Source organism: Delphinus delphis, chromosome X (genome assembly GCF_949987515.2).
Source record: "Delphinus delphis chromosome X, mDelDel1.2, whole genome shotgun sequence".
In the NCBI taxonomy this organism is placed as follows: domain Eukaryota; kingdom Metazoa; phylum Chordata; class Mammalia; order Artiodactyla; family Delphinidae; genus Delphinus; species Delphinus delphis.
In genome coordinates, this window is record NC_082704.1 from 60,619,879 (window position 1) to 60,908,236 (window position 288,358).

General features: G+C 36.6%; 2 protein-coding genes, 1 non-coding gene and 1 pseudogene across 4 annotated transcripts; 1 reads left to right on the top strand and 3 right to left on the bottom strand.

Moving 5' to 3' along the window:
- Positions 1-48,911: 48,911 nt before the first annotated feature.
- Positions 48,912-170,345, top strand: BRWD3 (bromodomain and WD repeat domain containing 3). 2 transcript variants are annotated; one of them, XM_060002334.1, is made up of 41 exons: positions 48,912-49,116; positions 49,244-49,302; positions 49,505-49,534; positions 49,936-49,995; positions 61,577-61,727; positions 63,082-63,180; positions 93,790-93,950; positions 95,239-95,460; positions 97,668-97,768; positions 98,270-98,340; positions 99,306-99,406; positions 101,664-101,704; positions 105,071-105,175; positions 106,208-106,361; positions 110,149-110,283; positions 111,317-111,445; positions 112,701-112,926; positions 114,963-115,130; positions 120,829-121,012; positions 124,406-124,499; positions 126,508-126,657; positions 129,360-129,436; positions 130,027-130,195; positions 131,064-131,177; positions 135,684-135,791; positions 138,415-138,539; positions 147,905-147,987; positions 149,079-149,190; positions 150,137-150,198; positions 150,302-150,457; positions 151,339-151,459; positions 152,471-152,596; positions 152,683-152,761; positions 157,581-157,637; positions 158,728-158,868; positions 159,745-159,819; positions 161,164-161,313; positions 162,633-162,796; positions 163,159-163,256; positions 163,801-163,959; positions 168,593-170,345. In XM_060002334.1, exons 1-41 carry the CDS (start codon positions 49,086-49,088, stop codon positions 169,345-169,347), a joined length of 5,403 nt encoding a protein of 1,800 aa, XP_059858317.1. In that variant the 5' UTR covers positions 48,912-49,085; the 3' UTR covers positions 169,348-170,345. The 2 variants fall into 2 exon arrangements, with proteins under 2 accessions (XP_059858317.1, XP_059858318.1); XM_060002335.1 differs by lacking the exon at positions 126,508-126,657.
- On the bottom strand, positions 72,615-72,721 carry LOC132419112 (U6 spliceosomal RNA). Its single transcript, XR_009518121.1, has one exon. It is a non-coding gene; the product is annotated as a U6 spliceosomal RNA (small nuclear RNA).
- On the bottom strand, positions 118,018-118,618 carry LOC132418465 (protein lin-28 homolog A pseudogene; annotated as a pseudogene).
- On the bottom strand, positions 137,183-137,859 carry LOC132418552 (tubulin alpha-3 chain-like). The gene is made up of 2 exons (XM_060002468.1): positions 137,509-137,859; positions 137,183-137,371 (listed from the first exon to the last, which is right to left on the bottom strand). Exons 1-2 carry the CDS (start codon positions 137,857-137,859, stop codon positions 137,183-137,185), a joined length of 540 nt encoding a protein of 179 aa, XP_059858451.1.
- Positions 170,346-288,358: the final 118,013 nt, after the last annotated feature.

A 288,358-nucleotide genomic window follows, 5' to 3' on the forward strand; every position in this document is an offset into this window, starting at 1 on the left:
CACAACATTGTAAATCAATTAAAATAAATGTTTAAAAAAAGTTACCTTTTTCCACTTGTGTTTAAAAACACATGTATCTGAAGGAAAATGTTTATGAAGATAGCATCTCAGTGTGTCGGATAATGGAGATTCAAAATTCATAGTATGAAATTTCAGATCTCAGATTCTGATACTCGGGCTTTTCAATGTCATGAATTAAATGCTTACTATATAGGAAAAAGAACAAAGGGGAAATTGCATTGCAGTGATAGAATATATTCTTGTTTACTCTAATCAAGTAACTGGTAGGCTCAATTAAATAGAGGGTGCCTACTTTACTATTTACATAAAAATAAAGATAACCAGTAAACAATATCATACCAGAACTATACGTTTCAGAATAATTCATTTTCCAAGTGATGCCATTTGGTTCCATAGAGAGAAAACTTCCAAATTTCTGTACTCTGTAATGATGTTGGGTGTTCACATATTCATTCTAAAGCACTAGAATAACCTCAGTCATGTTTATTAAGGTGTTTTAGTGTTGTGTTTTATTCTATTTAATTCTTGAAAATTTACATCAAATTCCACTCCAAAATTCTTGGCAACCAAAACAAGGAAAAAGGACAAAGAGAACGCTAATTTAATACTTTATATTAATTTTACTTAACTTTATTGTTTTCTCTGAACATAGTTCTTTAAAAGCATTCCATTTAATTATATAACCCCTATAATAACTGCAATATAGTACTCTTTTGCCATTGCTACTTTATTGATAAGAATGCTAAGATGTTGAGATGTTTAGAGTTTCAGCAGCATGCCCAATGTCATACACGTAGTGTGTGGCAAAAATATCCACTATGTTATATGTTCACAAAGAATAAAAAATGAAGAAAAAGAATTTAAGAACCAGGTTTCTAATAATGTCATAAATTATTAGTTGTTCAGGCTCACACATTTTGTTGTCATAAACAGCCTTGTGTGAGTTTCCTTCTCAAAAAATCCTTCTAGTAAGTCAGAAAGAGAAAAACAAATACTATATGCTAACACATATGTACGTGATCTAAAATAAAAATGGTTCTGAAGAGCTTAGGGGCAGGACAGGAATAAAGACACAGATGTAGAGAATGGACTTGAGGACATGGGGAGGGGGAAGGGTAAATTGGGAGGAAGTGAGAGAGTGGCATTGACATATATACACTACCAAATGTAAAAGAGATAGTGGGAAGCAGCCGCATAGCACAGGGAGATCAGCTCAGTGTTTTGTGACCACCTAGAGGGGTAGGATAGGGAGGGTGGAAGGGAGACGCAAGAGGGAGGGGATATAGGGATATATGTATACGTATAGCTGATTCACTTTCTTATACAGCAGAAACTAACACAATATTGTAAGGTAATTATACTCCAATAAAAGTGTTAAAAAGTACCAAAATAAATAAATTAATTAAAAAAACATTTATTATGTATTGATTTAATAGTGAATTATTGAGTGGAGACAACGTATTTCATGCTTTCCCTGCTCATAGACTAATGCATTTTTAAATTTGAAATATGGCTCTTGAGGAAACTCAGATAATCTTTTAACATATTGCCAAGAAAGCACAAGACACATGTAAATAATAGAAGCTCTAAACGTGGGACAAATAAAAATTAGGCGTAATATTGAAGGTCTATTACTCAATGTGGAGTTGATGAGAATTCTCTAGAGTCTTACATTACAAAATAAGCCCAACTCATTTACATCTGAAGTACATAGAATCACTTTAAGTCAGTTTGTCCTTATACAAGTTTTCTAGCTGTGTGCAAAAGGGGAGGAGGGAAGGTGTTTAATTTTTTTATTGTGTGGTTGCCAAATAAAATGAGATCAATGTGTCACAAGTGAAAAAAAGCCCTTCTATTTAATTTTGAAGTTTATCTTTTTACTGTTCTAATCAGAAGTTGGTCCCAGTATATGAAGTGGTTGTTCTTAACTTTTAAATTTTTAAATAATTATAGATTCACAAGGAGTTACAAAATTAATACAGAGACATCCAATGCACCCTTCAACCAGTTTCCCCCAGGATAACTACAGTACAGTCAAAACCAGGAAATTGACATTGGTGCAATTCACAAATCTTAATTAGATTCCACCAATTTTATATGTACTTATTTGTGTATGTGTGTGTGTGTACAATTTTATCATGTGTAGATGTATAAAGCCATCACCAGAATCAAGATACAGAACTATTCTTTCACTGCAAAGATATTTCATGCTATCCATTTATAGTCATACTAACCCCACTTTCTTCCTCCCCTCATCCCTAATCTTTGACAACCACTAATCTGTTCTTCACTTCTATAATTCTTCCAGTAGTTTTCTACTGCATACTCTTTTCCTTTCTTTCTGGGACCCCAATGCTACTAACAGTATATCTTTTGTGTTTGTCCCACAGGTCTCTAAGGCTCTTGTCATTTATTTTTTGTCATTTTCTCTCTGTTGTTCAGAATGGGTAAATTCTATTGTTCTACCTTCAAGTTGACTGATTACTTCCTCTGTCATATTCATTCTGTTATTGAAACCATTCAGTTTTTTTAGTTCAGTTATTGTATTTTCAGTTCTAAAATTTTCATTTGGTTCTTCTTTTTATATTCTATTTCTTTGGTGAGACTTTCAATTTTTTATGTGTTTCAAGTGTGTTTGTAATTGATCACTGAAATATTTTTCAATAGCTTTAAAATCCTTGTCAGATAATTCCATGTGTGATCTTAGTGTCAGTGTCTGTTGATTGTCTTTTCTTACTCACGTATAGTTGTCCTGATTCTTCATTTTGAGATTATGTTGTGAGACTCTGGATTCTATTTATCTTATGGTTACCAGGGCATCGGGGTGTAGGGATAAATTAGAAGATTGGGATTGACATATACACACTACTGTAAATAAAATAGTTAACTAATAAGAACCTGCTGTATAGCACAGAGCACTCTACTCAATACTTTGTAATGACCTATATAGGAAAAGAATCTACAAAAAAAATAAGACATATGCATATGTATAAGTGATTCACTTTGCTATAAACCTGAAACTAACACAACATTGTACATCAACTATATTCCATTAAAAATTTAAAAAAAGAAATTAATTACACTATATTGAAAATTCTCTAACAATCAATGAACACAAAATTAAAACATTCAACTTTGGAGTTCTCTCTGGGAAGGCGGAAGATGGCGGAAGAGTAAGACGCGGAGATCACCTTCCTCCCCACAGATACACCAGAAATACATCTACACGTGGAACAACTCCTACAGAACACCTACTGAAGGCTGGCAGAAGACCTCAGACCTCCCAAAAGGCAAGAAACTCCCCACGTACCTGGGTAGGGCAAAAGAAAAAAAAGAAAAAACAGAGACAAAAGAATAGGGATGGCACCTGCACCAGTGGGAGGGAGCTGTGAAGGAGGAAAAGTTTCCACACACTAGGAAGCCCCTTCGCGGGCGGAGACTGCGGGAGGCGGAGGGGGGAGCTTCGAAGCCGCGGAGGAGTGCACAGCAACGGGTGCGGAGGGCAAAGCTGGGAGATTCCCGCACAGAGGATCGGTGCCGACCAGCACTCACCAGCCCGAGAGGCTTGTCTGCTCACCCGCTGGGGCGGGCGGGGCTGCGAGTTGAGACTCTGAGGCTCGGGTTTCGGTTTCGGATGGAGCGCAGGGAGAGGACTGGGGTTGGCGGCTTGAACATAGCCTGAAGGGGTTAGTGCACCACAGCTAGCCAGGAGGGAGTCCGGGGAAAAGTCTGCACCTGCCGAAGAGGCAAGATACTTTTTCTTCCCTCTTTGTTTCCTGGGGCGTGAGGAGAGGGATTTAAGAACGCTGCTTAAAGGAACTCCAGAGACGGGCGCGAGCCGCGGCTAAAAGCGCGGACCCCAGAGACGGGCGCGAGCCACGGCTGAAAGCGCGGAATCCAGAGACGGGCGCGAGCCGCGGCTAAAAGCCCAGACCGCAGAGGCGGGCGGGAGACGTTAAGGCTGCTGCTGCCGCCACCAAGGGGCCTGTGTGCGAGCACAGGTCACTCTCCACACCCCTCTTCCGCAGAGCTTGTGCAGCCCGCCACTGCCAGGTTCCCGGGATCCAGGGACAACTTCCCCGGGAGAATGCACAGCGCGCCTCAGGCTGGTGCAAAGTCACGCCGGCCTTTGCCACCGCAGGCCCGCCCCGCACTCCGTGCCCCTCCCTCCCTGCCGGCCTGAGTGCGCCAGAGCCCCCGAATCAGCGGCTCTTTTAACCCCGTCCTGTCTGAGCAGAAAACAGACGCCCTCCAGCGACCTACACGCAGTGGCCGGGCCAAATCCAAAGCTGAGCCCCTGGGAGCTGTGAGAACAAAGAAGAGAAAGGGAAATCTCCCCCAGCAGCCTCAGAAGCAGCGGATTAAAGCTCCACAATCAACTTGATATACCCTGCATCTGTGGAATACCTGAATAGACAACCAATCATCCCAAATTAAGAAAGTGGACTTTAGGAGCAAGATCTATGATTTTTTCCCTTTTCCTCTTTTTGTGAATGTGTATGTGTATGCTTCTGTGTGAGATCTTGTCTGTATAGTCTTGCTTCCACCATTTGTCCTAGGGTTCTATCCGTCCATGGTTTTTAAAAAAAAATTTTTTCTTAATAATTAATTTTAATAACGTTATTATACTTTACCTTCGTTCTTTCTTTCTTTCTTTCCTTCCTTTCTTCCCTCCTTTAGACAATGAATCATCCCAAATTGAGGAGGTGGTCTCTGACAGCAAGATTTATGATTTTTCCCCCTTTACCTCTTTTAGTGAGGATGTATGTGTATGCTTCTGTGTAAGATTTTGTCTGTATAGCTTTGCTTCCAACATTTGTCCTAAGGTTCTATCCGACCCTTTTTTTTTTCTAAATAAGAATTTTTTAATTCAATAACTTTATTATACGTTATTTTATTTTTACTGTATCTTCTTTCTTTCTGTCTTTTTTCCTTCTTTCCCTCCTTCCTTCGTTGCTCCCTCCCTCCCTCCCTCCTTTCTTTCCTTCTTGCCTTCTTTCCTTCTTTGCTTCTTTCTTTCTTTCTTCCTTCCTTCCTACCCTCCTTTCCTTCTTTCTTTCCTCATACTTCTACTAATTCCCTCTACTTTTTCTCCCTTTTATCCTGAGCCGTGTGGATGAAAAGCTCTTGGTGCTCCAGCCAGGAGTCAGGGCTCTGCCTCTGAGGTAGGAGAGCCAACTTCAGGACACTGGTCAACAAGAGACCTCCCAGCTCCACATAATATCAAACGGCGAAAATCTCCCAGAGACCTCCATCTTAACACCAGCACCCAGCTTCACTCAACGACCAGCAAGCCACAGTGCTGGAAAACCTATGCCAAACAACTAGCAAAACAGGAACACAACCCCACCCATTAGCATAGAGGCTGCCTAAAATCATAATAAGGCCACTGACAACCCAAAACACACCACCAGACGTGAACCTGCCCACTAGAGAGACAAGATCCAGCCTCATCCACCACAACACAGGCACTAGTCTCCTCCACCAGGAAGCCTACACAACCCACTGAACCAACCTTAGCCACTGGAGATAGACATCAAAAACAGGAGGAACTACGAACCTGCAGCCTGCAAAAAGGAGACCCCAAACACAGTAAGATAAGCAAAATGAGCAGACAGAAAAACACACAGCAGATAAAGGAGCAAGATAAAAATGCACCAGACCTAACAAATGAAGAGGAAATAGGCAGTCCACCTGAAAAAGAATTCAGAATAATGATAGTAAGGTTGATCCAAAATCTTGGAGATAGAATGGACAATAGAATGGACAAAATGCAAGAATCAGTTAACAAGGACCTAGAAGAACTAAAGATGAAACAAGCAACGATGAACAACACAATAAATGAAATTAAAAGTACTCTAGATGGGATCAATAGTAGAATAACTGAGGCAGAAGAACGGATAAGTGACCTGGAAGATAAAATAGTGGAAATAACTACTGCAGAGCAGAATAAAGAAAAAAGAATGAAAAGAACTGAGGACAGTCTCAGAGACCTCTGGGACAACATTAAACGCACCAACATTCGAATTATAGGGGTTCCAGAGGAAGAAGAGAAAAAGAAAGGGACTGAGAAAATATTTGAAGAGATTATAGTTGAAAACTTCCCTAATATGGGAAAGGAAATAGTTAATCAAGTCCAGGAAGCACAGAGAGTCCCATACAGGATAAATCCAAGGAGAAATACGCCAAGACACATATTAATCAAACTGTCAAAAATTAAATACAAAGAAAGCATATTAAAAGCAGCAAGGGAAAAACAACAAATAACACACAAGGGAATCCCCATAAGGTTAACAGCTGATCTCTCAGCAGAAACCCTACAAGCCAGAAGGGAGTGGCAGGACATACTGAAAGTGATGAAGGAGAAAAACCTGCAGCCAAGACTACTCTACCCAGCAAGGATCTCATTCAGATTTGATGGAGAAATTAAAACCTTTACAGACAAGCAAAAGCTGAGACAGTTCAGCACCACCAAACCAGCTTTACAACAAATGCTAAAGGATCTTCTCTAGGCAAGAAACACAAGAGAAGGAAAAGACCTATAATAACGAACCCAAAACAATTTAGAAAATGGGAATAGGAACATACATATCGATAATTACCTTAAATGTAAATGGACTAAATGCTCCCACCGAAAGACACAGATTAGCTGAATGGATACAAAAACAAGACCCTTATATATGCTGTCTACAAGAGACCCACTTCAGACCTAGAGACACATACAGGCTGAAAGTAAGGGGATGGAAAAATATATTCCATGCAAATGGAAACCAAAACAAAGCTGGAGTAGCAATTCTCATATCAGACAAAATAGACTTTAAAATAAGGACTATTAAAAGAGACAAAGAAGGACACTACATAATGATCAAGGGATCGATCCAAGAAGAAGATATAACAATTGTAAATATTTATGCACCTAACATAGGAGCACCTCAATACATAAGGCAAATACTAACAGCCATAAAAGGGGAAATCAACAGTAACACATTCATAGTAGGAGACTTAAACACCCCACTTTCACCCATGGACAGATCATCCAAAATGAAAATAAATAAGGAAACACAAGCTTTAAATGATACATTAAACAAGATGGACTTAATTGATATTTATAGGACACTCCATCCAAAAACAACAGAATACACATTTTTCTCAAGTGCTCATGGAACATTCTCCAGGATAGATCATATCTTAGGTCACAAATCAAGCCTTGGTAAATTTAAGAAAATTGAAATTGTATCAAGTATCTTTTCTGACCACAATGCCATGAGACTAGATATCAATTACAGGAAAAGATCTGTAAAAAATACAAACACATGGAGGCTAAACAATACACTACTTAATAATGAAGTGATCACTGAAGAAATCAAAGAGGAAATCAAAAAATACCTAGAAACAAATGACAATGGGGACACAACGAACCAAAACCTGTGGGATGCAGCAAAAGCAGTTCTAAGGGGGAAGTTTATAGCAATACAAGCCCACCTTAAGAAGCAGGAAACATCTCGAATAAACAACCTAACCTTGCACCTCAAGCAATTAGAGAAAGAAGAACAAAAAAACCCCAAAGCTAGCAGAAGGAAAGAAATCATAAAAATAAGATCAGAAATAAATGAAAAAGAAATGAAGGAAACAATAGCAAAGATCAATAAAACTAAAATCTGGTTTTTTGAGAAGATAAACAAAATAGATAAACCACTAGCCAGACTCATCAAGAATAAAAGGGAGAAGACTCAAATCAATAGAATTAGAAATGAAAAAGGAGAGGTAACAACTGACACTGCAGAAATAAAAGAGATCATGAGAGATTACTACAAGCATCTCTATGCCAATAAAATGGAGAATCTGGAAGAAATGGACAAATTCTTAGAAATGCACAACCTGCCAAGACTGAATCAGGAAGAAATAGAAAATATGAACAGACCAATCACAAGCACTGAAATTGAAACTGTGATTAAAATCTTCCAACAAACAAAAGCCCAGAACCAGATGGCTTCACAGGCGAATTCTATCAAACATTTAGAGAAGAGCTAACACCTATCCTCTCAAACTCTTCCAAAATATAGCAGAGGGAGGAACACTCCCAAACTCCTTCTATGAGGCCACCATCACCTTGATACCAAAACCAGACAAGGATGTCACAAAGAAAGAAAACTACAGGCCAATATCACTGATGAACATAGATGCAAAAATCCTCAACAAAACACTAGCAAACAGAATCCAACAGCACATTAAAAGGATCATACACCATGATCAAGTGGGGTTTATTCCAGGAATGCAAGGATTCTTCAATATACGCAAATCTATCAATGTGATAAACCATATTAACAAATTGAAGGAGAAAAACCATATGATCATCTCAATAGATGCAGAGAAAGCTTTTGACAAAATTCAACACCCATTTATGATAAAAACCCTGCAGAAAGTAGGCATAGAGGGAACTTTCCTCAACATAATAAAGGCCATATATGACAAGCCCACAGCAAACATCATCCTCAATGGTGAAAAACTGAAAGCATTTCCACTAAGATCAGGAACAAGACTAGGTTGCCCACTCTCACCACTCTTATTCAACATAGTTTTGGAAGTTTTAACCACAGCAATCAGAGAAGAAAAGGAAATAAAAGGAATCCAAATCGGAAAAGAAGAAGTATAGCTGTCACTGTTTGCAGATGACATGATCCTATACATAGAGAATCCTAAAGATGCTAACAGAAAACTACTAGAGCTAATCAATGAATTTGGTAAAGTGGCAGGATACAAAATTAATGCACAGAAATCTCTGGCATTCCTATATACTAATGATGAACAATCTGAAAGTGAAATCAAAAAAACACTCCTATTTACCATTGCAACAGAAAGAATAAAATATCTAGGAATAAACCTACCTAAGGAGACAAAAGACCTGTATGCAGAAAATTATAAGACACTGATGAAAGAAATTAAAGATGATACAAATAGATGGAGAGATATACCATGTTCTTGGATTGGAAGAATCAACATTGTGAAAATGACTCTACTACCCAAAGCAATCTATAGATTCAATGCAATCCCTATCAAACTACCACTGACATTTTTCACAGAACTAGAACAAAAAATTTTGCAATTTGTATGGAAACACAAAAGACCCCGAATAGCCAAAGCAATCTTGAGAATGAAAAAAGGAACTGGAGGAATCAGGCTCCCTGACTTCAGACTATACTACAAAGCTACAGTTATCAAGATGGTATGGTACTGGCACAAAAACAGAAAGATAGATCAATGGAACAGGATAGAAAGCCCAGAGATAAACCCATGCACATATGGACACCTTATCTTTGATAAAGGTGGCAGGAATGTACAGTGGAGAAAGGACAGCCTCTTCAATAAGTGGTGCTGGGAAAACTGGACAGGTACATGTAAAAGTATGAGACTAGATCACTCCCTAACACCATACACAAAAATAATCTCAAAGTGGATTAAAGACCTAAATGTAAGGCCAGAAACTATCAAACTCTTAGAGGAAAACATAGGCAGAACACTCTATGACATAAATCACAGCAAGATCCTTTCTGACCCACCTCCTACAGTAATGGAAATAAAAACAAAAATAAACAAATGGGACCTAATGAAACTTCAAAGGTTTTGCACAGCAAAGGAAACCATAAACAAGACCAAAAGACAACCCTCAGAATGGGAGAAAATATTTGCAAATGAAGCAACCGACAAAGGATTAATCTCCAAAATTTACAAGCAGCTCATGCAGCTCAATAACAAAAAAACAAACAACCCAATCCAAAAATGGGCAGAAGACCTAAATAGACATTTCTCCAAAGAAGATATACAGACTGCCAACAAACACACGAAAGAATGCTCAACATCATTAATCATTAGAGAAATGCAAATCAAAACTACAATGAGATATCATCTCACACCAGTCAGAATGGCCATCATCAAAAAATCTAGAAACAATAAATGCTGGAGAGGGTGTGGAGAAAAGGGAACACTCTTGCACTGCTGGTGGGAATGTGAATTGGTTCAGCCACTATGGAGAACAGTATGGAGGTTCCTTAAAAAACTACAAATAGAACTACCATATGACCCAGCAATCCCACTACTGGGCATATACCCTGAGAAAACCAAAATTCAAAAAGAGTCATGTACCAAAATGTTCATTGCAGCTCTATTTACAATAGGCTGGAGATGGAAACAACCTAAGTGCCCATCATTGGATGAATGGATAAAGAAGATGTGGCACATATATACAATGGAATATTACTCAGCCATAAAAAGAAACGAAATTGAGCTATTTGTAATGAGGTGGATAGACCTAGAGTCTGTCATACACAGTGAAGTAAGTCAGAAAGAAAAAGACAAATACCGTATGCTAACACATATATATGGAATTTAAGAAAAAAAATGTCATGAAGAACCTAGGGGTAAGGCAGGAATAAAGATGCAGACCTCCTAGAGAACGGACTTGAGGTTATGGGGAGGGGGAAGGGTGAGCTGTGACAGGGCGACAGAGAGTCATGGACATATACACACTAACAAATGTAGTAAGGTAGATAGCTAGTGGGAAGCAGCCGCATGGCACAGGGATTGGCTCGGTGCTTTGTGACAGCCTGGAGGGGTGGGATAGGGAGGGTGGGAGGGAGGGAGACGCAAGAGGGAAGAGATATGGAAACATATGTATATGTATAACTGATTCACTTTGTTATAAAGCAGAAACTAACACACCATTGTAAAGCAATTATACCCCAATAAAGATGTTTAAAACAAAACAAAACAAAACAAAACATTCAACTTTGGTTACATTTAACATTTGCTGAATGAGTAATTCTTTTAAAATGGCAGCTAAATACAAAATTGTATCTGATAAAACCCACACATAAAATCTTCAGAGACAACTCATCTTATCTTTCAAGTTGGTACTTTCAATATGTTGAGATACCATGGAATTTATATCATTGACATTCAGAGTTAAAGTGAGAAGCACAGTGATGGTAAGGGATTAGATTTACAGAAATAATTAGTTCCTTAAAGAGAGTAGAGAACTAAACAATGTTAAAATAGTTAAGAATAAAGACATTAAATGTAACAGTAATTTTTCAAATTAAAAGACATTTATGACCCTTTTTTAATTACAAGTCAAAAATTATCTGGTCTAAGATCTTTCCTATGTATGAAGTTTTAATACTTTTGTGAAATAATAAATATTATAATAAGAAATACAGAACATATAAGTAAAACTTTGCCTTTAAAATATTCATTATGTATCTGTTGAATATGTGTAAAGAAAATTTAACTCAAGGTGTCCTATGTTTTTGTTTTTCTTTTTGTTTTTAAAGGATAGCTTTATTGCTTTGCCAGGCAAAGGGAGACACCCTGAGCTTCTGCCTCGAAAAACTATGTGTCTCCTGTCCTATGTTTCTAAAAGCTTCATTTTATTTATTTATTTATTTGGTCATGATAAGCAGCTTGTGAGATCCTAGTTCCCCTACCAGGGATTGAACCCATGCCCCCTGAGTGGAAAGGTGGAGTCCTAACCACTGGACCACCAGGGAATTCCCCAAAGTTTCATTTTATAAATGATGTACACACTATCTAGCAGATCAACAGAATACTAAACATCTAACACCAATTAATGCCTGGCTTCCATAGCACAGATATGATATCAGTACGCAGCATAACAGATGGAACTATTCCATATAGATGGTGCTTTGTGCTATATTAAATACATTTGTGAAACTTAGAAAAATATGTTTATACTTTATAGCGCTGGTATCCTCTAAATTGTGACACTGATAAAATATAATACAGAATTTGGAGACACAAGGGAGCGTGCTCCTGACTAAGAATATTTCTTAATAGCTTCTAGCCTAAAAGGAGTGATTTTTGGTTATGGAGCACCATCTAGAGGAAATGTGAGGAGAAAAACAAAAGTCTTTAGGCAAGAATGGAGTTAAATAACAATCATATCTAAAACAATCAAATAAAAAAACCCTAAGGAACGAACAACTTTAGGACTGTATATGATTTTGAATTTCTACAATCATCCAAATTCCAATTATTTTTTACTTAAACAGTGAAATCTTAATAGTATTATATATGATATTTATGATTTCTATTTCTTTCAGAGGAGTTTTCTACAACACAGATCTTTTTAGAATGTCAGAGCTATAAAGGACCTTAGAAATCATATGGGCTACTACCCTTCCTTTTACAAGTGAGGAACCTGAGGTCCAGAATAGAGAAATAACTTACTCAGGGCCTTAATTACATCAAGAACCAGAACTAAAATCTCTGGAATCTCCTGATTTCCAGAATAGTACTTTCTCATTCTAGCACACTATCCTTTAAACTCTATCATAAGTAAACATACATTATTTTTAACTAGAAAAAAGATCAACAAAACCACTGAAACCTCTGTAATCCTACTGAAGTGTTTACCACAGAGTGACTAGATCTTTATCCTTCTAACACCCTTGATTTATTTGCATGTAGTGGAGATCAATCTCTTTTCCCTTCTCATTTAGAAAACTGTTATGAGAAACTGATGAGTTTCTGGTAGTTTATATCATTAAACAACATGAAAACTGAGATGGTGAGGTGTAAATTGAGAAAGTTAATAACAGTTTCCTCTAAAGTAAGAATGGAAACTTTTTGATCCACCACCTTCTGCTGGTATTAAAATTTACTCTATAACTCATTCCTACTGGTGAATTACTCAGATGAAGGAAAGGTCAGTAAGTGTGAAAGTAAACTGGTTTTGTTGTCAGAGTTCTGGATTTGAAACTCATTTAAACCATAAACCGTATAAATTTAGACAAGTTATTTGAGTTTCCTAGAGAACAAAGCAGGAGGCCTAACCCTCCCAGACTTCAGATAATACTACAAAGCTATGGTAATCAATACACTGTAGTACTGGCACAAAACAGTCATACAGATCAGTGGAACAGAATAGAGAGCCCAGAAATAAACCCACACACCTATAGTCAATTAATCTTTGATAAAGGAGGCAAGAATATAAAATGGGAAAAAGTCTCTCCAACAAGTGGTGCTGGGAAAGTTGGACAGCTGCATGTAAACCAATGAAGTTAGAACACACCCTCACACCACGCACAAAAATAAACTCAAAATGGCTGAAAGACTTAGACATAAGACATGACACCATAAAACTCCTAGAAGAGAACATAGGCAAAACATTCTCTGACATAAATTGTACCAATGTTTTCTTATATCAGTCTCCCGAGGCAATAGAAATAAAATAAATAAATAAACAAGTGGGACCTAATCAAGCTTACAAGCTTTTGCACAGCAAAGGAAACCATAAACAAAATAAAAAGACAACCTACAGAATTGGAGAACATATTTGCAAATAATGCAACTGACAAGGGCTTAATTTCCAAAATATACAAACAGCTCATACAACTCAAAAACCAAAAAACAAACAACCCAATTGAAAAATGGCAAAATACCTAAATAGATATTTCTCCAAAGAAGACATACAGATGGCCAAAAGGCACATGAAAAGATGCTCAACATTGCTAATTATTAGAGAAATGCAAATCAAAACTACAGTGAAGAATCAGCTCACACTGATCAGAATGGCCATCATTAAAGTTTACAAATAAAAAATTCTGGAGAGGGCATGGAGAAAAGGGAACTCTCCTACACTGTTGGTGGGAATGTAAGTTGGTGCAGCCACTATGGAAAACAGTATGGAGGTTCCTCAGAAAACTAAGAATAGAATTAACATATGATCCAGCAATCCCACTCCTGGGCATTGTCAGGACAAAACTATAATTTAACGGGGGACCTTGAAGATGGCGGAAGAGTAAGACGTGGAGATCACCTTCCTCCCCACAGATACACCAGAAATACATCTACACGTGGAACAACTCCTACAGAACACCTACTGAAGGCTGGCAGAAGACCTCAGACCTCCCAAAAGGCAAGAAACTCCCCACGTACCTGGGTAGGGCAAAAGAAAGAAAAGAAAAAACAGAGACAAAAGAATAGGGACGGCACCTGCACCAGTGGGAGGGAGCTGTGAAGGAGGAAAAGTTTCCACACACTAGGAAGCCCCTTCGCGGGCGGAGACTGCGGGAGGCAGAGGGGGGAGCTTCGAAGCCGCGGAGGAGTGCACAGCAACGGGTGCGGAGGGCAAAGCTGGGAGATTCCCGCACAGAGGATCGGTGCCGACCAGCACTCACCAGCCCGAGAGGCTTGTCTGCTCACCCGCTGGGGCGGGCGGGGATGCGAGTTGAGATTCTGAGGCTCGGGTTTCGGTTTCGGATGGAGCGCAGGGAGAGGACTGGGGTTGGCGGCTTGAACATAGCCTGAAGGGGTTAGTGCACCACAGCTAGCCGGGAGGGAGTCCGGGGAAAAGTCTGCACCTGCCGAAGAGGCAAGATACTTTTTCTTCCCTCTTTGTTTCCTGGTGTGTGAGGAGAGGGATTTAAGAACGCTGCTTGAGGGAACTCCGGAGACGGGCGCGAGCCGCGGCTAAAAGCGCGGACCCCAGAGACGGGCGCGAGCCGTGGCTAAAAACGCGGACCCCAGAGACGGGCGGGAGATGCTAAGGCTGCTGCTGCTGCCACCGAGGGGCCTGTGTGCGAGCACAGGTCACTCTCCACACCCCTCTTCCGCGGAGCCTGTGCAGCCCGCCACTGCCAGGTTCCCGGGATCCAGGAACAACTTCCCCGGGAGAACGCACAGCGCGCCTCAGGCTGGTGCAAAGTCACGCCGGCCTTTGCCACCGCAGGCCCGCCCCGCACTCCGTGCCCCTCCCTCCCCGCCGGCCTGAGTGCGCCAGAGCCCCCGAATCAGCGGCTCTTTTAACCCCGTCCTGTCTGAGCAAAAAACAGACGCCCTCCAGCGACCTACACGCAGTGGCCAGGCCAAATCCAAAGCTGAGCCCCTGGGAGCTGTGAGAACAAAGAAGAGAAAGGGAAATCTCCCCCAGCAGCCTCAGAAGCAGCGGATTAAAGCTCCACAATCAACTTGATATACCCTGCATCTGTGGAATACCTGAATAGACAACCAATCATCCCAAATTAAGGAAGTGGACTTTAGGAGCAAGATCTATGATTTTTTTCCCTTTTCCTCTTTTTGTGAATGTGTATGTGTATGCTTCTGTGTGAGATCTTGTCTGTATAGTCTTGCTTCCACCATTTGTCCTAGGGTTCTATCCGTCCATGGTTTTTTTTTTAAATTTTTTTTTCTTAATAATCAATTTTAATTTTAATAACGTTATTATACTTTACCTTCTTTCTTTCTTTCTTTCTTTCTTTCTTTCTTTCTTTCTTTCTTTCTTTCTTTCTTTCTTTCTTTCTTTCCTTCCTTCCTTCCTTCCTTCCCTCCTTTAGACAACGAATCATCCCAAATTGAGGAGGTGGTCTCTGACAGCAAGATTTATGATTTTTCCCCCTTTACCTCTTTTAGTGAGGGTGAATGTGTATGCTTCTGTGTAAGATTTTGTCTGTATAGCTTTGCTTCCAACATTTGTCCTAAGGTTCTATCCGTCCCTTTTTTTTTTTTTTCTAAATAAGAATTTTTTAATTCAATAACTTTATTATACTTTATTTTATTTTTACTGTATCTTCTTTCTTTCTGTCTTTTTTCTTTCTTTCCCTTCTTCCTTCCTTGCTCCCTCCCTCCCTCCCTCCTTTCTTTCCTTCTTGCCTTCTTTCCTTCTTTGCTTCTTTCTTTCTTTCTTCCTTCCTTCCTTCCCTCCTTTCCTTCTTTCTTTCCTCATACTTCTACTAATTCCCTCCACTTTTTCTCCCTTTTATCCTGAGCCGTGTGGATGAAAAGCTCTTGATGCTCCAGCCAGGAGTCAGGGCTCTGCCTCTGAGATAGGAGAGCCAACTTCAGGACACTGGTCAACAAGAGACCTCCCAGCTCCACATAATATCAAACGGCGAAAATCTCCCAGAGACCTCCATCTTAACACCAGCACCCAGCTTCACTCAACAACCAGCAAGCCACAGTGCTAGAAAACCTATGCCAAACAACTAGCAAAACAGGAACACAACCCCACCCATTAGCAGAGAGGCTGCCTAAAATCATAATAAGGCCACAGACACCCTAAAACACACCACCAGACGTGAACCTGCCCACTAGAGAGACAAGATCCAGCCTCATTCACCACAACACAGGCACTAGTCCCCTCCACCAGGAAGCCTACACAACCCACTGAACCAACCTTAGCCACTGGAGACAGACATCAAAAACAGGAGGAACTACGAACCTGCAGCCTGCAAAAAGGAGACCCCAAACACAGTAAGATAAGCAAAATGAGAAGACAGAAAAACACAACAGATAAAGGAGCAAGATAAAAATGCACCAGTCCTAACAAATGAAGAGGAAATAGGCAGTCTACCTGAAAAAGAATTCAGAATAATGATAGTAAGGATGATCCGAAATCTTGGAGATAGAATGGACAATAGAATGGACAAAAGGCAAGAATCAGTTAACAAGGACCTAGAAGAACTAAAGATGAAACAAGCAACAATGAACAATACAATAAATGAAATTAAAAGTACTCTAGATGGGATCAATAACAGAATAACTGAGGCAGAAGAACGGATAAGTGACCTGGAAGATAAAATAGTGGAAATAACTACTGCAGAGCAGAATAAAGAAAAAAGAATGAAAAGAACTGAGGACAGTCTCAGAGACCTCTGGGACAACATTAAACGCACCAACATTCGAATTATAGGGGTTCCAGAAGAAGAAGAGAAAAAGAAAGGGACTGAGAAAATATTTGAAGAGATTATAGTTGAAAACTTCCCTAATATGGGAAAGGAAATAGTTAATCAAGTCCAGGAAGCACAGAGAGTCCCATACAGGATAAATCCAAGGAGAAATACGCCAAGACACATATTAATCAAACTGTCAAAAATTAAATACAAAGAAAGCATATTAAAAGCAGCAAGGGAAAAACAACAAATAACACACAAGAGAATCCCCATAAGGTTAACAGCTGATCTCTCAGCAGAAACCCTACAAGCCAGAAGGGAGTGGCAAGACATACTGAAAGTGATGAAGGAGAAAAACCTGCAGCCAAGACTATACTACACATCAAGGATCTCATTCAGATTTGATGGAGAAATTAAAACCTTTACAGACAAGCAAAAGCTGAGACAGTTCAGCACCACCAAACCAGCTTTACAACAAATGCTAAAGGATCTTCTCTAGGCAAGAAACACAAGAGAAGGAAAAGACCTATAATAACGAACCCAAAACAATTTAGAAAATGGGAATAGGAACATACATATCGATAATTACATTAAATGTAAATGGAATAAATGCTCCCACCAAAAGACACAGATTAGCTGAATGGATACAAAAACAAGACCCTTATATATGCTGTCTACAAGAGACCCACTTCAGACCTAGAGACACATACAGACTGAAAGTAAGGGGATGGAAAAAGATATTCCATGCAAATGGAAACCAAAAGAAAGCTGGAGTAGCAATTCTCATATCAGACAAAATAGACTTTAAAATAAGGACTATTAAAAGAGACAAAGAAGGACACTACATAATGATCAAGGGATCGATCCAAGAAGAAGATATAACAATTGTAAATATTTATGCACCCAACATAGGAACACCTCAATACATAAGGCAAATACTAACAGCCATAAAAGGGGAAATTGACAGTAACACATTCATAGTAGGGGACTTAAACACCCCACTTTCACCCATGGACAGATCATCCAAAATGAAAATAAATAAGGAAACACAAGCTTTAAATGATACATTAAACAAGATGGACTTAATTGATATTTATAGGACACTCCATCCAAAAACAACAGAATACACATTTTTCTCAAGTGCTCATGGAACATTCTCCAGGATAGATCATATCTTAGGTCACAAATCAAGCCTTGGTAAATTTAAGAAAATTGAAATTGTATCAAGTATCTTTTCTGACCACAATGCCATGAGACTAGATATCAATTACAGGAAAAGATCTGTAAAAAATACAAACACATGGAGGCTAAACAATACACTACTTAATAATGAAGTGATCACTGAAGAAATCAAAGAGGAAATCAAAAAATACCTAGAAACAAATGACAATGGGGACACAACGAACCAAAACCTGTGGGATGCAGCAAAAGCAGTTCTAAGGGGGAAGTTTATAGCAATACAAGCCCACCTTAAGAAGCAGGAAACATCTCGAATAAACAACCTAACCTTGCACCTCAAGCAATTAGAGAAAGAAGAACAAAAAAACCCCAAAGCTAGCAGAAGGAAAGAAATCATAAAAATAAGATCAGAAATAAATGAAAAAGAAATGAAGGAAACAATAGCAAAGATCAATAAAACTAAAATCTGGTTTTTTGAGAAGATAAACAAAATAGATAAACCACTAGCCAGACTCATCAAGAATAAAAGGGAGAAGACTCAAATCAATAGAATTAGAAATGAAAAAGGAGAGGTAACAACTGACACTGCAGAAATAAAAGAGATCATGAGAGATTACTACAAGCATCTCTATGCCAATAAAATGGAGAATCTGGAAGAAATGGACAAATTCTTAGAAATGCACAACCTGCCAAGACTGAATCAGGAAGAAATAGAAAATATGAACAGACCAATCACAAGCACTGAAATTGAAACTGTGATTAAAATCTTCCAACAAACAAAAGCCCAGAACCAGATGGCTTCACAGGCGAATTCTATCAAACATTTAGAGAAGAGCTAACACCTATCCTCTCAAACTCTTCCAAAATATAGCAGAGGGAGGAACACTCCCAAACTCCTTCTATGAGGCCACCATCACCTTGATACCAAAACCAGACAAGGATGTCACAAAGAAAGAAAACTACAGGCCAATATCACTGATGAACATAGATGCAAAAATCCTCAACAAAACACTAGCAAACAGAATCCAACAGCACATTAAAAGGATCATACACCATGATCAAGTGGGGTTTATTCCAGGAATGCAAGGATTCTTCAATATACGCAAATCTATCAATGTGATAAACCATATTAACAAATTGAAGGAGAAAAACCATATGATCATCTCAATAGATGCAGAGAAAGCTTTTGACAAAATTCAACACCCATTTATGATAAAAACCCTGCAGAAAGTAGGCATAGAGGGAACTTTCCTCAACATAATAAAGGCCATATATGACAAGCCCACAGCAAACATCATCCTCAATGGTGAAAAACTGAAAGCATTTCCACTAAGATCAGGAACAAGACTAGGTTGCCCACTCTCACCACTCTTATTCAACATAGTTTTGGAAGTTTTAACCACAGCAATCAGAGAAGAAAAGGAAATAAAAGGAATCCAAATCGGAAAAGAAGAAGTATAGCTGTCACTGTTTGCAGATGACATGATCCTATACATAGAGAATCCTAAAGATGCTAACAGAAAACTACTAGAGCTAATCAATGAATTTGGTAAAGTGGCAGGATACAAAATTAATGCACAGAAATCTCTGGCATTCCTATATACTAATGATGAACAATCTGAAAGTGAAATCAAAAAAACACTCCTATTTACCATTGCAACAGAAAGAATAAAATATCTAGGAATAAACCTACCTAAGGAGACAAAAGACCTGTATGCAGAAAATTATAAGACACTGATGAAAGAAATTAAAGATGATACAAATAGATGGAGAGATATACCATGTTCTTGGATTGGAAGAATCAACATTGTGAAAATGACTCTACTACCCAAAGCAATCTATAGATTCAATGCAATCCCTATCAAACTACCACTGACATTTTTCACAGAACTAGAACAAAAAATTTTGCAATTTGTATGGAAACACAAAAGACCCCGAATAGCCAAAGCAATCTTGAGAATGAAAAAAGGAACTGGAGGAATCAGGCTCCCTGACTTCAGACTATACTACAAAGCTACAGTTATCAAGACGGTATGGTACTGGCACAAAAACAGAAAGATAGATCAATGGAACAGGATAGAAAGCCCAGAGATAAACCCATGCACATATGGACACCTTATCTTTGATAAAGGTGGCAGGAATGTACAGTGGAGAAAGGACAGCCTCTTCAATAAGTGGTGCTGGGAAAACTGGACAGGTACATGTAAAAGTATGAGACTAGATCACTCCCTAACACCATACACAAAAATAATCTCAAAGTGGATTAAAGACCTAAATGTAAGGCCAGAAACTATCAAACTCTTAGAGGAAAACATAGGCAGAACACTCTATGACATAAATCACAGCAAGATCCTTTCTGACCCACCTCCTACAGTAATGGAAATAAAAACAAAAATAAACAAATGGGACCTAATGAAACTTCAAAGGTTTTGCACAGCAAAGGAAACCATAAACAAGACCAAAAGACAACCCTCAGAATGGGAGAAAATATTTGCAAATGAAGCAACCGACAAAGGATTAATCTCCAAAATTTACAAGCAGCTCATGCAGCTCAATAACAAAAAAACAAACAACCCAATCCAAAAATGGGCAGAAGACCTAAATAGACATTTCTCCAAAGAAGATATACAGACTGCCAACAAACACACGAAAGAATGCTCAACATCATTAATCATTAGAGAAATGCAAATCAAAACTACAATGAGATATCATCTCACACCAGTCAGAATGGCCATCATCAAAAAATCTAGAAACAATAAATGCTGGAGAGGGTGTGGAGAAAAGGGAACACTCTTGCACTGCTGGTGGGAATGTGAATTGGTTCAGCCACTATGGAGAACAGTATGGAGGTTCCTTAAAAAACTACAAATAGAACTACCATATGACCCAGCAATCCCACTACTGGGCATATACCCTGAGAAAACCAAAATTCAAAAAGAGTCATGTACCAAAATGTTCATTGCAGCTCTATTTACAATAGGCTGGAGATGGAAACAACCTAAGTGCCCATCATTGGATGAATGGATAAAGAAGATGTGGCACATATATACAATGGAATATTACTCAGCCATAAAAAGAAACGAAATTGAGCTATTTGTAATGAGGTGGATAGACCTAGAGTCTGTCATACACAGTGAAGTAAGTCAGAAAGAAAAAGACAAATACCGTATGCTAACACATATATATGGAATTTAAGAAAAAAAAATGTCATGAAGAACCTAGGGGTAAGGCAGGAATAAAGATGCAGACCTCCTAGAGAACGGACTTGAGGTTATGGGGAGGGGGAAGGGTGAGCTGTGACAGGGCGACAGAGAGTCATGGACATATACACACTAACAAATGTAGTAAGGTAGATAGCTAGTGGGAAGCAGCCGCATGGCACAGGGATATTGGCTCGGTGCTTTGTGACAGCCTGGAGGGGTGGGATAGGGAGGGTGGGAGGGAGGGAGATGCAAGAGGGAAGACATATGGGAACATAAGTTTATGTATGACTGATTCACTTTGTTATAAAGCAGAAACTAACACATCATTGTAAAACAATTATACCCCAATAAAGATGTTAAAAAAAAACACTATAATTCAAAAAGACACATGCACCCCTATGCTTATAGCAGCACTATTCACACTAGCAAGACATGGAAACAACCTAGGTATCCACGGACATATGAATGGATATAGAAAATGTGGTACGTATGTACAATGGAATACTACTCAGACATAAAAAGAACAAAATAATATCATCTGCAGCAACATGGATGCAACTATAGATTATCATACTAAGTGAAGTAAGTCAGAAAAAGACAGACAAATATCATATGTTATCACTTGTATGTGGAATCTAAAATATAGCACAAATGAACCTATTTACAAAGCAGAAACAGACTCACAGACATAGAGAACAGACTTGTGGTTGCCAAGGGGGAGGGGGGTGGGGGAGGAATGCACTGGGAGTTTGGGTTTAGTAGATGCAAACTATTACATATAGAATGGATGAACAACAAGATCCTACTGTATAGCACAGGGAAATATATTCAATACCCTGGGATAAACCATAATGGAAAAGAATATTAAAAAATAAATAAATATATGTGTGTGTGTGTGTGTGTGTGTGTGTGTGTGTGTGTGTGTAACTCAGCCACTTTTCTGTACAGCAAAAATTAACACAACATTGTAAATTAACTTCAATAAAATTTTTTTAAATTACTTTATTTTCCTGAACCTCAGTTTTCTCACCTGCTGATATAATACCAACTTCTCAGAGTTGTTATAGGAATTAAATGAGATAATACATGTAGAACATTTATCACAATGTATAGCTAATAAACGTTAGTTTTTACCTGAAAGATAAGGAATGCCAAAGAATGAGTAAATTCCACATTCATTTCTAAAAATATGAACATTTCTTGAGTATAATATACCCTGTATAAAAAGCAACTGTGATTTGTGTGTGGGGAATCCTTAGACCGCTGCTAAAATGCAAATACAGAGATCTTATTTTGAATATTGGACTGAAGGTCACCATGCAACTGTTTACCACGAATCTCAGAAAAAGGTTGCAGTGTCTCTGAATCAGGGTGATTTTGCTCCCCAGGGGACATTTGGCAATATCTGGAGACATTGTTGGTTGTCACAACTAGGGTAGGAGGGGTGCTACACACATCTAGTGAGAAGAGGCCAGAGATGCTGTTAAACATTCTACAATGCACAGGCATTGTACAAACACACAACAAACAATTATCTGGCCCAAAATGTCAATAGTGATGAGGTTGGATTAACGTAATGAAGTTAGAATTTATCAGAAATAAATAGGTGAATATATGTTTAATTGATAAATGTTCAAGATATTTGCTGTGATATGCACTTGAAAAAATGAGTGAAATACTGTAAAGTATTTAAAAATTAGAATACGTTATGCCCTAGATAAATGTCCCATTTTCTAGAAAATGTGTCCACACTACCTAGGGATATTTTTAAGAATGTTACTACGCTTAAGCCTTTCACCTGTTCATTTTTTTTTTCATTTCTATTATTCTGAGCTCAGACACATATATTACAAACTTTAGATCATAGCCCTTGACTTCAAGGAGCTTACAGTATAGCTGAAAAGGTAGGACATGCATTCAGAAAACTCTAGTATATTATAAGCTCCATGAGGGCAAGAGTCCTGTATATCTTTTTTTTTAACTTTTTATTTTATATTGGAGTATAGCTGATTAACAATGTTGTAATAGTTTCTGGTTCATTCAGCAAAGTGACTCAGCCATACGTATACATATATCCATTCTCCCCCAAGCTCCCTTCCCATCAGCCATTAAAAATAATGAAATAATGCCATTTGCAGCAACATGGATGGATCTAGAGATTGTCATACTAAGTGAAGTAAGTCAGACATAGAAAGAGAAATATAGTATGATATATCTTACATGTGGAATCTAAAAAGAAATTATACAAATGAACTTATTTACAAAACAGAAACAGACTCACAGACTTAGATAATGACCTTATGATTACCACGGGGAAAGGTGAGAGGAGGGGATAGTTAGGGAGTTAGGGAGTCCTGTCTATCTTGTTCACTCTTGGGTCTCTTGTGTTCAGAACAGCACCCAGAAATATGTGAATAAAACAATCAGTGAACAAGGTACAACAATATATGGTTACATGAAATAAACAATTAATGATATAGGAGGGAAAAATACTACATAAGTATGATTTTGTACTGAAAATAGGTCAGGAACGTTTCCTTTAAAGAGGGAGACAATAAATAAATAATAAAATTGTGTGACTAGAGAGGATGAAAGTGGAAGTTTCAGAGTGGAGGCAATATAGTCAAAGGCAAAGGAATAACAATGATCTTGGTAGTAGAAAAATTGGCATAAAAGGGTATGATTTCTGTAGAGAAACAGAAAAATCAGAGGTTAGAAGTTGAAAGGATGAACTTTTAAGGAAAACAAAAGATGTTGAAATGTGTTTTTTATTACCTGTACGTAGTGAGTTTGATGTTTGCAGAACATCACAAAAAAAATGTCTAAGAAGTAGACAGTTTGAATTTCTGACCTCTGCTTCATTTTAGTCACTCTCCCCTTAAATTTTGTCTGGCTAATTGATCTACAATTCTATGATCTAAACTAACTGAAGTCTCCCAAAAACTCTATGCTCTCTATGACACTTAGGCTTTTGCACATACTGTTCTCTTTCCTGAAATTGTCTTTCTAACTTCTTCCTCCCTTTCAAGGCCCCTCACTTGGTTAACTCCTGCTCATCCTTCAGGTCTCTGATTACATCTTTCCTCTGGGAAGTCCTCCCTGACCTCCTCCAAGATTAGATTGAGTGTTCTTTTCTGCTCCCATAGTACTCTTTACTTCAATTGAGGCACTTATCACACTGGACAATAATATTCTGTTTAATGTTATTGCTCACCACCAGTCAATAAACCTGCTGTGTGCAGGAAATGTGCCTTGTTCACTTTTGTATGTCCAGTATCTACCAATGTCGGTCACATAGTTGGAACTCAGTAAATATCTGTTGAATAAAAGAACGAATAATATAGAATTAAAGTTAGGAGAAATGAGAGGACTACAAACATAGATTGGAATTAATTATATCAGAGATGTGAGCTGAAACCATGAGAATATGAGTTATTGAAAGAAGAGAAATAAACAGAAAGTAGCCAAAGGCTAGTCAGACTTTGGTACTGACAGTTAAGAAGTATGAGCAGAAATTGAGGAAATAAAGAAAATACAGAAGGAAAAAATGAAATTTCGGAAGACAATTGGACTAATATAATATCATGGAAGCCTAGGTAAGAGTTTCAAGAAGTTTCTGCCATAAGCAACAAAAAAACAGGATGGAGAAAGGTGGTTGGATTTCATGAATTTTCAGTAGCAGTTGGGATAGAAGCCTGATTGCAAACAATTAAGGACTGAATTAAGCTACAAAGAAATAGAATCATATGTATCAGTCCGGGCCCACACAGTAATTTGAATAGGGAAAGTTTAAGGTAAAGAATTATTAACTATAGGGGAGAAGGGAAGATGGCTGAAGAGTAAGACGTGGAGATCACCTTCCTCCCCACAGATACACCAGAAATACATCTACACGTGGAATAACTCCTGCAGAACACCTACTGAATGCTGGCAGAAGACCTCAGACCTCCCAAAAGGCAAGAAACTCCCCACGTACCTGGGTAGGGCAAAAGAAAAAAGAATAAATAGAGACAAAAGGATAGGGATGGGACCTGCACCAGTGGGAGGGAGCTGTGAAGGAGGAAAGGTTTCCACACACTAAGAAGCCCCTTCGCAGGTGGAGACTGCGGGTGGCGGAAGGGGAAAGCTTCGGAGCCGCGGAGGAGTGCGCAGCAACAAGGGTGCAGGAGCAAAGTGGAGAGATTCTAGCACAGAGGATTGGTGCGGAACAGCACTCACCAGCCCGAGAGGTTTGCCTGCTCACCCGCCGGGTTGGGCACGGTCTGGGAGCTGAGGCTCGGGCTTCAGTCGGAGCACAGAGAGAGGACTGGGGTTGGCGGCGTGAACACAGCCTGCAAGGGGTTAGTGTACCACGGCTAGCTGGGAGGGAGTCCAGGGAAAAGTCTGCACCTGACGAAGTGCCAAGAGACTTTTTCTTCTCCCTTTGTTTCCTGGTGCGCGAGGAGAAGGGATTAAGAGCACTGCTTAAAGGAACTCCAGAGACGGGTGCGAGCTGCGGCTAAAAGCACAGACGCCAGAGACGGGCATGAGACGCTAAGGCTGCTGCTACCGCCACCAAAAAGCCTGTGTACGAGCACAGGTCACTATCCACACACCCCTTCCAGGGAGCCTCTGCAGCCCGCCATTGCCAGGGTCCCGGAATACAGAGACAACTCCCCGGGGAGAACGCACGGTGTGCCTCAGGCTGTGCAAAGTAACGCTGGCCTCTGCCGCCACAGGCTCGCCCTGCATTCCGTACCCCTCCCTCCCCCCCGGCCAGAGTGAGCCAGAGTCCCCGAAGCAGCTGCTCCTTTAACCCCGTCCTGTCTGAGCAAAGAACAGACGCCCTCCTGCGACCTACTTGCAGAGGCAGGGCCAAATCCAAATCTGAGCCCCTGGAGCTGTGAGAACAAAGAAGAGAAAGGGAAATCCCTCCCAGCAGCATCAGATGCAGTGGACTAAATCTCCACAATCAGCTTGATATACCCTGCATCTGTGGAATACATGAATACACAACGAATCATCCCAAATTGAGGAGGTGGACTTTGAGAGCAAGATTTATGATTTTTTCCCCTTTTCCTCTTTTTGTGAGTGTGTATGTGTATGTGAGATTTTGTCTGTATAGCTTTGCTTTCACCATTTGTCCTAGGGTTCTATCTGTCCGTTTTTTGTTTTTGTTTTAAAAAAGAATTTTTTCTTAATAATTATTTTTTATTTTAATAACTTTATTTTATCTTATTTTATTTTATCTTCTTTCTTTCTTTCCTTCTTTCCTTCCTTCTTTCCTTCTTTCCTCCCTCCCTCCCTCCCTCTTTTCTTTCTTTCTTTCCTGCTTTCTTTCTTTCTACTTTTTCTCCCTTTTATTCTGAGCCATGTGGATGAAAGGCTCTTAGTGCTGCAGCCAGGAGTCAGTGCTGTGCCTCTGAGGTGGGAGAGCCAACTTCAGGACACTGGTCCACAAGAGAACTCCCAGCTCCACATAATATCAAATGGCAAAAATCTCCCAGAGATCTCCATCTCAACAAAAGCACCCAGCTTCACTCAACGAACAGCAAGCTACAGTGCTAGACACCCTATGCCAAACAACTAGCAAGATGGGAACACAAACCCACCCAATAGTAGAGAGGCTGCCTTAAATCATATTAAGTCCACAGACAACCCAAAACACACCACCAGACGTGGACCTGCCCACCAGAAAGACAAGATCCAGCCTCATCCACCAGAACACAGGCACTAGTCCCCTCCACCACACAACCCACCGAACCAAGTTTAGCCACTGGGGATAGACACCAAAAATAACGGGAACTAAGAACCTGCAGCCTGCAAAATAGGAGACACCAAACACAGTAAGATAAGCAAAATAAGAAGACAGAAATACACACAGCAGATGAAGGAGCAAGATAAAAACCCACCACACCTAACAAATGAAGAGGAAATAGGCAGTCTACCTGAAAAAGAATTCAGAACAATGATAGTAAAGATGATGGAAAATCTTGGAAATAGAATAGAGAAATGCAAGCAACATTTAACAAGGACCTAGAAGAACTGAAGATGAAACAAGCAACGATGAGCAACACAAGAAATGAAATTAAAAGTACTCTAGATGGGATCAATAACAGAATAACTGAGGCAGAAGAACGGATAAGTGACCTGGAAGATAAAAGAGTGGAAAAAAACTACTGCAGAGCAAAATAAAGAAAAAAGAATGTAAAGAACTGAGGACAGTCTCAGAGACCTCTGGGACAACATTAAATGCACCAACACTCGAATTATAGGGGTTCCAGAAGAAGAAGAGAAAAAGAAAGGGACTGAGAAAATATTTGAAGAGATTATAGTTGAAAACTTCCCTAATATGGGAAAGGAAATAGTTAATCAAGACCAGGAAGCACAGGGAGTCCCATACAGGATAAATCCAAGGAGAAAAAAACAGATATTAATTGAACTGTCAAAAATTAAATACAAAGAAAACATATTAAAAGCAGCAAGGGAAAAACAACAAATAACACTCAAGGGAATCCCCATAAGGTTAACAGCTGATTTTTCAGGAGAAACTCTGCAAGCCAGAAGGGACTGGTAGGACATATTTAAAGTAATGAAGGAGGAAAACCTGCAACCAAGATTACTCTACCCAGCAAGGAACTCATTCAGATTTGATGGAGAAATAAAAACAGTTACAGACAAGCAAAAGCTGAGAGAGTCAGCACCACCAAACCAGCTTTACAACTGCTAAAGGAACTTCTCTAGGCAAGAAACACAAGAGAAGGAAAAGACCTACAATAACGACCCAAAACAATTAAGAAAATGGGAATAAGAACATAGATATTGGTAATTACCTTAAATGTAAATGGACTAAATGCTGCCACCAAAGACACAGATTGGCTGAATGGATACAAAAACAAGACCCATATATATGCTGTCTACAAGAGACCCACTTCAGACCAAGAGACACATACAGACTGAAAGTAACGGGATGGAAATAGATATTACATGCAAATGGAAATCAAAAGAAAGCTGGAGTAGCAATTCTCATATCAGACAAAATACACTTTAAAATAAAGTCTATTACAAGAGACAAAGAAGGACACTACATAGCGATAAAGAGATCGATCCAAGAAGAGGATATAACAATTGTAAATATTTGTGCACCCAACATAGGAGCCCCTCAATACATAAGGCAAATACTAACAGCCATAACAGGGGATATCGACAGTAACACATTCATAGTAGGGGACTTTAACACCCCACTTTCACCCATGGACAGATCATCCAAAATGAAACTAAATGAGGAAACACAAGCTTTGAATGATACATTAAACAAGATGGACTTAATTGATATTTATAGGACATTTCATCCAAAAAAAACAGAATACATATTCTTCTAAAGTGCTCATGGGACATTCTCCAGGATAGATCATACCTTGGGTCACAAATCAAGCCTTGGTAAATTTAAGAAAATGGAAATTGTATCAAGTATCTTTTCTGACCACAACGCTATGAGACTAGATATCAATTACAGGAAAATATATGTAAAAAATACAAACACATGGAGGCTAAACAATACACTACTTAATAACGAAGTGATCACTGAAGAAATCAAAGAGGAAATCAAAAAATACCTAGAAACAAATGACAATGGAGACACAACGATCCAAAAGCTATGGAATGCAGCAAAAGCAGTTCTAAGAGGGAAGCTTATAGCAATAAAATCCTACGTTAAGAAACAGGAAACATTTCGAATAAACAACCTAACCTTGCACCTAAATCAATTAGAGAAAGAAGAACAAAAAACTAAAGTTAGCAGAAGGAAAGAAATCATAAAAATCAGATCAGAAATAAATGAAAAAGAAATGAAGGAAACGATAGCAAAGATCAATAAAAGTAAAAGCTGGTCCTTTCAGAGGATAAACAAAATTGATCAAACACTAGCTATACTCATCAAGAAAAAAAGGGAGAAGATTCAAATCAATAGAATTAGAAATGAAAAAGGAGAAGTAACAAGTGACACTGCAGAAATACAAAAGATCATGAGAGATTACTACAAGCAACTCTAGGCCAAAAAAATGGACAACCTAGAAGAAATAGACAAACACTTCAAAATGCACAACCTGCCAAGACTGAATCAGAAAGAAATAGAAAATATGAACAGACAAATCACAAGCACTGAAATTGAAACTGTGATTAAAAATCTTCCAACAAACAAAAGCTCAGAACCAGATGCTTCACAGGCGAATTCTATCAAACATTTAGAGAAGAACTAACACCTATCCTGCTCAAACTCTTCCAAAATATAGCAGAGGGAGGAACACTCCCAAGCTCATTCTACGAAGCCACCATCACCTTTATACCAAAACCAGAAAAGGATGTAGCAAAGAAAGAAAACTACAGGCCAATATCACTGATGAACATAGGTGCAAAAATCCTCAACAAACTACTAGCAAACAGAATCCAACAGCACATTGAAAGGATCATACACCATGATCAAGTGGGGTTTATTCCAGGAATGCAAGGATTCTTCAATATACGCAAATCTATCAATGTGATAAACCATATTAACAAATTGAAGGAGAAAAACCATATGATCAACTCAATAGATGCAGAGAAAGCTTTTGACAAAATTCAACACCCATTTATGATAAAAACCCTGCAGAAAGTAGGCATAGAGGGAACTTTCCTCAACAAAATAAAGGCCATATATGACAAACCCACAGCCAACATCGTCCTCAATGGTGAAAAACTGAAAGCATTTCCACTAAGATAAGGAACAAGACAAGATTGCCCACTCTCACCACTCTTATTCAACATAGTTTTGGAAGTTTTAGCCATAGCAATCAGGGAAGAGAAGGAAATAAAAGGATTCCAAATTGGAAAAGAAGAAGTAAAGGTGTCACTGTTTGCAGATGACATGATACTATACATAGAGAATCCTAAAGATGCTACCAGAACACTACTAGAGCTAATCAATGAATTTGGTAAAGTAACAGGATACAAAATTAATGCACAGAAATCTATGGCATTCCTATACACTAATGATGAAAAATCTGAAAGTGAAATCAAGAAAACACCCCCACTTACCATTGCAAGAAAAACAATAAAATATCTAGGAATAAACCTACCTAAGGAGACAAAAGACCTGTATGCAGAAAATTATAAGACACTGATGAAAGAAATTAAAGATGATACAAATAGCTGGAGAGGTATACCATGTTCTTGGATTGGAAGAATCAACATTGTGAAAATGACTCTACTACCCAGAGCCATCTACAGATTCAATGCAATTCCTATCAAACTACCACTGGCATTTTTCACAGAACTGGAACAAAAAATGTCACAATTTGTATGGAAACACAAAAGACCTCGAATAGCCAAAGCAATCTTGAGAACAAAAATTGGAGCTGGAGGAATCAGGCTCCCTGACTTCAGACTATACTACAAAGCTACAGTAATGAAGACAGTATGGTACTGGCACAAAAACAGAAAGATAGATCAATGGAACAGGATAGAAAGCCCAGAGATAAACCCACGCACATATGGTCACCTTATCTTTGATAAAGGAGGCAGGAATGTACAGTGGAGAAAGGACAACCTCTTCAATAAGTGGTGCTAGGTAAACTGGACAGGTACATATAAAAGTATGAGATTAGATCACTCCTTAACACCATACACAAAAATAACCTCAAAATGGATTAAAGCCCTAAATGTAAGGCCAGAAACTGTGAAACCCATAGAGGAAAACATAGACAGAACACTCTATGGAATAAATCACAGCAAAATCCTTTTTGGCCCACGTCCTAGTGAAATGGAAATAAAAACTAAAATAAACAAATGGGACCTAATGAAACTTCAAAGCTTTTGCCCAGCAAAGGAAACCATAAACCAGACCAAAAGACAACCCTCAGTATGGGAGAAGATATTTGCTAATGAAGCAACTGACAAAGGATTAACCTCCAAAATTTATAAGCAGCTTTTGAAGCTTAATAACCTAAAAGCAAACAACCCAATCCAAAAATGGGCAGAAGACCTAAATAGACATTTCTCCAAAGAAGATATACAGACTGCCAACAAACACATGAAAGAATGCTCAACATCATTAATCATTAGAGAAATGCAAATCAAAACTACAATGAGATATCATCTCACACCAGTCAGAATGGCCATCATCAAAAAATCTAGAAACAATAAATGCTGGAGAGGGTGTGGAGAAAAGGGAACACTCTTGCACTGCTGGTGGGAATATAAGTTCATACAGCCACTATGGAGAACAGTATGGAGGTTCCTTAAAAAACTACAAATAGAACTACCATATGACCCAGCAATCCCACTACTGGGCATATACCCTGAGAAAACCATATTTCAATAAGAGTCATGTACCAAAATGTTCATTGCTGCTCTATTTACAATAGGCTGGAGATGGAAACAACCTAAGTGTCCATCATCGGATGAATGGATAAAGATGTGGCACATATGTACAATGGAATATTACTCAGCCATTAAAGAAATGGAATTGAGCTATTTGGAATGAGGTGGATGGACCTAGAGTCTGTCATATGGAGTGAAGTAAGTCAGAAAGAGAAAGACAAATACCATATGCTAACACATATATATGGAATTTAAGAAAAAAAATGTCATGAAGAAACTAGGGATAAGACAGCAATAAAGACATAGGCCTACTACAGAATGGACTTGTGGAAACGGCGAGGGGGAAGGGTAAGCTGTGACAAAGCGAGAGAGTGGCATGGACATATACACACTACCATACGTAAAACTGATTGCTAGTGGGAAGAAGCCGCGTAGCACAGGGAGATCAGCTCCGTGGTTTTTTGGTTTTTTTTTTTTTTGCGGTACGCGGGCCTCTCACTGTTGTGGCCTCTCCCGTTGCGGAGCACAGGCTCCGGACGCGCAGGCTCAGCGGCCATGGCTCACGGGCCCAGCCGCCCCGCGGCATGTGGGATCTTCCCGGACCGGGGCACGAATCCGTGTCCCCTGCATGGGCAGGCGGACTCTCAACCACTGCGCCACCAGGGAAGCCCAGCTCCGTGGTTTTTGACCACCTAGAGGGGTGGGATAGGGAGTGTTGTAGGGAGGGAGACGCAAGAGGGAAGAGATATGGGAACATATGTATATGTATAATTCACTTTGTTATAAAGCAGAGACTAACACACAATTGTAAAGCAATTATACTCCAATAAAAACGTAAAAAAAAAGAATTATTAACTGTAACAGTGAATGAAAATAAGAGACTATTAGCTAGTAAGAAGTAAAACCTTAAAAGAATGTAAGAATAGCAGAAACAAGGAATAGCTACCACTCCTAGGGCCGTGACAGAGCACCCAAAGTAAATCATCCCCACCCCACCCCCTGCCCAGGGCTGAGATCCAGACCTTATTGGAGTGGGCACTACCATGACAGAGAAGTCACTGTGGTGTTATGATTGTAAAACTTGCTGGAAATTTGCCTTCCAAGATTTACCAGAATCCACCCTCTGGAGTTCCTACGACTGCTGATCATGTGGAGGTATCAGCTAGAAAAATGCCCAAGGGGGAAGTGCTCAAGGGAAGCTATGGGAACTGAGCAATAGAGAAGCCATCTCTGCTGAAGGAGCTAAGTACTTGGGAGGCTACACATGCTACAGGAGCCAAACACTGGAGAAACTGCCCTTATGCTGCAGAAGCTGGGCACTGGCGAAGCCACATGCATTGGAGTTTGCAGGTGAAATCTCCAGTGAGGAAAACTGGAGAAGTTGATGTCCTCTTGTAAGAATGAGATTTTGTTAGGCTGACATAGAGGTTTTAGAAAAAAGTGGAATTTTCCTACAAGCGTCAGTGTCTCCACAAAGCACCCTAGAAGAGAGAAAAGGAAAAATGCAGGAGAATTGAGAGCACTATTGAGTAGGGTAGGGATATGTTGGATGAGTATTTGTTATCTTAAAGGATGTAACAGAAATAAGAGACTTGCATTTTCACTGGATGGATATTGAAAACTGAAATGGCTAAATTAATGGAGTAGAAGTAAACATTATAGTCACAGGATTTTAGAGCTAGGAGGAATATGTTCATTATATAGTTTTTTTTAAAGTCTAAATAAGTTATATGATTTGCCTAAGTTCACAGAGTTAATGATGGAGCCAGAATTAGAATAACGTTTTTCTGACACTCACTCCATTCATTATTTGTGCTGCATCATGCTGGAAAGAGCTATTTTCAGAAAAATAAAACTACTAGCAAATTCATAAGAATTTCAAAGGACAAAGTGTACTTTGATGTTGTTAGCTCAGGTAGAAAGCAAGTTTACTCAGAATAAGAAATTGACATCAGCCACTTTTGTAGGGAGTTTTTGTTTGTGATGCACTTTTAAGAAAGAGGTGATATTTGGGGACTAGGTAATTTGACTTCAGCTATACTATTTAAAAATGTGAAACAATAAACTGAATGAGCAATATGGACTTTAATGTATATAAAATTAATCACAGTGAATTTTCATTTTAATCAGAGAGCTGGGGGAATTAGGAATTATGGCTTATAATGCCTGATTAATCAGAATTCCCCAAAACTTAAGGTGAAATTTTGTCTTACATTAGTAAATAAGAATGCTGAAATCAACAATATTTCTCTGAAGACTAAAAATTCTGTAGTAGGCTCTTAGATTATCACTATGTTTTGTGGGATGCCATTCTACAGATTCATTGCATATACAGAGATTGAACTATATATGTCCTACCCCTCAGATATTCCCTAAAATGTAAAACAAAATTACTTCTTTAAATTTTTTGCTGAAAGTAGAAAATTATATACTTTTTTTTTATAATGAAGGTTCTCAGTCAGATATGAATGCAACTTTAGTATGACTTGTTCTGTTCATATTTGTTGTTAACGTCTGATAGTTAAATAAGTGGACAATTTTTAAGGGAGAAATCCTTAAATTGTGACTATTAACCTTTTTTTTTTTTTTTTTTTTTTGCGGTATGTGGGCCTCTCACTGCCATGGCCTCTCCCGGAGCACAGGCTCCGGACGCGCAGGCTCAGCGGCCATGGCTCACGGGCCCAGCCGCTCCGCGGCATGTGGGATCTTCCCGGACTGGGGCACAAACCCGCGTCCCCTGCATTGGCAGGTGGACTTTCAACCACTGCGCCACCAGGGAAGCCCGACTACTAACTTTTTGAGTGATGCTTTATAATTTGTCCCCAACTAAAGAAAAGAACTAGTCAAAATTCAAAAAAATAAATCCTCTACAGTAAGTTCCCTACATATGAATGAGTTTCATTCCAACAGCGCATTTGTAAGTCCAGTTTGTTTGTAAGTTCAACAAAGTTAGCCTAGGTATCTAACTAACACAATTGGCTATATAGTACTTATAGGTTTATAATACTTTTCACACAAATAATATATAAAAAATAAACACAAAATACAAAGAAAACATTTCTAATCTTACACTACAGTACCTTGAAAAGTACAGTAGTACAATACAACAGCTGGAATACAGGGGCTGGTATCAAGTGAATAAGCAAGAAGAGTTACTGACTGGAGGAGGGAGAGGAGGTGCGAGATGGAAGAGCAGAAGGATCATCAGCAATAGGAGACAGAAGGCAAGCTACAATTTCACTCACGCCTGAAGTTGATGGCACAGGTTCTGGTTCCTTGTTGGATTCAATTCCATCTACCCTCTTGAAAAAATGATCCAGTGATGTCTGGGTAGTAGCTCTTTCCTGGGCTTGAAATAAAGATACAGTACTACTGTACTCTATGCAGTAATGTATAATAAAGTATACAAAAGCACAACCACTTGTAGAGGATGCACACACGTGACAATGTACGCCAGACACATGAACTAACTTACATGATTGGACATGCTAACGCACATTTGTATCTTTGAAAGTTCGCAACTTGAAGTTTCATATGCAGGGACTTACTGTAGTTTAAGAGGAATGGATTAAAAAAAAAAAAAGAGGAATGGAGACCATGGGCATTTGGATCACTTCTCCATGTCACTTACTTGTGCCTCCAAAGCCCGCTTCAGCCCAATCCTGTATATACCACTTCCACTTGATAATGGTGTATTGCTGTGCATGCCCAACTTTATGGCTTGGTGTGTCAGACAACACTCAGTTCATAATTGAAAGCTTAGGGCACATGGTAACTTGGTGGCCCACGGTGAAGCATTTAGTCTCTGTTAAGGCCCAGTAGCAGGCCAAAAACTCTCAAAAGGAAAGTAGCTATCTACAGATGATGGCAGGATCTTGTTCCAAAATCCTAAAGGTTTGTATTATAATTCACCCAGACAGGCCTCCCAAAGACTTTAAAGAGTATCCCTACCTGCTTTAAGCACCATTGAATATGCAGAATCATATGGTCCAAATGGCAGAGCAGTTTGCACAGCAGCCAGGACCTGTTGCAGAGACTTCTCTTGTTCTGGGCCCCACGAAAAGGTAACAGCTTCTTGGGTCACTCGGTAGATAGGCCAGAGAAATACACCCAAATAGGAATATGTTATCTCTATAATACAAAGAAGCCCACTAGGTGTTGTGACTCTTTCTTGGTTGTAGGAGGGACCAGATGCAACAACTTATCCTTCATCTTAGAAAGGAATTCTCAACATGCCCCACATCACAAGACCCCTAGAAATTTCACTGAGGTAGAAGTCACCTGAATTGTAATCAGATTTATTGTCCATTCTCTGACATGCAACTCTCTTACCAACAAGCCAGAGTAGTTGCTACCTCTTGCTTGCTAGGTCCAATCAACATAATGTCATCAGTGTAATGGAATAGTGTAATATCTTGTGGAAGGGAAAGTTGATCAAGGTCACTGAGAACTAAATTATGACACATGGCTAGAGAGTCCACATACCTCTGAGGTAAGACAGTGAAAGTGTATTGTTGGCCTTCTCAGATGAAAGCAAAATGCTTCTGGTGGATTTTTATGTACAAGGATATAGAAAAAGGCATTTGATAGATCAATAGCTTCATATCAGGTACCAGGGGATATTTTAATTTGCTCAAGCAATGAAACTATGTTTGGCATAGCAGCTACAATTGGAGTCACCACCTGATTAAGTTTATCATAATCCATTGTCATTCTCCAAAATCCATCTGTTTTCTGCACAAGCCAAATAGGAGAGTTGAACAGGGATGGGGTGGAATTACCACCGCTATGTCTTTCAATTCCTTGATGGTGGCACGAATCTCTGCAATCCTTCCAGGAATGTGGTATTGCTTTAGATATACTGCTTTCCTAGGTAGAAGCAGTTTTAAGGGCTTCCATGTGGTCTTTCACATCATAATAACCCTCACTCCACAGATTAGATAACCAAAGTGGGGATTCTACCACTTGCTAAGTATGTCTATTCCAATTATACATTCTGGAACTGGGGAAATAACCACAAGATGTGTTTGGGGACCCATTGTGAGATAGATCTGAGCTAAAACCCTGTTGACCACCTGACCTCCATAAGTTCCTGATCTGACTAGAGGGCCACAGTGACATTTTGGTTCTCCTGGAATCAATGTCAGTTCGGAGCCAGAATCCAGTAGTCCCCAAAAGGTCTGATTATTTCCTTTTCCCCAGTATACAGTTACTTTGGTAAAAGGCCATAGGTCCTTTTGGGTAAAGCTGAGAGAAAGATTAACAGTATAATTTTCAGGAGTGTACCAGGTCCTTCCTTGAAGGAAGGTGCCCTCCCCTTTATTCAAGGGTTTCTGGATCTGTAAACTCTCTCATCTGGGAATTCAGTGATTGTGACTCTCTGTTTCTATGACTTAGCTTCGACTTTGATTTACTTGACTAAGAACTTTTCTGCTCATATAGATCACCTAAGGTTTTAGTAGGCTTCCTATCTCTTACACTTCTAAGAACACTATGATCAATTAACCAATGCTCTAGGTCTGGTCAAGTCATACTTTTGTAATTGCAGCTTTAACTTTGCTGTCCATTACAACAATCATGCCCACATTGACTTTAATGGTTGAGTGCAACCAATTGGCCTCTGTCACCTGGGGATCCAATTATTCCCACTGCACTTAGGTTTCCCAATTCAGTAACTGTAGTTCCCACTGTGAGGTCTGGCTTATAAAGAAGAGCGATCACAGAGCTCCTCAAGGATGCTGTGGCTCTCCTCACAAATATATGCCTCCCAGCATTGGTGAAATGTATGTCTTTTGGACCCTCCCAATTTGGGTGGGTTGGTCTTAAGTGCCAAATCCACTCCACCATTCCAGTCTCCCTAAGCCCTAAGCCTTTGTAGCCCCTCCTCTGTTAAACCAAGGCATTTCCAGCATTTTTAATTCACTCATGCTCGTTACATTTTAGCCCTACCAAAAAACAAAACAGAGTCTTTTTTAACTCCCCTGGCTGCAACATTAAACCCATAATTTCTGTTTAATGAGCTCATATCAATAAATTTGACCTGATTCATTATGTTCCTTCCACCATTAACCACACCCTTCATATCCATTCCCACACATGTTCCCAGGACTTCTGTTTGTATAAATTAGAAAACTCAAGTAGCTCTTTTGGAATACATACTTCCTCATGGGTCACACATTATACCTCATCTTTAGGAGCCTGCAGGGACTTGAGCCTAGTTATAGGTCTAGAAGCAGAGTGGTGGTGGTGGTGGGCCCTGAGGAGAATCACCATTGTCTTACATGGCAACTGCCTTAGGGAGGTCTTTAGAGTTTCCTTGGGCAATGCATGGTTAATCCACTTAGGTGGAGGAAGAAAGCCTGATACTGTTATTGGTGGAAAAGCTGATACCAATCAAGGTAGAGATGCCCCGGGCACCTCGCTGCTTCTGCTGGAGGTGAAAGGCTGCTTCTGATGGGGCTTGGGAGGCCAATTCTGCTGGGATCGAGGAAGACACTTTCCATTGGTGGTGGGGAGCTCTCTTCGACTGGTAAATAAGATTAATCAGAATTTAGGGGCCCAATCTCCTCAGCCTCATCAGGATCTTCCCACAATTTATGGGATCTCATTCTTTCTCAATCCATGTCCTCACTTTAACAGTAGACACCCTGCAAGTCTGGGAGTTCAACTTGCATTGTAACTCAACCAGTCACAGGATGAGGTTCTACATTTGAATTTTAGCAATTTCATCTCTGCAGCTACAAGCGATAAGTTCTCCTTCATGACACACATAGAAGTTCTTAGGTCATTTTTGTGCCTCTTGAATTTGTGAATTTGAATCCCTGATTTCCTTTTCTTTCACCATTAGTGACATTAGGAGCAATCAACCAACATCATTATACTTACTAGTTTTTCAAAAATAGTGGAAATTATCATATACAGAGTTACCTAGCTCCTTGCTCATTAGTATCTTTGAATCTAATCGGATTAGGGAGTAAATTCCCTGAACCACTTTAGAAAACACACCCATAAAATTCTGTTCCTCTAGGAATTGGCTCACATGATTATGAAGTCTTGAGAAGTCCCAGTTGTCTCCAGCTTGGAGACAGTGATGTAATTCACTCTAAGTCTGAAGCCCTGAGAATAAGGGGAGCCAATGGTGCCAATCCTAGTTAGAGGGCAGGAGAAGATGAGATGAGATGAGATGTTCCATCTCAAAGAGAGAAATGGGAAAAAAAGGGGCAATTTTCTCCTTCCCCTGACTTTTGTTCTTTTAAAGTCCTGAATGGATTGGATGATGCCTACCCACATTGGGAAGGGCAATCTACTTTACAGAGTCCACCAATTCGAATGTTAATCTCATCCAGAAACACCTTCAAAGACACACCCAGTAGTGTTTAATATGGACACCCATGACTAGTCAAGTTGACACATTAAATTAACTATGGCAATATTCATAGGAGATATTGTCTATAGTTTTCTTGTGATGTGTTTGTTTGCTTTTGACAGGGTAATACTTCATAGAATGATTTACAAAGTATTATTTTCTCTTCTATATTTTGGAGGAATTTGTGAAGAATTGCCATTAATTTTTTAAATTTTTGCTAGAATTCAGGAGTAAAGTTGACTGAGTCTGGGCTTTATTTGTTGGAAGTTGGAAGTTGATTACTTGTTGTTTCTGTGAGCTTGGCAATAATGTCTCATCTTTCATTCTTGATTTTAGTAATATGAGCCTATTTTGGTCATTTTTTCCTTGGTTAGCCTATCTAGTTTTCTTAGTTTTGTTGGTTTTTCACATTAACAACTTTTGCTTTCATTGATTTTTCTCTACCATTTTTCCATTCTCTATTTCATTAATTTTTTCTTTAATTTTCATTATTTCCTTCTGTGCAGTTTGCATTTCATTTGCTTTTCTTTTTCCAGTGTATTGATATTATGGTGGAAGTTTAGCTTATTGACGTTGGATCCTTCTTCTTTTGTAATATAAGCATTTACAACTTTAAATTTCCCTCTAAGCACTGCTTTAGCTGATTTCATAAGTTTTTGCTTCATTGCATTAATCTAAAATAATTTTTAATGCAATTGAAGAAGCCACAGGACTATGGCTATGCACTTACTCTGGTGAAACTGCCACTAGGACACATTCTAAATGTTTTTATAATGCTTTCCAAGCTTATGTTAAATAGTTTTGGACAGTCTCAGTGATAAGTGATACATTATCTTTTGAGGGTGAAACCACATTTGGAGATATTTCAAAAGTAATTCAGAACTAAGTCTAGTGAACAATGCGGGGGGTAACACTATTTTTGTTTGAAAATTATTTCATATAGAGTACACTGTGAAACAGAGTAATATAATTCTAAAGTCAATCAGTGGTTTAAGGTATATTTCTGTACTTCACAGATACCCTTAGAGGTCTACAAAATGAATTTGAATGAAAAGTTTTAAGAAATTCTGTACAAATATTACTACTGAAGTCAATGAAAAGAATCAATACTTTCTCTTCTTGTTCATCTAGTTAGCAATCATTTACTGAGACTATAACCACATGCAAGAAAATCTGAAGGTTCTACTGAAGGTTTTGCTGTTTTTGAAGTCGTACTATAAACATCTTATTTTATCATTAGGTACTGATTTCCTCAAAGACTAATTTCCTTAAAAGATCAGAATATCAGGCATTTCATGTATATACCTCTTGAAACATGGACCAGGACTGTCCTTAAAATTTGATTCATAATAAAAGAGAAATGTAGCTCATATTCCAATTTCTTTTTAAAAGAAATCCAATTTATTTAAATGTAACAATCATCAGATAAATACTCCTTTGGACAAATAAAATTTCAATGCTTTCATCAAAAATGTGAATAAATAAATTTAAAATTTCCTTTTGGGTTTCTTTTTTGGTAATTTAGGAGTATGCTGTTTAATTTCCACATATTTGTAACTTTTCCAATTTTCTTTGTTATTGACTTCTAATTTCATTCTATTTGGTCAGAGAACACAATTTGTATTACAGATCTTCCTTGACTTATGGTGGAGTTATGTCCTGATAAACCCATCATAAGTTGAAAATACTGTAAGTCAAAAATGCATTTAATATATCTAACATACTGAACATCATAGCTTAACCTAGCCTCTCTTAAACATGCTCAGAACACTTGCCTACTCTTGGACAAAATTATTTAACATGAAGCCTATTTTATAATAAAGTGTTGAGTATCTCATGTAATTTCTTGAATACTGTACTGGAGGTGAACAACAGAATGGTTGTGTGGGTACAGAACCATATGATGTTTACCCTTGTGATTGCATTGCTGACTGGGAGCTGTGGCTGATTGGGAGACGCAGCTCACTGTTGTTGCCCAGCATCACAAGACAGTATTATATTATATATATTCCTAGCCCAGGAAAAGATAAAAATTCAGAATTCAAAGTATGGTTTCTACTGAATGCATACTGCTTTTGCACCATCAGAAATTTGAAAAATCATAAGTAGTGCCATCTAAGTTGAGGACTGCCTGCATTTCTATCTTTTAAAAATTATTAAGGTCAGTCTTATGGCCTAGAATACATCTCTTCCTGATATATTGAAACTTCTATCATTAGAAAATGTTCCTCTTTATCTCTAGTAACATTTTTTGTTTTTAATTTTATTTCTTCTGATATTAGTATACCACTCCAGCTTTCTTGTGGTTGCTGTTTGCATGATATATATTTTTTCATCCATTTCATTTTAATCTATTAGTATCTTTGAATTAAAGTGTTTCACCTATAGACTACATACAGTTGGATAATTTTTTTAACATCTTTATTGTAGTATAATTGCTTTACAGTGGTGTGTTAGTTTCTGCTTTATAACAAACTGAATCAGTTATACATATACATATATCCCCATATCTCCTCCCTCTTGTGTCTCCCTCCCACCCTCCCTATCCCACCCCTCTAGGTGGACACAAAGCACTGAGCTGATCTCCCTTTGCTATGCAGCTGCTTCTCAGTAGCTATCTATTTTATTTTATTATTTTTAAAATTTTATTTATTAATTATTTTTGCTTTGTTGCTGCACGTGGTCTTTCTCTAGTTGCAGCGAGTAGGGGCTACTCTTCACTGCAGTGCGTGGGCTTCTCATTGTGGTGGCTTCTCTTTTTGAGGAGCATGGGCTCTGGCACGTGGGCTTCAGTAGTTGTGGCTTGCGGGCTCTAGAGCACAGGCTCAGTAGTTGTGGCATTCGGGCTTAGTTGCTCTGCGGCATGTGGGATCTTCCCAGATGAGGGCTCGATCCGGTGTCCCCTGCATTGGCAGGTGGATTCTTAACCACTGCACCACAAGGGAAGTCCCTAGCTATCTATCTTACATATGGTAGTGTATATATGTCCATGCCACTCTCTCACTTCATCCCAGATTACCTTTCCCCCTCCCCATGTCCTCAAGTCCATTCTCTACGTCTGCGTCTTTATTCCTGTCCTGCCCCTAAGTTCTTCAGAACCATTTTTTTTAGATTCATATATATGTGTTAGCATATGGTATTTGTTTTTCTCTTTCCAACTTACTTCACTCTGTATGTCAGTCTCTAGGATAATGTTTTTAATCCAGTATGACAAAGTGCCTCTTTATTGGATTTTTTTAACACCTTTATTGGAGTATAATTGCTTTACAATGTTGTGTTAGTTTCTGCTTTATAACAAAGTGAATCAGTTATACATATACATATGTTCCCATATCTCTTCCCTCTTGCATCTCCCTCCCTCCCACCCTCCCTATCCCACCCCTCTAGGTGGTCACAAAGCACCAAGCTGATCTCCCTGTGCTATGTGGCTGCTTCCCACTAGCTATCTATTTTACGTCTGGTAGTGTATAATCCATTCATATTTAATGGCATTATTGATATATTTGGATTTATGTATCATTTTACTTTTTCCCAACTTTATTGAGATATAATTGACATATAACATTGGGTAACTTTAAGATGTACAAGGTGATGATTTGATATAAATTGTGAAATGATTATCATATAAGGTTAGTTAACACAGCCTTCACTATTTTTGTTGTTGTTATGATAAGAACATTTCAGATTGACTCTGTTAGCAACTTTCAAGTATACAAAACAGTATTGTTAACTATAATCACCATGTTGTACATTAATGTTGAGAGTTTAGCTAAACTACTCCACAACATTGCTTCCTTGGTATCCATTTTGCATGACCAAGTGGCCTGAAGGACCCTTGAATTGACACTAGCTCCTCCTGGGAACACCTGACTTAGAAACAACCTGCAGAGTCACAAGCAAATATAAGTTCCTGATACGACTGTCCCAAAGGCCCTTGTGATAAACAGTCCCCACCATCTTCCAGAGCCTTCCCCTCGTGCACCCCTTAGATAAAACCCTTGCAAAACTTACCAAACACCTGCTCTTTTGGGTTTGAATTGATCAATCTGGCTTTAGCCTGGGAATGCCAAAGTGCTCCACCCTCAGACTCTGTTAAAGGCATGGATCTTATGTCCTGCTGCTCTCTCTCAGACTGCACTCTGCTTTGACCTCCCACATTGCCCCTTGAGGCATGCTGTGTACCTCTTCTAGGACCTGGAGTAATAAACTTCACTATTTTTGTTTTTATTTATTTACTTACTTATTTTTGGCCAAGCCTCATGGCTTGCGGGGATCTTAGTTCCTGACTTGGGATCGAACCCGTGCCCCCTGCAGTGGAAGGGTGCAGTCTTAACAACTCTACTGCCAGAGAACTTCCAAAAACTTCTCTGTTTTAATTCCTTTCGGTCTTTTGTTGAACTGAGGCTCACCATCCGACATCCTGGGGCTCTACTTAAAAGTAAATTAACACAAAAATTAGATTCCCAGAACTTCTTTATCTTATAACTAAAAGTTTGTACCATTTGACCAATATCTCCTTATTTCCCCTGCTCCTGGCAAACACCATTCCACTCTATGTTTTTATATTTGGCTTTTTTAGATTCACATATAAATGAGATCATACAGTATTTGTCTTTCTCTGCCTGACTTCTTTCACTTAGCCAAATGCCCTCAAGTTTCATCCATGTTGTTGCAAATGGCAGGATTTATTTTCTTATGGATGAATAATGTTATATTGCATATATATACCAGATTTTCTTCATTCCTGTTTTTTTGTTGTTGTTGTTGTTTGTTTGTTTTTAGTTCCCTGACCAGGGATCAAACCTGGGCCACCTGCAGTGGAAGCACAGAGTCCTAACCACTGGACCACCAGAGAATTCCCTATCCATTCATCTGTTGATTGCCACTTAGGATGTTTCCATGTCTTGGCTATTGAGGATAATGCTACGAACATGAGAGTGCAGGTATTTGTACAAGACGTGATTTCATTTCCTTCAGATATATACCTAGAAGTGGGATTGCTGTATCATATGGTAGTTTTATTTTTAATTTTTTGAGGAAACATACTGTTTTCAATGCTGACTGCACTGATTTACTTTCCCACCAACAGTCGTATCATTTTACTTTTTGTTCCTTTTTGTTCCTCTATTCCTTCTTTACTGCTTTCTTTTCCATTAAAGTGAATATTTTCTGATGCTGCATTTAAATTTCTTTAATAACATTTTCACTATATTTCTGGGAGTTATTTCCATTGTGTTTGTTCTGGAGCTTACTATGTACATCATAACTCATCAGAATCATCTTAAAATTAATACTAACTTAATTCTGCTTAGATATAGAAATGTTACTTCTATATGACTCTACTCCATTTTCCCCCATTTTGTGGTGTTAAACATATTACATTTATAAATTTTCAATCCAAACAATATATTGTTATAATCATTACTTTATATAATTTAATATATTTTAAAGAAGCTGAGAGAAGAAAGAAGAGCTAGTATATATTTATAGCTTTTGTTATATTAGCCTGATTATTTGTCATTTCTTACACTCTGCATTTATTCCTACAGATTTGACGTACCACATGGTATCATGTTCTTAACCCAATACAGCTTTCTTCTCACTCACCTTCTTTTTGCTGTTATTGGCAAATATATTACATTTCTATATGTGATATGCCAAACTAGATTATCTACACATTATTTTATTTTATATAATTAAAAATAATTTAAGAATGTAGGAGAAATATGTATTTTTACTGTCTTTTATAATTATATAGTAATCTTTACAATTGAACTTTGTTTTCCATGTGGATTTGAATAATTTGAGTTTTTGTCTGGATTCAGTTGCTTTCAGCCTGAATAACTTCCCTTTACAGTTCTTGTAATAAGGGTCTGCTAGCAACAAATTCTCACACTTTTTTTTTTTTTTTTGCGGTATGCGGGCCTCTCACTGTTGTGGCCTCTCCCGTTGCGGAGCACAGACGCGCAGGCTCAGCGTTCATGGCTCACGGGCCTAGCCGCTCCACGGCATGTGGGATCTTCCTGGACCGGGACATGAACCCGTGTCCCCTGCATTGGCAGGCGGACTCTCAACCACTGTGCCACCAGGGAAGCCTGTAATGTTGTTATTGATATAGTTGGATTTATGTCCACCATTTTAATTTTTGTTCTATATATCTCATGTCTTTTTGTCCTATTCTTCCTTTTTTACCCTTTCTTTTGAGTTAAGTAAATATTCCTTAGTGGAACTTTAACATTTTTTTGTTTCATTTTTTTAACTTTTTAAATTACTTTTTCACTCTTTTTAAAGTTATTTTCTTAGTGGCTCATCTAGGGTTGATTGTATACCTCTTAACAGAATGTAGTTTGCTTTTATACTAAATCAGTTCTTTTGAGATATATAGATGTTACTCCTATATAGTTCTATTCCCTCTTCCTTCTTTTTTCTCCTATTTTTGTTATGCATATCACACCTATATAATGTATTAAAATATGTTAACATATTATAATGTATGTGATATGTTTTTAATTCAAGAATACATTATTTTAATAACTACATTATATAATTTTGTTATTTTAAGAAACTGAGACAGGAAAAGAGAGCAACTATTTATTTACAGAGTTTGGTATATTAATCTTTTTTTTTAAACTGTTTTTTTGGCTTTTGGCCACTCTGAGTGGCTTGCAGGATCTTAGTTCCCTTGTGGGACTGAACCCGGGCCCATGGCAGTGAAAGCATGGAGTCCTAGCCAGGGAAGTCCCTTAATCTTCTTATTTACTACTTCTGTCCCCCCATCTCAGAATTTCCTATTTTCTTTCTTTTCTGGCCATCCTGGGGAGAACTGTTAAATTTTCAACTTTGATCTTCCCTTAAAATGTGATTTTTAAAGAGTCAGAATGAAATAAATGATTTAGTGGGTTTAGTTATATATCTTCCAAAAGATATGTCCATGCCTTAACCCCTAGTACCTGTACCTGTGAACATGATCTTATTTGAAAATAGAGTCATTGTAGATGTAACTAAGTTAAGGTTCTCAAGACGAGATCATTCTGGATTTGGGATGGGGCCAAAATCCAATGACTGTTGTCCTTGTAAGAAAAAGGAGAGGGAGATTTAACACAGGGACACACACGGAAGAAGGCCATGTTAAGCTGGAGGTAGAGATTTGAGTTAGGCTACCATAATTTCCAGGAATGCCAGGAGCCATCAAAAGTTGGGAGAAGAGTTCTCCACCAGAGATTTTGAAGGAATTCTGGCCTGGCGACAGTTTGATTTCAGACTTCTGGCCTCCAGAACTGTGACAAAAAAATTTCCCTTATTTTAAGCCACCCAGTTTGTGGTAATTTGTTATGGCAGTCCTAGGAAACTAATGCCTATCAGGTAAACATTCCTGATTTTTTCTATGTAAATCAATATTTGCTTTAGCTTATAAAAATTTCCTTCCCCTCCCAATTAAGCCTTTGGCCACAGGGTTAAGACTGGTGATTTTAATTGCAACAAAATAATTCAAAGCATTCGGCTTATCCTAAAGAACAAATGAACACTTTTATGTTAACACACACATTTTAATAACTTTCCTTTAATCAACCTAGTCCTTATAGTAAAGAAAACAGTAGGGAATTTGTGCCAGTTTATTGATTTGTTGCTCATCATCTCCAAACTCTCCATTATTGACTGCTCTATGAAAATGGATCTGGGCTATCTAAATATTTTTCCTTTGGTCAGCAAGACCTGAAGCTTTGTCAGTAGAGCAAACTGGAAATACAGTATAAGAAGAAAAGGTTTTGTGTCCCGCTTCTGGAGTGCTTATGGAGTAGGATGCTCCTGCAGCTTGTGCAGCTTTCTCTAGTGCCTAGCTCCTGTGGTGCATGCTTTTGGTAGCACCCAGCAGCCTCCCCTGGCACCTTGCCTCTAGTGGTTTTGTAGTAACGTGCCTCTGGTGAGACATTTCCCTGTGAACATTATTTCCCAGGTACCCTAGAGGGTTGATTCCAGAAGGTAGGCTTCTAGAAAGTTCCAGAAGTTGGAGTTTCAGCAAGGTACCACAGCATCTTTCCTGCCATTGAATGAGCCTTGGTTGGCTGTGTCCTCTCCAACAAGGTCTGGATCTTAGCCCTGGGTGGGCAATAGGGATTGAGAGTACTCTCAGCTCTAGGGTTAGTGGCTATTACTATCTGCTATTATATTATATACTATGTCTTCTATTCCTATATTCTTTAGAGTTCTCTTTACACCTTACTAGGTAATTCTTCATTACTCCAATCTCCTGTTATTGTTAATAATTCTGTACCTTAAACTTTCTCTATTCAAATTACTGTGTGCCTTTTCTCTCCTGATTGCACCCGACTGAAATTGAAGCGATCACTGAAATAACAATGCCCTATACAGTTTGAAATATGACACAAACATATTCACATGACTTTTACAGCAATTACTGTGAAGTGGGCATGGCAAGTACTATTACATTTTATAGATGAGGAATAAGGTTCACAGAATTTCAGTGAGTTGTCCAAAGTCATATAGACATTTTTAGAACTTGTAAAATGTGGATAACAATAGAAACTACCTCCTAGGGTCATTATAAAGATTAAATGAGGTAAAATATGTAAAGTGCTTAGTACATTGTAATAGCTTAATGGTAACTGTTGTATATATTATACTTGATCTGTAAAATATATTTAGTCTGGTGTTTTGCTAAGCTACTTGCAATGAGTTATCTAGGGCTTATAGGTCTTTTCAATATCTAATATTTTTCAGTTAATGGCATTTGTCTTATCAAGTACTACAGCATAATGACCAAAGATAGACCTATTATATCACATTTTGTGTGGTTCTTTCTTTCTGAGGGGAAAATAATGACCAGAGTGAGAACTAACCAACCTAGGCTAAGTTTATGCCAGCATAATGCAATTCTAGGCACACTGTGGTCAATGGCTGAACTCTGAGTGAGGAAATCAAATTCCTAAGAATCCAGCCCTAACCTTAAAAGGTGAACCTTCAAATCTGAATATTTCAATGTAAACAGTACATGCAGTTTAAACAGCATTTCTGGTTTCATCAGGTTCAGCTTCTATTAATTACTTTTTGGTCAGGGCTTGAGGTGGGAATATATTATGCGAGGGAAAGTAGGGAAGTAGACTGTTCACTATATGTGTGTCAATTACTACTCTACAAATCCTTTGATCACTTAAGATTTCAGTAACCAACTACTGAAAGTCGGTACTGTACTAAGAGTTAGGGGTTATATATTAAATAACGAAAGTTGCCCCAAACCTGTAGAAAACTACCTTGCATACAGATATGCAATAATACATAAAAATCCATGGTTAACATAAAATATTTTGACAGTATTTGAAGACACAATTGAAAATTATCCTATAGGAATGGGACAGATATGGCATGTGTTACACATTCAGAAGGGGAAAAAATAAAATGCTTCATGTCTGACAGCAAATTCTTCCTGAAAATTTATCAGAATCAGGGGACGTTTAGAGAGCTGCTCTTTCTCTATAACAATATGAGCCCTGCCCTCCGGACTTCTAAGTTAACAGCAGTTTCATCTGGTACAAAAATCATTTTAAAGAGAAACAAGTGACAACGAAGTAGGGACTCCTTTTCTTTCTCAGTCACGAGATCCTTTAGCGGCTAGCCTCCTTTCGGTGGAAGAGAGACAAAAAAATCAAAGCCTCCTCGGTGCCGGGAGGGAATCGAAGAAAGCAGCTGAATCAAGTCGGCTCCTCACATGTTCCTCACGACCACGCCAGAGGGAAAGGTCCTCGATAGGAAAGGGCCCGACTGCCCTCACAGGAAGGGTAACCACTCTGGAACTCGCTGAAGGGAACGTCACCACTGAGTTCTACGGTAGCTGCCAGAGAGTCTGCCATCAGTTAGCACCTCCCCTTCCTTCCGGGAGCGGTAGCTAGGTAACTGTCGGCTGTATTGGAGAGCTGAGGACTGGAGGATGCGTTAGTGCCTCTGGCGGTGAACAACGAGCGCTGCAGGTCCCTCTCACAGTTTTTACCCTCCCCTCTCCCCACCCCCTTTGCCCCCGCCCACCCCTCCGCCACTTCGGCTCCTCCCTCCTCTTCTCTCTCTCCCTCTCCTTCCTCCTCCGCCTCCTCAGCTCTTGGGCTAGAATATCTATGGGTCGAAACGTGATGCGATGAATCCGAGAGAGACCGAAACTGGGACGAGGAGTGCGGCGGAAGCGGCGGGACTCCTGGGCATGGGGGCTTCACCACAATAGAGGCAGCATCCCCACCCGCCCCCGCCAGCCCCTCTGGAGCAAATCCCCCAAACCCCCTCGGGAAAAGGATGGCGGCGGCACCTACCCAGATCGAAGCCGGTGGGTAGCTGTGTCCTGGGGCTAAGAGGATGGGAGCTTAGCGCGACGGCTGTCAGTTTCTTTTGAAAAAGCTTCTGTTTTTTCTTCTTTGCCTCCCTCTCAACCTCTTTCCCCCCCTCTTCCTCAGAGCTGTATTACCTGATCGCTAGATTCTTGCAGTCCGGACCCTGCAACAAATCCGCTCAGGTGAGAAGGGGAAGGAGATCTGGGAGTCTTGGGGAATGGTCCCAGTGGGGAAACCGAGGCAGCTGGGTGTGCGGTTCCGCTGTGGGTGAGGAAAAGGCCGGCCTTGAGTAGCGCTGCCGTCAGCGGCTGGGTTCAGTTTGGGGAGGGAGGAATGGGTTGGTGGCCCGAGCTGCCCTCATATCCGTGTTTCCCTTTTGCTCAGGTGCTAGTGCAGGAGCTCGAGGAGCATCAGGTACGCAGCCCCTTCGGGAAGAGGTGGGGACGGTTGGGGTGAGACTGGAGGAAGGGCAAGTAAGGGGCGGAGGGCTAGGACCGGGAGGAAGGCTTGGAACTGGGCACTCATAGCTGTTGTCACAGTGGTGAACCGGCTTCTTCCCTCAAAAGGGGCGGATATCGCTGGGGTCTTAACTCGCCCCCTCTTTATGCCTGTGGGAGGTGTTTTTTCAGGATTTCCTCCTCCTCGGCCTCCTTTCCCCCACACTCGTCTAGCTCTGAGACAACAGCTATCAGGCCAACAGCAATAAAGACGCCAAAGGGTCGAGGACCCGGACCCAAACTGGGTTGGGTTGATGCGGAGCAGAGGCTTGGCCTTTATCGTTGCCCCCTCCCCCCTTTCTTTTCGCCGGCCCCCAGCTTATTCCGCGCCGCTTAGACTGGGAGGGGAGAGAGCACCGAAGAAGCTTCGAGGATCTGGTGAGTAAAGTTTTCATTTCAACTTAACCCAACTCTTTCTCCACTCCCTCCCCACCTTGTTCCCCCAACCCGCCCCCGACCCTTCAACCTACGCGGCTCTGGAGCTCAGCACTGAGCCGAAGAACTGTCCCTTCCCCCCTCCCGGCGAGTCGGAGAAAGGGTACCTTGCCCTCCCCTTGGCCTCGTTTGTTTCCACCTGAAAACTTTGAAGAATGTGAACTGGTTATCAGAGATGCCGTACTGTAGATTATGAATATGTTACAAACATCGGGAAAGGCCCATTGTAGGGGTAAAAGGGAGAGAAACCAGGGGGTTATCTTGGGGCACGTACCAAGGACTGACGCTGGCCAATGACAGCGTTGGTAACAGCCTGGAGTTCCGGATTAGTGGAAGAAAACTGCTTTCTGGTTGGTCCTGGCTTGAAATACGGGAACTGAGGCCAGGCTGTTTTTTTTTTTTTTTTTTGGTCTGGGGGCGGCGGGCCGCACGGCAGAGGGGGTTCAGGAGGGGAGTTGACGGACCAGGGACTAGGGAAAAACGACACAATTAAAAATAATAGCATCAAGCTAATTTCAAAATTTGTCGGGTGTTAGATAATCGACTACGGAATAAAAGCATAATCGTTGTATATCTCAGATTGTAGAAAATAGCTCATCAAATCATTATTAAATCGCATTTATGCAGTTAACAATTTCACTAAATAAGAACTGTGGATTATGAGCTTTTTGAGAATTGACGAAACACGATTTTGGATTTACAAGGAAACAACAATGGTCATATTTTAAAATAGAATATACTTTAGTAAAGGACCAAAAGCATTCGATTCACTGTTGTTTGTTCAGCAAATATAATTCATAGTGTAAATGCACCTTCTGTTCGGCATTGACACACACAAAAAGGTGATCCTTTTTATTTTTGGGAGGATGTTCCCTTGTGTTAGCCACTGGCACAGTCAATTGGAAGGAAATGAAAGGAGAAAGGGGTGATGTTACTAAAATCTAAGTTCAGCTATCTTTCCTTCCAGTAAGATCCAAACAGAGGAAAATTAGACAAAGTTAAAGAAAGTTGGAGGGGTATGGTAGACTCTAAATATAAATAGAATGATTTAAAATTTGCTTTCAACAGGACAATATTTAAATTACTTTGGTGTTCATTTGATAATTTTCTTTGTATTAAATTACAAGAATGAGGCCATGCTAATTATCACCAAATCTACTGACTAATTTTTTTTAGTTTTGCAAAGCACAGAAAATGATATAATAATTGTGATAAGGATAAACTCCACCATCTGTAATATTAATGGTAAAAAATTCTCCGATGGATAAAAAATATTTTTGAAAAACTGCATGTATTACCAATTTAATTTGTAGTCAGACTTTTTGTTGGACTGAAGTTCTTTCAAAAAAAGGGCAAAAACAACAGTGCTTACCAATATGTTTTAATACTTTATGACTAATGTGGTTTTGTATACTGAGGTGTATTGACAATATTTTTGTTTATTTGTTTCTAAGTGGACCATTTTAAGCAAGTAACATTTTTTAAAAGGAAAAAGCTTTTTAAAAATTAACTTGACAGTTCCAAAAAGTAAATGAGCACCAAAATGATAAAAAATAGTCTCCTAACCACACACACACACACACACACACACACACAGAAAAACAAAAAAAACAAAGTCCAGTTTACTAGACTTCCTTTCCTTATATTGTAAAGGCATATTTTCATGTAATTGTAATCAATGTCCACTTTATGCTTTATATTTTCTTATGTAACACTTTTACGTATACTTATCTATATTTGAGTAGTCATTGTTATTTTAATGGCAAGGAAAGATTCGGTTGTTTTTAAGTTGCTGTGATTAGAACTCAATTGCCAGTTGAACATTTGGGTTACTTCCAGTTTTTCACTAATATCTGCATAGTTAAGTAGTCTTTCTGCTTTTTTCCTTTTTTTTCTTTTCTTTTCTTTTTCAGTTGTTTTTCTGGGCTATATTTCTGAAGTGGAGTTATCAGGTCAAGGGACTCATCCATTTTATAGCTTTTGTTATATATTATAAAATTGCTCTCCAGAAGATTGTCCTAATTTATAATGTAACCATCTAGATACTTAGAATGAATTTTTAAAATATTTAAAAATCTTTTGGTGGTTTTAATAGGTGAAAATAGTCCTCAATTGACTTAATTGGTTCTTTTCTCCATTATTAGTGAGGCTTAAACTTTAACAAATTATTTTTTAATTGTCATTAATCCATTTGTATATCCCTACATATACTTGATTTTCACCTTTATCTTTTTAATTTATTGTTTTTATAATTACTTATACATTTTTAATTTTTATATACACAGAATTTCTTCTATTGTTTGACTGTTATCTATGGTTTAGTGTTACTTTTTTTGTTTTTAATTTACTTTTTGTATTGTACACATAGGTTTTTATTTTTCCACACCAGGGTCCAATTTTTGTAGGGATATTACATTTTGATAATATGGTCTTATTTTTAGTCATATGTCTGTTCTCTACCTATAGATTTCTTTGTAAGGGAAGATGAGGCAGGGCTGAGAATTGAACAGAAGGAAAAGAAGTGGCTGAGAACTGAGTGTGCAGTGTTTGATTGCTAGATTCATCAGTCGTACTGTTGATAAAAATTATTTCAAATCTGGCTTGAGATTTTGAGTGGCTTCATTGTAGGAGAGATGTAGGTTCATTTTGTTTTGTTTTGTTGTGTTGGCCACACCAAGGGACATGCAGGGTCTTAGTTCCCCACCAGGGATTGAACCTGTGCCCCTGCAGTGGAAGCACAGAGTCCTAACCACTGGACCACCAGGGAAGTCCCGGGGTAGTATTTTTTAAAGTGCTGTTAGAACAATGGATTTATACAGTGTGATCTTTGATTTAGCTACATGTTTTGGATTTAAATTTAGGGCAAAGTATTAATTAGTATAATTTTATAGCAGCACTTCAAACTGAAGATGTACTGGGATATAAAAAGGAAAGAAGACAAATGCATAATGAAGAGGTGAAGGACTATAAACAAGGATATCAAAATACTGAATTGAAGTTGCATAGTCATGTATACTACATACTTGAAACAAAAATCCTGCCTTTCTGTCCATATGTATATTTTCATTTGAATTGTCTATACTGCTTAACTTGATTTATCCAGAAGAATATTAAGATAATAAGTTAGATTTCTTCAACACTTCATTACTACTGTTACTATTGCATAGCCTAGGAATCCCTATTTTTTCTTTCTTAAATCTGATTTAGTGTTTTACTTATAATTTGGAACACATGGGAAGGTGCTTTTTTGTTAAAGCTGCTTGCAGTCAAGTATTGACATGTCAAGATCTGAAATGCCTTTAAAAAATGAGTCTGAACATGAAATGTTTGTCAGTTTATGTTGAACTGTAACGTTTTTGATTATGACATTCAAAAAAATTCTAAATTAATTTTCAGAATTTTGTAATGATACAGGGAGAGAATTGAAGTCAGGGTGATTGTTTTTGAAGTTTGATCTGAGTATATTTCTTTATTTCTGCTTGACTGTTATTTACAGCATAATAGAATTAGATTTGCTTCTTACATCTTAAGGTAGATAATATAAATAAATACAGATGTCCTTTCATTTGTGGTGACCCTGTTGAATTGTTGACTATTTTATTGCTTCCTCCTTGGAGCTTTATTGGGGATGACAAACAGAGCAGTGAGGGGCGTGTGTGTGTGTGTGTGTGTGTGTGTGTGTGTGTGTGTGTGTGTAAACAAATGAACAGTTTTTGTAAATATACAAATTTTATATATTGGAATGGTGAGTTGGAAACATTTTTTAAAGGCATGCTTTAAGATTTTTGAATCACTGTATGGGTACTCCTATCATAAGACTGAACCAAAGACATAATTATCTTTAGGTGTGGTATATATTTTTACATTTATTCAGCATTTTTCATCTGTAGAATTGAAAGTACCAATTAGTGCTTACATTTGGAGTGACATAGATTTTATTACCTTCATTTTATATTCAAAAGACTTGAAGTAGTTTTCTGCTATTTAAAAAACTTTTATCAAGATCGTATGTTCACTGCTGTCTTTAGAAATAGTACATCTATGGTGATATATGTCATTATAAGAATTTACATCTGCATTTAACATATTTGAGTTTAAAAATGTTTTCACATTATCTCATTTGATCCTCACCAACTGCTTTAAAACACTGTATTTGAATTCCAGACATACCTGCATTTTTTTCTTACCTTACCCAGCTCTTGTTCTCTAGTTACTAGTAATAGCTTAAATTGTCTATTAGAACTGTAGAATGATTTTGAGTGCTGGTAGCATGGTATTGCATCTCTAAGTGTGGAAGCAATTTAAGCATGTGTGATTTATTAACTGTTATGTGGACACACAGCCATAGTTAGGAGGAACGGAATGCATCATGGGAAACCAAAAAGCATGTGCTGCTTGACTCCCGTGTGGATATAATGCTAACTGATAGGTATTATGGCAGGCAGCAGTCAATGTCTGTAAACTGGTATTCCTCACTACTGATTGGCTTGAGCCACATGTACGCTCTTGCTTTCTATAACATGTTTGTTTTACCTATTCATCTGGATTGATCACTGGCTTTTTTTTTCCACACTTGGGCTCTAGAAACATACTTTCAATGATTAAAATCCTTTTGGAGATATAGCATCAGTCCTAGGAAAACTGGTATCTCAGTACAAATAAGATGGTATTAAGGAAACGAAGAGAGCTGCTGTTAAAGAGTAAGAATTTGGATTGGGTGAATGTTTCTTATAAAATTTTGTCCAGAAAGCACCTTTATGACATTTGAATATTAGCTTAGTTTGTGTGTTTCTGTTGAAGTTCTACTGATGTTGGTTATTGACTGATTAATAATTTTTTTATAGGGAGCAAAATAGTAATTTAAAGTCAACTTAGTGTTTGTGTCATATTTTAGAGATGCCTTTGTTTGACATTTCTCAAATAGGATTTTGTGGGTAGTAGAAAAGGCCATAAGATTTAGTCCAGGAGATAGTCATTACTCGTTGAACTACCCTGGGCAAGTTACTTAACCTCTCAGAGATTCAGTTTCCTCATTTATAAAATAAAAACCCCTACCTGTTTTGCAAGGTTGTTGTGTGGACCAAATGAGTTAAATATGAAAGAATGCAAATGAGTGCAAATGAGTTGGTTACTACATTTTAAATATAGGACAGAGAGTTTGAATGGTTAGCATTAAAATCTGAAGAACTATGACCCCAGAATTTATGTTTTCTTGGGTAATTGGCTAATTATCACCACCCAATTTTCCTAATATTTTTTATAAGGTAAGGGACATATAAAATAGTACCATTAAAGCATTTAAGGCTTCCCTGGTGGCACAGTGGTTGAGAGTCCGCCTGCCGATGCAGGGGATCCAGGTTCGTGCCCCGGTCCAGGAAGATCCCACATGCCGCGGAGCAGCTAGGCCCGTGAGCCATGGCCGCTGAGCCTGCATGTCTGGAGCCTGTGCTCCGCAGCGGGAGAGGCCACAACAGTGAGAGGCCCGCGTACCACAAAAAAAAAAAAAAAAAAGAAAGAAAGAAAAAAAAGCACTTAAAAAATGTCAGAATTGAGCCCAAAATGAGTGTCTTTGAAGTGCATCTGTGTTAAGCAAGGAATGATCACTAGGTGAAAAGATATTTAGTGTTATTTGCATTTTTATGTATTACAGAAAAGTAATTCAATATGATACTGGTATAGTATTAACTCATTTTTAAGAAGTGGGAGGTATGTTTTTCCCATGTCTTGTTGCAGGGATCCTCAACCCTTCTGACTGATCTCTTCTTATCCTAATCTTATTTTCTATACATTATTGACAATTTATTTCTTGTATTTTAAATTACCTTGTTGAAGATGTTTTCTTATGCCTTTTAGTATCTACCATGGTGCTTTATAATTAGCTGGTTCTTAGTTATTACTTGTTCAATTTTCTTAACTTTTTTAGAAGTGTTTTCTTTTTTTCTTTTTTTTTATAAGTCATGGATGTTTGTAGCTTTTTAAAATTAATTAATTAATTAATTTTTTGGCTGTGTTGGGTCTTTGTTTCTGTGCGAGGGCTTTCTATAGTTGCGGCAAGCGGGGGCCACTCTTCATCACCGTACGTGGGTCTCTTACTATCGTGGCCTCTCTTGTTGCGGAGCCCATGCTCCAGACGTGCAGGCTCAGTAGTTGTGGCTCCCGGGCCTACTTGCCCCGCGGCATGTGGGATCTTCCCAGACCAGGTCTGGAACCCGTGTCCCCTGCATTGGCAGGCAGATTCTCAACCACTGTGCTACCAGGGAAGCCCTTAGAAGTGTTTTCATGATATATATTTTTTAGGCTTACTAATCTGCTAGCTAGTATGGAGTTCTTTTTATTGGGCCTTTCTCTACTGAGAAACTTCTAGACTGTGGGTGGGTCCCTTGTTCTTGTCTTGATATCATCTGACCTCAGGGTTATAGTACTTTTAGTGCTTTCTTGAGGCAGTATTAACCAGAGAATACTTGAGCCCTAGGTGGATTGCTCTGCCTGTCTCATTCCTGAGGAAGTCTTAAAACTAATAAAAATAAAAATAAATGCTATGAACAATGATTAATTTTTTCAAAAGAAAATGATAGGAAGTCTTAACACTTTGTGGCCCACCCTGTTAACCAGTGGTATTACTACAATGGAAAGGCCTGTTTTCTTTCCTTTGCTTCCCAGTTTTTCATTTCTCCTCCTTCAAATTCAGCAAACATTAAAACTCAAATTTTAAATTATAAAGATAATATTGGATTATTGCAGGCATTTATATTTTACTGAACAATAAACTATTAGATTTTTATGTTTTCTTTCATCTTTTTTGTACAAGTATGGGCATTTTTTTCTTTCAAAATCAGATACTCTGGATAGAGTTTTTTATTTTTATTTTTTTTAACTTAATGTTGTGTAGGAGCATCTTAAACATTGAGGAGATATATGTACTAGTCACTGTGCAAAGTGTGTTTACTGGATGGGGGTTCCTTTCTCTTTGCCTGGAATGCCTTCCCTTCCTTTTGTCTGCCTTGTTAACTTTCACTTAGAATTCAGGTGTGAAATTGGACAAGAACCCCTACCCCCAGGCTAAATTAGGTACTGTACTTTGCTTCATTAGCTCTCTGTACTAAACCTCTGGGCGCTTGTAGATTTGATTTGTTTCTAGCTACTAGTTTGTTTCCCCCACTGGGATTATGGATTTTTTTAGGGCAGCAGTTTAATCTTTCCATTATATCCCTATACTTCAAATGTCTGAATGAATGAATGCATGAGTGAATGATTTTGTTTTTGTTTTACAAATAGTATGAGGTGGTTATCATTACTCCCTGTTTTGCAGTTGAGGAAGCTCAGGCTCAGAGAGACTGAATAACTTTGCAGGTCATATAAGTAGGATCCTGGGGATGCTGGAAAAATTCAAATCTAAGTCTTTTCTACAGTATCATACTGCCAGAAGGAGTAACAGCTAGTAAATTTTAGAGCCTGAGTAATCCAGGCTCTTAGACTTCAAAGTACTGTGCTTATCTCTACTATACTTATATTGATATATTTAAAGCCTTGCTGTATTTTTCAAAATCTGTTTTGTTTCCTGTCCCTAAATATCAAAAAGTCATGTGACTAACTTTATGGATGTTCATTTTCTATCCCCCCCAAAAAAACCCATTTCAAATCTCAGAGAAAATGTTGCATTTTACTTCTTCAGCATATGGTCTCAGTTTCATTCTTCATTTTACCTGTGTAGTGATTTTAGTTATAAAACAAAACACACAATTCTATTTTCTTTGTTTTTTAGTTACTTGTCTGATCTTATTATTTCGAAAAGCCAAAGTAAGAATGCTATCATGGCTATCTGAAAATAGTATTTCAAATGTAGCTCTTGGTGCAGGTCTGGCCCCCTGAGATTAGGTACCTTTTGTATGTTATTCAGTGCCCAGCTGGATTCCTTCTGGTCTTCTCAGTTGTCATAATGATTCTCAAGTGTGGTGATTTCAGTTGTTAGATTTGCTCTTTAGGTCAGCCAGTGTTCCTATCAAGAAGGTTTATAATCTAGGCTTCATTTAATTTCTTTCAGTTTATCAAATTTATAGTTTTAATTTTTTCCAGTCTTTGTGTTACTTTCATGATTTTTCAGCTGCCTTAATGGGACAGTAATAGAAATAACAGTGGGCACAGAGACCCAGATTCTGGTCCATTCATTGTGACCATTGAACTTCACTCCTCTGGATCTGTTTTTCCTACTGTAAGATGTGGAATTAAGTTGATTGTATATAAGGATCCTTCCAGTTCAAAGGTTCTATAATTTAACTCCTTGGAGATATTTTACAGAATAATACAAAAGTTTGTATTATGCTCTTGAACTTTGTTTTTAGAGAGTGCCTTTCTTCTTCAGATCTCAAAGTGCTTGTTGTGTTACTTCTTGGCCATTATATTCCAGAAAGAAATTTGGCTAAATAACTGCAATTAGAATATTTTGAGTTTTAATCAAAAAGAGTGGCTTTTAATAAGCCACAAATTTCATAGAATATTTTAATACATATCTTCAATATTACATTTTATGATATATTACATTATATTCACATGTAATTCTAATACAGAATTTTTTTAAAACTTAGAAATGTAATTACTGAGGGTGGATAAGAGTTCTTATGCCTAAAAAGATCACCTTTAAGAAATTCCAGCTTTGGGGACTTCCCTGGTGGTCCAGTGGCTAAGACTCTGCACTCCCAATGCAAGGGGCCCGGTTTGATCCCCAGTCAGGGAAGTAGATCCCACATGCCCCAACTAAGAGTTCGAATGCCACAACTAAAGATCCCACATGCCACAACTAAGACCAGGCACAGCCAAATAAATAAATAAATAAATACCTATTTTTAAAAAAAATTTTAAAAAAAGGAATTCCAGCTTTAGGCAAAGCAAATGGATTGAAGTAAATGTTTAATACCACTTATAAGTCCTGAAGTTTGATTTAGAAGAAACTATCATTGCAAGAACTGTGCTGATATAGTCTGGAAGCCTGTAAATATTGTTTAAAGGAAAAGAGCACGTTCAAACTCAAAAGTATTGTTATTGCCATTGTGTTGATAGAATCTCTGTTTCTCTTGTGCTGTTTTACAATCAAATTTTTATTGATTTTAGAGGAATGGATTTTTGAATGGGACTGCCTAGAAATTGAGCAATTTTCTGTTGCATAGGGTGAAAAGCAAACTTGTAAACTTTAATAGTTTATAATACAAATTTTCAAGGGGGAGAATGTGAGAGTAGATGAGCCTTGTTTTAGTTGCTTAATTAATGATTCTGTGTTTTTAAATGATTACTGAGGAATAGATAAAACATTTATATAACTAGCTGAAAATGAAGCATCATTGTTTTTATAAAATGAAGTAGCCAGGAGGCCTAAGGTTTCAGTTTAAGGTATAATTCTGACAGGTTTCTTTAAGAGGGTAATACTAAAAATTCATATCAGAGAACTCCCGTTTTCTGGATTATATGTTACTGTATATATATTGCAAGTTGGTGGGTAGATTTGTGTAACAAGTGAATAACTCTTGAGATGGTAATGAAATGAGGAAAAGAAAATTGATAAAAAAGAAAATGCCACTAAAGACAACAACTACCATTGTGTGTAAAGCCTTATAACATTTACTTGGTGAAAAGGTAATGACTGATATCAGAAGCCCAGTTTATACAAGACAGTGTTGTGGGAAAAAAGGCATAAAATATTATAGATGTTAATATGCAGTACGTTAAGGCTTTTTTCTTTGAGATATATGTTTTTAGGAGTACTAACTATATTTGCACGTAGGCCTATTTAGGAATGCCCTATTGTGGAGAGAATGAATTACAAACTAGGATTTTAGGACATCAGTGTCTCTAAGTAACAAAAAAAAAGTTTTTAGATCGAATCATCACGTACTTTGACTTTAATATTACCTGTATATTTTAGTTCTATGTAGTTACTTGCTTGGAAAACAAAACTAGACATGTGTGAAATAACTGAAAGAATTTGCTTGATCCTTTGTCCCAATCCAGAAGCTAAACCTTGTAGATGCAAATAATCAGGTTAAGTTGCCATTCTTCTTCTTCTTTTTTTATCTTAGTTCCCTGACCAGAGGTCGAACCCGTGCACCCTGCAGTGGAAGCATGGAGTCTTAATCACTGTGCCAGGGAAGTCCCATAAGTTGCCATTCTTCCTGACCATCATGACAGTTGCCAGGCCCCAGTGATTTTGGTAGATTAAAATTTGTTTCTTCAGGGACTTACAAAAGATAATTGGCAGGAAATAATTTTAAAAAATCACAATAGAATCATTTATTCCCAGATTCCTAAATACATGTTGGATTGTAGTTCTTTGACCTGTGTTTCCTAAGAAAACAAAAAAGGCACCCTGATAGGAGAAAGATTTTTCCTCTGTGAGTTCATATGATATTACTTATAGGTAGACTTTGGTTTTTATTCATTCATTGATTCAGTGAACCAGTATTTATCAAGAACACACATAATCTCTTCTGGTGATCATTAGGGATGATTTACAAAATTATTCCTTTGAGTTATATTGTTTTTGACTTGGAAGTAATATATTGATATGCGTCCTATGTGATGGTAGGTATATATATGTATATATATATATATATATTTATCTCTGTAGCACTTATAAAAATTGGCATTGTAACTGTAAGTAGATTTTAGGGCCTTTTGTCAAGATGAGAATGTAGATGTTCTTTTTATCTAAGGATTTTTAATGTTCTAGTTTACTCTTTACTGTTTTAATAATTAGGTATTTATGAAACACATCAGTAACTTTAACATTAGCTTAGATAAAAAATGAAAACCAGTTTTGTTGTTTTATTGTCTCATTCCTATCTACATTAGTTAATCATCTTCAGAAATTTACTTGTGTTTTAAAGATGAGTTAATGTTAAAATAAATAAATAAAGCACTTGGAGGAAAAAAATGAGTTAATGTTGCAATGAATTTTGAGTACATAGCTTGTTTAGAACATGGTATTTAAAATAATCATTAATTTGATACTCTTTTGAAAACCAATTAACTTTTTTAGGAGAAAGAGTTCTGCTTTAATTAAGCAAATGTGTCCTGTTAATCCTAAAGGGACTTAAGTGAGAGTTTGGTGCAAGTATTACCTTTTGTTTGCATTCTTATCATTTATATAGAATCTAGGTTCTCTGATTCTTGATCACTGCTGATCAAGTACTAGTAGAGTTTACCCATCATCTTTGTACTTTGATTTTTAGGCATGATCCTTTTTGCTGTTTTGTAATGCTTATTGCATTAGATTAACAGCTAAGCAAATGATTTAATCAAGGCACGAAAAAGTAAGTTAAACTGCCATGTCATTTATGTGTTATCACTTGTTTAAATGATGCTTAATTTTTGTAGCTGTTTCTTAAATTTGGTTGAAGTATTAAATATTTAAAATGTTATTTTCCTTGTGTGTTTTAAAATTGTACTTTTTTCCATGATGGAACAGTTTGGTAATGGACTAGATTAATGTTTTTAAACCAAATTTGTTTTCCTGTATTTTACTTATGCTTTTTAGGTGGCAGCCAATGCACACATTCCTCCAGACTACCTCCTTAAAATTTGTGAGCGGATTGGTCCCTTACTAGATAAGGAGATCCCTCAGAGTGTTCCTGGGGTACAGACATTACTAGGTGTTGGTCGGCAGTCTCTGTTACGGGATGCCAAAGGTAAGATTTTTACAGTTTTTAGAGGAAGGAGTCGAGAGTAGTGTGTTTTTATGTTAATTAAATGTTCCCATGCTTTTCTAAATACTAATTTTCTTTTAGTTTTTCTTATCTTGCCAATCTTGTTTTTATTTTCCTAGTGTACAAGTAAATTTTTAGAGGCCTAAATGGAGCCCTTTTCTGTAAAACAGTGAATACTATAGAGGTAAAGACTATAAAATCTCTTTGTAATCCTGTGGAATAGAAATCTCAAAAGATTGCTGCTCTGATTAGTACAGTATAAATACATAAAATATTCTTTCATTACATTTTGATGTTCTTAATCTTTGAGTCTTGATATCATCCTAATCACATTGGGTATTTCATAACAGGTAAATGAAAATTATGATATATAACTATGTTTATAATTAAAAATATTAAAAAAAAATCAATCCATCAGCGTTCAGTAACAGTTTCTCTACTCCACTATTTTTCAGTCTTTTACAGATTTCTCCCAAAGTTTTACACGGAACCCCCATATGTAAATTATATAGATAGAATTTTCTGAATGTAAAAATGTGAAATTAGGCATTTAGGATGCCTTAGTGAATTAAATACTTCAGATCTAGCAACCAATTTATTTCTATGTTTTGTTTTTTTAGCATAATGTTTTAAAAATCCTAATTTACAAATATAAATAGTTACATAAATGATGTCAGTTTTTAAATATCTTAATTTAAGGAAATTCTTTAATTCAGTTAATTTGAAACCTTTCAAGAGAGTAGTAGAATATTTTTGTTTCAAAGTTGAATTATTAGGAATATTTTGTATTTGCTTGAATTTTTTGACATAAACATTAAAGATAAAAAACAACTATTTTTACTCAATTATCATCTGATATGCAGTGTTACCTGTTATGGCACAGCTGGCAGGCGCTCCATAACATTAGCATACACGAAGTATAAATGTTTCTGAATTTTACCTGGCATACTTGTGCTGTATTCATTTCCTTGCTTATACAGTTTTATATGAGCAGATGTGTATAAGCCTAAAGATCAAGAAGGGGACCAATGTAAACTTAAAACCTTATTAATCCATGACATATTTACATAAGATTCAAATATATGTATAATAAAAGCTTTGGTTCTATATCAGCATGGAAATAAAATATCCTGATGATAATATTAAGGCATTGGTGTTCACCTATCATAATATAGATTATAACACTTTTAAACATATGCATGTTATTTCTTATTGTGGTTTTAATAGTTAAAAATGTATTTCAATAAATAAAATTGAAAACAGATATTTGCCTCTAGGGTACAGTTAAAAAAAAACTGTTCTATGCCTTGACTAACTTTTGAATCTTTCTGTATAGACTGTAAGAGTACGCTATGGAATGGCTCTGCTTTTGCAGCTCTACATAGAGGCAGACCTCCAGAACTACCTGTAAATTATGTGAAACCTCCAAATGTGGGTGAGTAATGTCCATGTGAGTTATAAACATATTCTTAATTTGTTCCTTCCTGAACTCATTATACAGCCAAAAATACGTACCAGAATTAAATTTGAAGTATAAACAAACTGCTTACATTCTTGAAGAGTTTCATGGTTGGTCCAGATTTTTTAAAGCTTTTTTTTTTTTTTTTTGCGGTACGGGGGCCTCTCACTGTTGTGGCCTCTTCCGTTGCAGAGCCTGTGCTCCGGACGCACAGGCTCAGCGGCCATGGCTCATGGGCCCAGCAGCTCCACGGCATGTGGGATCTTCCCGGACTGGGGCACGAACCCGTGTCCCCTGCATCGGCAGGCGGACTCTCAACCACTGTGCCACCAGGGAAGCCCTAAAGCATTTTTATGTAAAGCAAATATAATCATGGTTTTGTAAAAGGTAACCTTTTTTTAAAATTCATTTTCTTTCTTTCTCTTCCCCTGGCCTCTCCTCCTCCCCTTCCCCTCCTCCCCTTCCCCCTCCCTTCCTCCTCCCCTCCTCCTCCTCTCCCTTCCCCTTCCCCTCCCTCTCCTCCACTCTTCTCCTCTCCTGTCTTGCCTCCCTTTCTTTTTTTTCCTTCCTTCCTTCCTTTCTTTCTTTCTATTTTTCTCTCTTTCTTCCTTCCTTCCTTTCTTTATTCCTTTCTTCCTTTCTCTCCTTCTCTCCTTCTCTCTCTCTTTCTCTCCTTCTCTCTTTCTCTCTCTTTCTTTCTTTCTCCCTTTCTCCCTCTCTTTCTCCTTCCTTCCTTCCTTCCTTCCTTCCTTCCTTCCTTTCTTTCTTTCTTTCTTTCTTTCTTTCTTTCTTTCTTTCTTTCTTTCTTTCTTTCTTTCTTTCTTTCTTTCTTTCTTTCTTTCTTTCCTCTTAGCAGGAGCATTTCCTTTTTTATATATTTCAGGTGTTTTTTACCATATGGATGTCTATTTACATATTTCTGTGCTGAGCTCAAAGATTTTACAGGAACTATGTAAAGATAGATTTCAGAAGGAAGCAAAAGTACATTCTGCTTATAGCTGCTTGCCAAACTTATAATGATGTAATAAATTTTATGTCTTTATTAAAAGGAAAAAATCACCCTTCCCACTTGTAGTTTACTGAAATTCACATGTCCCATTCATATTATTCCTGGGTCATCTCTGGCCAGACCATTATGAAGAAATAATAGTAGTGGTTCCTGAGGAGATCTAGCTAACAAATCCATTTATACTAAAGTTAATTCTTGCAAAGAATGTACAGAACCAAGCAACAAGATGAGTAACTGCCACTCTTTTCCTATTTTCTCACTCTTCTGAAAAATTACATTATTTTATATAGTGCCTAGTGCCTAGAGAATATGCCTTAAATTCAAATTGAAAAATAAGATTACTTTTTTTAAGGAATACTATTTTATGTAATTAGCTTATAGAACTTATTTACCCAAAGAGGTTAAATAAATTTAGACTAGAAATAATTTTTAAAAATATTTAGATGAAGTCATTGGTAAAGATTCATAAGTGTTATTAAGATAAATTGGATTCTTTGATATATATTGCTAACACTACTCTTCCATAGCCTGGATATTACTGGAAAAAGTAGACTACTGGGTTGGGTCTAGTTGGACATGGTGTTTTTAACTTTTTTATTTTTTTTTCATTTTCAGGGGCAGTTTGTTTATCATCCAGAATTTTCTGGTGTTCACTTTTCCCTTAAGCTTTATTCATAATTAATTTATTGAATTGAATTGAGATAGCTTTTATTTTTCATGCATTTATTTATGTTCAAAAGGTATAATAGTCTTAGTCGTACTATCAACATTGTTTATATGCTTTATACTTCCTTCAGTGGTCACATGTGAAGCACTGAAGAGCAACCTGTAGAGTATTAGGTTTTCAATATTTCTTTATTCTTTCTTTCCTTCTCTTTCTCTTTTTTTCTTTCTTTCTTTTTTTCTTTTTTGCGGTACGCAGGCCTCTCACTGTTGTGGCCTCTCCCGTTGTGGAGCATAGGCTCCGGACATGCAGGCTCAGCAGCCATGGCTAACAGGCCTAGCTGCTCTGTGGCATGTGGGATCTTCCCGGACCGGGGCACGAACCCATGTCCCCTGCATCGGCAGGCGGACTCTCTATCACTGCGCCACCAGGGAAGCCCTCTTTCTCTTTTTTAAAAATATTTATTTATTTGGCTGCACCCGGTCTTAGTTGTGGCACATGAGATCTTCATTGCCGCTTGTGGGATCTTTAGTTGTGGCATGTGGGATCTAGTTCCCTGACTAGGGATCGAACCCAGGCCCCCTGCATTGGGAGCATGGAGTCTTGACCACTGGACCACCAGGGAAGTCCCTCTTTCCTTCTCTTTTAAAAAATTCTTTCTACTGTGCATATACATTCAAACTTCTGTTGGTTTTGTACAGTAAATGCTTTACATTCTGACAATCATTTTGTTATTCATAATGGTAATTGCTTAGGAATTTTAGTGTCCCTGTCACTGATGCTTTCACATTCTTAAATCTGCCATGTTATTTGGGGATGAGCTATTGAAATAGAGATAACTGAATCATGATGTATTTTCATGTAGTATATACTAGTCAAGATACTTAAGTTCAACATATTTAAAATTCAGAACCTGATAAAAACTCAGAGGAGTTGACTACGAAAGTAAACAAGATAAGTAGAAAATCTTTTAAAATTTGTTATTTGAGGCAGTTTTCTCCTTGTGGGGTACAGCTTTCCATAGCTACTTTAAAATCAGTTTTATAGTTTCCCTGTATAAATAAAACTTAATCATGAAGGTAAGTCTTGAAGGTTTTATCACAGAATCTTAGCACTAGAAAGAACTTTTAGCAAAACTATTTCTTGATAAAAGGGTTCCTTGGTCAATTAAATGTGGGAAACACTGAGTTTAAAAAAATACAGAAAGAAATGAATGCACGTAGGACTGCTCAGATCCTTTCATATGCTGAAATGCATTGTGAATCATCTTAAGGGGAGCATTATCTAAGTAATTTGGCAGTGGAAATCCTTTTCCCAGAACACCTGTAACATTCTGAAAGTTTCCTGGGAGCAGATTTAGGAAACTGGGTTGCAAACCCCCGTTTAGAGCAGAAAAATCCAAAGCCCAGAGAAGTATGTGACTGGCATACGTTACACTGCTTGCCTTCCAGTCTATTTCTAAACCATTTAATGGGGAATTCCCTGGCGGTCCAGTGGTTAGGAGTCCACATTCTCACTGCTGAGAGCCCAGGTTCAGTCCCTGGTTGGGGAACTAAAATCCCACAAGCTGTGTGGGGCGGCCAAAGGAAAAAAAAAACATTTCATGGTCAGATGTTACCAATACTTCTTTTTGTAACAGATCTACACTTAGAACTCAAAAGATAAAGGATTAGCCACATCATTTTTTATTTTTTAAGTCATATATTATGGTGTATGTATGATTTACATAAAAAGGTTCTCCCCCCATTTCTTTTGGCCACGCCGCATGACTTGTGGGATCTTAGTTCCCCCAACAGGGATCGAACCTGTCCTGGCAGTGAAAGCCCTGAGTCGTAACCACTGGACCGCCAGGAAATTCCCAAGTTCTGCCTTTTTAAGTGTGCAGTTCAATGAGTTTTGACAAATGAATACATTTGTATAACCACCACCAACACAATAAAATATGGAACATTTTTATCACCCCTTAAATTTCTTTCATGCCTCATTGCAGTCAATGCCCTATTCCTCAATCCCTGGAAACCACTAATCTATCACTGTACTTTTGCCTTATTTAGAATGTCATCTAAATGAAATTATATAGTATGTAGCCTTTTGTGTCTGTTTGATTTCACTTAGACCTAATTCTTTTTTGATTCATGCATATCATTTCACCAAGTTGTATTCTGTTGTATAGGTACACTGGATTCTGTATGTTCATTCATCTATTGATGGACATTTGGGTTGTTTCAGAGTTTGGCTATTATAAATAAAGGCCTATAAATATTCTTGTACAGGTTGTTGCATGAACATCTGTTTTCCTTTCTCTGGGTAAATAGCTAGGTAGTGGATTGTTGGATCATATGGTAAGTGCAGGTTTAACTTTAAGACACTATCAAATTATATCAAAAGTAGCTATCCCATTTTGTATTCCTACTAGCAATGTATAATTTTAGAATTAGTGTCTCAATTTCTATAAAAAGAAGCAACTGAGATTTTGTTTGGGATTACATTGAATCTGTAGATCAATTTGGGGAAAATTAATATCTTAACATTGAGCCTTTCATTCCAGGAACATAGTATAATTCTCCATTTATTTAGGTCTTTTTACATTTCTCACAGCAATGTTTTGTGAGATATTTCCCTAAGGGTTTCTGATGCTATTTTAAATTGTATATTTTAAAATTTCAGTTTCCAGTTGTTGTTAGTAAACACAGTTGTTGTTTTTTTTTTGTATATTGCTAATCCAAAATGCACTAACTAGATCTAATAGCCTTTTTTTCTTTTTTGAGATTCTTTGGGATTCTCTACATGGATGATCATGTTGTCCACAAATAAAGACAGGTTCACTTTATCCTTTGTAATCTTTTATGCCTTATAGTGCTTTTTTTTTTTTTTTGCCTTGAACTGCTTGTACCTCAAGTACAATGGTGAATTGAAGTGGTAAGACTGGATGTTCTTGCCTTATTCCTGATCTTAGAGGGAAAGCAGGCAATCTTTCACCATTAAGTATGATTGTAGATGCTCTTTATCAGGTTGAGGATGTTCCCTTCTATTTCTACTTCCTTTTTTTAAAAAAAACTTATTTTATTTTTGGTTGCGTCGGGTCTTATTTGTGGCACACGGGATCTTTCATTGCATTGCATGGGCTCTCTCTAGTTGTGGTGCGTGGGCGCACGGGCTCCAAAGCATGTGGGCTCTGTAATTGTGGTGCGTGGGCTCAGTAGTTGCGGCACATGGGCTTAGTTGCCCTGCAGCATGTGGGATCTTAGTTCCCCGACCAGGGATCGAACCTGCATCCCCTGCATTGGAAGGTGGATTCTTAACCACTGGACCACCAGGGAAGTCCCTATTCCTACTTTCTGTAGAATTTTTATCGTAAAGAGATATGTCCCACGTTTAAAATTTTATTCAGTGTAGTTGGAATTGTACCAGTTATTTCTTGGCACTCACTTTAACTGGTATTTTATATAGTATAGTGCTACCCAATAGAACTTTCAGTGATAATGGAAATGTTCTATCCTGTGATACCCAAAACAGTAGCCACTAGTCACATGTGGCTATTGTATCTGAGGTCTAAGTTTTTAATTTTATGGAACTTTAAGTAATTTGACATTCAGTAACCGCATATAGCCAATGGACAGTGCAGATCTAGACCAGTGTGGGAATCCGTAAGCAGCCCTCTGGATAGGTGCATAATTTGGTAATAATGTATTGCCTAATGATTCACTTTATATACTTAACCTGGAATATTTCCAATTTTTGTACTTAGAAACTGCCTTTAGCATTTCCTATTATGATTTTAGTAACTCACTTTAAAGATCATATTGTGCCACTTCTTTCCAATTAAAGTTTTACAATTGTCTTTGGCCAAAACCAATAAAATTCTGACCTTCTGTACTCTCTACTATATTGGATTATTTATTCAAATGTTCCCATCTTTTGTGCAGTTAATCAGCAATGTTATTTAGTAATTTAATGAAGTGGAGGAGAGGGAGCATGGGAATGGAACTTGGGAGTTAATTCCCAGATTACATTCTCCAGATTAACAGCTGTAATACTTTAAATATATGTGTACTTAAATTTACCAGGAAAAATAAATAAATAAATTTACCAGGAATGAATTTCCAAATTCCTATAGGGCAAGACCAACAATGCCTATATTTACATTATTACAGGTCTAAGCTCCAGTCATGCCACCTCATTAGCTGTATGCTTGACTAATCAAGTTGGTTTTGCATTGTGTCAAATTAAATCAGAGGAAAAAAATTGAACTAAATTCAAAACAGTACTTTTCATATTAAGTCCTTGTCTTATTCTTTTTTTAACTTTTTAAAATTGAAGTATAGTTAATTTTCAATGTTGTGTTAGTTTCAGGTGTACAGCACAGTGATTCAGTAACATATATGTATATCTATCAATTCTTTTTCAGATTCTTTTCCATTATAGTTTATTACAAGATACTGAATATAGTTCCCTGTGCTATACAGTAGGTCTTTGTTGTTTTTCTGTTTTATAAATAGTAGTGTGTATGTGTTAATCCCAAACTCCTGATTTTTCTTCCCTCCCCCACCACCATTCCCTTTGGTAACCATAAGTTTTCTATGCCTGTGAGTCTTTTTCTTTCAAAACAGTATTAATACCTAATGCCACTGAAAGAAATCCTGGGGCAAATGTAATTAATATTTGTAGTATTGTTTGAGATCTTGCACTATAATCACTATGTATTGTTATTTCTTCATCCCTTTAAAAATTAGTAGTTGTTTTGGAAACTTTGTAGTGGTCATATTAAAACTTGAAAATATAATTTCATACAAGTACAGCTCTGCTTTGAGAGTTTGTCAGTACAGAAATAATTTTGAAAATCTGTTTCATGTCTGTTTGAAATGAATATTTGGAAGAACTAGTATTATAGTTATTACCCATCATGGTAAGAGTTTCAGAAATTGTCCTAATTATCACATTCTAAACAATTTTCATAAAATTATCCATAGAAATGGCAGCAAGATGCCTTGTTCATTTTAGTTTGAGACTTAACATTATACCCAAGGAACAAATGTACATGCTTGTATTTCTAAACTGAGTCAAGGGCATGATGCTGTAAGACTCTAAACCTTTTTTTACCTCTTTTATCTTTAGTACAATTGACATATAGCAATGTCCTGTAATTTATGTAGTAGGCCTGTAATTTACAACTTATACAACTCAGGAGGCTTGTATTAACTCTGTAGCCAAATTCATATTTATCTGTTGCCATAAGCTTCCATTTAACATTGATTGGCTCTTGACTTATTGGCCATTGTATGGTTATATGTCAATTTAAAGCCAGAATTCACTTGGAGGTGGGAAATCTACCTCTTGTTAATATGTAAATGTAAATTGAAAGAAAGTACTCTAAGGTAAACTTTATTTGGTTGAGGTTGGCTGGGTTTCTGCCAGGAATATTTGTCATTCTCCCTCTGATTTTATGTAGTTCTCGTCTCTTGCCCGTGCATCACACTTTGGCCAAGCCTTGCTTTTTGTTGCCTGCTTCCCTCCACTTCACCTTCCTCCTTTTTGTACTTGATAATTATGCATGAAGCAAGTTGCTTCTAAAGTTATTACTTTCTTGTATCTGGAGAGGAGCAAGGGATTCTTGTCACACCTGCAAGTAATTAGAACTGGAATATAAACTCAGAGTCTTTTGTAAGTGCTACATTGTGAGTGCTCACTAAATATTAAATGAATGGAAGTGCTATGATTGCTGCCACATGGAAACGGAAGCATCCCTTTTAAAGGCATTTTTATGGTTTTATATAGCTTATATGAGTTTTTAGCCCCTTGTATCCATTTCTGGAATCAATATTATATTAATATTAGGATAATAATTTTAATTCCTTTATTTGAAAGAAAGTAGATTTTGTTGTGTCTTAGTATGATCATGTAAAATATAATGAAAAAATAATTTCTGTTTAATCCTATTAAGAACACTTTTTTCCTTTCCTCATTATTCTTTGTCATTTCTTTAGCTTTTTCTTTCAACATACACCAGAGTATTCTAAAAGGATCTTTTAGTATTTGTTCTATACATTTTACCCAGTACCTTATAGAAATAGAACTTTATAGTTCACAAAGGGAAGCTGTAAAACAGTTTAGATTTGTTTATTTGGAGGAAAAGGCAGTCTAAAATTAAAATGTCTGTGTATGATAACCAAATCAAATTAAATGGTTTAGAAGAAGATAGTAAAATAAAGATTTAGGATATTTATTCCCAAATTATATTAAGTGAACTTTGCAGAAAGCCTGAATGGAATTAGAAATACTGTTTCTTTGCCATATCTTATATGATATTATCCTAGCAATAAGACATTCAATGACCATGAATACCAATAGCCTGTAGGACTTACTAGGTTTACTTAAATTGTACTGTGGATGGGTGTTAAGGGGTGGGAATGGCATCAGCCTTAAAGACTGTGAAGCTGTTACTCTGTGTGGTTAAGGTTTCAGAGATATAATTTGATTCATAGTAGCATCAAATCCATGAAAGAAATAATTCTGTTGTGCTTCTACTACAGTTTTCAGGTTTTATTAAAATTCATTTTTGCCCTTTTTTCTGGCTTCTTTTAAGACTTTATATTAATTTGTTGTTAGAGCTATTTTGGGAAATCCCAAACCAAGTTTCACACAGAAAACACTAGTCATTTTAAATCTGGAATTAACACTGAATTTCATGAGTCAATTTCCAATATTCTTGGCAGAGTATTTTCTTGGTCTGTTATTGTCCTCTCTACCTATAGGAGTTGATTGATATGTTCAACTGCATTTTAACCAATCATAAGGTCGTATATATGCTATTATTTTATTTTTTAATAAAAATTAAAAACTAAAACTACAAATGTTAATCAATTGACTTTTTTGTAAAAGAGAAAAGACTAATCCAAGAATATTTTAGCCCTCTTTAAATACAGCTTGTTTCCTGAAAAACTGTTTTTGAAGATGATGTTGATAGTGATGGGTGTGGTGTAAGAAGTCTGATCTGTGAACAATAATCCTTTCTGCCTTGTGTGTATAAAGCCTTAAGTCTTTTATTTGGTTAGCAATTATCGGTTGAGCCTGGTACTGTTTTGATTGTCTTAAGCTTTTGCTGAAAGCACCCCTCTCCCTCCTTCATCCTCTACCCTACCCCCACATTCTTAAGGTTTGTCTTTGAGGTAGGTATATAACTACTATTTCTTAGAAGGTCACAACTTTGCTTTATTGTTATGAAGTTGTTTTAGTGGATTTTAAAACATTTCTTGATGCTATAGGCATCATATTAGAACATGCTTTTGGTAATAATGTCCTTTGTCCTTCATTCCTCTCATAGGGCTGGCCTAGCAAAGGGGTTGAGATTATTCTTTAAAATAGCTAGACCTGCTATTTCCAAAGCATTACTGGTAAAGAGGCACCTTTAAACTCTCTGGGTTGTTTATGGCTTCTATGGAAGTTAGCTTGACCTATTTTTTAAACAATTAATTCAGTTTATCTTTCAATGCCAGTTGCAGAAGAATTGGAAATATTCTACTTTTTATATAATCTGTATTAAAGTTTAAAAATTAGCAAATTACACAAGGATTTCATGAACACTTTGTATAGCATGTTATTAGATTGTAGGTGACAGATAAAATTGCTCAAGAGTTATGTGACTCATTTGTGTTAAAAATCTAGTAATATCACCCATTTGCACACATCTGGTTTTTATCTGGAACTTGATGCCAAGTTGATGATATACTCTTTTTTTTTTTAAATATGGAACGCTTCACGAATTTGTGTGTCATCCTTGTGCAGGGGCCATGCTAATCTTCTCTGTATCCTTCCAATTTTAGTATATGTGCTGCTGAAGCAAGCACGATGATATACTCTTTTTCCCAGCAGATATGGTAGTTTCCTGGCTTTGGCAGGCAAAGATATGGTAGATGTCATTATCTCTTAGCATCATTGATCAGATATTTCCTGTGATATAAGCCGTAGAATTCAGTGAGTTATTCATCCTTATCGGCAGTGAAATTTTCTTGTGGTTAGTGATTTTCTGGTTTAGGTTCAAGTGTTTTTAATTAATTTATTTATTTATTTATTTTTGGCTGTGTTGGCTGTTCATTGCCGAGCACGGGCTTTCTCTAGTTGTGGCAAAGCAGGGGCTACTCTTTGTTGCGGTACACGGGCTTCTCATTTCAGTGGCTTCTCTTGTAGTGGAGCACGGGGTCTAGGCGCGTGGGCTTCAGTAGTTGTGGTTCACGGGCTTAGTTGCTCCAGAGCATGTGGGATTTTCCTGGACCAGGGCTCAAACCCGTGTCCCCTGCATTGGCAGGCTGACTCTTAACCACTGCACCACCAGGGAAGTCCAGTTCAAGTGTGTTTTGTTTTTGTTTTTGTTTGTTTTGTAGCGAGGAGGGCTTTTATCAGTACTAAACTGCTGAATGTGTAGGGTAATTCAAAATAACTTACCTTGTCTCATCAAACAAAGACCACCAGGAACAAGCCTGTAGTTTGAAAAAATCAAATTTATTTACTCTTAGTGAGGGAGTGTACTGCTGAGGCACCGTGGAAGGCCTCTGGGCAAGAGGGAGGAGGGAAGTGTCTTTAGTAAATTTTGGCTTACCACTGAAGAATTTTGAGGAGTGTCTGAAGGAAGCCAGGATTAGTTCTGGATTGGTGGCTGATTCTGAGGTAAATTGAGAGAAGTGGGTATTAACTACGGGTTGGGTGTGGTCATGAAGCTGGGCGGTTTAGGACTTGGGTATCTCGCTCCAGTAATAAATGAAAATACCAAAGTGAGGATGGGGGCATCATTGGTAAGAAAGCTGTAATCACCCAAAGAAGGGGTCGCTATGATATTTTACAATTGCTGCATGACCTTGGGAAAAACAGTGTTTCCTGTTAACTTTTCAGCTGGCTTTATCTGTGTCTGTCCTCCCAGCCTGATTAATTGCAGGGCTGCTTTTTTCTTTTTCAGTCCTAACTGACATTTACTCTTTCAGTCCCAGATAGGTTTTGATTCTTTCAACATGTGTTCTTATAAATCTTTTAAAAACACATGGTCAAGCTACAACAATTTGTTATTGTCTTTAAGGGCTTTTCTGGATATTCTTAGTCTGTTGAATTGAAAATCTTTTGTTTTGGTCTACAAACATTTTCTAACACCAGTTCAAAATTCCATGCCAGTGTACAATAATTTTAAAACAAACAGATTTTTCTCCACTGTAAATAATGAGTGGAGTAGAAGAGTGGTCTAACAACTCTGATGTGGCCATCTCAAACCAACACTTCGGTTCTTGGTGAACTTTCCAGTAAAACCCAATTTAGTAGATACCAGAGTCCCTGCCGATTTTGTTCACTGTCTTTTGCAGGTAGAGGGAAGATTGAGGAATATAATGTAGAATTTTTGATGTTATAGTTATTTCCTATTTCAGGCTCATTATATATTTTCTACAATGTCATTAAATAGACAGCACTTCAAAGTAAGAAGACTGTTGAACTAGAATCAAGAGACCTGGATTGAACCAAGGGTCTGCTATGTATTGATGTTAGGCAAGACAGTTTCTTTGGGCTTTAATTTCCTCATTTACAAATTGAAGAAAATACTTGCCTTCAGATCTCACAGGATTACTGTGAACTCAAATGAGATGTCTTTGGAATTACTTGATAAGCTTTAAAATGTTATGCAAATGTAACTTGTAATTATGATATTGGATCACACGCTGATAATAATGTTGATAGTGATAATAATGACTCATAGGTTAAACATCTGGTATTTGAGTTATCATCACAAAAAGATTATCTAGCTCACATGCAACTGTAGTGGGGTGCTTTTTTAGTATCTAAACTTAAGTTTCAGGACCTGTTCTTTGTCTCCAAATCCAGTGCCCTTTCCACAAAAGTCTCAGCAAAGTAAGTAATATATATTTCCTAGTTGCCATAATAGAACCCCTTGTAAGAGCCTAGAGTTTGTGGTGGGAGATGAAACTGGAAAGGGAGGTTGGGGCCCAATTATTCGGAACTGTCCGTGCCAGGAGTCAGCAAAATTTTTGGATAAAGGGCCAGATAGTCAATTTTTTTTTGGCCTTCTGGATCATTTGGTCTCTGTTGCAATTACTCAACTCTGTGGTAGTGTAAAAACAGCTCTAGATAATATGTAAATGAATGAGCATGGTTGTTTTCTAATAAAATTGTATTTGTAAAAATAGGTGGTAAGCTGAATTTGGCCTATGGACCCAAGTTTGCCAACCTCTGTTCTACACTAATGAATTTAGATTTTATACTACAGGTACTGAAGAACCATTGGGTACTTTTGAATGGGAAAAGTATATGATTGGATTTTTATTTTGAAAAGACAGCTCAGGTGGCAGAATATAGGATAAATTGGAGAGGAGAGAGAATGGAGGAGGCAGGCAGGGAAATCAGAGGGAAGGCTCTTACTGTAGGTATAGACAGGAGATGATGAGTGTGGGGGTAGTAGCAACAGAAATGGACATAACTGGATTGATTCAAGCAAAATTTTGGAGGTGAGATGAATAATACAGTTTGGTTAGATGTGGGGTATAAAAGAGGAAGAGTAAAACTATTAGTAACAAAATTGAGGAGAGGGAGAATATAGAAAACTTGTGATGGAAGGATAATGAATGTGATCTGGGAACTCTCCATCTGTGGTACATCTAGGTAGAGGGGAAGGATGTCCATTAGGTAGTTGAAAATGTGGTCCAGGAGCTCAGGTGAAAGATGTAAGTTAGAGATAAAGATTTGGCAGTAATTAGTATATGGGTAGGTAAGATTGCAGGGACAGCATGAAAACAGAGAAGAAATCCCAGGATAGAATTTGAGTGAACTGTTAGCATTTCATCAAGGGTGAGTCAGGGTAGAAAAACAATATAAGAAACTAAGAAGGCAAGGTTTAGAGAGGCAGTAATGATATCTTGAAATGAGAATCAGAAATGATATCTTGTAAGTCATAAGAAGAAAATTGCAGATTTGATCAATATTCCCTATCAAACTTACTATGGAATTTATATTCTCAATGGTTTTGGAAGGTTGAATACTAGAAATAATTTTTATTCAATTCAGCAAATACTTGAACAGCAAATATATGCAAAACCTTTTCTAATGTTCAGGGCAGTCCTTGCTGTCAAGAATTTTACTCTTTGGGGAGGTTTAGACAGATGCTGGACTATGATTATAGTACAAGGCATTGTCTCAGTCCTTTTGGACTGATATAACAAAATAGTATAGACGAGGTGGCTTATGAACAAGATTTATTTCTCACTGTTCTGGAGTTTGAGAAGTCGAAGATTAGGTACCAGCAGATTTGGTGTCAGGTTAGAATTGGCTTTCTGGTTCATAGATACCTCACATGGAGGAAGGGGCAAGGGAACTTTCTCAGGCCTCTTATATAAGGTCACTAATTTACTTCCCCAAAGGTACCACATCCTAATACCATCACATTGGATATTAGGTTTTCAATATATGAATTTGGGGGAGGAAGCACAAATGTTCTGTCTAAAGCAGACATAGACTAAGTGATTTAAGGGAAATACAGTAATGGGCATTAAGGAAGGAAGGAGAGGTGAAACTGATTAAGAGAAACACGGAAAGATTTTAAGGAATAAGTGACCTTTGAGATGAACTTTGAAGGATTAATTATAACTTGAAGGGTGGAACATTACAGATGAGAGGATATCTGCATAGGACAGAAAAGAAGGCTTCTATGATTTTAAGTGGAAAATTTATGCCCTGGAGGAGTATGAATTATGGTTGGATATTTTGGGAAAGGTGGGACCAGATTAATTAAGCAAATACTTGAGGGTCTTTTGCTTCCAAGGTACTAGAAGTACATTAATCAGTACATGATTAATCTATCATGTACTGACTGAACTAGGTCAGTACATGATACATTAATCTCTATCCTTAAAGTGCTTGTAATCTTAGATCAGAGATATGCACAGATAACTAATACAAGGACCACGATAAGAAGTGAAACAGGAGGGTTTAGTTTTGGCTGAAGTGATTGAGAAAGATTTCATGAAAAAGAATGGTTTTAGGCTATGCCTCCAAGGATAAGAAGGATATTGACAAGATGAAATGGCAGAGGTTAGGCATAAGGCTAAAGGAATAGCATAAGCAAAGGTGCTGGGTTGGTAAACTGGGAGAAGTTTAGGTTTGAAGTTTAGGTGGGAGTTCATTATTTTTTATCAATGGATATCTAGTTGCTCCAACACCATTCGTTTAAAATGATATCCTTCCTCCATTGAATTTGATTTGTACTTTTTTCAAACATCAGTTACTATTTGTGTGGATCTGCTTGGTCCTCTATTCTGTTCTATTGATATATGTGTTTATCTCTTTACCAGGACCGCATTGTTTTGATTATTGTAGTTACATAGTAAGGCTTAACGTTGGAAAGAGTAGTCCCTCTCACTTTATTATTTGTCGAGATTGTTTTCAACATTCTAGGGCCAGTGCCATTCCATATAAATTTTAGGACAGGGTTATTAATGTCTGTAAAAGCCTTTTGAAAGGAATTGCATTAAGCCTATAAATCAATTTGGGAGAATTGACGTGTTTACTATGTCGAGACTTCAATCCATGGACATGGTATGTCTCTATTTATGGTGGTCTCCTTTGATTTCTTTCATCAGCATTTTATAATTACAGCATACAGACATTGTACATGTTTTGTTAAGTATATATCCAAGTATTTAATTTTTGGAGTGATTGTAAATGTGTGTGGTTTTTTTACACTTTATTTTTTATCGAGGTATAGTCGATTTACAATATTACGTAAGTTTCAGGTGTAGAACATAGTGATTCACAACGTTTAAAGATTATGCTCCATCTGTGGTTATTATAAAATAGAGGCTATATTCCCTGTGCTGCACTATATATATATATATATATATTTTTTTTTTTTTTTTTTTTTTTTTTTTTTTTTTTTTTTTTTTTTTTGCTGTACGCGGGCCTCTCACTGTTATGGCCTCTCCTGTTGCGGAGCACAGGCTCTGGACACGCAGGCTCAGCAGCCATGGCTCACGGGCCCAGCCGCTCCACATCATGTGGGATCTTACCGGACCGGGGCACGAACCCGTGTCCCCTGCATCGGCAGGCGGACTCTCAACCACTGCGCCACCAGGGAAACCCTGCAAAATATATTCTTGTAGCTTATTTATTTTATACCAAGTAGTTTGTACCTCTTAACCCCCTACCCCTATTGATGACATTGTGTTTTTAATTTTGGTTTCTGCATATTCAGTATTAGTGTATAGAAATGCATTTGATTTATGTGTGTTGATCTTATTTCCTGTGACCTTGCTCAGCCCACCTATTATTTCTAGGAGTTTTCAATCTCTTTTAAAACATATTCTATCTTGCTTTTTTATACTATAGTTTTGGGATTATATGATTTGGCAGATGTAATTATGATATGGGTTGGTTTGGGCTAGAAGGTTTGGGACACAGTTTACCTATTGGTGCAAATGATAATTTTTAAAATTTTTTCTCTCATTTTCAGAAAAACTGTTATACAATATTGGTTAAGAGATCAGCCTCTGAAGTCATATTGCCTAGATTTGAATCCTGGCTCTGTCACTTACTAGCTTGGGATCTTGGAGAAATTATTTAACCCCTTTATGCCTCAGTTTCCATGTCTTTAAAAAGGGGATGTTAATAGTACTCACTTTGTAGGGTTAACTAAGTTAAACATATAAAGTGCTTAGCGTAGTGCCTGGCACATAAAAAGTATTAAATAAATATTAAGTTTTATTATATAACAAGGGATTTTTTTAGTCTACTCTGGTTGGCAATGTATGGATAATATAATATTTTTGTATGTATTTTATTATTTTCTTTAGCATAGAGATTACTATCATTAGAGTAACCGATCTAATACCAAATGTTTCCCTCTTCCCTCCACCCTACCCATTTTGGAATGTGAGAACATTGAAATTCTAGAGAGGAAAGGAAAGGGAAGAAGAATAGGAACTAAGCTTCACAGAAAGTAAACCTTACTGTGCTAGATGTTCTACAAAATTCATGTCACTTAGGTGGTATTATGCCTGTTTTATAGATTTTATAGATAAGGAAGAAGCTAGGCCTCTTGTTCTTTTCTCAATACTATGTTGTCTTTTTACTCCATTATTCTGCCAAAATAGGGGGAATTGGTAGAACCCACTCTGCCAACACCTGTTGAGCTACTTGCCTGGCTCTTTGATTTTCCCACAGGATTACTATTGTATATATCCTTTGCCCTGCTCTCCTTGTCTGTCAAACACATGTCCTCATTTATATTGAATAGTGACTTGGTACCCAGAAAAACAAGGGGTGAGTTCACTGCTTTGACCCATCAGTATCCTTTATTTGGTGGGGGGTAAACATTGCTGATATGTTTAAACATAAAGCACTAACTGACAGGTAGCTGTGGTATAAGAAAAAAGAACATTGGACATAAGTTCAAGCACCCTCCTTCTCTGTTAATTATCACCTGTATGACTTTGGAAAATTTGCTTCACCAACATGGATCATAGTTTATTTATATGTAAAATGAGTTATTAGAGTAAAAATTAATCTTTAAAGTCCCTTCAAGCTCTAGCACAATTCTATAACATACACTAGTTCAAAGAGAGAAAGGTAAATCATGGTTGTGTGTAGATTACTTTCTAGGGCCTCAGAAATGCTGATTAGCCTCTCAGAATCTTCACTAGTGTTGGCTTGCATTTTTCCTTTCTATTTATTTATTTTTGACAAAAACATATTGTATACATTTAAGTTGTACAACTTGGTGTTTTGATATATGTCTACCATGTGAAATGATTACCACAATAAAAAATAAACCTGTTAGTTACCTATCATGTTACCATTTTTGTGTGTGTTATGAGAACACTTAAGATTTACTTTCTTACCAAATTTCAAGTATACAGTAGATTATTATTGACTGTAGTCACTAAGCTGTATATTAGATCTCCAGAATTTTTTTATCTTAAAACCGAATGTTTGTACTCCTTAAACAGCATCTCCTCCTCTGTCTCCCCCCTGCCTCTGGCAACTACCATTCTACTTATTGTTACTATGAATTCAACTTTTTAAAAAAGATTCTACATATGAGTGAAATCATGTAATATTTGTCCTTCTCCGTCTGGTTTATTTCACTTAGCATAATGTCCACCAGGTTCATCCATGTTGTCATAGACAGCAGGTTTGCATTTTCTGATTGCCAAAGGCAGCTGTTTTTCCTGTCTCCTGCATTTCCTGTGTCTAGAATTAAAGAGCACAAAGCTCAGTTACGTTTTAAATGTAAATCTCAATGAAAAATTTCATAAGACAGAAAATGATTACAAATATTAAATTTCTAATTGTACCTGTGGGCAAATGTCTCTTCCTGTGGTTGAATCAAATGCTTATTTGAGCCTATGCTTTTTACAAAAATGGGCATTTTTAATGCACATTTTTAAATTGAAATATATTTGTTACACATATAACATTGTGTAAATTTAAGGGTGTACAACATGTTGGTACATTTACATATTTTAGTATGATTGCCATTGTAATGATAGTTAGCACCTCTATCACGTCACATAATCATCATTTCATTTTAATGATTGGAATAATTAAGTTCTAATGTCAGCAAGTTTGATAATTATACAACAGTATTGTTGTCTATATTCACTATACTGTGCATTAGATCCAAAGGACTTATTTACTGTTTACTAAGTTTATACCCTCAACCATCTGTCCTATTCCCCTACTCCCCAGCCCCTGATAACCACCATCTTACTGTCTTTATATAGTACTTGTCTTTCTCTGTCTGACTTATCGCACTTAACATAAAGTCTTCAAGGTCCATACATGTCAGAAATGGCAAGATGCCCTTCTTTATCATGGCTGAATAATATTCCATTGTATACCACAACTGCTTTATCCATTCGTCTGTTATGGGTACGTAGGTTGTTTCCATCTCATGGCTATTGTGAATAATACCAGAATAAAAGTGAGAGTGAATCTCTTCAATATTTTGTTTTCATTTCCTCTGGGAATATAGTGAAAAGTGGAATTGCTGGGTAATATGGTAGTTTTTTTTTTCTTTTCTTTTTTTTTTGGCTGTGCCATGTAGCATGTGGGATCTTAGTTCCCCAACCAGGGATTGAACCCATGACCCCTGCAGTGGAAGTGTGGCATCCTAACCACTGGACTGCCAGGGAATTCCCTGGTAGTTCTATTTTTAATTTATTGAGGAACCTCCGTATTGTTTTCCATAGGGGCTGAACCAACTTACATTCCCACCAACAGTTCCCTTTTCTCCTCATCCTTGCCAGTGTGTGTTATCTCTTGTCTTCTTGATGATAGCCATTCTAAAAGATGTGAGGTGATATCTCGTTGTGGCTTTGCTTTGCATTTCCCTGACAATTAGTGATGTTGAGTATCTTTTCATTTATCTGGTGGGCATTTGGATGTCTTCTTTGGAGAAATGTCTGTTTAGTTCCTCTGCCCACTTTTTAATCAGATTTTTTGTTATTGAGTTTTATGAGTTCTTTATATATGTTGGATATTAACCCCTTATCAGATACATGGTTTGCAAAAATTTTCTCACATTCTGTAGGTTGTCTTTTCATCATTTTAATTCTTTTGCTGAGCAGGAGCTTTTAAGTTTGATGTCCCACTTGTTGATTTTTGCTTTTGTTGTTTATGTTTCTGGTGTCATATGTGAATAATCATTGCCATGACCAGTGTCAAGGAGCTTCTTCCCTACATTTTCTTTTAGAAGTTTTATGGTATCAGATCTCTGGTACATTTTGAGTTAATTTTTGTGAGTGGTGTAAGACAAGGGTCCAATTTCATTTTTTTGCCTGTGTTTATCTAGTTTTCTCAGCACCATTTGTTGAAGAGACTATCCTTTCCCCATTGAGTGTTCTTGGTTCCCTTGACTCTGTTTTTGAATATTAGTTGACCATACATGTAAGGTTATTTCTGGACTCTCAATATGTTCCATTGGTCTGTGGGTCTGTGTTTATACCAATACCATACTGCTTTAATTACTATAGCTTTGTAGTATAGTTTGAAATCAGAAAGTGTGGTATATCTGGCTTTGTTCTTTCTCAGGATTGCTTTGGCTATTCTGGGTTTTTTTTGTGCTTCCATACAAATTTTAGGATTGCTTTTTCTATTTCTTTGAATTATGCCATTGGAATTGTTTTTTCTGAATTTTGAATTTTATTTTGAATTATGCCATTGGAATTTTCATAGGGATTGTGTTGAATCTACAGATAGATATGGGTGGCATGGACATTTTAACAATCTTTGCATCCATGAACATGGGATTTCTTTCCATTTGTTTATATCTTCAATTTCTTTCAACAAAGTCTTGTAGTTATTTATTTATTTATTTTTGTACAAATCTTTTACTTCCTTGGTTAAATTTACTCCTAGGTATTTTATTGTTTTTGATGCTATTGTGAATAGATAGTTTTGTTTTCAGATGTTTTATTATTAGTGTATAGAAATGCAACTCATATCTTTATGTTGATTTTATATCCTGCAACTTTACTCAATGTGTTGATTCCTTATAACATATTTTACTTGAGTCTTTGGGATTTTCTCTATATAAAATCATATCATCTGCTAATAACAACAATTATACTTCTTCCTTCTCGATTTGGATGTCTTGTAGTTTTTTGTCTTACCTAATTGCTCTATCTAGGACTTTTAGTACTAAACTGAATGAGAGTGGTGAGAGTGGGCATCCTTGTCTTGTTCCTGGTCTTAGAGGAAAAGCTTTCAATTTTTCACCATTGAATATAATGTTAGCTATGGGTTTGTTGCATATGGCCTTTATTATGTTGGTATGCTCTTTCTGTACCCAATATGTTGAAAGTTTTTATCATGAAAGGATGTTGTATTTTGTCAAATGTTTTTTCTTCATCTATTGAAATGATTATGTGATTTCTATGGTTCATTCTTTTAATGTTATATATTATATTTATTGATTTGCGTATGTTGAACCATCCTTGCATCCTAGGGATAAATTCCACTTAGTCACTTTCTTTTTTTAATTAATTTGTTTTATTTTTGGCTGTGTTGGGTCTTTGTTGCTGCATGTGGGCTTTCCTTTCTTTAGTTGTGGGGAGTGGGGGCTGCTCTTTGTTGCCATGCATGGGCTTCTCATTGCGGTGGCTTCTCTTGTTTTGGAGCACAGACCCTAGGCACTCAGGCTTCAGTAGTTGCGGCATGCAGGCTCAGTAGCTGTGGCTTGCAGGCTCTAGAGTGTAGGCTCAGTAGTTGTGGCACACAGGCTTAGCTGCTCCGCAGCATGTGGGATCTTCCCGGACCAGGGCTCAAACCTGTGTCCCCTTTCTTGGCAGGTGGATTCTTAACCACTGTGCCACCAGGGAAGCCCTGGTCATTTTCTATGATTCTTTGAGTGTGTTCTTGAATTCCGCTTGCTAATATTTTGTTGAGAATTTTTTACATCTATGTTCATCAGGGATATTGATCTGTAGTTTTCTTTTCCTGTAGTGCTCTTATCTGCCTTTGGTATCAGAGTAATCCTGGCCTCATAGAATGAGTTTGGAAGTGTTCCCTCCTCTATAGTTTGAAAGAATTTGTTAAGGACTGGCATTAATTCTTGAAATTTTTGGTGGAATTTCCCTGTGAAACCACCTGTCCTGGGGTTTTCTGTGTTGGGAGGTGTTTGATTACTGATTTAGTCTCTTTACTTGTTATTGATCTGTTCAGATTTTCTATTTATTCCCGCATCAGTGTTCGTAGTTTATGTGTTTCTGGGAATTTATCCATTTCTTCTAGGTTATCTATTTGTTGGCATATAATAGTTCATAGTAGTTTCCTATGAACCTATGTATTTCTGCAGTATCAGTTATAATGTCTCTCATTTCTAATATTATTTTCTTCACTTGTTTTTTCTTAGCCTAGCTAAAGTTGTCAGTTTTGTTTATCTTTTTGAAGAACCAGCTCCTAGTTTTGTTGAACCTTTCTATTGTTTTTCTGGTCTCTATTTCATTTATTTTCACTATGATCTCTATTATTTCCTTCCTTCTGCTAACTTGGGGCTTACTTTGTTCTTCTCTCTAGTTTCTTGAAGTGATGTTGTTTATTTCCAGTCTTTCTAATACATGAATTTATCACTATAAACTTTCCTTAGAACTGCTTTTGCAGCATCTCGTAGGATTGGATATGTTGTGTTTCCATTTTCATTTGTTTACAGATAGTTTTTTTTGTGTCCTTTTTGATTTTATCTTTTACCATTGGCTGTTCAGAAGCGTGTTGGTTAGTTTCCACATATTTGTAGACTTTCCAGGTTTCCTCTTGTTGTTGATTTGTAGTTTCATACAATTATGGTCAGAAAAGATAGTTGGAATGATTTCAGTCTTAAATTTGCTAAGACTTGTTTTGTGTCCTATCATATGATCTATTTAGGAAAATGTTTCATGTTCACTTGAGAAGAACGTTTCTTCTGCTGCTATTGGATGGAATGTTCTATATATCTGTTAAGTCTATTTGATCTAAAGTATGTTCAATTCCAACCTTTCCTTATTGATTTTCTGTCTGGGTGATCTATCCATTGCTGACAGGGGGCTATTAAAGTCCTCTAGTATTGTTGTTTTGTTGTCTGTTTCTCCCTTCAGACCTGTTAGTATTTGCTTAATATATTTAGGTGCTCCTATGTTGGCTGCACATATATTTACAATTGTTATACCTTCTTGATGTAATGACTCCTTTTATCATTATATAATGACAGTCTTTGTCTTTGTTATCATTTTTGGCTTGAAGGTCTTACTTTGCCTGATAAATATGTCTATCCCCACTTTCTTTTGGTTTCCACTTGCCAGTAGCATCTTCTTCCATCCCTTTAATTTGAGCCTATATGTCTTTAGAGCTGAACCAAGTTTCCTGTAAATGGCATGTAGCTGGGTCTTGTTTTTTTACCCATCCAACCACTCTATGCCATTTGATTGGTGAATTCAACCATTTACATTTAGAGTGATTATTGATATGTAAGGCCTTACAACTGCCATTTTATTGTTTGCCTTGTGGTTGTTTTATGTCTCCATTGTTTCTTTTTCCCATTGTTTCTGCCTGCCTTGTAAATTGTTGGTTTTCCATGGTGGAATGCTCTGTCTCTCCTATTTTTAGTTTCATGAATCCATTCCAGATTTTTGCTTTGTGGTTACCATGAGGTTTACATAAAACATCTTATAGATAAAAAAAAAACAGTCCATTTTATGCTGATAGCAACTTATCTTCATTCACCTTTAAAGATTTCCACCCCTTTTCTCCTCCACTTTTCTTTCTTTCTTTTTCTTTTTTTTTTTTTTTTTTTTTTTTTTGGTCGTGCCATGCAGCATGTGGAATCTTAGTTCCCCAACCAGAGATTGAACCCATGGCCCCTCCTCCAATGGAAGCACAGAGTCTTAACCACTGGACCACCAGGGAAGTCCTTCTCCTCCACTCTTCTATTTTCAATTTCACTATTTGCCTCTTTTTATGCTGTGTATTCATTATCAAATTATAGTGGTTATAGTTATTTTTAATAGTCTTTCCCTTTAACCTGTATCTAAAGTTAAGTGATTAACATACCATTCTAATATGGAATTACAGTTTTCTAATTCTGTCCATTTTTCTCCTTTACCAGAGTATTTCATATGTCATCATCTCGCTTTTTGGTTCTTTCATTTCAGTTGGAGAACTCCTTTTAGTGTTTCTTTACAAAGCAAGTCTAGTGGCGCTGAACTCCCGCAGCTTTCGTTTGGCTGAGAAAACCTTTATTTCTCCTTCACTTTTGAAGGATAACTTTGCCGGATAAAGTATTCTTGGCTGGCAACTTTTATCTTTCAATAATTGGAATATGTCAGTCCACACTCTCCTGGCCTGTAGAATTTCTGCTAAGAAATCTGCTGATAGGCTAATGGGGTTTCCTTTGTAGGTTACTTTCTCTTTTCCTGTTGCTGGCTTTAATATTCTTTATCATTGATTTCTGAAATTTTCATTATAATGTGTCTTACAGAACATCTTTTTGCATTGTGGTAATAAGGTTTTCTATTAGCTTCATGTACTTGTATGTCCAAGTCCTTTCCCATCATTCGGATGTTCTCAGCTATTATTGTCCAATTAGTTGTTCATCAGAGGGGAGAGAAGAAAAGAAAAACTCAACTATTATGATGCTGACATCATTCCCCTAATGCACTTTAAATTTGGATTCCGCTACTGATAGCTGTGTCTTAGCAAGAAATCATGTGGAGTATGAAATTCTATAATACTCATTTTAATTCAACATTTTCTTTATTAAGTATATAAAATATAAAACCTTAGATTTTAGTATAAAATAACAAATATTTTATACTTTATTACAACTTTCCCCAATTTTAAACTTATTTACTACTTTACAGTTTTTGTCCTCTGCCTGTTATATAATTGTTTCAGTATGTTTTAGCTTAGACTTTCTAATCATTTTTTGGTCTAATAATGTTCTATCTTTCATGTATGAAGATAATAGAAGGAAATGTGCTTTGAGGTATTTTTTCACAGAATTTATGCACTTACAATGATGCTTCTATTTATTTTTGCTTACTAACCTAGGTGTGTTGATGTGATTGACTGAATTTAGGAGAACAAACTGTGTGGTCTTGAACTATTGTAGGAATAAGCTGATGTACTAATACAGTTTTTTTGGTACAACAACCCTGTAATAAGTCCTCAGTTTGGATTTACTGTTGTTAAGTGTCCTTGTTATTCTTCTATTTTTTTTAAGTTTTTTATATCACCATTTAATATTTGAGGGTCTAGTACTAACCTTTGAAGTCAAGAGAATAAATAGTATATCTTATGCCACACTCAACAAATGTTCTAAAATAGACACACTTTTTTCTAACACTAGAATTTTATAGGTTATTGGTAGATTTTACTTTTTTCCTATAAAATGGTGGGATGGATAACTAATGGAGAGGACAGTGAAAAAACGAGTAACGTAGGAAAAGAAGCACATCCTTATAATTCAGGATGCCAAAAAGTGAGGAAGGCAAAGCTATTATTGAAGACTAGATGAAAAAGTCAGTCTGGTTCTAACCTTATTAATTTGGGACACAGTGTTCCATATTGTAATTTTGAAACAAATAGAATTTGATTACATAAAATGGTGCATTAATATCCAACATACACTAGAATATTATACACTTCAAATTATGCTATTTTTCTGTTCCTTTTTTCAAAGACCATTCAGTATTATTAATTTCTAAAGGTAATTAAATAGCATTTAAAATATTAATAGAAAAAATAGATTTCAGGAGAATATGTGCATTTTATTCAGTTTTAATTAATCCTTTAATATGTTCTTCATAAAATTTGAGTCTTCTTGTGGGATAACTGTGACCTTGTATTCTCTCCCTTTTACTGTTCATTACCACTTCTAATTTATGTGGAGAAAGCACAGGAAATTAAGCCAAAATAAGTTAATTTTACTGTTTGTTACTCGCACTAGTAAAATTACCCGTAAGAAAAAAAAAATATGATGAAGTATAGCAGGTATAACATAGGGAAAAGATCCATAAAGGAGGAAGTGACCAGTAATTCATGATAGAAAACATACAGGTTAGGCAGAATATTTACAAATATTAGATATAATTTAACAAAGTGAACTAGAAAATTTAACATAAAGACATTCAAAACTTGTAATGGTATTAGTACTTAAAGTGTGATGAGTGGTGATATTTGGTTCTAAACAAACATATCTAATAGGAAGGTAAGGAGTAGCAGTGCATGTTAAATGTATTTACAAATCCATAGGCCAAAATGTGGCTGTGCTATGAAAAACAGTGTGTAGAGATTGAGTGAGAAATTTATATTGGATTATATTACAGACTGGACAGTATGGATGATGCTTTCCTAATGGAGAGGTAAAACAGGATATCTATATCAAACTAATAATGAATGTCCTTTTATTCCTCCCCACTCCAATTTAGTTATTATGTTGAGCCATTTAAAATTACTACTTCTATTTGTAGAAAATGGTTGAATATCAACAATTTCATATGGTTCAATCCATATAAGAATACCCCCAAAACACCTTTAATGTTCCAATTAGCATATGGGGAAGGAACCTATAGATTTATTAAAAAGGAATAGATGGAATAAATTTATAACTAAAATGTAAGTGCTGGGGATAATTATATTTTGCTTTAGTCTTCTCTATCAAAGAGGAAGATCTCTAAACTGTATAAAGGATAGAGCTAGCATGGTTAAAAGAAAAGAAAACCCAAGATGCATGAGTACCTAGCTGCTTTAAGAGTCCCAAATGAATTAAGTCACAGTATACTAAACCAGTTTTCACTGGCAGGTATTCTTTGTGAAATCAGAGGAGACAAGAGAAATGGAAATGACCAATGGACAAGTGTACAATAAGGGAACAAAGAACAGATCTTTAAATTATTGATCGGTGAACTTAGCTTTAACCCCAGGAAAATTTTAGACAGGCTTATTTAATAAGTGGTTTGTGTACTTTTAGAAAAGAAGGAGGTGATCACTAGAACCTTAAATACATTTACTAGAAAAGAATGTTAAACTAACTTTAATCTGACTATTAGATAGCATAAGGCAGCTGTTTTAGAAAACTAATGTAGTCTTTGCAATCTTAAATTGCATTTATAGAGGCATAGCTGGAAATAATCCCCTGTACTCTGTGCTGATCAGACCACTGGGGATATTTTGCTCAGTTGTTTTTTTTTTTTTTGGCCGTACCACGCGGCATGTGGGATCTTAGTTCCCTGACCAGGGATTGAACCTGCACCCCCTGCATTGTATGTGTGGAATCTTAACCACTGGACCATCAGGGAAGTCCTTGTATTGTTTTAAGAGGCTCAGACATTGATGAACTAGAGACTTACCTTACCAGAAAAAAGCAACCACAGTAGTGTTTATGGTGAAAGAATGCTTTTTTCTATAGGGAATGATAGGAAAGAAAGGTGTTTGTAAATTATGGCTGTGAGTAATATAGAGGAGACCTCACATGTTGAGAGAAGACTTAAGGCACAAATGATAGCTATCTTTAAATATTTCATGGGTTACCATATAACAAAGGGATTTGACTTTTTTTTTAAGTGTAGCTCTCAAGGGCTAAACCTGTGATTCTCTGGAACTTGGAGGGAAAGAAATTGAGCTCAGTGAAAGGTAGAGTCTCTGCAAAATTAGAGCAGCTCAACATATAAATCATTCATTTTTGAGAAATAATCTTCTCTTTACTAGAAGTGTATAGGCAGAGGCTGAATGGCTATCTACCAGATACATTATAGAAAGGATAATTTTGTGGGGAGGGAAGTTGGACTAGAATTGGTAGTTCCCAAATTTGGCACAGCATCAGCATCACTTGCAGAACTTATTAGAAAAACACATTTTGAGAGATATGTATTTCTGCAGATCACTTCATTAAAGTATCTTATTCATTCCTGCAATTGAGTAAACGATGAAAGCTTTTGCCCAGTGGAATAATGTAAATTCCACAAGGATGGGAATCTTATTTGACTCGTTTATAAGTTGTATTCTAGTATCTGTCACAGTGCTTTAGCTCATAGTAGGTTGTCAACAAATACCTTTTAAAGAGAGAAAGCAATTATTCCATTTGTAGCTGTTTATTAATCTCTGTGACTTAAAAAGTTTATAAAATACACTGAATAAGTCTTATCTTGTTATTACTTGAATCTTTAAGCATTTTGGTCTCTTGTTGGGTTAGTTCATATATCATGTTTTAGAGAACAGTTTGGAAACTTATCCTACAAAGATTTAAAGAGAAACACTTAGGAGACATAGTGGATTCTGAATGTAATATTTCATATTTAAATACATTTTATATGTATGTATATTTGACTAGTTTATCTACTAATTGAATTTGTCAGCATTGCTAAATACAAAGAAATTATTGTGACATCAAAGATGTTTTTCTCAAAAGTTCTTAATGTATTTCAAGACAAGGTTGGCATGTTCACATCAGTACTCAAGAGAAAATGCTCTGTAGCTGATTGTTCGAAACTGACTATTACCGTATCAGCTCCCCAGATAGAAAGGTGTCATAATTAAGGTGTACTATTTTTCAAGGTTGCCAGGTCCTTAACAACAGTGGATGGAGAAGCAGGCATTTTGTTCTGACTAAAATTATGTTGATTGATTGCCCCGTTCTAACCAGTGTTTTGAGGGTTGTATTGTCATTTCACTTTTGTAACTTTGAGAGCTACATTCCTTAGTAAATTGAAGCTGAGATAACGTTTACTCTTTATAGTGTTTTTGAAATACTTAAATAAGTAATCAAGGTAATTAATTATATATACTAAAACTTATTACATACCTTTGAAATACAGTAGATTTTAGAAAGCTTAATATTGAGATTGCAATAATGAATAGTGGATATATTGGCATAGGATTGTGGGATTTTTTTAAAAATTTATTTGTAGTTGTTTCTCATTAATACTTCCTTCTACTTTGTTAGGGTGAAAGTTTAAATTGCTCATCTCTAATCTTGCATTCTGCTTATAATAGAAGAAGAAACAATGCATTCAAATAGTACATTTGATAGATATTTATTTTTTATTTTTTTTAAAAAAGGGTATATATTTTATTTTATTTATTTATTTATTTGCTGTGTTGGGTCTTTGTTGCTGCATGCAGGCTTTCTCTAGTTGTGGCGAGCAGGGGCTACTCTTCGTTGTGGTGCACGGGCTCAGTAGTTGTGGCTCGCAGGCTCTAGAGCACAGGTTCAGTAGTTGTGGTGCATGGGCTTAGTTGCTCCGTGGCATGTGGGATCTTCCCCGACCAGGGATCAAACCCATGTTCCCTGCATTGGCAGGTGGATTCTTAACCACTGCACCACCAGGGAAGTCCCTTATTTTATTTTTGACTGTTTTATTTTTATTTATTTATTTTTTAATTGATTTACAATATTAGTTTCAGGTGTATAACTGATTCAAAAATTTTTTATAGATTATACTCCATTTATAGTTATTATAAAATATTGGCTATGTTTCCCTTTGCTGTACAATATATCCTCATAGCTTATTTATTTTATACATTTTAGTTTGTACCTCTTAATCCCCTATCCCTAACTTGCCCCTTCCCCCTTTCCTTTCCCCATTGGTAACCACTAGATTGGTTACCAATGGTCTATTCATATTTTCTATTTCTTCCTGGTTTAGTTTGAGGAGATTGTACATTTCTAGGAATTTGTCAATTTCTTCTACATTGTCCACTTTATTGGCATATAGCTTTTCATAGTAATCTTGATAGAGACATTTAAATACAACACAGTCATAATTGTGTGTGTGTGTCCCTTTATTTTATTACTACTTTTGAGGAAAGGAATTACTACTTTTGAGAAAAGGACTCTAAGCATCCCTCTCCCCTGAAGGAGCTATATAATATTTATTCTAGAAGAATGAGATCTACTTTCTAGTAAAATACTCAAGGATTGGTCAAAAGTGAACTCTTTTTAATTGTATTTTTAAAGTCAGTTATCAGCCATTACAAATTTCAGAAAATGTTCTTGATAAAGGATTCTTTAGAGATGTAAGAAAAGCAAAAAGCATCAGTACTGAAAAAGAGTGGCTAAATGGAGAATACATGCAAAAGAGTGTTGACAGAACTCCTTATTGTATATAGAGCCTAAGACCTGTTGACATTACCAAATGACTGAGAAAAATGTATAAATATTATCATCTCAGGTGCTATATGAATAAACAAAAATCGCTGAGATAGGAAAGAAGGAATATTTGATGATCCTGCTGTCGAATATGCGATATACCATATATAGGAAGTTTTTGAATAGCTGTTAGTGGACTAGAGAACCTAATAGAAAACTTGTGTTTAAGATAAAAATGTATTATTAGAAGAGTGTTAAGTGAAACTTAAAAAAATCTATACTTTTATCACAAAGCAGTTGGTTTCATTTTTCTTTCTAGTCTTTATACATATATGTATGTGTTTTTTGTATAATTTAAATCATAATCTACTTATAAGTTCATATTTTATATTTTTTGCTTTGTAGCTCCTAAATTGTCCCACATTGATGGAGTTTTCATATTTTAATTATTAATTTTTACAGAATAGTCCATCATATATTCTGTAATTCTGATTCTTTCTCTATCTCTGCTTTTCTGATATTTTTCTTCATATTGATGGTGTTTTTTGTTTTTAAACTTCAAACTGGTTTTCAACCAGGGGCAGTTTTTCCCCAGGAGATGTTTGGCAATGTCTGGGGATATTTTTGCTTGTCACAAGTTGTTGTTGGTGGGGTGTTAATAGCATCTGGTGGGTAGAGGCCAGGTATGCTGCTAAACATTCTACAATAGACAGACAGACCCCCACAACAAAGAATCCTCAGTCCCAAATTTCCAAAGGCCAATAGTTCCAAGGTTGAGAAATCCTTCCTTAAAAGTAACACACCTTTTTCTCTATATATTTACAGAATATGAATGTAAAAAAAGCAAAGCAGAAGTAATGGTTGATTGTTTCAAGGAACTCAGAGCAGTAAGAAATGTTTGACTGGAGAGGGAAGATTGCTAAAGTCCAAAAGTTACGGTGCCTGCTCTTCCCATCTTAGAGTTGTGGCCATTTCTAGAGGTTGACATGGGAAGCGACTGCCAAAAAGGAAACCTCTTACCTAGTACTGATACTTATGGATTTTCCACCATTATTTATTCAGCATCTCGACATAAATATTAAGATTTCTAATGTGTTCTTATGATTTGCATTCAAAGTTGGATTTTTCTATTCATCATTCAATTTTTGTCATTTTGTCAGTTTGAGATGGCCAGTGGATTGACCGTTGCCTGAAAAAGACTTCATTGCTCTTAAGATTGAGATGTTGAAAGGTTTCTTATTTTTGATTGTGGCATGCTTCTAATCGTACTAATCTAGCTACAACTCAATTCTTGCCTTAATTTTGCCTTGTTTCAACATAAAGCTATTATTATTTATACTATATTATTATGAAGTATGGTAAAATTTTGCCTTGCCTCAAGGTCACTCTAACTTTTAAGGCTTCTATGTTTTGATTAAAATATAATATGTTGGATGCTGAATACTTTCAGTGTATAAGGGAAGACTGGTGGAATGTCACAGAGCAAGTAGGTGCTTGTATATCCTTATAGGGAACAAGATCTTCGTTTTAGGGAAATGAGTAGAATCCAGGTGGTATTTGGAGGAGAATTTTGCAGATTTATGCTTTATTCTGGCTGCTTTTTAAGAAAATTAGAACACAAAACAAACAAAAAAGGAGACAGGATCTAAGATGACCTTATAAGAGATGAATTCTCAAAAGTTCATTGATTAGAGGGAGAGTCTATAGTTTCTGAAACCAAAAAGGGGGAGAACCTATAGACAAGTCTAGAAAGGATTGTTTGTTACTGAAAATCTATGTGGTGTTATAGTTTCCTTCCTCTTTTTACTGTATAAATCTCTTGTATTACTCTTGAATTTTTAGGCGCAGCTGTTTACAGGGTGGATGGGTGTGAGAAGGTAGGACAGGAGTTCATAAAATTTCCTATATACATTTTAAGATGTATTATACTTAACCAAATACCGTTTTTATTCTAAAATTCTTTCATGTTATGGTAAGATTTACCTATATATATTTAAAGTTACAGTGTCTTTGACTGAAGTATACCAAGAAAGGCAAAATGGGATTGTACTTGGGAAACCATAGTAAGGTAAACAGAAAATCAGACTTCTGGGATTTGAAAGAAGAGTACTCTTAGTGCTTTGTGGTAGTGAACTTGAGTTCATAAAATCATGAAATGTGTGATGGAATTTAGACTTCTCACAGCGTAGAATTGCCATGGTGTGTGTACCCTGTTTTGTTTCATCATAATACTGATGATTTAACTTCATGTTAAATGTAGTTTTCACTTTTAGGTTTTAAGAAGTGAATCCCCTGTTTTCTGTTTTTCAGTGAATATCACCTCTGCCAGGCAATTAACCGGATGTAGTCGCTTCAGCCATATTTTCCCTTCATCTGCTTACCAGCACATTAAGATGCATAAGAGAATTCTGGGGCACTTGTCATCTGTCTACTGTGTAGCATTTGACCGAAGCGGGAGAAGAATTTTTACAGTGAGTTTAAAATTAATGATACTATAGCATATTAGAGATTTACAACAATGGAAGCTAGGCTTCATGGCATTGAATTATGCTTTGTAAGCAGTTCTTCCTTTTTAGACACATGCATGCAAGAAAAGATGAGTGGAAATTGAAAATCTTTTCTCTTTCTATATAAGTAAATGGATGAACTATAATGACCTATATTTGGGAAATCTAATTTTAAAAAAATAAATCTTCAGGAGGCCTTATATTCTAGAGGTGGTTAATTTATGTGAAACAAGTTTATCTACTCAATTGGTTTCATTCCCTTTTAGCAAATATTTATTAAAATGCATTTTCTATTGGTGCCAGTTCTGCTTAATTAATGATTACATCATCCTTATAGTTGAATAGTTGAACTACATGTTTAGTAATGAAGATTACAGTTATTGTATATATCTCTCTTTGAATTCAATAGTAATTATTTTTAAAATTGGATTGTTAATAACCAGATCATATTGTGTGCTTTAGAGTACAAAATTGTAGCACACTAATATTTCCAAGTAAAGGCTTAGTCTCATTGTTTCAGTACTAAGTTAATGTAGAAGTGTAGGTACTGGCATAATTTTCTTTTTAAATTCCTAGGCTACAACAAAGGAAGTGGTTTGTATTTTGAGAAGTTCGGCTTCTTGGAGTTCATTACAGACTCTTCCATTGATGTTTTCATGACTCCAAAATGCATCACCTAAGTATATGGGTGTTGATGATGATGATGATTTTCATCTTTTTATAAACAGATAATTATTAAATAGCTTATCTACCACAGTAGAATTGCTTTTTACTATTTAAAGCTCTTTTGAAATTCTCAGTAGGAAGTTCCACATAATATTCCCCAGAGATTATTAACAAAGTCTCATGTTTGCATGTAGATTTTAGGTTAAAGTTTTAAGTATTTATAGAGAAAAAAATATTCAAGCAATTAAGAAAAAAGGCTGTCAGGTGTAAGGAAAGAAATAATGACAGAGATAGTTAATGCCAAATCACTTAAAAGTAAAAAATATTTTGAGTTGTCAGGATTGGTAGTAGTTTTGAGGAGTTATTCACATATGCCATTATCAGTTTGGACAGTGCTTTGTCAGTGCTGTCATTTGGACATATTTTATATTTTCTACTCGCTCCATGTTACATGAAGAAAAGAGACTAAAAAGTAAAGGCTTAGAAGTAACTTAATAAAATTCTCCTTTGTTTTTGCTTTTTCTGTGGGGGGAGGGGGCGAATTTCTGCTTTATTGTAAATCTTCTGTCCTTTTGTGTTGCTGTAGGGTTCAGATGACTGTTTGGTGAAAATTTGGGCAACAGATGATGGGCGCCTTCTTGCTACACTTCGAGGGCACTCTGCTGAAATTTCTGACATGGCTGTTAACTATGAAAACACTCTCATTGCCGCAGGCAGCTGTGATAAAGTTGTAAGAGTGTGGTGTCTTCGAACTTGTGCACCAGTTGCAGTCCTTCAGGGACATTCAGCTTCTATTACTTCCATACAGGTAAGAAAAATAAAAAGATACCTCTAGTAGATGTAATAAGAATGAGAATTCTCTTGTTTTTTGTTACATCGTGTGGATTATACAAAGAATGGCAACAGAAAAATATTGATCCTTACCTTGCAGACAGGTATTTTTTAAAGTTCCCTTTTCATATAAATCTGTTCCCTTTAGAAATAAGTAAAAAGGTCATTGAAAAGTTTTTTCAAATGTAGTGTAAGACATCTTCTTTATCTCATTTGTATTTGTGAAGAAGGGAAAAGACGGAATTGCCTTAAGGAACAACACCAGTACCTTTTAGGCAGGATATAAGTAGCTTCTAATTTGAATATTGGCATACTTTGTGTTAATATTTAATGCAAAATGTTTATCAGGTCAGATTTTGTGTGTGTGTGTGTGTGTGTGTGTGTGTGTGTGTGTGTGTGTATGCGTAGTTTAATATTAGGGAAATTTTTATTCTTAGTTTCAGTCATTTCTTATTTCAACTAGATGTTTGACATACAGTACATTGAGTTTTTAAATATTTGTCCATATAGTGTTTTTACCAGATGTTGGTAGTGAAAGTCCTGGATACTCCCCAAAGAACTTTGTTCTCTTCTTTGTGTTGACAGCAAAACAGAGGAATCCTTCTGACACTGTCTTTTATTTTGGTCAAGCAGGTTACTTTTGTGGATGAGATAATTACTCCCATTCACTTTTCTTTGTTCTTTAATCACTAATAAATATGCCAATCAGTTTTTTGTGTGTTATTTAAATAATATATAACCTGTTTATGAGGCCCTAGCAAGAATTAGATTCAACATATATTGGATTTGAACATTTTTATGTCAAATTTTTGATTAGTTGAAATTATTTTTTGGATTTTGTTTTGGAATATTACTAGTTACTTGTGTTCCCACCATCCTGTCTGACAGACTGTTTCTGGAATTTGGAGATAGTCTCATACAACATAAAAAATATGAATGTTTGTTTATACTGGAAATGTTTATGGAACTGTTTGGCTCCTTCATAGTTTCATTTGCTAGTTTCTGTCTCATTTGATTTATGTGTGTAAGTGCCCTAGAGATCCATGGACCTCTTTGTTGTTGTTTTTTTGTTCTACAAATGAATTTTTTTTTTTTTTTGCGGTACGTGGGCCTCTCACTGTTGTGGCCTCTCCCGTTGCAGAGCACAGGCTCTGGACACACAGGCTCAGCGGCCATGGCTCACGGGCCCAGCCGCTCCGTGACATGTGGGATCTTCCCAGACCGGGCATGAACCCATGTCCCCTGCATCAGCAGGCGGACTCTCAACCACTGTGCCACCAGGGAAACCCTATTTTTAAAATTTTTAATTTAATTTTTATTTATTTATTTGGCCATGCTGAGCGGCTTGCAGGATCTTAGTTCCCCGACCAAGAATTGAACCTGGGCCATGGCAGTGAAAGCTCCGATTCCTAACCATTGGACTGCCAGGGAATTCCCTATTTGGGATTTTTAAAGCTCATGAGCATGCTAGAGACCCTGGTTTGATTTTCAACCTTTTCCTGTGTCCCAGGTATCAGGAGCCTAGTGGCTTTTCCCTTCTCTGATTCTCTTCTGAGGACCTGTAAAATACTGAGAGTTAGAGCCTGAGAATCCTACATGATAAAGACCATCAGATAGTAGTCATACTTTAAATTGGCAACTCAAGTATATTTTTTAATCTCTTTTTTCCACAATGATACATACAGACATTTGACCTATTTTATGTTATCCATTAAAACACATGAAGATGATTTAAATTTAAGAATGGCGAAATTTCTATCATACTTCATTGAAATTAAAGTAAAATGTTAAAACCCAATACTTAGACATTAACTTCCTTATCACTGTTTTAGACTTACTTCTGATGCATGCCTTTTTCATGTGAACTATAAAAAATTTATATGGTTGCTATATAAGCGTGTATTCAGCAGATTTGTAATGGTTTAACTAGTAATGACTTTGTTTTTCTCCATTAAAAGTAGTAAAATAATAATATTAAAGTGTGATGTTGAATAATTTTAAAACAATTATCTTTAGGGCTAAAATATTTTATCCTAAATTCAATGAATGACTTTTCTAGTTTTTTGATATTTTCAAATTTTATAAGGTATTCATTAATCTAGGAAATTTAAATAACTAATTTCTTGAAACTGAAATTAAGCTTGAACATGAAAGGTTTCTATTTTAATTAATTTTTTTTTCCAGTTTTGTCCATCAACTAAAGGCACAACCAGATACCTCACTTCTACTGGTGCTGACGGAACTATCTGTTTCTGGCAATGGCATGTAAAAACAATGAAGTTTAAGTAAGTTTAAAATTGGGTTAGAAATTTTTCTTTATCACTTTGAGAGATTCTTGATAGTCCATGTATGTAAGTATATAAATTTATATATGTATGAGTGTGTATGTACATATCCATACCTACTTCAATTAGATGTTAGAGATTTTAGAATAATTTTTTTATGAAACCAATGTTGAAGAGACTATTTAATTTATACACAAAATTTTGATAAGGAGTATTTGTTTCATTTCTTACTCTGGTAAGAACACTTTGAACCTTTCTTCATGATGGTAGTAAGTAACATGGTAATTTCTTTGTAAAGCTAACATAATTATACTGATAGCATAAAGTATATTTGTAAGTTTAAATGTATTTTTAACTTCAATAATGGGAATAGTACTTACTACTTCAGTTTGTGGTTTCTATAATATTGATGATAAATCTGTCAATATCTAGCAGTGTGCTAAAATTCTTGCACATTAAATGAACATGATGAAAAATAAAAACATTTTACTTTTCTCTTAGAGATCGCCCAGTGAAATTTACTGAGAGATCTAGACCTGGAGTTCAGATATCTTGTTCATCTTTCAGCTCTGGTATGTGTAAAAATTGAATGTTTTGAGTATCTAAAATATTGAATAATCCAGTTATAAAAGATTTTTCAACTGTAAAATATTTTTTAATTTTGTGGAGAAAAAATGCATATGTTTGAGAATTAATGGAAACATGCTAAAAATGCGAACCATATGTTATAATAGACAGACCTTTGTAGACTCTAATTAACATGTAATAGATTTTGAGTTGTTTTCTTATTTACAATTAATATGTTTTTATATAATACAGAATTTAGTTGGTAAAAAGTACAGCCTTCCCCCAATACTCATACACAATTCAACACTAAAATCCTGCCCTGACTTTTCAGAAAACATGTACAGTGGCTCCATGTAGAAGACATGTTCACAGTATGTAAACAGTGCTTTTCTACTGCTAAGGATTATGTGCTGGTTAACCTTTTCTTTTTTGTTGTGGTAAAATATAACACGAAATTTACCATTTTAAGAACTTTTTTTAAGTGTACAGTTCTGTGGCATTAAGTATATTCACATTGTTCTACATACATTACCACCATCCATCTCTAGAATTTTTTTCATCATCCCAAAAGCTGCTGAGTTTTCACACTCAACTACTGTAGCCACTATACAGAGAATTGTAGATATAGGTTATTTTATAAATAATTTTGGAACATTATGTTTTTACATAAAATATGAAGAAACGAATTCCTCAACGCTTTTAATGTTTATGATCCAAAGGCCTGTATTTAGTGTATAGTTGGTGGATTTTTGTTGGGTGAATGGTATAGTTGTTCTTTAAATATTCCTCTTGTTTTTCTTGAATTTTACTTATTTTTCCTCAGAAATGTTAATATGTCTTTAATGGTTAGAAAATAACCTTATGTTTCTTGAAGGCTTTTTAATTAGCAAGGTAATGTATAACTAAGGAAGCCATCAGAGGGTTTTTAAAATTCTTTGGTACAATGTTTGTTTGTTTTTTAATCCTCTAGGTGGTATGTTCATTACAACAGGTAGCACCGACCATGTGATTAGAATATATTATTTGGGTTCTGAGATCCCTGAGAAAATTGCTGAATTAGAGTCACATACGGTAAGAACAAAATGAGAAACATAAATATGTTGCTTTCTTTTTAAACACCCCTGGAAAATTGGTTTTATTTCTTTTTTTCCAATCTCTACCCTAATTTAATATAGATTGGTACTGAAACCTATATGGTAAGATGTCTCTTTAGTAATGAAGATCAGTGTGAAATTCTGGATTTAGTATGGTTGTAGTATTTAAGACAATTTCTATCTGACTGTATGGGAAGGGAAAAATATATATTACAGTAATAATTTACAAAAATCCTCTTCTAGCTTGCTTTATTTTATTAATTATATAAGTGTTACTTCGAAGCCTATACACTTATTAAAAGACACATTACAGTATGTCTTAGGAAAAAATTCTTTTTACTGAATTTAGGTCATTGATCTTAGTTTGATTATTTTGAGAATGCCATCAGACTCCTGAAATCTAATCCCATTTAGTTATCAAAAACATCCTTCCATACAGGGGACAATTTTATGCTGGGGTGACAGCCATTGGTGCCTGGCATTTTTCCTCCCAAGCTCTTTCCACTCTCCTGTGACATTTTCAGGAATCTTGGAGCCACTACTGTTTATTCATATCCCTGTGTACCTTTCACTTCTTCCTTCTGTTTATTTCCTTACCTTCTCCAGGTAATTATTTACTGTTGAATATGGGAGTATTTCTGTTTCAGCTCACTGTATATCTCATGTTCCTCATTGTCAAAGCTGCATAGTCAGCATTTGAAAGTACTCAGCTTTACAAGTCTTACTGTTACTGTTCCTACTACTATTGACCCTTTATTTGGAATAGTATTAGTACATATCAATAAAACACACATAATTTCCCTGAAAGATGACTTTTAAAAAAAGATATTTTGTGAGTTCCAGAATCAATCATGTTCCTGAAATTTGTAGTAAAAGAGACCCCTGTTAGAAACCTTTTCCTTGAGCTTTTGGAAACAGCCTCCTGCTTTTGTCTTACCATATAAACATAATTGGATATTCTCCTTATGAAAAGTTACTGAACCTAGCTGAGCTCTCACCTTGCTGTTACTTATTCCTAGATACTAAAATCCTGGAATATTATGTAAATTGTGAAAGAGAAAAACTTAGGAAATATATAAAGATCTCAATCTGAGACTATCCAGTGGGAAAAATCCACTTGTGCTAGAGCACACAAAGGAGGCATCTTTACAGTTACCACCCAAGCAAGGTGTGTATACAGTGCAGTCAAATTTATTGAGAGCTGAGAGAGGAGGAGGTAATAAATGAATGGGAAATAATTGAGGGGGGGAAAGATGAAGAAAAACTGATTGGTAGGGTTTTTTTGGCAAGGGCCCAGCTAAGAAAAAATCAGAAAACTTAAACATTCCCTGTTGAAATCAGTGGCGGCTGTTAGTCATTGAAAGTAAGATGTCCTTCCAGAACATCTAAAATCAGTTATTGCAACTGGCAGTGAGAATCCCGAATCTGTCAGATAAATACTCAGTGAAATCATGGAACAGTGTGAATCACAGATACGTCTGAACGTATGAAGACGGTTTAATACGTTTTTAAAATGAAAAAATAAATACGAAGACATTTAATATCTGAGCTTTTTATTAAAAATTAAGTTCAAATAAAAAAAAATTAAAAAATTAAGTTCAAATGTAGTTCAATAATTGTGGTTTGTCAAAATGTTTACAACATTTGAAGGTATATTACTATAATATAATCACTACAATGCACATCATATTTGTAAAAGTATAGTTTAGTCATTGTAAAGGAAGGTTCAAACAACAGTATCTAAATTATAGAACCTAAAGACGGTCAAATGAATTCATTGTAAAATAATTAAATAAACCATGTAAGAAACAGGACATTATTGATTTGTTTTCTAAAATTAAAAAAAAACGTTAAGTGAGGAATTTAATTCAACTACTATTAAATGAATTTTTTTTAAGTTGGCGTTTTAGATTAGTGTGCTGTCTTATTATGGGGAATATAATAAACTATCATCTATTCAGAACTATCTGTCTCTTGAGATTATGGTTTAGAAACAGGTTTGCTTATGTCTGGTTTGTCTCAAATTACTGCTGATAAGTATTCCTCCTTAGTTAACGTATTGTTTCAGCCTTCATTAATTTTTTAAAGAAAATTAGAGGGTTTTTTTAAAGAAAATTATAGCATTAAAAAATCTACTCCATGATACATTCATATGTGAATATGACGGAAAGAGTACTTTATTCATTTTAAAAATAAATTATTTCTAACCAAAAATCTGTTGTTTTATGTTTTAGGACAAGGTTGTTGCTGTTCAGTTCTGTAACAATGGAGACAGGTAACTATGTAGTACATATCTATATAAACAGATGTTTCACATATTTTACCTGTATTTCTTCAGAAAACACTACTTCTACTACATTTTTTTTTCTGTCCAGTCACTTAGGCTGAAAGCCCTTGTCTGTCTTTGATGACATGCTTACCCCAGCTCTTCTAAGCTCCCATCTAAGTAGTAGCCATAGTCTATCAGTTCTTCCTTTATTAGTGATTTTCCTTTTTCCATTTCTGTTATCACCCATCTTAGTCAAGAATTCCATTATTTGACCCATTACCTTCAGTTTTCTTTTCCCTTCTAAATGTATCTTGTCCATCTCTGTCAGATGAACATTGCCCTGTTCAGAAATCTTTAGTGTTTTCTCTTTGTTTATAGAACTCAAATGTTTTAGCCTGGCATTCAGAATTCTCTTCAACTTGACTTAGACCTACATTCTTTTCTTATCTACTATTACCCATTTAAATACTTAGATCCAGCCCAATTGATTTAGTCATCATTATTATTACATCCCATATACATTCTGTTATCCATTCTTTCACTTATACTTTACCTCACACCAGAAATAATCATACCCTACTTCCTTTCACTCCTTTTCTATCCCACCTATGTCCTCCCTCTCCCTTCTGCTCTCCTTCCTTTTTATTTTCCTTCTCCCTCCTGTCTCTTTTTCTTCTCTAAGTTCTATCTTCCTTTTAAGGTTCATACCCTACCTGAAGCCTTTCATGACTGCTTGAGATTTTAGCTGTCTTTTCTTCCTTTGAGCATCTGTATCGCTTACTGTCTTTACTACTCATATGATACACAATTTCCTATGTCTGTAAACTCAGAAGTTATATACAGGTATTCATGTACCCTCTCAAATGTCTGGTCCCCAGAAGGTGATAATCTTCTGCCCTGGCCTAGAAATTGACCTAGAATAGATTTAAAAATTCAACCACTTAGCATAAATTTGTATCCTTATCTGTCTATAAAGACTTTATATGGGTGACCATGTTTTATTATTAAATATTTTTCAAACACTGGGTGATTACTATGATGAATGTGTTCATCTTTGTTAAATGCGAGAGTAAATAATGATGGTCCACAAAGAGTGATGTTTTTATTAGGAATGAAAAATCCTTAAAATAATTTTTAAGTTGGTTTATTACACCCTACTGAGCTATACGCTGGAAGGTTTGTACAGCTACTATTCTTTCATTCTAGGAGTATATGAATTTTTTAATTCTTTGCCTTTTTCCTTAAATGAGAAGCATTATTTTATCTTAATTAGTTATGTGGCCAGTAAATACATCAAAAGATGTCCAATTTTACTAATAATCAGAGAAATACAATTTAGAATAACAGTAACAATTTTTTTCTTTCAGAATGACAAGATATTGAAGAATGATAACACCCGATATTGACAAGGGTTTAGGGAAAATAGACACTCCCCCACAGCCTTGATGATACTGTAAATTGTTTTTAAAAAAACTTTTCAGGGAAATAATTTGGCAGTATGTCAAAAGCTTTCAAAATGTGCCTACCCTGAAGGGGGAATATAAGGGAGAAAAGATTCAGGAAGAGAGTATAAATTCTTCATGAAAGAGTCCTTTATACTGTTATACTAGGAAAATGTCATTGATTTGACAGCTCCCAGTGTGTGCCTCTGTGGCCAAACCTGAAGTTGAGACAGAATAAAGCTTTTCTTTCTTTAAAAAAAAAATGTGCCTACCCTTTGACTCAGCAAAGATATATATATAAGGTTTTACAAAGATGTGTATAGAGATATTCATCACAACATTATTTATAATGGCAAAGACTAGAAACAGTAAAAATATTCATCATTAGGAGGTTGATTAAATAAATTTTGATACATCCGTATTGTTGAACATTTATTGAAAGTGATGGTAGTTTTTATATTTGTAAACATAGAAATATATCTACAAAATACAGTTGACCCTTGAAAAGCATAGGTTTGAACTGTGCAGGTCCACTTATGCAGATTGTTTTTCAATAAATACATTAGAGAAAGTATTGGAGATTTGTGACAATTTGAAAAAACTCAGACAAACCATGTAGCCTAGAAATATCAAAAAAATTAAGAGAAAGGTATGTCATGATTGTATAAAATATATGTAGATACACATATAACACACAAAATAAGTGTTAGTCAAGTGTTTATGTTATTGGTAATTCCGGTCAACAGTAGGCTAATAGTATTTAACTTTGGGGGAGTCAAAATATACACGCAAAGTTTTGATTGTGTGGCAGTGTGGGGGTCGGTGCCTCTAATCCCTACATTGTTCAGGGGTCAAACTGTACACTTAAAGAAAAACATTATAAAACATTATATGTAGTGTAATTCTATTTTCCATAGGGGGAATATCTAAGTATATATATATGTCTTTAATAAAGTCTGAAAGAATGGAAACTAAATTATGAACAGTGATAGATTTATAGGTTAATGAATGTATTTTTATAACAGTTTTATTGAGATATATTCCACATAAAATTCAATGTTTTTAGTATATTCACAGGGTTGTGCAACCTTCACTACGATCAATTTTATTTTATTATTTTTTAATTGAAGTATATTTAATTTATAATACTGTATTAGTTTCAGGTGTACAACATAGTGATTCAATATTTTTATAGATTGTACTCCATTTAAGGTTATTACAAAATAATGGCTATATTTCTTCATGCTGTACACTATATCCTTGTTGCTTATCTGTTTTATACATAGTAGTTTGTATCTCTTAATCCATATCCCTAGAACATTGTCATCACCCTAAAAAGAATTCCCATATTATACCCTTTAGCTTTCAATCCCCAATCTTTTTACACCTCCACCCTCAGCTCTGAACAACCATTAATCCACTTTTTTGTTTTTATAGATTTGCCTATTCTGGATGTTTCATATTAATGGACTCATACAATATTTGGTCTTTTGTGACTTTTTCCACTTAGCATAATGTTTTCAAGATTCATCCATGTTGGAGCATGTATAAGAATTGGAGTCCTTTTTGTGGCTGTCCAGTATTCAATTGTATGGATATACGACAATTTGTTTATCCATTTATCAGTTGATCGACATTTGGGTTGTCACCACTTTTTGGCATATAATGAATAATGTCATGAATATTCGTGTACAAGTTTTTGTGTGGACTTATGTTTTCATTGCTCTTGTATATTTATGGGGGAGTAGAATTACTGAGTCATATGGTACTGTTTATCATTTTGAGGAACTGCCAAACTGTTTTACAAAGTGTACCATTTTTATTCTCCGCAGAAGTATATGAGGATGAATGTATTACTTTTATAATTAGAAAAATAGTGATTTCCATTTTAGAGGGAGGTAATAAGGATATTTTAACTGTTTCTTTGCAGTTTAAGATTTGTTAGTGGAAGTAGAGATGGAACGGCAAGAATTTGGCAATATCAGCAACAAGAGTGGAAGAGTATAGTGCTAGATATGGCTACTAAAATGACTGGGTAAGATTGGACGTTAGATATTTTAGTGGTTCTCATATGGTATAGTATGTTTTACATTATTGAATTCTATTTACTTATGAAAATAAATATCTTTTTAATTTGGAGTTAATTGGTAGATGTGAAGTTTGCATCTGTATATAGTCTCTAAGCACTATTGCCTTTTGCTGTTGGTGGACAGATTGGATGATAGGAACATAGCTGACTCATTGAAAATTCTGGTCTCTTGTGATCCAAAGGTCTCTGTGCTTTACTAATGCCCATATAATCATTCTCTGCCCTGATTTTGTATGAGTCATTTTTTATATCTATTTATACTATTTTCTACTTTGAGGATTGCCCCTATTAAATGTCATCGTATGTTTAGATATTTCTCTGACTTACTGAGGATACCTTTATGTTTCATATTGCTAACATTCCTACTTGACATTATAAATACAATTAATCAGAATTCTGTTTCATCATCTTCACTGTTCATTGGAAGATATATAATTCCTCTTTAGGATACTGCAATTCCTTTAGGGTATGACCGGGAAATTAATTATCTTCCCATTAATAACAATATAGAACCAACTTTGTGGTCATAGTCAGTTACTGATAATGTCATTCAATTAAAGCAAAAGTTACTGAATTTCTTACTGCTTTTTTATAAGACCTTTTAGTTTCAAAAATGAATATTTAAGAATAAAATGTCCATTATATGGTTTCTTCATATTTTCTGGTAGCCAATCTAACCTTGTACTTTATTTTTCAAGGTATCTGCAGATTCCTTTCTAATTTCACTTTTTTGTTCTCGTTCTCATGTAACTAACTACAAAATTTTTGTCATTTTGTGGGTTTTTTTCTCCCTAAAATAAGCTTATGGGTATTACCCTATGTGTTACTCTTATTATTTTATTTCATTAATAGTTAAAAGTATAGTTTAGGAGTTTTTAATTTAAAAAGTTGCATGCTCCTGGAGAGATTTTTGCCATAATTTGCTCTGTTAGATGCACCTTTGTTCAAAATTTATGAACCTGATATCATTTTGTTTAGGAATAATTTGCCATCTGGAGAAGACAAGGTCACTAAACTTAAGGTGACTATGGTGGCCTGGGATCGCTATGATACCACAGTTATTACTGCAGTGAACAATTTCCTTTTGAAAGTATGGAATTCTATCACAGGCCAACTTCTTCATACTTTATCCGTAAGTACTCTATTTTTGGAATAATTAAAATGGTCAAAAAGGGCATTATTCTAGAAGACAGGAAATTTAAGTGTTCTAGTTTACTTTCTATGGCTTACTGTCCTTTGGAGAATTAATTATTCAAGGTACCTCTGTTGACATATCAACAAAATAGGGATGGCACATGGTGTAGCTGCTAAAAGCAAGTATGAAAACTTCTTAAGATCCTTTCCAAGTCTGATATTTATTTACGCATTATGTTATCATATGTGGTCAAGGGTATGTAAGTTATTTTGTTTTTAGCGTGAGTTGGGATTTTTTGTTGTTAATGTTTTAAGGGTAGAGCTGACTTTATTTTAACAAGGGTAACCTGTATTCTACCTTTGGGGATTAGTTTATGCAAGAAGTAGAGGTAAGAGGAAGAAGTAGGAGAAAATGGTGTCTTTCCTTCTTTCTTTTAAAAAAAGGAATTTGTCATAGTTGAACTCTACTTAAAAGCCTATTTCCTATCTGCTTCAATTATCGATTCATAAGTACTTTCAGAAGGGCCAAGTGATTGCCATATGGTTTACACAGTAGTAAATGATAGGGACTAGATACCAATTCTCATGACTCATTTCTTTGTTGTATGCCATAGTATCATCCTTATTTGATGCCTATGTGAGATAATCTTTTCTAAGACCTCTGAGGTTTCTAAAGATTAGTTTAATTTTGGGAGGATTTGCAGTTGATCTTTCATATACCTCCCAAGTCCTCCTTCCTAAGTAAAACCCTAACACTGTGTTAGGGGAGTTTTAGATTCTTCCTTTTATCTGTTAAATCAATACTTATCTCATTCTGGCTCTCCCTGTTCCCTGATACAAGTTTCTATTAATATGTGTGGAAAAACCTATACTGTTTGCTTTATTACTTACTAGGAAATGTTTGTCTATGTCAGCACAGTCCAATAAAAATATAATATGAGCCATGTATATAATATTAATTTTCCTAGTAGCCACAATAAAAAAGTAAAATGTAACAGGTAAAATTAATTTTAATATATTTTATTTAACCTAGTATATCTAAAATAGTAACATTTGAACATGTAATTAATATGACATATTAATGAAATTGTTCACATTTTTTCATACTAAATCTTTGAAATCTAGTGTATACTTTACAATTATAGAACATCTCAATTTGCACTAGCCACATTTCAGATGCTTAGTAGCCACATGTGGCCAGTGGCTGCAGGTCTTTATCTCTAAAAATCACAGCTTCAAAGGCCATGATGTAGCCATTGGTTTTATAAAATTCTGTCTTAATAAATATCTTAATTTAGAGTTCTCTTTAGTGGTACACTTCCCATGGGCTGACTCATGGGTCATCTGTTTCCAGTGAATTTTAATGAAGAAATTTTAGAACAGACTATTTTTAGTCCTTGTAACAGTCAAATCTGCTTAGTTTTGGTATAGAATTTATGTTTTATGTGTTAACAATTTGTATGTCAGGGTCTTAACTAGGACGTAAAGTTCTTCCATTCAGCAAATACTTACTGAGTATCCACTGTGCCAACTGTTGAGTTAGGAGTAAATGTTAAATTAAAGGGTCCCCATCCTCCTGGAGTTTACAGCTTATAAATAAATTTTTAAAAAAGAAACAAGCATTTAATAAATAAATGCTAAGAAAGAAAAGTGCAAAGCAAGTTTCTAATAGGATGACCAAACCTGGTCTGGCAGGTTCAGAAAAAGCTTCCTGAGGAAGTGAAGTTTGGGTTAAGATTTGTAGCTCTCAACCTAGATGTCACCTCCTTGACAAGGCCTTCCCTGATCAAACAATCTAGAGTAGCCTCCCAGTCATTGTCTTGCTTTATTTTCATCATAGTGTTTATCACTACCTGATATTTTCTTATTGTGTTTGTTTGTTTATTTTCTGTCTCAGTGTGGTCAATAAATATTTGGTAAATTACACATGTGAGAAGGTTGAAAGGTCCCTCTAAGAAGAGGAAAACGCATGTACAAAGGTCTTGAGGTAGAAAGGAGGAGAAAGAAAGCCAATTTTTGGCTACAGCACAGAGAGCAGAAAGAGTGTCACCCCATAGGACTGGAGAAATGGACAGGGGCCAGGCCATACAAGGTCTTGCAGGATCTATCCTGAGACCAACAGGATACCATGAAAAGGTTTAAAAGCAAAGGAATAGCATGCCTTTGCTATTGCTTTTGAAAAATACCCTGTAATTCTAGCAATAGAGTAGACAGAATAGATTGGAATGAGATAAGAATGACTCTGGGTACACTGTAGGATTCTGTGATAGGATGGGCCATGATGATAATTTGGATTGTGTGGTAGTGGTGGAAATAGAGGTGTGCTTGATAAATAAAAATAGGGCAGGTGATAAATCTTAAGACATTACTGAAGCTGACTAGGTTTTGTTTCCCATGACCCAGTGACTATGTCATTTTGGCCAAAAATGCAACCCCCTATTTAAAAGCCTCTCTTTCCTAATGTACACTAATGTAGTTGTATTACTATCATTTGAGTTTAACAGTGTAATTTTATTATTTACTGGTTAGGAAACTGAGAAAGTATTTACTATATCAAATTGGATATTCAGCAAGAGATTTTGTTATGATAAATAAATAAGATCTTTGGTAGTCATTGGGAAAAAGTTTTGTGATGATATTTATTGTAATGGATTTTACCTCCTCATCTTCCACTTTTCATTTTGAGCCATTCTGAAGTTACTTTTATATTTTTGTCCATAATGGTAATATGGTAGGATATTCTATTTTTGTATACAATGATTTGGGATAAAATGCACTTTTTAGGTTCACAATATATGATCATTTCTAGAAGCCCCTGATGTGTAATATGCTGACGTGTTCCTAAGTAAAATCCAATTTCAGGATGTCCTGCATGTTTTTCTAAGACTTTGAGCCTATTGTTAAAGATGTACTCTCCAGTCAGGAGTTTAGGAAAATCAACAATGATCTAAATCAGGTTTTGGCAAACTTTTTCTTTAAGAGGCCATATAGTAAATATTTTAGGCTTTGCAGGCCACATATGGTCTCTGTTGCATATTCTTTCATTTTTTACAACCTGTTAAAAAATGTAAAAACCATTTTTAGCTCTCAGACTGTATGTCCAGAAACATCCCGGGGCTAGATTTGGCTTGAAGTTTATAGTTTGCAGACTCCTGTTCTTAGGTCTATAGAGATACTGATATTACTTGATTTATTGTCAGGGGAACATATGAGCATTGGTTTTCAAACTTATTTTTTTTTTAGCAGCAAACCCATTTTTCAGATAGCATATTAGATGAAACCTTCAACTATAAAATAGATAAAGGTAAAAAGGACAAACTATAGCTTGTTTGAATATATCATGGGGCCCCCCATGATACAATATGAATACCAGTGATAGAGAGTGCTGGATGAAGAATAATGAAGGTTTGTCTGTTATCACTATGTTAGAATTGGGTGTTAATAAAAGGTTCTGTTTGTCACATATTTTGTAACCTTTTAATAGCAGAGTCCTAGAAATAAGAATTCCACTTCAGGGACCTGGTTAATGAACTGTAACTGATTTTGACTGTCTTTATTTTAAACACCTTTTCAGGTCTTCTCTCTATTGAATATTTTATGAAATCAGCATTTAAATATATAAGGAACTCTAAAATGTTTCTTATAGAATGCATGTAGTAAATGCTGTTAAATTTGCATACATGAATTCATCTGAATCAGATTGCTAGCATACTCCCGAGATCTTTTAACCAAATAAGCCAGATACTCAGTGTTGCTTTTCATTTTTAACATTGATTTTGTCACAGGGACATGATGATGAAGTATTTGTTTTGGAAGCACATCCATTTGATCAAAAGATCATACTTTCGGCAGGTCATGATGGGAACATTTTTATTTGGGACCTTGACCGGGGGACCAAAATTCGGAATTATTTTAACATGGTAAGGTAAATCTATGCTTAGTTGATATTAAAACAGACTTCTCTTATGTGACAACTTGGTAATTAAAGTATACTTAGTGCCAAGGAACCTCTTGTCATCTGTTTAAATCCATGTAATAACTTAGAGAATGACTCAAGACCCAAGAGTAAGGCCAGTTGAGAATTATGCCTTTCAGGGTGTCTCTGTTATTGTGGTGTTAGCACCTTCCAAATTCTTGTTCCAAGCTCTTAATTCTAGAAACTCAAATTTAATAAGCATTTGGAGCTAACACTAACCAAAATCACAAAAAATGTTAATGTTTAAACTATAATCCTAATTAATGAATCACAACAGTAACTGTATTGTATCTGTCTCTGGTAAGCCCCATATAGCTTAGTTAGTAATCAGAAAGCTGTTTGGCACACATGGAATTGGAGATATGGATACTTCTAAGATATATTTCATACAAACTATGGAAAAATATGGTGAGCCATTCTCTTCTTCCAGTAGAACACCCTCCTGTGGTGATGGGAATACTCATATTCACCATATTTAGTGTTCCTTTCTGAAGAATAGTTCTGACTAAACGTTTCTAAATTGTTGACCTTTGAGCTCCCTTTTATAGGCTTTATACAGATTCAGAGTGTTAATAATAACCCTCTGCCTTGTGTCAGTGAGATTGATTTGTGTACTTTAATTTTAGGATGGTTCTTTTAAAACTTGCATTACAATTTAAATATGAAGATAATATCTTGACTTTGCTGAGATAGTGCCTTTGTCAATTTGGTTGTGTTTAGGTCTTTTTTATTCTCCTCACTCATTCATGCAGTTCTTCTTCAGAAATGACATTGCTAGTAATGTTTGTTGCGAAATTCTCCCTAATTTCTTTTAGAGCTTTACTATTACAGTAGGGTTCTGGCTACAGAAGTCAGAGAGTACATTGGCATGTTGATGCATCACAGAATCCAAGATATTAGCAAGCAGAAGCTATTGACCACTTATTATTTTAAAATTACCTCTTAAGATGACTTAAAGTGACTTTTTTAAATTTCAGATTGAAGGTCAAGGCCATGGTGCAGTGTTTGACTGTAAATTTTCACCAGATGGAAACCATTTTGCCTGCACTGATTCTCATGGGCATTTGCTGCTTTTTGGATTTGGATGCAGTAAATACTATGAAAAGGTTAATATATTTAATTTTTGTTGTAGATTGCAATTTTTTATTGTATCATTCATAAATTTTATTTGAAGTATTCCAGTTAATAAGGTCACTCTGTGTCAATAGATATAAAATAACAAAGTCACCTTTTTTGGTAAAATTTTTCATCACTGACAGAACATAAAGCTTGGCAGTTCAAATTACTATTAAGATATAGGATGATGTAGATATAAAAATTCATTAGGAGGGACTTCCCTGGTGGTGCAGTGGTTAAGAATCCGCCTGCCAATGCAGGGGACATGGGTTCGAACCCTGGTCTGAGAAGATCCCACATGCCACGGAGCAACTATGCCCATGCGCCACAACTACTGAAGCCTGTGCTCTAGAGCCCATGAGCCACAACTACTGAGCCTGCGTGCCACAACTACTGAAGTCCGCGCACCTAGAGCCCATGCTCTGCAACGAGAGAAGCCACCGCAATGAGAAGCCCGCACACAGCAATGAAGACCCAACGCAGCCAAAAATAAATAAATAAAATTTAAAAATAAATTAAAAAAAATTCATTAGGAAATCCTTTTGCTTAGAACATATTCTCTGTACTGCCTTTTAGGTGTAATAAGAGAACAATTTTACCAGATTACATCCTCTACTTATCCTAAGTTGGGAATAAACAGCTGGTGACTGAATGCTTATTTTCTTGCTTGGCTAGTTTACCTATTATTGATCTTGTTAAAATACTTTGGAAGCTAACTTAATTGGTTTCTTATATTTTAATAGCTGTGACTTTAGGATAGATTATAGAATCTTGGAGTTGGAAAAGAGCTTAGAATCTTTGAGTTCAGCTCAATACTTGTATCACCTTTGAGTGTCTTTCATGCAATTGATATTTACCTGCCTCACCATTTATATTATACTCCATCTATTCTTATTTGAATACAAATAAGCAAGAAAAATAGTTATAAAAGTTTGTATTTTTTTGCAACTTAAAAAGTAACTAACTTTATCTACTGTGTTGTTGCTTTGCTTCTTCTTATCCTAATTGGAAAAATACAATATTGGAGGGCCAGAAAGTAATATAGATTGTAGATTTTTGTGGAGAAAAGATAGGATTATGATCTAGGTGATTCACTTCTACTTAGAGGGAACATATGACTATAGAGGACTATAAAGATAATGCAGAAATTATCTGAGTTGAAAAACACATGTGCTCTAGGAATGAAAATAAATGCTTATTTATAAATTTCCTGTGCATATTAAATACTAAAAATCTGTCATAAAGATTCCAGATCAGATGTTCTTCCATACGGATTATCGACCTCTTATCCGTGATGCCAACAACTATGTATTGGATGAACAAACCCAACAAGCTCCTCATCTCATGCCTCCCCCATTCTTGGTGGATGTTGATGGAAATCCTCATCCCACAAAATTCCAAAGGCTAGTACCAGGACGGGAAAATTGTAAAGATGAACAGCTTATACCACAGCTGGGATATGTGGCTAATGGTATGTTCTCTACAAAATTAAATTTAAAACATTTTGTAAAATGTTATACTTGCTCCTGTTCTCTCTATAATATATGCCCATGCTAAACTCTAATATATATAATATATCCCCATGTAGTAGGTTATACTATATTTTACCTAATACTTTATTAATTTTCAGTTGCATAGAACTTTTTATCTTACCAGAGTACTTTTGCACTGTTTATCTCACCTGGACACAGATAAATGGACTAGGACAAACAAGAGTACACTCAAACAGAGAATGTGTTGACCTGCTTTCTTAGAACCCTGAACATATGTATGATCCTGTTGTTTGTAGTATTGGCTTCTAGTGATGATTAAATGTACTAACTTTAATGTGTCAAGCTTTTATAATTGGTGAAATTCCACTGCTCATAATATTAGTATTCTAATTTGACAGTACATAGTTAATGGACTGAAGAAGAGGAAATTTCAAGAACTACAAACTGGGTAGTGGCTGTTTACCCATCCTCATGTTTGAAATGTAAAGAATTATTGAGTTTTGGGGTGGGGGATGCTGAGTGTTTAAATAACACTCAACCTTGGAGGATACTGAAGCAGTGATGAGTGTGATGCATGATGGCAACGTAGCAGAAAAAGACATTGAAATAAGATATTCTCTATTAAAGCAACTCTTCTGGTTGGCATATTCCCCTTAGGTATGTTGCCTCCACACCACCCCCCACACCAGAATGCCTTCATACCTTAGTTTGTTACTTGTAGGTTTTCTTCCAAGTATGAGGTAATGAGTTATTTATTTGCAAATGGAATTTTTTTTCCTTTTTTTTTTTTTAATATATTTTGGCTGTGCCATGCGGCATGCGAGACGTTTCCCCGACCAGGAATTGAACCCAGGCCTCCACAGTGAAAGCACTGAATCCTAACCACTAGGCCACCAGGGAACTCCTGCAAATGGAATTTTATATCCTTACTAGGGAATTAAGACTTGACCTTTCTAGAATGAAATGTTGCATATCCTTTTTTATTGTCTCTCTCATAAAGATTTGTAGAGCAATGAAATGGTGTTACACATGTGCCAATAGTTACTTCTTTGATGTCATATTTATTAAATGAGGGGGAAAAGCATGAATATTAATAGGAGGTAAAACTGAAAGCATTTGAATAAAAAAATCTGTAATTCATATTTTACTTCCAATAAGACCTGATCACTTGGCTACTCTACTAGATGCCATTTAATCTGACTAGAGGACAAGATGAAAAATAGGTCTAAGATGTATTTAAGAAAGAAAAAGATCATAGAAGTAAATAAGTTTTTATTCAGATGTAATCATTGAATTTCATTATAAGAAATAATTTCTATACTCATCCATATACTGAGGTATTATCAAAAGAGACAATATTTGGGGCTTCCCTGGTGGCGCAGTGGTTGAGAGTCCGCCTGCCAGTTCAGGGGACACGGGTTCGTGCCCCGGTCCGGGAAGATCCCACATGCCGCGGAGTGGCTGGGCCCGTGAGCCATGGCCGCCGGGCCTGTTCATCCGGAGCCTGTGCTCCGCAACGGGAGAGGCCACAACAGTGAGAGGCCCGCGTACCGCAAAAGAAAATTAAAAAAAAATTAAAAAAAAAAAGAGACAATATTTGGAAGACCATAATTGATTTCTCTCAGAAAGGAAATTCTCACGAAAGATGCAAAGCATTTTTGGTATTTTCAGTTAAACTTATTAAAACCTTACTCAAATCTCTACTCCCAACTTTTAGCTTGGAATATTCTATAGAGAAAATTAATTTTTAAGTTAATAATTTAATAATTTTTCTTTAAGGTGAGAAGGCTCTCATAATAATGTCTAGTTTGGGGACATTGGTTAAGTTAAACACACAAGCTGACATATTTAAAAGTTCTTTAAAAAATACTTTGTTTGCTATACATTTTATTTTCATTTTAATCCCTTTAAAAATATTTGTCTAGAAACTTATAGATTAAGCTTGATTTTATTATATTTATGGTACACTGAAATGTAAATAATTTTGTGGCTTTATATCTTTGGTCCAATTAAGGTGATGGTGAAGTAGTAGAACAGGTAATTGGGCAACAAACCAATGACCAAGATGAGAGCATTCTTGATGGAATAATCAGGGAGTTACAAAGAGAACAAGATCTGAGGCTAATTAATGAAGGAGATGTTCCACATTTTCCACTTAATAGATCATATTCTTCTAATGGTGGTAAGTATGTGTATATTTGTAAAAGGTATGATGAATGTACTTTAATTATTTTACTTGTACCAAGTAATTACATGTGAGGAACATTTTAGGTTTTTAAATAAAAGCAACATTTTTGTTAATTTACAGTTGTGATATGATACACTAAAGTGCCATACTCTATCATTTGGGGCTAAAGTGATTTAGCATCTCCTAAGGAATACAGATGGTGTATTTTATTTTATTTTGTTTTTTTGTTTTTTTTTTCGGTACCAGTAAGTCTTTATTCATTGTATTTTCCCAAGGAAAAGAAGGGGAAGGGGAAAGGGTCAGCATGTGTGTTACAAAATGATAGCAAATGGGAAAGGAAGTACCTGGCACAGCAAAATCAACCAACAAATAAACACTGCCCAGATGGGGTCGCCAAAGCCCAAGGGGGCTCAGTCTCCTGCAGTTCAGTAATGAGGGGAAGGGATGAAGAACAGGTACATGCTTTTCTACCCTCACTCCCTCCCCATAAATTCAAGATTTCACACAAAGTTTTGGTTTCTAGCAGTAAACATGGAGTTACATTCGTCCGTTTCCTATTAAACAATTTTGTGGCCACTTTGACATAAGTTTCTTGCACCTGCATAAAAGTTCCTGAGTGACTTGGCTATACATTCATCTTTCCTTTTGTGGTCTCCCAACACCACTTTCTACATGGAAGGCCCCCTCGTTGCTCCTCTCTACCCCAGGATTAGAGATTAAAGTAGGTTTTAATCCATCCAAGGACAGCAGTCTGTTTGGCATGAATCAAATCAAGGAATGGTCATGACTCAGGAGATTGAGAACAAGGGATGGATGGTGAGTTCTTAGCTTCTTCAGGATTTTTGCAGAAATCATTTAATCACAGACACCCCACAAATTAAACGTATAGGTGTATGGACTATTTTTGGGGAGGGCACGAAGGGGGAAAGAAGAGGGGGTAGGAATACAGTTTTTAGGACAGAAGATCTTGTTCGAAATAGGAAACAGGGAAGGGAAACACAAAAGAAAGTGTAGTTCAAGATCTCCCACTTCAAGAAGAGGGGCCGCCAAGTTTATGTTTCAGATCTTTTTGGCTGGTGCAGACCTTTTGTCAAAGATGCTTTGGCTATTTTTCTCAATATAAAAAGTTTGTAAACAATAAAACCCCAAAAGAACATGGAGAAGACCAACACATTATATTTACACAAACTAGGCCACCTAGCAATCACCAAATCAGCTACTTGTGAAGTCCTACAAAGTCCAGACAAATACAATAACTAGAGGGGATCAGACACACATCACCCAATGCATTCTATTGCATTTGCCCCGTTACAACACAGTGAGGTAGGTTTGCAGTGATCTCACAGCATGTAAACGAAACCCCCTTTTCTCCTTTAGCTACCATGACACTAATTACTGCTGCAGCAGGGCAGGACACTGGCTCTGGGAACCACAAAGAAGCCATCACTGATGGTCTCTCTGGAAACCAAGGAGGAAAAGTCCAGAATTGTTAAAGATTAAGGATCTTGTCCTTGCTTCATATATCCATCCCTGGGCAGCTCAAGATGGGTACAGAGGCATCATTCTTAAAACCTGTCCTTACCAACTCACAGTTTTCACAAAAACACATACAATATACCCTGTTGTGTATGTTAGGCCTAGCCCAATCCACTGAAGGATGGACCTGGTATGTAAAACGAGTCCTATGCCCTGGGATTAGAGGTCTGGAACAGGAATCCTTTATCACACATACAGATGACATCTGCCTAATCTTGGCTTCCTCTCTCTGCACCTTTTACCTGGCCCAGCCTTTCCTAACCTCTCTGTACCACCTTTTTTCTGTTCAGACCAATTTCTAATCTTTCAGTAGAAGGAGACCAAGCCATGGGGCAACCCAGTTAAAACCTAGTCTCCCATGAAACATTGAAGATGGAGGGGTTTCAAGAGGACACTGTGGCAGAAAAGCCAGCTTTAATTGGCAAAAATGAGGTAGTTCAATAGGCTATACGCTCCAAATAGTTGTTCTCTCTGGTGATAGAGCAACAAAAAGTATTCCTGCTGTGCAGACCCGGAGCTGCTGCTGACTTATCTCTGAGATTGCTCACGTACCTGAGAACACAGTGCAGGAATGAGGGCCTTAGATTAAAATACACAAAAATACAAAACCAGAATATTTATATTATGAAAAAAAAGTTAAAATGCACAAGATACGTCATTCGCACACAGCTAGTGCAGTTGGCATCCTGAAGAAAGTGGGACCCAAGGTACAGTAATCCAAGGGAGCAAATAAATAAAATTGTATTGGCCCAGAATGGGGTGGGAGTGAGCTTAGAAGCAGCAGGTCTGCAGCTGTTCCCTCAACTCCCCTTTTGCCCATCATCACAACCCACTGCTTGGGACAGTTCTCTCAGCACTCTCTCCCAGGAGGAGGTTGTGAGCAGACAAGATGTGGAAAACCCTGCCTTACCCCTGAGATATTTCCTCCCACAGAATGTAGTGGCTTGTGGGTTGGGTCCATCAATCTGGTCTCATGCTTAATCTTTTCACTCTGGCACGGGAAATATTATTCCATATCCTTTTTGAAGAGTAAAACAACTTCCCTATCCAGGCCACTTTCAAAAGCTGGAGATTCTGGGGGTGGAGACTCAGATAAAGCATGCAGGAAGGGTTACCCCCCAAAGCCCTCACGTGCATTTGGATAGACCATGATTGGAGTTTCTTTGCCTCACCCCTTCCCCCCACCAAGAGGGAAGAGGGGGTGACACTTTGGCCCCCGGCCTGAGATATATGGCAGTGCCAGCTGCCCCCTACCCACCCTGTCCCCACTTTCTCCACTCTGCCGATTGATGCCTGTTCCTCAAAACTTTCTGATCACAAACGGATAGCCCCCACCCACTGTGGCTCAATTCTGGGCCTCTGGGAGCATGGCAGGGCTATGGATCTCTTCTTCCTCCTCCCGAAAGTAGGCTGGCTTTCCCTGGGAGCTTGCTGGGCCTTCAGTGGACACAAGGCTACCATATGGTTGATGCTCTGGCAGAAGTGCCACTTCTTGGGCGGGGGTGGCAGTTTGCATTCCTTGGCATGATGGTCTAGACCTCCACAGTTGTAGCACCTGTCTCCCTTTGATCTGCGTTTCTGCATGTTCTTCCCTTTGGGCCGCCTCTCACTCCCAATACAGAACACCCCACTAGGGCCGGTGACTCGGATAGATTCCAGGCCCTTGGCAGACTTCTTAAAGGTGAACTCTACGGCCTCACCCTCCTTCAGGCTCCGGAAGCCCTCCATGTGCAGCTTACTCTGGTGCACAAAGACATCCACTGGGGGGTCGAGTGCGACCCCGGCACGGGCAGTCATAGACAGGAAGCCAAATCCCATGCGCACGTTGAACCACTTACAGATGCCGACTCCGTGCAGCAGCTGCGGCTCCTCGGCCGCCCAGGCCGCGTCCTCCTGCGCCTCCTCCGGCCGCCACCTGCAAACTGCTGGTTTGACACAGAGCCCATGGTAGTCGGCTGAGCCCGCGGCCCCGGGCCCCAGGTCGGCCGGCTGCTGGCCCCAGAGAAGTCCGGAGGCAAAGGGGTGGCTCGGAGAAGAGGCTGCTACATCTTCCCCAGCACAATAGCGGTGGGAGGGCCCCTATTTTGTTTTTATAAATTTATTTCATTTATTTATTTTTGGCTGTGATGGGTCTTCATTGCCACGTGCAGGTTTTCTCTAGTTGCAGTGAGCTGGGGCTACTCTTCATTGCAGTGCGCGGGCTTCTCATTACGGTGGCTTCTTGTGTTCCGGAGCACGGGGCCTAGGCGTGCGGGCCTCAGTAGTTGTGGCATGTGGCCTCAGCAGCTGTGGTTCACAGGCTCTAGAGCGCAGGCTCAGCAGTTGTAGGCTTAGTTGCTCCGTGGCATGTGGGATCCTCCTGGACCAGGGCTCGAACACGCATCCCCTGCATTGGCAGGTGGATTCCTAACCACTGTGCCACCAGGGAAGCCCACAGGTGGTGTATTTTAATATACTGTTTTCTGTTAACTCAGTTAAGTATTTGCAGTCTTTACTTTTGTTCTAATAAGCAAGGTGCTACAATAAGTCCAGCCCCTTCTAGGGGAACCAACCTAAAAGTTTTCAAAATTAAAGCCACTTTAAATTTAAAAATTAATACCAAAATAATTTGCCCTCCTTTGTTGAAAAGGAAGCAACATATCATCTGTCTCTCGAGTTTACAAAAATACACTGGAAGACAAGAAGCCCTCTTCTTAGGGAATACAGATACAACTTCTTCTTTTTTTTTTTTCTTTTTTGTGGTACGTGGGCCTCTCACTATTGTGGCCTCTCCCGTTGCGGAGCACAGGCTCCGGACACGCAGGCTCAGCGGCCATGGCTCACGGGCCCAGCCGCCCTGCGGCATGTGGGATCTTCCCGGACCAGGGCACGAACCCTCGTCCCCTGCATCGGCAGACGGACTCTCAACCACTGCACCACTAGGGAAGCCCCAGATACAACTTTTTAATTGACTTTGACAAGTTTGATTCTAATTACCAGTATTATTCCAATCTATTGTATGTCTTCCTTCACTTTACATGAAGTGTGTCTATGCATCTGAGTTTTATATAATCTTAGCCTATGTCAGTTTTACTTTTATCAAGAACTATTAGTTCTGTTTAAAATGCAGTCCTCATATGGGATTTTGGCAAATGTGTTTCTTTTTATATTTACATAAGTGAGGTCATTTATTTGGGTATTGTGACATTTTGGAGTCCACAGAAATGAATAAGGTGATTTAAATTTGAGGTGATTCACAGGATCTTTTACTCATTTCCTCATTTCTTTAGTATCCCATAAAATTAAAATAAAAACATTCTTTGTTCATGTCATTTGGAGCACCTAGCTCAGATAAGCTTTCCTTAACCTGGAACAAGATAAGAAGTGGGCTGATAATCTTATATATCCAGGCCTTTTGTTCCTAAGACATAAAAATTGCTTAGAACCCTGATTTAGAGGTCAGTAATTTCAATGCTAGGTTTCTGTGGTTAGATTTGAAATGCTGTTAGTCAAAGGGACCCCAATGACTTCTCTTTGCAATGTTCATTTGTTTTTGTTTTTTTTCCCTGGTGCTTATTTTAACAGTTCAATGTTTCAGTTTCCACTTTTGTTTTATTTGCAATTACAACAAAAATAAACAGGGACCTTACTGGAGGATTAAAAACAAAAGTAAAATTTCTATTGCTTATTTCCCCTTTCTTTCACTCCTTATCAATTTTGAAAATGAAATTTTGATAGTTTAAATTTTTTTTAATATTTTTTTCATACTATTTTTGAAAGCTTTATTGGAGTTCTATTCAAAAACCTTTTAATGGGCTAAATAAAGGTAGAATTTAGATTAAAAAGCTGCTTTCTGAACTAGTACTAATAACATTTATGAACCTACCAAATATGTTAAATACACCTTTTGTATTTACTGAGCATTTAGTAGATGACAGATGTGAAAGTCCTCTGGAAAAAATTAAAAGAGCTATAGAGACAGTAAACATTTATTGAGTGCCTCTTTATCTATAAGACTGTAAAAACCATAAAGGGGGTACAGAAAATGTATAAAAAAGGGATAGCAATATTGTCCAGCAGTACTGTCTTTGAATCTCCTATTTTATTTAGAGCTCTAATCTGGAAAAGTTTGGTGCCTTTGCTGAGAGAGTGGTGCCTTCCTTTGTTTTTGTTTTAGCTCTGAGAAATCCAAATATGGACATATCTTCTTCCCCAAACATTGGACTCCGACGTAGTGGTCAAATTGAAGGTGTCCGACAAATGCATAACAATGCTCCTAGAAGCCAGATGGCCACTGAAAGAGATCTCATGGCATGGAGCAGAAGAGTGGTGGTCAATGAACTAAATAATGGAGTTAGTAGGTGAGTCAGTATGGTAACATTCTTTTTGAGTAAGTAAATTAAAATGTACTCTTTTTGACCCACCTCCTAGAGAAATGGAAATAAAAACAAAAATAAACAAATGGGACCTAATGAAACTTAAAAGCTTTTGCACAGCAAAGGAAACCATAAACAAGTTGAAAAGACAACCCTCAGAATGGGAGAAAATATTTGCAAATGATGGAACTGACAAAGGATTAATCTCCAAAATTTACAAGCAGCTCATGCAGCTAAATATCAAAAAAACAAACAACCCAACCCAAAAATGGTCAGAAGACCTAAATAGACATTTGCCCAAAGAAGATATACAGATTGCCAAGAAACACATGAAAGAATGCTCAACATCACTAATCATTAGAGAAATGCAAATCAAAACTTCAGTGAGGTAGAGAAATGCAAATCAAAACTTCAGTGAGGTATCATCTCCCACCAGTTAGAATGGCCATCATCAAAAAATCTACAAACAATAAATGCTGGAGAGAGTGTGGAGAAAAGGGAACCCTCTTGCACTGTTGGTGGGAATGTAAATTGATACAGCCACTATTGAGAACAGTATGGAGTTTCCTTAAAAAACTAAAAATAAAGCTACCATACGACCCAGCAATCCCACTACTGGGCATATACCCTGAGAAAACCATAATTCAAAAAGAGTCATGTACCACAATGTTCATTGCAGCACTATTTACAGTAGCCAGGACATGGAAGCAACCTAAGTGTCCATCGACAGATGAATGGATGAAGATGTGGCACATATATACAATGGAATATTACTCAGCCATAAAAAGAAACAAAATTGAGTTATTTGTAGTGAGGTGGATGGACCTAGAGTCTGTCATACAGAGTGAAGTAAGTCAGAAAGAGAAAAACAAATACCATATGTTAACACATATATATGGAATCTAAAAAAAAAACAAAAATGGTTCTGAAGAACCTAGGGCCAAGACAGGAGTAAAGACACAGATGTGGAGAATGGACTTGACATGGGGAGGGAGAAGGGTAAGTTGGGACGAAGTGAGAGAGTGGCATCAACTTATATACAGTACCAAATGTAAAATAGATAGCTAGTGGGAAGCAGCCGCATAGCACAGGGAGATCAGCTTGTGCTTTGTGACCACCTAGAGGGGTGGGATAGGGAGGGTGGGAGGGAGACACCAGAGGGAGGAGATATGGTGATATATGTATACATATAGCTGATTCACTTTGTTATAAAGCAGAAACCAACACACCGTTGTAAAGCAATTATACTCCAATAAAGATGTTAAAAAATAAAATGTACTAAAAAAAATAAATAAATAAAATAAAATAAAATAAAATAAAATAAAATGTACTATGTTAGGCTAATAACTAAGGTGTTTTTCTTTAATTTAGCTGAGCCATGCATTAGTTTTTCCACATTATTTCATTAGTTCGTTCCATAACTATTTAAAGATTATCTTAAATTTGCTTAGCTTTGTGGTAAATGTTTTGGGGAATACTGAAAAATGAAAAAACATAATCTCTGTCTTCTTTGAATTTATAGTCTAGGTTAGAAGATATGAAAAAATACTATTAAGTAAGAACATGAGGCCATATGTGATTAAATATGTCAGTGATACATGGACCCAATATTCAACAGTTGTTCTGAGGAAACTCAGAATTGGAGCAGTTTGGGAGTGCAGTATAGGTATGTAGTAGACCCAGTGCTTAGCATATATTTAGAAATATCATTTAAGTAGACTTCTTTGGATGAAAGGATTTCATTAGGATGAATTTCAAACTTAGAATCCCTATCCTTATTTGTAAACCTTAACATTTACTGTAATATTGACTCCAGATAATGCACAGCAACTAGAAATAGATTTGGAAAACAGAAAGGACATTGACAGAGAACATAGAAAATCCATTCAAATCATGATATCTTCCTAGCAAAACCTTTTTACCAGCTGAGCCAACAAGTAGCAAAATTAATTTGGTTTCACCTTTTCTTTCTTTAGCAGTAATAAGAAAAGGGAGACATAGCTAATATATGAACTGAATGCTACCCCCTGGCAGTAGAACAATATGAAATAATTCTCTGTTCAAAACGTTAGAAGTAGAATTGAAAACAGGGACTCAGATACTTGTATGCCAATGTTTATTGTAGCATTATTTCATAATAGCTGAATTGTAGAAACAATCCAAGTGTCTGTCAACAGATGAATGGATAAGTAAAGTGTGATATATACATACACTGGAATATAATTCAGCCATAAAAACTTCTGATACTTGCTATAACATGGATAAACATGGAAAACATAATGCTTAGTGAAATCAGCCAGACACAAAAGGGCAAATAGTGTATAATTCCACTTACATGAAATATCTAGAGTAGGCAAATTCATAGAGACATAAAGTAGATTAGAGGTTAGCAAGGGCTGGTGAAAGGAGAAATAAAGAGTTATTGCTTAATGGTTACAAAGTTTATGTTTGGAGTGATGAAAAAGTTTTAGAAATAGTGATGATGGTTACACAACATTGTAAATGTTATTAATACCACTGAGTTACATACCTAAAATGGTTTAAATGTCCAATTTTATATTTAGAAGTGTTTTTGTTATCTATTTATTTTGAATTTTATTTTATTTTTTTTATACAGGAAGTTCTTATTAGTCATCAATTTTATACACATCACTGTATACATGTCAATCCCAATCTCCCAATTCATCACACCCCCACCCCCACCACCCCCGCCGCTTTCCCCCTTTGGTGTCCATACGTTTGTTCTCTACATCTGTGTCTCAATTTCTGCCCTGCAAACCAGTTCATTTTTCTAGGTTCCACATATATGCGTTAATATACGATATTTGTTTTTCTCTTTCTGACTTATTTCACTCTGTATGACAGTCTCTAGATCCATCCATGTCTCAACAAATGACCCAATTTCATTCCTTTTTATAGCTGAATAATATTCCATTATATAATGTACCACATCTTCTTTATCCATTTGTCTGTCGATGGGCATTTAGGTTGCTTCCATGACCTGGATATTGTAAATAGTGCTGCAATGAACATTGGAGTGCATGTGTCTTTTTGAATTATGGTTTTCTCTGGGTATATGCCCAGTAGTGGGATTGCTGGATCATATGGTAATTCTATTTTTATTTTATTAAGGAACCTCCATAGTGTTCTCCATAGTGACTGTATCAATTTACATTCCCACCAACAGTGCAAGAGGGTTCCCTTTTCTCCACACCCTCTCCAGCATTTGTTGTTTGTAGATTTTCTGACGATGCCCATTCTAACTGGTGTGAGGTGATACCTCATTGTAGTTTTGATTTGCATTTCTCTAATAATAAATAAACCATTGGTTTGCTCTTTGATGATTTTCTGTTACTTTGACCTTTGATATGTTATTAGGGTTCAGGAAGAATGTCGAACTGCTAAAGGTGACATAGAAATCAGTCTTTATACAGTCGAAAAGAAGAAAAAGCCATCTTATGCTACCCAAAGGGTAAGTTTAGCTTTACAGTACTTTGCAATACACTATTTGTAAATATTTGCAGGTACCAGGTTTTTGAAAGGTGGAAGTTATGTATTAAGGGATTATTTTGATAGGTGTCTGTATATAGGGAAACTATTTTTTTAAAACCCCAAATGGAGATATATGGTTATTATTAATAAGGATAAAATTACACAAAGTTAGAACTATCCCCCCAAATCTAGGATATGTGGTCATTGTAGGTATAAGACATTTGTATTAAAATACCATTTTCATATGGTTAAAGTAGAACTTTAAAATTAATGCTGTATCACTAATCACAATGTAAAACAAATGTTCAGATACCCTAGGCCAGAGGTTGGCAAACTGCCCATGGACTAAATCTGGTCTACTGCCTATTCCTATTAATAAAGTTTTATTGGAGCACAGCCATACCTATTCATTTATGTATTGTCTATGATTGCTTTCATGCTATATGGAGTTGAGTAGTTGCCACAGAGATCATATGACCTGCAAAGCCAAAATATTTGTACTCTGCCCCTTTACAGAAAAAGTTTGCTGACCCCTGCCCTAGGCTTACTCCTGGCCTACCTAATTAGACAGGAGCAAAATCTGTTCTATATACATTAGGAAGATTCATATTCCCAGTAGAAACTGCTAATCAGGAAATAAGATCCCTGTACTCCATTAGGTGCATGTTAAGCCCCTTACTAGTACTCTGAGGTTGAACAAACTAGTGACATAAGAATATAGTTTTGTTCTCGGAGCTAACAACTATAACTCCTGAAGAGTATGGTAAATTGGAAAGTCTAGGTTGATTTTAATCTTATTAAGGAAATATAAGCAATGGGTACTGAATTTTAAGTGTCTTTTCAGTATTGATAAATACAATTTCAGGTAATTATTATATGAATATCTCTAAATATTCTTACATCATTTTGATACCCACTTTCTTAATTTCTATTCAGATTTTATTAGCTTATATGATGTTCTCTGATAAGATTATTTTCTTAGAGATTTTGAATGACTCACATCCATGATTTATATTCTTTTTTCCTGCTAAGCTGATTTGTCAAACATCAGACTTGTCTGAGACTAATAAACAGGGTAGTTGGATCTGTAAACATTTTTATTTATATTGAAAATGAGAAACATTTACATGTAAGATAAGAAACTGGCCCTTGATACTGATTTAGAAGACCTTTAAGCTTGTTTACTCCTGATGACATATTAGGGTTGTAGTTTTGACATATGGTATATCAGTAATAATATTTTATACTTGTAAAGGGTAGAATAAAACAGTTTTTACTTTACATTTTTGTTATTAAAAATTAAATTTTTATTTTGACTCGTTTACTAAATGTAGTTTTTTATAGAACTAAAGAAATACATGTTATATTAAGAATTATATATACACATACATATGATATAGATATCTTGCTTCATCCTGTAATAAATTGTAGATAATATGGTATATGTAAATTCTGAGTGGGCAGATTCTTGCAGCTTAGAATTTCAGCACTGTCTTTAATTTGATCACAAAGTTTTCAAAATACAGAAAGTAATCAGTATTAATGGAAGTGGGTTAAATATATAAAAATGAAGTATATTTTGGGGCTTCCCTGGTGGCGCAGTGGTTGAGAGTCCACCTGCCGATGCAGGGGACACAGGTTCGTGCCCCGGTCTGGGAAGACCCCACATGCCGCGGAGCGGCTGGGCCTGTGAGCCATGGCCACCGAGCCTGCACGTCCGGAGCCTGTGCTCCACAATGGGAGAGACCACAACAGTGAGAGGCCCATGTACCACCAAAAAAAAAAAAAAAAAAAGAAGAAGTATATTTTTTTATGTAAAAACATAGTATAAAAATATATCTTGGGTTTTCTTTTAGGAAATTTATTCCTATCTCTTACCTCCACCCTCACTCCAAATCAAGCCCAATTGATTCTCTTTATATGTGTTCTTTTGTGTATATTCACTGAGGCTTTCATTTTTTAAAATTTATTTTCCTTCTGTTTTATAGAATGATTATCCGCCTAGCTGTGGGCGGTCTTTACGAAGGACACAACGCAAACGTCAGCATACTTACCAAACACGATCCAACATAGAGCATAATTCACAAGCATCATGTCAAAATTCAGGTGTACAGGAAGACTCAGATAGCTCCTCAGAGGTTAGATATCTGCTATTATTTACTCAATGTAATTTTTTGTTTCCCAGTTAGTGTCATCACTTTGGGTTTACTTTTTTTAAAATTTTTCAACTAGGTTTAATAACATAAGACTATCAATGAGGTCAATATTCGAGACCTTGTAAAATCACAAAGAAGTTAAGGCATATCTGATACCTAGATTCCTTTTCAAAGTTCTTTTTTTCTATGAAAGGCTGAAAATCGACATATCACGAAAGAAGTAACAATTTGATAAACTTTGGGTTTACTTTTAAGGGTCAATTTAATAGAAAATTATTTTAATGATGATCTTATGAGTATTATTTATTAATAAGGCATTTAATAGGCAAATTCGAGCATTATATTGAACTCCTTTAGATATCTTCTCTTATTTGTACCCAAGATATTATCTTGGTTGAGGGTATCAAACATGCCAGGAAAAGTTTGGCTTTGGGACAGTAAGAAAAGAGAGTGAGAGCAAATCTGCCTAGAAATGGAAAGAAGTGGAATATTAACTGTGATAACTAGTTATACAGTTCCAGAACTTGTTGACTGTGTAATCATAATATACATGTTTTCTGTTATTGTTGACTTTACCAGTCATGGAGATTACTGAGTGATGATTTTTTTCAGACCTACCTTTTTCATGGTAATGAAATAAAAACTATAGCAGTTCTTTTCCTCATGTTCCTCTCTTCTCCAGTCCTTTCCTTTTGTTCTCTTAATAACTATAGTATTTAAGTGAATAATGAGGGTTTAATTATGCATTGATAATGTATGGTACCCTCATTCTTCTCCCACCATTCACAATTCTTTAACTCTTATCAATGATATCCCTCCTTCTCTCCCCCCACCCATGAAAATCTTGATCTGAAAAGAATGATCACATATTCAAGACTATCATACAGAGTGAAGTAAGTCAGAAAGAGAAAAACAAATATTGTATATTAACACATATATGTGGAATCCGAAAAAATTGGTATAGACAGTCTTATTTACAAAGCAGAAATAGAGACAGACGTAGTGAACAAATGTATGGATAACAAGGGGGAAGGGGGGGTGGGATGAATTGGGAGATTGGGATTGACATATAAACACTATTGATATGTATGGAATAGATGGCTAATGAGGACCTACTGTATAGCATGGGGAACTCTACTCAGTGCTCTGTGGTGACCTGGATGGGAAGGAAATCCAGAGGAGAGGGGATGTGTGTGTGTGTATGGCTGGTTCACTTTGCTGTACAGTAGAGGCTAGCACAACATTGTAAAGCAACTATACTCCAATAAAATTTTTTTTAAAAAACTATTGCCTCTGAGCCATGGGACTTAAAAGAATTAAAACAAAAATACATTGAATGTAGATGGATTATAGAGTCCTGTTGCATGAGTGTCACTAAGACAGATAGGCAAGGAGAAATTCAGGGCAACGTAGCAATTTAAGATGGTTAAGAAAATTAAAAATACATGAAAAAGAAGACGAGAGAAGAAAAACGAAGATTACTTGGTACAGATTTTGTTGTTCAAAGGATGTGGTACTTTGACAAGAGTACCAAGACCAAAAGTAGATTGGTGGCTGCCAGGGGCTTGAGGTAGTGGGGAGTGAGGGGTCCTTGCTAATGGGTTTAGGGATTCTTTTGGGGTGATGAAAGTGTTCTAATATTAGTGGTGATGGTTGAACAGCTCTGAATATACTAAAAACCATTGAACTGTATACTCTGAAGTGGTGAAGTTTATGGTATGTGAGTTCTATCTCAATAGGCTGTTATTAAAAAAGAAAAAGAAAAGAATTGTTATCTTTTTAATGTACTGATTGTGTTGTGGTTATGTTTTTAAAAAGAATCCTTATCTTAATAAATATTTATAGTGGAAATGCTTTTTTTTCACAATAATTCCTGAGGTATGAGGCAGTTGGTAAGGGTATATATACAAGATAGGCAGTGAGTTATTGTCTAAACTGGAGATTGTGTACACAAGGATGTTATCTATTTCCTCTACTTTGATACGTTTGAGATCTTACGTAATAAAAAGATGATTAACTTTTTTATGGAGAGTAATTATATTAACTTGGTAGAGGCATATAGGTATTTTTATCTTTTTTTGTGTAGGTATTTTTTAAAACAATGGCTTTCTATAAGGGAAAAGAATCTGAAAAAGAATATATATATTCATATAAATTCATATATATTTTTTTCATGTATATATATACATATAAAACTGAATCAAGAGGGAGGGGTTATATGTATACATATAGTTGATTCACTTTGTTGTACAGCAGAAACTAACACAACATTGTAAAGCAACTGTACCCCAATGAAAAACAAACAAAAACCAAATCACTGTGCTGTATATATGAAACTAACACAGCATTGTAAATCAACTATACTTCAATTAAAAAAAGAAAACAGTGGTTTTAACAAAATTTAAGAGGGTTATATTTGCATTTCTTAAGGAGTCTATTGCGTCTTTGAAATAAGAAAAGGTGTGTCATATCAGTAAGATAGTAGATGCTAGAAATTTTTAAATACTTGGTAGGCTTAGTTATGAGTTACAAGTATATATAGAAAAATGATTACATACATTTTAACTAGAACTTTTCTTTGGGGGGGGACTACAAAAAGTGTTATAAAACAGGTAATATATGCTAATTAATAATATGCTAGTTAATAATAACAATATATCTCAATTGCTGGCTCTTTGTTGCAGGAAGATGAAACAGTTGGCACAAGTGATGCTTCTATAGAGGATCCTGTTATTGAATGGCAAAGTGAAAGTTCCTCCAGGTAGTTTTAATGGTTTTGATTTGGTCAAAATCATTTGATAGTTTTAATGTGAAATTATGTTCTTGTAGGAATTTGGTAAAGCCAGAGTTAAAATAGTATTTTATAGTAGAAAGAGTACTGGGTTGGAAGCCCAGAGACCTGTTGTTTTATCCTAGCTCTACCAATATCTTTTTGCGCATGTCATCATGGACTTTAGTTCCCTAAAATAGTTCCATCTGTAAAATAAGATTCTTTGTAAATCCAAGATTCTACACCTTGGCAGGCTATGTGTATTTATTTCAGGTTTAAAACAACTATATTTAACCATTTCCAGGGATAAGGAACATCTTTATTTAAAGAAGCTTTTGTGATTTGGACAGGAATTTTGAATTTTAAATCCTGTTATGGGAAACTAAGCATTATACTTTATCCAAGAAGCATTTCACTAAAATCACTTAGGTAATGATCAAAATTCTATATTTGATATTTTTTTATCTTTGGTTAGAGCAAAATCAAACCATGTCATTTATAATGCTGTTTGATTACAAAATGATCATCTTTCAATCATGAGGCAAAACTATTCCTTTTCTGAACTTATGTATTATTTACAGTGATTCATCAAGTGAATATTCTGATTGGACAGCAGATGCTGGAATAAATTTGCAACCTCCAAAAAGGCAAACGAGGCAGGCAACACGGAAAATATGCAGCAGCTCTGAGGAGGAGAATTTGAAGTCACTTGAAGAACGGCAAAAGAAACCTAAACAGACTAGAAAGAAGGTTTGTAAGTTTACAGGTTGTTTTTCTTTTTTGGGGGAGGTTTTGTTTTTTTCCTTTGATACTTGAATATTTAACAGTAACACTTCACTTTTATCTAAAAATAATATTCCATCTGAGAAACTAAGTAAAATTGTATAAAAGATGTAAAGATATTTTGAAATTTTTCTGTTGTCAAAAGTAGAGGCTAGAATATTTTCATTATTATGTTAACATTAAATAAAACATTTTGACAGTTGTTTGTTAAAATGTAGTAGAGTTTTTAAATAAGCCACTGTAGTATAAAAGGATTATTCTTGTCATATCACCAGTCATAAATTTCTATATATTTTTGACTTGTAAAATGGAAGGATATGATAAATCATGTAGGGCTTCCTCTGTTTCTTTATGTTTTTATTTCATCCCAATGATGGGGTTTTATTTCCCACTCTAATTTCATTTGAATGATGTAAAAACCTAATCCACGGAGTTCCTTGAATATTAATTTAAAAATGGGTTCTGTATTCATTCTGTAACCTCTTGCTTTAGTAGACAGAATTATCTTCTTGATGGTCATCATTTAATTGGCAAAAAGTTATTGTGTTACTTGTATTTGAATTCCTTTGATATACTAGGGACATGAAGAGTAAAATTTGTGAGTTTTAGATAGTATATAGTGTCATATTATCTGTCAGCCAAAATTGAACATGTTACTCACTTGATTGTTTTATTGGTACAAAAGTTATGCATAATTAATTGGTAAAAGAAAATGTGTAAAGTTTGTATATTTTGTGTTTTATTATAACCTGATGTTTTTAACATTTTCTACCTGCTATTTTTTCTACAATTGTTCATATATTTACAGTTTATATGTTTGTGAACTATATTTTAGAAAGGAGGACTGGTTTCTATGGCAGGTGAGCCCAGTGAAGAATGGTTTGCCCCTCAGTGGATCTTGGATACCATACCACGACGTTCCCCGTTTGTCCCACAGATGGGAGACGAGGTAATTGTTTTCTGTTAAATAACGTTTTTCTCTTGGAACCTCAAGAGTACTCACTTTAATATCAGTCTTAGGCCATTCATATTCTCAATTCTGTTATAGTTATATGTCCACCATCTTAACTGTGCTGCTCAATTATATATTTATTGTGGACAGTGACTGAATCTTACTAATTTTTGTGTCCTTTGTAGGGCTTGACACAGAGTCTTTAGTATAGTAGATGCTCAATGAACATTGAGATAAATTGATTGGCTTGTGAAGCCATGAAAATATTGTCTTTATTTTTATCTTAATTGCCACATAGTAGAATTGAGTGGTATTTTGAATCCTAATCAAGTCCTAATACTGTTTTTTGTTTTTTTGTTTTTTTAAAAGAAGCCCATGCTCAACCTGATAGAAAATATTCTAGAGGATGATCACCCCTTTCAATGCTTACGGGAAAGTCATTTCACAAACAAGGCCTTCCTACTGAACCTATGATTGAATAACAGCCATATTTATGATTGGTCAGTCAAAAATTGATTTAAATTCTATACAGTGAAAGATTTTTATTTGATTTTCTTATGAAAATTATGGTAGCATTGTTATATTTTGAGCCCTAGTTGGCTTGTATAGTCTCTGACATGTTGACTAATCATTCATTTTTGAATGATTAAATGCTTACCCACAGTTTTCAACTTAAGACCCATAGTAGGAATGTAATATTATCATCATAATAAAGAAGGAGCAGAACCTTGGAAATGGTTCTAAAAGTCTTGGAACCAATAAAAATTTTACCAAACTTTTCTATAATTGTCTTCTATAGATATTTTGTACCAGAGATAGCTACCAAGTAGCCTTACAATTAAGCTATTACTTATTATTATAATATCTTTTGATATTATTAAAATGTTTCCTTTCCTAAGTGTGTCTTCTTGTAAGTGTCGGACTTTTGAGCAATGCTCGTTTGTTTGGTTATTTTAGTAAAACGTGCTCTGGATGAATGCTGTATGAAAAAACTTAGAAGAGCTTTCTTAGGGGTATATCCAAAAATCACTATTTCTTGTATTTATTGCCTTTTTTATGGAGGCTTAAGAGAAATAATTTTGAATTAATCTTAGAACAGGGGGACTTCCTGGTGGTCCAGTGGTTAAGAATCCGCCTTCCAGTGCAGGGAGCGCAGGTTCAATCCCTGGTCAGGGAACTAAGATCCTGCATGCTAAGGGGCAACCAAGCCTGCTTGCCACAACTACGGAGCCTGCATGCCAAAACTAGAGAGCCCGTGTGCCGCAACTACAGAGCTCATGTGCTCTGGAGCCTGTGCACCACAACTGGAGAGCCCATGCGCTGCAACTAGAGAGAAGCCCACATGCCACAGCAAAAGATCCCATGTGCTGCAACTAAGACCCAATGCAGCCAAAAATAAATAAATAAATAAGCAAATAAATATTAAAAAAAAAATCTTAGAACAGAATAAGGATCTGTATACTCTATGATCTGAGACTCCTCTCTATTTTATAGGACCACATTTACCTTTCCCTTTATTTTGTTAAACTTAGTGCATGATTATATGCTTCAAGACTAATGTGTATTAGGTAATGACAGTTGTTCAGGTAATGGAAAAGGTGTATAAGTGAATCAGACAGTGAAATACGTGAATTAAAGAATGTTGTTAAAGAACCCATAAAGGCAGAAACATACTTTTATATAATCAATCTGTTAATGACAGCATTACTTTTTACTTTTAAGTGTTAAGGCTTCATTATTTTGCCTGGAATACCCCTACCCACAGGTCATTGCCTCTCAAAATGCTCATTTTTCAAGGTTTAACTTAAATGCCAACTTCTTTTGCATGTTATCCCTACTTACCATTTGCTTGCCACTCCTTCTTCATATGCTTTCCCATCTAAATTATTTCTCTCTTATGATACATTCTACATTCTGCCTTGTATCATACTCATACATCTACATGTCTGTCCATATCCTTGAGGGAAAGGATTTTATTTTGATGTCTTACCATAGAACCCAGTGCCTTGTACATATATATTTGATCAATATTTGTTGAGTACAGGAATAAATATATAATAAAGGATATCTGAATAACATGCTTATCATGTTATTGGTAAGCATGGTAATGACATTTTTTTACCACTACAGTTGTGTTTATATACTAATATTTAAACGTTTAAAAAATTTTTACTTGTATTTTTAACTATTAGAAATTCTGACTTAGTGTTGATTGGTAGAATATGTCAGTGTATTTTTAAAATCTCCATAGTATGGTATTTTTTACATTACTTTCTTCTATTTATCTCTACCACCCCTTTAAAAATATTATAGGAAACATAAGTTTTTTTTTTCTTTTTTTAAAAATTTTTATTGGAGTATAGTTGATTTACAATGTTGTGTTAGTTTCAGGTGTACAGCAAAGTGAGTCAGTTATACATATACATATATCCACTCTTTTTTTTTTTCTTTTTTTTTGTGGTACGTGGGCCTCTCACTGCTGTGGCCTCTCCCGTCGCGGAGCACAGGCTCTGGACGCGCAGGCCCAGTGGCCATGGCTCACGGGCCCAGCCGCTCCGCGGCATGTGGGATCCTCCCGGACCGGGGCACGAACCCGTGTCCCCTGCATCAGCAGGCGGACTCTCAACCACTGCGCCACCAGGGAAGCCCTTTTTTTCTTTTTTGATTCTTTTCCCATATATGCCATTACAGAGTACTGAGTAGAGTTACCTGTGCTATACAGAAGGTTCTTATTAGTTATCTATTTTATGTATAGTAGTGGGTATATGTCAATCCCAATCTCCTAATTTATTCCTTTCCCCCTTATTCCCTGATAACCATAAGTTTGTTTTCTACATCCGTGACTCTACTTCTATTTTGTAAATAAGTTCATTTGTACCCTTTTTTATTCGATTCCACATATAAGTGGTATCATAATGATATTTGTTTTTCCCTTTCTGACTTCATTCAGTATGACAAATCTAGGTCCATCCATGTTGCTGCAAATGGCATTACTTTGTTCTTTTTTATTGACTCTAGGTCCATCCACTTCACTACAAATAACTCAATTTCATTTTTTTTATGGCTGAGTAATATTCCATTATATATATGTACCACACCTTCTTCATCCATTCCTCTGTTGAACATTTAGGTTGCTTCAGTGTTGCTTCTGGCTATTGTAAATAGTGCTGCAATGGACATTGGAGTGCATGAAACCTAATAAGATTTTGACAAATTACTTCTCTGTGCCCTAGTTTCATCAACTGTACAGTGGGGATAAAGGTATCTACCTTATAGGGCTCTGGGAAGGATTAAATTAAAGGATATTTGTAGGGCACTTAGGATAGTACCTGAGGCATGCTAGTCTGTCTGTCTTTTGTTATTGTTATTAATCTTTCAAACACCTCTGCCAGCAGAGTGTCCTCTTCATTTGACAGGTGAGCATGTCGAAGGCCAGAGTCACATGGCCTGTAAGGGTAGCACCAACAGCAGTCAGGTCTCCTGACTTCTTCCCTGTCCCTATGGTTGCCTTTGTGTAATGATTGTGGGGTGTTTGGATTAATAATAAATAAAGGAAGCAGAGTGGGAAAAACGCCTACAAAGTAGGCCTGCTGTTTGGAAGAAGCTACGTGTACAAGAAGGGTGGCATTACTTACATATTCTACTTGCAACCTGATCTTAAGCTTCTCAGGTACAGAGTGCACCCAGGGATATTTAGGGAACATTACTGCAAGGCCATTTGCACTGGCATTGTTCTACCCTGGTGGGCACAGACTTGGGACAATAAGCTGTATCCAGGGTTGGCATTCACTTTGGAAATGTTTGCTGATTGTTTAATCAGATTCAGTATTCTGAGCCTTAAAGGAGGCTAAGATTTTTGTGGTTGCGAGGTGATTTGAACCTGTCAGTATGGTATGAGGACAAAAAAAAAAATTATTGTGGGAAAGAAACTTTTTTTAATGAATCAGAATATGGTAGTGAATGCTGTCTTAAAGAGGTGAACAGTTTTATCAAGCACTTGGATTCATTTTCCTTCCATACCATGCTAGTTCTGATATTATTTCTTACAAAAGAAAAATTTTAATCTGTCTAGAAATTACTGTATTTAGTAGCCTGTGGTTAGAAATATATATATATATATATATATATATATATATATAATGTGTAGGCTATTAAAATGTTGATGCTTTAGAATGTCAATTACAGATTGAAATATATTACTTTAAAATGTGACCACTTTTGTGTACATTTGTCATTAGTCTGTTTCTTCAGAAATTTATGAAGGTGCTAGGGAGAAGAAGGACTGTGTGTGTTTTTATTTTGCAATATTTAGTACAGGGCTACATAGGCATGAGTACTGAATGAACATTATTTGATTATAAGTACCTTTATTGTATAAATTTTTTCAAAATTATGATTATTTATATTCTTTGTAAACAGAAGAGGACATTTGTAGGAATATATTGGGAAGTATAGTGGTGTTAAATGGGATGCTGCTGTTTAATACCTCATGTTTTTTTTTAGCTTATATATTTTAGGCAAGGACATGAAGCTTATATACGGGCTGTAAGAAAATCAAAAATATACAGCGTTAACCTACAAAAACAGCCATGGAATAAAATGGATCTCAGGGTAAGTTCACCAAATTAATAATCTATGCAATTGAAGTATCTTGGGAATTAAGTTATTAGCCTGTAGGCTTATTCTCAGTTTCTGGATATTTCACTGTTGATTGTGCATCCAGGATAAAGTGATGTACCATACTCTTGTACAGCTGAGTGTTATGGGTCACATTTTATGGTTCCCGAAATTTGTATGCCACCTGTTGTCTTGATTATTTGACCTAATTTCCTGCAAGCTTCAGGTCCTGTAGTGTATACCATTCTATTGATATAATTGGAGCAAAGCAGTAGTTCCATGGTGTGGATATTTTCCTCAGCATCTTTGAACGTTCTAGAAGCTCTATAAACTGTGACTGCATGTGTGGACCACAAACACCCTTGAGATTCTGGCAAATTTAGGATATAGTAAATATCATAAATCCTAAGAAACTCATGACTTTGTGGTGCTTTATTTATTATTTCTTTTGATATAGTACCTATGTAGCTACATGTCACTGAATAAAACAGATATGTTTATTTTTTAGAGAAGGATTTTCTCACTGTAAATACATATTCATTCATTCATTCATACTTATATAAATACAGACAAAGAAACACAGAGATACATACACCATCATTTCTACTTAGGTTTACATTTGTTTTTGTCATTTTGTTTTTTCAACTCTGAGAGCAAGAGAGTAAAGGGCAATTTTACGATAGTTTTCCAGGTAAATGAAGAGTTGTTGTGTAATGATGCTTAAAAGGAAGGATGCAAGAGAGAATGTATATATTTATTTAAATAAAGAATTGAAACATAAAAATTGTATTAAGGTTGTAAGGTGCTAAAATTTCTTATCAAGTGAGCTTTACATAATCATCTCCTGGGAAACAGGAATGCTACCATCTGTTCTGAATCAGGTGAAAATTGAGGTTTTTGTTCTTGTTTTTTTTTTTTAGGATCAAAGGAATAAATAAACCATATGATTTCCTACTTTAAATTCTAACCCTGTGGTTATAGGAAATTTTAGGAGGCAGCATATATGTGGTATAAGAGCCTGGACTTTGGAATAAGACCTGAATTTCAATCCCAGCTCTGCTATATACTAGTGTATAACTTGAAACAAGTCACTGTACCCATGAGGCTCAGTTTTGTCATCTGTTAAGTGTGACTAATAACAATGTATAAGGATGGTATTATAAAATAATATTGTAGGCACTCATAAATGTAAGTCCTTTTCCCAAACATATACATAACATGTCCACCTGCCTACTTACAAACTGTATTTCTGCTAGAGGAGTGATTATTTTCTTTTTTTAAATCGAAATATCACTTTTATTGACAAGATAGGGCCACAATGGGCAGCTCCACAGAACACAAATAAGACAGTCTCAAGACAAGGGTGTAAAATTGCAGCAGACAGGTTAATACTCTTTACCCTCATCCTCTCCCTCAGCACTATCCGCTCCAGCCTCCTCATACTCCTTCTCAAGGGCAGCCATGTCCTCACAGGCCTCAGAAAACTCTCTTTCCTCCATGCCCTCACCCACGTACCAGTGAACAAAGGCACTCTTGACATACATCAGGTCAAACTTGTGGTCCAGGTGAGCCTTCTTGCCATAGTCGACAGAGAGACGTTCCATCAGCAGGGAGGTGAACCCAGAACCAGTTCCCCAACAAAGCTGTGGAAAACCAGGAAGCCCTGAAGGCCTGTGCACTGGTCAGCCAGTTTCCGAATTTGGTCCAAGACAAGGTCAATGATCTCCTTGCCAATGGTGTAATGACCATGGAAATAGTTATTGGCAGCATCTTCCTTGCCTGTGACGATCTTCTCAGGGTGGAAGAGCTGGTGGTAGGTGCCAGTGTGAACTTCATCAGTGATTGTGGGTTCCAGGTCTACAAACGCTGTCCTGGGCACATGCTTGCCAGCACCTGTCTCACTGAAGAAGGTGTTGAAGGAGTCATCTCCTCCCCCAATGGGCTTGTCACTTGGCATCTGGTAATCAGGCTGGATGCCATGTTCCAGGCAGTAGAGCTCCCAGCAGAAATTGCTGATCTGGACACCAGCCTGGCCAACATGGATGGAGATGCACTCACGCATGACTGAGACTTGTAGGGTTCTGTGGGGTTGGAGGAGGCGAGAAGACGGCCACAAAGATCTCCCACTGACAGACTATCAAGGAGTTCAGGAGAGAAGTAGTGACAAGAGGAGTGATTCTTAACCAGCAGAGCAATTCTTAACTCCCCAGAGAAAAACCTGGGGAGTTTTTTCAAAATATATATGACTGAGCTCTACCCCAGACATAGTGAACTCAATTCCATAGTAGTAGGGTTTAGGAACATGAATTTTAAAAATGTTCCCAAGGGGATTCTGCTGTTTATCATTGGTTTATAGCCCTGCACTAAACTACAAATTGCTATTAAGGGGTCAAGAGCCATGTCTTCTTACCTTTAACACTTAGTGGAGTGCCTAGTATCTGGTGGGTATTAGGATAATTTTTATTTTTTTTATTTTTAAAGTTTTATTGGAGTATAGTTGATTTACAAAGTTGTTTCAGATAATTTTTAAATTGTTCAAATAATAATGAAATAATATGCAAATGTTAGGCAATTATTTATATTGAAAGTAATAATTTATTGTTATTCTCATGAATAGGAACAAGAATTTGTTAAGATTGTAGGAATCAAATATGAGGTTGGACCACCTACACTGTGCTGCTTGAAGCTTGCATTTCTGGACCCCATTTCAGGCAAAATGACTGGAGAATCTTTTTCCATTAAGTGAGTATCTATCTTGGATCATGTGTGTGTGTGTGTGTGTGTGTGTGTGTGTGTATTTTAATCCCTATGATGTATTCTGCAGAGTACAAGTCTTAATGGGAAAGAAAACATGACAGCACTACAGGCTTTAGAGTTTAAGGACCAAGGTTTAATGTTTTTTAATAATATATGTTGCATGTTTTATTAAAAGTATACACAAAAATGATCAATATTAAAGATTTTCATATTCAGAAATATGAAACCATATTTAACAAATCATTAAGTATCTAAATGCAGACTTAGTTATAAAACCATAACTAGTAAAATATTAGTATTTAAACAATATTAGAATCTTAACTATATAAAATAAAACCCATATTAATACTTTGAAAGGATTACTTACTATTGAACAATAGATATTGCAGAAGAGACTTTTCTGACATAGCTTTCTAATAGTTCTTTTTTTTTTAACCTCTTTATTGGGGTATAATTGCTTTACAATGGTGTGTTAGTTTCTGCTTTATAACAAAGTGAATCACTTATACATATACATATGTTCCCATATGTCTTCCCTCTTGCGTCTCCCTCCCTCCCACCCTCCCCATCCCACCCCTCCAGGCTGTCACAAAGCACCGAGCCAATATCCCTGTGCCATGCGGCTGCTTCCCACTAGCTATCTACCTTACTACGTTTGTTAGTGTGTGTATGTCCATGACTCTCTGTCGCCCTGTCACAGCTCACCCTTCCCCCTCCCCATAACCTCAAGTCCGTTCTCTAGTAGGTCTGTGTCTTAATTCCTGCCTTACCCCTAGGTTCTTCATGACATTTTTTTTCTTAAATTCCATATATATGTGTTAGCATACGGTATTTGTCTCTCTCTTTCTGACTTACTTTACTCTGTATGACAGACTCTAGATCTATCCACCTCATTACAAATAGCTCAATTTCGTTTCCTTTTATTGCTGAGTAATATTCCATTGTATATATGTGCCACATCTTCTTTATCCATTCATCCGATGATGGGCACTTAGGTTGTTTCCATCTCCAGCCTATTGTAAATAGAGCTGCAATGAACATTTTGGTACATGACTCTTTTTGAATTTTGGTTTTCTCAGGGTATATGCCCAGTAGTGGGATTGCTGGGTCATATGGTAGTTCTATTTGTAGATTTTTAAGGAACCTCCATACTGTTCTCCATAGTGGCTGCACCAATTCACATTCCCACCAGCAGTGCAAGAGTGTTCCCTTTTCTCCGCACCCTCTCCAGCATTTATTGTTTCTAGATTTTTTGATGATGGCCATTCTGACTGGTGTGAGATGATATCTCATTGTAGTTTTGATTTGCATTTCTCTAATGATTAATGATGTTGAGCATTCTTTCATGTGTTTGTTGGCAGTCTGTATATCTTCTTTGGAGAAATGTCTATTTAGGTCTTCTGCCCATTTTTGGATTGGGTTGTTTGTTTTTTTGTTATTGAGCTGCATGAGCTGCTTGTAAATTTTGGAGATTAATCCTTTGTCGGTTGCTTCATTTGCAAATATTTTCTCCCATTCTGAGGGTTGTCTTTTGGTCTTGTTTATGGTTTCCTTTGCTGTGCAAAAGCTTTGAAGTTTCATTAGGTCCCATTTGTTTATTTTTGTTTTTATTTCCATTACTGTAGGAGGTGGGTCAGAAAGGATCTTGCTGTGATTGATGTCATAGAGTGTTCTGCCTATGTTTTCCTCTAAGAGTTTGATAGTTTCTGGCCTTACATTTAGGTCTTTAATCCATTTTGAGCTTATTTTTGTGTATGGTGTTAGGGAGTGATCTAATCTCATACTTTTACATGTATCTGTCCAGTTTTCCCAGCACTACTTATTGAAGAGGCTGTCCTTTCTCCACTGTACATTCCTGCCACCTTTATCAAAGATAAGGTGTCCATATGTGCATGGTTTTATCTCTGGGCTTTCTATCCTGTTCCATTGATCTATCTTTCTGTTTTTGTGCCAGTACCAAGGTTTAATATTTAATTCTTGCTTTGTATAATTCTTGCTTTGTTTCTCCACTTAATAGCTCTCTCTCTCTCTCTCTCTCTCTCTCTTCCTCTCTCTCTGTCTCTCTCTCTGTCTCTCTCTCTCTCTCTCTCTCTCTCTCTCTCTCTCTCTCTCTATATATATATATATATATATATATATCAACTGAAAAATGTACAGTGTTAGAGTTGTGGGTTTCAGTTTTATTTGGGGACTCACTGAGGACTATAGTCTAGGAGACAGCCTCTAAGATAGCTCTGACAAACTGCTCTCAAGAGTTAGGAAGGAATGAGCCAGCGTATATATGATTTTTGGGGGGCTGGGAAATACCTGTTGTCAAGCATACATCCTGCTAGTTATTGCTAGTCACAAGGATCCGATATCTCAGTTAATGGTTTTAGTGCTTTTCTATATATGGGAAGATGCAAGAATCTGGGGTCGCTGAAGTTCTTCATTACATATGCATCTTAACTATCTAGGGGCCCATATATCCAAAACACAGAATGTTTCATCTTGAATTCCTTTCAGGGTGTGCTGTAGGTCAGCAACTACAGTGGCTAATGACTTGATCCTTGTAGAACTGGAATCACAGGCAACATATTTCTGTTTACAGTAACCCCCGTTGGTCATAAATTCATCTAAGGTTTGGGAAGAATGTCATGACCCATTTGTCCCATGGCATTATGAAGGCTTATTCTTAGGTCAAGCAAGGACTTTGTTGGTAGGCCACTCAATGTGCTATTTCTGGATTAGGCTCAGCATCATTTGTTTTACTAGACTCTTATAATCCAGGAAATATCCTCCCGTGTTGCTTCTTCCCATATCTAGAGTTGCGCTATTACAATTAATTTATATGGAACTATGTATGTGATCAATTGCCTCAAGACATTGAAGCATCATTAGTTTTGTTGAAGACCTGGTTACATAACTGGGTAATGTAAGAAACAACAATCTTATAAAATAGACAGGATAAAAATAATATAGCTAGTGATATAGGGCTTCCCTGATGGCACAGTGGTTAAGAATCCACCTGCCAATGCAGGGGACATGGGTTCCAGCCCTGGCCCAGGAAGATCCCACATGCCGTGGAGCAACTAAGCCCGTGCGCCACAACTACTGACCCTGCACTGTAGAGCCCGTGAGCCACAACTACTGAACCTGCATGCCACAACTACTGAAGCCCACGGGCCTAGAGCCTGTGCTCCCCAACAAGAAAGGCCACAACAATGAGAAACCCGCACACCACATTGAGGAGTAGCCCCTGCTCACCGCAACTAGAGAAAGCCCACACGCAGCAACAAAGACCCAAGGCAGCCAAAAATAAATACATAATAAATAAATAAATAAATAAATAAATAAATAATATAGTTAGTGATATAAATAATGTCATAAGGGAAAGTTGAGGAAGATGGCGGAAGAGTAAGATGCGGAGATCACCTTGCTCCACACAGGTACATCAGAAATACATCTACACGTGGAACTGCTCCTATAGAACACCCACTGAACGATGGCATAAGACTTCAGACCTCCCAAAAGGCAAGAAACTCCCCACGTACATGGGTAGGGCAAAAGAAAAAAGAATAAACAGAGACAAAAGAATACGGACGGGACCTGCACCAGTGGGAGGGAGCTGTGAAGGAGGAAAGGTTACCACACACTAGGAAGCCCCCTCGTGGGCGGAGACTGCAGGTGGCAGAGGGGGGGAGCTTTGGAGCCGCAGAGGAGAGTGCAGCCACAGGGGTGCGGAGGGCAAAGCGGAGAGATTCCCGCACAGAGGATTGGTGCCGACCAGCACTCACCAGCCCAAGAGGCTTGTCTGCTCACCCGCCGGGGCGGGCAGGGCTGGGAGCTGAGGCTCGGGCTTCGGTGGGAGCGCAGGGAGAGGACTGGGGTTGGCGGCGTGTACACAGCCTGAAGGGATTAGTGCACCACAGGTAGCCGGGAGGGGGTCTGGCAAAATGTCTGGACCTGCCGAAGAGGCAAGAGACTTTTTCCTCCCTCTTTGTTTCCTGGTGCACGAGGAGAGGGGATTAAGAGTGCTGCTTAAAGGAGCTCCAGAGATGGGCGCAAGCTGCGGCTGTCAGTGCGGACCCCAGCGACGGGCATGAGACGCTAAGGCTGCTGCTGCCGCCACCAAGAAACCTGTGTGCAAGCACAGGTCACTATCCACACCTCCCTTCCCAGGAGGATGTGCAGCCCGCTACTGCCAGGGTCCCGTGATCCAGGGACAACTTCCCTGGGAGAACACAGGGCGCACCTCAGGATGCTGCAACGTCATGCCACCCTCTCCTTCTGCAGGTTCGCCCCACATCCATACCCCTCCCTCCCCCCGGCCTGAGTGAGCCAGAGCCCCCGAATCAGCTGCTCCTTTAACCCCGTCCTGTCTGAGCGAAGAACAGATGCGACCGACATGCAGAGGCAAGTCCACATCCAGAGCTGAACCCCAGGAGCTGTGTGAACAAAGAAGAGAAAGGGAAATCCCTCCCAGCAGCCTCAGGAACAGTGGATTAAATCTCCACAATCAACTTGATGTACCCTGCATCTGTGGAATACCTGAATAGACAACGAGTCATCCCAAATTAAGGAGGTGGACTCTGGGAGCAAGATATATAATTTTTCCCTCTTTTCCTCTTTTTGTGAGTGTGTATGTGTATGCTTCTCTGTGATACTTTGTCTGTATAGCTTTGCTTTCACCATTTGCCCTAGGGTTCTGTCCATCCGTTTTTCTGTTTTTTTTTTTTTTTTACTTAAAATTTTTTTTCTTAATAATTTTTATTTTAATAACTTTTAAAATTTTTATCTTACTTTATTTTATTTTATTTTATCCTCTTTCTATTTTTTATCCCTTTTATTCTGAGCCATGTGGATGAAGGCTCTTAGTGCTCCAGCCAGGATTCAGTGCTGTGCCTCTGAGGTGGGAGAGCCAACTTCAGAACACTGGTCCACAAGAGACCTCTCAACTCCATGTAACATCAAATGGCGAAAATTTCCCAGAGACCTAAATCTCAACACCAAGACCCAGCTTCACTCAACGACCAGCAAGCTACAGTCTGGACACCCTATGCCAAACAACTAGCAAGACAGGAACACAACCCCACCCATTAGCAGAGGGGCTGCCTAAAATCATAATAAGGCCACAGACACCCCAAAACACACCACCAGACGTGGACCAGCCCACCAGAAAGACTAGATACAGCCACATCCATGAGAGCATAGGCACTAGTCCCCTCCACTAGGAAGCCTACACAACCCACCGAACCAAACTTAGCCACTGGGGACAGACACCAAAAACAACGGGAACTACGAACCTACAGCCTGCAAAAAGGAGACCCCAAACACAGTAAGATAAGCAAAATGAGAAGACAGAAAAACACAGCAGATGAAGGAGCAAGGTAAAAAAAAACCCAGACCTAACAAATGAAGAGGAAATAGGCAGTCTACCTGAAAAAGAATTCAGAATAATGATAGTAAAGATATCCAAAATCTTGGAAGTAGAATAGAGAAAATGCAAGAAACATTTAACAAGGACCTAGAAGAACTAAAGATGAAACAAGCAATGATGAACAACAAAATAAATGAAATTAAAAATACTCTAGAAGGAATCAATAGCAGAATAACTGAGACAGAAGAACGGATAAGTGACCTGGAAGACAAAATAGTGGAAATAACTACTGCAGAGCAGAATAAAGAAAAAAACAATGAAAAGAACTGAGGACAGTTTCAGAGAGCTGTGGGACAACATTAAATACACCAATATTCGAATTATAGGGGTCCCAGAAGAAGAAAAGAAAACGAAAGAGACTGAGAAAATATTTGAAGAGATTACAGTTGAAAACTTCCCTAATATGGGAAAGGAAATAGTCAATCAAGTCCAAGAAGCACAGAGAGTCCCATACAGGATAAATCCAAGGAGAAACATGCCAAGACACATATTAATCAAAGTATCAAAAATTAAATACAAAGAAAACATATTAAAAGCAGCAAAGGAAAAACAACAAATAACACACAAGGGAATCCCCATAAGGATAACAGCTGATCTTTCAGCAGAAACTCTGCAAGCCAGAAGGGAGTGGCAGGACATAGAATTAGCAATGAAAAAGGAGAAGTAACAATTGACACTGCACAAATACAAAGGATCATGTGAGATTACTACAAACAACTCTATGCCAATATAATGGACAACCTGGAAGAAATGGACAAATTCTTAGAAATGCACAACCTGCCAAGACGGAACCAGGAAGAAATAGAAAATATGAACAGACCAATCACAAGCACTAAAATTGAAACTGTGATTAAAAATCTTCCAACAAACCCAAGCCCAGGACCAGATGGCTTCACAGGCAAATTCTATCAAACATTTAGAGAAGAGCTAACACCTATCCTTCTCAAACTCTTCCAAAATATAGCAGAGGGAGGAACACTCCCAAACTCATTCTATGAGGCCACCATCACCCTGATACCAAAACCAGACAAAGATGTCACAAAGAAAGAAAAGAACAGGCCAATATCACTGTTGAACATAGATGCAAACATCCTCAACAAAATACTAGCAAACAGAATCCAACAGCACATTAAAAGGATCATACACCATGATCAAGTTGGATTTATTCCAGGAGTGCAAGAATTCTCAATATACACAAATCAATCAATGTGATACACCATATTAACAAATTGAAGGAGAAAATCCATATGATCTTCTCAATAGATGCAGAGAAAGCTTTCGACAAAATTCACCACCAAATTTATGATAAAAACCCTGGAGAAAGTAGGCATAGAGGAAACTTTCCTCACCATAATGAAGGCCATATATGAAAAACCCACAGCCAACATTGTCCACAATGGTAAAAAACTGAAACCTTTTCCACTAAGATCAGGAACAAGACAAGGTTGCCCACTCTCACCACTATTATTCAACATAGTTTTGGAAGTTTTAGCCACAGCAATCAGAGAAGAAAAAGAAATAAAAGAATCCAAATTGGAAAAGAAGAAGTAAAGCTGTCACTGTTTGCAGATGACATAATACCCTACATAGAGAATCCTAAACAGGCTACCGGAAAACTACTAGAACTAATCAATGAATTTGGTAAAGTAGCAGTATACAAAATTAATGCACAGAAATCTATGGCATTCCTATACCCTAATGATGAAAAATATGAAAATGAAATTAAGAAAACACTCCCATTTACCATAGCAACAAAAAGAATAAAATATCTAGGAATAAACCTACCTAAGGAGACAATAGCCCTGTATGTAGAAAATTATAAGACACTGATGAAAGAAATGAAAGATGATACAAATAGATGGAGAGATATACCATGTTCTTTAATTGGAAAAATCAACATTGTGAAAATGACTCTACTACCCAAAGCAATCTACGGATTCAATGCAATCCCTATTAAAGTACCACTGGCATTTTTCACAGAACTAGAACAAAAAGTTTCACAATTTGTATGGAAGCACAGACGACCCCGAATAGCTAAAGCAATCTTGAGAACGAAAAACGGAGCTGGAGGAATCAGGCTACCTGACTTCAGACTATACTTCAAAGCTACTGTAATCAAGACCGTATGGTACTGGCACAAAAACAGAAATATAGATCAATGGAACAGGATAGAAAGCCCAGAGATAAACCCATGCACATATGGTCACCTTATCTTTGATAAAGGAGGCAAGAATATACTAGTGGAGAAAAGACAGCCTCTTCAATAAGTGATACGGAGAAAACTGTAGAGTTACATGTAAAAGTATGAAAGTAGAACACTCCCTAACACCATACACAAAAATAAACTCAAAATGGATTAAAGACTCAAATGTAAGGCCAGACACTCTCTAACTCTTAGAGGAAAACATAAGCAGAACACTCTATGACATAACTCACAGCAAGATCCTTTTTGACCCACCTCCTAGAGAAATGGAAATAAAAACCAAAGTAAACAAATGGGACCTAATGAAACTTCAAAGCTTTTACACAGCAAAGGAAACCATAAATAAGACCAAAAGACAACCCTCAGAATGGGAGAAAATATTTGCAGATGATGCAACTGACAAAGGATTAATCTTCAAGATTTATAAGCAGCTCATGCAGCTCAATAACAGAAAAACAATGCAATCCAAAAATGGGCAGAAAGCTTCAACAGACATTTCTCCACAGAAGATATACAGATTGCCGACAAACCCATGAAAGAATGCTCAACATCATTAATCATTAGGGAAATACAAAACTACAATGAGATATCATCTCTCACCAGTCAGAATGGCCATCATCAAAAAATCTAGAAACAATAAATGCTGGAGAGGGTGTGGAGAAAAGGAACACGCTTGCACTGCGGTGAGAATGTAAATTGATACAGACACTATGGATAACAGTATGGAGGTTCCTTAAAATACTAAAAATTGTACTACCATATGACCCCGTAATCCCACTACTGGGCATATACCCTGAGAAAACCATAATTCAAAAAGAGTCATGTACCAAAATGTTCATTGTGCCTCTATTTACAATAGCCAGGACATGGAAGCAACCTAAGTGTCCATCATTGGATGAATGGATAAAGAAGATGTGGCACATATATGCAATGGAATATTACTCAGCCATAAACATAAACGAAATTGAGTTATTCGTAGTGAGGTGGATGGACCTAGAGTCTGTCATACAGAGTGAAGTAAGTCAGAAAGAGAAAAACAAATACCATATGCTAACACATATATATGGAATCTAAGAAAAAAAAAGATCATGAAGAACCTAGGGGTAAGCCGGGAATAAAGACACAGACCTACTAGAGAATGGACTTGAGGATATGCGGACGGGGAAGGGTAAGCTGAGATTGAGTGAGAGAGTGGCATGGACATATATACACTACCAAACGTAAAATAGATTGCTATTCGGAAGCAGCTGCATAGCACAGGGAGATCAGCTTTGTGGTTTGTGACCACCTAGAGGGGTGGCATAGGGAGGGTGAGAGTTAGGGAGACGCAAGAGGGAAGAGATATGGGAACATATGTGTATGTATAACTGATTTACTTTGTTATAAAGCAGAAACTAACATACCATTGTAAAGCAATTTTACTCCAATAATGATGTTAAAAAAAGGAGAATAAAAACAAGCGAAATAAACCCCAATAAACATACACTGTAATAAAGAAAATAAATTACTTTATGCAAATATTAAAAAAATAATGTCATAATTAAATATTTAAGCCAAACAGATCAAACAGATGGGGTTTAATTTAAGTAAATGCATTCACAGGGACGTTGAGTTTTGCAACATTTTGCTCAATACTTCCACATTAAGCATATATTCCTGGATGTTTAGAAAGTAACATATACTGTTATATCTGTATACTGAATCATATGAACTTTACTTTCTCCTCAGGTATCATGACATGCCAGATGTCATTGACTTCCTTGTGCTACATCAGTTTTATAATGAAGCCAAAGAAAGGAACTGGCAGATTGGTAAGTATAGAATTCTCACTGAATAATTATTGTTTGAAGTAGAGTAAGTAACTTTTAAACCAATTTAACAGAAAGAAATTAGTAGACTGAAAAAGCTGTTAGCCAAATTAGAAAAATTAAAATTTTCTTTTCAGTTACGTTTCGGTGATTTTATGAACATTGTAAGTGGCATAAAACCTTTTCTGTGAATACCTACTCTATTAGGATACAAATCTGTATTAAAAAGAAAATCTTGAAATGTCAATGGCCATGAAATGGAGTACTTAACACTTGGGCTCTTAAAAGACCTTTACTGATTGTGGGTTTCTCTCTCCTTTCTCTCTCTCTCTCTCTTTCTCTCTGCCCCCCCACCCCCTCTTCCTCTCCCTCTTCCTCCTCTTCTACCTCTTTCCATCTACCCCTCTGCCCTCCTCCTCTCTCCGTCTCCCCCTCTCCCTTTTTCTCCCTTTCTCTCTTTCCCCTTCTTATTCTCTCCCCCTCTATTCCTCCCCCTTCACTATCTGTTTAATCTTGGGCAAGATTTTAACCTCTGTTTGCCTCAATTCCATTATCTGTAAAATGGGAATCACATCAGAACATACCTATAAGGTCGATATGAATAAAATGGTACCTGACACAGAGCAACCACTATGTTATTATCTGCTATTAGTACTTTTAAATTCTCCTTTCTTATGTAGGAGAAACATTTTTGTCCACATGGTTGGTTTTGTATTCCTTAGCCATTTAAAGGTACAAAACTAGTATGAAGAGATTTTTAAAAACAAAATGGTGGAACAAAAAATAGAAGAAACAACTGTAGTATCATATGTGCAATACAAAAAGCAGTATGTCTAATGAGCCCAAGTAATTGATAAAAGTTAAATTATATGCGGTAATATGTGATTTATTTCAGAATAATTATTAGCATTTGGAAATCAAAATCCTTGAAGAGGGTAAAATGTAAAATTCACATATATGGAAAACTCAGATTGAAACTTCTAATAATGCTGGATACAATGCTGCTTCTGTATTCAACAAAAACTAGCAATTTAGAGTGGGAACAGAGTGATTATTCTCAAGAGCACTCTTAAGAATTTCTAAAAACATTGTAGGTGATAGATTCCGCAGTATAATAGATGACGCCTGGTGGTTTGGGACCGTGGAGAGTCAGCAGCCTTTTCAACCAGAGTATCCTGATAGTTCTTTCCAGTGTTACAGTGTTCAGTAAGTATATTTATGGTCGTTTACACCTGATATAATACTGTAGTACTATATGGACTTTCTATAAACCCTACCTTACCTAGTCTTATAAGACTTGTACCTGTAAGGAAGTAATCATAGTACCTTTAAGGAAGAAATTTGTTGATAAACCTTTTGGTCCAATATGCATGCTAACACAAAGCAGGAACTGAAGACTTATTTCTGCCTCCCTTATTCCTGTATTTTCTTGTAAGTATTTCTATTTTAGACAAGAATTACAATTATTATTTCATGAAGAGTACTGAAATTAATTCAGTGTTTAAATTAATTGTTACACCTGGAATATAATACTGAATATTTACATAGTCTTTTATTTAATGGTATGAATTCTAGACAGGAGTGACTGCACTATGTTTGGATGTACTGTTTGTCTACAATTTACTTTTGCTGTTCATGAAATACCAGGGTTGTAAGATTCCTAATAAATAAAGCTTTCTTCTCAAGAATGATAGAACAAATGTTTATTCTGTGAAGATTGACTTTTAGTCTCCATATTGTAGATCAAAAGGGAATAATAAACTTTTGGAGAAGCTATAATACTCAACCTGTTAGAATAAATTAGGTTATCTCATAGAAAGAAGTGATCTATTAAATCGACTTTTTTAACCTGAAAGGAATTTTCCAAAGAGATCTTTTTATTCTGTACCCTGGCTTAACATTGAATGTATGCTTGGTTGGAATTAAAAAAAAAAAGCCCAGCAGAACTAAGAGTAAGCTTACAACTCTCTTTCATATTGATGGGCCATGTTTTCTCTATTAGAGGCTTATTATTATCTTTGTGTAAGCAAAGTTGTACTTCAAGGAAACTGTATTGTCCCTTTACAAATTTCACCCCCAAGAAGTAATGCAAATTATGCTAGTATATAAAATGTCATCGGAATCTCATTTGTATCTTGTTATTTTTTAATAGCTGGGACAATAACGAGAGAGAAAAGATGAGTCCCTGGGATATGGAGCCAATTCCAGAAGGAAGTAAATATGCTTTTAAAAAATGAATTATAATTTTTCTAAAAGAAAAATGGCAATAGCATGATTCTAGAAACTAATTATTTCTTATTTTTCACTTTATGCATAGCTGCCTTTCCAGATGAAGTTGGTGCTGGTGTTCCTGTGTCCCAGGAGGAATTGACTGCTTTGCTATACAAACCTCAGGAAGGAGAGTGGGGGGCTCATTCCAGAGATGAGGAATGTGAACGAGTTATTCAGGGCATCAACCACCTTCTTTCCCTGGGTATGGTGAATGTGAAAGAATGTTAGGAAGATGAGAAGGAAAACCAGCAGACTTATAAGTTCTGTAAAAGGAAATGCATTTTCTCACTGTATACTTTTTTTTTTTTTTTTTGCGGTATGCGGGCCTCTCACTGTTGTGGCCTCTCCCGTTGCGGAGCACAGGCTCCGGACGCGCAGGCTCAGCAGCCATGGCTCACGGGCCCAGCCGCTCCGCGGCATGTGGGATCCTCCCGGACCGGGGCACGAACCCGTGTCCCCTGCATCGGCAGGCGGACTCTCAACCACTGCGCCACCAGGGAAGCCCTCTCACTGTATACTTTTAACCCAAGAGGCATGGTGATTCTAGTTTTAATAATAACATTTTTATTTGCTTGGCCAAAGTAATGACTGGCAAACTTTTTCAGTTCTTGGGCTATAATAGTGAAGGCAGCCATATAGGTGTCTTTTACTTTCTTGAGTCATTTTGGCTCTCTAGCTATTCCCTGAGCCTAACTTTGGATCAATATTTTGGTAAAGACAGTGGGTGCAATAATATATTTTACTCCATGACTATTTATATTTTCTGAAGTATATCACGAGACATTTGACATTTATCCAGAAAAGACATAAATTTGAAGCTAAACACAGTTCTCCTTTAATTTTGTCTTGTTTTTACCGATTTGAACCAGTGTATCATGCATTATTGATTCGTAGATAGAATGTCCAAATAAAAAGAATAACATTATAATAGTATTGGTCTAGTTTTTGCATAATTGAATCATCAGCATTTTAGAAATGTAGTATTATATCACCCACCCTTCTTGTTTATATGTGTTTTTGTTTGTTAACATGAAATGTTAGTGTTCTTTATAATTGTCTTTTTTTATTTTGTAAATGTTGTAGATTTTGCCAGCCCTTTTGCTGTTCCAGTGGATCTCAGTGCCTATCCCTTGTATTGTACTGTAGTTGCTTATCCAACTGACCTCAACACCATCAGGCGGAGACTTGAAAATCGCTTTTACAGGTCTGTTTAATATTTATCATTTCCTAAAAGCTTGTATAGTTTTATATCTTTTGCTTTCCTTTTTGCATAATGATACACTGAGATCTTTGTTTTCATAGTGTAAAATAACCGTTCAGAAGACCCACTCCAAAATTTCTCCTGAAAATTTGGAACACTGATTTCCCTTTATTCAGTAGATTTTCACTCTTCCAGGCTAAGAAGGGGTATGGACAGCGAGGAAATTATGACTAGCAGAAGTCACATATGAAACAAAAACTACAGTTAATTTTAACTTATTAAAAGCAGATTAAGTAGTTTGTGGATTCATCTTGATTATGGTGCTCCAGGGACTTGGAGCATGTTTTAAATCCCCTGTTGGGGAATTAGGCAGCAGTTAATTAGATTTAATTACCAATCCCAAAATGTGTATAGAAAAAGCCAAGTTATTTTTTCCTTGGTTTTGGTTGGGAGTGGGGTGATTATGGGAAGGCAGTGGAGGGCAGCTTTTGGTACCTCTCTCACCCTAGAGTCTACTGTGTCCTAACCACAATTATTCCATGAAATGGTTATAAATATAACCAGTTGGGTGTATTTTATATCTTTACCTATAATTTCATTCAATAATATATATCATAAAAGCAATGAGGTAAAAATCTGTCCTTTTTGTTTTTTGCTTTTCTCTGAAAACGAAACATTCTTCTGTTGATTTATCAAAGCAGTATTTGTTTGTTTTTGTTACTTTGACCTTGGTCAAATCGCTATTTACCCACAATGTCGTGGGTCAGTTCTTTTCCAAGTTTTCATATCCAAGTTTATAGTCCAGTGGTTCTGAACTCTTGCCTGTGCTTCAAATACTCTAACTATATACCTTTATTAGTGCACATTAGTCACACACATATATTGAGTCACATACATATATCTGAACACCTTTGACATATCATGATTAAATGCCTAGTTGTTCTATGTTGTCTAATCCTAGAATAGACTTTAAATGTATCAACCAAGAGTAACAGGGTATTTTTTCTTTCATAGGAGAATATCAGCATTAATGTGGGAAGTACGCTACATTGAGCATAATGCTAGGACTTTCAATGAGCCAGACAGTCCTATAGTTAAAGCAGCCAAAATTGTAACTGATGTCTTACTTCGCTTTATTGGGTAAGAAGAAGTTTTATCTCCCATAGAGGCTGACTTCTGACTTCTAAAATTTATTGAAATGTATTTTAACTTATCTGTCTTATCAGGGATCAGAGCTGTACTGATATACTGGATACTTATAATAAAATTAAAGCAGAAGAACTAAACAGTACTGATGCAGAGGAGGTAAGAATCACAGCATGATTAGTAGGCATAAATTCCTTTTCTGTCATTTAAAGTACAGTAAGTATTATATGTAAGTGTTAAAACTAACTATAGGGGCTTCCCTGGTGGCGCAGTGGTTGAGAGTCCGCCTGCCGATGCAGGGGACACGGGTTTGTGCCCCGGTCTGGGAGGATCCCACATGCCGTGGAGCGGCTGGGCCCATGAGCCATGGCCGCTGAGCCTGCGTGTCCGGAGCCTGTGCTCTGCAATGGGAGAGGCCACAACAGTGAGAGGCCCGTGTACAGAAAAAAAAAAAAAAAAAACTAACTATAAGCAGTGAAGCTGATTTCTGAAAGCTGGCTGAACACCTGCATCTTTTTGTATTAAACTCTTTAACCTATATGTAGATAATATATACCAAAAATGTAGTGTGCTACAGCCAGAGAGAGGTGGTCAGTCATCCTTTTTGACACAGTGGGTTTCTGTGATGAGAAATCAATACTTTATTTTCCAGCCCTTGAAAACAGGACAAAGCACTAATCAGTGTTTTAAAAGAATGGTTAGTTGATGGTAGTTTCAGTAGGGATTAATTTTCTACACAGTATATATAAAATTTTAAAGTATTTTATAATTTTAAACTTGAAAGTCTACATTTTTAGTACTTTAGTACTTTCATGGAATTGCTATTTGATTTCCTTTACGAAAATTTGCAAACATAAACCAGTTTTTCTTAATGAAATGGAATTAGTATTGTCAGTAGACCCTCACATATCTTATTTCCCCACCCAGTCATATCCCTAATTTACATTAAGCTATTTGTGACTAGAGGCTATGATAGAAGCAAAAACCAAGATAAAAGGCTTAAACAGTAATGAAAAGTGATAATTCAAAAATATTTAATGGAAAACAATTCATCCCAGGGATGAGTGACTCAGATATGCTGGATTTTATTGCAGTGGCTATTATTGTACAGAGGTATTTTACATGTTTATATTTTCTGTACTGTTAATTCCCAGAATGGTAAATCTCCAGTGTTTTTATTTTTTTTTATTTATTTTTTCCCCCGTGTTTTTAAATTTTACAAAAATGTATTTGACTATAAAATGTTGTATTATTGAAGTTAAATGTTATTTACATATTAAGGAAAACTCAGATATGCCAATTAGATATTATCCTCCTGAAACTAATGAAAAATTTATCATTCTTATTCCTAATATTTTCTCTGACCTTTCATATAAATGCATTTTGATTCAGAATTTGATGTAGCAAGAATACCTCCTCAAAGTAGCATTACTTGAATTAGAATAGGAAATTAAAGTAAAATGTAATTCAGCAACCTTACTTTTCCTTTCTTCCTCCCTCCCTCCCTCTCTCCCTTCCTCCCTCCCTCCCTCCTTCCCTTCCTTCCTTTCTTTCAACATTTAGGTTCTACTCTTTAAGTAAATTGCAGTTGTACAATACAGTGTTATCAATTATAGTCACCATGGTTTACATTAGATCCTTATATCCTCAGACCTTATTCATCTTTTAGCTGGAAGTTTGTATCCTTTTACCACCCTCTCCATATTCCCCCCTACCATCTGGTCCACCACCCAACCGCTTTTCTGTACTCTGTTTCTATGAGTTTGACTTTCCCTTTTTTTAAAGATTCTACATATGAGTGATACCATGCAGTATTTGTCTTTCTTTGTCTGACTTATTTCACTTAGCATAATGCCCTCAAGGTCCATCTGCATTGTCACAAATGGCAGAATTACCTTCTTTCTTAAGGCTGAATAATATTCCATTGTGTATATATATATATACCATATCTTCTCTGTCCATTCATCTGTTGACAGACAGATTGTTTCCATATCTTAGCTATTGTGAATAATACTGCAATGAACATGGGAGTACAACTTTATATCTTTGATATCTTGTTTTTATTTCCTTTAGATATATACCCATAAGTGACATTGCTGGATCATATGGTAGTTCTGTTTTTAATTTTTTGAGGAACCTCCGTACTGTTTTCCATAGTGGCTGTACCGATTTACATTACTACCAACAGTGCACAAGGACTCTCTTTTCTCCACATCCTCGCCAGCACTTGTTATTTCTTTGTCTATTTGATAATAACCATTCTAACAGGTGTGAGGTGATATTTCACTGTGGTTTTCCTTTGCTTTTCCCTGATGATTAGTGATGTTGAGTGCCTTTTCATGTACCCGTTTGTCGTTTGGATGTCTCCTTTGAAAAATGTCTATTCAGTTTCTCTGCCCATTTTTTAATTGGATTATTTGTTCTTTTGCTATCAAGTTGTTTATATCTTTTGGATATTAACCCCTATCAAATATATGATTTGCAAATATTTTCTCCCATTTGGTATATTGCCTTTCATTTTGTTGATGGTTTTCTTTACTGTGCAGAAGCTTTCTAGTCTGATGTAGTTCCACTTGTTTATTTTTGCTTTTGTTGCCTTTTATTACCTTTGCATTTTGTCACATCCAAAAACATCATTGTCAAGACCAATGTCAAGCAGCTTACACCCCTGTGTTTTCTCTTAGGAGTTGTTTTTTTTTTTGTTTTTTTTGCGGTACGCGGGCTTCTCACTGTTGCGGCCTCTCCTGTTGTGGAGCACAGGCTCCAGACGCACAGGCTCAGCGGCCATGGCTCACGGGCCCAGCCACTCCGCGGCATGTGGGATCTTCCTGGACCGGGACACGAACCCATGTCCCCTGCCTCGGCAGGCGGACTCTCATCCACTGCACCACCAGGGAAGCCCTCTCTTAGGAGCTTTATGGTTTCATGTCTTACATCCAAGTCCTTAATCCATTTTGAGTTGTGTTTAATGTATGGTGTAAGATAGGTGTCCAGTTCCATTCTTTTGCAGGTGGATATCCACTTTTCCCAGCACAATTTATTGAAGAAACTATCCTTTCCCTATTTTATATTCTTGGCTCCTCTGTTGTAAATTATTTGACCAATATGCATGGGTTTATTTCTGTGCTCTATTCTGTTCCATTGATCTGTGTGTTTTATGTCAATACCATACTCTTGTGATTACTATATCTTTGTAATATAGTTTGGTATCAGGAGGTATGATGCCTCCAGCTCTGTTCTTCTTTCTCAAGATTGCTATTAGAATTCTTTTATATGGTTCCATATGAATTTTAAGATTATTTTCTATTTCTGCAAAAAAATGCTGTTGGAAATTGTGTTGAATCTGTATATTGCTTTGAGTAGTACAGACATTTTAACGATATTAATTTTTCCAATCCATGAGCATGGAAAAAAATTTCCATTTATTTGTGTATTCTTCTGTTTCATCAATGTATTATAGTTTTCAGTGTCCAGATCTTTCAACTCCTTGGTTAAATTTATTCCTAGGTATTTTATTCTTTTTGATGCAATTATAAATGGCATTATTTTCTTAATTTCTCTTTCTGATAGCCCATTATTAGTGTATAGAAACACAACTTATTTTTGTATATTGATTTTGTATCCTACAACTTTACTGAATTTGTTGATTAGTTCTAGCAGTTTTTTGGTGGAGTATTTAGAGTTTTCTATATGTAATATTATGTCATCTGCTAACAGAGACAGTATTACTTCTTCCTTTTTAATTTGGATGTCTTTTGTTTTTCTTGACTAATTGTTCTAGCTAGGGCTTCCAATACTATGTTAAATAAAATAAAAGAGTGGACATCCTTGTCTCGTTCCTGATCTTAGAGGAAAAGCTTTTAGGTTTTTTTCCATTGACCATGAAGTTAGCTGTGAGTTTGTCATATATGGCCTTTATTATGTTGAAATAAAATCTATACCTATTTTGTTATATCTTTTGGATATTAACCCCCCAGGGAGTTTTTATCATGGATGGATGTTGCTCACCTCAGAATGGCACTCTGGGTTAGAATAGAAAATTAAAGTAAAATGTAATTCAGCAATTTTAGAAAGGGAAACCAATGGCTCATGAGCTACTTTGCTTTCTTTTTTAAAAAAAAATTTATTGGGGTATAGTTGATTTGCAATGTTGTGTTAGTTTCAGGTGTACAGCAAAGTGAATCTGTTATACATATACCTATATCCACTCTTTTTTAGATTATTTTCCCATATAGGCCATTACAGAGTACTGAGTACAGTTCCCTGTGCTAAGCAGTAGGTCCTTATTAGTTATCTATTTTATATATAGTAGTGTGTATATGTCAATCCCAATCTTCCAATTTATCCCTCCCCCACCCTTACCCGCCTGGTAACCATAAGTTTATTTTCTACATCTGTAACTCTATTTCTGTTTTGTAGATAAGTTCACTTGTAGCCATTTTCTAGATTCTCTGAGGCATTACCAGTGTGCTTCACCATCACCAAGTTAATAGTGGTGTGTGGGCCTTGCCTCTTTGTATTAAAAAACTAACCCTCAGAGGGATACTTAACTGAATCTTATGTTTTAATACACATTCATATTTTCCCTATAGAAAAGAGATATATTTCTTGAAGTAGCAAAAGATTAATCATGAGTAATTCATGATTATAGTATATTAAATTATCATGTCATATAAAATAAGTTTCTTTAAAAAATACTAACATTTAAGTACAACTTTAGATACCAATCATTGTACTTTCCCCCTCATTTCCTATTCTGATTTAAAGAGAAACCTCATTTACTCTTCTTTTCCCAGTATATTTTCCAACTTGTATATAGCATGTAGGTGAAGTTTGGAGTGAGTCTCCCTCTCACCTTTGTTCTGTTGCCTGCTCCAATGAGGGAGTTAATTGTGATTATATTTGCCATTTCTTTGTAAATTTGTAAAAGACTGAATATAACTTAATATCTTCTCCCACTCTTCCTTTTTAATTTTAGGATACAGAAATGGTTGATTTAGATTCAGATGGTCCTGGTACTTCATCTGGAAGAAGGGTAAGTGGATAAATGAACTGCTGATAAGAAAAAAATTCAGGCTTCCTGTGTCAGGGATCCCTAAGACCAACTCCACATATTTGGAGAGTTGCTAGAAAGACTTATGGAACTCAGTATATATACTTGTTAACTCATCGCTAAGGTTTATGACAGTGACACAGTAAGGATACACAGCTGGATCACAAGGAAAAAGATACAGGCAGAGTCTGGAGGAATCCATGTGCAGGTTTCTTTATGTTCTCTCTCTCCTCTGAAGGGCCACACAGAGTACATTCTTTTCCCACAGTGAAAATGTAGCAACATGTGTGTGATTAGAGAATGATCTCCCAAAGAATTTATTGGGAGTTTGTTATGTAGACCCCATCTAGCTAGCACATGCCAAGATTCCAGACTCACAGAAAGCAGGAAAGCATAGGAAATGTACAGGAAAGTGAATGTTCAGCACAAGTGACATTCTTTGTACAAACAGTGTGGGCACAGTAAACCACCTTTATTATTTAGAAAAGAGTTCAAGTACCAGGTTCCTAGATGCCAGTCAAGGGCCAACCTTATAAGCAAGCCCTGCTAAAGATAGCCTCAGGTCTGTTATGTTAACTCTGTTCTGCACACTTCTCCTCTATGATAATTAGACAAACATTTGTTGTATATAAGGAAAATGTTCCCTTTCAAATACTGAAACAGATTGTATAAAAAAGGCATCAAATAGTAAAGGCAAGAATATATTATGACCACAAAGGATTTACTTAAGAATATATATATTGTTCAATTGTTATTTTGAGAAAATTACAGTGCCATTGTCAAATATTCTTAACTAGCAGCAAAGACTAAGGTATTAAAATTATTGACCTTGTAGATTTTCTTAAAATGAGAATTCAGAATGCTAGAATTATTGCTGTTTCTAAGAATATAATATCCAGTTTTTACTTGTTTATATTTTTGCCAGGGAGAATGATGTTTAATCTAAACTAAGAAATTTTTAAATAGCAGCTGCTCTATCTTATATAGATATATATTAACAGAGGAAGACAGGAAAAAATCAATGAAGACTTAAGGAAAGAGCTTTTAGATATAATTCTTTTAAAATCTACAGGTCAAATGCCGAGGCAGAAGACTGTCTTTAAAGTGTAATCCTGATGCTTGGAGAAAACAATGCACAGAACTGTTGGGCCTCATTTATGAACGTGAAGACTCAGAGCCATTTCGACAGCCATCTGATCCTCTTTCCTACCCAGTAAGTATAGTTATTTAACTAATTACCAATATGTAATTTCCCATAAATGTCCATGCTACGTTCTAGTTAAGAGCCCTTTCCCCCCTTTCTTCCTTCCTTCCTTCTTCCTTCTTTGTTTGTGTATCTTTGAATTGTGAAAGTGTGTAGTGTGATTAGTCATGACTTTTTAAAATGCCTGACATGTACTTTGTAAATTACACAGTTGTAAACCAAATTTTAATCGAAACATCTTTGCATTTCCTTGCTGCTTTTATTTTGCCTATTTGTTTAATGCACTTTATTAACTTCTAATAAACTTCTACACACTGGAGACCCTTGGTAACATATGTCAGCCCTATTTAATTTACAATAAATAAGTTATTAAATATGATCACTTAGAATAATCAATATACCATATTACTTTTCATCAAAGATAAAAGCATGAGAACTTAAATTACAGGATACCTTTTCTAGGAGTATATCTATTACATGTTGAATAACCTTTTAGTATAGATAGCAAATCTGTTTTAGCTTTTTCAGAAAAAAGGTACAGCAATATTTCAGAAATACATCAAACTATCCTCTGAAATTAGTAAACATCAATATTCTCTGCATAAACAGGTTTCAGTTGGGAAAAAATATTATTCCAATAAGGAACAAAATTACATTCAACAAAACGATTTGTTTTTGTAGGGGGTTTAGGTAGAATAAATTAGTTTTGTATTTTTCATGGTAGAGGAGAATGGTGAATGTAGAATTCCTTCATCTTAAATTATAGTTAGTAAAAACATAATTCCTATTTATGGATCTTTGAGCTTTAAATCATAATTGCATTGCAAGTCTTGATATTTTGTTATGGTGGTCTGGAAATACAATATATCTTCTTTACCCTAATAGGGCCATCAAGAGCAAGAGGGCGAATCCTCTGAGTCAGTTATTCCAGAACGACAACAAGATCCATCTCTTTGTGAGGTAGGCCTAGTAGTCTCTTAAAAGGCATATATGTTCTAGTTGTTTGTGTGTTGTTTTACTTTTTTAAATCCCCATACTGTAAACAAACCTTTTATAATTTATAAAGCTATTTTTCAACTTTGCTTACTATCTTTTTACCTTTGTTTGAGATTTTGGTTGTTTATTTTTTGTCTTTTAAACAACACATGCTCTGGAGAGTTCTTTGTAGCATCTGGGTAGATGTTTGTTTCTATAGTTCTAAAGCTACTGTAGCAGAGTAGAAAACATCAATTACACAACATAATTGTGTCTGTAACTGCAGCTGATTGTTCCCAGTGGGACTTTATTCAGCAGGCTGACTGGGTCTTTTGAGTTTTGGTCACTGTATTGCATGAAGTTCCAATATTTTTTCTCTATGAAAATCTTTGTTTCATAAGCCATATTATGTTGGAATACACTTTGGTTTTTATGATTTAAGCAAAAAAATTTAAGAAGATACATTAAGATCAACTGTGATTTCTCATACTTTGAAAAATACTTTCTCTTTTTATAATACCTTTCTTCTGCCCCTTCATCTGGCCCTTTGGCTTCTCTTTTGAGAGAAATGTTGTGCTTTTATTTCTTAATGATTCTAAGTAGGATGAAGGATCTAATATTGACTATGGTTTTCACTCCAGAACATGTTTATTATTGGTGGTTGTGGTATACATAAGTATAAATTTCAGATGTAATTCCATATGATAACCCTAGGAATATCTTAACTAGACTTGAAAGATTTAGATTAAAATAGAAAGAATCTTCTCCTACCCCTAACTAATAAAGATCAAACTAATCATGAATCTGAGACTGAAGACTTTAGATGAAGCACAAGTGTCACATTTATTTAAAAACAAAAAGATAGGAGAAAGGCACAAACATGGCCAATTTGATTTTGACCTTCAACTAATGACAGTTTAGGTAGAATGCCCTCATGCCAACTCCCTGGCACATTGCTCAATGAAAGTAGAAGATGGGATTATTCACACAGAATTAAATAGTTCCATGTCACAAATTAGCTACCTATTTCCAAGATATTCCCATCTATGTAGAGATGAAGCCAGTGGCTGTGGATTTTCTGTTCTGTCCCTTGAGAGAGTCATATGGTTTTCTATTGAAGGGTGAGGGCTAAGACCCTCCCACAGACCCCTGCTGTTTCCCTGAGCCACCAAAAGACCTCTATTAAATGGATGGTTTGGGACTACAAAGAGGTAACTGGCAGATTGAAGAGCAGTGTGTTTGTTTCATGATGATGCAAATCTCAGTCCCATTGTATTATGTAGTGTTGTTACTCAGCCTGTGTGTTTAATAACACATTCTTCTTTGTAGGATTGTCATGTTATAGACACTCCTATGGACTTCAGCACTGTGAAAGAAACTTTGGAAGCAGGAAACTATGGTAGTCCTCTGGAATTTTATAAGGATGTTCGCCAAATATTCAGCAACTCCAAAGCTTATACCTCTAATAAAAAGTCAAGGGTATGAAAAAAACAATATTAGGTGGATTAATTACCTAAGTGTTTAGTTATATATATCAGGCAATTTTCTTTCACCAGTTTTAAAATTGCTAAACAAGTATGTACTACCATTCTGACACAGTTTCTAAAGTTTGATTCTCAGTACTTTCTCTGAAACAGTTTATTAAGCATGCATTAAAGATACATTTAGCATAGTCATTCTGAAATTAAGCCCTACTTCCTTTCTCCTACCTGCCTCTTCTTTACTCTTAAGTAATACCTGTATTTGCCAGAGAGAAGTCAAGGAAAGGAGTGGTAGAAATTTGAGTACTCTTTAATATGTCCAATAAATAATTTGATAAATAAAAGTGGTTGACAGGATTAATTTATATGAAATATTTAGATTAGCTCTGAATATTTATGTTCCCTTTATTATAACAAATTAGTGAACTATATTGGGAAATTATAACTGTTTATTCATACTCACATTTAATACTTTCTCTGTGTTTTGTCAGCACTTAAACATCTTGAGAACAAAAAAGTAATAATTTTTGTGTTTTCTAATCACTAGTAACTGATTAACTTTTAAATCAATTGCGCAGTAGGTATATACATGCTCACTTCCACTTCATATGAAATGAATTTTCACTGATTTCTGTACACATAATTTTTCACACTTGATTTATTTTCTACGTTTACATGTGTACTGATAAATGTTTGTATAATCTTTAAACAGTAGGTTTTATATTTTGAAGCCTTTTTAAAAATATATATTATGAACATTTTTCCATCTTATTATTACTCTTTGAAAACAGAAGAGTAGGTGGTTTTGTGTAGGTGGTTTTGTGTTGTTTAACCAGCGTCCTGGTGCTAGAGATTTAGGTTGTTTTTAGTTTTTCACTTTAAATGGATAATGCTGTGACTAACATCTTTAACATCCTTGAACGTAATTATTTTGTGTGTGTAATTCTCTGATATTTCCTTAGGATAAATTCCTAAAGATGAAATTATTAGCCAAAGGATGTATATATTTTAAGGTTTTTGGCAAATATTGCAGATTGTCCTTAGAATGTTGTTCAGGTTAAAATACCCACTGGCAATGTATAAGAATGTTTTTTCCTCCCCTTTCCAACATTGTATATTATCTTTTAAAAATCTTTATTAATTTGTAGGTAAAAATGGTATTTTGTTTTAGTTCTTCAGGAAGAATTTTTCAAGTGTAAGAAGCACATATATTATGTCTGAAAGGATGATGTTGATATTGTTCAGGCATGTTTATAACCTGTTATTTTTATATAATTAAAGTAGTTGGTAAAACAAGACTAATTTCTACCTTTTCAGATCTATAGCATGACATTGCGATTATCTGCCTTATTTGAAAGTCATATTAAAAATATCATCTCTGAATATAAGTCAGCAATCCAGAGTCAGAAGAGGAGAAGGCCACGGTACAGAAAACGTCTAAGAAGCAGCAGCAGTTCATTATCTAGTAGCAGAGCTCCTAGGTATATTACATTGACATAACAGTTTAGTTTTCAAAGCATCTTGTATGTATTACCTCACTTCTTAAAGTTTATTGACTACTTTGAGGGAATCCAAGAGATTTTTTTGTTGTTGTTAGAACTCTTATGCCTGTGTAAAGGTGGAGCTGGTAACCCAAAGCTTTTTTAAATGGATTTTACTATACCAAAACCTTTTTTTTTAATTTTAATGATTGAAATTTAACTTTGTCCTATTACCAATTTGAATTATTTCACTTAAATTATATTGCATTTCTTCTTTGCTTAGCTTAAGCATTTTGTATCATACTATCATAATATATTGCTAATAGAAAAATTTGTTCATTATTATATATTTTTACTTATAGTCCAAAAGGGAAACAGAAACAAATGAAGTTACAGCCTAAAAATGACCAGAATACCTCAGTGTCTTATGCCAGGACTAGCTCTCCTTTCTCATCTCCTGGTAAATATGTCTTTTGTTTTTGGTGTTCTGTATTTTAGTTTAACTAAAGAATATAGAAGAGGCAGCATGGTTTATAATGCAAGGAGCAGTGGATTTGGATGTATCAATAGAAAAATTGCATTTTATCCCCAGTTCTCTGTGGCCCTGGGTAAGACATTAGGTCATAGGACTTAGTTTCTTCATTTTTAAAGTAAGGGTGTTAAGACTAGATGAATTTTAAAGTCACTTAGTTTTAAAATTATGTGACTTTATGATTTTTAACATCTGTAATATCTCATACCACTCATCTATAATATACTTGCCAACCTAAGAGTTGAAGATTCATAATGTGGGGAGGTGGTTTTCTTGGACAAGTTTTTCTGACAAACTGCTTGAAAGCTTAATGATGTAATAAAACATTTGTTCTCAAAATATTCATATTTTCTTTAAACAATTTGTAATTTTGATGTTAGAGTGAAATAACTGAGATATAGTTTTAAAAACAGCCTGTTAAATTTTTCTGAAAACATAATTATGTTAACATTACAATCTTTTTAAATGTAAGTTTCAGATGCTGCTGAAGGGCTGTCACTGTATTTACTTGATGATGAACTGGATGGGCCATTTTCTTCATCGAGCTTCAGTGGATATAGCCGAAGTGGAAATAGCCATGACCCAGGGAAAGCCAAATCATTTCGAAATAAAGTTTTGCCGATTAAACAAGGTAAGAAATAAATATGGACAGGGCATTTATTCTTTGTTCCTTTATGATGGCAGACAAATCATTTAAAAGCTGATATATTTAGGTAGTAAAAATTAGCATGTTCTTATAGTTAATGAGGATTTCAATATTGTCAGACTTGAGTCAGATAGGATTTCATATGCAGATTTCCAAACATATCTTAGTCTTTTAAAATAAAATTTAAAATGAGTAGGGAGAAAAAACTAAATGAAGAGATCTTTCCCCAAGCACGTAAAACTAGACTGTTTGACACATTTAGGGCTTTTCATATTATTAAACCATATTAATAAGAGAGGAAAAAAATCCAAAATCACCTTTAAATAGGCCTCATATTTTTGGGGGCTACCCCAATTTTACAAAAGGGTTTGTGTTGAAAAGTGAGCCTTCTTTCAGTCAACATCCACTTCTAAAACCTTCCTTTGGTTTCCCAGTTATGTTACTCAGATATTCTCTTCCTTCAGGGGCCTGCTGTCTCAATAATTCAGGGGTTTTCAGACTGTTCTACCTATTTCTGGGTAATCCAAAGAGGTACTTCAAAAATACTCAGAAGAGCTTTCTCCTTTCAACCAGAGCAACTCTGTTTTTTATTTCATGTGATGAGCTTTCATATAACTTTTATTTGAAGAAAAATTTTCACTGCTTAAAAAGAAATCCCTGACCTAATAATTCATTATCAGGTACATCCATTTTGGACTATGTCTGAGGGCATCAGTTATAAATACTGGAAGGTTATTGTTGTTATGCAGACTTTCTTCTTATACTTAGTCCTATGTTATGGACCCTGAGAATGTTCACAGAAAGTTCTAATATGTTCATCTATTTAAAGTTTGTGAAGAATGATTAATATGCTTTTATAAATATCTTTATTGGAATATATATTTCTATTTTATATAAATTTTTAATGAAAGATTAAGTAGCTTATCCATTGTTATTGAAGTATCAAATAACTTAAAAATAGATGTTCTAAAGATATATTTTATATCAGTTATGTGAGAAATATTGAAACTTCAGATTACTTTAAAATAATTAGTGCCTTTATTTTTCCAATTTATATCTTTACCCTCTCCTCTGATCCTGCTGCACATTGCATACTCATGGCACTTCTCTTTTTGCCCTTTCCTTCACTGTCAAGCTTTTAGAAAGAATAGCTTATACTTCCTACCTCTATTTTCTTTCCATCTAAACATTCCTTTATGCTTTGTAGTCTGGCCTCTGCCCATACCACTCTCCAAAAGCTTTTCTCCCCCGAATCACCAGTAATCTTCAGTGACCAACCAGTCCTTTTCTTAGTCCCCATCTCCTTGATCTCTCTGTATCATTGCATGCTATTGACTACCCCCTCTAGGAACTCCACTGCCTGGCTTCTATACTCTACTGATCCTATATCTCTGTTTCTCCTATATTTCTATATTTTGTCTTTTCTTTGGCCTTTCATGCCTCCTATTTGCAGTTTCTCACTTTTTTTGTCCTCTACAAATAAAGGAATTTAATAACTACATCTATCATCTTTATGCTGATGACTCCAAATTCATATATCTAGCCCTAATATCTCTTTATTCTACCAGTCTCATTTCCAGTACTTCTTAAAAAAATTTCCCTTGAGTGCTTATCATCCATTTTTATGTTTCAAGCTTGCTTCTTTTTTTTGCACTCACTATTTTCGTTAATGGCACCATCATCTTCTGAGTCATCCAACTTAAAATCTTACAGTGTTCTTTGACTCACCTTTTATCCCTCATAAGTGTCAGTTGCTAAGTTTTGTGAATTCTACAACTTTTAGTATCACTCAAATCTCTTGCTACAGTTTGTATTGCTATCCCCATAGTCTCTAGCCTAGTATAGTAGTCAACATGGGCTGTCACAGCAAGACACCACAGATTGGCTTAAACAACAGATATTCATTTTTAGCAGCTATATTGAGATACCATTTGACATATAAAAATTGTATATATTTAAAGCGTACAATTTGATATTTTGATATACATACACACCATGAAATGGTCACGACAATCAAACTAATTAACATATCCATCACCTCTACATAGTTACCGAGTGTGTTGAGAAGATTTAAGGTCTATCCTCATAGCAAATTTCAGGTATACAATACAGTATTGTTAACTGTAGTCACCATGCTGTACATTTGATATCCAGAATAACTGAATCTTTGTACGCTTTAACCAACACCTCCCCATTTTTCTTCCCTCCATCCCCTGGCAACCTCCATCCTACTTTCTCCCTCTATGAGTATGACTGTTTTAGATTATAGATATAAGTGATATCATGCAATATTTCTCTTTCTGTATCTTGCATATTTTGCTTAGCATAATGTCCTCCAGCTCCATGCATGTTGTCGTAAATGGCAATATTTCCTTCTTTTATCCATTCATCTGTGGAAAGACATACAGGTTGTTTCCATGTCTTGACTGTTGTGAATAATGCTACACTGAACATGGGAATACAGATATCTCTTCAAGATGCTGATTTCAATTTCTTTGGGTATATATCCAGAAGTGGGTTTGCTGGATCAAATGGTAGTTCTATTTTTAGTTTTTTTTAGGGAACCTCCGTACTGATTTCCATAATGGCTGTACTAATTTACTTTTTCGCCAACAGTGTACAAGGGTTCCCTTTTCTCCACATCCTCGCCAACACTAGTTATCTTTTATCATTTTGATATTAGCAACCCTAACAGGTGTGAGGTGATATCTGATTGTGTTTTTGATTTACATTCCCTGATGGTTAGAGATGTTGAGCACCTTTTCATATACCTACAACAGACATTTATTTTCTCACAGTTCTGGAGGCTCAAAATCCAAGATCAAGGTGCCAGCAGGGTTGGTGTCTGGTAAGGGCTTTCTTCCTGGCTTGCTCATGGCTACCTTCTCCTTGTGTCCTCGTGTGAGTTTTTTCTTTGCATACACAGACAGGGAGAACAAGTGAGCACTGGTGTGTCTTTCTCTTATAAGGACATAGGCGAGTCCTGGTGCATTAGGGCCCACCTACCCTTATGATTTCATTTAATTTTAATTACTTCCTTAAAGGCTCTACATACAGTCATATTGGGGGTTAGGGCTTCAGCATATGTATTTGGCGGAGTGGAGTGGGCACACAAAATTCAGTCCATAACACCTAGACTATTAGACTAATCTTGTAATTGTGGTTACCATACAACCCTACTCTTTGCTCTCTCCAATTTTTCCAGTCCACTCTCCTGTTTTCCTCCTACCTCGCTTATCTTTGCCAATTGTTCTTTATCTTTAAATGTTGGAATATACCAAGTCTCAGTCCTCAGCCACCTTCTCTCTCTTTACTTGCTCTCTCAGTGAGCTTTCTTATTTCTCTTTACACTAAATGTTATCTCTTTACTGAAAATTTCCAAAATTATATCTCCAACTCTATCCAAGTCTCCCCTGAGTTCTGGACTGGTATATCCACTTGCTTTTTTTCTTTTTCAAATGTCTTGACTTGGATTTCTAGTAGTATTTCTATCTGGAATCTTGATTTTTTCTTTCCACCAGATTGCCCAAACCTATTCTCCTTCATTGTTCTCTAACCTAGCAATATATCTCTACCATTCACCAAGTTACTCAGGCATAAAACCTAGGAGTTGATCTTCATTTTGTGCTTAACACTTGACATCCAATCCATCAGCAATTTCTGTCAGTTTGAACTATGAAGCTTGGTTCTGGTAGCTCCCCCAGGAGGACATATTCTAAATCTAATCACTTATCATCACCTCTATTGATACATCTCTCATCATCTCTTACCTAGACCATTGCAATGTACTCCCAACTGATCTCTGTTTTCAGTCTTGTCCTCCTATATTCCATTCTCTGTACAGCAACCATAGCACTCTTAAAAATGTAAATCAGATCCTGTCATTCTCTAGCTTTAAAACTCTCCACTGGCAGTCATCTCCTACTACTTCTTATTTTTCTCTTCTACTCTAATTATATGGGGTTCTTGTTTCCTTCAGTGGAATGTTCTTTCCCCAGATCTCACTTCATTCAGTTCTTTTCTCAAATACTGCCTCAGCAGAAAAGTCTTCCCTATTTAATATACCCCCCATACATATATTCACACTCTTTTTTTTTACCCACTTTTCTTTTTCTTTATAACCCATATTAGTACTTGAAGTTATATTATCTATTTGTTTACTTCATTGTCTATCAGGGTTTCCACACTAAAATATAAATTCAAAGATCAAGGACTTTGTCTCATCATTGCCATATTCCAAAGTCCATACAATGCCTGGCAGATAGTAGGTAATCAATAATATTTGTTGAATGAATGAATAAAATTATTCTGATACATGTTCCCAGATTATTCCTTCTAGAGTTCAAGCCCTTAAAATTTCTACCTAGCTATCTCACCACCCATCATCCCTCTACACTCCCCCCATCCCCTGCAAAAAGCAATCAGATAAAAATTAAAATCTTAGTATCTTTCATTTCAAACAGGTTTAAATTCATACTCCAGCACTCTCCATGATTTTACCCCATCTATCTTTGGGCACCAAATGTATTTTGATAGACTTTTAATTTTACTTTTGAACCTAAATAACCATCTTATCAATGTCAAAGCTTAACTTTAAAAATTATTCATCTTGATTTAGATCACTCCCTTGATGGACCCCTTACAAATGGTGATGGCAGAGAGCCCCGGGCAGGAATCAAGAGAAAACTACTTAGTGCATCAGAAGAAGATGAGAGCATGGGAAGAGAAGAGAAAGAGAAAAAAGAAACAAATGAGAAATCACATTTATCTTCCTCAGAGAGTGGAGAGTTAGGATCCAGTTTAAGTTCTGAAAGTACCTGTGGTTCTGATTCTGACTCTGAATCAACTTCCAGAACAGATCAAGATTACGTAGATGGAGACCATGACTATAGCAAATTCATACAAACTAGGCCTAAAAGAAAACTCAGAAAGCAATATGCCAATGGAAAAAGAAACTGGAAGACGAGAGGCACGGGAGGAAGAGGCAGATGGGGCAGATGGGGTAGATGGAGTAGAGGAGGCAGAGGAAGAGGAGGCAGGGGACGAGGCAGTCGAGGAAGAGGTGGAGGTGGCACGAGAGGGAGAGGGAGAGGGAGAGGAGGAAGAGGTGCCTCTAGAGGAGCCACCAGAGCCAAACGTGCACGTATTGCAGATGATGAATTTGATACTATGTTTTCAGGACGTTTCAGTAGACTGCCTCGAATTAAAACAAGAAACCAAGGCAGGAGGACTGTTTTATATAATGATGATTCTGATAATGACAATTTTGTGTCCACTGAAGATCCTCTAAATCTTGGTACATCCAGATCAGGCAGAGTCCGTAAAATGACAGAAAAAGCCAGGGTTAGCCATCTCATGGGATGGAATTATTAACAGTTAATAAATTTAGAATAATTTAAAAAATTTAATGGCCTTCTACTGCAGGGAATTTACCAGGAAATCTACAAAGCAAGTTGTGTGGGGACTTCTGCTTCCTTTCACATTGGTGCTTTTCCATTATGCCAGTATACATTTGTTTCAAGACTTTTGATCTCCACACTTCATTTGTTCAAACAAGCCTTACTCATTAGGCCTTAAATTAAAAAAAAATCTACACACACACACACACACACACACACACACACACCACAGACACACTACAGATTTACTACATGAAGGGAGCATTCAGCTTCTTAAGAGTAGCATGACATTTTTATCTCAATGGAATATCCCTCTTTTGCTTTTGTATCACAGAAGTATAGCACCTTCTTACAGAGTTTTATATAGTTTGTTTTTGCCATTTTGATTCCTGTACCAGTAATAATAACTTTTGCACAATACACCAATCCTAAAGGCAGCTATTAAATGTTTACAGTTTCTATATTGTAAGAACGATCTGGATTATTTTACTCTTCCCAGGCCAAACTTTCATGAATTGTACTGAACTGAAGTATATATTTATACTACAGTTTTTTTGGGGGGTGGGGGATTCTTAATATGCTTTTCATTGATTTGCTTAATTCATGTTAAAGGTGAGAAAGGGTTGGTGCCTTGTAAATATGTAGCAAATCTTTGTGGTGTGTCCTGATGTGTGCATTAACTTTATTAAAAAAGGAATACTTGAGGTATCAATCTAGACAAGGTGCCAAATGCAAAAGTTTCTTGCATCCATTTTCTTTTTCCTATTATATTTTATTGCATTAATAGAACTTGTGTAGCTTAAAAAATAACTTAAACATTTGAAAAATCCTCATCCACAAATAATAACTTAATAGTAGCTCAGCTACCTCTATTAACTACAACTACTGGAAACATTAAGAAAAATAGACGCTGTTATTCATTACTAAGGAGAAATAGAACAAGCTTGGTAGGAATGAATACTCATAAGTTATAAGCTGAGAGGTTAATAATTGTATTGGCTCTCAAATTAATAGTTGTAATTAACAAACTTTCTTTAGTATGCTCTACCTTATTAGGCTTTTCTTAGAACATATTTGTATAAGTAGACTTGATCTACTATTTATGTATCTCTGCTACCACTTACTATTTAACAGCTGTGAGTGACTAGTTTTGAATTTTAAAATGTAACACAGCACCTAGTTTGAGTTGGAATGTTTTGGCTAGCTAATATTTTGAATCAACTTTAATAGGGTTCTGCTCATACCATTCCAAAGGGTTCTTCTGTGATAATCTTTCAGAATAGAACCTGGTTGTACTGCACACTGACATTTTGAGTCATTATTTTATAGATTAAAAAACTTTAAACCGTATGGTCTTGTTTACAGCAGTAGAGTGCACATGGTTCCGTAAGTGAGCTTGAGTTCCAAGATCAATTTTACTCCTCAAATTTGAGAGATTGCAAATTCGCTAATTCATTAGATTCTTAGATTTTTTTGAGGTGAGAAGGATAATATTGATCTCTGTTTTTGTAGCAACCGATTTGTTGCGCATAGATCAGACTTGTGGGATAAAAGAAACGTTTTAATGTATGCTTAGTAATCCCAGGATATTTCCTAAGCTAATGTATTTGTCTCATGCTTTCAATCATTTCATGCATCTGAAAATCCTTAAGTGCAGAGGAAGGAGTACACACAAAACTTTGCTTTTTTGGTTGGGTTGGGTGGGGGTTATTCTCGGACTAACATCTTTAAGCAATTTTCACTTGCAGTAGAAATGATGTTCAGGCTGTAAGAAAGTATTGTGAATTAGTATTGTGAATTATTAATGGAACTAACTTCTGTTACTGGACAGTAGATCAAGCTGATTTTTTTTTGTTGTTGTAGTCTACTTTTCACTAAACCAAAATTACTTCTGGTTGTAACTCAGCTGCCACTTTTAACCATAATATAGATTCAAAAACATTCATGTTTAAAACTCTACATTTGATTTTTGCTAAAATGTACTATTTTAGTTATTCATATCTTATACATTTAGACTAAATTTGTGCCTGTGTTTTCCTGGAATCAATAACACTTTGGCCTACCCTATTCAAAGTAACATAGTTACTTAAATTCATGGATATACTCAAATGTGTATCATGTGTATCGTTTTAGTGTGAAAAATTTTTTTTGACATTCTTCTATGAAGAGCCGACCTCTTGAAATGTAGAAGAATTTCCATTTGTGTGATTTAGCTATCTCAAGCTTTATTTATAATTTATTTTGAAAAATAAAAATGGCACATTTATTTCCCAAACGTCAAGATTTTCTAGGTTTAGATAATTAGAATAATAAGGCTGAAGACATTTTTAAGCATATTTTATATGTAGTGAGATACTGTGAAAATACTAGTGAACAGCATTTTGCTGTGATATTGATTTCAGTTATTAGGATTTAAAGTTAGTCACCAGGGTATGTTAGATGAGCATAGTTATCATTTATTACAAAACAAACAGATTGTTTTCTGTTTGCATGCAAATTATTTTAATAAGTGTGAAAATAAAAGTTTGGAAGACAGTATTTTTACTTTTATATCTGGACTCCCCCCCCATTTATACTTTGCTTTTTTTTGTAATACCACCTCCTGTGAATGTGTTGTAATTTATATCGCATTGATATTTTATCACTTTAATTTTTTAGAGGTCCTTAAAACCTAAATAAGATCTGGGTTTAGCCATAGCAAAGAAAGTAGGAAATGAGCTAAGAATTCTGAAGAAAAGTCTAAATCTTAAATGAATTGCTAAGAAAAAAACAGTTACATTTAGGCCCATGAGACCATATACATGTACAAGCCTATTCCTATGCTAGATATTAACAGTCAATGAATTGTAATATTTCTCATGAATGCTAATAATGTTTTAATTTCCAGCTTTAAGATCCTAGCATGTGTATCTGTTTATGAAAACAGAATTGTGTGTTTCTTCTATGGCTTGCTGCGTGTATCTCTTCCAGCAATAGGATGCTCTCCAAAACATTCACTAGCCTATTAATGTAATGACTAGATATGTTTGTGTGTGTGCACATGGGCGTTCGTGCCTGCGCACACACACACACATGCATAGGTCTATATGTAGATTTTTTTCCCCAACTTGACACGCTTTATCTCAGACATTAAAAATTGTTTATATGGAAGACAGCTGTTTTCACTGTCTACCAATTTATTGCCTCTGTTGTAAAGCGCTTAGCCTGTATATATACTGCTTGATCATCCATATCATTATGCCTTCTAGATAAACAATCTAGGTTTTGTCGTGTACATGTGTCCTATTTTTTTAAATCTAATTTGCCCTTCTTTCATGTGTTTCTTTGTCTGTTTCCCTTCCCAGAGATCAGGCTTGTGCTGGAATTCTACTATACAGCACTTTGTTTACCCAGAGGCTAAGAAACTGAGTAAAATTAATAAATCTTATTCTGCACAACTGTGTGCGCAGATACCTAACTCAGCCTTCCAGTACTTTGAAGTAAATTTGAGTCATTTATCTTTGTTGTTGTTTTTCTTGTAATCCTAGGTTGTCATCAGACAATAACAGAATGATTAAAAGAGAAAGATGTGAATGCTACTTCTAGCTTTTTGATAAAAACATTTTTGAGCATTTTTCAAAATCTGTATGTTGTGGTAGTGATAAAATTAAACACCCTTATTACTTGCTCATATATCTCGGGAATTATTTTATGCACATTTACCAACTGGTACTTATCTTTAAAGTTAGAATTTTCTTTTTTTTAAGCTGGAATTTTCACATCCACAAAAAGACTTACATCCTGTATAATTTTCAGTATACTTTGATATCCAGCCTTTTAAAAACTTACCAACATTTCGAGTTCTGAAATAACTAGTTTATTTCTGGGGGAAGGAATGGAACTTTCAACATTTAAAGTTCATTGTTTTAAATGTTAACTCCATCCCCAACATCTTTGTGTTACATGAGGGTTTATGAAAGTTATATTGAAAATAGAATATTCTAACATGGTTTTTAAGGCTTGTTTTAAAAAACAGTGTGAAAATATTTTCATGCTTTTTTGCTTTTCACCTCTCAGTAAAGTTTCTCTACCAAGTTTAATTTACCAAATTTAACAAGTTTTGATTAAATTCTAATTATGAGGTTAAATTATTTTCATGGTGCTATATTTTGTATAATATGGATTGCGCTCAAATTTTTTGACATTTATTTCTTATATAGTCTTATCCTTGATTATTTCCTTTTCCATCATTTCTCTCCTGCTTGCTTTTATCCTCATTTCTCTTTCTGCAATGAAGAGTGCACCTAATTTAGCAAACTTCAACAAGACTGGCAATTTATGATTCATTGATGGAAGAAGTACAGTAGAAAGGCCCTGCAGTTTAGAGTTAAGGTGTGTTTGTTTATTTATATGTATGCCCATTTGTTATTCTTATACCTATCTTAACTAAATTTAGAATATGAGACTTTGACATAAAAGCATTGTAAGTATTTTCTAAAAAAATAAAACTATTGATACGTATTAAAATCGCCATTGGTAATTGACTTTTAAAATCACATACAAAAATATTTAGAAACACAGTTGGGAAATGTGTTTTTACATATACCACCAGATACACATTAGGCAGTACTACAAATGTTAATTCTTTAAACAATACTGTGGTGATGGCAATCAATAATTTATTTCTTTGTCCTGTAACTTATCATCCTTGTCTTTTGTAATCCCTTGCAAAGTATTAACAAAACTGTACTTTATGTTTGTTCTTAGTATCCATAAATTTTAAGGTAGAAAATCATTCAGTTAATAGTTGATGTGATATTGTATATGGACAAAATGTCCATTAAACTAAAATTCAGTAAAGAAAGGTAAACTAAACTGGCTTGGTTTATAAAAGATGTTTTGTTTGGCAGTTATTAGTCATTATAAGCAATTATCTTCAAAGAAAAAAAACTGAACTAATTTGTTGCCATTCTTTATGGGATGTTTACAATAAAATTCCAAGTTGTTTGGAATCAATTGCACTCTTGCTGCTTTGTGCCTCAACTCAGGTACTGGAGATAAATTAACAAATAGAAAGAAATATGGAGTTACCTTTCCATTATCCAGCTTCAGAGACTGTAACATGTAACTCTTAGGCCTTTCTTGTCTTTTGTCATATAATATTCTATTATTGTTATTATTTTAATTAGAGAAACTAGGGCTCTTCTTCCTATCAAAGAAAATTAAGGTGTTTGTTTTTTTTTTCCTTAGTTGTTGCAGATATTCTTTGGGTCACTTTTAGGTAAAAATATGTTAGCATTTTAAATGTGGGCTGCTTGGTGCATTAAAAAACAGCCTGCAAATCTTTATTCAACATTTTGTTTTGTAGAGAGAGCTCTTTGAAATGAATAGATTTCTAATGTGTTTGTAGCTTATAAGTTTTAACAGCTGAGCTATGAATCTCTGGCATTCTTATTTATAGTAAAATTGCCCACAGAGGCTTAACTATATTATAAATGGTGCTTTAATTCAATGTAAATGAAGAAGGGAGAGAACTAAGGTGAGAGGTAACTTTTAAGCCAGGAACTGAAGGCCGTAACAAGAACATCCCACTTATGCAACTAAATGGTTGCTGAGAATTTTCTTCCCAGTGGTCAGAACTCCATTTGGTTCAAGGTAAGTAAGCTGGCTAAAGACCCAACTGTATGTTTCATACATATACTGTCTGTTTTGTGTATTTAGAATTAAGAAATAAGATATTTAGCAAAAATATCACCTTTGCCTTCTGCCATCATATCCTATGGCTATGAAAGTAGTCCACATTTTTGCAATATTTGGAGATTTAAGTGGAGATGCATTGTTTGGTATTTGTGTATAGTTGCTTGATTGGTTAAAGATAGCCCTCTTTAAAGATATAAAAGTGTACATTAAAAATTATTAATTAGCAGGCTCTGATGTTTTCTGACTTCACCTGATAGGTTTTTTTAAGATAGAAAAAGTAAAGAATTTTTATAACAAAATATTACAGCAGTATTCAGAAGAAGATCCATTTTTCTTTCTAGTTGGGAAGGTCAAGGACAGAGTGCTCTCTACCCTCCTCCTCAGTTATATGCCCCTGACAATTTAAAGCTACTTTCCAAAAATGTACAAAATAAATTGAAACCAATATATTGAGCCTGTGAGTTGGTTTTCTTTGGATATTTAAGCCCGTACACCTAAGTTGCTTTCTTAGGTCTTTTATATAAATAAAGGACTTTTTAATGCTACAGATTGCTGGTAAACCAAATACAACATTAAATAAAATGAACATTTTATGGTGTCAGTGTTTTCTTGAAGTGTTGAAGAAACATTTTTTCTTTCTTCTTTCCTTTCTTGGTAACTTTAGTATGTTTTTCCTTTGCCAGCTGTGGCAATTGCCTTAATAAAGTTACCTCTTATCTGTCGATTACAAACATCTAATAGATAATTCTGTTATTAATTATTAACAAATTAAATCTTAATTTGACATTAGAGAACTTTTAAAAACAACTTTCTGAAGTTAGTATCCTTTCATTAATTTGTAAATTTTGTATAGTCAGATTACCTGCTCAGCATCTTTATTATTCTCTTAGAGAATAAGTTTTATAGTAAATATATGAAGAAATCAAAACATTTTAAATTGCTTGATTTAGATTACTAATATTACTTGGTGGGACTTATTCATTTTAGGAATTTTTTTGTGATTGATTTTTGTCATGCTACTGTTCTAAGTAGTGTTTTTATAGCAACATGTTAACTTATATTTGAAGTTTTGTTTATTCTGTCAAGTAATTTAAGGCAGTAAAACTGTCTGAAGGTGATTCTTCCTTTTTTCTTTTTAAAAAGCTTAGAATATCATGTTAAAATGAAATTTTCAGCCCAAATTATAAATAGCTCATTTTTTAGGGGATTTTTTGTTATGATGGGTATTGTTCATCTGAAACATTAATAATGAAATACTGGTGGTTCTGAATTGTTTCTATTTGTTAAACTTTAATTTACAAATTATAGCAAACCTTGTATACAAGAACATAAGTGTTAATTTTGTCTAGTGTGGTCCTATGGAGCAGAAAATATCATTTGATTGATCATAGTCACATTGCCTTTCAGTTTCGAAGGTTGCTGTTCATTTTTGTTGTAATTGTGTTGAGTAGTTATCATGATACAGAAAAATAGTTATTAAGGCAAAATAATAGTTCAAGTTTATGGTAGATATATTTTTACTCTCCAGTTGCCTCAAAAATATGACCGGTGAATACAATAAGTTTTCAATACCGTCAAAATATTAATCTTTTATTGCTTTGCTTATAATTATTCAAGCAGAAATTTCCAGAGAACAATCTGAGATAATGAGTTACATTCTTTTTCCAGATACATATGGGGATCACCTTCATAGAAGAAGATATTTACCACCAGGAATTTGTAGCCTACATTCTTTATATCAATGATAAGAGGTGGCTAAAGGAAGACTAGTCTATTCCTTCTCAGATTTGTTTATTTGTTAATTTTATTAATTCAGTCAACATTTATTAATTAATTTCAACATTTACTGAGTACTTGTTATGTGCCAAGCACTGTGATTTTTTTAAAGAGCTTTGCAGTTTACAAATTTCATCTTCAAATATATTCTCAAGCACCAGAATGATACTATCAGTCAATTCCATTTTTCAGATCAGAAAAACTGAGTTTCAGTGAAATCTAGTAATTTGCCGAATATTACATGGCTAGTAAATAGAAAAGCCTTGATTCATCCAGAATATCTGCTTCCAGGTTTCTAGTCTTAGCTTTTATATCTTATTAATGGGGTGATATTTGGTTTCATTTTCCTTTTTCCCATTGTCCATGAAAAGAAGACTCCAAAATCATGCAATAAGTACTTTGAAGATCACATTTCTTTTTGCTTATATCTAAGATCATTTAATAAAGAGGACATTATGATGTGGGTCTTTATGCCTCTTAGTACTTTTTGGAGGTGTTTAATTAGGAACTAAAAGTTTTAAAGATATCAGATTTGTAAGTATAAAAATGAATGGAACTCAAAGTACATATCTTATGCATAATTACACAAAGGTAAATATCCAAGAAAAATGTAGCGAATTTACTTATATCTTATTTTGAGGATTAATTCTGCTAATAATGTACACAAGTGTCCTTTACAGTGCATGATACAAAATTTATCAGTTACTGCTACCTTACACACTCTGTGCTCTCTTGCCAGCTGCAAAACCTAGAACTTTTTTCCCTTCTGAATGTAAATGGTTTCTAAGTACAGTTCTCAGAGAATATAGCAAGGTTCCTGGTCTAAGCCATGGTTTTAATTTAGTTTAGGGTTTTGTTTTGGGCTTTTTTTTTTAATAGTCCTTGAATTACTTCTGAGTTTTACTCATTTAATTTGCCACTCTTCCCTTGCACCCTCATTTTAAAAAATTTCCCTAAATCCAAAATATCTAGGGAGAATAGAGTGTTTCAAAAAGAAAGCATTTACTAACCTATCTTTCATATACCAATTCTTCTTTGGTATCATTTTAATGATTTGGATTTTTTTCCTAGGTAAGACTTTGGGGCAGGAATGGCATTTGGTGGGTTTCAAGTAGCCATATAAATATAGTAAAACGGAATTTGAACCCCTGCTAACTTGAAGTTTATAACAATTTTTATTCATTTATTTTTTTATTTTTTAATTTATTTTTGCGGTACGAGGGCCTCTCACTGTTGTGGCCTCTCCCGTTGTGGAGCACAGGCTCTGGACGCGCAGGCTCAGCGGCCATGGCTCACGGGCTCAGCCGCTCCGCGGCATGTGAGATCTTCCCGGACCGGGGCACGAACCCGTGTCCCCTGCATCTGCAGGCGGACTCTCAACCACTGCGCCACCAGGGAAGCCCTTTATTTATTTTTATAACAATTCTGTTACAGTTTATGTGGTTATTAGGGGAAAAACTTCAAGTAATTTAACTCAGAACTAATGTCCTTTGTTACATGGTAAAGCTCCCCTCTTTATTCTTAAGTAATGGGATTTTGCAATGGGTTTTGAAAAGCCATTAGGACTGCCCAAGTTGCATTTGGTTCATGGCATTTACATTGGTCTCATTCATATTTCACAATGCCACATTTTCTCTTCTAACCACTTTCCACTCATTGTCATCCAAGGAAGAGAAATGTTGGTTTTTAACAGATTGACTGTTGAGTTCTTGTTTCAACAAAGATTGCTGTAAAAATCAACCAGAAAGGGAGTTGAAAATAGAGGATTAATTTTCTCTGGGGTTGTTGCCTAATTTCTAGTAAGTCAATTCTGCTTTATTTTTGGCTTCAAAATAGGAGAGTTTATTTTTCTAGCTAGGTAGAGAAAGTCAGGTTTGGCTCACTGATTATATCTACATTAATCTTTGCTTATATTAGGAGAATATAACCTAGAAATCTGGCTTGGGGCCTTGTGCTGTGGTTGTACACCATTCTGTGGCCTGGCCTGTATGCTTGACATGTGTTTTGATGGAAGGAGTCTGACTTTAGAGTCAGGTACTATGGTTATGGTGGAGGGTAAAGGGAGAAAGGAAAGCTAAGGGGAAACTGATACCTCTCTAAGATCCATTTTAACTAGAGGAGAGAGAGGAATGGGGTTTGGAGGGTTAATGAGGAATGAAATCCTCTAGTGTTCAGGATTTGGGTGTTGATGCCTTCAAGCACAGCAGTCTCAGAAACAGGTTAGGGGAAGCCTCACGTGATTTTTTTTTTTTTGAGGGGATGGGCTGTAAAGGGATTGCTTGTGATGGTGGGATTTTAATGTCAGAATTGATGGTATTAGCAATAATAGTTAATTTCTTGAGATCTCAGTGCTATTAAGAAGGTATTATTAGCCCTATTTTGCAGATGAGGAAACTGGTGTGTAGAAAAGCAAATAACTTGCCCAAGATCACGCTGCTAATAAATGGCAGGATTTACCCTCAGATCATTTTCCAAAGTCTGTATACTTAACTATTATTACACATGCCACTTCCCACTGGTCTAGTTTTAGCCTTAGATCTGTCAGAGACTTACTGAGTGGCTTTGGCCAATTCCCTTTTCTTCCTTGGTTTCTGTTGTCTTTAGCTATACAAGGCTGAAGTTGATCACTAAATGATTTCTAAAGTCCCTATGATTTTATTCTCTTAATTTTTTTGCATATCCTTTATGCATCTTCCTTATCTCCAAAACATACTTTCATTGGAGTCTTGATTTTCTTAGAATCTTGATAAGCCTTATACTCTACGGATTAAAGTTATTCATTTAAAGACAAATATCCTATCTGAACTGCTTTCGGATGTTTCAATTTTCCTAAAGGAAGGCTTGCAGAATGCAATTTAAGTGTAAAAAAGGAATTAGAAAGATTAACTTCTAGCCTGACAATGGAAGGAGCTCTTCTGACTCACTTCTCAGTGGAACTGGTGAAGACCTCTGGAAATGTAAAGACAAACGGCAAATAGAAAAAAAAAAAAGTCTGTTCAAGAAAATCTATGAAAATTCTGCAAGAAAGGTGAGAATCTATGGTATTTGAACCAAGACCAAGGCTGTTCTCTCCTTACCCCATCCCAGGTCAGCAAGGCAGAGACTACTCTAGACTGCTACAGCCAAAAACAAAGGCTCTCTATCCCTCCAGATCCCAGGCTAAAGGCTTTCTTCCAGGTAGGAGCAGGATATCAACATTTCTTATCCTTCCCCCAGCTGTGTGTTACTGAGACTAAGTCTCAATGAAGTTGACAGGTGGGGGCTCCCTTTTTCTTCCCAACTGCCTCTCATGGTATGGAGGTTCTGCTTTGGTAGTGTGGGCTGAGAAGACTGAGGCCCTGATCACTCTTGCCCCAGCTCATGATGTGATTCTATGCCAGGAGAAGATCTCAGGCTGCTGTTCCTGCCCCCAACTGAGTGCTCAACTCCTAGAGTAGGGATCACTCAGAGGGAAGCTTGCCTTTGTCCCCACTACCAGCTCCAATGACCTGACTCAAGAGATTTTGCCTTGCAGGGAGAAGCAGGCATAAAACAGTTTCCAGTAATAGCAGAATACACATTATTCTCAAGAGCACATGGGACATTCTTCAGAATATACTATATTCAAAGCCATAAGACAGGTTTTGATAAATTTAAAAGGATTAAATCATGCAAAGTATGTCCTCTCACTATAGTAGAATGAAATTGGAAGCAAACAACAGGAGGGAATTGGGAAATTTATGTGGAAGTCAGACAATACTTAAATAACCAATAGATCAAAGAGGAAATCATAAGGGAAATTAGAAAATACATTGATATAAGTAAAACTGAAACACAACATACCAAAACTTATGAGACCAGCGGAAGGAGTACTCAAAGGAAAACTTATAGTTGTAAATACCTATATAAAATGGAAGGGGGACTTCCCTGGTGGGAACCCGTGCAGGGGGCACGGGTTCAATCCCTGGTCAGGGAACTAAGATCCCACAAGCCACATGGTGTGCCCCCAAAAATAATAATAATAAAAGAATGTAAGAAAGCTCTCAAATCAATAACCTAAACTTTCACCTTAGGAAATTAGAAAAAGAAGAGCAACTAAACCCAAAGCAAAGAGGAGGAAGGACATGATAAATATTAGAGTTGAAATAGAGAATAGAAAAACAATAGAGAATATTAAACAAAAATTCGACTCTATGAAGGGATCAACAAAAGTGACAATCCTTTAGCTATGCTAAGAAAAAATAAGACTCAGATTACTAAAATCAAGAGTGTAAGAGAAGAAATCACCTCCTACCTTAAAGAAATCAAAAAGATTATAAGGGAATACTATGAACAATGGTGTGTTAGTCTGCTATGTCTGCCATAACAAAATACCACAGACCATGTGGTTTAAACAACAGAAATTTCACAGCTGCAGAGACTAGAAGACCAAAGTGCTGGAAGAGATGGTGTATTCTGAGGCCTCCCTCTTTGGCTTACAGACGGAAACCTTCTTGCTCTTTCCTCACACAGAAGAGCATGCATCCCTGGTGTCTCTTCCTCTTCTTAGGAGGACACCAATCATATTGGATTAAAGCCCCACCCTTATGATCTCATTTAACATTAATTGCCTCCTTAAAGACCCTATCCAAATACAGTCATATTAGGGGTTAGAGCCTCAACATATGGGGCAGGGTACACAATTCAGTCCATGACAAACTGCATGCCAACAAATCAGATAACATACATGAAATGGACAAATTCCTAGAAAGACACAAACTACCAAAACTAAGAATAAATAGAAAATCCAGATAGACCTATAACAAGTGTTATGGACTTAATGTTTCTGTCTCCCAGAAATTCAAGTGTTGAAACCACAACCCCCAGTGGGATGATATTAGGAGGTGGGGTGTTTAGGAGGTAATTAGGTTTAGGTGAGGTGTTGAGGGTGGGGCCCCCATGGTGAGATTAGTGTCCTTATAAGAAGAGAGACTAGAGCCTTGATCTATACGCCATGTGAGGATAAAATGAGAAGTTGGCTGCTGCAAGCCAGGAAGAGGGCCCACACCAGATATTGGATTTCCCAGAACATTGATATTAGACTTTCCAGCCTCCAGGACTGTGAGAAATAAATTTTTGCTGTTTAAGCTATCCACTCTATAGTATTTTTGTTATAGCAGCCTGAACTAAGACAAGTAAATTGAATTCATAATTTAAAAACATCCCACAAAGAAAACCCCAGTCCTAGAGGGTTCACTGGTGAATTCTACCAAACATAATTAACACTAATCCTTCAAAAACTATTACAGCAAATAAAAGTGAAAAGGACACTTTCCAACTTATTTTATGAGCCCAGGGTTACACAGATACTAAGATCTGACAAAGACAACACAAGAAAACTACAGACCTATATTCCTTGTGGGTATCAACAGGTACAAAAATACTAGCAAACCAAGTCCAGTAATATATATATATATATATATATATATATAAAGGTATATACACCATGATCAAGTGGGCTTTATCCCAGGAAAGCAGTATGGTTTAAAATTTGAAAAATCAATTAATGTAATGCACCATACTAATAAAATAAAATGAAAACTATATTATCTTGTCATTAGAATTAGAAAAATCATTTGATAAAATTCAACACCAGGGCTTCCCTGATGGTGCAGTGGTTGAGAATCCACCTGCCGATGCAGGGGATGTGGGTTCATGCCCTGGTCTGGGAAGATCCCACATTCCGCGGAGCGCCTGGGCCCGTGAGCCATGACCGCTGAACCTGTGCATCTAGAGCCTGTGCTCCGCAACGGGAGAGGCCACAACAGTGACAGGCCCGCGTACAGGAAAAAAAAAAATTCAAAACCAATTTTTGATAAAAATTTGCAGCAAACAGAAGAGAACTTCCTTAACCTGATAAGGGGCATCTATGAAAAACCCACAGTTAATATCATACTTAAGAGAGAAATACTAAATACTCTCCACTTAAGATCAGGAACAAGACAAGATTTCTGCTTCCTCCACTTCTATTCAACCTTGTTCTCGAGGTCCTAACATGGGTGTTTAGGCAAGAAAAATAAATAAAGGACATCCAGAGTGGAAAAAAAGAAGTAAAATTATCTCCATTTGCAAATTACATCATTCTGTATGTTGAAAATTTTAAAGAATGAATGTAAAAAGTATTAGAACAAATGAATGAGTACAGCAAGTTTGCATGATACATGATCAATATGCAAAACAGTTATATTTCTATAGACTATCAGTGAAGAATCCAAAAATAAAATTGAGAAAGCAATTCTATTTACAGCAGCATCAAAAATAATAAAATACCTAGGAATAAGTTTAACAAAATAAGTATAGGACCTGTACGTTGAAAACTACAAAATACTTTTGAATGAAATTAAAGATCTAAAAAAGTGGAAAAGTATCCTGTATTCATGGTTTAGAAGACATAATATTAAAATGGCAATACACCCAAGTTGATCTATAGATTCAATGCAATCTCTAGCAAAATCCCAACTGACTTTTGTGCAGAAACTTCAGAAATTCATATGAAAATGCAAGGGACTCAGAATAGCCAAAACAATCCTGAAAAGAGCAAAGTTGGAGGACTCACGATCCCCAATTTCAAGCCTTACTAAAAACAACTGCAAGACTGTGGTACTGATATAAAGATAGACATATAAATCAGTGCAATAGAATTCAGTGTCCAGAAATAAATCATACATCTATAATCTATTGATTTTTGACAGTGGTGCCAAGACAATTCAATCAGAGTAAGAATAGTCCTTTCAACAAGTAGTGCTGGGACAACTTGATATCCACATGCAAGAGAGTGAAGCTAGACCACTCTATCATATCATATGCAAAAATTAACTCAAAACAGATCAAAGACCTAACTAAAATTATAAAACTCTTTGCAGAAAACCTGAGTGTAAATATCTGTCAACTTAGATTAGGCAATAATTTCATAGATATAACAACTAAAGCACAAGCAACCAAAGGGAGGACAATAAATTGGACTTCTTTAAAATTAACCATTTTTGTGCTTCAAAGAACATTATCAAGAAAGTGAAAAGATAAACCACAGAAAGGGAGAAAATAGTTGCAAATCATATATCTGGTAAGGATCTAGTATCCAGAATATACATAAAGAACTCTTACACCTCAACAACAAAAAGATAAGCAGCCCCATTAAAAAATGTGCAAAGGATTTGAATAAATATTTCTCCAAAGAACATAAACAAATGACCAATAAGCACATGAAAATTTGGTCAACGTCATTAGTCATGGGGAAATGCAAATCAAAACCCTGAGATACTACTTTCCATCTACTAAGAGGGCAATAATAATAATAATGATAGTAACAAATATTAGTGAGTATGTGGAGTGATTAGAACCCTCATACATGTTCAAATCCAAAACAAAAATACTTGAGTGGGAAATTAGCCCAAGGCTATCATCATTCAGTTGCAAGATGGAGGCCTAGTCTCATGTCTATGAGGCTACCCTGAGCTGTGTGAGCCATTTCCATCTCTAGCTTCCTGGGGAATACAGCAGTGTCACTACCTAAAACAACAGCAAGGCTTTCTTAGATGGGTCACTACGGTATCCCACCCTCTTGAAATATTGGAGGAGGGGTCCTCATTCATCATGTAATATGGTGATGAGATGCTAATAGGCCTCATCAACCAGATGAAGTAGCATTTCTTTAAGGCCTACACACTTCCATCATTCCTCTGGTTACTAGGAATTCTGGCCCTTTTCTAAGGTCACATTTTGACCTACCAACACTTATTGTTCCATCTTTTCTCCTGAAGCAGTATAGAAAGCAGACTTGGGTGGAAAGGTAGGAAAGTGGCCATAAAAAGAGCAAGACCCCAGTGACTGTCCAGATTTCCTCTTGCTAACTCCAAACCTCATTTGTTCCAAAGAATAAGGATTAGCTGGAAATGGCTAAATTCAAAAATGGTTTACTACCTGCCCCCTGGCCCAAAGTGTCTCAGGCTTGAACTCTAAAACCATAAAGCCAAGTATTTGTTAAATTCTTTGAAATCAAATTCCCTGTTTTCTCCTATTGCAACACACTTAACTTGAAAGCATCACAAAAATGCAGTAATACCACTGACCTATTTTCCCTCCTGTTCATCAGCAATGTCCAGCCATAAATTTGTAGTATAAAAGGTACAGAGATAAGATCACTTATTGGACTTATAATAGGATCTACTTCCAATGACTTGTCCTCCAACACAGGAATGAAGGAACTGTCAATTCTCCTATAAAATTCTGAATCAAAATTTAAAACCTTCGGGCTTCCCTGGTGGCGCAGTGGTTGAGAATCTGCCTGCCGATGCAGGGGACACGGGTTCGTGCCCCGGTCTGGGAGGATCCCACATGCCGCGGAGCGGCTGGGCCCGTGAGCCATGGCCGCTGAGCCTGCGCGTCCAGAGCCTGTGCTCCGCAATGGGAGAGGCCACAGCAGTGAGAGGCCCGCGTACAGCACACACACACAAAAAAAGTTAAAACCTTTCATAGTAGATTATACATGGTGATTTAACTGTATTGATATAAGTTGAACTGAGATTAAAATCTAAACTCCTTATCATGACTTTCAAGACCCTACATGATGTGGTATATATGTACCTTTCCTCTCCTACCTCATGGCCTTTGCACTTGCTATTCTCTCTGCCTGGATCATATTTTGCATGGCTGTCTCCTACTTGCCATTCAGGTGTCAGCTCAAATATCTCTTCAGAAAAGTTTTCCCTGGCCATCTTAACTAAAGAATAACACTTTCCATCTAGTACTTGTCACTATTTGAAATTATTTTTGCTTATTAGTGCTTTGTCTGTCTTGTGGCACTAGAGTGGAACCTCTATGAAAACAGGGATATTCTCTCTTGTTAACTCAGAAGCTTAGTAGGTCTGCAGGTAAACATTTAGTTAATTAAATGCTTGAACTTGTCAATATGTTGGTAGAATTGTCTTTTAGAAACTAGTGTATCTAAGAATACTTCTTTCAAGCATTTTTATTTTTGTCATACTCACTGATATTAGCAATAACGATAGAATAATCCTGGTCAAATTGATTTCATATTATGCATCTGCTGGAAGATTTTCACATTCTGTGCTGGGGGTAAAAATAAAAAGGACATTTTATTTGTACCACAGAGTTACTTCAGGTAAAAAAGACATTGTGACATAATACTGTAAGTTGATCATTCAGTTCATTAATTAACTGATCAATTGAAACATTTTTAATTTTGAAAATTATGCTTTAGGAAATCTGAGGACTTAACACTGAGAAGAAGGCATTTAATTGATCTGGAGCAACTTCAAAAAAGGGCATGATAAATTAGTCTTATTCTTCCATCTTTTGGAGGCAAATGTGCTTAAATAAATGTCAGAATTTCTATTAGATTAAAGCCTTGCCAAAATAAGTTAGGGAAGGTAGACAAAAAGGAAGATATTCTAAAGAAAAGTGTCTTCATAAACAACACAGGACTTCTAAATCGCAGCATTAACTATCAGCAAAACTTCAACTCATTGTAACTATATGGAGAGCAAGAGAATCTTTAGCATGAGCAGTGATAAAAACCACATAAGGTGTTCTTGATTATAGACAACAATGTTCTATAAAAAAACAATCTAACATAAAAGGAAAATCTTTACTGGTAGTGGTAAATATATTATTTGGAAAACATATTGTCTGAATTTATAATCCATTGCTTTTAAAAATACTTCAGTGTGTATATGTTAATCCCAAACTCCTAATTTATTACTTCTCCCCACGTTTCCCTTTAGTAACCATACGTTTGATTTGGAGATTGGTTATACTCTGTTTCTGTTTTGTAAATAAGTATACAAATTATATTCTGTTTTGTAAATAAGTTCATTTGTACCATTTTTATTAGATTCCACATATAAGTGACATCATATAAAATAGATAACTAATAAGGACAGGGAACTCTACTCAATATTTTATAATAACCTATATGGGAAAATAATCTGAAAAACAATGGATATATATATATATATATATCCGATTCACTTTGCTATATATGTGAAACTAGCACAACATTGTAAATCAGCTATACTCATAAAAATTAAAAGAAAAAGAATAAAAGAAAAAAATATTCTTCAAAGTGGAAAGTAATTTGGTGGTTTTGCAAAAAGGTAAATATAGACATACCATATGACTTAGCAATTTTTATTCTCAGGTATATACCAAAGTAAATTAAATCAGGGACTCACATATATTTGTACACAAATAATTATAGCAGCACTATGGACAACAGTCAACAGTAGAGAACAACCCAATGTCCATTGATGGATGAATGAATAAACAAAATGTGGTATATACATACAATGTAATATTAGCCTCAAAAAGTAGAGAATGGACTTGAGGACATGGGGAGGGGGAAGGGTAAGCTGGCACGAAGTGTGAGAGTGACACTGACACATATACAGTATCAAATGTAAAATAGATCGCTAGTGGAAAGCAGCCACATAGCACAGGGAGATCAGCTTGGTGCTTTGTGACCACCTAGAAGGGTGGGATAAGGAGGGTGGGAGGGAGACGCAAGAGGGAGGAGATATGGGGATATATGTGTACATATAACTGATTCACCTTGTTATACAGCAGAAACTAACACAACATTGTAAAGCAATTATACTCCAATAAAGATGTTAAAAAAAAAGTAAGGGAATTCTGACACATGCTACAACATGGATGAACCTTGAAGACATTCTGCTAAGTGAAATCAGCCAGTCACAGGAGGACAAATATTGTATGATTCCATTTATATGAGGTTCCTAGAGCAGTCAAATTCATAGACACAGAGAATAAATGTTGGTTTCCAGGGACTGGGTAGAGGGGAGAATGGGGAGGTATTGTTTAATGGATACGGAGTTTCTGTTTGAGATGGCAAAAACTTATTGAAATACATAGTGGTGGATACAATGTGGATACACATTGTAAATATACTTAATGCCATTGAATTATAAACTTAAAAATGGTTAAAAGGGTACATTTTATGTTATGTATATTTTACCACAGTTTTTAAAAAAAACATCTGTTTTTGCTTTTTTGTCTGATCTTTCATTTTTTTTTTAACTATCTGGATTAGTATAAGCAACTCCATAGTCTGGGAAGCCAATGCGGACCTTAGAATCAGGCAGATCTTGCTCTGCTATTTATTAGCTGCATGATCTTTCACTTATGACTGAAACTCTCTGAGCTTCAGTTTTCTCATCTGTATGGATTTTCAACTTTTACTTTTTAGTAGTAGAATCCTGGCTGTGGGCAAAATCTCATACAGAAAAATAAAATCTTATTAGTACCCAAATAGATAAAACATATAAAATCAATGGAACAATGCTATATATAAAGGAGGTGTGTTTTGTGGTGATAGGGATGAGAGGAGGAAGTCCCATTACCTCTACCCCTACCCCCAAGTCACTTCCCTGGAACCTTAGGACAGAGAATACCATGGTTTGAAAACCATTGGTCTAGCTATACTCTAATATCATTTTCAGTTCTGGCATTCTATGATTATTTGCCTTAAAGAATTTGTAGTCTCTGGATCATTGAAATGCTGCTATTAGGAGCAATCTAAGATGACAAGTGTGTGAAAGTACTTTGTAAACTGCAGAGACCATCACAAATGAGAGCTACAGTTGTTATGATTATGTTCTACTTTATCCCAAATGTGGTAAAGTGAAAATAACATTGGACAGGGAAGTCAGAATACCCAGATCCTTTCTTGCAGTGGCATTTAGAGATACAGAGGGATATCGGTTAATACTAAAAAGTAAATGCAAACAGTATAGACAGAACACTAGATGGCAGCAGCAGAAAGGTTGAAAAGCAGAAAAAAAGAGAGCTACATTCCCCTGACCACTCATCCCCTCCCTCATGGTATTTGCTTTAATAACAAAACAATATTCATTAGGCTAATTTTTAGGTTTTAAAAATTTCATATTTAAGCAACTCTAATTTAATAAACTCTCTTCATTTTACAATCAGAAGAAACAAAGTAGAAACTAAAAGACAGCACCATACCCCCTTAAGTAAACAGTTGCCAAGATTCTGCTACTTTTTATTTCAGATGAAAGCTGAGTAAAGTCTATAGTACCATACCTTTAGTATACTTTACAGTCCAGGATGATGTTAATTGAATTCTGTAGCTGATTGGAGAGCAGCAATGGACTGATATTAATATATACCACCTAATACCACATTTTCAATCTTTCTGCTTGTGGACAACTGGTTGAAGCCACAGGACATTATCTTGACAGTTTGGGGTGATAAATCAAGGCATTAGTTTAAGCTAACAATCATGGAAGAGATTATGTTGGGCTTGCTTTTCCTTTGTTTCTGCATTCCCTCACTTTCCTAGTAAGTAACTGAATCTGCTCTTTGGAAGTCAAGGAAAGTCTAGAAGATAAAAGCTTTTTTATAAACAAGAGTCAGGCAAAGGACATGGGGGAAGGTCTCAGGAAGGTCCCATAGGGAAGGTCCCATAGGGTCCTGCTCGGCTACAAAATTCTAGCCTTTAAAACCAATCAGGCTAGTGTCCATGAGAGACAAAATGCTATAGGGATATGAGAAATGGCACTTAAAGGTCTTGAACACACAGACTCGCCTGCTCCAGGGCCCAGCAAAGAAGTGGCCAATCAAGCATGCCCGGATGTTGTATGGGAGAGCCTCATTTGCTGATCTTTGAATGTAGGCCTGAGGGGCAGACATATGATTTGACACACTTTTGGAGGACTGCTGAGGTGCTATCTGGGATAGAGACTGGTGGATGCCACCTTTGTACTTTCCTTCTGCCTTGCTCCAGCTGCAGGCATTATCCCTAAGCCTCTAGGTCCATTTCTTTCTTTCTTTCTTTCTTTCTTTCTTTCTTTCTTTCTTTCTTTCTTTCTTTCTTTCTTTCTTTCTTTCTTTCTTTCTTTCTTTCATTCTTCCTTCCCTCCCTCCTTCCCTCCCTCCCTCCCTTCCTTCCTTCCTCTCTTCCTTCCTCCCTTCTTTCCTGCTTATTTCTTTCCTTCTGCCTTGCTCCAGCCAGTGGCTGCAACAATAAAAAAAATTTTTTTTACCTCTAGGACGTTATTTCCTTCCTTTGTCTTTCCTTTTTCCTGGCAGGTGCAATCTTGACAATTTTCCTTTGCCTTGTTCCAGCTAGTGGGTGCCATTTTTTCACTCTTCCTCTACTATGCTCCAGAGTGTCAGTAACTCACAGAGGGGAAATTTTACATGCATCTGGTGCCTAGGTTTTATATCTGCAATCCCAATTTTTGTGGTTTCTGTCAGGGGACACTTCAGTATCACCTGGCTCCAGTGGCCAGTGGGGCTTTCACTCATGGGTCCCACAGTACTGTGATCAACAGGAAAAGAGTTTATAAATTGCTACTACCTCCAGTGCACAGCAAAAAAGCAATAGACCCCAGATCCCAGTCTTTCTATGATGTAGCCTGTTGACTTATCATCATAGTTGCAGCCTGAGGGGCAGGATTCTAACTAAACATGCATCTAAGGGCTGAATGTATTCTTTTCCAGAGGCCTTGTATTGTGGGTCCTATCTTTGCACTCTCCCTATGCCTTAATCCAAAACACCAGTATCTCTTGAGGGGAGATTTTACATGCATCTGGTGCTCCAGTTTTTACTTCTGGTTCTCTGATCTTTGAGGCTGCAGTCTAGGGGATGACCCTTGATTTTCTGGCTCTGGTAGACAAAGGGACTTGCAATCTTGGGTCCCATGGGGCTATAACAATCAGAGAGATAGTTCTTGGCATGATACCACTCACAGGGCTCTGCATAGACAGCATACTGAAACACACGCCAAGTCTTTTTGTGAAGGAGGTCTATTTGCTTGTCCTAGAACATTGACCTGAGGGTAGGCATCAGGTTTGGCACACATCTAGAGATCTATGGACGTGTTCTCAGAGAAACATAAGCCAGTGCACACTAGCTTTGTGCTCTCCATCTGCCTCACTACAGCTTGCTTGTATCTCCCAGACAGAAGCTTATACATTTGTTTGGAGACCTGAGTTTTGCAGCTGCTTCCCAGGGGACACTTTTAGATCACCTGGCACTGGTGGTCAGTGGGGCTGACACTTGCAGTCCATAGGACTGTATACATTTGCATACTCTAGAAGCTGCTACTGGAGGGTCTGGCTTCCAATCAGCCTAAATATGGGTGCTGATTGAGGTCCTCCCCTTTGGAGCACTGAGGTCTCATCATACTCTCAACTACTGGAAACCATTAAAAATAAAATAAGCTGCTTGAACAATCACAAAGGTTTGAGAGACAGCCAAGAGTTAGGGCAGGGTTGAACAATAAGGGTCATTTCCTACATGAAGTCACTCACTGAAGACTGGGAGAGGTGGTTGTTTTATCTGATGAGTAGATACTAACACAGGGAATCAAGCAAAATTAAGAAACAGAGGAATATGTTCCAAAAGAACAAGGTAATACTCAAGAAAAAAAAAAAACTTAATGAAATGGAGATAAGTGATTTACCTGACAAAGAGTTAAAAGTAATGTTCATGGAGGTCACTGAACTTAGGAAAAGAATGGATGAACACAGTGAGAACTTCAATGAAGTGGTAGAAAATATGAGAAAGAACCAAATAGAAATCACAGAGTTGTAGGATACAATAATTGAACTGAAAAATACAATAGAGGGTTTCAACAACAGACTAGATGGAGAAGGAGAAAGGATCAGTGAACTCAAAGTCAGGGCAGTAAAACTCACCCAGTCAGAAGAGCATAAAAAAAATGAAGATAGCTTAAGGGACTTATGGGACAACATTAAGCAGACAAACATTTGCATGATAAGGGCTCCAAAGGGAGAAGAGAGCAAGAAAAGGGCAGAAAATTTATTTGAAGTTATAATGTCTGAAAAATTCCCTAACCTGGGGAAGGAAACAGACATCCAGATCTGGGAAGCAAAGAGATTTCCAAACACAAAGAACCCCAAAACACCCATATCAAAACACATTATAATCAACATGTCAAAATTAAAGACAAGGAAAAAAATCTTAAAACAGCAAGAGAAAAATAACTTGTTACACACAAGGAACCCTCATAAGACTGTCAACAGATTTTTCAGCAGAAACTTTTCAGGCCAGAAAGGAGCAGCACAATATAGTCAAAGTGCTGAATGAAAAGCTACCAACAAAGAATACTATACACAGAAAAGTTATCATTCAGAACTGAGAGTTAAAGAGTTTTCCAAACAAGCAAAAGCTAAAGGATTCATCATTCCTAAACTGGCTATACAAGAAATGCTAAAAGAACTTCTTTAAGCTAAAAAAAAGGGTGTTAATTAGTAACAAGAAAATGTATGAAAGTGTAAATCTTACTGGTAGTTATATAGTAAAGGTAGCGGAGTAATCACATAAAGCTAGTATAAACATTAAAACACAGAAGTAGTTAAAATAATTATAACTACAATAAATAGTAAAGGGATACAAAGATAAAAGATGTAAAATGTAACATCAAAAACATAACATGGGGGGCAAATAGAAATACAGAACTTCAGAATGTGTTCAAACTTAATTTAATATCAACTCATAATAGAGTATTATAACTAAAGAAAGTCATCAAGCTACAAAGGAAGAGAGCAAGAGAAGAAAGAAACAGAAACTACAAAAGAGCCAGAATAACTAACAAAATGGCAAAAATACATACCTATCAATAATTACTTTAAAAATAAATGGATGAAATTCTCCAATCAAAAGATATAGTGTGGTTGAATGGATAAAAATACAAGACCCATGTATATGTTGCCAACAAGAGACTCACTTCAGATGTAAGGACACACACAGGCTGAAAGTGAAGGGATAGAAAACAATATCACATCCACATGGAAACCAAAGGAAAGCTGGAGTAGCTATACTTATATCAGACAAAATAGTCTCAGACCAAATAGTCTTTAAAACAAAGACTATAATATGAGATACAGAAGGTCATTACAAAATGATAAATGGGACAACCGAACAAAAGGATACACCATTTGTAAATGTTTATGCACCCAATATAAAGCACTTAAATATATAATGCAAATATTAACATACCTACAGGAAGAAATAGACAGCAATACAATGATACTAGGGGATTGTAATATCCCACTTACATCAATGGATAGATAATCCAGAAAAATGATAAGGAAACATCAGCCTTACATGTTACACCAAATGGACTTAACAGAAATATAAAGATCATTCTATCCACAAGCAATAGAATACACATTCTTTTCAAGTGCGGATAGAACATTCTCTGAGATAGATCACATGAGTGGCCGCAAAACAAGTCTTAATAGATTTGAGAGGGTTGAAATTATATCAAGCAACTTTTCCGACCACAATGGTATAAAACTAGAAATCCGTTACAAGAAGAAAACTGGAAAATTAACAAATATGTGTTGATTGAACACCATGCTACTAGACAAACAATGGGTCAATGAATAGATGAAAAAAGAAATTTAAAAAAATACCTTGAGACAATGGAAAATAGAAATGGAACATACTAAAACTTATGGGATGGAGCAAAAGCAGTTCTGAGAGGGAAATTTATAGCAATAAATGCCTATAGCAAGAAAAAAGAAAATCTCAAATAAACAAGCTAATTTTATACATCAAACATGAGAGAAAAATAAGAACAAATGAAACCCAAAGTTAGAAGGAAGGAAATAATGATGATCAAAGTGGAAATAAATAATAGAGATCTAAAAAGACAATAGAAAAGATCAATGAAACCAAGAGCTGGTTCTTTGAAAAGATAGGCAAAATTGACAAACCTTTAGGTAGACTAACCAAGAAAAAAAGAGAGCAGACCCAAATAAAATCAGAAATTAAAAAGATGTTTTAACTGATACTGCAAAAACACAAAGGATCATAAGAGACTAATATGAACAATCCTATGCCAACAAATTTGCTAACAAAGAAGAATTGTATAAATTTCTAGAAACATATGACTTACCAAGAGTAAATAATGAAGAAATAAGAAAATCTGAACATACTGATTACCAGTAGGGAGTTGACTCAGTAATTGAAAACCTCCAAACAAACAGAAGTCCAAAACCAGTGAGCTTCACTGATGAATTCTACCAAACATTCAAAGAAGACTTACAACCATTACTTCTCAAATTTTCCAAAAAAAAGAAGAGGAGGGAACACTTCCAAACTCATTTTTTGAGGCCAGAATTACCCTGATACCAAAACCAGAAAAGGACTCTACAAAAAAAAAAAAAAAAAAATTACATGCCACTGTCACTGATGTACATAGATACAAAAATTCTCAAAAAAAATATTAGCAATCCAAATTCAACAATATATTAAAAAGAGTACATACCATGATCAAGTGGGATTTATTCCAGGGATGCAACGATGGCTCAATATCCATAAATCAATCAATATGACACACCACATTAACAAAGTAAAGGATAAAATCATATGAGCATCTTAATAGATGCATTAAAAATATTTGACATAATACAGCATCCATTTATGATAAAAACTCAACAATGTGGCTATAGAGGGAATGTACGACAACATGATAAATACCATGTATGACAAGCCCAGAGGTAACATATTCAATGGTGAAAAACTGAAACTTCTCCTCTAAAATTAGGAACAAGAAAAGGATTCCATTTCTGGCCACTTTTATTCAGCATAGAATTGGATATATTAATGAGAGCAATTAGGCAATAAAAAGAAATAAAAGATATCCCAATTTTAAAGAAAGAAGTAAAACTGTGCTATTTGCAGATGACATAGAATTATATGTTGAAAACCATAAAGACTCCACCAAAGAACTGTTAGAACTAATAAACAAATTTAGTAAAGTTTTAAAATTATTATATAAGAATCAGTTGGTTTTTTATACCCTAATATGAAACTCTCAGAAAGTGAAATTAAGAAAACATCCCAGGGCTTCCCTGGTGGTGCAGTGGTTGAGAATCCGCCTGCCGATGCAGGGGACATGGGTTCATGCCCCAGTCTGGGAAGATCCCACATACTGTGGAGTGGCTGGGACTGTGAGCCATGGCTGCTGAGCCTACGCATCTGGAGCCTGTGCTCCGCAATGGGAGAGGCCACAACAGTGAGAGGCCGGCGTACTGCAAAACAAACAAACAAACAAACAAACAAAAAACCCATCCCATTTACAATTGTATCAAAAAGAATTAAATATCTGGAAATACATTTAGCCAAGGAGGTTAATGACATATTATTCATAGAAAATTATAAGACATTGAAAAATAAATTGAATGTGACAGAAATAAATGGAAAGATATTTTGTGTTCATGGATTGGAAGAATTAATATTGTTAAAATGTCCATACTACTCAAGGTAATCTACAGATTCAATGTAATCCCTATCAAATTCCAACAGCATTTTTCACAGAACTAGATAAAACAATCCTAAAATTTGTGTGGAACAACAAAAGACCCTGAATACCTAAAACAATTCTAAGAAAGAAGAACAAACTGGTGGCATCACTCCCTGCTTTCAAACTACATTACAAAGCTATAGTAATCAAAACAGTATGGTATTGGCATTAAGACAGAAACATAGATCAATGGAACAGGAGAGAGAGCCCAGAAATGAACCCAAACATGTATAGTCAATTTATGACAAAGGAGCCAAGAATGTACAATTGGGAAAAAGAGTGTCTTCAATAAATGATGTTGGGAAAACTGGACAGTCACATGCAAAAGAATGAAACTGGACCACTGTCTTGCTCTACCACAAAATCAACTCAAAATAGGTTAAAGACTTGAATGTAATACCTGAAACCATAAAACTCTTAGAAGAAAACATAAGGCATATGCTCCTTGACATCAGTCTTGGCAATAAATTTTTGGATTTGACACCAAAAACAAAGGCAACAATAGTAAAAATAAACAAGTGGGACTACATCGAACTAAAAAATGTCTGCACAGCAGAGGAAACCATCAACGGAATGAATGGGAGAAAATATGTGAAAATTGTATATCTCACAAGGGGTTAATATCTAATATATATAAAAGACTCATAGAACTTAATATGAAAATATCAAACAACTCAAAAAATTGGCAGAGGATAGCAATAGATTATTTTTCCAAAGAAGACATATAGATGGCCAACAAGTACAAGAAAAGATGCCCAACATCACTAATTATCAGGGAAATGCAAATCAAAACCACAATGAGATTACCTCACACTTGTTAGGATGGCTATTATCAAAAAGATAAGAGGTAACAAGCATTGGGTGAGGATGTGGAGAAAAGGGAAACCTTGTGCACTGTAGGAGGGAATGTAAATCGGTGCAGACACTATGGAAAATAGAATAGGGGTTTTAAAAATATTTTAAAATAGAACTGACATATGATCCAGCAATCCCACTTCTTAGTATAAATCTGCAGGAAATGAAATCAGTATCTCAAAGAGATATTTGAACTCCCATGTTCATTGCAACATGATTTAAATGGCCTAGATATGGAAACAACCTAAATGTCCTAAATGTTGTTTGACGAATGGATAAAGAAAATGTTATAATTCATTTTCACATTCAGCCATAAAAAGAAGGAAATGCTGCTATTTGTAAGAACATGGATGAACGTGGAGGGCATTATGCTAAGTGAAATAGAACAGAGAAAGACAAATACTGTATGGTATCACATATATACGAAATCTAAAAATTAAAGCTGATTTCATAGAAACAGGTAATAGAATGGTGGTTGCCAGGGACTGTGGGAAGGAGGAAATGGGAAGATGTAGGTTAAAGGGTACATACTTTCAGTTATAAGATAAGTAAGTTCTGAGGATCTAATATATAGCATCGTGACTATGCTTAGTAATATGGTATTGTGCACTCGAATGTTTGTGAGGGTACATCTTAAGAATTCTCACCACACACAAAAGGGTTACCTATTTGAGATGATTGATGTGTTAATTGTCTTGATCTTGGTACTAATTCTACATTGTATAGGTGTATCAAATTATCATGTTGTACATTATAAATATACACTATTACATTTGTCACTTATTTCTCAATAAAGTTGAAAAATAAAGATATTTCATTGTGAGGCTTGTTGCCATTTTGAAAGTTAATTACTTTCTCTCTCTTTTTTTTCTTACTGCTTTAAAAGTGTTTCTCTTTGTCTTTCATTTCATTTTGATCAGTTTTACTATGATGTGTCCAGTGTGACTTTTGAATTTATCCTGCTTGGTGTTCTTAGAGTTTCATGATTCTAGAGCTTCCTGACTTTCATCAGTTCTGTAAAAATTTAACCAGGTTTCTCCAAATAATTTTTTTGCCCTATTCTCTCTTTTCTCCTTACAGGATGTCAATTACACATATTCTAGATATTTTTTTGCTGTACCATACATCCCATGTTCTTTTCTATATTTTCCATCCTATTTTCCCTTCAGACTCTCCATTCAAATGACCTGTCTTTCAACCTACTAATCTTCCTTTCTGTTTTGTTTAATATGTTGTTAAGTCCACATATTAAGATATTGATTTTAAATATTTCATTATTTGGTTCTATAATCTTCATTATATTTTTAATATAAATTCCAGTTTTCTAGTGAGATTTTCCATGTTTTCCGCTATATTCTTGATCATAATAATCATAGTTATTTTATTTGCTTTACTTCTTTATTGAGGTTTAGCATTCATATATTAAATACATAAAGTGCACATACAGTTTATGTGATTGACATACAGTTCATTTCTATTTTGTGTTATGATGAATGACTGCTATGAACATTATTGTGCATGTCTTTTGTTAGATGTATACACTTAAATCTCTCTGTATATCCATAGGAGTTGGATTAGGTTCATGGGGTATGCTTAGTCAAAGTTATTTTAAAGTGTCTGTCAGTAACTCCAATATTTAGATCACTTGTTTATGTGTTTCTATTGTGTTTTTTTTAACATCTTTACTGGAGTATAATTGCTTTACAATGTTGTGTTAGTTTCTGCTGTATAACAATGTGAATCAGCTATATATATATATCACCCCATATCCACTCCCTCTTGAGGCTCCCTCCCTATCCCACCCCTCCAGATGGTCACAAAGCACCGAGCTGATCTCCCCATGTGATGTAGCTGCTTCCCACTTGCTATCTGTTTTATACTTGGTAGTGTATATATGTCAATGGTACTTTCTCACTTTGCCCTACCTTACCCTTCCTCCTCCCCGTGTCATCAAGTCCATTCTCTACGTCTGCGTCTTTATTCCTGTCCTGCCCCTAGATTTATCAGAACCAATTTTTTTTTTAGATTCCATATATGTGTGTTAGCATATGGTATTTGTTTTTCTCTTTCTGACTTACTTCACTCTGTATGACAGACTCTAGGTCCATCCACCTCACTACAAATAACTCAATTTCATTTCTTTGTATGGCTGAGTAATATTCCACTGCATATATGTGCCATATTTTTTTTACCTTAGATTTTTTAATAACATCTTTATTGGGGTATAATTGCTTTACAATGGTGTGTTAGTTTCTGTTTTACAACAGAGTGAATCAGTTATACATGTACATATGTTCCCATATCTCTCCCTTCTTGCATCTCCCTCCTTCCCACCCTCCCTATCCCACATCCCCAGGCGGTCACAAAGCACCGAGCTGATCTCCCTGTGCTATGCGGCTGCTTCCCACTAGCTATCTACCTTACGTTTGTTGGTGTATATATGTCCATGTCTCTCTCTCGCTTTGTAACAGCTCACCCTTCCCCCTCGCCATATCCTCAAGTCCGTTCTCCAGTAGGTCTGTGTCTTTATTCCTGTCTTAACCCTAGGTTCTGCATGACATTTCTTTTCTTATATTCCATACATATGTGTTAGCACACGGTATTTGTCTTTCTCTTTCTGACTTACTTCACTCTGTATGACAGACTCTAGGTCTATCCACCTCATTACAAGTAGCTCAATTTCGTTTCTTTTTATGGCTGAGTAATATTCCATTGTATATATGTGCCACAACTTCTTTATCCATTCATCCGATGATGGGTACTTAGGTTGCTTCCATCTCCAGCCTATTGTAAATAGAGCTGCAATGAACATTTTGGTACATGACTCTTTTTGAATTTTGGTTTTCTCAGGGTATATGCTCAGTAGTGGGATTGCTGAGTCATATGGTAGTTCTATTTGTAGTTTTTTTAAGGAACCTCCATACTGTTCTCCATAGTGGCTGAACCAATTCACATTCCCACCAGCAGTGCAAGAGTGTTCCCTTTTCTCCACACCCTCTGAGCATTTATTGTTTCTAGATTTTTTGATGATGGCCATTCTGAGTGGTGTGAGATGATATCTCATAGTAGTTTTGATTTGCATTTCTCTAATGATTAATGATGTTGAGCATTCTTTCATGTATTTGTTGGCAGTCTGTATATCTTCTTTGGAGAAATGTCTTTTTAGGTCTTCTGCCCATTTTTGGATTGGGTTGTTTGTTTTTTTGTTATTGAGCTGCATGAGTTGCTTATAATTTTGGAAATTAATCCTTTGTCAGTTGCTTCATTTGCAAATATTTTCTCCCATTCTGAGAGCTGTCTTTTGGTCTTGTTGATGGTTTCCTTTGCTGTGCAAAAGCTTTGAAGTTTCATTAGGTCCCATTTGTTTTTTTTTTTGTTTTTATTTCCATTTCTCTAGGAGGTGGGTCAGAAAGGATCTTGCTGTGATTGATGTCATATAGTGTTCTGCCTATGTTTTCCTCTAAGAGTTTGATAGTTTCTGACCTTACATTTAGGGCTTTAATCCATTTTGAGCTTATTTTTGTGTATGATGTTAGGGAGTGACCTAATCTCCAGTCTTCCCAGCACCACTTATTGAAGAGGCTGTCCTTTCTCCACTGTACATTCCTGCCTCCTTTATCAAAGATAAGGTGACCATAAGGTGTGGGTTTATCTCTGGGGTTTCTATCTTGTTGCATTGATCTATCTTTCTGTTTTTGTGCCACTACCATACTGTCTTGATTACTGTAGAATTGTAGTACAGTCTGAAGTCAGGGAGCCTGATTCCTCGAGCTCCATTTTTCATTCTCAAGATTGCTTTGGCTATTCGGGGTCGTTTGTGTTTCCATACAAATTGTGAAATTTTTTGTTCTAGTTCTGTGAAAAATGCCAGTGGTAGTTTGATAGGAATTGCATTGAATCTATAGATTGCTTTGGGTAATAGAGTCATTTTCACAGTGTGGATTCTTCCAATCCAAGAACACGGTATATCTCTCCATCTATTTGTATCATCTTTAATTTCTTTCATCAGTGTCTTATAATTTTCTGCATACAGGTCTTTTGTCTCCTTAGGTAGGTTTATTCCTAGATATTTTATTCTTTTTTTTGCAATGGCAAATGGGAGTGTTTTCCTGATATCACTTTCAGATATTTCATCATTAGTGTATAGGAATGCCAGAGATTTCTGTGCATTAATTTTGTATCCTGCTATTTTACCAGATTCATTGATTAGCTCTAGTAGTTTTCTTTTAGCATCTTCAGGATTCTCTATGTATAGTATCATGTCAACTGTAAACAGTGACAGTTTTAATTCTTCTTTTCCAATTTGGATGCCTTTTATTTCCTTTTCTTCTCTGATTGCTGTGGCTAAAACTTCCAAAACTATGTTAAATAAGAGTGGTGAGAGTGGGCAACCTTGTCTTTTTCCTGATCTTAGTGGAAATGCTTTCAGTTTTTCACCATTGAGGATGATGTTGGCTGTTGGCTTGTCATATATGGCCTTTATTATTTGAGGAAATTTCCCTCTATGCCTACTTTCTGCAGGGTTTTTATCATAAATCAGTGTTGAATTTTGTCAAAAGCTTTCTCTGCATCTATTGAGATGATCATATGGTTTTTCTCCTTCAATTTGTTAATATGGTTTATCACATTGATAGATTTGCGTATATTGAAGAATCCTTGCATTCCTGGAACAAACCCCACTTGATCATGGTGTATGATCCTATTGATGTGCTGTTGGATTCTGTTTGCTAGTATTTTGTTGAGGATTTTTGCATCTGTGTTCATCAGTGATATTGGCCTGTATTCTTTCTTTGTGACATCCTTGTCTGATTTTGGTATCAAGGTGATGGTGGCCTCATAGAATGAATTTGGAAGTGCTCCTCCCTCTGCTATATTTTGGAAGAGTTTGAGAAGGATAGGTGTTAGCTCTTCTCTAAATGTTTGATCGAATTCACCTGTGAAGCCATCTGGTCCTGGGCTTTTGTTTGTTGGAAGATTTTTAATCACAGTTTCAATTTCAGTGCTTGTGATTGGTCTGTTCATATTTTCTATTTCTTCCTGATTCAGTCTTGGCAGTTTGTGCATTCCTAAGAATTTGTCCATTTCTTCCAGGTTGTCCATTTTATTGGCATAGTGTTGCTTGTAGTAATCTCTCATGATCTTTTTTATTTCTGCAGTGTCAGTTGTTACTTCTCCTTTTTCATTTCTAATTCTATTGATTTGAGTCTTCTCCCTTTTTTCTTGATGAGTCTGGCTAATGGTTTATATATTTTGTTTATCTTCTCAAAAAACCAACTTTTAGTTTTATTGATCTTTGCTATTGTTTATGTCATTTCTTTTTCATTTATTTCTGATCTGATTTTTTTGATTTCTTTCCTTCTACTAACTTTGGAGTTTTTTTTTTTTGTTGTTCTTCTTTCTCTAATTGCTTGAGGTGCAAGGTTAGGTTGCTTATTCGAGATGTTTCCTGTTTCTAAGGTGGCCTTGTATTGCTCTAAACTTCCCTCTTAGATCTGCTTTTGCTGCATCCCATAGGTTTTAGGTTGTCGTGTCTCCGGTGTCCTTTGTTTCTAGGTATTTTTTTATTTCCTCTTTGATTTCTTCAGTGATCACTTCGTTATTAAGTAGTGCTTTGTTTAGCCTCCATGTGTTTGTATTTTTTACAGATCTTTTCCTGTAATTGATATCTAGTCTCATGGTGTTGTGGTCGGAAAAGATACTTCATACAATTTCAATTTTCTTAAATTTACCAAGGCTTGATTTGTGACCCAAGATATGATCTATCCTGGAGAATGTTCCATGAGCACTTGAGAAAAGTGTGTATTTTGTTGTTTTTGGATAGAGTGTCCTATAAATATCAATTAAGTCCATCTTGTTTAATGTATCATTTAAGGCTTGTGTTTCCTTATTTATTTTCATTTTGAATGGTCTGTCCATGGGTGAAAGTGGGGTGTTAAAGTCCCCTACTATGAATGTGTTACTGTCGATTTCCCCTTTTATGGCTGTTAGTATTTGCCTTATGTATTGAGGTGCTCCTATGTTGGGTGCATAGATATTTACAATTGTTATATCTTCTTCTTGGATCGATCCCTTGATCATTATGTAGTGTCCTTCTTTGTCTCTTGTAATAGTCTTTATTTTAAAGTCTATTTTGTCCGATATGAGAATTGCTACTCCAGCTTTCTTTTGGTTACCATTTGCATGGAATATCTTTTTCCATCCCCTTACTTTCAGTCTGTATGTGTCTCTAGGTCTGAAGTGAGTGTATTGTAGACAGTGAAATATATGGGTCTTGTTTTTGTATCCATTCAGCTAATCTGTGTCTTTTGGTAGGAGCATTTAATCTATTTACATTTAAGGTAATTATCGATATGTATGTTCCTGTTCCCATTTTCTAAATTGTTTTGGGTTCATTATTATAGGTCTTTTCCTTCTCTTGTGTTTCTTGCCTAAAGAAGTTCCTTTAGCATTTGTTGTAAAGCTGGTTTGGTGGTTCTGAACTCTCTCAGTTTTTGCTTGTCTGTAAAGGTTTTAATTTCTCCATCAAATCTGAATGAGATCCTTGCTGGGTAGAGTAGTCTTGGCTGCAGATTTTTCTCCTTCATCACTTTCAGTATGTCCTGCCACTCCCTTCTGGCTTGCAGAGTTTCTACTGAGAGATCAGCTGTTAACCTTATGGGGATTCCCTTGTGTGTTATTCCATATATGTGTGTTAGCATATGGTATTTGTTTTTTCTCTTTCTGACTGACTTCACTCTGTATGACCGACTCTAGGTCCATCCACCTCACTACAAATAACTCAATTTCATTTCTTTTTATGGCTGAGTAATATTCCACTGTATATATGTGCCACATTTTCTTTATCCGTTCATCTGTTGATGGACACTTAGGTTGCTTCCATATCCTATCTATTGTAAATAGTGTTTCAATGAACATTGTGGTACATGATTCTTTTTGAATTATGGTGTTCTCAAGGTATATGCCCAGTAGTGGTATTGCTGAGTCATATGGTAGTTCTATTTTTAGTGTTTTAAGGAACCTCCATACTGTTCTCCATAGTGGCTGTATCAACTTACATTCCCACAAACAGTGCAAGGTGGTTCCCTTTTCTCCACACCCTCTCCAGCATTTATTGTTTGTAGATTTTTTGATGATGGCCATTCTGACTGGTGTGAGGTGATACCTCATTGTAGTTTTGATTTGCATTTCTCTATTGATTAGTGATGTTGTGCATCTTTTCATGTGTTTGTTAGCAATCTGTATATCTTCTTTGTAGAAATGTCTATTTAGATATTCTGCCCATTTTGGGATTGGGTTGAGTCCTATTGTGTGCTTTTACCTTTGTCTTTCTCTCATTTGGTCCTAAGTTTTTGAAATATGAATGATTTTAAGTTATATGTTGGGCATTGTGTATAAAAAACTTGCTAGGGATCTGGATGTTATCTCATTCTAAGCAGAATTTAGTTTTCTTGTCACCTGCAGTTAGGGTGAGGACAGAACACCTTGGTTAGATAAGAGATTGAGATGGTTCTAGGCTTGTTATCAGACATTTTAAAGGCTGTTTTATTTCTGATTTGTTCTTACTCATGGTCCAGCACTTCAAGGGTTTCAACTGCAATCCTAGGGGTTTTCCAAGGTCTCTCCCCTATTGGCAATCCTTGAATGTTAATTTCAGCCTCTCCTGCTTTGTGAAAATGCTGAAAGTTCTGTATAATTTCTTAGCATATGCTTTTTGCTTGATTTCTCAGACTCCTGCCAATTCCCATTCCCATTTCACTTTCAACACAACTAACTTATCTATAGTTTTCTGAAGTTTTTAACTCTGATTTTTGACCCCCTAACCTCTGGAGACTACAGAGAACTTTGTGCTTGCTAATTTCTGTTCAACCTTCATGCCCCATACCAGGTATAAGCAAATGTCCACAAAGAAAATAGTATCAGTTATGGTTTGCCTCAATTCATTTGTTTCTCTCTCTCTGGGATTTTGGCCTCTCAAGTCCTGAATGCTTGATTGCTCTAAGATGCTTTCAAACAAACAAGTTTTAAAATAAAATATTAATCCAACATTTATAATTGTTCCTAGCAGAAGGGTTGATCTGATGCAAATTGTGTCATCATAGCCAGAAGTGGCAGTCCTTAGCTTATATTTAATTTTTCCTTCTGCTATTTTAATTTGACTCTCCCTCTATGTTACATTTAATTATCCAGGTGATGAAAAGTCCAAGATGTGACCATGGTAATGAATAAAATTGAGAGGTTTACATCTGGACATGTAACATTAACAAAGAGCCATTGCACCTTCCCATTTTGCACTCCAGAGTTCTAGCACCATGCAAGGGTATGAGTAATATCACTTAACCATTATTTGGACCAAATATTAGCTGAGTCTGTTTTTAAAACATATTTACCCAAGGGATTCCATTGTTTTTCTTTCCCAAGTTTTACTAGCTTGGCTAAAGAAGTAGGGATTAAAAGAAACTGTTGATAAGGTGAGTAGGACTCTGGTTTCTCACATCATATTGCAGTAATTGAGAGCACAGCCTCTTGCTTCAGATTGCCAAGGTTAGAATCTAAGCTTTTAAAAAATCTAAGCTTTTCAACTTACTGGTTGTACGACCTTGGCAAAGATATTTAACAGCACAGTGTCTCATTTTCCTTACTCTGCACCTATAAAATGGGGATAATAATCGTACCAACCTCTTTGAAGATTACTTGAGTTAGTGTATTTAAATTACTTTGACTGTACCCAGCACATTGAAAAAGGTCAATAAATGTTAGCTATTATTATTTTGTGTCCTGTAGCCCCCCTGGAATGGAATAATTTATAGACTACTAATCTCTTTCCATTTTTACTCTTCAACTTGTTTTTCCTTCTCAGTTTTTGATGTCTTCTTATGTTTATTTCCATTATTTTACTCAAATATAATTTTCTTTTCTTCCACAACAATTTTTGGCAATTTTCATTTTCGTATATTCTTTTACCATCTTAGTTATATGCACAGATGTTCAAGCTGTGATTAATTTGTGCTTATAGCTCTTGCTACAAAAAGAAAAAAAATCCTGCCACTAGATTAAAAATATTACAGACACAGATATTTCAAATAATTCTTCAGATTGATAAATCACAAGCTCTTGTTCTTTTTAAAATGTGTGTTTTGATCAAATCATGTACATTTATTCTTTTATATGAATGAAGAAAATTTATCCAAACTCCACCCTCCCACTATGCTTGCAATGTAATTAAATAAAAATAAAGTACAAATAAGACTGATTCTGACCTGCCAATCCCAAGGGACAAGATAAGTTCCATACAAACAAGTGGTTAACATGTTTTCCTTCCAGCCCAAGAACAATATAATTCCTTGTTCATTTAGTTATTCCCAGAAAGCAGGAGGGAATTAAAATTCCTGTCCTCCTCCCCAAACATGTATATGGACTCAGCAGCAGAGAACAGGAACAATGGCCGGAACATCTTTGCTGTTGTGAGAACCATCAGTAACTATTATCTTTTACTTTCTTTTCATCATTCTCCTCTAACATTCCATTCTGAGGCTCAGGTTTCAGTTTCAGTCGGAGCGCAGGGAGAGGACTGGGGTTGGCAGCTTGAACATAGCCTGAAGGGGTTAGTGCACCACGGCTAGCCGGGAGGGAGTCCGGGGAAAAGTCTGCACCTGCCGAAGAGGCAAGATACTTTTTCTTCCCTCTTTGTTTCCTGGTGCACGAGGAGAGGGGTTTAAGAGCGCTGCTTAAAGGAACTCCAAAGTTGGGCATCGAGCCGCGGCTAAAAGCGCGAACCCCAGAGACAGGCGCGAGCCGCGGCTAAAAGCGCGGACCCAAGAGACAGGCTCGAGCCGCGGCTAAAAGCACGGACCACAGGGACAGGCGGGAGACGCTAAGGCTACTGCTGCCACCACCAAGGGGCCTGTGTGTGAGCACAGGTCACTATCCACACCCCACTTTCACGGAGGCTGTGCAGCCCACAACTGCCAGGTTCCCGGGATCCAGGGACAACTTCCCCGGGAGAACGCACGGCGGGCCGCAGGCTGGTGCAACATCACGCTGGCCTCTGCCGCCGCAGGCCTGCCCCGCACGCAGTGCCCCTCCCTCCCGCCCCGGCCTGAGTGCTCCAGAGCCCCCGAATCAGCGGCTCCTTTAACCCCGTCCTGTCTGAGCAAAAAACAGACGCCCCACAGTGACCTACGCGCAGAGGCAGGGCCAAATCCAAAGATGAGCCCCTGTGAGCTGTGAGAACAAAGAAGAGAAAGGGAAATCTCTCCCAGCAGCCTCAGAAACAGCGGATTAAAGCTCCACAATCAACTTGATGTACCCTGCATCTGTGGAATACATGAATAGACAACGAATCATCCCAAATTGAGGAGGTGTGCTTTCAGAGCAAGATCTATGATTTTTTTCCCCTTTTCCTCTTTTTGTGAATGTGTATGTATATGCTTCTGTGTGAGATCTTGTCTGTATAGTTTTGCTTCCACCATTTGTCCTAGGGTTCTATCGGTCCATGGTTTTTTTAAAAAATTTTTTTTCTTAATAATTAATTTTAATAACTTTATTATACTTTTCTTTCTTTCTTCCTTTCTTTCTTTCTTTCTTTCTTTCTTTCTTTCTTTCTTTCTTTCTTTCTTTCTTTCTTCCTTCCTTCCTTTCTTTCTTTCCTTCCTTCCCTCCTTTAGACAACGAATCATCCCAAATTGAGGAGGTGGTCTCTGAGAGCAAGATTTATGATTTTTTCCCCTTTACCTCTTTTTGTGAGGGTGTATGTGTATGCTTCTGTGTAAGATTTTGTCTGTACAGCTTTGCTTCCAACATTTGTCCTAAGGTTCTATCTCTCCTTTTTTTTTTTTTCCTAAATAAGTATTTTTTAATTCAATAACTTTATTATACTTTATTTTATTTTACTGTATCTTCTTTCTTTCTGTCTTTTTTCCTTCTTTCCCTCCTTCCTTCCTTCCTCCCTCCCTTCCTCCCTCCTTTCTTTCCTTCTTGCCTTCTTTCCTTCTTTGCATCTTTCTTTCTTTCTTTATTCCTTCCTTCCTTCCTTCCTTCCCTCCTTTCTTTCTTTCTTTCTTCATACTTCTACTAAATCTCTCTACTTTTTCTCCCTTTTATACTGACCCGTGTGGATGAAAGGTTCTTGGTGCTCCAGCCAGGAGTCAGGGCTCTGCCTCTGAGGTAGGAGAGCCAACTTCAGGACACTGGTCAACAAGAGACCTCCCAGCTCCACATAATATCAAACGGCGAAAATCTCCCAGAGACCTCCATCTTAACACCAGCACCCAGCTTCACTCAACGACCAGCAAGCTACAGTGCTAGACAACCTATGCCAAAAAACTAGCAAAACAGGAACACAACCCCACCCATTAGCAGAGAGGCTGCCTAAAATCATAATAAAGCCACAGACACCCCAAAAAACACCACCAGACGTGAAACTGCCCACTACAGAGACAAGATCCAACCTCATCCACCACAACACAGGCACTAGTCTCCTTCACCAGGAAGCCTACACAACCCACTGAACCAACCTTAACCACTGGAGACAGACATCAAAAACAGTGGGAACTACAAACCTGCGGCCTGCAAAAAGGAGACCCCAAACACAGTAAGATAAGCAAAATGAGAAGACAGAAAAACACACAGCAGATAAAGGAGCAAGATAAAAATGCACCAGACCTAACAAATGAAGAGGAAATAAGCAGTCCACCTGAAAAAGAATTCAGAATAATGATAGTAAGGATGATCTGAAATCTTGGAAATAGAATGGACAAAATGCAAGAAACAGTTAACAAGGACCTAGAAGAGATAAAGATGAAACAAGCAATGATGAACAACACAATAAATGAAATTAAAAGTACTCTAGATGGGATCAACAGCAGAATAACTGAGGCAGAAGAACGGATAAGTGACCTGGAAGATAAAATAGTGGAAATAACTACTGTAGAGCAGAATAAAGAAAAAAGAATGAAAAGAACTGAGGACAGTCTCAGAGACCTCTGGGACAACATTAAACGCACCAACATTCGAATTATAGGGGTTCCAGAAGAAGAAGAGAAAAAGAAAGGGACTGAGAAAATATTTGAAGAGATTATAGTTGAAAACTTCCCTAATATGGGAAAGGAAATAGTTAATCAAGTCCAGGAAGCACAGAGAGTCCCATACAGGATAAATACAAGGAGAAATATGCCAAGACACATATTAATCAAACTGTCAAAAATTAAATACAAAGAAAGCATATTAAAAGCAGCAAGGGAAAAACAACAAATAACACACAAGAGAATCCCCATAAGGTTAACAGCTGATCTCTCAGCAGAAACCCTACAAGCCAGAAGGGAGTGGCAGGACATACTGAAAGTGATGAAGGAGAAAAACCTGCAGCCAAGACTATACTACACATCAAGGATCTCATTCAGATTTGATGGAGAAATTAAAACCTTTACAGACAAGCAAAAGCTGAGACAGTTCAGCACCACCAAACCAGCTTTACAACAAATGCTAAAGGATCTTCTCTAGGCAAGAAACACAAGAGAAGGAAAAGACCTATAATAATGAACCCAAAACAATTTAGAAAATGGGAATAGGAACATACATATCGATAATTACCTTAAATGTAAATGGAATAAATGCTCCCACCAAAAGACACAGATTAGCTGAATGGATACAAAAACAAGACCCTTATATATGCTGTCTACAAGAGACCCACTTCAGACCTAGAGACACATACAGACTGAAAGTAAGGGGATGGAAAAAGATATTCCATGCAAATGGAAACCAAAAGAAAGCTGGAGTAGCAATTCTCATATCAGACAAAATACACTTTAAAATAAGGACTATTAGAAGAGACAAAGAAGGACACTACATAATGATCAAGGGATCAATCCAAGAAGAAGATGTAACAATTGTAAATATCTATGCATCCAACATAGGAGCACCTCAATACATAAGGCAAATACTAACAGCCGTAAAAGGGGAAATCGACAGTAACACATTCATAGTAGAGGACTTTAACACCCTAGTTTCACCAATGGACAGATCATCCAAAATGAAAATAAATAAGGAAACACAAGCCTTAAATGATACATTATACAAGATGGACTTAATTGATATTTATAGGACAGTCCATCTAAAAACAACAGGATACACGTTTTTCTCAAGTGCTCATGGCACATTCTCCAGGATAGATCATATCGTGGGTCGCAAATCAAGCCTTGGTAAATTTAAGAAAATTGAAATTGTATGAAGTATCTTTTCCAACCACAACACCATGAGACTAGATATCAATTACAGGAAAAGATCTGTAAAAAATACAAACACATGGAGGCTAAACAAAGCACTACCTAATAATAAAGTGATCACTGAAGAAATCAAAGAGGTAATTAAAAAATACCTAGAAACAAATGACAATGGAGACAATATGACCCAAAACCTATGGGACGCAGCAAAAGCAGTTCTAAGGGTGAAGTTTATAGCAATACAAGCCCACCTTAAGAAGCAGGAAACATCTCGAATAAACAACCTAACTTTGCACCTCAAGCAATCAGAGAAAGAAGAACAAAAAAACCCCAAAGCCAGCAGAAGGAAAGAAATCATAAAAATCAGATCAGAAATAAATGAAAAAGAAATGAAGGAAACAATAGCAAAGATCAATAAAACTAAAAGCTGGTTCTTTGAGAAGATAAACAAAATAGATAAACCACTAGCCAGACTCATCAAGAGAAAAAGGGAGAAGACGCAAATCAATAGAATTAGAAATGAAAAAGGAGAAGTAACAACTGACACTGCAGAAATAAAAAAGATCATGAGAGATTACTACAAGCAACTCTATGCCAATAAAATGGAGAATCTGGAAGAAATGGACAAATTCTTAGAAATGCACAACCTGCCAAGACTGAATCAGGAAGAAATAGAAAATATGAACAGACCAATCACAAGCACTGAAATTGAAACTGTGATTAAAAATCTTCCAACAAACAAAAGCCCAGGACCAGATGGCTTCACAGGCGAATTCTATCAAACATTTAGAGAAGAGCTAACACCTATCCTTCTCAAACTCTTCCAAAATATAGCAGAGGGAGGAACACTCCCAAATTCATTCTACGAGGCCACCATCACCTTGATACCAAAACCAGAGATGGATGTCACAAAGAAAGAAAACTACAGGCCAATATCAATGATGAACATAGATGCAAAAATCCTCAACAAAATACTAGCAAACAGAAATCAACAGCACATTAAAAGGATCATACACCATGATCAAGTGGGGTTTGTTCCAGGAATGCAAGGATTCTTCAATATACGCAAATCTATCAATGTGATAAACCATATTAACAAATTGAAGGAGAAAAACCATATGATCATCTCAATAGATGCAGAGAAAGCTTTCGACAAATTCAACACTGAGTTATGATAAGAACCCTGCAGAAAGTAGGCATAGAGGGAACTTTCCTCAAATAATAAAGGCCATATATGACAAGCCAACAGCCAACATCATCCTCAATGGTGAAAAACTGAAAGCATTTCCACTAAGATCAGGAAAAAGACAAGATTGCCCACTCTCACCACTGTTATTCAACATAGTTTTGGAAGTTTTAGCCACAGCAATCAGAGAAGAAAAGGGAATAAAAGGAATCCAAATCGGAAAAGAAGAAGTAAGGCTGTCGCTGTTTGCAGATACTATACATAGAGAATCCTAAAGATGCCACCAGAAAACCACTAGAGCTAATCAATGAATTTGGTAAAGTAGTAGGATGCAATATTAATGCACAGAAATCTCTGGCATACCTATATACTAATGATGAAAAATCTGAAAGTGAAATCAAGAAAACACTCCCATTTACCATTGCAACAAAAAGAATAAAATATCTAGGAATAAGCCTACCTAGGGATACAAAAGACCTGTATGCAGAAAATTATAAGACACTGATGAAAGAAATTAGAGATGATACAAATAGATGGAGAGATATACCATGTTTTTGGATTGGAACAATCAACATTGTGAAAATGACTCTACTACCAAAAGCAATCTATAGATTCAATGCAATCCCTACCAAACTACCACTGGCATTTTTCACAGAACTAGAACAAAAACTTTCACAATTTGTATGGAAACAAAAAAGACCCCGAATAGCCAAAGCAATCTTGAGAACGAAAAAAGGAGCTGGAGGAATCAGGCTCCCTGACCTCAGACTATACTACAAAGATACAGTAATCAAGACAGTATGGTAGTGGCACAAAAACAGAAAGATATATCAGTGGAACAGGATACAAAACCCAGAGATAAACCCACGCACATATGGACACCTTATCTTTGATAAAGGTGGCAGGAATGTACAGTGGAGAAAGGACAGCCTCTTCAATAAGTGGTGCTGGGAAAACTGGACAGATACATGTAAAAGTATGAGATTAGATCACTCCCTAACACCATACAAAAAATAAGCTCAAAATGGATTAAAGACCTAAATGTAAAGTCAGAAACTATCAAACTCTGAGAGGAAAACATAGGCAGAACACTCTATGACATCAATCACAGCAAGATCCTTTCTGACCCACCTCCTCGAGTAATTGAAATAAAAACAAAAATAAACAAATGGGACCTAATGAAACTTCAAAGCTTTTGCACAGCAAAGGAAACCATAAACAAGACCAAAAGACAGCTCTCAGAATGGGAGAAAATATTTGCAAATGAAGCAACTGACAAAGGATTAATCTCCAAAATTTACAAGCAGCTCATGCAGCTCAATAACAAAAAAAAAAAACAACCCAATCCAAAAATGGGCAGAAGACCTAAATAGACATTTCTCCAAAGAAGATATACAGACTGGCAACAAAGACATGAAAGAATGCTCAACATCATTAATCATTAGAGAAATACAAATCAAAACTACCATGAGATATCATCTCACACCAGTCAGAATGGCCATCATCAAAAAATCTAGGAACAATAAATGCTGGAGAGGGTGTGGAGAAAAGGGAACACTCTTGCACTGCTGGTGGGAATGTGAATTGGTTCAGCCACTATGGAGAACAGTATGGAGGTTCCTTTAGAAACTACAAATAGAAGTATCATATGACCCAGCAATCCCACTACTGGGCATATACCCTGTGAAAACCAAAATTCAAAAAGAGTCATGTACCAAAATGTTCATTGCAGCTCTATTTACAATAGGCTGGAGATGCAAACAACCTAAGTGCCCATCATCGGATGAATGGATAAGATGTGGCACATATATGCAATGGAATATTACCCAGCCATAAAAAGAAATGAAATTGAGCTATTTGTAATGAGGTGGATAGACCTAGAGTCTGTCATATAGAGTGAAGTAAGTCAGAGAGAAAAAGACAAATACCGTATGCTAACACATATATATAGAATTTAAGAAGAGAAAAAAATGTCATGAAGAACCTAGGGGTAAGACAGGAATAAAGACACAGACCTACTGGAGAACGGACTTGAGGATATGGGGAGGGGGAAGGGTGAGCTGTGACAGGGCGACAGAGAGTCATGGACATATACACACTAACAAATGTAAGGTAGATAGCTAGTGGGAAGCAGCCGCATGGCAGAGGGACATCTGCCCGGTGCTTTGTGACCGCCTGGAGGGGTGGGATAGGGAGGGTGGGAGGGAGGAAGACGCAAGAGGGAAGCGATATGAGAACATATGTGTATGTATAACTGATTCACTTTGTTATAAAGCAGAAACTAACACACCATTGTAAAGCAATTATACTCCAATAAAGATGTTAAAAAAATTATTCAGAGGTCTTTATTTCACACTTGTGATAGAAAGATAATTTCGTTAGCTACACAATACTATGTGGAAAGTCATCTTTTCTCAGCACTTTGAACATATAATTTTTTTTTCAGTTTTCACTTGTTGCTTTAAGAGGTTGTCTGTTAGTTTAATTGCTTTCCATTGTACATAATCTATCCTTTCTCTCTGATTCTTTCTTTTTTTCTAAAAAGAGATTTTCTTTATTTTTTGGAGTATGGTCAGGCCCGCTTGATCCATAAACCAACCCCTATTTTAAAAATATTTTTATTGGAATATAGTTGATGTACAATGCTGTGTTCGTTTCTGCTACACAGAAAAAATGAATCAGTTATACACATACATATGTCCACTCTTTTTTAGTTTCTTTTCCCATATAGGCCATTAGAGAGTATCGACTAGAGTTTCCTGTGCTATACAAAGGTCCTTATGAGTTATCAATTTTATATATAGTCGTGTATATGTCAATCCCAATCTCCCAATTTATCCCTCTGTTGCTTTCCCCATGTTAACCATAAATTTGTTTCCTACATCTGTGACTCTATTTCTGTGTTGTAAATAAGTTGATTTGCAGCCTTTTTTAGATCCACATAAAACTGATATCATGTGATATTTGATATCTGTCTGACTTTCTCTATCTGGCTTACTTCACTCATTATGACAATCAATACGTCCATCCATGTTGCTACAAATGGCATTATTTTGTTCTTTTTTATAGCTGAGTAATATTTCACTGTACATGTATAACATATCTTCTTTATCCACTCTTCTGTTGATGGGCATTTAGGTTGTTTCCATATCTTGGCTATTGTAAATAGTGCTGCAATGAATATTGGGGTGCATGTATCTTTTTGAATTATGATTTTCTCTGGATATATGCCCAGGAGTGTTACTGCTGGAAAACATGGTAGTTCTATATTAATTAATTTATTTTAACATCTTTATTGGAGTATAATTGCTTTACAGTGATGTGTTAGTTTCTGCTTTACAACAAAATGAATCGGCTATACATATACATATATCCCCATATCTCTTCCATCTTGTGGCTCCCTCCCACACTCCCTATCCCACCCCTCTAGGTGGTCACAAAACACTGAGCTGATCTCCCTGTGCTACTTGGCTGCTTCCCACTAGCTATCTATTTTATATTTGGTAGTATATATAAGTCCATGCCACTCTCTCACTTCATCCCAGCTTACCCTTCCCACTCCCTGTGTCCTCAAGTCTATTCTCTATATCTACATCTTTTATTCCTGTCCTGACCCTAGGTGCTGCAGAACAGTTTTGGTTTTTATTGTTTTTTGTTTTTTTTTAGATTCCACATATATGTGTTAGCATACGGTATTTGTTTTTCTCTTTCTGAGTTACTTCACTCTGTATGACAGACTCTAGGTCCATCCACCTCACTACGAATAATTCAATTTCATTTAATTTTATGGCTGAGTAATATTCCATTGTATATATGTGCCACATCTTCTTTATCCATTCATCTGTCAGTGGACACTTAGGTTGCTTCCATGTCCTGGCTATTGTAAATAGAGCTGCAATGAATATTGTGGTACATGACTCTTTATTTTTTTATTTATTTTTTATCATCTTGGAGTATAATTACTTTACAATGGTGTGTTAGTTTCTGCTTTATAACAAAATGAGTCAGCTATACATATACATATATCCCCATATCTCTTCTCTCTTGCATATCCCTCTCTCCCACTCTCCCTATCCCACCCCTTTAGGTGGTCACAAAGCACTGGGATGATCTCCTTGTGCTATGCGGCTGCTTCCCACTAGCTAACGGTTTTACATTTGGTAGTGTATGTATGTCCACGCCACTCTCTCATGTCATCCCAGCTTACACTTCCTCCTCCCTGTGTCATCAAGTCCATACTCTACATCTGCATCTTTATTCTTGTCTTGCCCCTAGGTTCTTCAGAAAGATTTTTTTCTTTAGATTCCATATATATGTGTTAACATATGGTAATTGTTTTTCTCTTTCTGACTTACTTCAATCTATGACAGACTCTAGGTCCATCCTCCTCACTAAAAATGACTCAGTTTCATTTCTTTTTATGGCTGAGTAATATTCCATTGTATATATGCACCACATCTTCTTCATCCATTTATCTGTCAATGGACACTTAGGTTGCTTCCATGTCCTGGCTACTGTAAATAGAGCTGCAATGAACATTGTGGTACATGACTCTTTTTGAATTATGGTTTTCTCAGGGTATATGCCCAGTAGTGGTATTGCTGTGTTGTATGGTAGTTCTATTTTTAGTCTTTTAAGGAACCTCCATACTGTTTTCCATAGTGGCTGTATCAGTTTACATTCTCATGAACAGTGCAAGAATGTTCCCTCTTCTCCACACCCTCTCCAGCATTTATTGTTTGTACATTTTTTGATGATGACCATTCTGACTAGTGTGAGGTGATACCTCATTGTAGTTTTGATTTGCATTTCTCTAATGATTAGTGATGTTGAGCATCCTTTCATGTATTTCTTGGCAATCTGTATATATTCTCTGGAGAAAAGTCTCTTTAGTTCTTCCATCTGTTTTTTTTTTTTTTTTTTGATATTGAGCTGCATGAACTGCTTGTACATTTTGGAGATTGGTCCTATGTCAGTTGCGTCATTGGCAAATATTTTCTCCCATTCTGAGGGTTTTCTTTTCATCTTCTTTATGGTTTCCTGTGCTGTGCAACAACTTTTAAGTTTCATTAGGTCCCATTTTTATTTGTGTTTTAATTTCCAGTTCTCTAACAGGTGGGTCACAAAGGATCTTGCTGTGATTTATGTCAAAGAGTGTTTTTCCTATGTTTTCCTCTTAGAGTTGTATAGTGTCTGCCTTTACGTTTAGGTTTTTAATCCATTTTGAGTTTATCCTTTTGTATGGTTTTAGGAAGTGTTCTAATTTCATTATTTTACATGTAGCTTTCCAGTTTTCCCAGTACCACTTATTGAAGAGGCTGTCTTTTCTACATTGTATATTCTTGCCTCCTTTATCAAAGATAAGGTGACTGCATGTGCATGGGTTGTCTCTGGGCTTTCTATCCTGTTCCACTGATCTATATTTCTGTTTTTGTGCCAGTACCATACTGTCTTGATTACTGTAGCTTTGTAGTATAGCTTGAAGTCAGAGAGCCTATTTCCTCCAGCTCCATTTTTCTTTCTCAAGCTTTCTCTTGCTATTCGGGGTCTTTTGTGTTTCCATTCAAATTGTGAAAATTTTGTTCTAATTCTGTGAAAAATGCCATTGGTTGTTTGATAGGGATGATTGCATTGAATCGCAGATTTCTTTGGGTAGTGTAGTCATTTTCACAATATTGATTTTTACAATCCAAGAACATGGCATATCTCTCCATCTGTGTGTGTTTTCTTTGATTTCTTTCATCAGTGTCTTATAGTTTTATGCATACAGGACTTTTTTTCTCCTTAGATAGCTGTATTCCTAGGTATTTTATTCTTTTTGATGCAGTGATAAATGGGATAGTTTCCTTAATTTATGGTTCTGATTTTTCATTGGTAGTGTGTAGGAATGCAAGAGAATTCTGTGTATTAATTTTGTATCCTGCAACTTTACCAAATTCATTGATTAGCTCTAGCAGTTTTCTGGTAGCATCTTCAGGATTTTGTATGTATCGAATCATGTTGTCTGCAGTGATAGTTTTACTTGTTCTTTGCCAATTTAGATTCCTTTTATTTATTTTTCTTCTCTGATTCTGTGGCTAAAACTTCCAAAGTTATGTTGAATAAAAGTGGCAAGAGTGGACATCCTTGTCTTATTCCTGATCTTAGAGAAAATGCTTTCAGTTTTTCAGTTGAGAATGATGTTAGCTGTGGGTTTGTCATTTATGGTCTTTATTATGTTGAGGTAGGTTCCCTCTATGGCTAGTTTCTGGAGAGTTTTTTTTTTTTAATCATAAATGGGTGTTGAATTTTGTGAAAAGTTTTCTGGGCATCTATTCAGATGATTATATGGTTTTTATCCTTCAATTCGTTAAATAGAGATGATGAAGACAGTAAAAAAGATCAATGCAACCAAAAGCTGGTTCTTTCAAAAGATTAAAAAAAAAGATAAACCTTTAGCTAGACTCATCAAGAGAAAATGAGACAGGGCTCAAATCAATAAAATTAGAAATGAAAAATGAGAAGTTACAATGGACACCACAGAAATACAAAGGATCCTAAGAGAATGCTACAAATAACAATGCTCCAATAAAATGGACAATCTACAAGAAATGGTAAATTCTTAGAAAGGTACAACCTTCCTATACTGAACCAGGAAGAAATAGAAAATATGAACAGACCAGTCACAAGCACTGAAATTAAAACTGTGATCAAAAAATTCCACGTTGATTGATTTGTGTATATTGAAGAATCCTTCCATCCCTGGGATAAGTGCCACTTCATCATGGTGTATGATCCTTTTAATGTGCTGTCGGATTCGGTTTGCTAGTATTTTGTAGGGGATTTCTGTGTCTATGTTCATCAGTGATATTGGGCTGTAAATTTTTTTGTGGTGTTTTTGTCTGGTTTTCATATTAGAATACTGCGGGCCTCATGGAATGAGCTTGAGAGTATTTATTCCTTTGAAATTTTTTAGAATAGTTTGAGAAAGATAAGTGTTAACTTTTCTCTAAATGTTTGATAGAATTAGCCTGTGAAGTCATCTGGTCCTGGACTTCTGCTTGTTGGAATTTTTTTTATTACATTTTCGATTTCAGTACTTGTGTTGGTCTGTTCATATTTTCAATTTCTTCCTGGTTCAGTCTTGGTAGGTTGTAACTTTCTAAGAATTTATCCATTTCTTCTAGATTGTCCATTTTATTGGCATATTGTTACATGTAGTAGTCTCTTATGATCCTTTGTATTTCTGTGGTGTCCATTTTAACTTCTCTTTTTTCATTTCTAATTTTATTGATTTGAATCCTCTCCCTTTTTTCTTCATGGGTCTGGCTATAGATTTTGTTTATCTTCTTGCTTGTTTTATCAATTTTGTTTATCTTCTCAAAGAACCAGCCTTTAGTTTCATTGATCTTTGCTATTGTTTTCTTCATCTCTATTTCAGTTATTTTTGCTCTGATTGTTATGATTTCTTTCCTTCTACTAACTTTGGATTTTGATCTTCTTTCTCTAGTTGCTGTAGATATAAGGTTAGGTTGTTTATTTGAGATTTTTCTTGTTTTCTGATGTAAGATTATATTGCTATAAACTTCACTCTTAGGACTGCTTTTGCTGTGTCCAATAGGTTTTGGATCATCATGTTTTCATTTTCATTTTTCTCTAGTTATTTCTTTTAAATTTCATCTTTGATTTCTTCTGTGATCCATTGGTTGTTTAATAGCATATTGTTTAGCTTCCATGTGTTTTGTGTTTTTGCAATTTTTTTCTGTAACTTATTTCTAATAACATAGTGTTGAGGTCAGAAAAGATGCTTATATGATTTCAATTTTCTTAAATTTAATGTGACTTGATTTGTGACCCAAGATGTGATCTATCCTGGAGAATGTTCCATTTGCACTTAAGAAGAAAATGTATTCTGCTACTTTCAGATGGAATACCCTATAAATATCAATTCAGTCCTTCTGATCTAATGTGTCATTTATGGCTTGTGTTTCTTATTGATTTTCTGTCTGGATGATTTGTCTGCTGGTGTAAGTGAGGTGATAAAGTTCCCGACTATTATTGTGTCACTGTCGATTTCCCATTTTATGGCTGTTTGCATTTGCCTTATATATTGAGGTGCTCTTATATTGGGTGTATACATAGTTATAATTGTTATATCTTCTTCTTGGATTGATCCCTTGTTCATTATGTAGTGTCCTTCCTTGTCCTTTGTAATAGTCTTTATATTAAAGTCTATTTGTCTCATATGATTATTGTTACTCCAACTTTCTTTAGATTTCCATTTTCATGGAATATCTTTTTCCAAACCCTCACTTTCAGTCTGCATGTGTCCCTAGGTCTGAATAGGGTGTCTTGTAGACAGCATATATACAGGACTTGTTTTTGTATCCATTCATTCAGTCTGTCTTTTGGTTGGAGCATTTAATCCGTTTACACTTAAAGTAGTTATCAGTATGTATGTTCTTACTGCCATTTTTAAAATTGTTTAGGATTTCTTTTTGTTGGTCTTTCTTCCCTACTTTTGTACTCTTCTCTTGTGGTTTGATGACTATCTTTAGTTTTGTGTTTGGGTTGCTTTTTCTCTTTTTTTGTGTGTATCTATTGTCAATTATTTGATTTGCAGTTCCCATGAGATTTTGATATAGCAGTCTATATATGTATGTGATTGTTTTAATTGCTGGTCTCAATTTCAAATGCAATTCTCATTTCCTGCATTTGTACTCTCCTCTTCTCATGGTTGCTTGTCTTGATATCATATTTTTGTGTGGATGATTTCCTACTTTTACCATATGTTTACCTTTACCAGTGAGCTTTCTCATTTGTAATTTTCTTGTTTCTAGTTGTGGCTTCTTCCTCCCACCCCCCACTCATGAGACATTTCTTTAGCCTTTGTTGTAAGCCTAGTTTGATGGTGCTGAATTCTCTTAGCTTTTGTTTGTCTGTAAAGCTTTTTTTTTTTTTTTGGCTGAGCTATGCAGCTTGTGGGATCTTAGTTCCCTGACCAGGGATTCAACATGGGCCCTTGGCAGTGAGTGTATGGAGTCCTAACCACTGGAACCCCAGGGAATTCCCATGGTTGTCTGTAGAACTTTTTATTTCCCAACTGATTCTGAATGAGAGCCTAGCTGGGTACAGTATACTTGGTTGTAGGTTTTTCCCTTTCATCAATTAAATATATCCTGCCATTTCCTTTTGGCCTGCAGAGTTTCTGCTGAAAAGTCAGCTGATAACCTTATGGGAATTCCCTTGTATATAATTTGTTGCTTTTCCCTTGTTGCTTTTAATATTTTTCATTTGTATTTAATTTTTGTTAGTTTGATTGCTATATGTCTTGGTGTGTTGCTCCTTGAGTTTATCCTATATGGGGGGACTCTCTGTGCTTCCTGGAATTGGGTGACTGTTTCCTTTCCCATGTTAGGGAAGTTTGTGGCTACAATCTCTTCAAATATTTCCTCAAGCCCATTCCCTTTCTCTTCTTCTTCTGGGACCCCTATAATGTGAATGTTGGCATGTGTATTTATTTATTTATTTATATTTTGGTCACATTGCACAGCTTGCAGGATTTCTGTTCCCTGACCAGGAACGGAACCCAGGCCACAGCAGTTGAAGTACTAACACCTAACCACTATCCCACAATGGAATTCCCAGGTTGGTGTGTTTAATATTTAAGTCTCAGAAGTCTCTGAGACTGTCCTCATTTCTTTTCATTCTTTTTTCTTTATTCTGTTCTATGGCAGTGATTTCCACCGCCCTGTCTTCCAGCTCACTTATTTGTTCTTCTGCCATAGTTATTCTGCTATTGATTCCTTCTAGGTTATTTGTTAATTCAGTTATTGTGTTGTTCATCTCTGTTTGTTTGTTCTTTAGCTCTTCTAGGTCTTTTTAAAACATTCCTTGTATCTCCTTGATCTATGCCTCTACTCTTTTTCTGAGATCTTGGATCATCTTTACTAACATTGCTCTGAATTGTTTTTCAGGTAGATTGCCTATCTCCACTTCACTTAGTTATTTTTTCTGGGGTTTTACCTTGTTCCTTCATCTGGAACATATTCCTCTGCTTTCTCATTTTGTCTAACGTTCTTTGATTCCAATTTCCATTCCACAGGCTGCAGGCTTGTAGTTCTTCTTGCTTCTGCTGTCTGCCCCCTGGTGAATGATGCTGTCTAAGAGGCTAGTGTAGGCTTCCTGGTGGGAGAGACTGGTCCAGCCCACTGGTGGCTGGAGCTGGGTCTGGTCCATCTGGTGGGCAGGGCCATGTCATGGGGCATGTTTAGCAGATAACTGTGCTCTCAGTATGACTTTAAGCAGCTAGTATGCTGATGTGTGGTGCTTTGTTCCTGCCCTGTTGGTTGTTTGACTGAGGCATCCCAGGACTGGAGCCTGCAGGCTGTTGGGTGGGGCTGGTCCTGATGCTGAAATGGGGTCCTCTGGGAGAGCTCACACTGATCAACATTCCCTGTGGCTTCTGCTACCAGTGTCCTTGCTCCCACAGTGAGCTACTATTGACCCTCCCCTCCCCATGAGACCCTCCAAGACCCCTAGGTAGGTATAGCCTAGGTTCTATGGAAGTACTGCTTTGTGCTAGGTCCCAGTGCATGTGAGATCTTGTGTGCACCTTCCAAGTGTGGAGTCTCTGTTTCCCCAGTCTGTGGATTTCCTACACTAAACCCCTACTGGCCTTCAAAGCTAAATGTTTTGAGGTTTCTTCCTTCTGATGCCAGACCCTCACACTGTCTTGGAGGGTTATCTTTATGTGGGAACATTCCTGTGTAGCCTGCATAGGTTTAATAATTTTTGATGAGAGGGCTGTTTTTAGTATGGATGTCTGCCATCTCTTTCCTTAGTGTATGCTGGCCATTATCCCCTTGATAGGAGGTGTGACTTATGTTTTGGCAACTAGACCCTGCACTGGATGTTAAGCAGAGCCTCCCCTCTGCTCTGTGGTTGTCAATGCCCTGTCAGGGGCAAGGTCTTCTCCCTAGATGTTGGAATAGAGGTTTTGAGATCTGTCTCTTCATTGTGTTTCTGATCTGTGATGTGAGGTAGGCAGGATTGGAACACTCCCACTGGAGAGAAGGTACTGAGTATTCCATCTCTGGAGCTGTTCATCTGTGGGTGTGCTCTGTTGTGTCACCTTTCACACATTGTGTGAGCTCTCAGATTACACTGTTGTTGGCACTGCTCTAAGCCCCACCTTAATCATGGTTATGCCAGCAATTGGTCCTGGTGTCTCTCATGCATTGTTTTCACAAGGCCACAGCATAGTTCCACTGAAGTCAGGTCCCATGATTGCAGTAATCATGGATCTGGACCTGCTGTGGGTGTTATGGAGGCAGCTCAGACTCTGGCTAGGCCCAACTCCCACATGTACATGCCCACAAATTCCACAGCTTCTAAAGCTAGACCCATCTTGGTTGTGGGAGCACTTGTCCATTCAGATGTTCTGCAGGTGCTGAGTTTACAAATCCAGTTGCAGGGGTATAAATCCATGGTTCTCCCAGCAATGAGGAGAGATTTTAACCCTTCTCCTCAGTTGCATGGGCCCTGGGTTTCAGCTGTGGTTTCAGCCCCACCTCTGCTTGTGGGACACCCACAGACATCTGCTCCCAAGGCTGCCTCAACACACATGAGCCTGCCCAGGTGTGGGGGTGTGGGGGAGGCAGCAGCAGCCAGGGGCACAGGACCTTGTCCCAGTGGGGAGGGGATTGAAGAGGTGGTGGCAGCTGGGGGCACATGAGCCTGCTCCAGTTGGAGCCTTTCCTAGTACCCATGGAGGCAGGGGCCTGCACATGGGGAGAAAGGTTTTAATGGTGGTCCCACCCTTTGTGTGTCATTCAACAATGGTGCTTCACTTCTATGGTGGTTGGATCTTCCTCCATGAGAATTCCTGGTTGTGGAGCTCCTCACTCCTATCCCCTCAAGCTGTTTCTTCACAGCCAACCGTAGTCCTCTCCCCATGTCTGCTCTCCAAACCTCACATTCCAACACTCAGCCCCCATCTGCACTGGTGGATACACATTTCAGGCTGGGGTATGGAAGGTTGTGTCACAGACCACCTGTGTAGGTCTCACTTTGTCTTGCCTGCCACAGATCAGGTGCTGCACTCTCCTCCTGGCCCCTGAAGCTCCCCTTCTGTCCCACCTGATCTCCCCACCAGTGAGATACTATTACTATTCTTCAATACTATTTATTGAAGAGACTATATTTCTCCATTGTGTGGTCTTGTCATCCTTTTCAAAAATTGTTGACTGTATGTGCTTTCATTTATATCTGGACTATTTATTTTGTTTCACTTTTCTGTGTGCCTATTTTTATGCCAGTACTGTTTTGATCACTATAACTTTGTTATACAGTTTGAAATCAGGATGGGTAATGCCTCCTACCTTGTTGTCCTTTAAGAGGATTGCTTTGACAATTCAGGTGTTTTCATGGTTCCATACAAATTTCAGTATAGTTTTTCTTTTTTCTGTTCCTTTGAAAAATGCCTTTGGAATTTTAATAGGGATTGCATTGATACTGCAGATCACTTTGGTTTGTATGGACATTTTAACACATTAATTCTTCCAATCCATAAGCATAGAATATTTTTTCCATTTATTTGAGTTTTCTTGAATTTCTTTCAATAATGTCCTATGGTTTTTAGTGTACAGATGTTTTATCACCTTAGTTAAATTATGGATGACAGTTTTAAAGTGCTTTAAAAACGCAGCTAATTTGGAAATCTATACTCTTCAAAACATTATTTAAAAAACGAATGTAAGTGAAACTTCTGCTTCTATGCATGAAGGAGTAAGGAAGTCTGGAATAACCCTTTTGCAGTTAAAAATTTAAAAAAGTGAACCAAATATAGGAAAAAGCTATTTTTCAGACAAAAGGGAGAACAAGACAATAATCACTTGGAAAACACAAACAAATGTAATGAACCTAAAATCACCAAAGATTTCTGCTTTGAGATAATCCCTAGACTGTCTCATATGTAGAGACAAACTAAAGAGAATTTGAGAATCACATTGAGTTGAGGAGAAATAGAAAAGATGAGGGAAGTGAGAAATTACAGGATCCAGTGTCTGAGGGAAGGAAGCTACATAGACTACAGGCTCTACAATTAGCATGGGGAATCCCTTAGATCTTTGGCTGAATTCCAATCTTTGCATGCAGAGGATAAAGCCCCACAGATCAGGCAAAAACAACTTATGAGGAAAATTAATTACCAAGGATCTGTCAAAAAATTTCCTTAGCTCACAGAGGGCTGAAAATAATTTATCTTACTTCCAGCTAAAGGAGAAAGATCTTGTTGAATACATGCAACATCAGTAGAGACCCCAGAAAGGCTATTCCTAAGAAGCAGAGACAAATTAGAACTAGAATAAAGCTAATTCTAAGCCTTCCATAGAGAGCTAACAAGTACTAAAATTATCAAATTAAGTCCCAAGTTATTTAACTGCCTGCCAGAAAAAGTTCAATAGTATTAGAAAGATGACAACAAAATCCAGCACTCAGCAACATAAAATTCACAATGACTGGCATTGAATCAGTATTTCCTAGCTATTTAAAGAAGCCATAAAGTATAATCAATAAGGAGTTAAATCAGTCAATTGAATCAGAAATTGCAGGGAAGATAAAATTACAAGACAAGAACACTAAAACAGCTATTATAACTATACTTTATATTCTCATACTTGTAAAAGAAAACATGAACATAATGAGAAAAGAAAGAATAGATATAAAAAAACAAAATGCATCTTCTAGAGAATACAATCTCAGAAATGAAAAAAAATGGGATTAACAACATGTCTAGAGTTTAGCTAAACTCTTCCATGATATTGCTGTCTTGGCATCCATTTTGTATGCCCAAGCAGCCTATAGTGATGTTAAACTGATGCTAGCCCCCTCACAAAAGTGCATGCTCTAAATGGCAGCACACAGAGTCACAAGCAAATGCAAGTTCCTGATGTGATTTCTCCAAAAGCTCTTGTAATCAAACAGTCTCTCCTGCCTCCTAGTGTCTTTTATTTTGTGCCCCTTAGAAAGAACCTTGTAGAACTTATTAAACACTGCTCTTTTGGTTTGAATTGACCAATCTGGTCTTAGGCCAAGAACCCCAAAACATTTTACCCACACACCCTAATAAAGGCATGTGTCCCGGGTCCTGTTTCTCTGTGCACTTTGCCTTGACTTCTCTATGTAACCTCTTGATGCATGACAGACACTTCCTCCAGGACCTGTGAATAATGAAATTCTCAATTTCAATTTCTCTTGTCTATTTTTGAACCATGTCTCACCATCCAGACCCTGTGCTCCAATTTAGAATTGATAATTTGACAAATTCATAAGAGAAGATTAGACATTTCAAAAGAAAAGATTAGTGAACTTGAAGATATAGCAAAAGAAATAATCCAAAATGAGGCACAGAAGTAAAAATGAAGAAAAAAATGAACAGAAATTTAGTGAGCTGTGGGACAATATCAAGCTGTCTAAATATGTGTAATTGGAGTCCCAAAAGGAAGATGTGATGTATAGACAATTAATTTGAAAAAATAATGGCCAAATGTTTCCAAATTTGAAACAAATTATAATCCAGGAGAATTAAGAATTTATACAAACCAGAGACAGAAGAAATATTGGAAATGCATTGCTACACACAGCACACACGATAAATGGAAAATAACAGTAAAAAAGAGAAAATCTTAAATGCCACCAAAGGGAATTCCCTGGCAGCCCAGAGGTTAAGACTCAGTGCTTTCAATGCCATGGGCCCAGGTTTGATACACAGTTGGGGAGCTAAGATCCCACAAGCCATGCAGTGTGGCCAAAAATGAAAAAAAAATAAGGCAGCCAGAGAAAAAAGTCATATTAAGGGAACAAAATGAGAATGACAACTGCCTTTATTTTGACACTGTGAAAGCCAGAAGACAATGGAGTAACATCTTTAAACGTACTGAAAGAAAAAAATTAAACTGGAGCATAATACCCAGTAAAATTCTTTTTAAAAATAAAAGTAAAATAGTGGCATTTTCATACAATGGCTGAATTAATTACCAGATGATTTGAACTACAAGAAATGTTAAAACAAGTTCTTCAGGGAGAAGGAAAAGGATTCTAGATGGAAATTTGGATCTCCACAGAGAAATGAAGAGGGTCAGAAATGGTAAATATGTAAGTAAATAATAAATAATAAAAAAATTAGTAAAAATGTTTGAATATCTGTATTGTTTGTTTACTGAGTAAACTGTTAAAATTTGATTTTCAGAAAGTTTAGCTCACTATTTTTATACAAATATAAAAGGAACAGGTGTCAAAGATTGTATTTAATTCATCAATTAATGAGGGAACCAGAAAGATTGTAAAACCAGTTAATTTGAGAAGCTAATTATGTATAGACAATCAAAAAAACTTTTAGGAAAAAATTGCTATTTTATTTATTTATTTATTTTAACTTTTTATTTTATATTGGAGTATAGCCAATTAACAATGTTGTGATATTTTCAGGTGCACAGCAAAGTGACTCAGCCATACATATTCATGCATCCATTCTCCCCCAGACTCCCATCCCATCCAGGCTGCCACATAACATTGAGCAGTGTTCCCTGTGCTATATAGCAGTTCCTTGTTGGTTATCCTATTTAAATAAGGCAGTGTGTACTTGTCAATCCCAAACTCCTTAACTGTGCCTTCCCTCCATCCTGCCTAACCTGGTGACCATAAGTTCATTCTCTAAGTCTGTGAGTCCATTTCTATTTTGTAAATATGTTCATTTGTATCATTTCATTTTAGATTCTGCATACAAGCAATACCATATCATATTTCTCTTTCTCTGTCTGACTTACTTCACTGAGTATGACAATCTCTAGGTCCATCCATGTTGCTGCAAATGGCATTATTTCATTCCTTTTATGGCTGAGTAATATTCCACTGTATGTATACACCACATCTTCTTTATTCATTCCTCTGTCAATAGACATTTAGGTTGCTTCCATGTCTTGGCTATTATAAACAGTGCTGCAATGAACATTAGGGTGCATGTATCCTTTCGGACCATGTTTTTCTCCAGATATACGCCTAGGAGTGGAATTGCAAGGTCATATGGTAGCTCTATTTTTAGTTTTTTAAGGAACATCCATACTGTTCTCCACAGTGGCTGTACCAATTTACATTCCCACCAACAGTGTAGGAGGGTTCCCTTCTCTCCACACCCTCTACAGAATTTATTGTTTGTGGATTTTTTGATGATAGCCACTTTGACTGGTATGAGGTAATATCTCATAGTTTTGATTTGTATTTCTGTAATTGTTGGCAATGTTGAACATCTTTTCATGAGCCTCTTGGCCATTCATATGTCTTTCTTGGAAAAATGTCTATTTAGGTCTTCTGTCCAGTTTTTGATTGGGTTGTTTGTTTTGATGATATTAGGCCTCATGAGTTGTTTGTAAATTTTTGAGATTAATCCCTTGTCAGTCACATCACTTGCAAATATTTTCTCCCAATCTGTAGGTTGTCTTTTTGTTTTGTTTATGGTTTCCTTTGCTGTGCAAAAGCTTTTGAGTATAATTAGGTCACATTTGTTTTTATTTCCATTTCTCTAGGATATGGATCAGAAAAGATATTACTGTGATTTATGTCACAGAGTGCTCTGCCTATGTTTCATTTGAGGAGTTTTATAGTGTCTGGTTTCAAATTTAGATCTTTAATATATTTGGAGCTTATTTTTGTGTATGGTGTTAATGAATGATCTAATTTCACTTCTTTTACATGTAGCTGTCAGTTTTCCCAGCACCATTTGTTGAAGAGACTGTCTTTCCACCATTGTTTAGTCTTGCCTCCTTTGTCATACATTAATTGACCAGAGGTGCTTGGGTTAATTTCTGGGCTTTCTATCCTGTTCCCTTGATCTATACTTCTATTTTTGTGCCAGTACCATACTGTTTTGATGACTCAAGCTTTGTAGTATAGTCTGAAGTCAGGGAGCCTGATTCCTCCAGCTCCAGTTTTCTTTCTCAAGATTGCTTTGGCTATTCGGGGTCTTTTGTGTCTCCATACAAATTTTAAGATTTTTTTTGTTCCAGCTCTCTGAAAAATGCCATTGGTAATTTGATTGGGAATGCATTGAATCTGTAGATTACCTTGGGTAGTATAGTCATTTTGAGAATATTTGTTCTTCCAATCCAAGAACATGGTATATCTTTCCATCTGTTGTGTCTTCGATTTTTTTCATCAGCATCTTATATTTTTCAGAATACAGGTCTTTTGTCTCCTTAGGTAAGTTTATTCCTAGGTATTTTATTCTTTTTGATGCAATGGTAAATGGGATTGGTTCTTGAATTTCTCTTTCTGATCTTTCATTGTTAGTGTATAGAAATGCAACAGATTTCTGTGTATTAATTTTGTATCCTGCAACTTTGTGAAAATTCATTGATGAGCTCAAGTAGTTTTCTGGTAGCATCTTTAGGATGTTCTATGTATAGTATCATGTCTTCCGAAACAGTGACAGTTTAGCTTCTTCTTTTCCTATTTGGATTCCTTTTATTTCTTTTTCTTCTCTGATTTCCATAACTAGGACTTCCAAAACTATGTTGAATAAAAATGATGAGAGTGGGCATCCCTTTCTTCTTCCTGATCTTAGAGGAAATGCTTTCATGTTTTCACCATTGAATATGATGTTAGCTGTAGGTTTGTCATATATGGCTTTATTATGTTGAGATAGGTTCCCTCTATGCCCACTTTCTGGAGAGTTTTTATTATAAATCAGTGTTTAATTTTGTCAAGAGCTTTTTCTGCATCTCTTGAGATGATCATAAGGTTTTTATTCTTCAATTTGTTGACGTGGTGTATCACATTGATTGATTTGCAGATATTGAAAATTTCCTTGCATCCCTGGGATAAATCCCACTTGATCATGGTGTATGAACCTTTTAATGTATTGTTGGATTCAAATTGCTAGTATCTTTTGAGGATTTTTGTGTCTGTTTTCATCAATGATATTGGCCTGTAATTTTCTTTTTTAGTGGTATCTTTGCCTGGTTTTGGTATCAGGGTGATGGTGGCCTCATAGAATGAGTTTGGGAGTTTTCCTTCCTCTGCACAAAATTTCTGTTTTATATACAAAACATGTTAATTCTTACAAGGCCATACAATGTAACCTTTGGAATTATCTGTTTCAACAGACAGAAATTATTTGCACCTCCACTACACCAAATCTGTATGTTACAATGTAACTTTACTAATTTTGGGACTTTTAACCAATATCAGGGACTTAAACTAGGTTAATTTTTCTAAATAATCTTTGAGTGGAATTTGCCCTGTATAACATTAAAAGACATAATGCCCATAGGTTTATTTTACTTTCAAGTTTTGGATAATATTTCATAGTAAATGAATGGATAAATATAATTTTCTTCTAGGATAAAAGTAGACTTTTTAATATCTATCTGAATGAGACTTGGATTGATGAGCTAATAAAAAAGGTCAATATTGAAAACCAGAGGAATCATGGGGTATCTCACCAAACAAAGGAAAATATAGAATCACTATAAGATTTGAGAGAATGGTAGATTTTAGGTGAAATTCAAATGAAGCAGTGCTTCATGGGCAAAGCAGGACAGCATGTAAAGGGACCAACATCTGATCTGGATTTCAAAGTGGACCCAAGATCCTGTGTCCTTGGGAAGAGATAGTTAGTATAGATGTGGGATGTTATACCCAGAAATCTTTTATCAATCAGAGTACATTAGATGGAAATCAAGGTCTCTTATCTGGGTCAAAGTAATTTAGATCCTCCAGGTAAAATTAGGTTATTTTATTCTTCCTGATAGTGTCTCAAACAGTGATGTTTCTGATAGTCTATGATTTTAGAGAGAGCCGTAGTCACTCAAAGAAAGGGATTGTTATGATACTTTACAGCTGCAATGGGACTTGGGAAAGCATATTGTTTCCTGTTAACTTTTGACTGGCTTTATCTTTGTCTCTTATTTCAGTCAGATAAATAGCAACAGCAGACTTCTACAGTCCAAATTGATTTTAAATTCCTCAAGTCAATTTGGACAGTCTCATTTCAGAATCTAGGTATTAGTATTAAAATAGTGCTTGAATTTCCACAGCTCCTTTAGTCAACTGAATATCCCAATTATGACATAAGTTGCTACCCCTTTTCCCTCTGCCAAGAATGATGAACTCTTGTGATTTTATGTCTGGATTGGTATCTAGAACATGGTGCTTTCAGACATCTCTATGTAGATATATGCTTCCCTCTTAAGAGGATACCAGTATGCTGAGGAAGAGTGAGTGAGAGTCAAAGACTTGTTTATAAATAGGGTGGGGCCCCAGGTAGCAATAGTTGATAAGTGGTAAGCAAGTACAGAGGGTACCCTTGCCTACCTGGCGTGAGGTTTGAAATAGATAAGGTTGTTTACTAGGAAGCTGTTTTAGGGGGCCATGTTTGCATATATTCTGAGACATGGTGCAAATTTATACCAGAAAACAAAGGTTTGCAATAGTGATTGAGCGAGGACTTGTGCATCAGTATCACCTGGAGAACTTTTTCTCACTTGCCTGCCACTGACCATTACTCATTTATCTTGTCCTTAGGTAAGCCCCTAGTTGAGAAAAATTGATTGAGAGAAAATGATGAATAATTTCAGAATTGCAAATATGACTAATATATAAATAAGCTTTTAATTTGTATTTGATTGCAAATATTAGAATGCTGGAATATTGAACTTATGAGCCCATTGAACTGTTGTGGAAGAAAAATTCTTCTTCTACCCTCTTATGTATGTAGCTGGAACATGCAAGTTAAATTGACAAAAGACAGATTAACAGGAGAAAAGATATATTAATGTCTTTAATTTTCACGTAGGGGAGGGGGCTTCACACACACAAAAATAGTAAAAACCAAAGAGGCAGTTATACCAGGGAGATTATATATCATTTTAACAAAGAATGATAAACTGTGAAGAAGGGACTAGACAAAGGAAAAGTGGGTTTGGGATCCTAAGGGTGGTAAATAGTGAGATGTTAACTAGGAAAATATAGTAGATAGGGTTGTTTAGTAAGATTTGTTATGAAGATTCAAGCCATTCTCTTTTTTTTTTTTTTTTTTTTTTTTTTGCAGTATGCGGGCCTCTCACTGCTGTGGCCTCTCCCGTTGTGGAGCACAGGCTCTGGATGCGCAGGCTCAGCGGCCATGGCTCACGGGCCCATCCGCTCCGTGGCATGTGGGATCTTCCTGGACTGGGGCACGAACCCGTGTCCCCTGCATCGGCAGGCAGACTCTCAACCACTGCACCACCAGGGAAGCCCAAGCCATTTTCTTTTGATAAGAGTTGTTCACTTCCTGGAAAGGGAGAGGGGAACACTTTTACAAATGGAAATGTATGCCCTGCTTTTTGGTAGATAAGGGCAGGGCAGAGATCTCCTCCTGTGTTTGCTCTTTCTTAATTGCCTTTAACTCAAAATAATCCTCATGTCAAAGTGGTATATTTTGAGGTGGCATATTCTGACCCACGTCAGTAACTTCCAAATAGTTCACTTTCAAATAGCTCTTTAAATATTTTTGGAATGCATTCCCTTATAGAAAAAATGTCTTAAATGATGGTGATGTTTCTTGTAGCTCATGAAGTTGAGTTATCACATTAAGTGCCTGAAATAATGTGTATTTGTAGCATAAAATAATATAAACCCAAACTCCAAGAATATACAGATGAAATGAAACAGAAAAAAACTCTCTCGCTCCTCAGAAAACAATGGTAAATCCTTTATTTTGAACTCTTGTCCTTGTGCTTGAGGAAAAGAAGATTTAGAGGAGTATGAGGCCTGAGATACTATATTACTGTTGAGCTTCTATAATATAAATTGTTAAATTTATATTATAAATTTTGGTCACTTTTAAGTGCCTTAGAGTAGAACATGATGTTGTCAATGAAAAAATAATCAGTCAATCTAAGATAAATGGAAAATTTTATTTGAGCCAAATTAAGGATTATAACCCGGGAACAACATCTCAGAAAACTCTGAGAACTGTTCTGCCCATTAGAAGTCAAGGCACAGTTATATAAGTTTTTTGAGACAAAGGTCTGGACATTAAATGATGTATTATTGACCGTGTACACAAGCCAGACATAAGCATCATTGTGGCCCCTTACAAGAGCAAGAAGGAATGTTATCTTTTAAGGAGTTGTCTTTTTGGTGCTAGGAGAATGTTGCTCTTTATGGTGGAGCAAGTATTTCTGCCAGTGGTGTTGGGGTTCTGCTTGATGCATAATGCAGATCCACAGTGCAGAATAGGGGGGAAAGAGGAGGCCAAAGGGCAGAGAAAAATGTTTATGTTTAAATTTTTCTGGCCTTGCCATAAGATATGAATTTTATTTCACAATTTCCCCCTTTTGATCATTAATCTTTCAATAGAAAGCATTAGGTGATCAAATATTTGGCCCCTTAATGCTCGGGTGGATGCTTGCCTGTCCGGGTCAATCATGTTCCTCAGTGCCAAGTCCTAATAACACAGTTCTATCTTTTGGGGGGCAATGCTAGCAGAATGTTCAGCAAGGTCCTACAGTAAATTCCCAGTAGAATAGAAAATATGAACAGACCAATCACAAGTACTGAAATTTAAACAGTGATAAAAATCTTCCAGCAAACAAAAGTACAGGACCAGGTAGCTTTATAGGTGAACTCTATCAAACATTTAGAGAAGAATTAACACCTATACTTCTCAAAATATTCCAAAAAATTGCAGAGGAATCAACGCTCCCAAGCTCATTCTATGAAGCCACCATCACCTGATATCAAAACCAGACAAAGACATCACCAATAAAAGAAAATTACAAGTTAATATCACTGATGAACACAGACTCAGAAATTCTCAACAAAATAAGAGCAAGTCAAAACCAACAACAAATTTAAAAGAACATACACCATGATCAAGTGAGATTTATGCCAGGGATGCAAGTCTTCAATATACATAAATAAATCAATGAGATACACCACATTAACAAACTGAAGAATAAAAACCATATGATCATCTCAATAGAGGCAGAAAAAGTTTTTGACAAAATTCAACACACATTTATGATAAAAACTCCAGAATGTCAGCATAGAGGGAACCTACCTCAACATAAAAAAGACCATATATGAAAAAGTCACAGGTAACATCATTTTCAACAGTGAAAAGCTGAAAGTATTTCCTCTAAGATCAGGAAAAAGACAAGGATGTCCTCTCACTACTTTTATTCAACATAGTTTTGGAAGTTTTAGCCACAGCAATCAGAGAAGAAAAAGAAATAAAAGGAATCCAAATCAGAAAAGAAAAAGTAAAGCTGTCACTGTTTCCAGATGACATGATACTATACATAGAGCATCTTAAAGATGCTACTAGAAAACTGCTAGAGCTCATCAATGAATTTGGTAAACTTGCAGGATAAAAATTAATGCACAAAAATATTTTGCATTTCTATACATTAAAATGAAAGATCGCAAAGGGAAATCAAGGAAAAAATCCCATTTACCATCACATCAAAAAGAATAAAATACCAAGGAATAAACCTACCTAAGGAGGTAAAAGACCTGTACACAGAAAATTATAAGACACTGATGAAAAAATCAAAGATGACACAAACAGATGGAAAGATATGACATGTTCATGGATTGGAAGAATCAATATTTTCAATATAACTATACTACCCAAATCAATCTACACATTCAATGCAATCCTTATGAAATTACCAATAGCATTTTTCACAGAAGTAGAACAAAAAATTTTACAATTTGTATAGAAACACACAAAAAATCCCAAAGAGGCACAGCAGTATTGAGAAAGAAAAATGGAGCAGAAAGAATCAGTCTCCCTGACTTCAGACTATACTACAAATCTACAGTAATCAAGACAGTATGGTATTGGCACAAAAACAGACATATAGATCAATGGAACAGAATAGAAAGCCCAGAGATAAACCCACGCACATATGGTCACCTAATCTATGAAAAACGAGGCAAGAATATGCAGTGGAGAAAAGACAGCCTCTTCAATAACTGGTGATGTGAAAACTGGTTATCTACATGTAAAAGAATAAAATTAGAACATTCCCTAACACCATACATAAAAATAAACTCAAAATGGATTAAGGACCTAAATGTAAGGTCAGATAATATAAAACCCTTAGAGGAAAAAATTGGCAGAGCACTCTTTGACATAAATCACAGCAAGACTGTTTTGACCCACCTCCTAAAGCAATGAAAATATAAACAAAAATAAACAAATGGGACCTAATTAAACTTAAAAGCTTTTGCAAAACAAAGGAAACCATAAATAAGATGAAAAGACAACCCTCAGAATGGGAGAAAATATTTTCCAACTAAGCACCTGACAAGGGATTAATCTCCAAAATATACAAACCGCTCATGTAGCTCATATCAAAAACAAACAAACAAACAAACAACCCAATTAAAAAATGGGCAGAAGACTTAAATAGACATTCCTCCAAAGAAGACATACAGATGGCCAAGAAACACATGACAGGATGCTCCACATCACTAGTTATTAGAGAAACACAAACCAAAACTACAAGGAGGTACCACCTTACACCAGTCAGAATGGCCATCATTAAAAAATGTACAAACAATAAATGCTGGAGAGAGTTTGTAGAAAAGGGAACCCTCTTACACTCTTGGAGGGCTTGTAAATTGATATAGCCAGTATGGAGAACAGTATGGAGGTTCCTTAGAAAGCTAAAAATAAAACTACCATGTAACCCAGCAATCCCAGTCCTGGGTATGTACCCAGAGAAAACCATAATTCAAAGAGGTACATGCACCCTATTGTTCATTGCAGCAATATTTACAATAGCCAGGACATGGAAGCAACCTAAATGTCCATCAACAGAAGAATAACGTAAATGTACATATATACAATGGAATGTTACTCAGCCATAAAAAGGAACTAAACTGTGCAATTTGCAGAGCCGTGAATGGACCTAGAGACTGTCATACAGAGTGAAGTAAGTGAGAAGGAGAAAAACAAATTTTGTATAATATCGCTTATATGTGGAATCTAGAAAAATGATACAGATAAACTTTTTTGCAAAGCAGAAATAGAGACACAGACAAAGAGAACGGATGTGTGGATACCAGGGGTGGATGGGGGATGGGATGAATTGGGAGATTGGGTTTGACATATATGCACTACTATGCATAAAATAAATAACCTGTAAGAACCTACTGTATAACACAGGGAACTCAACTCAGTTCTCTGTGGTGATGTAAATGGGAAGGAAATCCAAAAAAGAGGGGATATATGTATATGTATATCTGATTCACTTTGCTGTACAGCAGAAACTAACACAACATTGTAAAGCAACTATACTCCAATAAATATTAATAAAAAAATAAACACATGGGACCTAATTAAACTTAAAAGCTTTTGCACCACAAAGGAAACCATACACAAAATGAAAAGACAACCATCAGAATGGGAGAAAATATTTGCTAATGAAGTGACCAACAGGGATTAATCTCCAAAATATGCTAACAGCATATGTGGTTCAATATCAAAAAAAAACCCAATCAAAAAATGGGCCCAATATCTAAATAGACATTTCTCCAAAGAAGACATATAGATGGCCAAAAAGCCCATGAAAGGATGCTCAACATCACTAATTACTTGAGAAATGTAAATCAAAACTACAATGAGTTATCACATCACACTGCTTAGAATGGCAATCATCAAAAAAATCTACAAAAAGTAAATGCTGGAGAGGGTGTGGAGAAAAGGGAACCCTCCTACACTGTTGGTGGATTGTAAATTTGTACAACCACTATGGAGAACAGTATGAGGTTCCTTAAAAAACTAAAAATAGAACTATCATACAATCCAGCAATCCCTCTCCTGCACATATATCTGGAGGAAACCATAATTCAGAAGGATACATGCACCCCAATATTCACTGCAGCACTATTTACAATAGCCAGGACATGGAAGCAACCTAAATGTCCATCAATGGATAAATGGATAAAGAAGATGAGGTACATATATACAATGGAATATTACTCAACCGTAAAAAGAATGAAAGAATGTCATTTGCAATGACACTGATGGACCTAGAAACTGCCATACTGAGTGAATTCAGTTAGAAAGAGAAAGACAGTATCATATGTTTTCACTTATATGTACAATCTAAAAAAGTTGTGCAAGTGAACTTATTTACAAAACAAATCGAGTCACAGATGTAGAACACAAAACTTATGGTCATGAAGGGAGAAAGGCAGGGAGGGATAAATTGGGAGATTGGGATTGACATATACATATTACTATATATAAAATAGTTTATAAGGACCTACTGTATAGCACAGGTAACTCTACTCAATACTCTGTAATGGCCTATATGGGAAAAGTTTCTAAAAAAGAGTGGATATATGTATAACTGGTTCACTTTCCTGTACAACAGAAACTAAGACAGCATTGTAAATCAACTATCCTACAATAACAATTAATTTCAAGAAAAACAAAAAAAAAATATTGTCTTGCTATAAAATGTGAATTTTATTTCGCCATTTCCCCCTTTTGATCATTAATCTTTCAATAGGAAGCATTAGGTGATCAGATATTTGGTCTCTCAATGCCAGGGTGGTAAACTCGACCCTGAGTTCATCATGGTCTTCAGTGCCCAGTCCTACTCGCCCAGTTTTCATTTTTTGGTGGATTATACTAGTAGAATCTTCAGCAAGGTCCTACAGTCAATTCCAAGTGGTCCAATAAGATTTAAGCCAATTTTCCTAATATGTAAATTGTGTATGTCCATTATGTTAGACACTCTAAATGTGATCAAAATTTCAAGTGTTTTAGAAATCGTTATCTTAGTACCAGTAGGTGACACAAAGCACAAAAAGCAAGAAACTATCACCTTATAAGCTCCACAAACTAATTAAAATTGCCAGTAGGATCAACAACATAATTAGCAAAGATTTAAGCCAGGATCCTCCTGACACGAACCAGGAGGAAAGAGGAGTGTTCAGAGCTGAAGTCTGACTCTTTATATGGGTCATAAGTTGGTTACATTTGAAGACTCAACGGGTATAAAGTTGCAGCATTCAGTATGTATTATAGCACAAATTCTCCCTTGAAAAGCAGTTAAAATATTAAGGCCCAGGCGATTCTGTAAGACTACATTTCTTATCATGGAGACTTCCGAATTAAGCAAGTTAATGGCTTGATTACCATCTTTCAAAGCTTGCTGAGTAAATTTAGTTAAATTATGTATGTGACTAATGATACCATCTATTCCAAGTGAAGGAACAAAGATTGAGATCAAATGATCATACCATTGGAAAACTGATTGAGACCAGTGTGCCCATATTAAAGACAGATTGACAGGGGTTGTTTCCAAGACGATCTTGTTGACCTTGAGCCTAAGGGAAACCAATTATGTATCTTCCTATCCAAGCTGGGGGGAGAGCCAAGGTCATAAACTTGTTCCATAAATCTATTGTGCCCTGTTAGGAGCTACCCAATACTCCACATCTAATGAAAAGGAGTATTTATGGTCACATTCAGAACTGGCATTATCAGTTGGCCAGGTAAGGGGGTCTCACTTAGTGATATTAGTGGTAACATTAGCTTGCATGCTACTAGAGTTTCTTTCTTTTAAAATAAAATTTCTAAGGGCTATCTAATTAGAGCCTTGGAGAGGAGAATTCCAACAAGGCAACCTGGGAACACTGGACATAGGTAATTGGCCACAAATCCAGCAATTTGATGGATTTTTGAAACTTATATGCAATTGAGCCAAGAAATACATTTATTCATAAGCAAAAGGGTGAGCAATTGTCAAAGTAATCAGTATACAGTCCTGGTCCAGCATCTTGGGTCAGCTGTCTACTTCAGATGTCATCTTCTTCTCCTGGTTTGGTAGTGTTGGTCTTAGTTGAAGTCAGGTGTCAGAAACAGGAATTGCAGTTCATTCAGGAGAGGTCTGATGTGGTCCTTTCCAATGTGGCTGTAAATAGTCCTTTATCTGATGTCTTTTCCAGTATGCATGATCACCTGGTTGTAGGTCACAGAGAATCCAACCTTAATCAAAAGTTAGATTACTGTGATAACTTGAGAAAGAGGCTTAGACTGTCCTTCTAACAACTAAGTTTTAAAAGGAGCTATCTGGGAAGTGAGTTTTAGCCAGTAAATACAGACCTTAATTAACAAAATTAAAATTCAACATCTACTGAAACATAATCCTTTTCTTTCTATAATTATCTTCATTTCTACAAAATATAGCTAAATTAAGACTAATTTGGTTGCAAAAAAGTTCTGGTTAATTGATCACATAGGCTCTTTTAAATTGGCTTTGCTGGAACTTTTCATAATAAATCTCAGATTGAAATTTAAAAAACCTTAATGCCAGGAAAGACACACCAAGAGTATGTCACAGATTCCAACTGTAATATCTATAGATTTAGGTGATAGATTTTGATGAATTCCTCTCTTCTCAAGGTCCCCCAAATAGAGATTCCTGTACCTGTTAGGAGGTGGCCTTCCATATATATCTGAGAAAGCTGATGGGAACTTAAGAGTTTCCAAATTCTGGAGGGATCAGGTAGAAAGAAAAGATAAATATTTAACTTCTACTTACAGAGGTGTAATTTAAAGATTTCCTTATACCTGGAAAACACAGGTTACAAACCAGTAATATTTCAGACAAAAACCAAAAATTATAACCATACCTATAGTTTTGCTCATTCTGATGAGAGTAATCCTTGATCTTAATCTTCTGTTAACAGTTTATGAAACCATCATGTTTTCCATTAGAATATTTAATTTTACCCAGTTCAGTGGTATGATCTGAAAGTTATTAGAAACCTGTACTATGAATCTTCTTGAAGATGAAACATACTTTTGTAAAAGCATCAGAGTAAAATAACTGTTTATAATAAACTCAGTTACTTCTTTTTTTTTTTTTTTTTTTTTTGTGGAATGCGGGCCTCTTTCTGTTGTGGCCTCTCCCATTGAGGAGCACAGACTCCAGATGTGCAGGCCCAGCGGTCATGGCTCACAGGCCCAGCTGCTCCGCGGCATGTGGGATCTTCCCAGAATGGGGCACGAACCCGTGTCCCCTGCATCAGCAGGCGGACTCTCAACCACTGCGCCACCAGGGAAGCCCTTCAGTTACTTCTGTGACACACAATTTAAGATAATAAGTAGAATTGTGGCTGATATCATTTACCAGAACATACCAAAATTTTAGGAGTTCCATATAATTTCTAGAATATCTATATTCATAACATTTACCCATATGATACAGCCTAAGAAGTTCTATCACCAGTCATTTGACAATGCTTCCCATGCCTAATTAGTTTAATATTCCTCTCTCTGAGGATGGAGAGAAATCAAATATTTTGAGGTGTTCCAGGAAACCGTTAGAAAACTCAATAGTTAGCTAGAAGTCAAATGAACTTCATTTAGAATTTGATGTTTGGGAAGTTTGTCAAAAATATCAAAAAGTTTCAAAACACCTGGTCAAATAGGATCATAGTTCACTGTGAAACAATATCCATTCATTTAACCAAAGGGACAATAAAAGATCTCAAAGTTTGTAATGAATCAATTAACTGCACAGAAACTCACACAATCTATTACCAAAAGCAGTTAAACATTTTAAGAAAATTTGTCCTCCTAGAGAGAAAACTAAATTCAGGTTTTGGACCACTTTAACTTTAAAATTCATCTTCTTAATTAAATTCAATCTTATCTTAGCTAGTCTGAACATGCACAAAACTCTCTCAGTGTTCTTCCTCCACAACTTTCTGTATCCATACTAATCTGTTCCTTATTTTCTTTTCCATTCAAAAACACCCAACTCTAGGACAAAAGTACCCTTTTTCCCTTTAACAGAATGCATCTACATTCCTCACACCTTCTTTTACTGAAAACATGCATCTTACAGTCCTGGCATACTGAAATGTTTCCCATTTTATTTTAGTAGCTTTAATTACATATATTATAATTTTAACACTTAAAAGCCTTAATTGCTAGCAAAAACCAAGAAGCACGTAATTGGGAACTGTTTGCCATATCACCATTTCCTGACTGGAAAACTTATGCTTTAGTCTTCCTCTCCTAAGAAGGCAAAGGTAGGTAAACTTAGATTCGCCAGCAATTGATGTTCCAATATTTTATCCTATTTGAGACGATCTACAATAGTCAATAAATTCCGATCATTTAACTTAATGTAGCAAGTTATGAAAGTCATGAGAGACTATTCCTAAGTAGATATTCCCAAGAAATAATTATTCCTAAAAGAGTTTACCTAAAAGCTCTTATCTCATTTACCTCTATTTCATTTAAACAAAAGTATTATCATATTAAGCTATTTTTTTCTGACACATATTGTCACAGGAATAATAAGATCTTATTTGATTTATAGTAAACCTAGGTACAATAAAAGTATTATAATTGATGTGGATGACTCTAATGATGTCTGTATTAATTAAACCAACAAGCTTAAGCTAACATTAATACCAGATATTAATTATTTTTTAACATCTTTATTGGAGTATAATTGCTTTACATTGGTGTTAGTTTCTGCTTTATAACAAAGTGAATAAGCTATACATATACAAATATCCCTATATCTCCTCCCTCTTGCGTCTCCCTCCCAACCTCCCTATCCTACCCCTCTAGGTGGTCACAAAGCACTGAGCTGATCTTCCTATGCTATGCAGCTGCTTCCCAGTAGCTATCTATTTTACATTTGGTAGTGTATATATGTCCATGCCATTCTCTCACTGCGTCCCAGCTTACCCTTCCCCCTCCCTGTGTCCTCAGGTCCATTCTCTATGTCTGTGTCTTTATTCCTGTCCTGCCCCTAGGTTCTTCAAAACCAGTTTTTTTTTTTTAGATCCCATACATATGTGTTAGCACATGGTATTTGTTTTTCTCTTTCTGACTTACTTCACTCTGTATGACAGACTCTAAGTCCATCCACCTCACTGCAAATAACTCAATTTCATTCCTTTAATGGCTGAGTAATATTCCATTGTGTATATGTGCCACATCTTCTTTATCCATTCATCTGTTGATGGACACTTAGGTTGCTTCCATGTCCTGGCTATTGTAAATAGAGCTGCAATGAACATTGTGATACATGACTCTATTTGAATTATGGTTTTCTAAGGGTATATGCCCAGTAGTGGGATTGCTGTGTTGTATGGTAGTTCTATTTTTAGTTTTTTAAGGAACCTCCATACTGCTCTCCATAGTGGCTGTATTAATTTACATTCCCACCAACAGTGCAAGAGGGTTCCCTTTTTTCCACACTCACTCCAGCATTTATTGTTTGTAGATTTTTTGATGATGGCCATTCTGACCAGTGTGAGGTGATACCTCATTGTAGTTTTTTTTTTTTAATTTTTTTGCGGTATACGGGCGTCTCACTGTTGTGGCCTCTCCCATTACGGAGCACAGGCTCTGGACGCGCAGGCTCAGTGGCCATGGCTCACGGGCCTAGCCGCTCCACAGCATGTGGGATCTTCCTGGACTGGGGCACGAACCCATGTCCCCTGCATCATCAGGCAGACTCTCAACCACTGCGCCACCAGGGAAGCTCCCTCATTGTAGTTGTGATTTACATTTCTCTAATGATTAGTGATGTTGAGCATCCTTTCATGTGTTTGTTGGCAGCCAGATATTTATTCTTTTTAAAAGTATTTATTTATTTGGTTGTGCCAAGTCTTAGTTTTGGCACATGTGGTCTTAGTTTTGGCATGGAGGATCTTCATTGCAGCATGTGGGATCTTTTTCTTTTCAGTTGTGGCATGTGGGATTTTTAGTTGTGGTATGTGGGATCTTTAGATGCAGCATGTTGGATCTTTAGTTGCAGCATGCGAACTCCTAGTTGTGGCATGTGGGATCTAGTTCCCTGACCAGGGATCAAACCTGGGCCTCCTACATGGGGAGTGCAGAGTCTTAGCCACTGGGTCACCAGGGAAGTCTCCAGATATTAATTCAATAATAGTATTTTCCAGATCATGTGAACCAAAAATCCATTCTGGCCAGTTTCTTTTATATTTGTGAGGGTTTATTTAAGTACTTAATTTCCTTTAAGCCAATTAAATAAAGCTCTTTTACAAATTAACTTTGGCAATACCGCACGTCTACAGCACACATATATAGACTCACAAAAACACATAAAGACAGAGACCGTATAGTACCGTTCCAAAATTTCAGCCATGAGTCAGGTACAGTAAGTCCCCTATATACAAATGAGTTCTGTTCTGAGAGTGCGTTTGTAAGTTCAGTTTGTTTGTAAGTCCAACAAAGTTAGCCTAGGTACCCAACACAGTTGGTTATATAGTACTATACTGTAATAGGTTTATAATACTTTTCATACAAACAATACATAAAAAGCAAACACAAGAAATAAAGAAAACATTTTTAATCCTTAACAGTACAGTATCTTGAACTAACTTACATGATTGGACATGTGAACGCATGTTTGCCTCTTTAAAAGTTCACAGCTTTAATGTTTGTATGTAGAGGACTTACTATAAAGTAACATAAAACCCATCAGTTACAAAAGAGGTTGGATTCAAATTGGGTTTCTGGCAGATGGAACAAATCAAGGTCACCTGTCTAGGTGGCTAAACAATTTTTACTAATACTTATAGAGAAGACATTTAAGATTTCTATTTGTCCTTGACAAGACAAGTTCCAAATTACCTATACTCTTTCCTGAAATTTGCATTTTAAAAAGATAGCAGAGATAAGGTTCCTGGAGAAGACCAGGTAGAACATTTGCATCTCAAAGACATAGGAGGAAAAAGAAAAGTTCATTCAAGGGAGCCTTTGTTCCCTTAAGGCCAAAATTTTTTCTCAAAATTACAAACCTCTTAAGACAAATGGGGGGGAAGAAACAGAAAAGATGGTGGAGTAGAAGCACATGAGCTCACCTCTTCTTACAAAAACAACAAAATTACAAATAACTGCTGAACAACCATCACCAAAGCACCCTGGAACCTACCAAAAAAGATACCCTACATCTGAAGACAAAGAGGAAGCCACAATAAAATGGTACGAGGGGTGCAGCCACAATAAAATCAAATTCCATACCCACTGGATGGGCAACCTAAGAACTGGAAAATAATTATATCCCAGAGGTTCTCCCACAGGAGTGAAAGTTCTGAGCCCCAAGTAAAGCTCACCTCTGGGGATCTGGCAATGGGAGGAGAAGACCCCAGAGAATCTGGCTTTGAAGGCCAGCGGAGTCTGATCACAAGAATTCCACAGCACTGCGGGACACAGAAACTCCACTCTTGGAGGGTGCACACAAGGTCTTGTGTGCACCAAGACCCAGGGAAAAAAACAGTGACCTCATAAAAACCTGTTCCAGATCTGCCTGCTAGTATTGGAGGGTCTCCTGCAGAGGTGGGGGGTGGTTGTGGTTTACTGCAGGGGCAAAGACACTGGTAGCAGTAGCTCTGGGTAATACTCATTGGTGTGAACCCTCCTGGAGGCTGCCTTTTCTCACCAAACCCTGCCCCACCAAGTAGCCAGTAGGCTCTAGTGCTGGGAAGCCTCAGGGCAAACAACCAACATGGGGGAACAAAGCCCAACCCATCAGCAGACAGGCTGCTTAAAGTCTTATTGAGAACATAGCTACCGGCTAAACACACCTCTTGACACAGTGCAGCCCAGCAGGGGGCAAGACCCAACTCCACCCACCGGTGGGCAGGACCAGTCCCTCTCACCAGAAAGCCTGCATAGGCCTCTTAGCCTCATCCACCAGGGGTCAGACAGCAGGAGCAAGAACTACAAGCTTGCAGCCTGTGGAACAGAAACTGCAATCAAAAAACGTAGACAAAATGGGATGGCAGAGGAATATGTCCCAGAGGAAAGAACAAGATAAAACCTCAGGAAAAACAACTAAGTGAATTGGGGATAGGCAATCTACCTGAAAAAGAATTCAGAATAATGATAGTAAAGATGATCTAAGATCTCAGAAAAAGAATGGAGTCACAGATTGAAAAGATAGAAGAAATGTTTAACAAAGAACTGGAAGAACTAAAGAACAAAAAGAGATAAACAATAAGATAACTGAAATGAAAAATACACTAGAAGGAATCAATAGCAGAATAACAGAGGCTGTAGAACTGATAAGTGAGCTGGAAAACAGAATGGTGGAAATCACTGCTGCAGAACAGAATAAAGAAAAAAGAATGAAAAGAAATGAAGGCAGTATAAGAGACCTCTGGGACAACATTAAATGCACCAACATTTGCATTACAGGGGTCCAAGAAGGAGAAGAGAGAAAGGACCTGAGAAAATATATGAACAGATAATAGCTGAAAAATTCCCTAACATGGGAAAGGAAACAGTAACCCAAGTCCAGGAAGTGTAGAGAGTCCCAGGCAGGATAAACCCAAGGAGGAACATGCTGAGACACATAGTAATCAAATTGACAAAAATTAAAGGCAAAGAAAAAGTATTAAAAGCAACAAGGGTAAAGCAGCCAATAATGTACAAGGAAACTCTCATGAGGTTATCAGCTAATTTCTCAGCTGAAACTCTGCAGGCCAGAAGGGAATGTCATGATATATTTAAAGTAATTAAAGGGAAGAACCTATAACCAATAATACTCTACCCAGCAAGGCTCTCATTCAGATTTGATGGAGAAATCAAAAGCTTTACAAACAAGCAAAAGCTAAGAGAATTCAGCACCATGAGACCAGCTTTGCAACTAATGCTAAAGGATCTTCTCTAGGAGGAAAAGATAAGACCACAACTAGAAACAAGAAAATTACAAATGGGAAAGTTCACCAGTAAAGGCAAACATATAGTAAAGGTAGGAAATCATCCACACACAAATATAATATAAAACCCAGCAAATGTGAGAAGAAGAGAACACAAATGCAGGATATTGGAAAGGCATTTGGATTTAAAAGGCCAGCAACTTGAAACAATCTTGTTTATATATATAGCAGTGTACTGCTATATCAAAACCTCATGGTAACTGCAAACCGAAAATCTACAATAGATACACACACAAAAATAAAAAGGATTCCAAGCACAACACTAAAATTAGTCATCAGACCACAAGAGAAGAGAAAAAAAGAGGAAGGGAAGAAAAAAAGACCTACAAAATCAAATCTAAAACAATTAACAAAATGGGAATTAGAAAGTACATATCAATAATTACCTTAAACTTAAATGGATTAAATGTCCCAACCAAAAGACACAGACTGCCTGAATGGATACAAAAACAAGACCTGCATATATACTGCCTACAAGAGACTCACTTCAGATCTAGGGACACATACAGACAGAAAGTGAGGGGATAGAAAAAGATTTTCCATGCAAATAGAAATCAAAGGAAAGTTGGAGTAGCAATATTTATATCAGACAAAATAGACTTTAAAGCAATGACTGTTACAAGAGACAAAGAAGGACAGTACCATAAGGATCAAGAGATCAATCCAAGAAGATATAACAATTGTACATATATATGCAGCTAACATACAAGCACCTCGATGTATAAGGCAAACACTAACAAGCATAAAAGGGGAAATTGACAGTAACACAATAATGGGGGGAACTTTAACACCCCACTTTCATCAATGGACAGATCATCAAGACAGAAAATCAATAAGGAAACACAGGCCTTAAATGACACATTAGACCAGATGGACTTAATTGAAATTTATAGAGCATTCCACCCAAAAGCAGCAGAAAACATATTCTTCTCAAGTACACATGGAACATTCTCCAGGATTTATCACATGCTGGGCAAAAAGAAAGCCTCAGTAAATATAAAAAACATTGAAATCACATTAAGCATCTTTTCCCACCACAACGCTATGAGGTTAGAAATCAACTACAAGAAAAAAACTGTAAAAAAACACAAGCATGTGGAGGCTAAACAATATGTTACTAAACAACCAGTGGATCACTGAAGAAATTGAAGAGGAAGTCAAAAAATACCTAGAGAAAAATGAAAATGAAAGTATGACAATCCAAAACCTAAGGGATGAAGCAAAAGCAGTCCTAAGGGGAAAGTTTAGAGCAAAGCAATCTTACCTCCGGAAACAAGAAAAATCTCAAATAACCAACCTAACCTTCCATCTAAAGCAACTAGAGAAAGTAGAACAAACAAAACCCAAAGTTAGTAGAAGGAAAGAAATCATAAATATCTAAGCAGAAATAAATGAAATAGAGATGAAGAAACTAAAAGCTGGTTCTTTGAAAAGATAAACAAAAATGATACAATTTTAGAGTCATCAAGAAAAAGAGGGAGAGTGCTCAAATAAAATTAGAAATGAAAAAGGAGAAGTTAAAACAGATACCACAGAAATGTAAAGGATCATAAGGGACTACGAAAAGCAACTATATGCCAATAAAATGGACAACTTAGAAGAAGTGGACAAATTTTTAGAAAGGCACAATCTCCCAAGACTGAACCAGGAAGAAATTGAAAACATGAACAGACAGATCACAAGTAATGAAATTGAAACTGTGATTAAAAAATTTCCCAACAAACAAAAGTCCAGGACCAGATGACTTCACAGGTGAATTCTATCACACATTTAGAGACGAGCTAACACCGATCCTTCTTAAACTATTCCAAAAATGTGCAGAGGAATGAACATTCCTGAGCTCATTCTATGAGGCCACCATCACCCTGATACCAAAACCAGACAAAGATACCAAAAAACAAAAAATTACAGGCCAATATCACTGATAAACACAGACAAAAAATCCCTCAATAAAATAGTAGTAAACAGAATCTAACAGTACATTAAAAGGATCATACACCATGATCAAGTGAGATTTATTCCAGGGATGCAAGGATTTTTCAATATCTGCAAGTCAATCAGTTTGATACACCACATCAACAAATTGAAGAACAAAATCTGCATGATGATCTCAATAGATGCAGGAAAACTTGAAAAAATAGGCCATCATCTGTTCTAGTACATACCAATGCAAATATTTTGAAGTGTTTAAATCAAATGCTAAAAGAAAATAAAGCTCTTTGGAGTTTTTTTTTTCCTTTATGAAAACTAACTTCTCCCATTCTCCTAGTATGAAGTGATACATACCCATAGCAGAAAACCAAAATGAGTAAGAAGAAAAACAAAAATCACAGATAAGTCTGTCATCCAGACATACTCACAGTGAAGATGTTGATGCCTTTCTATGTACCTATCTCTAGCTGTATTTGCATATTGGAAAGTGTTTACTTGCAACAAATTAGCATCCTACTATACATATGATTTTTAATCTACTTGCATGATATATAGATATATTTGGGAACACATTTTCTTGCCTAAAATTCAAATATATTTACTACTTCTTGTGTTTGGTGTTATTGAATAAGTGACTTAATTATTACTCCATTTTTGTGACATTTGGAAGTTTCTTTTTTTTTTTTTTTTTTGCGGTACGCGGGTGTCTCACTGTTATGGCCTCTCCCCTTGTGGAGAGCAGGCTCAGCGGCCATGGCTAATGGGCCTAGCTGCTCCACGGCATGTGGGATCTTCCCAGACCGGGGCAAGAATCCGTGTCCCCTGCATTGGCAGGTGGACTCTCAACCACTGCGCCACCAGGGAAGCCCAGAAGTTTCCATTTTTGATGCAAAAACACTGCTGTGGTGATCATCCTGTTAGCTAGTATCTGTTTACATTTAGGGCTGTTTATTTTAGGTTTTCTTTCTTATATTTTAAAATAAATACATACGCACTGTTTAAAAAAAGATAAATAGGGGAGGTTTTGGGAGTGGTAAAAGGATTGGTAGGCTTTGGATTATTTTTGGAACCACACCTCTGGTCCTATAAAGACTAGGACAGTTGCTTTTAATTCCTTAAGAGCTAGCCCTACAAATATTTTTCCATGCTAATTTAATTTTAGGAAAGAGAAAAGCACTTACCACTGTTGTTTCCAGTACCCTGCCGGCAGAGATCCAGAAGACTGCTGGCTGTAATTGTGCACTAAAAATTCATCTTTGGAATGCCAAAAGAACCCCATTTTGTCCATTTCAGGGCCCAATTTCCTTTCATTCTCAATTAAGTACTTGCAAGTATATATAAACCCAGCTGGTATTCCCATAGGTGGCTATTTTTCCATGGACCGGGGGGTGGGGGGATGGTTTCAGGGTGATTCAAGCATATTACATCTATTGTGCACTTTATTTCTATTATTATTAAATTGTACTATATAATGAAGTAATTATACAACTCACAATAATGCAGAATCAGTGGGACCCCTGAGCTTGTTTTCCTGCAACTAGATGGTCCCATCTGGGGGTGATGGGAGACAGTGACATGCGAAGTGTGTTGCTTATGTCCAGTCTACTCTGTAATCTCGTTTTGGTTGCTTTCACTGCAGAAAACGCTGCTTCAAAAAGATAGGGTGTTGGAAATGGAAGCAGGCTTTTTAGTGCTTTTGTGGCAATCTCTGGGTGTTCTGCCTTGACTTTAATCCAGAAAGTATGGAGATTTGAAGTTGTCTCAAACATACTTTTAAGGCCACCGTCATTTGTGATCTCAAGCAATTGACCCTCTTCTAGCACGGACAAAGTTGATTCACCTGGCTTATTCACAAATGGGTCACGGATCCATTCCTTCCCAGTTTGGGGGTCTTTTGTGGTTGGAAAGTAATGCTCAAATTCTTTTGAAAGCTGAGATAGGTGATCAAGCACCAGCTGGGAGAAAGAAGGCCCTGGCTCAGTCTCTTTCAAAATCTCTGCTAGTGTTTGAAACATGTCAAAAATCCCAATGTTCACCTTTCTCCCCCATAATTCCACTTTGGCTTTGAATGCAGCCACTTTTTCTGCCAACTTTAACACAGTTGTCATTCTCTCCTGAAGTGACAGATTGAGTTTGTTGAGCAGGTTGAGTGTGTCACACAAGTAAGCAAGTTTTGCAACCCATTCTGTGTCACTGAAATGTGCTGCCAGTGGTGACTGTTTTTCTAAAAGAAATCTCTGGAGTGGCTCTTGTAACTCAAAATCTCTGGCCAGTTATCTACCTCTAGAAAGCCATCTCACTTCCGTGTATAAGAGAAGACATGTGTGCTCTACGTTCATCTCCTTACAGAGCCGCACAAACAGACGTGAGTTAAGGACATGTACTTTAATGCGGTTGATAATTTAAATCACATCCTGCAAAATATTGTTAAGTTCTGGTGACATTTTTCAGCTAGCCATCAATTCTCTATGGATGACACAGTGTGGAAACTCACATTCAGAAGCAACCTCTTTGACCTGAGTAGTGAAACCAGAAAGCCGTCCAATCATGGCAGTAGCTCTGTCCGTGCATATACCAACACAAAATGACCAATTCCGTTTTCCTGATATGTAATTATTCAAAGACTTGAATAGTTCTGCAGCTGTGGTGTTCATTGATCACAAAAGTGCACATAACTTATCCTCATGCACAGCTTCCTGAAAAATATATGACACAAGAACAAGCTTTGTTGTCTTGTCAACATCAGTAGACTAGTCAACCTGGATTGTGTACCAAAGTGTCTCATTAATCCTCTCTAACAATTGTGCCTCAATATCCTCTGCTATCTCATCAATTGATCTAGTTATGGTGCTAGCCAAAAGAGGAACACGTGCCACCTTTTGAACTGCAGCCTCTCTTAAAGGTTCACGACTAATGTCCTTAGCAGCAGGCAGAATCAACTCTTCACCAGTAGTAAAGCACTTCTTAGCTTTAGCAATGCAGTTAGCCACTAAGAATGATGCTCTCAGTGCAGATACATTTGGTGAAGTGGTGACCTTCAATAATTGCTTCTGTTCTTTGTGTTCATGTGTTTTCCTTTTGAAAAACTCCAAAGGCTTGTCTTTTAATGAAGGGTGCTTGGTCTCCATGTGGTGAAGCGGTTTTGAAAGTTTCAGGGCTTCGTTAGGTACCTATATATAATAATGTCTGAAGGAATTTTTAAATTTTAAGATTTTTATGAATACAACACAAGAATTCAGAGAATCCCTTAAAATTCCCTCTTTAGTGAAAATTAGATATAGTTTATTCTAACTACACTAAATAGATATAATCACTATAAAGATATGGAGTGGAGTTTTGAGATGGGTTTCCAGTTCCTCCTCACTAAGGATCTGGTGGGAATCTAATCCTGTATAATTAATAGAAGAAGGCCTGTTTGATCCAGTCTGGATTCCTTTTCACCCTGTTTCTCCTGAACAATTTTATGTCCCTGAATTTCACGTTACTCAAAATTTGTGCTAGAATTGCTCAGATAATTTGCAAATTATTCTCAGAATTTACTTAGGTTATTCCTCAAAGTTCCCTTTAAGGACATCTTTAAAATATAAGTAGGTATTCACAAGAGATTTGTTTATTTCCTTATCTTTTGCAAAACCCTTGTTACCTCCTTTCCTTGTTAACCAGGGAAACAGCTCAGGTCTTTGTGGTTCTGCAACTCTCTAACCTGAGTAACTCTTCCTGCCTAAGTTACTCTCAAACAATGTTCTTTTGTCTCTGCTGTTAAAATACTGCAGGAATGGGGTGGTCTAGAGTCAAGTGGGACTGCTATACATTTTGTTTATTCTAATCCTTTGCGTGGGAGGTATCACTACTTGGTTGGAATCCTCACCAGATATGAATTACCTCCTCCTCCTATATTTTTCAGAGTGTATAATGTCCAGGGCTTACCATGAACTTCTTTTCTAATCACTTGGCTTCTGTCAACAAATATACTTTATGAAAAATAATAGGATTCCTCTGTTATGCCTAAGTTTTTTGAGTGTAAACTTAGCTCAGAGCATGTGGGTGACTAGTCATGGAGCTGGTAAGGATAGGGAAACTTTTATAAGAACTGGGTTAGAATTTCTGGAACTGAGATTCTAGGCTCTGGTGTCCTTCTGAAGTCTGTGTGGAACTACCTTGTCTAAGAAAGGTCACTCTGGTAGAAGATAATGTCACCCCTGGGAAAAAGACAAGTCAGGTACATAACAGTATTTTTATTGTTCTAACAACTGTACAAGGTAGAAATTTTAATAAACTTAGAGTTTGATATGCCTCAAAGACAACATATGGCTTTTGTTTATAGGATGTTATTTTTTATGAAAGCACTCTGTTCCTTTCGTCTGTTTTGTCGTTTCCTGAAACCACAAAATCTTTCAAGACACGCAACTATATGAGCTAATGTTTTCCATTCTTTCAGGATCTGTTTTACTAATGTTTCAAATCTGAGATGAAAATAAATTTTTTTAAAAAAAGCATTTTAAGCCAGGGTGATGATTACGTCTGTTTAGTTTCTTGTATGTTTACAATCTCCTGTCATATTTTCTGGGAATTCTTCCAGCCAGGAGAAAGTGTTTAAGTTTTTATACATTTTATTTCAACAAACTTAATTACCCTATGGATATTTGAACAATGTAAGGGTTCCAGTTTTCACAATATTTGACAGTAGGACACCATGAACATATGCACAGATCTGAGAAATGTGATTGATAATTCACCACTAAGTGAAAATGTCTTCACTTTTCTTTGGGGCTAATCACATTCTTCAAGGTTATATGAGGTACTGGCTGTTTGAGAGAACATAGTTTGTTAGGTTTAACTGAGGGAAATATAATAAAGCTTATGTGCTTGCTTGGAGGATATAGAGTTGCTAGTGGTTTCCCTAGAAAACGAAGAGGCAAGAGTGAGTAAATGATTGTCAACTGTCACTTTTTTAATTAAATTTACATTCACTCAAGATTATGAGGTAATTCTGGAAGTTGTTGAGAAAAATATTAACAACACATTAAAAAAATTGAAATAGGTTTGTCTCTGTCTAGGCCATTGCTAGGTGTATAAATAATAAATAATTTATATTTGAATGTATCTTTTTTAATGTATTGTAAAATTGAGCTCCCCTTCCCTTCTCACCATAAAAAGGAGAAAGATGTTGTGTCATGTGGCAATGATGAACTTTATCTAAGCCCTGTGCTTCCAGAAAGCAGGGACAGTTGAAAAATCCCCCCATCCCTTTGTGTTCCAAACAACTAACAACAAAGGACCACCCTGTTCTGGTGTATTCTGAGAACTAACTGCCTATCTACCATTCAGATAGCCTCACTGTTTGCCCTCTTCATGACCCCTTTTTCTACCAACTCTATAAAGTCTCATACTTCCTTCCTTTTCTTTGAGTGTTCCTCATTAATGACTGTTCTCTCTATTGCAATAACCTGAATAAAATCATGTCCTTATTTTTCCAGTGCATTGTGTCTTTGACAGTTTCGTGCCATGACTCAGATGGGATTCCACCTTGCTTTGGATCCCTGTTTATTCCACCCAAGTAACCAGGGATCTCAGAGCCTTTTTGCACTCTGTTCTTGACTGGTGATCCACATATCAAATGGTGAGTCTGATTCTTGGTCCTGTGTTCCAGACTCTTGTCCACTGATCGTTCAGTAAGGATTTGATTGTTTCTGAATAATCACTTCATTTTTCATGCCAGGTTCTTTTGCTTTGTCTGACCATTTAGTGATTTCTGTAAATGGGGATTAATGACTTATAGAGATCTTGTCTCTGTTGAGTGCAAGATGGCAAGGGAATCTGGCTTGTTAGCCTTTTCTGTTGGTTTGTCTAACTGTTTTAAGCTCAAATCAGTTAAAGACTCCTACCCAATGACAAGAGAATGGTTCTTTGATAAGAATTGGTGTGTTTTGTAATTTTGTGTTTCCTTTTGACTCAGGGCTGAAATAGAATTGAAGCTATATGATTTTTATCTCTCCGTGTGTCTGTGAATGTGTCTGTAATTCAGAAAGGCTTTTTACCTCTCATTATGTAAGTGTGTAATGCTTTCTGACCTCCAGATGGTATTACCAAATTAGTCTGTAAAAAATCTTAAAGATCTACTCTGATTGGTTTAGAGATAAATAAGTGCTTATATAAAAGGAATGTTCTTAAAATTCATAAAAAATAAGGACATTGAACTTCCAGTATTTTCAGTGTGTTAAAAAGTAAAAAGTAAACTTACAGAAACAAACTCAAAAATGTTTTAAGAATTCAGGTTCACATAATTTAGGTAAACCTTTGGCAAATGAGATTGGTGTAATATTTTTTGTTTAATAAAAACACCTATGTCTTCTCTGATAATCAATGTTAAGCACAACACTTGTAGATTTTTATTCTACTTGAGTTGTGTTCTTCCTAAACGATACAGGTTTACTGATTGAATCAGCTATCATTAATTCTACTAAATGCTTAAGATTATGAAAAATGTAAATATATGCTTAACCAAATTGAATCATTATTCTGACAAAATTTATTTCAATAATAATTTTTTTATTGTATGTCAGCTGAAAGATAATTTCCAAAATCTTTAGGTAACAAAAGATCCTTTACTAACTTAATTGTCATTGGATGTTTAGATCATTTGCAAGTAAGAAGAATACAGAAACATTATAAAGCATAATTTAAGTTTATATACTTTGGTTCTTATTTTTATATACTACAGAGAAGTGACATCTTTGTGTCTGTTAATGAATGTGTTCATTTTTGCCACTTTGAGAAGTTGTATAAAGGATATGTGCCACCACATAATACTATATTGTATGTATTCATGGGCTCTGCTATTCTGCTGAAAAATGCTCGTGTGTGACAGTTCACACACAAGTTATCTACCTTCTAGTTTTATCTGAAGAATAGACATTAATTTCAAGTTATAATCATTATACATAAATAAGACTCGGAGCAATGGTGTCAGAGAAGTTCGAATTTGTATGCAAAGCATGCAGGATATGTTTTTGTTAAGGGAAAAAGAGAGCAGTTTTGGGCTTCCCTGGTGGTGCAGTGGTTGGGATTCCGCCTGCCGGTGCAGGGGACGCGGGTTCGTGCCCTGGTCCGGGAGGATCCCATGTGCCGCGGAGCGGCTGGGCCCGTGAGCCATGGCCGCTGGGCCTGCGCGTCCGGAGATTGGGCTCTGCAACAGGAGAGGCCACGGCAGTGAGAGGCCTGCGAACTGCAAAAAAAAAAAAAGAGTAGTTTTCCTAAAGTAATTTTTTTTTCCAGAATGAAAAAGAGCAAAGTATACTGCAAAATCTGAATGGAAATAGAAAGTCATAGAAGTTTCATGAAAGAGGAATTTTATTTACCATGAACAAAGCTGGCTAAGATTTAATTGGTCTCTTCATAAAATTTTCAAAAAGAGCTGTGTTTCCTTTAGTATCAAGTATTATATAGATGCAAAACTAGAGTTTGCTTTTTTCTCTCTCTTAAATTGACAAAATTTTCTTGGACTATCAGGTTGCTCTTAATAAAAATTCTATAAGGTTATTTTTTATTCTGTGTAATCTGCCTATATAGCAAATATTCTATGGCTTATGTTGACTTTATTATGCCCTTGATGATTGAAGAGAACAAATACTTCTCACTTAGGAAAGATGTAAAATGTTTTACAATCATGTTATCTACTATGTTTACTTTAAAAATCTTTTATTGTTATTGTGGTTAAATAGGTATCCAAGTACTGTTTCTCAGCAACCTAAAATCCTACCTTAATCAAGTTTTCAAATATGACAACTTCTGACATTGAATTGAATCTTACTATCTCTTGTACCTAAAACTGTCTGAGATATCCTGGAGGGCCCTTGGAAAATCATGAAAGATTTGTTCTTTGACCTTGTAAAAAGAGAGGTTCTAATAATAATTGTTTATGTGAAGTAACAACAAGTGATGTGTTGCATGGCAATAGTTGTCAGATCGGAAGACATGCTTAGATTTTCTAGGCTAAATTGGTACAGATAAATGTTATTAGTATAAATATTTTAGAAATTGTATGCTGTATGGAGAGATCCTAGAGATTTGTCAATGACTTCACTGTCAATATGTTTGTATTTATCAGAGTCCTTGTGCTGCTTTGCTCTTTATCAGAAAATAATAATATAGTGTTATCAGTCCTAACTTCAGATTTTTAAAAAATGTTAACTTTGTCACAGCTTCAATTCTTCAATTTTGAATGTAGCTACTTTTATATTAGTAGTTCCAACTGAAGATTCACATCACATCATAACCTACAGTTTTATTAATACACACACTTTAAAAAAATGAAGTATAGATAATTTACAATGTTGTGTTAGTTTCTGGTATACAGGAAAGTGATTCAGTTATACATACATACATACATATATATATATATTCTTTTTCAGATTATTTTCCATTATAGTTTATTATAAGATATTGAATATTAGTCCCAGTAGGACTTTGTTGTTTATCTATTTTACATGTAATAGTTTGTATCTGTTAATCGCAAACTCCTAATTTAACTCTGCTCCTTCTTCCCCTTCGGTAACCATAAATTTGTTTTCTATGTCAGTGAGTTTGTTTCTGTTTTGTAAATAAGTTCACTTCTATGATATTTCAGACTTCACATATGAGTGATGCCATATGACATTTGTCTTTCTGTTTCTGACTTCCTGCACTTAATATGATAATCTCTACGTCCATCCATGTTGCTGCAAATGGCAATATTTCATTCTTTTTTATGGCTGAGTAACATTCCATTGTATATATATATACACATCTTCTTTATCCATTCATCCATCAATGGACATTTAGGTTGCTTTCATATCTTGGCTATTGTAAATAGTGCTGCTATGAACATTGGAGCGCATGTATCTCTCTGAAATATAGCTTTCTCTGAATATATGTCTAGGAATGGTATTAGAGAATCATATGGTAACTCTATCTTTAGTTTCATTATTTTTAAGGAACCTCCATACTGCTTTCCATATGGATGCATCAATTTACATTCCCACCAGGAATATAGGAGGGTTTGCTTTTCTCCACATCTTGTCCAACATTTATTATTTGTAGACTTCCTGATGATAGCCATCAGTTGTTAACCTTATGAGAATTCCCTTGTATGTTATTTGTTGTTTTTCCCTTGCTGCTTTTAATATTTTTTCTTTGTATTTAATTTTTGCTAGTTTGATTAATATGTGTCTTGGCATATTTCTCCTTGGATTTATCTTGTATGGAACTATCTGTGCTTCCTGGACTTGATTGACTATTTCCTTTCCCATATTAGCAAAGTTTTCAATTATAATCTCTTCAAATATTTTCTCAGTCCCTTTCTTTTTCTATTCTTTTTCTGGGACTCCTATAATTTGAATGTTGGTGTGTTTAATGTTGTCCTAGAGGTCTCTGAGACTGTCCTCAGTTCTTTTCATTCTTTTTTCTTTATTCTGCTCTGTGGTAGTTATTTCCACTATTTTATCTTCCAGGTCACTTATCCTTTCTTCTGTCTCAGTTATTCTGCTATTGATTCCTTCTAGAGAATTTTTAATTTCATTTATTGTGCTGTTCATCTTTGTTTGTTTGCTCTTTAGTTCTTCTAGGTCCTTGTTAAATGTTTCTTGCATTTTCTCCATTCTATTTCCAAGATTTTGGATCATCTTTATCATTACTTTGAATACATTTTCAGGTAGACTGCCTATTTCTTCTTCATTTGTTTGGTCTGGTGGTTTTTTACCTTGATCCTTCATCTGCTGTGTGTTTTTCTGTATTTTCATTTTGCTTAACTTACTGTGTTTGGAGTCTCCTTTTCACAGGTTGCAGGTTCGTAGTTCCCTTTGTTTTTGGTGTCTGCCCCCAGTGGCTAAGGTTGGTTCAGTGGGTTGTGTAGGCTTCCTGGTTGAGGGGACTAGTGCCTGCCTGTGTTCTGGTGGATGAGGCTGGATCTTGTCTTTCTGGTGGGCAGGACCAGGTCCAGTGGTCTATTTTGGGGTGTCTGTGACCTTATTATGATTTTAGGCAGCTTCTCTGCTAATGGGTGGGGTTGCGTTCCTCTCTTGCTAGTTGTTTAGCGTAGGGTGTCCAGCACCCTAGCTTGCTGTTCGTTGAGTGGAGCTGGGTCTTGGTGTTGAGATGGAGATCTCTGGGAGAGCTTTCAACATTTGGTATTACATGGAGCCAGGAGGTCTCTGATGGACGAATGTCCTGAACTTGGCTCTCCGACCTTAGAGGCACAGGCCTGACACCTGGCTGGAGCACCAAGACCCTGGAAAGAAAACATAAATAAAATAAAATAAAAGTTATTTAAAAATTCTTAAAAAATTAAAAAAATAAAAAGTAATAAAAAAGAAATAAAAAAGAAAGAAAGAAGAGAGCAGCCAAAGCAAAAAACAAATCCACCAATGACAGCAATCGCTAAAAAATATACTAAAAAAAAAAAAAATGGAAAGACTGAGCCCTAGGACAAATGATAACAGCAAAGCTATACAGACAAAATCACACAAAGAAGAGTACACATACACACTCACAAAAAGAGAAAAAGGTAAAAAAATTATGTATATATATATATATATATATATATATATATATATATAAAAGGAACAGAGCAAACAAATCAATAAACAAATCTACCAATGATAATAAACTCTAAATACTAAACAAAGATAAACATAAAACCAGGAATAAATTAGATGCAGGAAGCAAACCCCAAGTCTACAGTTGCTCCCAAAGTCCACCACCTCAATTTTGAGATGATTCATTGTGTATTCAGGTATTCCAGAGGTGCTGGGTATATGAAGTTGATTGTGGAGATTTAATCCACTGCTCCTGAGGCTGCATGGAGAGATTTCCCTTTCTCTTCTTTGTTTGCACACTTCCTGGGGTTCAGCTTTGGATTCAGCCCCACCTCTGCATGTTGGTCCCCTGAGGGTATCAGTTCTTCTCTCAGATGTGATGGGGTTAAAGTAGCAGGTGATTAGTGGGCTCTGGCTCACTCAGGCTGGGGTGAGGGAAGGGTATAGAATGAGGGGCGACCCTGCGGCAGCAGAGGCCAGCATGATGTTGCAACACCTTGAGGCACACTGTGTGTTCTCCAGGGGAGGTTTTCCCTGGATCACGGGACCTTGCAGTGGTGGGCTGCACAGGCTCCCGGGAGGGGAGATGTGGATAGTGACCTGTGCTAGCATACAGGCTTTTTGGTGGCTGCAGCAACAGCCTTAGTGTTTCATGCCCATCTCTGGTGTCCATGCTGATAGCCACGGCTTGTGCGTGTCTCTGGAGCTCCTTTAGGAGGTGCTTTGAATCCCCTCTCCTCGTGCACCCTGAAACAATGGTCTCTTGCCTCTTAGGCAGGTCAAGACTTTTTTCCAGACTCCTTCCTAGCTAGCTGTGGTGCACTAGCCCCCTTCAGGCTGTGTTCATGCAGCCAACCCCACTCCTCTCCCTGGGATCTGACCCCCGAAGACATAGCTTCAGCTCCCAGCACCCACCTGCCCCAGTGGGTGAGCAGACAAGCATCTCAGGCTGGCAAGAGATGGTCAGCACCGATCCTCTGTGTAGGAATCTCTCTGCTTTGCCCTCTGCACCCCTATTGCTGCACTCTCCTCTGTGGCTCTGAAGCTTCCCCCCCCACCGCCCCCCATCTCTGCCAGTGAAGGAGCTGCCTAGTGTGTGGAAACATTTACTCCCTCACAGCTCCCTCTCAGACGTGCAGGTCCTGCCCCTATTCTTTTGTCTCTGTTTTTCTTTTTTTTTATTTTGCCCTACCCAGGTAACTAGGGAGTTTCTTGCCTTTTGGGAAGTCTGAGTTCTGTCAGCGTTCAGTAGGTGTTCTGTAGGAGCTGTTCCAAATGTAGATGTATTTCTGTTTTATTTGTGGGGAGGGAGGTGATCTCTACGTCTTAGTCCTCTGCCATTTTGAAAGTCTCTCTGCATCTTTGATTTTTTTCATCAGGGTCTTATAGTTGTCTGAGTACAGATCTTTTACCTTAGGTAGGTTTATTCCTAGGTATTTTATTATTTTTGTTGCAATGGTGAATGGGATTGTTTCCTTAATTTCTCTTTCTGATCTTTCATTGTTAGTATATAGGAATGCAAGTGATTTATGTACATTAATTTTGTATCCTGCTGCTTTACCAAATTCATTTATTAGCTCTAGTAATTTTCTGGTGACATCCTTAGGATTATCTATGTATAGTATCATGTCATCTGCAAACAGTGACAGTTTTACTTCTTCTTTTCCAATTTGTATTCCTTTTATTTCCTTTTTTTCTCTGATTGCCTTGCTAGGACTTCCAGAACTATGTTGAAATAATAGTGGTAAGAGTGGACATCCTTATTTTGTTTCTGATCTTAGAGGAAATGCTTTCAGTTTTTCACCATTGAGAGTGATGTTTGCTGTGGGTTTGTCATATATGGTCTTTATTATTTTGAGGTAGGTTTCCTCTATGCCCACTTTCTGGAGAGTTTTGATCATAAATGGGTGTTGAATTTTGTCCAAAGCTTTTTCTGTATCTATTGAGATGATCATATGGTTTGTATTCTTCATTTTGTTTGTATGGTGTATCACATTGATTGATTTGCATATATTGAAGAATCCTTGCTCCCTGAGATAAATCCTACTTGATCATGGTATATGATCTTGTTAATGTGTTGTTGGATTCTGGTTGCTAGTACTTTGCTGAGGACTTTTTTTTTTTCTTTCTTTTTTTTTCTTTTGCAGTACGCAGGCCTCTCACTGTTGTGGCCTCTCCCATTGAGGAGCACAGGCTCTGGACGCGCAGGTTCAGCGTCCATGGCTCAGGGGCCTAGCCGCTCCACAGCACGTGGGATCTTCCCAGACTGGGGCACGAACCCATGTCCCCTGCATTGGCAGGAGGACTCTCAACCACTGCACCACCAGGGAAGCCCCCATTGGCTGAGGATTTTTGCATGTATACTCATCAGTGATATTGGTCTGTAATTTTCTTTTTATGTAGTATCTTTGTATGGTTTTAGTATCAGGGTGATGCTGGTCTCATAGAATGAGTTTGAGAGTCTTCCTTCCTCTGCAATTTTTTTGGAAGAGTTTGAGAAGGATGGGCATTAGCTCTTCTCTAAATGTTTCATAGAATTTACCTGTGAAGCCATCTGGTCCTGCACTTCTGTTTGTTGGAAGATTTTTAATCACAGTTTCAATTACATTACTTGTGATTTGTCTGTTCATATTTTCTATTTCTTCCTGGTTCAGTCTTGGAAGGTTATACTTTTCTAAGAATTTGTCCATTTCTTCCAGGTTGACAATTTTCTTGGCATAGAGTTTCTTGTAGTAGTCTCTTATGATATTTTTGTATTGCTATGGTGTCCATTGTAACTTCTCCTTTTTCATTTCTTATTTTATTGATTTGAGTCCTCCTCCTGTTTTTCTTGATGAGTCTGGCTAAAGGCTTATCAATTTTGTTTATCTTCTCAAAAAAACAGTTTTTAGTTTTATTGTTCTTTGTTATTGTTTTCTTTGTTTCTATTTCATTCATTTATCTTCTGATCTTTATGATTTCTTTCTTTCTACTAACTGTGGGGTTTGTTTGTTCTTCTTTCTCTAGTTCCTTTAGCTGTAAGTTTAGATTGTTTATTTGACATTTTTCTTGTTTCTTGAGGTAGGATTGTATTGCTGTAAACTTCCTTCTTAGAATTGATTTTGCTGCATCCCATAGGTTTTGGATCATCGTGTTTTTGTTGTCAATTGTCTCTAGGTATTTTTTGATTTCCTCTTTGATTTCTTCAGTGATCTCTTTGTTGTTTAGTAGTGTATTGTTTAGCCTCCATTCATTTGTGCTTTTTATGATGTTTTTTTTTTTTCCTTTTTGCTGTAATTTATTTCTAATCTATAGCATTGTGGTCGGAAAATATGCATGATATGATTTCAATTTTCTTAAATTTACCAAAACTTGATTTGTGATGCATGATGTGATCTATCCTGGAGAATGTTCCATGTGCACTTGAGAAGAAAGTGTAATCTGCTGGTTTCGGATGGAATGTCCTATAAATATCAATTCAAGCTATCTGGTCTATTGTGTCACTTAAAGCTTGTGTTTCCTTATTATTTTTCTGTCTGGACGATCTTTCCATTGGTGTAAGTGAGGTGTTAAAGACCACCACTATTATTATTATTGTTATTATTTTTTTTTTGTGGTACGTGGGCCTCTCACTGTTGTGGCCTTTCCCGTTGCAGAGCACAGGCTCCGGACACGCAGGCTCAGCAGCCATGGCTCACGGGCCCAGCTGCTCCGCGGCATGTGGGATCTTCCCAGACCGGAGCACGAACCTGTGTCCCCTGCATCGGCAGGTGAACTCCCAACCACTGTGCCACCAAGGAAGCCCCCACCACTATTATTGTGTTTCTGTCAATTTCCTCTTTTATAGGTGTTAGCATTTACCTTAGGTAGTGAGGTGCTCCTATGTTGGGTGCATTTATATTTATAATTGTTATATCTTCTTTTTGGATTGATCCTTTTATCATTACGTAGTGTCCTTCCTTGTCTCTTGTAATATTCTTTATTTTAAAGTCTCTTTTATGTGAATGAGTATTGCCACTCTACCTTTCTTTTGATTTCCATTTGCATGGAATATTGTTTTCCAACCCCTGGCTTTCAGCCTGCATGTCTCCCTAGTTCTGAAGTGGGTCTCTTGTAGGCTGCATATATATGGGTCTTGCTTTTGTTTCCATTCAGTGAGCCTGTGTCTTTTGTTTGGAGCATTTAATCCATTCTCATTTAAGGTAATTATTGATATGCCTGTTCCTATTCCCATTTTGTTAAGTGTTTTGGGTTTGCTTTTGTAGGTCCCTTTCTTCTCTTGTGTTTTCCACTTAGAGAAATTCCTTTAGCATTTGTTGTAGAGCTGGTTTTCTCTTAGCTTTTGCTTATCTGTAAAGCTTTTGATTTCTCTGTGGAATCTGAATGAGATCCTAGCTGGGTAGAATAATCTTGGTTGTAGGTTTTTTCCTTTCGTCACTTTAACTATATCAGGCCACTCACTTGTGGCTTGTAGAGTTTCTGTTGAGAAATCATCTGTTAACCTTATGGGAGTTCCCTTGTATGTTATTTGTCATTTTTCACTTGTTGCTTTTAATAATTTTTCTTTGCCTTTAATTTTTTCAATTTGATTACTATGTGTCTTGGCATGTTTCTCCTTGGGTTTATCCTGCATGGGACTCTCTGAACTTCCTGGACTTAGGTGAATATTTCCTTTCACATATTAGGGAAGTTTCCAACTATAATCTCTTCAATTATTTTCTTGGGTCCTTTCTCTCTCTCTTCTCCTTCTGGGACCCCTATAATGTGCATTTTAGTTGCTTTTAATGTTGTCCCAGAGGACTTTTAGGCTGTCTTCATTTCCTTTCAGTCTTTTTCCTTTATTTTGTTCCATGGTAGCGAATTCCACCATTCTGTCTTTCAGGCCACTTATTCGTTCTTCTGCCTCATTTATTCTGCTATTGATTCCTTCTAGTGTACTTTTCATTTCAGTTATTTTGTTGTTCATCTCTGTTTGTTTGTTCTTTAATTTTTCTAGCTCTTTGTTAAACATTTCTTGCATCTTCTCAATGTTTGCCTCCATTCTTTTTCTAAGGTCCTGGATCATCTTCACTATCATTATTCTGAATTCTTTTTCTGGAAGTTTGCCTATTTCTGCTTCATTTAGTTGTTTATCTGGGCGTTTATCTTGTTCCTTCATCTGGTACATAGTCCTCTGCCTTTTCATTTTGTCTATCTTTCTGTGAATGTGGTATTTGTTCCACAGGCTGCAGGACTGTAGTTCTTCTTGCTTTTGCTGTCTGCCCTCCAGTGGATGAGGCTATCTAAGAGATTTGTGCAAGCTTCCTGATGGGAGGGAGTGGTGGTGGGTAGAGCTGGGTGCTGTTCTGCTGTGCAGAGGTCAGTAAAACTTTAATCCGCTTGTCTGCTGATGTGTGGGGCTGTGTTACCTCCCTATTGGTTGTTTGGCCTGAGGTGACTCAGCACTGGAGGTTACAGGCTGTTTGATGGGGCTAATGGCAGGCTCTGGGAGGGCTCATGCCAAGGAGTACTTCCCACAATTTCTGCTGCCAGTGTCCCTGTCCCCATGGTGAGCCACAGCCTTCCCCACCCCCAGCTCTGCAGGAGACCCTCCAACACTAGTTCGTAGGTCTGGTTCTGTCTCCTATGGGGTCACTGCTCCTTCCCCTGGGTCCTGATGTGCACACTACTTTGTGTGTGCCCTCCAAGAGTGGAGCCTCTGTTTCCCCCAGTCCTGTCAAAGTCCTGCAGTCAAATCCTGCTAGCCTTCAAACTCTGATTTCTGGGAATTCCTCCTCCCATTGCTGGACCCCCAGGTTGGGAAGCCTGATGTGGGGCTCAGAACCTTCACTCCAGTGTGTGGACTTTTGTGGTATAATTGTTCTCCAGTTTGTGAGTCACCCACCCAGTGTTTATGCAATTTGATTTTATTGTGATTGTGACCCTCCAACCCTCTCACTGTGGCTTCTCCTTTGTCTTTGGATGTGAGGTATACTTTTTGTGAGTTCTACTGTCTTTCTGATGATGACTGTTCAGCAGTTAGTTGTGAGTCCAGTGCTCTTGAAAGAGGGATTGGGTGCACATCCTTCTACTCCACTATCTTCCATGCTGTTTTGATTACTGTCACTTTGTAGTATTGTCTGATGTCTGGAAGGTTTATACCTCTAGCTTTGTTCTTTTTCCTCAGGATTGTTTTCATAATTCCTGGTCTTTTATGGTTCCACATAAATTTTAGGATTATTTTTCTAGTTCTGTGAAAAATGTCTTGGGTAATTTAATAGGGGTCACATTAAATCTGTAGATTGCTTTGGGTAGTGTTGTCATTTTAACAATATTAATTCTTCCATTCCAAGAGCATGGGGTATCTTTCCATTTCTTTGAATCATCTTTAATTTCCTTTATCAGTGTTTTATACTTCTCTGCATTTAAGTCTTTCATCTTCTTGGTCACATTTATTCCTATTTTAGTTTTCTGATGCAATTTTAAAAGAGATTGCTTTTTAAATTTCCCTTTCTGATATTTCATTATTAGTGTAAAGAAATGCAACTGATTTCTGTAGGTTAATTTTGTATCCTGTTAACTTGCTGAATTCGTTTATCAGTTCTAGTAGTTTTTGTATGGAGTCTTTAGGATTTTCTGTATAGAGTATCATGTCAGCTGCATATAATGATATTTTACCTGTTCCCTCCAATTTGGACAACTTTTATTTCTTTTCTTGTCTAATTCCTGTGGCTAGGACTCCTAATACTATGTTGAATACAAGTCGTGAGAGTGGGCATCCTTGTCTCATTCCAGATTTTAGCAGGAAGGCTTTCAGCTTTTCACCATTGAGTGTTATGTTGGCTGTGGGTTTTTCATAAATAGCCCTTATTATGTTGACAGTTTTTATCCTGAATTGATGTTGAATTTTATCAAATGCTTTTTCTTCATCTATTGAGATGATCATGTGTTTTTTGTCTTCTCTTTTTTGATATGGTGTATCACATTGCTTGATTTGCCTATGCTGAACCGTGCTCATGACCCTGGGATGAATCTAACTTGATTGTGGTGTATGATCATTTTTTATGTGTTGTTGGGTTCGGGTTGCTAATTTTCTGAGAATTTTGCATCTATATTCATCAAATATATTGGCCTGTAATTTTCTTTTTTGGTTGTGTCTTTGTATGGTTTTGGTATCAGAGTGCTGGTGGCTTCATAGAATGACTATGATAGTGTTCCCTCTGCTTCAATTTTTAGAATAGTTTGGGAAGGATAGGTATAATTTCTTCTTTGTATGTCTCGTAGGATTCCCCAGTAAAGCTGTATGGTCCTGGGTTTTTGTTTGCAGGGAGTTTTTTTGTTTGTTTGTTATTTTGTTTTGTTTTTATAACAGATTCTATTTCACTTCTAGTGATTAGTCTGTTTAGATTACATGTTTCCTCTTGACTCAGTTTTGACAGGCTGTATGTTTCTAGAAACTTGTCCATTTTTTCTAGGTTGTCCAATTTCTTGGCAAATAATGGTTTGTAGTATTCTCTTTAAAAAAAAATTAACTAGTACCCAGAATTTTAAGGCCTACTCCAGACTTATAGAATCTCTTGATATGCTCAGTATAGTTTTGGTATAGTCTAACTATATTCTTGGAATATTTATGGTAAATTATGTTTTAGGATTAGTATGTTACATCTGAAAATTGTTTTCCTGAAGACTGTTCATCCATTTAAGGAGTAAGAGCTTTATTGAGATATAATTATTATTTCAGCCTTTTAAACATATTAGTTGATATATAATTCACATACCATATGATCTCACCATTTAGAACATTGTCATAATTTCTCAAATAAAGTCAGTACCTATTGGCAGTCAACCCCCAGCCTACTTTGCCAAACCCCTACCAGCCCTGATAAACTGCTGTATCTATAGATTTGCCTATTCTGGACATTTAACATAATGGAATCATACAAAATATTACTTTTTGTGTCTAACTTCTTCATTAGCATAATGTTTTCAAGGTGCATCTATGCAGTAAACATCTAGTAGTACTTCATTTCTTTTTTTGCCTAATAATATCCTATTGTATGTACATGACCACTTTTATTTATTCATTAATCAGTTAATTGACATTTGGGTTCTTTCCACTTTTGGGTTATAATAAGTAATGCTGTTATGATCATTCATGTACAAGTTTTGTTAGAACACCTGTTTTTAATTCTCTTGGGTATATTTCTAGGAGTTGAATCGCTGGATCATATGGTAACTCTGTGTTTAACATTTTGGGGGAACTGCCAGACTTTTCTTCACAGTATCTGCATTATTTTACATTCCCATCAGGGATGTAAGAGGGTTCCAGTTTCTCCATATCTCCACCAACACATGTTATTACCAGTCTTTTAAAATTGTAGCCATGCTAGTGGATGTGAAGTGGTATCTTCAGATATAACAATCTTCAGATATAACACAATAATCCTGAGACAAAATACAGCTGATTATACCAAAAATATATTTCAATGATACCAAGAATATATTGAGAACATTAGCATATTATTGTCACTATATTTACCATTTCCCTGATGGCTGAAAATGTTCTTTCATGTACTTATTTGCCATATATATATATATATATATATATATATATATATCTATCTATCTTATCTGAAGAAATGTCCATTGAGATCCTTTGCCCTGGAGGGTGTGATGCTTAGACAAGTAAGTCTGACAGAGGAAGACAAATGCTATATGGTGTCACTAATATGTGGACTCTAAAAAAACTAAAATAAAATATAAAAGAAAGAAACAGACTCACAGACACAGAGAACACAAGTGGTTACCAGTGGGGAGAGGAAAGGGGGAGGGGCAAGATGGGGTAGGGGATTAAGAGGTACAACTCCTATGTATAAAATTAAGAAGCTACAAGGATATATTGTACAGCACAGGGAATATAGCCAATATTTTATAATAACTCTAAATGGAGCATAATCTATAAAAATTTTGCACCACAATGTTGTATACCTGAAACTAATTTAACATTGTAAATCAACTATACTCCAAAATAAAAAAAAAAATCCTTTGCCCAGTTTTTAATTGGCTATTTGTATTGTTATACTTAAGTTTAGGAGTTCTTTTTATGTTCTAGATAATACCCTTATCAGATACATAATTTGCAAAAATTTCCCCCAATCTGTGAGCTGTCTTTTAATACTATTCATAGTATCATTTGAGGCACAAAAGTTTTTAATTTTGATGCTGTCCAATTTATTTATTTTTTCTTTGTTACTTGTGATTTTGGTATCAGATCTAAGACACAATTACTCAATCCAAGTTCATGAAGATTTACACCTAGGTTTTATTCTAAGAGTTTACTAGTTTTAGCTCTTCATTTAGGTCTTTGTTCCATTTTGAGTTCATTTTTGTATATGGTGGTGTGAGGCAGGAGTTCAAATTTATTCTTTTGCATATGGGTATCTAGTTGGCCTAGCACCAATTTAAAACAAAACAAAACAATTCTTTCTCCATTCAATTGCCTTAGCACCCTTGTTGAAAATCAATTGAGTATAAATGTAAACATTTATTTCTAGATTCTGAGTTCAATATAAGTTATCTATATGTTTACCCTTATGCCAATACCACATTGCCTTGGTCACTGTTCTTTTGTAGTAAGTACATTTCCTTTCTGGAAATGTTAGTCTTCTAACTTTCTTATTTACTATCTTATTTACTATCATCTTGGTTATTCTGAAGACATTGACCCCCTTTATAAATTTTAGGACTAGCTTGGAAATTAAAGAGCCACTGGATATTTTGATAGGAATTGTGAAGAACCTGTAATGAATTTATGAAGTATTGCCACCTTAATGATATTGTATTTTCCAGTACCTTAACATATCACACCTTTCTACTTAGTTCTTATATAATTTTTTGGACAATGTTTTATTGCTTGAAGAGTATCAGTTTTGCACCTCTTAATTTTTTTTTTTTTTTTTTTTTTTTGCGGTACGCAGGCCTCTCACTGTTGTGGCCTCTCCCGTTGCGGAGCACAAGCTCTGGAGGTGCAGGCTCAGTGGCCATGGCTCACGGGCCTAGCCTCTCCACAACATGTGGGATCTTCCTGGACCGGGGCATAAACCTGTGTACCCTTCATTGACAGGCAGACTCTCAACCACTGCGCCACCAGGCAAGCCCCTGCACCTCTTAAATTTATTCCTAAGTATTTTATTCTTTCTAGTGATATTGTAAATTGATTTGTATCCTTACTTTTCATTTTGGTTTATTCATTGTTATTATATAGAAATACAAGTGATTTTTGTATATTGACCTTACATCCTGCAACATTGAGGAATTCATTTTTAATCTTATATTGATACTTTTTTTAGTGAATTGTAGAGGATTTTCTACATACAAAATTATGTCAGGGACTTCCCTGGTGGTCCAGTGGTTAAGAATCCATGCTTCCAATGCAGGGAGCACGGGTTTGATCTCCGGTCGGGGAACTAAGATCTCACATGCCACACAGAATGGCCAAAAACAAACAACAAACAAACAAACACAATTATTTCATTTCCCAATAGAGATAGTTTTACTTCTTTCTTTCCATTCTGGATTTTTAAATTTCAGTTTCTTGCCTAATTTCCCTGTCTAGAACCTCCAATATATGGTTTAATAGAAGTGATCAGAGTGGACATCCTTACTTTATTCCTGATCTAAGGGGGAAATTATTTAGTCTTTCATCATTAAATATGATTTAAATTGTAGATTTTTCATAGAGGTCCTTTTAATCACGTTGAGGAAACACTTTTTCACTCTGGCTTTTGAAAATCATGATAGGGTATTGAATCTTCTGAAGTGATTTTTCTACATCTGTTGAGATGATAATACAGTTTTCTTCTTTACGCTGTTGACATGGTGTATTATATTAGTTGATATACAGATGAAAAACCAACTTTGCTTCCTGGATAAAACCCACTTGATTAGGATGTATAATCCTTTTATATAGTGCAAGTTTTTGTCTGTTAATATTTAGTTGAGGATATTGCATGTATATTTAAAAGAGATGTTGGTTTCTCATTTTCTTTTCTGTGACACCCTTTTTCTGATTTTAGTATCAGGGTAGTAGTGACCTCACAAAATGAGTTGAAAAGTGTTTCCTGCATTCTATTTCTTGAAAGAGCTTGTGAAAAATTAGTATTAGTTAATCTTTAAACTTTATATTTTTTTTAAATTTACCAGTGAAGCATCTGGGTCAGTGCTTTACATTGTGGGTAGGTTTTATATTTCTAGTTCAGTCTCTTTACCTGTTATAGATTTATTCATATGTTCTATGTGTCCTTGTAGAAATTTATCTACATTATTGAAGTTATCTAATTTGTTGACATACAGTTGTGTACAGTATTCCCTTATAATTCATTCCTATTTCTGTAAGCTTAGTACTAATGTCCCCTCTTTCATTCCTGATTTTAGTAATTAGTGTCTTCTCTCATTTTGTTCTTGGTAAGTCTAGAAAGAGATTTGTCAATTTTGTTGAACTTCTTAAGAACAACCTTTTCATTTTGTTGATTTATCCTCCTTTACTATGTTCTATTTTATTCATTTCTTCTCTCATCCTTATTATTTTCTCCAAATCCTAATTTGGATTTAATTTGTTCTATTTTCTTATCAATGATTTCAGGTGGAAGTTTAGGTTATGACTTTTAAGTTATGTTATTTAACTTTTTTTAATGATACAAAATTCACATAACATAAAACTTACAATTTAATATATTTTAAAGTTTATGATTCAGGGGTTTCTTGACAGACACAACCATCTCCACTAATCTATAACATTTTTGTCATCCCCAAAATAAAACCCGTAAAAATAAATTAGTAACATTCTACTCATTTTCCTCTCCCTTCAGCACTTGGCAACCACCACACTGCTTTCTCTCTCTATGGATTTAGCTATTCTGTACACTTCATATAAATGGAATTGTTTGGCTTTGTGTGTCTGGCTTATTTTACTAAATAATAATGTTTTCAAAGTTCACCCATTTTATAGGACAAACAGTACTTAAATTATTTTTATTGCCAAAAATGTTACATTGTATGTATGTAACTACATTTTATTTATCCATTCATCAGTTGTTGGATATTTGTGTTGTTCCACTTTTTGGCTATGGTGAATGATGCTTCAATAAAAAATCATGTCCAAAATTTGTTGTGAACATGATTTTTATTCTCCTTAGTAATTGCTGGGTCATATGGTAACATGTTTAAATTTTTGAAATGTTTTTCACAGTGGCAGAACCATTTTACATTTGAAAGAGCAATATATAAAGGTATCAACTTTACCATGTCCTTGTCAACTCTTATTTTCTTATTTTATTTTAATTTTTGATTTTTATTCCATCTATTATGATTTTCAGTCTTTTTCTTTTTAATACTTATCAGTCATTTATATTCATTTATGAATTGCCTGGTCAGGTTCCTTGTTAAATTTTGATAAGTATTTACCCAATTTTATTGATAAGATGCAATACGTATTCAGGTATTTTTGACTTATTTGACATACAAGATTTTTTAATTGAAGTTTAGTTGATTTACAATATTATATTAGTTTCAACTGTACATAATATTCATTAAATTTTTATAGACTATATTCTATCTTAAATTATTATAAACTATATTCTCTGTATGGCTATATTCTCTGTGCTAAACAATATATCCTTGTAGCTTTTTGTTTTATACATAGTTCTTTTTTTTTAAACATCTTTATTGGAGTATAATTGCTCTACAATGGTGTGTTAGCTCTGCTTTATAAAAAAGTGAATTGGCCATATATATACATATATCCCCATATCTCCTCTTTCTTGCATTTCCCCCCCACCCTCCCTATCCCACCCCTCTAGGTGGTCACAAATCACCGAGCTGATCTCCCTGTTTTATGTGGCTGCTTCCCACTAGCTATCTATTTTACATTTGGTATTGTAAATATGTGCATGCCACTCTCTCACTTTGTCCCAGCTTACCAAACCCCTCCCCATGTCCTCAAGTCCATTCTCTATGTCTGCATCTTTATTCATGTCCTGCACCTAGTTCTTCAGAAACATTTTTTTAAATGCCATATATAGGTGTTAGCATATGGTATTTGTTTTTCTCTCTCTGACTTACTTCACTCTGTATGACAGACTCTAGGTCCATCCACCTCACTACATATAACTCAATTTCGTTTCCATTTATGGCTGAGTAATATTCCATTGTATACATGTGCCACATCTTTATCCATTCATGTGTTGATGGACACTTAGGTTGCTTCCATGTTTTGGCTATTGTAAATAGAGCTGCAATAGACAATGTCATACATGTCTATTTTTGAATTATGGTTTTCTCAGGGTATATGCCTAGTAGTGGCATTGCTCTGTAATATGATAGTTCTATTTCTAGATTTTTAAGGAACCTCTATTCTGTTCTCTGTAGTGGCTGTATCAATTTCCATTCCCAGCAACAGTGCAGGAGGGTTCCCTTTTCACCACACCCTCTCTAGCATTTATTGTTTGCAGATTTTTTGAAGATGGCCATTCAGACCGGTGCGAGGTGATACCATACTGTAGTTTTGATTTGAATTTCTCTAATAATTAGTGATGTTGAGCATCCTTTCATGTGTTCATTGGCAATCTGTATATCTTCTTTGGAGAAATGTCTATTTAGGTCTTCTGCCCATTTTTGGATTGGGTTGTTTGTTTTTATGATATTGAGCTGAATGAGCTGCTTGTAAATTTTGGAGATAATCCTTTGTCAGTTGCTTCATTTGCAAATATTTTCTCCCATTCTGAGGGTTGTCTTTCCATGTTACTTATGGTTTCCTTTGCTGTGCAAAAGCTTTTAAGTTTCATTAGGTCCCTTATGTTTATTTTTGTTTTTATTTCCACCTCTCTAGGAGGTGGGTCAAAAAGATCTTGCTGTGATTTATGTCATAGAGTGTTCTGCCTATGTTTTACTCTAAGAGTTTTATACAGTCTGGCCTTACATTTAGGTCTTTAATGCATTTTGAGTTTGTTTTTGTGTATGGTGTTAGGGAGTGTTCTAATTTCATTCTTTTAAATGTAGCTGTCCAGTTTTCCAAGCAGCAAATATTAAAGAGGCTGTCTTATCTCCATTGTATAGTCTTGCCTCCTTTATCAAAAATAAGGTGACCGTATGTGTGTGGGTTTATCTCTGGGCTTTCTATCCTGTTCCATTTATCTATATTTCTGTTTCTGTGCCAGTACCATACTGTCTTGATTACTGTAGTTTTGTAGTATAGTCTGAAGTCTGGGAGCCTGATTCCTCCAGCTCCATTTTTCTTTCTCAAGATTGCTTTGGTTATTTGGGGTCTTTTGTGTTTCCATACAAATTGTGAATTTTTTGTTGTAGTTCTCTGAAAAATTCCATTGCTAGTTTGATAGGGATTGCATTGAATCTGTAGATTTCTTCAGTTAGTATAGTCATTTTCACAATGTTGATTCTTCCAGTCCAAGAACATGGTATTTCTCTCCATCTGTTTGTACCATCTTTCATTTCTTTCATCAGTGTCTTATAGTATTTTGGCATTATATTTTGGCATATTTTAGTATTACAGGTCTTTTTCATCAGTGTCTTATAGTATTTTGGCATATATTTTGGCATATTTTAGTATTACAGGTCTTTTGTCTCCTTTGTAGGTTTATTCCTAGGTATTTTATTCTTTTTGTTGCAATGGTAAATGGGAGAGTTTCCTTAATTTCTCTTTCAGATTTTTCATCATTAGTGTATAGGAATGCCCAAGATTTCTGTGCATTAATTTTGTATCCTGCTACTTTACCAAATTCACTGATTAGCTCTAGTAGTTTTATCGTAGCATCTTTAGGATTCTCTATGTATAATATCATGTCATCTTCAAACAGTGACAGCTTTACTTCTTCTTTTCTGATTTGGATTCCTTTTATTTCCTTTTCTTCTCTGACTGCTGTGGCTAAAACTTCCAAAACTATGTTGAATAAGAGTGGTGAGAGTGGGCAACCTTGTCTTGTTCCTTATCTCAGTGGAAATGCTTTCAGTTTTTCACCATTGAGGATGATGTTGGCTGTTGGCTTGTCATATATGGCCTTTATTATGTTGAGGAAAGTTCCCTCTATGCCTACTTTCTGCAGAGTTTTTATCATAAATGGATGTTGAATTTTGTCAAAAGCTTTCTCTGCATCTATTGAGATGATCATATGGTTTTTCTCCTTCAATTTGTTAATATGGTTTATCACATTGATAGATTTGCGTATATTGAGGAATCCTTGCATATATGTATGTATCTGTTAACATACACTATTTATCTATCTCTTTCTGACTTACTTCACTCTGTATAACAGACTCTAGATCTATCCACCTCATTATAAATAGCTCAATTTCGTTTCTTTTTATGGCTGAGTAATATTCCATTGCATATATGTGCCACATTTTCTTTATCCATTCATCCAGTGTTGGACACTTAGGTTGTTTCCATCTCTGGTCTATTGTACATAGAGCTGCAATGAACATTTTGGTACATGACACTTTTTGAATTATGGTTTTCTCAAGGTATATGCTGAGTAGTGGGATTGCAGGGTCATATGGTAGTTCTATTTGTAGTTTTGTAAGGAACCACCATACTGTTCTCCATACTGGTTGTACCAATTCACAATCCCACCAGCACTGCAAGAGTGTTCCCTTTTCTCCACACCCTCTCCAGCATTTATTGTTTCTAGATTTTTTTGACGATAGCCATTCTGACCAGTGTGAGATGATATGTCATTGTAGTTTTGATTTGCATTTCTCTAACGATTAATGATGTTGAGCATTCTTTCATGTGTTTGTTGCCAGTCTGTATACCTTCTTTGGAGAAATGTCTGTTTAGATCTTCTGCCCATTTTTGGATTGCGTTGTTTTTTTTTTTTTTTTTTATTGAGCTGCATGAGCTGCTTGTAAATTTTGGAGATTAATCCTTTGTCAGTTGCTTCATTAGCAAATATTTTCTCCCATTCTGAGGGTTGTCTTTTGGTCTTGTTTATGGTTTCCTTTGCTGTGCAAAAGCTTTGAAGTTTCATTAGGTCCCATTTGTTTATCTTTGTTTTTATTTACATTTCTCTAGGAGGTGGGTCAAAAAGGATCGTGCTGTGATTTATGTCATAGAATATTCTGCCTATGTTTTCTGCTAACAGTTTGATAATTTCTGGCCTTACATTTAGGTCTTCAATCCATTTTGAGGTTATTTTTGTGTACGGTGTTAGGGAGTGATCTAATCTCATACTTTTACATGTACCTGTCCAGTTTTCCTAGCACCACTTTTTGAAGAGGCTGTCCTTTCTCCACTGTATATTCCTGCCTCCTTTATCAAAGATAAGGTGACCATATGTGCATGGGTTTATCTCTGGTCTTTCTATCCTGTTTCATTGATCTATCCTTCTGTTTTTGTGCCAATACCATACTGTCTTGATTACTGTAGCTTTGTAGTATAGTCTGAGGTCAGGGAGCCTGATCCCTCCAGCTCCGTTTTTCGTTCTCAAGATTGCTTTGGTATTCGGGGTCTTTTGTGTTTCATACCAACTGTGAAATTTTTGTTCTAGTTCTGTGAAAAATGCCAGTGGTAGTTTGATAGGGATTGCATTGAATCTGTAGATTGCTTTGGGTAGTCATTTTCATAATGTTGATTCTTCCAATCCAAGAACATGATATATCTCTCTATCTATTTGTATCATCTTTAATTTCTTTCATCAGTGTCTTTTAATTTTCTGCATACATGTCTTTTGTCTCCTTAGGTATGTTTATTCCTAGATATTTTATTCTTTTTGTTGCAATGGTAAATGTGAGTGTTTTCATGATTTCACTTTCAGATTTTTCATCATTAGCGTATAGGAATGCCAGAGATTTCTGTGCATTAATTTTGTATCCTGCTACTTTACCAGATTCATTGATTAGATCTAGTAGTTTTCTGGTAGCATCTTTAGGATTATCTATGTATAGTATCATGTCATCTGCAAACAGGGACACCTTTACTTCTTCTTTTCTGATTTGGATTCCTTTTAGTTCCTATTCTTGCCTGATTGCTGTGACTAAAACTTCCAAAACTATGTTGAATAAGAGTGGTGAGAGTGGGCAACCTTTTCTTTTTCCTGATCTTAGTGGAAATGCTTTCAGTTTTTCACCTTTGAGGATGATGCTGGCTTTGGGTTTGTCATATATGGCCTTTATTATGTGGAGGAAAGTTCCTTCTATGCCTGCTTTCTGCAGGGTTTTGTCATAAATGGGTGTTGAATTTTGTTGAAAGCTTTCTCTGCATCTATTGAGATGATCATATGGTTTTTCTCCTTCAACTTGTTAATATGGTGTGTCACGTTGTTTGGTTTGCATATATTGAAGAATCCTTGCATTCCTGTAATAAACCCCACGTGATCATGGTGTATGATCCTTTCAGTGTGCTGTTGGATTCTGTTTGCTAGTATTTTTTGAGGATTTTTTGCATCTATGTTCATCAGTGATATTGGCCTATAAATTTCTTTCTTTGTGACATCCTTGCCTGGTTTTGGTATCAAGGTGATGGTGGTCTCGTAGAATGTGTTTGGGAGTGTTCCACCCTCTGCTATATTTTGGAATTGTTTGAGAAGGATAGCTCTTAGCTCTTCTCTAAATGTTTGATAGAATTCGCCTGTGAAGCCATCTGGTCCTGGGCATTTGTTTCTTGGAAGATTTTTAATCACAGTTTCAATTTCAGTGCCTGTGATTGGTATGTTCATATTTTGTGTTTCTTCCAGATTCAGTCTTGGCAGGTTGTGCATTTCTAAGAATTTGTCCATTTCTTCCAGATTCTCCATTTTATTGGCATAGAGTTGCTTGTAGTAATCTCTCATGATCTTTTGTATTTCTGCTGTGTCAGTTGTTACTTCTCCTTTTTCATTTCTAATTCTATTGATTTGAGTTTTCTCCCTTTTTTGTAGATGAATCTGGTAAATGGTTTATTAATTTTGTTTATGTTCTCAAAGAACCAGCTTTTAGTTTTATTGATCTTTGCTATCATTTCCTTCATTTCTTTTTCTTTTATTTCTGATCTGATTTTTATGATTTCTTTCCTTCTGCTAACTTTGGGTATTTTTTGTTCTTCTTTCTCTAATTGCTTTAGGTGCAAGGTTAGGTTGTTTATTTGAGATGTTTCCTGTTCCTTAAGGTAGGATTGTATTGCTATTAACTTCCCTCTTAGAACTGCTTTTGCTGCATCCCATAGGTTTTGGGTTTTTGTGTCTCCATTGTTATTTGTTTCTAGGTATATTTTTATTACCTCTTTGATTTCTTCAGTGATCACTTCGTTATTATGTGGTGTATTGTTTAGCCTCCATGTGTTTTTATGTTTTCAGATATTTTCCTGTAATTGATATCTAGTCTCATAGCGTTGTGTTTGGAAAAGTTATTTGATACAATTTCAATTTTATTAAATTTACCAAAGCTTGATTTGTGGCCCTAAATATAATCTATCCTGGAGAATGTTCCATGAGCACTTGAGAAAAAAGTGTATTGTGTTGTTTTTGGATGGAATGTCCTATAAATATCAATTAAGTGCATCTTGTTTAATGTATCATTTAAAGCTGTGTTTCCTTATTTATTTTCATTTTGGATGATCTGTCCATTGGTGAAACTAGGGTGTTAAAGTCCCCTACTATGAATATGTTACTGTCTATTTCCCTTTTATGGCTGTTAGTATTTGCCTTATGTATTGAGCTGCTCCTGTGTTGGGTGCATAAACCTTTACAATTGTTATATCTTCTTCCTGGATCGATCTATTGATCATTATGTAGTCCTTCTTTGTCTCTTTTAACAATCTTTATTTTAAAGTGTATTTTGTTTGATGTGAGAATTGCTACTCCAGCTTTCTCTTGGTTTCCATTTGCATGGAATATCTTTTTCCATCCCCTTTCTTACAGTCTGTATGTGTCTCTAGGTCCAAAGTGGGTCTCTTGTAGACAGCATATATAAGGGTCTTGTTTTTGTATCCATTCAGCCAATCTGTGTCTTTTGATGGGAGCATTTAGTCCATTTACATTTAAGATAATTATCGGTATGTATGTTCTTATTCCCATTTTCTTAATTGTTTTTGGTTCGTTATTGTAGGTCTTTTCCTCCTCTTGTGTTTCTTGCTTAGAGAAGATCCTTTAGCATGTGTTGTAAAGCTGGTTTGGTGGTGCTGAACTCTCTCAGCTTTTGCTTGTCTGTAAAGGTTTTAATTTCTCCCTCAAATCTGAATGAGATCCTTGCTGGGTAGAGTGGTCTTGGTTGCAGGTTTTTCTCCTTCATCACTTTCAGTATGTCCTGCCAGTCCCTTCTGGTTTGCAGAGTTTCTGCTGAGAGATCAGCTGTTAACCTTATGGGGATTCCCTTCTGTGTTTTTTGTTGTTTTTCCCTTGCTGCTTTTAATATGCTTTCTTTGTATTTAATTTTTGACAGTTTGATTAATATGTGTCTTGGCATATTTCTCCTTAGATTTATCCTGTAAATAAATGGTTGTGCTGAACTCTCTCAGCTTTTGCTTGTCTGTAAAGGTTTTAATTTCTCCCTCAAATCTGAATGAGATCCTTGCTGGGTAGAGTGGTCTTGGTTGCAGGTTTTTCTCCTTCATCACTTTCAGTATGTCCTGCCAGTCCCTTCTGGTTTGCAGAGTTTCTGCTGAGAGATCAGCTGTTAACCTTATGGGGATTCCCTTCTGTGTTTTTTGTTGTTTTTCCCTTGCTGCTTTTAATATGCTTTCTTTGTATTTAATTTTTGACAGTTTGATTAATATGTGTCTTGGCATATTTCTCCTTAGATTTATCCTGTATGGGACTCTCTGTGCTTCCTGGACTTGATTAACTATTTCCTTTCCCATATTAGGGAAGTTTTCAACTATAATCTCTTCAAATATTTTCTCAGTCCCTTTCTTCTTTTCTTCTTCTCTGGAACCCCTATAATTTGAATGTTAGTGCATTTACTGTTGTCCCAAAGGACTCTGAGACTATCCTCAGTTCTTTACATTCTTTTTTCTTTATTCTGCTCTGCAGTAGGTATTTCCACTAATTTATCTTCCAGGTCACTTATCCGTTCTTCTGCCTCAGTTATTCTGCCATTGATCCAGTCTAGAGTATTTTTCATTTCATTTATTGTTTTGTTCATCGTTGTTTGTTTCATCTTTCGTTCTTCTAGGTCCTTGTTAATGTTTCTTGCATTTTCTCTCTTCTATTTCCAAGATTTTCGATCATCTTTACTATCATTATTCTGAATTATTTTTCAGGTAGACTGCCTATTTCCTCTTCATTTGTTAGGTCTGCTCGGATTTTATCTTGCTCCTTCATCTGCTGTGTGTTTTTCTGTCTTCTCATTTTGCTTATCTTACTGTGTTTGGGGTTTCGTTTTTGCAGGCTGCAGGCTCATAGTTCCCGTTGTTTTTGGTGTCTGTCCCCAGTGGCTAATGTTGGTTTAGTGTGTTGTGTAGACTTCCTGGTGGAGGGGACTAATGCCTGTGTTCTAGTGGATCAGGCTTTATCTTGTCTTTCTGGTGAGCAGGTCCACGTCTGGTGGTGTGTTTTGGGGTATCTGTGGACTTATTATGATTTTACTCAACTTCTCTGCTAATGGGTGGGGTTGTGTTCCTCTCTTGCTAGTTGTTTGGCATAGGTTGTCAAGCACTGTAGCTTGCTGGTCGTTGAGTGATGCTGGGTGCTGGTGTTGAGATGGAGGTCTCTGGGAGATTTTCACCATTTTATAACATGTGGATCTGGGAGGTCTCTTGTGGACCAGTTTCCTGGAGTTGGCTCTCGCACCTCAGAGGAACAGCACTGACTCCTGGCTGTAGCACCAAGAGCCTTTCATCCACACAGATCAGAATAAAAGGGAGAAAATGTAGAAAGAAAGAATTCATAGAAGAAGAAAGAAAGGAAGAGGGAATGAAGGAAAGAAGGAAAGAAAGAAAGGAGGGAAGCAGGGAGGGAGGGAGCAAGGAAGGAAGTTGGGAAGGAAGGAAAAAAAGAGCAAAAGAAAAGATAAAGTAAAATAAAATAAAGTAAGATAAAGTATAATAAGGTTATTAAAATAAAAATAATTATTAAGAAAAAAAATGGACGGAGTGATCCCTAGGACAAATGGTGAAAACAAAGCTATACAGACAAAATCTCACACAGAAGCATACACATACACACTCACAAAAAGAGGAAAAGGGGAAAAAATCATAAATCTTGCTTTCAAAGTCCACTTCCTCAATTTGGGATGATTCGTTGTCTAAAGGAAGGAAGGAAGGAAAGATAGAAAGAAAGATAGAAACAAGACAAAGTAAAATAAAATAAAGTTATTAAGATAAAAAATAATTTTTAAGAAAAAAATTAAAAAAAAAACAGATGGATAGAACCCTAGGATAAATGGTGGAAGCAAAGCTATACAGAAAAAGTCTCACATAGAAGCATACACATTCACACTCTCAAAAAGAGGAAAAGGGGGGAAAAAATCATAAATCTTGCTCTCAAAGTCTACGCTCCTCAATTTGGGATGATTCGTTGTGTATTCATGTATTCCACAGATGCAGGTTACATCAAGTTGGTTGCGGAGCTTTAATTCCCTGCTTCTGAAGCTGTTGAGAGACATTTCCCTTTCTCTTCTTTGTTCTCTCAGTTCCCAGGGGCTCAGCTTTGGATTTGGTCCTGCCTCTGCGTGTAGTTCGCCGGAGGGCGTCTGTTCTTCATTCAGACAGGATGGGGTTAAAGGAGCAGCAGATTCGGGGACTCTGGCTCACTCAGGCCGGGGGGAGGGAGGGGTATGGAGTGCGGGGGGAGCCTGTGGCGGCAGAGGCCCGTGTGACATTTCACCAGCCTGAGGCATGCCGTGCGTTCTCCCGTGGAGGCTGTCCCTGGATCCCGGGACCCTGGCAGTTGTAGGCTGCACAGGCTTCCCGGAGAGGAGGTGTGGAGAGTGACCTGTGCTCGCACACAGGTTTCTTAGTGGTGGCAGCAGCAGCCTTAGCGTCTCATGCCCATCTCTGGGGTCCACCCTCTTATCCGTGGCTTGCACCCGTCTCTGGAGCCCCTTTAAGCAGTGCTCTTAATCCTCTCTCCTCGCACAGCAGGAAACAAAGAGGGAAGAAAAAGTCTCTTGCCTCTTCGGCAGGTCCACACTTTTCTTGGACTCCCACCCTGCTAGCCGTGGTGCAGTAACCCCCCTACAGGCTGTGTTCACGCCGCCAACCCTAGTCCTCTCCCTGCGCTCCGACGGAAGCCCAAGCCTCAGCTCCCAGCTCCGCCCACCCTGGTGGGTGAACAGACAAGCCTCTCGGGCTGGTGAGTGCTGGTCGGCACTGATCCTCTGTGCGAGACTCTCTCCACTTTGCCCTCCGCACCCCTGTTGCTGTGCTCTCTTCCGTGGCTCCAAAGCCTCCCCCCTCCACCACCCACAGTCTCCGCCCGCGAAGGGGCTTCCTACTGTGTGGAAACCTTTCCTCCTTCACAGCTCCCTCCCACTGTTGCAGGACCCTTCCCTATCCTTTTGTCTCTGTTTATTCTTTTTTCTTTTGCCCTACCCAGGAACGTGGAGAATTTCTTGCCTTTTGGGAGGTCTTAGGTCTTCTGCCAGCCTTCAGTAGGTGTTCTGTAGGAGTTGTTCCACGTGTAGATGGGTTTCTGGTGTATCTGTGGGGAGGAGGGTGACCTCTGCATCTTACTCTTCAGCCATCTTCCCCTCCTCTCCCTTCATTTATTTCTTATCTGATCTTTATGATTTCTTTCCTTCTGCTAACTCTAGTATTTTTTTTTTTTTTGGTGGTGTTCTTTTTTTCTAATTGCTTTACATGTAAGGTTAGGTTATTTACTTGACATTTTTCTTGTTTCTTGTGGTAGGATTGTATTACTAGAAACTTCCCTGTTAGAACTGCCTTTGCTGCCCTCCATAGGATTTGGGTCATCGTGTTTTCATTGTCATTTCTTTCTAGGTATTTTTTGATTTCCTCTTTGATTTCTTCAGTGATCTCTTATTTAGTGCCATATTGTTTACCCTCCATGTGTTTGTGCTTTTTACAATGTTTTTCATGTAATTGACATCAAGTCTCATAGCGTTGTGGGTGGAAAGATACTTGATATTATGTCAATTTTCTAAAATTTACTAATGCTTGATTTATGTCCCAAGATATGATCTATCCTGGAGTATGTTCCATGAGCATTTGAGAAGAAAATGTATTCTGTTGTTTTTGGATGGAACGTCCTATAAATATCAATTAAGTCCGTCTTGTCTAATTTTTCATTTAAAGCTTGTGTCTCCGCATTTATTTCCATTTTGGATGATCTGTCCATTGGTGAAAGTGGGGTGTTAAAGTCCCGTACTATTATTGTGTTACTGTCTATTTCCTCTTTTGTGGCTGTCAGCATTTGCCTTATGTTTTGAGGTGCTCCTGTATTGGGTGTATAAATATTTACAATTGTTATATCTTCTTCTTAGGTTCAACCCTTGATCATTATGTAGTGTCCTTCTTTGTCTCTTGTAATAGTCTTTATTTTAAAGTCTATTTTGTCTGATATGAGAATTGCTACTCCAGATTTCTTTTGATTTCCTTTTGCATGGAATGTCTTTTTCCTTCCCCTCACTTTCAGTCTGTACGTGTCCCTAGGTCTGAAGTTGGTCTCTTGTAGACAGCATATATACAGGTCTTGTTTTTGTCTCCATTCAACCAGTCTATGTCTTTTGGTTGGAGCATTTAATCCATTTACATTTAAGGTAATTACTGATATATATGTTCTTATTACCATTTTCTTAATTGTTTGTGTTTGTCTTTGTATGTGTTTTCTTTCTCTTTTGTTTTGGGCATAGAGAAGTTCCTTTATCATTTGTTGTAAATGTGGTTTGGTGGTGCTGTATTCTCTTTACTTTTGCTTGTCTGTGAAGCTTTTTATTTCTACATCGAATCTGAATGAGACCATTGCTGGGTAGAGTAATCTTGGTTGTATATTTTCCCCTTTCTTCACTTTAAATATGTCTTTCTACTCCCTTCTGGATCAGCTGTTAACCTTAAGGACATTTCCTTGTATGTTATTTGTTGTTTTTTCACTTGCTACTTTTAATATTTTTTCTTTATATTTAATTTTTGATGGTTTGATTAATATGTGTCTTGGCCTGTTTTTCCTTGAATTTATCCTGTATGGTACTCTCTGCACTTCCTGTACTTGACTGACTATTTCCTTTCCCGTGTTACTGAAGTTTTCATCTATAATCTCTTCAAATATTTCCTCAGCCCTTTTTTTTTTTCCTCTTCTTCCTCTGAGACCCCTATATTCAGAATGTTGGTGCATTTAATGTTGTCCCAGAGGTCTGTGAGACTGTCCTCGATTCTTTTTTCTGCATTCTGCTCTGTGGTTGTTTTTCCACTCTTTTATCTTCCTGGTCACTTATCTGTCCTTCTGCCTCAGTTATTCTGCTATTGATTCCTTCTAGAGATTTTTTTGTTTTTGTTTTTGTGGTATGCAAGCCTCTCGCTGTTGTGGCCTCTCCTGTTGTGGAGCACAGGCTCCGGACGCGCAGGCTCAGCGGCCATGGCTCACAGGCCCAGCTGCTCCGCGGCATGTGGGATCTTCCCAGACCAGGGCATGAACCCATGTCCCCTGCATTGGCAGGCGGACTGTCAACCACTGCGCCACCAGGGAAGCCCTAGAGATTTTTTTATTTCATTTATTTTGCTGTTCATCATTGTTTGTGATCTCCTTAATTCTTCTAGGTCCTTGTTAAATGTTTCTTGTGTTTTCTCCATTCTATTTTCAAGATTTTGGATCATCTTTACTATTATTACTCTCAATTCTTTTTCAGGTAGACTGCCTATTTCCTCTTCATGTGTTTGATCTGGTGGGTTTTTACCTTGCTCCTTCATCTGCTACATATTTCTGTCTTCTCATTTTGTTTAACTTACTGTGCTTGAGGTCTCCTTTTTAAAGGCTGCATGTTCATAGTTCCCATTGTTTTTGGTGTCTGCACCCAGTGGTTAAGTTGGTTCAGTGGCTTTTGTAGACTTCCTTGTGGAAGGGCCTAGTGCCTGTGTTCTGGTGGATGAGGCTGTATCTTCTATTTCTGGTGGGCAGGGCCGCATCCAGTGGTGTATTTTGGGGTGTCTGTGAACTTAGTATGATTTTAGGTAGCCTCTCTGCTAATAGGTGGGGTTGTGTTCCTGTCTTGCTAGTTGTGTGGCATGGGGCACCCAGGACTGGGGTTTGCTGGCCTTTGGGTGGAGTTGGGTCTTAGCATTGAGATGGAGATCTCTGGGAGAGCTCTCACCGATTGATGTTATGAGGGCTGGGAGGTCTCTTGTGGTCCAATGTCCTGAACATGGCTTTCCCACCTCAGAGGCCCATGCCTGTCCCCAGGCCAGAGCACCAAGATTCTGTCAGTCACACAGATCAGGAGAAAAGTGAGAAAAAATAAAAAAATAAATAAGTAAAAAAATATTATTATAATAATAATAAAAAAAGAAGGAAGAGAGCATTCAAACCAATAAACAAATATACTAATGATAACAATCACTACACACTAAGCTAAAATAAACATAAAAAATCAGAAACAAATAAGTCACAGACAGAAAACCCCAAGGCTACAGTTGCTCCCAAAATTTACTGCCATAATTTTGGGATGATTCTTTGTCTATTCAGGTGTTCCCCAGATGAAGGGTACATCAAGTTGTTTGTGGGTATTTAATCTGCTGCTTCTCAGGTTGCAGGGAGACATTTTCCTTTCTCTTCCTTGTTCACACAACCCCTGGGGATCAGCTTTGATTTTGGTCCCACCTCTTCATGTAAGTTGTCCTCAGGCATCTGTTCTTCATCCAGAGAGGTGGGGGTTAAAAATTTGGCTGATTAAGTGGCTCTGCTCATTCAGGCCTGGGGAAACGAGGGGTACTGTAGTTATAACTGGAATGTAGGGTGAGCTTTCAGCAGCAGAGGCGAGACTTTGCAACAGCCTGGGGTGTGCTGTGTGTTCTCCTGGGGAAGGTGTCCCTGGATCACTGGACCCTGGCAGTGGCAGGTGGCACAGACTCTCAGGGAGTGGTGTGTGGATAGTGACCTGTGGTTGCACACAGGCTTCTTGGTGACTGCAGCAGCAGCCTTGGTGTTTCATGCCATCTCTGGGCTCCGAGCCAATAGCCGTGGCTCACGACCATCACTGAAGCTCGTTTAGGCGGTGCTCTGAATCCCCTCTCCTCATGCAGCCCAAAACAATGGTCTCTTGCCTCTTAGGCAGGCCCAGAATTTTTCCTGGACTCCCTCCTGGCTAGCTATGGTACACTAACCCCTTCAGGCTGTGTTCACACAGCAAACACCAGTTCTCTCCTTGCAATCTGACCTCCGAAGCCCGAGCCCCAGCTCCCAGCCCCATCCACTCTGGCGGGTGAGCAGGCAAGCCTCTCAGGCTGGTGAGTGCTGGTCAGCACCAATCATCTGTGTGGGAATCTCTCTGCTTTGCCCTCTGCACCCCTATTGCTGCACTCTCCTCCATGGCTCTGAAGCTTCCCACCCCCGATCTCCACCAGTGAAGGGGCATCCTAGTGTGTGGAAACTTTTCCTCCTACAGAGCCCCCTCCCAGAGGTTCACTTCCTGTCCCTATTCTTTTTTCTCTGTTTTTTCTTTTGCCCTACCCAGGTACATGGGGATTTTCTTGCCTTTTGGGAAGTCTGAGGTCTTCTACCAGCTTTCAGTTGGTGTTCTGTAGGAGTTGTTCCACATGTAGATGTAATTTTGACGTATTTGTGGAGAAGGTGATCTCCACATCTTACTCCTCCACCATCTTGAAGGTCTCCCCATGTTTAGTATATTTTTATATTTTCTATTTCTTTGTTGAAATTCTCACTGTGTTCCTCTATTCTTCTCCCACATTTGGTCAGCCTTTTTATGACCATTATTTTTTTCTAATTGAAATATAGTTGACTTACCTCTCAGGTGTACAGCAAAGTGATTCATATATACATATATATATTTCATATATACATATATATATTTCAGATTCTTTTCCATTGTAGGTTATTACAAGGTATTGAATACAGTTCATTCTCTGTGTTATGCAGTAGGTCCTTGTTGTTTATTTTATATATAGTGGTGTGTATCTGTTAGTTCTAAATTCCTAATTTATCCCTCCCCCACCCCTTTTCCCCTTTGGTAACCAGAGGTTTGTTTTCTATGCCTTTGAGGCTATTTTTGTTTTGCAAATAAGTTCATTTTCATCATATTTTTAGATCCCACATGTAAGTTATATTGTATGATGCCTGTCTTTTTCTGTCTGACTCACTTAGTATGATAATATCTAGGTCCATCCATGTTGCTGCAAATGGCAGTATTTCATTCTTTTTAATGGCTGAGTAATATATATATATATATATATATATATATATATATATATATATCACATCTTCTTTATCCATTCTATTTTTGATTGACATTTGGATTGTTTCCATGTATTGGCTATTGTAAAGAGTGTTGCAATGTTCATTCAAGGTGCATGTAAACTTTCAAACCATCTTTTTCTCCAGATATATGCCCAAGAATCAGACTGCTGGATTATATCATAGCTCTATTTTTAGTCTTTTTAAGGAATATCTGTACTTTTTTTCCATAGTGCCTGTACCAATTTACATTCCCACCAACATTGGGAGGGATTCCTTTTCTCCACACGCTTTCCAGCATTTATTATTTGTAGACATTTTGATGATGGCTATTCATACTGGTGTGAGATGATATCTTATTGTGGCTTTGATTTGCATTTCTGTAATAATTAACAATGTTGAGCATCTTTTCTTTTCATGTGCCTGTTAACCATGTGGATGTCTTCTTTGGAGGAATGTATTTTAATTATTTTCTTTCCATTACTTTTAATTCTTTATCAAGTAGGTTGTTTATCTCCATTTTGTTTAGTTCTTTTTCTGATTTTTTTCTTGTTTTTTTCTCAATCAAAACATATTCCTATGCCTCCTTATTTTGCCTACTTCTCTGTTTTTGTTTCTATGTACTAGGTAAATTAGTAACCTCTCTTGGTCTTGAACGTGTGGCCTTATGTAGATGTTTTGTGAACCCAAAGACACATACCAAGACACATTATAATTGTGTTCAGAAGCACAATTATTCCTGACCACTAGAGCCAGACACTCAAAGTGTATTCCTTATGTGTGCTGCATGCCCCCTCCTGTTATTTCAGGGCTTTGACTGCTGGTGGGTGGAACTCTCCTCCGGCCCAGCTGTGGAATCTGGCTGCAACTACTGCAGCATGCTGGTGAGTTGGTTTATTGGCTAGCCAGCTGTCAGGACTGGCTGAGGTGTAGGGGTGGGCTTTCAGTGAGGCATGCCCACTGGTGCTAAACGGTTAGAGGGAGAGTTATAAAATAGCACACACCAACACTGGCATTAATAAAGTAGCCTGAGGTTTCAAAAATGGCTTCCACCAGTGTTTCAGTCCCTGGGGAGCATTCCATCTCATTCCTGCCTCTCTGGCAGACACTTCAAGTTTGGTAAGTGGATCCCCTTCACCTGTAGTCTATGCACTTTTGAAACTAGTGTTTTTGCACTGTTTTCTGGGTTGAGTCAGTGTGCAAGCCCTTTAAGAGTGTGTTTTCTGTTCCCTGCAGTTCTATAATTTTGCTCATTGTATTTCTTGTTGATTTTCAAAGCCAGGTGTTTTGAGGGTTCGTCTCTTTTGTGCAGAATCTAAGGTTTGTGGTGCATGATGTGGTGCTCAAATCTTTAGTTCCTCAGGGTAAAAATCTCTACCTTTGTGATCCCTCTTGACTGTTGATCACTGTGACTGGGATTTTTTTTTTCCCCTTGACAAGACCATATCTCTTCCTCTCCTCTCTGTATCAATACTGTCTTTTTACCCTTTGTTGTGGATGTTCTGTTGCTCTGTTCATCCAGTTTTCAGGTCCCTTTCAGTGGGACTTATCCCATATGTAGTTGCAGATTTGTTGTGTCTGTGGAAAGAGGTGAGTTCAGGATCGTCGTATGCTATCATCTTGATTCCTCCTCCTTATCGGCTTTTAATCATTCATCTGTTCAACAATTAATTTTTTTTTTTTGCAATATGCGGGCCTTGCACTGTTGTGGCCTCTCCCGTTGCGGAGCACAGGCTCCGGACTCGCAGGCTCAGTGGCCACGGCTCATGGGCCCAGCAGCTCCGCAGCATGTGAGATCTTCCCGGACCGGGGCACGAACCCGTGTCCCCTGCATCGGCAGGCAGACTCTCAACCACTGCGCCACCAGGGAAGCCCAACAATTAATTTTTGAGTAGTTTACTATGCTCTTGGCCCTTTATTGAATGCTGGAGATATGACCTAGATGTGAATCTAAGTAAGCATGACCACTGCCTCATAAAGGTTATATGTAGAATCTCATATTGCTGTATTTGAGGGGAGCAATGTAGGGTAGAAAACAGGCATTGATATAAAACCCTTTACTACTCGAATTATCACTTACTTTGCATTCCCTGGGATAGCAGAAACATTCAATTTAGTTGTTTATAATGCAAGCATCATCTTTTAAAAAAGTACTTTATCTAGACCTGAAATAGGCTTAAGATGAGTTGTTGAATACAATAACCAATATTCAGTTTCCCATAATTGAAGAGCAAAAGTCTAAAATAACATCTCCTTATGTCTGTGTCATTTTTAGTGTTTCCATACTGTGGAAATGACCTGAGACTCAGTGATTATTCATAATAGAACAAATGTCACATCAGCTTTGAACATTTAATAAAACAAGGCAGTTTCAATCTCTCTCAAAATGTTGTTTTCATTGATTCCATTTGCAGTAAACATTACCCTACTCTCAGCAGGGAGCTCTCATTAAATCCTGAGACTGCATTGTTCTGAGAAAAACTTGTCAGCAATCATTAACCCAACCCTCTGTGTTCTGTGCAGCCTCAAATGGTGACCTTCCCTGTCTTGTCAAAACATTTCAAAGACTCTAGCTCTTTGTTCACTAACATTCCAGTCATCCAGGTGCACAGGATCATGAGTGGTAAAATTACTTTCATTTAGCCTTTTTATCCCCACACATTTTAGAATCTAGTGGATGATCTTCGCCACCTCCCAAATCAATATATTTTCTATAGAATAGTTATGGATGTTCTGGTTGGAGTGGTGGCTAGGAGCATTTCTTGACTTACTTGTAATTTTAAAATTGCTCACTTTATGATTAGATCATGACAAAATCCTAGTTTTCTTTGATTTCTTGAGATTTTGGGAAATGGGTAGATTTTTTGTTGTTATTTTACAAGGTGCTGGCATGGAGGAATTGCTTTCAGAGGAAATAAAAAATAAACTTAGTTAATTTTTTCCTGTTATGTTCATATGAAACAGCAATTATCCTGGAAAGAAAATTACCTTTAGCATTTCTAAAACATCTGGATGACTCACTGTGTAATCGAAGCATTTCTCCCTCCCACTCACACACGTGCTAGCATATTCATACAAACAGACATGAGTACAGAAACTTAATATTGGAGAAAATCAGAAATTGACTATAGAGCTCTCCATTCACCAAGAATTGACTTTGCTTTCCCTCAGAAATGGCACATTCTTGAAGAAAAGAGCACAAAGTCCATTAAATCTAATAGAATATACTATATCCAAACTGTTGAAAATTGTTTGGGAAGCTGGAAGTCAGATTGCTACTAGGAAGCATGATAGTTGCTCAAGAGGTTTTTGATTAATGTGTCAGTTATAAAGATAAAATATTTGGTTGAAATAGAACAAAATGATATCAGCCACATGGTCTTTCAGAATGGCCATAGGCTGCGAATAAAAAGGCTTGGTTTCTCATCTCAGTTTTTCCATTTATTAACTAGGTGACATTTTACAAGACACAGTACTTTGTACATCATAGGTACTGAAGTATGACAAAGAAGGAAAAAAGGTGGTTTATGGTTATGTTGTCTCATTTCGCTTAAAACCTTACAGAAGATTCACGTCCAAACACCATCAGCTGTAATATAATTCCTGTAAACAAAGGTAATAATAAAGTGTTCAAAATGTCCAAAAGCAAAGAGAGATTTATTTATCCTTAAGAGATAAGGAAAGACTTTAAAGTAGACATAACACTAAAGTGGACCTTGCAGGAAATGTAGAATTTTGCCAGGGGGAAAAATAGTGAAAAATGTGCAAAAACACGGTAATTTGAAAAAGCATGGGATATTTGGGCAACACGAACAGTTTCTCCATCATTTTTTTCTGACTAACTATTTGCTTGAGAGCAATAAAGACAGTTTTTAGTTAAGGTTCCTTTTTGGAAATAATTCCTTAAGCCCAGCTAAGGTAACCCCAGCTCCATTGTAAAAAAAATGCTGTGTGTGGCAACGCATGCGTTGTAAAAAATTTAAAAAAAAACAAAAACAAAAGACAACTGATGATTGCAGTTGTGATTATTAGGGATTCAGTAGAAGCAGGTTCTCTCAGGTGAAGGAACCTCTTCCCTGGACTGGCCATGTGACATCAATTTGGATTCTTATCTGAAGTTTCATAAGCACATTTTTTTTTGCTGTGTCAAACATCATTATCTACTCTCTACTTCTCTACATTTTGCTTCAGAATCCCATCCACGGGTACCTGACATATCTTTTAGCCAATGCAAGATGTGCTGCATATAGCATGATGAAGGCAACATAACACCTACATTCTGAGACAACACAGTTTTTTTTAAAATAAAAGGTTTTATTGGGAACAAATAAGGTAATTTTAAT

What these genes read in the sequence shown, in the direction of transcription:
- BRWD3 (XM_060002334.1), top strand. Translation starts at nt 49,086, where the DNA reads ATGGCGGCGGCACCTACCCAGATCGAAGCCG. An exon ending in CTGAATTAGAGTCACATACG is followed by an intron (nt 99,407 to 101,663) that starts GTAAGAACAAAA and finishes TTTATGTTTTAG; the next exon opens with GACAAGGTTGTTGCTGTTCA. An exon ending in GGAGCCAATTCCAGAAGGAA is followed by an intron (nt 150,199 to 150,301) that starts GTAAATATGCTT and finishes CTTTATGCATAG; the next exon opens with CTGCCTTTCCAGATGAAGTT.
- LOC132418552 (XM_060002468.1), bottom strand. Translation starts at nt 137,859, where the DNA reads ATGCGTGAGTGCATCTCCATCCATGTTGGCCAGGCTGGTGTCCAGATC. An exon ending in GCAAGGAGATCATTGACCTT is followed by an intron (nt 137,372 to 137,508) that starts GTCTTGGACCAA and finishes GACTATGGCAAG; the next exon opens with AAGGCTCACCTGGACCACAA.